Source organism: Strix uralensis, chromosome 20 (genome assembly GCF_047716275.1).
Source record: "Strix uralensis isolate ZFMK-TIS-50842 chromosome 20, bStrUra1, whole genome shotgun sequence".
NCBI lineage: Eukaryota > Metazoa > Chordata > Aves > Strigiformes > Strigidae > Strix > Strix uralensis.
Genome location: NC_133991.1, coordinates 7,687,439 through 7,896,476, shown reverse-complemented (window position 1 = coordinate 7,896,476; position 209,038 = coordinate 7,687,439). Strand labels below are relative to the sequence as shown.

Genomic DNA, 209,038 nt, shown 5'->3' with positions numbered 1-209,038 from the left:
CAGATTTCCTGTGAAATTGGGAAAGCCATGTAATTTTTCTGGTGTGACTCACTCCTCACAGCAGATTCCAGCAGATGTGTCACAGTTACTGTTCCTGCTTCTCCACCTTTAGACTACAAAACCCAGTACTTTGCTGCTTCACATAGAATAAATATGATACTGTTACACTGTGTGAGTTAGTGAAAATATTTTGTGATGGGGCCCTCTATGTAGCTAGAAACATGCACTCCCTTAAAGTACAGTGACCTCTAGACTTCAGAAAAAGAAAAAAAAAAAAAAAAAAGACAGTATAGAATACAGTGTAATCCTTGAAGGAAAGCATGTGTCTTATTACACAAACAAATTCTTTTCCATAGCAGTAATAAGAGTATGCTGTGGCATATCAGTATTTTTAGACTAAAATTTGGTTTGGAGCCAGTTTTAATATCCATAGTAAACTGTTCTTGCTTGAAGCATAAAAACAGCCCAGCTGCAGTGACAGAACATTATGAAAGGTGAGATTATGTAAAGAAGAATTATATCAGTTACAGAAATAATGGTGAAAACAATTGTCTCAACAGAAATTGAGTGTTACAGGTTTTTTTCTTTGACAAAGCTACAAAGAAGTTTCCTTGGTGTGTTTTACAAATGATATATTTAACATTTCATGTGAAAAACTCTGCATGACCTCTGTATACTCCGCAGAATTTTCACCATCAACAATTACCAGTATTGTTAAAATGGAAGTGACTTCTCTATGCTGTCCACAGTGCTTTGCTTTGGTCCTTAGACAGAAATCTCAGCTCTACCTCCGAATAAGTCCTGTACTTCTAAAATAACCTAAAATAACTCTTCATATAACCTGACCTCCACCTTGTGTGTACCTTTTCTTTCATATTTCTCTTCTATCCATTTATACTGCAAGTTCATTAGATCAGAGATTGCCTTTTTGGTTTTATACAGTATCTGGAACAAGTTAATTCCATTACCTTAATGCCAGTAATAATGAGGATTAGAAATGGAATGGTAAATTGAAGGAGATACTATTAATCCCCCACAGAACGTGCTGTTAATTTTGTTAAGGTTACCTGTGTCATATAATTTTCAGTTCTTTGTGGATATCATTGTGTGGCGTAGGAATTTGAAAATCAGGGAGTCAATCAGCATGCTGTTCAATTGTATACAACTTTAGAACCAGAAATCTCTCAGGATAGATGTTACCTTAATGTACTTTGATTTTTTTGTTTGTTTGTTTCTATCCCAAAAAATGCACTCAATTAAGAGAGTGTGGCATGTGGAAATGCACTAAGAGAAGTTTGAGGTTTTTCCCTATCTGCATCTTGAAGCACTTGCTTTTCCTAACATTTCTCCATTTTGAAAAAATTGCTAACATTTCTTCATTTTGAAGAAATTGTGCACATCCTGTTATCCAAAACTTGTAGTTTAGCATTGTAGCCAAGCTAAATTAAGGCTAGAAGCAAGTTAAGCTTTGTAAGGAGAGGTAATGTCTTCTGTTAAACTATCTGGAGTTGGGAACAGCAGACTAGATATTTGCTTCCGTTTGAGAATTGCAGAGAAAGTGTTGCTGGAACCCGTGGAACTGTGGGGTTGTTATCAAGGAGAAAGGTGATACAGCTATTATCATTCTCAGACACAGGCAGGGGGACAGGGAGAAAGAATCATCTGCCATGAGATGGGGAGGTGTTCAGTGGAATTGGCTTGTGAGGTAGATTCTAGTGGGCCATAAAATTGCCCCAACTATTGAATTCCCAATTTTAGTACTCTATGTATTTTAATTCCCAGGTCCATACTTTGAAGGTATTTTGTATGTTTATATTAAATGCGAAGCAAGAGTGAATCTCTCTGCTTAACACCTCACTTAAAAGTTCCATTCCCTTGTCCTGACAGGGGAATGCCAATCTGGTTTTAATCTGTTGAGATCCTCTTCCCTGTATGACTCTGAAGGAAATGTTAAGCGGCTTGAAATCTTTCTGAGACTGGATGCCTGGTGATCCAGACTTTTCAAGCTGGAATCTGGCTGCAAGCAACTGGAAGAATTATGGCCCATTTGGCAGAACTCCCAGGTGGTCAAAAAAAGTCCCTGGGACAGATATTTTTGGCATAGATCATATCTCTGGAGATAAAAGGATGCGGCAGAAAGCGGCTGCGCATCTTCAGCTGCAATAGGAACCAAGGTGTAAAAAACCAGGAATGAGGGTATGGAGTAAGACAGCAACTCCTTTGCAGTGCTGTGATGCTTTTTCCTTCTTTTAAAACACTTGCTACAACTCCCCCAAACATATCTTTATTTCCTCAGGTGTGTCTCACTGCTGACTGCATTGGAAGAATTTTGGGCTTTGATGCCATCTGCTATAATTCTAAATACAGCTGACGAGAGTCACAACAACAGCAGGAGAGGAAGCACCAGCAGCATCCAGGCGAAGAGAAAAAGATCCACACAGCTGAAACCCTCTACATTCATTCCCTGGGGGAAATCAGCTCCATGTAAACCAGAGAAAATTTAAGGATTTGGTACAGTGCCACGATAGCCCGGAACTTTGCTCATATATCCAAAAACTGCTGTTTGAAAATTAAGTCTGCAGCTTTCAGTTTTATGACGTACAGAAATCACTAGTGAAGGTTTTAGCTGTAAATCTTGTGGTTAAATGTGTGAATCTATGGGACTGGACTCTGTTGGGTTGGGACCTCCGGGCATACAAATGGATGCCCCGCAGCGCCCCCTACAGGCAGCGCGGGCTGGTCTGTGCCACACGCTGCCAATCAGAGCCGGCGCCGAGCTGTCAACGTTTCCTCTCTCAGCCAATCGAAAGCAGCGAAGGGCGGGACCGGAGAAAACCGGCCTCCCACCGGAAGTGATTCTAGGCACAACTTCCTTTTCTCTTCCGTCCCTGGTCCCGCCTCTTTCCCCTCCTCCGCGTTCTGACGGGCTGCGCCTGCTGTCTGCGGGACTGCCCGAAAGCTGATTGGTCAGCCCTCCCTGCGGCGCGTCCTGCCCACATCCGGGTCTCTGAGGCGCGGTGGCGACGGCGCTGGGCCGCCATTGTGGTGGGGAAGCGCGGGGCGTCGCGGCAGCCGGTGAGGGCGGGCGGGGGGCGATGGGGACCCGGGGGTGGGCGGAGGGTGCTGGTGGGAATGGCGGGGGAGAGGCCGGGGGTGGCCCCGTCCCCGTCCTGAGCCCCTCTCGACCCTCGCAGGTGCGTCGCCATGGCCGCCGTCTTCCCGTACCGCGGCGGCTGCGCCCCGGTGCCCAGTCCGCTGGCGCCGCTGCCCGACTACATGTCTGAGGAGAAGCTGCAGGAGAAAGGTGGGTAGGACCGGCCCCTGCACCCCCCTCCTCCCAGGCGGGACCGGGCCTGACCTCGCTGCCTCTCCCTCCCTCCCCGCAGCCCGCAAGTGGCAGCAGCTGCAGGCCAAGCGCTATGCCGAGAAGAGGAAATTCGGCTTCGTGGACGCTCAGAAGGAGGACATGCCCCCCGAGCACGTCCGGAAGATCATCCGCGACCACGGCGACATGACCAACAGGAAGTTCCGTCACGACAAGCGCGTCTACCTGGGGTAAGGGAGCCCCCCGCTATGTGACATGCTGGGAGCCGAGCTGAGCCCTCTGCTGCTGCCGTGTCACACCTCCTCGTCGATCGTTAAAGAGGGAGCTCCTTCTCCAAAGGGCTTCCTGTGTCAGTTGTTCATAGAAGGTGGCATAGTAGCTCAAGGAGGATGGGATAATCAGTTGCACGAAGGCAGCAGTGCAGAAGAGATAAGTGAAGGAAGTTATTGCTTTGAATTTATGAGAAAAACATCACTCTGGATAACACATTGCTTAAAAGAAGTTGGGGGAGAGTGTGAAGTAGCCAGCGTATGTTTTTTGCAAGATTAAAAAAGCATTGTGAGTGCTTCTGTAACGTTTGGGTTCAGAGAGCCATCTCATGCACATCATGATCTGTTGCACAAACTTCCCATTGCTCGTAAAAACTGCAGAAACATTTGAAATTTTCACCTGTAACATTCTTAACGTGTAACGATCTGTTGGAAGCCAAACCAGTAGAATACAATTTGGTAGTGCGATGTTTGAAGCACAAAGATAGAATAGGAAGTTTGTGGGTTTATTGCTGGAGGCCTTTATGAATGGGTTAGCTGAGCAGTTTTCAGGAGTAAAAGGTGTAGAGGTAATTGGGTTGTGTCTTTTGAGATCCCTTCCCACCCTGATTTTCCTTGATTTCTGTCTGCAGTGCTCTGAAGTACATGCCTCATGCAGTTCTGAAGCTCTTGGAGAACATGCCGATGCCCTGGGAGCAAATCAGAGATGTTCCAGTCTTGTACCATATCACAGGTGCCATCTCTTTTGTGAATGAGATTCCCTGGGTCATAGAGCCAGTGTACATTGCTCAGTGGGGGTAAGTGCCTTCTTCCTTCACCCTGGGTGGGAACTTGTGAGCAAACACTCGTGCGTCCACAATAAAAGCAACATTTAATGGTCTCTGGGTTTCTGCCAGGTCGATGTGGATTATGATGAGGCGAGAGAAGAGGGATAGGCGTCACTTCAAGAGGATGAGATTCCCCCCATTTGATGATGAAGAACCCCCTCTGGATTATGCTGATAACATCCTGGATGTGGAGCCCCTGGAAGCGATTCAGCTCGAGCTGGATCCAGAGGAGGATGCCCCTGTGCTGGACTGGTTCTATGACCACCAGCCGCTGAAAGACAACAGGAAGTATGTGCTCCTCTGGTAGCACAATTCACTGGGAGCGGGGAAAAACAAATGCACTACCTATAGATAGCAGTATATAACCTTCAGTTGTGTCATGCTGGGCTACATGTGATGTTGGTGGGGAGAGAAAAACCTTCCCTTGAGGATGGGAGGGAGAACCTGATTGTTGTAAAGCTATACCTCTTGTCTTCAGCATCCTGCGAGGGCAAACAGGGCTGCTCTGTCCAGGAGGGCTGCTGCCCAGTTAGCTGCTAAAATTCTGGTGTTTGTTATGCCATAAATGTGACAACCTGGATTGTCTGTTTGGAATTTGATATTTGCTAAAAGTACACAGATGTTGTTTATCAGTTTGGATACAGAGGAGGAGAGGAACTGGAGAAGTCAATATTTTTTAGGCAGATGTAGTCCATAGTGGTCTTCAGCAGTCCTGCAGTCTGTCTTTCCATCTGGAGGGGCCCACGTGTTGGCTGTCTTTGATATTCTCTGCAGATGATGGGCAGTGACGGGTGTTTAATTATTTCTGGTCCTTTGGTAAAGGCCCAGTTGTCTTCTGGCTGTGTACTGAGTGTCTGTGCATTGTTCTTCTGCAGATATGTAAATGGTTCAACGTACCAACGTTGGCAGTTCACTCTCCCCATGATGTCCACGCTGTACCGCCTGGCCAACCAGCTGCTCACCGACCTTGTGGATGACAACTACTTTTATTTGTTTGACCTGAAAGCGTTCTTTACCTCCAAGGCGCTGAACATGGCTATTCCTGGAGGTCCCAAGTTCGAGCCTCTTGTTAGGGACATCAATCTTCAGTAAGTGTTGGGTTTAGGAGGAAGGATAAGTGGTTATCTGGGAAAAGGGCTGGGAAGATTAATGTGTTACCGGGTGTCTTGCCTTGGGTGAGCTATTGCTGGGTGTTTGCTCTCTTTACCATTAAGTCTGTGATCTGCTTGCTGCTTTGGAAACTGTGGTTGTTAGTGAAAGAGAAGTCTGAAGGAAAAGTGCTGATACCATGTCTTCAGTCAAAAATGTTTGCCTTTCTGTCCCCCTGAATGCTCATAAAACAAATATTTTTTGTCTCATTTGAGGGATGAAGACTGGAATGAATTTAATGACATCAACAAAATTATCATCAGGCAGCCTATCAGGACAGAGTACAAAATTGCTTTCCCGTACCTGTACAATAACCTGCCACACCACGTCCACCTGACCTGGTAAGTGCGGCAACCTCAGGAGCAGAGAGAGGAGGGGAAAGCTGTCAGAGTGCTCTAATGCATGTTGTCTTTTGCAGGTATCATACTCCAAACGTTGTTTTCATTAAAACAGAAGATCCTGATCTCCCAGCTTTTTACTTCGATCCACTGATCAACCCCATTTCACACAGACATTCTGTCAAGGTGAGTCACTGTCCGAGAGAGCTTGTGATAAACCCTGCATGTGGAGGTGGTGGGGCTTTAGCATCTTGCTTGTAACCTTGCTTCTGATGCACACATAGATGTTTCAGGAGAAAGCAATAGCCCTTTCACAAAAAAAACCCAGTTTTCATTTATAGTCTTTTTCTACTTCTGGAGTTGCACAAAGCTGTCTCCTTTGGTCTCTGTGGGATAAAGCTCGATGTGTAATTAACAGTGTTATTTTAGAGTCTTCTGGTAGGTTATTATCTTTTGGTTGCCCTTGGTTTGTTCACAAAGCTGACATCTCCCTTAAGTTACCACCATAACACCTACCTCGGGGTCTAGTAGCTAACATTAGTTCTCAGGCCCCCTGGGGCATTGTAGAGTGCTTTTTGCTTCTCTGATACTCAGCACTGTGACACCTCTACCATGAGAGCAAAGAAATGGTTTTTACTTGGTTAACTCTGAAAACTGAGCTAAAGCAACCAGGAGACAGACGTTGTGTGGTGTTTCTGCATTTCAGAGTCAGGAACCATTGCCTGATGATGATGAAGAGTTTGAGTTGCCAGAGTTTGTGGAACCTTTCCTGAAAGATACCCCGCTCTACACAGATAACACAGCCAACGGCATTGCCCTGCTTTGGGCCCCACGGCCCTTCAACTTGAGGTCTGGGAGGACTCGGAGAGCTCTTGATATCCCACTGGTCAAGAACTGGTGAGTTCTTTCCTCAGGGAAGGGGTGTTCTAGTGATTGTGACATTATTATCTTGTTACAACAAAAATAAAGACATCCTGTGGTGACTGGTTTCTGGAGATTTTAGAGGAGAGTTTCTGGAGACTTGTTCTCTAAGGAATGTGAGTTACCTGAAAATTTGAAATATGGTTTATCCCTAGGTACCGTGAGCACTGCCCAGCAGGCCAGCCAGTGAAAGTGCGAGTCTCCTATCAGAAGCTACTGAAATACTATGTTCTGAATGCGCTCAAGCACAGACCTCCCAAAGCCCAGAAGAAGAGGTAAGTGGGATCTGCTCAGTGGGGAACTGCTGATCTCTGATGAGGATTCAGCTGATTACAGTCTTTGCTCTCTCCAGGTACCTGTTCCGCTCCTTCAAGGCTACAAAGTTTTTCCAGTCGACAAAGCTGGACTGGGTGGAAGTAGGCCTGCAGGTGTGTCGCCAGGGCTACAATATGCTGAACTTGCTGATCCACAGAAAGAACCTGAACTACCTTCACTTGGATTACAACTTCAACCTGAAGCCTGTGAAGACCCTCACCACTAAGGTAACGGTCCATGTGCTATTTTACTTGAGTAAAGTTCACCTGAAGATTGTTAAGTAGCTAGTGCAGTAAGACAGGCCACAGTGCCTCAGCTGTTCAGTTGTTGTACAGACTGACCACATTTGAGCTGTTTCACTCTTACATAACATTGTTACATAAATCCTAGATTTTTGTCTCTTCCAGGAAAGGAAAAAATCTCGTTTTGGTAATGCTTTCCATCTGTGCCGAGAGGTTCTACGGCTGACTAAGCTGGTGGTGGACAGCCACGTCCAGTACAGACTTGGAAATGTGGATGCGTTTCAGGTAGGCTCAATTTTTTTTTTTTTTTTTTTAAAGGTGAGGAGGAGAAGCGAGAGGAGAAGCAGAATATCTGGGCAGGCTTATATAGTATGCACAAAATGAATGTTGCCCTGTTGTTGGAGAAGAGGGGGAACAACAAAAGCATGCAACATTGCATGAAATTTTGCTTTTACCCTAGTTTATAAGAATCAGTCGTTGCATGAGTCAGTGTTAGGAGCTTTATATGCCCTAATACACTCTGCTCCTGGCTATAAAATAAACCTGGCTTCTTGAGGCCGTGTGTGTGGTGTTTATTGTTGTCTCTGCTCCCCGTGTTTCAGCTGGCAGACGGCTTGCAGTACATCTTTGCCCATGTGGGTCAGCTGACAGGAATGTACCGGTATAAATACAAACTGATGAGGCAGATTCGTATGTGCAAGGACCTGAAACATCTCATCTACTACCGGTTTAACACAGTGAGTTCCACTTTTCCACATGATGGTGACCCCACATAAACTGAGCAGGGGGGGAGGGATTTGGGAGTGTCAGTAAGTGACCTGCTGTTACCATGTCTCTGTTCTTCCAGGGGCCTGTGGGCAAAGGTCCTGGCTGTGGTTTCTGGGCCCCAGGCTGGAGAGTATGGCTGTTCTTCATGAGGGGGATCACGCCGCTGCTGGAACGCTGGCTGGGGAATCTGCTGGCCAGGCAGTTTGAAGGTCAGTGCACTGCAAATCTTGGATGGGGGAGCAGTGTGTGGTAAAGATTAATGCTATTTACTTGCCAGCTGGAAATGCAGTTTTCTGTCCCATGTGGTGGTCTGTATCCATGCTCCGTGCCAATCCCAAGAGCTATTGACTGGTTTAGAGCTCTTAAGAGATCAGTGCTCCCAGCATAGATCCCAAATGGAAGTGGCATTCCCTGCTCCATAGCACTATGGGGTCCACAGCTTCCTTTCTAATCACCTACTCCAAACTCATCAGTGATGTTGTGGCAGTGTAATTTCTTCAGACATCTGTACCTCTGTGTATTAGGAGGAAGAGGAGCACTGCCCAGTAATGTCAGCACTGCTGAAGTACTTTGCTTTTTCCAGGCCGTCACTCCAAGGGTGTAGCAAAGACCGTCACGAAGCAGCGTGTGGAGTCTCACTTTGACCTGGAGCTGAGGGCGGCTGTTATGCATGACATTCTGGACATGATGCCAGAAGGAATCAAACAGAACAAAGCCAGAACCATCCTGCAGCATCTGAGCGAGGCTTGGCGGTGCTGGAAGGCCAATATCCCCTGGAAGGTAAGTCTCTCACTTGGCCTTTTGGTTCAATTTTAACATCTCCCAGGCGGAACTGCTCTTGTGAAGGTTCCCACTCCTGCTTCCCTCAAGTTCCTGTCCCTCCCCAGGTGCCAGGGCTGCCAACTCCTATTGAGAACATGATCCTGAGGTATGTGAAGGCAAAAGCTGACTGGTGGACAAACACAGCTCACTACAACAGGGAGCGGATCCGTCGGGGCGCCACCGTAGACAAAACTGTCTGTAAGAAGAATCTGGGCCGGCTGACCAGACTCTACTTAAAAGCTGAGCAGGAACGGCAGCATAATTACTTGAAGGTACTTCCGTCCTGCCTGAGGTTGCCCAAATTGGTGCCATTTTCATGGGGAAGCTTTCACTGACTAATGCTGGTGGTGTGGTTCTGCAGGATGGGCCGTACATCACTGCTGAAGAGGCTGTTGCTGTGTACACAACCACAGTGCACTGGCTGGAAAGCAGAAGGTTCTCACCCATTCCTTTCCCCCCGCTGTCCTACAAGCATGACACCAAGTTGCTGATATTAGCCCTGGAGAGGCTGAAGGAGGCTTACAGGTAAGCAGTGGGAAGTGATTGTATTCTGCAGGCACAGGCATCTGCACTGGGAGAGGCATCTGAAGCTATTTTGTTACCTGTTATTCCTGGAATTGAGTATGTTGTAAAATTTACCCTGGTGGACTGGTAAAAGCTGTAGGTTGTGGTACTGCCAGGGGTGACAGGGGGTTCTTCGTGGCCTCTGCTGCTTGGGGCAAAAACAATGCCATGCTTCTCAGACTGGGGATATGGATTGTGAAGAGCTACAGATCTTGTCCTGATCTGCTTGGCTGAACAGTATTTCATCAGTTTGATGTGGTGGACATTAGCTTGTTCATGCTTAGGTGCATGAGCTGTTCTTTCTCACTTTCAGTGTGAAATCTCGCCTGAATCAGTCACAGAGAGAGGAGTTGGGTTTGATTGAACAGGCTTATGATAATCCTCATGAAGCTCTCTCCAGAATCAAACGACACCTTTTAACTCAGAGAGCCTTCAAGGAGGTAAGTGTCCCGGTGAAGGCCAGACCATACTAAAAATTAAGCTGCATTCAGGACCTGAACGGTGCTAAGACTTAATGTTATCTGTCAACTCTAAGGCTCGGTTTTGCCTCTTCTTTTTTAGGTGGGTATTGAGTTCATGGATCTCTACAGCCACTTAGTTCCTGTTTATGATGTTGAACCCTTGGAGAAAATCACAGACGCGTATCTGGATCAGTACTTATGGTATGAGGCCGATAAGCGAAGACTCTTCCCTCCATGGATCAAACCTGCTGACACTGAACCTCCTCCACTGTTGGTGTACAAGTGGTGCCAAGGTTAGCAGGGTCTTGTATTCCATACAAAAATGAGTTTTCTTACTGGGAGCTTGCTTCCTACAAAGTCCCCTTGGGAGCGAGTTTTCATATTTGCAGCTTGCAGTCAATAGTCATTACAATCAGAGACTATATTTTATAGGTTCTCCTGAAGGAGGAGAACTTCCATAGCATTTGTGGTTGATTAGAAATTTCTGTTCCCATTTCTGGATAGATTGGAAGGACCAGAGGCTGAAAAATCACACATGACAGGAAATACATTGACTTCCTGTGCCCAGAAGCGTGCTGCACTATTGTGTCAGATAACACGATGAGCTTGTTTGTCTCCTCAGGCATTAATAACCTGCAAGATGTTTGGGAAACAAGTGAAGGTGAATGCAACGTGATGCTGGAATCTCGATTTGAGAAGATGTATGAGAAGATTGACCTGACGTTGCTCAACAGGCTGTTGCGTCTTATTGTTGATCACAACATTGCTGACTACATGACAGCCAAGAACAACGTGGTGATCAACTACAAGGTGATGATTGCTATCAGGAAAGGGAGTATGTGGACTGGGAAATGGAGAGGTTTTGGACCCATGGGGGAGGAGGGGACACAAGACTTGCCAGAGAAAGAAGTGAATGAGGAGTAAGAAAACCCTTCTGGGTCCTGCTAAAGAGCAACTGCTCAGGTAAAGGTCTGTGATGTATTGTGACAGGTTCTCACAATTCCCCTTCGTTTCCTCAGGACATGAATCACACAAACTCCTATGGGATTATTCGTGGGCTGCAGTTTGCTTCCTTTATTGTCCAGTATTATGGGCTTGTGATGGACCTGCTGGTGCTGGGTCTGCACCGTGCCAGTGAAATGGCTGGGCCTCCCCAGATGCCGAATGACTTCCTCAGCTTCCAGGACATCGCCACGGAGGTGGCCCATCCCATTCGCCTCTTCTGCAGATACATTGACCGTATTCACATCTTCTTCAGGTGAGACCTTGGGCCCTGCTTTCCTCAGGTGAACTTCTGTTCTGGCATCTTGCAGCAGATGCTGTGGAAGTGAGAATTAGTACGCTCCTACTCCAGGCTTTACCCTTGGCTAAGAAGGTCAGGAATATTTGAATTGACAGACTTCCCAGAAAAACTGTCCACATGCCTCCTCTTGCTTTCTCAGTTCGCTTTTCTACAGCTTCACTGGATCTCTAGAAAAGCAAGAATATCAAAAGTTCAACTGTTACAGATTTTCCACTGGTAAAAGAAGCCTTTTCTGGCTTCCCAGCAAGTGGACATAAAATCTGATGTCTGTTCATGGAAAGATAACCCAAACAGTCATGGGTTGCTCTGTGCTAATGAAACAAGCCCCCTTCTTCAGCATGAGGATACAGAAATTGGATCGTTACCTTCAGACATGCTATGGGAAATAGCTGTGCATAAGCAAGTCCTTCTCTGTCGGGGCAGACTGGTGTTCTGAGAAGCTGGTCATCTAACTCCAGATCCTCTTCTGTGTATTTCCAGGTTTACAGCAGATGAGGCAAGAGACTTGATTCAGCGGTACCTGACAGAGCATCCAGACCCCAACAACGAGAACATTGTAGGCTACAACAATAAGAAGTGCTGGCCCCGGGATGCTCGGATGCGCCTCATGAAACATGATGTGAACCTGTAAGCACTGCAACCTGGAAAAAACAAGTGGTGGGAGAGTGGGCAAGTTAGTTGTAATAAATAGCTGTTGGAGACTGATAGGCAGGTGCTCAGGAAGAAAAGTAAGAAGAGGTGAGGGGTGTGTGCTGCGATTCTGGCAATGAGTGATGGGTGTGAGAGACAGTGCTAGGAAAGCGTTGAAAACTTGCCCAGTTTCTATTTTGCTTCAGTAACAACCTGTCACTGTGCACATCTTGTTTTTCAGTGGCCGTGCTGTATTCTGGGATATCAAGAACCGTTTGCCTCGATCAGTCACCACAGTGCAGTGGGAGAACAGCTTCGTCTCCGTTTACAGCAAGGATAACCCCAACTTGCTGTTTAACATGTGTGGGTTCGAGTGCCGCATCTTGCCCAAGTGCCGCACCAGCTATGAGGAGTTCACCCACAAGGATGGTGTCTGGAACCTGCAGAACGAGGTAGGGAGAGGCTCTGACGGGGGGCAGAGCAGGCCCTGCTTGGCCCCTAGCTGGCACCAGAGCAGGGTTTGTACCTGCCGGGAGGACGTGCCCGACAGCGTCAGTTTGCCAGCTCTGTAACTGGGACCACTAGCAAGTAGAGTTACAGTGAACTGGGTATGAACTTTCCTTCCTGGGAGGGATGAGTGGGGTTCTGAAGCTGTAGAGCTGCTGTTCAGCCTCTTCCCTCCCCGTATTGCACAGATGCCTGATGGCAAGAGCTCACCTTATGGTCTGGACTGGAGAAAGGGGGCTCCCGGGAGGGAACTGATGTCCCTGTGCTCTTGTAGGTCACCAAGGAGCGCACGGCTCAGTGCTTCCTGCGTGTGGATGATGAGTCTATGCAGAGATTTCACAACAGAGTGAGGCAGATCCTCATGGCATCTGGCTCCACAACCTTCACTAAGGTGAGGTGGGAGGAAGATATGGGGCAGAGCTTTCTGCAGGTGCTTGGGGAGCGGGCTGAGAACTGATCCTTGCTTTCCTTTCTAGATTGTCAATAAATGGAATACAGCTCTGATTGGCTTGATGACATATTTCCGGGAAGCTGTTGTAAATACTCAGGAGTTGCTTGATTTGCTGGTGAAGTGTGAGAATAAAATCCAGACTCGAATCAAAATTGGTCTGAATTCCAAAATGCCCAGCCGTTTTCCTCCGGTGGTGTTCTACACCCCTAAAGAGCTGGGGGGGCTGGGCATGCTCTCCATGGGCCACGTCCTCATCCCGCAGTCTGACCTGAGGTGAGTTGTGCTGCTTTAATGCTTGCGTGGCTTGAGTGTTCTGTTAGATGCTCTTTCCTATAAAAATATCTGAGAATGCCAAACTGTTCTATGTTACAGAGATACATTGCCTTTACAGTAGGTCATGGCAGTGTGACCTGTGAAGTCCTCTGTCACTCTGACCTCACTCTTGTGCCTCTCTGCTCCAGGTGGTCCAAGCAGACAGATGTTGGCATCACTCACTTCCGCTCAGGCATGAGTCACGAGGAGGACCAGCTCATCCCAAATTTGTATCGTTACATCCAGCCATGGGAAAGTGAATTCATCGACTCCCAGAGGGTATGGGCAGAGTATGCCCTTAAGCGACAAGAGGCTATAGCCCAAAACAGGTGCGTTTCTGTGTCTGTGTGAGGACAGGCAGTGTGTGAAGTCTCGCACTGTCTCAGGGTTCTGGAGGCGTTGCTGACCCCATGGTACATGCTGCAGGCTGCTGCAGCGCTGCTGCCTCACCTCTGGTGGAGGTGTGAACTCTGCAAGCAGAAAGTGGGCCCTTGGCACAGGTTAAGGGAAATGATATGGCAAGTAAAAGCTGACATCAGACCCATTTATGCACTTAAAAGGGCAGGTGTTTTCTTTTGGCTGTTTGACATGAGCGTATTCATGACCGTTATAGACGCTTTGAGCCTCTGAGTGCTTGGCATTTTAGAATGTCTCCTGCCAGAGCCCCAGGGTCTGTATTACTTCTGCGATTTCCTCATTTGAAATACTCATTAATGCTTTGCTGTAAAATTGAGATGTAACAAAGTGTGGGGATTTTTTTCTTCAGGCGTCTGACACTAGAGGATCTGGAGGACTCATGGGACAGGGGAATTCCTCGTATTAACACCCTTTTCCAGAAGGACCGGCATACCCTCGCTTATGATAAAGGATGGAGAGTCAGGACTGATTTCAAACAGTATCAGGTATTGACTGGGAATTTCTCTAGCTGGGTGTGAGGTTCAGATACCTGTTCCAGACAATGTCCTTTCACCTCGCGTTATTGCAGGTGCACTTCCTTGCCACATGTTGGGACTGATAGAGGTTGTTGAGAACCAAATGCTCCAAAACCTGTAGCTAGCCACTTCTGAAGCATTTGGATAGATTGCAGTGTCTTGGGGAACACCACACTTAGCACAATTGAATATTAAGAAATCAGTTCTGTGTAGGGGGAAAAAAGGTCCCAAAACGAACATTCCAAAAACTTAAGTTTTAATAACAGTGGAAAAATTTATTATTTAAAGCCTCTAATGGTAGCTCTGTAGAAGGTCAGTCTCTGAGAGATAAAAACACCATCTTAAATTCTACCCAGCCTGAATTGCATAGTGACACTGACTGAACTGTGTAGATGAGCTGTGTCCTCCAGAACTGAGGGCACTAGGCTTTTGTTCGCTGAGATCATCGTCATCATCTTGGTTCCTACAGTTGGTGCAGCCAGGTTCAATGACATGAATTCAAAGCTGCTCACTAGTGCACTGCTGTTTCCAGGTCCTGAAACAGAACCCGTTCTGGTGGACACATCAGCGCCACGATGGCAAACTCTGGAACCTGAACAACTACCGCACAGATATGATCCAGGCGCTTGGTGGAGTGGAGGGAATCCTGGAGCACACTCTCTTCAAGGGCACTTACTTCCCCACATGGGAGGGTCTCTTCTGGTAAGAGAAACCTTGATGAAGCCTCGTCTTGCAAACTGGAGCTTAGCGGTGCGCCAGGAGGAGTCCTCAGCTCAAGCTGTACTGATTCTGTTGAGCCATCTCTGTTTTTCAGTCATCCCTTGAGCACACTGTATAGTTCAGTTGTGAGGGCCCCTGGGACTGGGCTATAGCCAAGCTTCATGCAAATCCATAGAAATTTCTTTGCATGAAACAATCTTTCCCCACTCCCAGCGTGTGTTCCCTGCCTCTGTTCCATATGGCAGCCAGCAGAGCTGAGAGACATCTTATGCAATTGTCTGCCCTTTCTAGGGAGAAGGCCAGTGGCTTTGAGGAGTCCATGAAGTGGAAGAAGCTGACAAATGCCCAGAGATCGGGTTTGAACCAAATTCCAAACAGAAGATTCACCCTGTGGTGGTCTCCTACCATTAACAGAGCCAATGTAAGTACCTGGAGTTTGTACCTGAGTTCCACTGAAATGAGAGCAGTTAATCCATCTAACTAATTCTTCGGAACATCTCTTACAGATGAACTAATCCTCCTTATGAGTAGCTGTTCTGTTTTCTAAGCTCCATCAGTTGTGCTGTTGGCACGTTCTCACAGCTGCTCTTCCTCTGCAGGTATATGTCGGGTTTCAGGTGCAGCTGGATTTGACAGGTATCTTTATGCACGGCAAGATCCCCACGCTGAAGATTTCTCTCATTCAGATTTTCCGAGCTCACTTGTGGCAAAAGATCCATGAGAGCATTGTAATGGATTTGTGTCAGGTGAGCAGTATGTTAAATTGATTTGTTTCTGTGCAGTGCACGCTCCTTGTGTACCAACGGCCTCCTGCCAGCAACAGAGATTGTCGCAGGGATTGTGGCAGGGCTAGCCCGCCCTTCTTCAGCAATTTGACAGAGAAGGGGAGGAAATGGGATTTTCCTGGGTGCCTGTTTTAGCTCTGTGTGGAGAATAGATTCTTTAACTAGGTTGCTTGAACACAACTCATCCTTGACTGCCTTTTCCCCAAGGTATTTGATCAAGAGCTGGATGCTCTGGAGATTGAGACAGTGCAGAAGGAGACAATCCATCCCAGGAAGTCATACAAGATGAATTCCTCATGTGCAGATATCCTTCTCTTTGCTTCCTATAAGTGGAATGTGTCACGTCCATCATTGCTCGCAGATTCCAAGTGAGTGTTTTCCCTCTCCTTGGTCTTGCTGCAGAGCAGAGCTGCTGATGCTGCTGTCCCAAGCCAAAGCCTCTATCTCTTGGGCATTTAGGATTGGTTTTCTTTGGGGACACAGGAGGACACAGTCATGCCTGGCAGAGCACTGAACTAGTTTGGGTAGATGGTTGCTGCATCTCCTAGCGCTGCCTTCTGCAAAACACAAAGACTGTCTTTACTCCTGTTCTCTCCTCTAGTTGATCTTCCCCCAGAGCCAGAGCTCAGGAGGGTTCTTCAGGAAACCCCCCCAAAGCTGTGCTACCCTAGGACTGCAGTCTGGAGGGAACTGGACAGTGTCTGCACCCGTGCTGTGTTCAGTTTGACTGAACCCTCACTGGACATTCTGCGGGGGACGTGACCCTCATGACAACACAGTAGAGGGGTAACTCTGCTGCTTTATTTAAACCTGCAGCTGAACCCCTTAGGCTGAGGGTTTCTATTAACAGCTTCTGCATTCAGCTGCTGTGTGAAGAGAGCAGTAGAGTCCCTTTTCAGGGTGGTACTCAGACAGTAGCTGGCTTCGGTGATCGTGTTTGGTGGCAGTTACTCTCTGTCAAAGACGGGCAGCAACTACAGGAGAGTTTTGTGCAAGATTAAATTGTTCTGGCCTGCTTTCTCCTCAGAGATGTGATGGACAGCACCACCACTCAGAAGTACTGGATAGATATCCAGCTGCGCTGGGGAGATTACGATTCCCATGATATCGAGCGCTACGCAAGAGCCAAGTTCCTGGACTACACTACAGACAACATGAGTATCTATCCATCTCCCACCGGTGTGCTCATTGCCATTGATCTGGCCTATAACTTGCACAGGTGAGATCTGCACCTTCTGTATTTTAACTGTAATTGGTAGTTCCTGGCTGTGTCCTAGTGCCTCTCCAAACTGGGTTGTGTTCTGGGCAGGGGGATGAGGGGAAAAGGCAGAAGCTGGGGTGTGCAGTCAATGGCATCAAGCATCTAGGCAGTTCTTCCAGGTTGCCCGATTTGTGCTTAGTCAATGATTCAGTTCTCCCAGCTCACTAATAATTTGGGGTTTTTAGGAGATTTCTGTCAGACTCTTCTAAAGGAACAGGCTTTGTTTAAAGCCCCCCTGTAAGTGGGGCCAACTGTTCCTCACTGGAGAACTAGGGGGAAAATCCCAGCAAGCAGCTCTCTGCTCCAGTGTGCTTGTTAAAGAAGACGCAGCTTTTCTGGGAGTGCGGCATGTGTGTGCTGTGGCTTCCCACTGAGAGGAGGTGTAGGGAAGAGCTGTAGGTGAACAGCTCCCCAGAACATCGTGAGAGAAATCGTGCAGTGGTGTTCAGCAGGCAGAAAAGTGCCTGGCTGCTGCATGGAAAGGCTTGTGCGTAGCTGTTGTCCCATTGTCTCGGAGCTGATGGCAACAACTCGCTCTTCTGTTTTTCTTCATCAGTGCTTATGGGAACTGGTTCCCTGGGAGCAAACCTCTGATCCAGCAAGCTATGGCCAAAATTATGAAAGCAAATCCTGCGCTGTATGTGTTGAGAGAACGAATCCGCAAGGGGTTGCAGCTGTACTCCTCGGAGCCCACGGAGCCGTACCTTTCCTCCCAGAACTATGGAGAGCTCTTCTCCAACCAGATCATCTGGTTTGTGGATGACACCAATGTGTACAGAGTGACCATTCACAAGGTGAGGCCAGAGGCGTATCTCGGGGGAAGGGACAGGGACTGTGAGGGTCCTGTGCTCAGGGTGGCTGTGGAGGCACACGTGACGGAAAACGAGGAATCAATGTGGTCCCAAATTTTGGCAGCGTGCACAGAGCAGCTCTTGCATTTCCCCTACAGTTCCTGCTCACAGCAGTTGGCTATTCTGTAAAGGTGTGGACAGGCAGCATTTATCTCCCTTTGCACTTTCGCTTGTTTTCTCAGACTTTTGAAGGGAATTTGACCACAAAACCCATCAATGGAGCAATTTTCATCTTCAACCCCAGAACTGGACAGCTCTTCCTGAAGATCATCCATACCTCTGTGTGGGCAGGACAGAAGCGTTTAGGACAGGTAGGGCCTGGCTGCCTATCATGCCTCGGGCTGCGAGCTGGGGGTGGGCTCTGCTTGGGGCGCTTGCTTGAGCAGAAAACATTGTGAGGGTCTTCATCTTCCTGCCTCTCAACAAGTCTGGAGCTCTGATTTCCAGTGTGTAACCTATGCTGAGGCAAGTGTCAGCACGGGATGGAAAAGTGAAAGAATGCAGCTGTTGATGTTGCAAGTTTTTTGTGGCTCTGACGTGTGAAGAGCTGACATCTTCAAGTAGGGCTTGAGAAACAGCGCGGTGCTCACGGCTACAGCAGATCACGTGCACTTGGCCGTACATTCAGTGCAGTGAGAAGCCTCTCAGGTGGCAAAGCCGATGAGCTGTTGTTTCTGAGCCAGTCAGGAGTAACTGAACTCCAGGAATGGGAACTGCTCTCTGATCAGTAAGAAGGAAATGCTGGGCCTTGTCACTGATCTGGAACAAGCCATAAATTCCAGTCGTATTTTTAGAATTTGGTTTGAGTCTCTCTAATTTCCAGAGACATGGAGACGCTGCTGTTGGCAGAGAGAGATTTCTCTAACCCTGCTGTCTTTCTGTAGCTGGCCAAGTGGAAGACTGCTGAAGAAGTGGCTGCCTTGATTCGGTCACTTCCTGTGGAGGAGCAGCCTAAGCAGATCATCGTGACTCGGAAGGGCATGTTGGACCCACTTGAGGTAACAATGCACATACTGCTCTGAGGACATAACAAAATCTTTGGGAGATTGCAGAACAGTCCTGCATTCCTGTGAAGGACTTGATCTGTTCTGCAGTAGTTGTGAGCTAATTCCTCTTCTCGATTAAACTCCAGGTACACTTGCTGGATTTCCCCAATATTGTGATCAAAGGCTCAGAGTTGCAGCTGCCCTTCCAGGCCTGTCTGAAAGTGGAAAAGTTTGGTGATCTCATCCTGAAGGCTACTGAACCCCAGATGGTTCTCTTCAACCTCTATGATGACTGGCTGAAAACCATCTCTTCCTACACGGTAAGCACAGCATGCCTAGTCTGCATTTTGCTTTGCCATCGGTAAATGAAGCAGGAGCCAAGAATGGCTCAGAAATCCATCCCAGTTCATTGCTTGGGAGCACATGGCTCTGGGTCTGCCTGAATTTTCCTTCAGGCTGATTTCAGTGGCACTCATGTGGAATATCGGTGTGCCCAGAGGAGTGCTGTACTAGGGCCTTATCTATTTGGTTTCCTTTTTCTGACTAGCTGTGTCTTTTTTTTTCTTCTCCAAGGCATTCTCTCGTCTGATCCTGATTCTCCGGGCGCTACATGTGAATAACGATCGAGCCAAAGTTATCCTGAAACCAGACAAGACAACCATAACGGAGCCTCACCACATCTGGCCAACCCTGACAGATGAGGAGTGGATCAAGGTGGAGGTGCAGCTGAAGGATCTCATCCTTGCTGACTATGGCAAGAAGAACAAGTAAGCCACTGTCCAGCTGCAGTCACCCTTCCTGCTCTGGCAGTGTGGCCAGAGTGCTCTTTGTGGAGAGTAGGAGATTTTTAAGGGCCTTTGGCAATGAACTGTCAGCTTTGTAAGGAAACTGGTTATTATTATTAATTGCTTTTAGTAAGGCAGATAAAAATGTCTGCACCAAGCCTTTCTGATCTGCACATCATGTGATTTGGTCCCTCCTCTTGTCTAAAAAGTTCTTTCATTTTTTCATAGCACCCCCCAAGTGGATGTTCTGAGCTTGTGCCTTGGGGAGAAGAGTCCAGAATGTATTTTGAAATGCCTGACTTGGGTGGATTTTCTCTTTCAGTGTGAACGTCGCATCCCTCACACAGTCAGAGATCCGAGACATTATCCTGGGCATGGAGATCTCTGCCCCATCTCAGCAGAGACAGCAGATTGCAGAAATTGAGAAGCAAACCAAGGAGCAGTCCCAGCTGACAGCCACGCAGACCCGCACTGTTAACAAACACGGGGATGAAATCATCACCTCCACAACCAGCAACTATGAAACCCAGACTTTCTCCTCCAAGACTGAGTGGCGAGTCAGGTAGGGAAGCCAGCAGGGCTGTGGCATGGTGGAAAAGGTCAGAGTGCTCGGGAAGGGATCTGTGCACCCTCTAATAATCGTCTCCTCTTCACAGAGCAATTTCTGCTGCCAACCTCCACCTGCGAACAAACCACATTTACGTTTCATCAGACGATATAAAGGAAACGGGCTACACCTACATTCTGCCCAAGAATGTGTTGAAGAAATTCATCTGCATTTCGGATCTGCGGGCCCAGGTGAGCGTGTGATGAGCCTGTGGCAGTTGTAGCCCACTGCTGGGGCATGTGCCATGTGTCCAGTCTTAGGCACCTCAATACGAGAGAGATCTCGAGATGCTGGCGCGAGTGCAGAGGAGGGGAACAAAACTGGGGAAGGGCCTGGAGAATAAATCCTGTGAGGAGCGATTGAAGGAGCTGGGACTGTTGAGTGTGAGGAGGAGAAGGTGAGGGGAGACCTCATCACTCTCTACAGCTCCCTGAAAGGACATTGTAGAGAGGTTGGTGCTGGTCTCTTCTCACAGGGAATTAGTGACAGAACAAGAGGGAACAGCTTTAAACTGCAACAGGAGAGGTTCAGACTGGACATGAGGAAAAAATTTTTCACAGCAAGAGTGGTCAGACAGTGGAATAGGCTGCCCAGGGAGGGGGTGGAGTCACCATCCCTGGGTGTGTTTAAGGGTCGTTTGGATGAGCTGTTGGGGAATGTGGGGTAGGGGAGAACTTTGTAGAGTGGGGCTGAGGGTTGGACTCGATGATCCCAAGGGTCTTTTCCAACCTGAATGATTCTGTGATTCTGTGACCATGTGGCGGAGGGCTGGGAGCTCGCCCCTGTCCCTGCAAAGCCCTCTGTGCTCCAGACAGACACTGGCACTACGGCTGAGCACACAAGTTCTAGCCAGGTCCTGATGGCTCCTTGTAGCCCAGACCTGGCAGATGGAAACTCAGCGCTGAACAAAACTACACTGTTCTCCTCTAGTGAGAACTTGCTGGCTGAGAGCTACTCTCCTTACACACCCAGGGCAGGGCCCACCCACCCTCACACGGTTACAGGGAGGTTTCTTCGAGGCTTCTGAGGCAGGTGTTTGTGTTCCTAGATTGCAGGTTACCTGTATGGTGTGAGCCCTCCCGATAACCCCCAAGTGAAGGAGATCCGGTGCATTGTGATGGTGCCCCAGTGGGGAACACACCAGACTGTGCATCTCCCAGGGCAGCTGCCCCAGCACGAGTATCTTAAGGTGAGTTGCGCGTCTGCCCCCGCTGTGGGTGCAAGATCACTGCCTCCCGTAACAGGGACCTGAGGTGGTGGGGTGGCTTCTGTGGCCTGTTGTAGATGTGAGGCTTTTGAAGGGCTCAGCCTGATCTGGGATCAAGTGAAGGGGAAGACTTTGGTCCCTGTCTGCTTTTTGCCGTGTGCGAAACAATTCGGTTTTAAACGCCTTTTGTTTCTCTCTGAAACTTTTTGTCAGGAAATGGAACCTCTGGGGTGGATTCACACCCAACCAAACGAGTCCCCTCAGCTCTCGCCGCAGGATGTCACCACCCATGCCAAGGTCATGGCTGACAACCCCTCCTGGGACGGGGAGAAGACCATCATCATCACCTGCAGGTGCGAGGCAGGGAGGCTTCTGCCGTGGGAGGCCTCGGGGTGCAGTGCTTGGGAACACATTGAGGTCTGAAAACTAAAAATCTGGCAGAAAGGGAGCGTTTGCTCATTTCTGGTTTCCCTCCTTCACTCCAGACAATTATTATTTACCCCTCTCTCTGCATTCCTTTCCCTCAGTTTTACACCAGGCTCCTGCACACTGACCGCCTACAAGCTGACCCCGAGCGGCTACGAGTGGGGCAGGCAGAACACGGACAAAGGGAACAACCCCAAGGGCTACCTGCCCTCCCATTACGAGCGGGTGCAGATGCTGCTCTCGGATCGTTTCCTCGGCTTCTTCATGGTCCCGGCGCAAGGGTCCTGGAACTACAACTTCATGGGTGAGCTGCCCCGGGCAGGGGCCGGGAGGGGAGGCAGTGTGAGTAGGGTGGGGAGGAGGAGGAAACAGCTCCTCGAGGACGTGTTCCTTACCCGTTTCGCAGTGGCTGGCAGGGCTACCAGCATTATGGTCTCCCCTTTCCGTGGTACCAGCACTAGGATGTCAGTTCTCGATGATTTTTCAGTGGCAAGAGAGCAAACTCTGATAGAGGGGAGAAATAGTCGTCTTTGTGGGTTGTAGTGGCTGGTCTATTGCTGCTGAATAATTAATCCCTGTCAGGCAGCAGAGGTGATAATGGAAAATGCAAGAGAAAAGCTGTGCTGGTACGATGAACCACAGACAGCGGCAGAAGGGATCAGGAATGGAGGAGAGGGGCAGACAGAACCCTTGGCTGGCTGAGCAGGACTGTGGGGATGTTGCTCTGTAAATCTTTAGGGGCAGGAACTCAAAGGGTGATGAATTTATGCCTTTAGAATTCTCTCGTTTTTGCTTAAAAATTACCTTGTGAGGGTAGAGGGCTCCTGAGGAGGGCTGGAGGCAGGGGGGGTGCAGGGGGGTGATGGCTTCTCTCTTCCAGGCGTTCGCCACGACCCCAACATGAAGTACGAGCTGCAGCTCGCCAACCCCAAGGAGTTCTACCACGAGGTCCATCGCCCTTCTCACTTCCTCAACTTTGCCCTGCTGCAGGAGGGGGAGGTTTACTCCGCCGACCGGGAGGATCTCTATGCTTAGTCCTCGCCCTCGCCGCCCCCCTCTTAGTGTTGTTGATATTCAACAGCGTGTGTGTGTCCCCCGCTGCCCCTCGCCCCCTTTTCCCCCCCGTGTTCTTGTACCGTATCCAAGTGGCTCAATAAATTTTTTACGAACGGGAGCGCTGCTGCTGAGGTCCCGCCTCGGGAGGGGGGGCGGCCCCGGACGGGGCGGGCGGAGCCTGAGCGGGGCTGCGGCGGCGGATGGCGGGGCCGTGGCGGGGAGCGGAGCCGCCGTGGCGGGGAGCGGAGCCGCTGTGGCGGACCCCCCCGGCCCGCCTGGCCCCGCCGCACGTTTACCGCATGGCGGGGGCGCTGGGGGCCGAGCTGCGCCGCCTCTCCGGCCGCTTCGGGCCCGAGGCCGTGGCCGGGCTGGTGCCGCCCGTCGTGCGGCTGCTGGAGCTGCTGGAGGCGCTGGTGGCCCCGGCGGGCGCCGAGGGGGAGGCGCCGGCACCGGCGGGCGGGCGGCAGGACACGGAGGTGAGCGGGTGGGCGGGGGGGCTCGTGCGACCCTTCTGCCTTCGGGGGTCCCCTCTGCGGTGGCTCTGACCCGGCTGTTCCCGTCCCCCTTGGGCTGGCTCTGACCCAGCTGTCCCTACCGCCTGCGATGGCTCTGGCCCAGCTGTCCCCATCCCCCCTGCGATGGCTGTGACCCGGCTGTCCCTGTTGCCCCGGGGGTGGCTGTGACCCGGCTGTCCCCATCCCCCAGGACCCGGAGCAGAGGCTGTGGGAGGCTGAGCGCCGGGAGCGAGCCCTGCATGGCCGCCTGGCCCGCCTGGAGGAGCAGAACCGGCAGCTCCTGGGGCAGCTTGCGGAGAGTCAGTCCCAGGAAGGTGGGTGTCCCGGTGGGTTTGGGGTCCCCTGCCACCCCGGGGTGTTCTCGTGAGGGATGGCAGGCTGGGTGCAGGTCTGAACCTGCTCTCTGTGCTGCCCAGCCCTGGAGTCTTACTGGGGAGCACAAGCGCTCTTGTTCTGCAAACCACAGGAACCCCAAACCCCCGGAGCACCCCGCGAGCCCCCAGGAGCGTGGTGGGGGCACAAGGGTGCGTCGGGCACAGCCTAAAGCTCTCAGCTTCCCTCGTTCCACTGTTCCTACTCTGCCGTCTGCCAGGAGTGATGCTAGAATGATGCTTTGCAGAAGCATCAAGAAACCCCGTAGTGTTGTGGGGTCGGGGGTGTCCTTGGGTCCCGGGGGCCGCTCACGCCTGTCCCCCCCCGTGTCTGGGCTCAGATAGCACAGCGCGGAAGGAGCGGGAGGTGATGCTGCGGCTGAAGGAGGTGGTGGACAAGCAGAGGGATGAGCTCCGTGCCCAGGCCCACGAGATCGTCTGCAAGAGCCGAGACACGGAGGCGGTGAGGGTGTGGGAGCTGCTGGGTGTGGTGTGTGAAGGGCCTGGGGACCTGCTTTCATGTCGCTTCCCCTTGGGGCTGTCGTCGGGGCTGGTGAGCCTGCTGGGGCAGGTGCCTTTCCCGGGGCTCTCTACGCGCCGGTGATGGCCCTGGGTCGGCCAGGAGCAGCCGCTGTGCCTCACTCTCCTGCCCCGGCCCTCCAGCTGCAGGAGCAACTGCATCGCTTCATGGCCATGAACGAGGACCTGCGTCACAAGGTGGCCGTGGTGCAGGTGCAGCTCAAGAGCGCGCTGGAGAAGAAGTCGGACCTGGAGGCCGCAATGCTGCAAACCCAGAGGGAAACGAGCAGGAGGAACAGGACCACCTCTGAGATCCAGCGGCCAAAGCCCAGCCTGGTGAGTCCCAGTCCGCGGTCCCGCTGCTGCAGGGCATCGCTGACACCCACCCGGCCTTCCCGGCCCTGCGTGGGGCTTCTGGCACGCTCGGACTCGCCGGCTGCCAGCAGGATACAGCTGCTCGAGTGAGCCCCACTGCTGAATTTTTGAACGATTTAAACAATTTTGAACAATTTGAACAGTGCAGTGTCTGAGATGCAGGTAATGCCTTGTCTGTAAAAACCGATAGAGGTGGAGACAGGAGTGAGCGAGGCGAGGTGCTGGGAGGAAAAGCCAGGCGGGTCTCAGAGGATGAGGAGGGTTTGTCACGTGTAGCAATGGATGGGAGGTGCTGGCTGAGCTGGGAAACCACCATGGTCTGTGGTCTGCAGCGACTCCAGACAAGCAAACTCATTCCTGAGACTTTTCTATCTCTGCCTGCACGTGGCACCCAGCCTTTGGGTGGGGGCTTCAGGGTTTCCGCTTGCCTGCTGACTGTCCTTCCCTCCCCCCAGGAAGGAGCACCGTCACCCACGGAGGAGCTGCAGCATCAGGATGTGGGCAGGAGCACGGCTCACTGCTGCTTCTCCAAGGAAGAGCTGCAGCAGATCCTGCAGGAGCGGAACGAGCTCAAGACCAACCTGTTCCTGGTGCAGGAGGAACTGGCCTATTACCAGCGGTGAGTCCTGCCGCGGCGGCGTGGGGCAGCCAGCCAGGTCCCTCCTGTCCCTGCAGCCGCCCATCAGAGGCTGCTGCTGGTGCATTCGGGGCGGATTTCTTTGCCAGGCTCTTGGTTAACCAGCTGGCTGCTTTTTGCCAGGGAGCTGCTGAATGAAGAGAGAGTTCCCAGCTTCTTCTTGGATGCGATGAAGTCGACTATCAAAAGACAGAGAAAAAAAATCAGAGCCAAAATGCTGGGAACGGTGGAGGAATCGGCGAGCAGGTGAGTCCTCCTCACCGGGAGGACGGACTGGGAGCCTCCCGTGCAGGGTGGATGCCAGCCAGCGGGCTCTGGTGTTTCCATGTGACGCTCTGGAAGGGATTTACCCCAGGCCAAGAGCTGCCTCCTCCCTGCCTCCCTCCAGAGATCAAAGGTTTAATGTCTGCAGTTGATGTCTTGCTCTGGCTTAGCCCTGGGAGCGCCACAGGGGCTGGGCTCTTCGCTGCAACTCGTATGTCCCTGTCACCAGTCACACGTGGCCTGGCCAGATGCCACTTGTCCCCGCATGGATGTGGGAAGGGGAGGCAAGGTGGTGGCCCTGAGACCACTGGACACAGCAGGCTGGTCCCTGTGCTGTACAGTTGGAGGCTGTCCAGTGGAGAGCCTTTGAAGGTGACAGTAGAGATGGTCCCTGGAGGCTCTGCAAGATGTTGGTGGGCAGCACTGGCTCCAAGAGACGTCTCATGATGGGGAGGGGAGGATGCTGCCGGGCACCAGCCCCAGCTCTGTCTGTCTGCTGATGGCAGGGAGCAAAGCCTGTGCTAAAGCTGCTGTATGGCATGGGGGAAGCTGGATCTCACTGGTTTTTAGGGGCTTTAATAAAGGTCTGAAGGAGGCTTGACTCTTGTGCTACTGAGACCTGCTGCTTGCTTGTGTTGGGGGCTCTGCTGGCAGCAGGGAGGTCTGGGGTGTTGACTCCTGCCTGCTCACCTCCCTGCCTGGCAAGGAGACCCACTGCCACAAGAATGCTGCCCTGCAGTCACCCCTCATGTGCTCCCCGCTTCCCTGCGAGGCCTGGCTGTCACTCGCCTTGGTGTCAGGATGTCACCCGTCTTGGCCCAGAGCCGTGGCCGGTGGTGCCGATTGTCGGGCTGTTCCCCCACAGTAGCATGTACTTGCCATGTGGGGTGAGATGCCTAAAGACTTTACAGCAGGTTGTGGCTTCTGCTGTTGTGGCAAGTGGAGACACACCATCCGCTGGCCAAGCGCTGGGGGTTTGAAGCCGATGTCTGGAGAGCCTTATGGCTCAAGATCACCAAGTCAGGGCTGGGCTTGCCATGAAACACAGCTGTATCTGGGACACCAGCATTGCTGTGGCCTTGTGGCACGTCACAGCCCGCCGGTGCTTCAGGGGACAGTGGCTCCAGTCCCCACGTCCCTGGCTCTGCGGCCACCTCTGCACATGTGGCTCTGTGGGGGACACTGCTCAGCTCAGGATGGAGCCCCAGGGTGGCTCTGACACGCTGCTATGGTGAGCCTGTGACTCAGTGCAGGTTTTTCCCCCACTTCTTTGTGCTGCAGCGATGAAGATGAGGGCTCCTGGCTCCCAGCTCACGGCACAGACTCTGTGGATGCTCAGCCTCCCGAATCCAAAATTAGGAGTTTGTAAGTTTGCTCCCGTGCTCGGGTGTTGGTGGGGACGGGTGGCTCTGCCAGCAGAGAGGTTTGGGGCTTTGCTGTGGACCCAGCGCCTGCTGAGCTTGGTGCCTGCCCTGCAGGGTGTGACGGGGACGGAGGTGGACTGCCCAGTGCGGGGCTGGCTGGGATGCTGCCAAAGGGGGGGCCACTTGGTTCAGGGGGGGATCTGCCTCGTCCTGGGCAGGGGCAGGTACAGGGCAAGCCTTGCTGCTGCCCCTGGGGTGCCACACGCTCGCAGGGGATTGCAGCCGGGCTGCGTCCCGCTGCCACCACCAAACACAGAGGGAGGTTGGGATCCGGCTGCTTCCCTGGGAAAGCTCTTCTCCCCCACGGCCGTTATCTGCTCTCTGTGCAGTTTTGGGCTGTGGTATCAGGGCAGCAGCAAAGACCCCCCCACGTCCAGCTGCTCCGGAGCCTGGGAAATCATCGACTCACTGGACACGCAGCTGGAGCCGAAGGGAGAGAGCGAGCCGGCAGCCAGCTCCCCCGACAGAGCCACGCCAGCCCTCTGACCCCACCTGAACGGAGCTGGATCTGGCCTCACAGCAGCACTTCCCAGCTCCTCTTCTTCCAGACGGCAGCTCTGGCCACTTCCCCGTCCAGTGACGGCGAAGCTGCAGCATGGGCAGCCTTCCTCCACACCCCCCCCGGGACGCTTCGGCTGCAGGGTGTTGGCCTGGCACAGGCCAGCTCGGCACCTCCAGGCATCTCTGCCCGTTGGCCACCCTTTTGTTATGCCCATGGGCTTAACTACAGGGGTCCTGCACAGCTGTGGCCCCGCTCCCCACCTCCCCGTGCTGCTCAGCGTGGTGGGGGTCTGCACCATCTTCACGCTGCTGCACCCCAAAGGGCTTTTCCCGTCTGCTGGTGACTCTTTCCGCCAAGCACCTCTGCTCACAGCCCGGGATCCCATCACCCAATCCTGCCCTGTGGGGGTATTTTGCTTCACCTCTTTCTGTTCATACCTCCCCCCATCCCTGCAATGTGAAGGTCAAATTGGGGTGCCTGGGCTGGGTGGCTGGGTGCTGTCCCGGGGTCACCGCATGGCTGGGAGGGGCTGAGCACACTGCACCGGGTGTCCGGGCGCTCCCGTGTCTGGGAGCAGTCGGGATCAGCACCACGAGTGCCACTTCTGCACTCTTCAGGCATGGGGTGAATTGTTTTTGTACTGGAACCTCTTCCTTCTAATACTGGGAACTGGAAGACTGGAATAATCCTCGTGTTCTCGGGGGCAAGTTGGGCCCCTTGGTCAGGTACTTTCTAGCTCTAGAAGTGGAGTTGGAAATAAACCAATCTCTCGTTTCTCCTCCAAGGTATCCACTAGAGCCTCTGCTTTCTCCTTGCTTGGGAAGGGCTGGGTGATGCTGCCGGGCTTTGGTCACACTTCTCCAGCGTAGCCATTGCTTTTTGTGTGCCAATGTGATGGGCTCTGGCCAACTGCGCTGTGTGACGGACCCCGGAACCCCTTTCAGGGCTCAGCTACGATGGGGAGTGGGGCTGTAGGGGCTGCAGCGCTGGGCGCGATGGAGTTAAGTCCTGCATGGTCGGGGGAGCAGCGTGCTTCCAGCCCAGGGCCCCCCCAGCTGAGCCAGCCTTGGGTAGGAAAAAGGTGTTTCCTGTGCATCTGCTGACACAAAGCTCCTGGGGAGACTGCGAGGTGGGACGGCAGCCAGCAGCGCTTCAAAGGCCAGCCTGGGGCAGGCCGTGTCCCCATGGGGGGCGTGGGGACCCCATCTCTCAGCCCCTGCCAGGGGTTGGCAGTGCCGTGGGGTGGCTCACGGGGGTTGGGGCAGTGGGAGGCAGCAGATGCCTCATGTGGGTTGGGGGGACATTGGCTAAAACAGCTTTGGGGGTGCTGGAGGGTGGCACAGGGGGAGCGGGACGACCGCAGGTGAGATGTTCAGGCAGGCACCAGCCCCTGCGTGGCTGGGCCGAGCCCCTGGATGCCCGTTTCTGCTGCTAGGGTGGCAGCAAGGGCCAAAACTAGCCTGTGCGGTGGCATTCCCTGCCTTCCCCTCCCCACCGCACCCCTGACGTCTGAATCGGGGCGCCTCCTCCCGCGTTTCCTCAGGAAGAAACCCAAGGCTGGTGGGAGGAAGAGGCCGCACTGCGGGAGGGACGGGACAGACGGGAGACGCCGGCGCAGGGCTGGGGAGCCGCTGGGACTTGGGCCCTTGCGCCCCGCCGGGATGGGGAGCGCCCGGCCCATCCTCTGCCTCCAGCTGTGGCTGTGGGTGCAGAGCTCTGCCCAGGAGCTCGACTCCAACGGCAGGAACGTCTGCAGGTAGGTGCCATGGGGGTCCCCACTCGTGCCCCATCTCCTGAGGCCTCTCAGCAGCCCCAGGGGGTCATCGCCCGTTTGTCCTTCCACGGACAGAGCTCTGCAGCCTGGCGTTGTGGGGGTGCAGAGACTGGGGTGATGCTGGGGACTGTGGCTGGGGCACGTATGGGCATGTCAGGCACCCAGACCCTTTCTCCAGGAGTTATTTCTGACGCACCCCCAACGCGCAGGGCAACGGGGGGATGTGGGAGCATTGGCAAAACTTTCATCATGCACCAGGTGGGAAAGAAAGGTGTCGCAAAACCCAAAGGGCTTTTGGAGCTGATGTCCCCTCCACTTTGCTGCTACGTTGCTGCTTCTGTTGGCCTCGCCATGGATGGCTACGCCTTTCGTTGCCTTCACTTTGATGCCTTTGTGCTGGGTCACTGGCAAAACTTTTGAGCCACTCCCGGAGCATCGGGGACCCGGTTTGGGCTCCGTAGCGGCTGAGCGGAGCAGGCCTGCCCCAGCACCCAGCCCCGCTGCCCGCTCGGGCTGCAGCCTCTTAAATTTCCTTCTATTTTGCTGGTTTCCTTCCGGAGCAATGCCCCCGGGGCCGCACCGCCTCCTGCCCGCTGGGCCCAGCCAGGGCAAGTGTTTGCTTTGCCTTAGCCGAAGCTGTGAAGCCACATGTGAACCCACGCCGGTCCCAGCACCCCCTGTCCAGGCTGATGGCCCCCGGGTCTCTCCCACAGGCTCCCTACCGGCCCGGAGTGCTGCCCTGGCTGGAAGCAGGAAGGGCGGGAGTGCACGGCCGGTGAGTGATGGATGGTGACAAAGCTTGGTCCTCACGCTCGGCCGGGTGGCTCCTCCGTGGCACTGGGTGTTGGGGGGAAGCCCTACAGCTCTCCTCGAGCGGTGGTGTTGGGGTGCTGCACCGTGGGGACCCCCAAACACCCACTGAGTGAGGTGCTAATGGTGCTGCAGCTCGGCCAGAGGGATGGAGCGGGAGGTGGGATAGTGGTTTCCCTGGGAATTCTGCCTCGGCGGGAGGTGGTAGGGCAGAGGGGTGCGAGCCCAGGGGGTGCCATCGTGTGCTGATGTGCCTGCCCTGCTGCCAACAGCACTGTGCGAGGGGGAGGATGCCTGCGGGGTGGACGAGGTGTGCGTGAAACCTGGGGTTTGCCTCTGCAAACCTGGCTTCTTCGGAGCAGACTGCAGTTCCCGTGAGTGCTTCCACAGGGCTCAGCCCTCGCTATCCCCTTTGCCAGCCTGGATGCTCAGGGGGGCAGTTGGGTGACCCCATCACCCCCCATCCTCGCTATCTCCTTCCCTCCGCAGGCTGCCCCGAGCAGTACTGGGGCCCCGATTGCAAGCGGAGCTGCCCGTGCCACCCCAACGGGCGCTGCGACCCGGCGAGCGGGCGCTGCACCTGCGACAAAAACCACTGGGGAGATCATTGCCAGTTCCCCTGCCCATGTGGCCCCCATGGCCGCTGCGACCCCCTCACCGGCACCTGCCACTGCGAGCCGGGCTGGTGGGCACCTACCTGCAAGAAGCAATGTCAGTGCAATCCCGCCAGCTCCCGCTGCGACCCCCTCACCGGCCACTGCCGCTGCCTGCCGGGCTGGTGGGGCAGGAGGTGCAGCTTCAAATGCTCCTGCAACCTCTCGCCCTGTGCCCAGGAGACGGGCAAGTGCGAATGCAAAGCTGGGTTCTGGGGGCCGGCGTGCCAGCGGCGCTGCGACTGCTTGCACGGCTCCTGCAGCCCCCTCAGTGGGCACTGCAGCTGCAGCCCCGGCTACCAGGGCAGGAGCTGCCGGGACCCCTGTCCGGTGGGGAAATATGGGTCTCAGTGCGTGCACAGGTGAGCTGGGGGCAGCAGGGGGATCCAGAGGGTATCCAGGGGCTGCAGCCAGTCATCACGGTTGTGTCTGTCCCTTTGGCTGGGCAGGGAGACCCATCCTGGGGGGTTTGAGCATCTCTGGTTGGATGCAGCATCAGTGTTGCCCCAAAAGTATTGTTCAGTGTTTAAAGGGTGGCTGCAAAGAAGTTGGAGACTCTCTTTTTACAATGAGTCACACGGAAAAGACGAGGGGTAGCGGGTACAAGTTGCTCCTGGGGAGATTCTGATTGGACACAAGAGGAAAATTTTTCAAAGTGAGAACAATTGGAATAATCTCCCCAGGAAAGTGGTGGATTCCCCAGCACTGGACAGTTTTAAAATTCAGCTGGACAGGGGGCTGGGCCATGTTGTCTAGATTGTGTTCTTGTGAAGGAAGGTTGGACCAGATGATCCTTGAGGTCCCTTCCCACCTGGTCTTCTATGATTCTCTGAAAAGAAACATCTCACTAACACCAGCAGAAAGCACCGGTGTCATCCTAAAATCTGGTCGTCCTTGGTCCTGCTCCCCAAGGGTGATAAAGCAGCATCTCTCCCTGCTTGCCTCCTGCTCTCTTGCTACTACAGGGCATTAGGCACTACGGGGTATCTCCCCGTGGTCCAAACCGATGCTCAGTGCTGGTGTGGGATGAAAACTGTGTTTTGGGGGTGCCAGGGGTGGGTGTTGAGGCCTCATTGCCCCTCTGCCCACGCAGCTGTGGGAGCTGCAAGCACAGCCAGCCCTGCTCACCCGTGGACGGCTTCTGCCTGGCCTGCCAGCCCGGCTGGAATGGGACCCTCTGCAAGGAACCCTGCGCACCCGGCTTCCACGGCGAGGGCTGCCTCCAGCCATGTCCCCGCTGCCGGCGTGGGGAGGCCTGTGACCCAGAGACCGGGTCCTGCCTGCACTGTGATCCCGGCTGGATGGGACCCAGGTACGCCCAGGATCGGGCCACCAGTGCTCGTAGTGGGGGTCCCTGCTCCGGGGTGCCGTGGGCTGATGCTTCGCTCTCTGTCTGGGCAGCTGCAACAGCTCCTGCCCTGCGGGCACCTTCGGAGATGGATGCCAGCTCCTCTGCCCAGAGTGTGTTTCGGGGAGCTGCGACCCCGTGTCGGGAGCTTGCATCTGCCAGGCGGGCTACTGGGGAGCCAGGTAACACCGGGAGCGGGGCAGGGCCGGGACCCCGCTCTCCCTGGGAGCATTTCCCTCCTTTTTTTCTCTCTTCCAGCTGCAACGATACCTGTCTAGAGGGGTATTTTGGAGTGAACTGTTCCTCACCCTGCCAGTGCTCCCGGGGGACCTGCCACCCCGTGCGGGGTGACTGTGTGTTGAGTAAGAGCAACCTCAAATTTACTCCTCGGCACTAGGCAAGGGACTGGAACATCCCTGCTGGGGAAGGTGTCGGGAGGCTGCAATGCAGGCCGGTGCCACCTGGTGCCTCCTGGCCCCACCACCAGTTGCCAGCTCCTGCGCTCTCCTTGCGGGACGGCTCTATGGGTTTGGCAGCCACAAGACATGCCAGACTCAACCCATCCTCTCCGCACAGGTTTTAAGGACCACGGGGCCCTTGCGGCTGCCATCCTCGTCCCTCTCCTGCTGCTGCTGCTCTGTGTTGCCTGCTGTTGCTGCGGAGCTGGTCCTGCAGATGCTAGAGACAGGTATTTTTTTATATTTTGCAAGCTTCAATGCAAACCCCCCTCTTCCATGTCCCTTGACATTCATCTCCCCTGTGCAGGGCGGCTGTGCCGGACGATGACGTGGTGGCCAGGATGAAGCACCACGTGCGGGGGGTGCTGGCAAACCTCAGTGCTATGATGCCTTGCTTTTCCCTTGGTGGCTACAAACTTCCCAAAGTCACAGGTGAAAAAAGCAGAGCTGCCAACAGGCCTTCCAGGGTGTCACCCCCACCCCACGCTCTCTGCATCATCACCATTTTGGGGGGGAGCCTGCAGCCCCCCTCGCCCCACTGCATAGCTCAGGGCAGGTGTTGCTGTCTCACCTCAGCCCAGAGCACCCCAGGATGCCCCAACTCAGCTGAGTGTTTTCTCCTCCCCAGTTTCCCACCACGACACGGAAATCCCCTTCAACCCCAGCTTCATCGAGCCACCGTCGGCTGCGTGGGTTTCAGACAGCTCCTTCTCCTCCTCCTTCGAGACCGACAATGAGGGACCCGAGTACTCCGTCCCTCCCAGAGAAGGTGAGATCCATGACTGCTCCTCCTCTCCCTGGCCACCCACAGCCTTTCTGGGCTGCCCAGGGTCAATCCTGCCCTGTGACCGACCTTGGGCATCTCAGGGACGGGTGCTGGGCACAGGCAGCGTTTATTTTCATACCGTCATTTTTCAGTCTGCAAGGACACACCGGGGCTGTGCTTGGCCTTGTGTGATAGGACATGCCCAGTGTGGGCAGCCCCATTTCACAACCTCCTCCTGGGGAAACACTCCCAGGGACAATCCTATTGCATCAGCCCCTGTCCTGATGTCCCTGAGTGCGTCCCTGGACAGAGGGGTAGCTCTGGAAGCCCTCACTCTCTTCCTCTTCTCCCACAGGCATCCCACTGCTGGGGGGGGCTGAGCTACAGGATGGGGCATCCCCCCCTGCAGAGGCACTCCTGGACCCATCCGCCTTCGACTCCGAGGATGTCTCGCAGCCCTTTGCCATCCCTCGCACCTCCAGCATCGCCAAAGCCAAGCGGCCCTCTGTATCCTTTGCTGAGGGAACAAAATTTGGGGCGGCAGAGACCCCCAGCCCTGGCCGGAAGCCCAAGACCCCGTGGGTCCCATCCAAGCTGTCCTCAGCACCGGGGGACACAGCAGCTGAGCCCCCCACTGAACGACCAGCCAGCGATTGCTACGAGAGCCCCGAGCCCCTCAGCAAGGGGGAGGAAAGCCACCGGCCATCGCCCCGGGCCACCCCGGGGGGACGCCGGCGGGTGGTCTCCAGCACCAGGCACGTGGCCCAGAGAGTGGAGGCGCTTGAAGCGGCTGCAAAATCTGGCAGCTGGGAGGCAAAGGGGAAGGAGACCAACGTCACCACCATCTACATGATGGTGGGAACGGCTGGGCAGGACCCCAAGGCGGAGGGGGGTGGCGAGGGACCAGTCCAGGCCGTGCTCAAGCGGCTGGGCAGCTTGCAGAAGGGCAAGTGGGCTGCAAAGGAGGAGCCCAAGGTGAGGAGGAGCGTCGAGGCCATCCAGAAACCACCACGCCGGGCCTTGGCGCAGTGCAGAGACTCGGTGAATAGCTGCAAGCAGAGGGAGAGTGTCCCAGGGGCTCCCGCTGAGCCATCCCCTGGCAAACATCTCCCTAGGAAGAGACTGTCCTTCCTTCTTGCATCTCCCTCGCCGAAAAGCACCGAGGCCCAGGATGGAGCCAGTGATGCTGCAGGTGCCACGGAGAGGGGCAAAAGCCCAGAGTTAGTCCTCAGCCTTGAAATGAAGGGACAGGCTACCCCGGAGGAAGAGCCACAATATGAAAACATGATCAGCAGCAGTGCTGATTCGCCCCCCAGCCCCGCCAAGGAGCTGCCGGCCGCCCCTGCGGCCACCTGAGCCACCACCGCCTGGGCTGGGGCAGCGGGAGCCCAGGAGACCCCCCCCTGACCCCAGCGTGGGGGGAACTGAGGTCCCCCGCTGAGCTGTGAACTGGAGAAGCATCAAGCCTTCCCGTTGACCCCTGTTCCTCCGTGCCACGTTGCCATCACTGTGGCCGGCACAGACAGGTGATGCTGAGAGCCGCAGTGGTGGCAGCCCTATGGGGGTGTGGTGCATCAGGGCTGTTTTCTGCTCCCCCCTGCCCTATGCGCCCCATTTTGTGTCTGCCACAACCCGGAGGGACAGCAATGCTCTGGACACAGCGGTGGCACCTTCTGGTCCCTGTCAGCACTAGGTCTGGGGACACGCGTCCTCCTTGTAAAAGGGACTGGGGCTGCTGGGAGCTCTGCTGGGAAACACACGGGAAAAAAACAGTTTCATCCCATCAGCTTTCACCTTTCCCTGCTCCAACTCCAGTAATGCTGCTCGGAGCCTCTTGCTGTAAAGGTGCTTCTCTCTGTAGGGGATTATTTTGTGGAGCTGGGCTGGGGAGAGATGATGGGCTGTCACAAGCAGCTTCAGCAAAAATTAATTTTAGCCGCTTAACTCGCAGGGTATCTGGGTCTGCAGGGGTTTATCTGTGTGGCTCTGGCTTTCATGGCAGGCTCTGGCTGCCTTCGTTTCTGTGTACACATGTAGCACATGAAAAGGCTCATGGCACAGTGTGGCGTTTATCGACGGCCTTTTAAAGTCCACATAATACCAAGCTGCAATTGTGCAAGAGCAAACGTGGCAGCGGGGCCGTGACCATCAACCTGTGTACCTGGCGCCGTGCTGGCCCTGATAAGGACAAAAGGTGTGTGGAAAATGGCATTTCCACGGGCACCCTAAGCTCCTGCCATCTCCCACATGTCATTCCTGCTGCAGCGACATGTCACTATGGGTGGCTGAGATGTGATGAAGGTGCTGCAGCATGTCCAGCACAGCCGAAGGACCTCGGGCAGCCCGGGCGAGATGGGCACGAGGGCTCTGCTGCTCGTGCAAGGCGGTCGAGACGCCAAAGAGGATTTGCAGCGTGAACTGGTTTTAGATGTATCGAAGTGGTAGAAGTTTCTTGTATACTTTTCTGTTATTTTGCGTGGCATGAAAGCCTCTGAATGAAAATTAAATGTTACCAAAGCCCTTTGGGAGCTGGGTTTTCCAGCCACCCTCTGAATCAAAGACATGGCCAGAAATACTCTCCGAAGTGTGGAAACTGTCAGCAGCCTTAGGCTTTCAGGTTTTCTTTTTTTTCATTTTCTGGTTCTGTCAAATTCTGAACTCTCACTTACGGAGCTGAGCCCAGAGCAGTGCTAGAGACCAGAGGGCAGAGGGAACGCGAGTGGGCCGTGAGTGTCCAGAGCACCTACACTGCAGGCTGCGTCTCACGCATCGTGTGCGGAGCTCTGTGTGAATCCTCCTTCTGGTCTGGCACTGCTGAGTTGGGGTTCAGGGTTCAGGGTGTTTTGGAAAACAGAGTGGGTTTTGCTTTTTCCATTTTGTTTTTTGCGGGTGCTTTTCTGCAGCACAAAGCACTGAATCTCCATGGTCCCAGGTGGGTGAGGCTGCCAGTTTTGCAGACAGCATGCAGCACTCTTTCCTGCAGTGGTATCACCCACTGCCGTGATTATAACACCAAATATTCTGGTACAGAAGTAAAAAAGCTCATCCTGGCAAGACTTGAGCAGCAGCCTGGCCAGACCTCTGTTCTGCACAGGCTTGTTTTTGTTTTGACACTATTATATTACAGTGACAGGAACAGTCCACATTTTATTTATAAGCAGCCATTTTTTCCTAATCATTTGGATATTTTCAGCCTGTGAGCTGAGCAGTGTTGTGCCAGAAGTGAACGTCACGTGAGTCAGTTCGCCCTGGGTACAGCATGTAAATAGCTGACAACAACCTGACAGCCCTTCCTGACGTTGAAACATGCATCCAGCTTTGAGAAAACGCTGCTGCTGCGAGAACCTTTCATGTTCATGGGCTGAATGCGAGGCAGGATGTTTCCCCTGCTTGAAGACAAAGCATCTTCACCCTGTCTGGGCAGTGCAAGAAAAACAAGCGGTGGATTTTCAGTGCCTGCAGCGTGGTCACGCTGGTGTCTTCTTGCTAGGGATGCTTCGGTCCGGCTTTGCCGTGGTTTTAATTCTGGATGCGGGAGGTCTGCAGAGCTGTTGGGTGAGGGAGGGGTTAATGTCTTCCCGTGCTGGATCTCTGACTTTCCAAAGCCCGCTGCAGTGGTTTGAAGCCAGCCTGTGGGAAGCTGTTCCAGTGTGCTGGTCCTGTCTGTAAGCAAAGAGGCATCCGTGCTCTCTGCTGGGGCAGCTCTTGGCCTCACGGAGGTAGGAACAGCGGCTCGAACCATCCCCCATGGCCACAGGGGTCTGTCCCCTGTCACTTCAGCTTTATCATCTCCTTTCCCAAACTGCCCGAGCTCTGCCTTTGAAGAGGACCACCTCGTTTACCCAGTGGCTCTGTCCAAGCCTGCTGAGGACCTCCCTGCATGGCCAGGCAGGAGCTGTCCCCTCCCTTCCAGCCTAAACTCATGTCTGGCCAGTTCTATAAATGTGTCTTTGTGCCAGTGCTGTTCTTCAGCTTCACTTTATTTTTTTTCTCCCCATGATGTTTACTCAGTCCCTGGGGTGTATTTATAGATGGCAGCGGATCACCTGATAGCTTCTTTTCTCCCTCTAGGATAGGAAAACCGAGCCCCTGCCATGCTCTCGCTGTAGCGAAGGGTTCCTGTGTCCCCAGACAGCCTCCGAGCCCTCCTTGTGCTCCTTCTCGTCACAGTTCATGTTTCTTGGACACAGCGACCAGGTCTGGGTGCTGAGGTCTCCCGGGGCCTCGTGCTGTCTCAGTCTTCCTCTACCTCTGCTAAAAGCACAGCACAGATCCAGGCTGCCTTATTTTCTTTGGGCTTTTGGGTTTGTTTGCTTTGGCTTAAATCCACTTTCCAGCTGTTGCAATGTTTGACCCTTATCCCACAGCCAAGGCCGGAGTTTCCTCTCCCCACCCGCCGCAGCCTGCCCCTTTCTCAGGGGTGCAGCGGTGGGTGCATGTCCGTCTGTCCAGGCCTGCAGCTGCCGCTGAGCAAATCAGAGATGTTTACCTGGCCGCAAGCACTGTTTCCATCTCCTTCAGCCAAGAAAAAAAACCCCTGTTGTGATTTCCAGGGGCATACAGACACCTTCTCTGGCCCAGGACCTTGCTGATGAGTGACGGCTTTATGGCAGGACTAGAAATGCCGCAGAGGAATGGTCTGAAAAATAATTTAATATAACAAGAGGGCAGAGCTCTGGCCAGCTCGGATGCAAAGCCGCTCTTGTGCCTTGCAACGATTTTACTTTTTATTTCCTGAAACAGCTGACCGTGCTCGTGGGCCGGGGGGTCTCGGGGGCTCGTTGCCCCCATCCAGTCGTGCCGTGAGGGTGCTCAGCCCCGGCGGCCGGTCCCCAAAAGGGCCTTTAAACGGGGAGCGGGGGGCAGCTTCTCCGCTCCCTCCTCGGGCGGGGCGGGTGGGTTTCTCAGGAGTGATCCGGTGCCCGTAACGGCGGCGGAGGAGGAGCGATAACGCGGGTGCTGTTACCGACACGATGCGGCTCCCCCGGCTGCCGCCCGGGGCCGGCGCAGACCGGCAGCAGCCGGTACCAAACCCCGCAGAGAATTTCCCGCTGGCCCTGCGGGGCCGCCCCGTACCGGGGGGTGGAGCGGGCGGGCGCCTCATCCCGCTCCGCCGCCGTCCCGTTTTCCTCCCTTTTCCCTATTTTTTTTTTTTTTTTTTTCCCCTGAAAGACGGCGACTGCCCATCACCGGAGGGGGGGGGGAGCGCAGGGGGGGGTACCGGAGGGGGGGGTGGGCGCGCGGCCCGGCACGTGCCCCGGCGGCGGCGGCGCGCGCGGTCATTGGCTGAGGCGGCGGCCAATCAGCGGCGGCGGCTGTTTGCCTCGGAGGACGGATAAAAACCCCGGGTGGGCGCGCGGCGGCGCGCGGCGGCGGGTGAGCCCTGAGGGGAGGGGCGGGGGGAAAATTGTGTGGGGAGCGAGGTGCACGGAGGGGTTTTGTGGGGGGGAAGAGCGGGGTGGGGTTGGCATCGGGGAGGGGTGGCAGGGTGCGTGATGGGGCTTGTGGGGAGGGAGGGAGGGTGCGCGGGGGGAGAACGGGGTGTGTTGGGGGGGCAGGGGGAGAGGAGGGTGCACGGGGAGGGGTTCGCGCGTTTGGAGGAAGAAGAGGGGTTGGTGAGGAAGAGCCGGGTGCAGGGGAGGGATGTGTGGGTAGGGAGTGGGGTGCGCGGGGGGCTGGTGGGGGAAGAGGAGGGCGGCTCGGGGAGAGCTGGGTGCGCGGGGGATTCATGAGGGGAGCGCAGCACGCGTGGGGGGGTTGTGGGTAGGGAGCGGGGTGTGCTGGGCTAGAATGGGTGTATGGGAGGGGAAGGAGCTGGCTGCACCGCTTGCCACAGAGAGGATCTCTGTGCTAAGGGCGTGTGGGACTGGGGAGGGGGTGTGGGTGCAGGGCTGAGGAAGAGGAGGCAGTGGAGGAAATGGGGGAGTGTGGTGGGTGGGTGTGCGTGGAGGGGCACGGCTGCAGGCTGGCTTCCTGGGGCAGGGGTCTCTGCATCAGCTTCTGTGGCTGGAGGGTGGCCCTGTCCTCCTGGCAGCCTTGCAGGGAGCTGGGCCAGACCCCTACCCCTCCCCCAAAGCAGCCCAGGGCTGACGCTTCTGCCCTGTAGAAAGCCCTGAGAAACTGTCTTGGGCTGTGGTGTGTAGCCAGCTGATTTCCCCAGAGTGCCTGGGCGTGCTCTGGGCTGGGGAAAGGCTCAGCTTGTCTAAAATGGCCACCTGCCTTATGACCCACCTCTGGGCTGCCCAGAGCAGCCCCTTGGCCAGCCAGGTCCGATCCCAAATCCACCGCTCACTCTTGTGAGCCCCAGGGACTGGGACAGTGGAACTGGAGACAGTTAATGTGGCTGCACCATCTGTGGGGCAGCTTGGGGATGTCGGTGTGCTGAGGTGGAGCAGCGTGGGCCAGGCTGTCTGCACAGCTAGGATGGGGCAGGATGCGGCCCACCTTGTCTCTCAGCTGAGTGGTCCGGCAGTTAGCAAAGTGCTCCTCGATGAGTCTTCTGTGGTATAAACTACTTATATAGGACCCATGCTCACCTTCCAGAGCAGATCTGTGCTCCTGCGTGGGGCAGAGCAGAGCTGGTGGGTCACTAAAGTCAAGATTAGGGCTGTAGGGCTGCCTTCCCTTGTCCCAGCCTCTGCCTGCAAGCAGCCGGGAGATTGGGGTGCTGGCTGAAGCCCACTGCTTTGGCACATGTTTCCTCGCTGCCTTACAAATGGGCCGCCTGCCCCGTACAGGTGATGGAGGAGTGGGCTCCGGGCAGTTGATATTTGCTGCATTTTCATACCTGTTGCTCGGGAAGTGGAACGGAGTCCTTGAACGCTCCTCTGTCGCATGGTGTGTGCACTGGAGGGGCTGCTCCAAGGGCACCTGTGCTCCCCCATCCCTCCAGGTAACTTGGCAAGCTGGTACCTGCAAAAACAAGTTTTACACCTGGGTGCCTTACATTCAGCAGGCAGGTTTGCTTGCGTTCCAATACACAGATCTCTTAAACCATGCTTTTTTGCGCTCTTTGAGCAGTGTATGCTGTGTCTGTGGACTCACTGGACGTTGTTCTGGTCCCTGCAGGTTGAGACTCTGAACGAGGCCACCTTCCCACACAGCAATGGCACCCACACTTGCTACTGCCCATCGCCGGCGCTGGTGGATGGCATTCACAGCCATCATTGAGAACCTGCTCTTCTCTGCTGTCCTGCTGGGCTGGGGGTCCCTCCTCATCATGCTGAAAGCAGAAGGGTTTTATTCCTACCTGTGCCATGAGACAGGTAAGAATGCTCTGGAGACTTGCGTGAATAAGTTGCTGCTGAGGTTTGGTGGTGTGGTTCCCTGTCCTAGGGTGGCGTGGAACTGGCTAGAGTAGGGCTGAGCTTCAGGTCAGTCCTGGGGTAGAAGAAAGGGATGTGTGCTCTGTTCCAAAGCTGATGGCATCCTTCTGATGGTGTAATGTGTCTGTAGTTGCTGTTGCTTTGCAGAGCGATTGGAAAAGAAGCCTTAAAGATTACATAAAGCTTTTCTGGACAGTCTTTTCCACTTGGCCGTGAGTGGAAAACTTTTGCATGGTGGCCCGGCTGATGTCTGCAAGGGAAGGTCCGATGGGTTCTGGAAGGTGATGATTTGTGGGGATGGTGTCCTGAGTTTGTAGGAGGAAACTGTAGGCACTCGTTCCTTAGTGGTAGGAAGGAAGAGAGTGTGGGTGACAACAGGATTAGGGGAGTCCAGTGCTGCTGTTGAAGAGAAGTTGCAGAAGTAAATGCTCCTGATGTTTTGCTCCTCTGACACCCAGGATGTGCTCAAACCAGTCTGTGTTCTATGGGGGCTTGAGATCCACCTTCTGGCCCAGCCAGAGGAAGCGGTTGTCCATGTTGCAGATACAGCCTTGCAGGGAAGGAGGCAATTTTGTGGTGTGGGAAGAATAACCCTGGGAAAAACAACATGTAGGTGGATGTATAACCCCACTTGGGCACAGAGAGAATTGTGGTCTGGGGAATCCCACAGCGTGGTAGGGTGGACAGCGGGGTTAAAAGGCACCTGAGGGTAAAGGTGTGGTATGGATTTGGAAAGCTGCTTTAGTGACAAGGTTTGCATGTGCTCAGAGAAGGGAATAACAGAGTGAGGAGAGGTAGGAGCTAGGTGTTTGGGCTCTGTGATGGTGGATGAGATGAGAAGGTGGATCAGCCCGTTCAGGGCTGGTGAGTATCAGGATGGAGGAGGAAGCAGTAGGGGAAGAAAAGGAGTTGGAAACAAGTGCATGGACCCTCAGTGGGTAATGGTAGGGAATAGTGGGGGAAATCTGAAATGTGGGGAAACAAAGTCCAAGCAAAAAGTCACTGTGAACAGTTGTGATGATACTTTGGGTTTTTTCCTCATCCATCGACTGCTTGTTACAGTCTTCCGTTTTGTGTGCCTGTGAACAGCTGCCTCAGTCTTGTAGAGCCTGGGTTGGTGCACTGGCAAACGTGCACATGTTTTGAGTCTTCTACCAGCCCTAGCTTAGTTGCTTAATCTTATCCTATGCTCTGCTCATAGTGTGATGCTTCCAAGTGTGTCCATGTCACCTGAGTCTCCAGTAGTGCTCCAGATGGCGTGAGGGAGAGTCCTCAGTGGCTGGAGGCAATTTAGGATTTCTGTTCAAGGCTGCTCTGTTCTTGCCAAGCCATGGTGACTTTGTCACAGCCATGTGTAAGAGATCTCGTTAAACCTATCAGGTGGGGCTTTCTGCCACTGAGATAAAACTCATGAGAGTTGACAGGCAAATGCTGACTGTCTCTGAAAGCAGCCATTTTCCTATCTGCTTCCTGAGATGTGCCCTGCTGACAAGAGCCCTGCTTCACTTGGAGCCCACCTCCTACTCTTTGCTTTGATTGCTTTCAATTCATCTGCCTTTGCCCTAAATCAGCGAGATTCTCCTTGGCTTCCCACCCATGTTTGCCAATCTGTGGTTTGTCTGGCTCTCCCCGTGGGAGTGCCCATGCCACAGACCTCGGGGAAGATACAAATGTTTGGACAGTGGTGAAATTGCTGTCCTGAGGGTAAATTCTTCCTCCCAGTGACCAACCTGTGCCCTGAGGCAGCGAACTTAATCCCTGAAAATAAATTTATGTAGTCAAATGGTCTCATTGTCCTCAAATATCTGGCTATCACTGCTGAACTCAGTGATTGCTTGTGATGAGCATCAAGGACCAGTTACTCCGGTTTCCTTGTTCATCCATGCTTACTCATTTTCCTTTTTCTGTTTTTGTCCTCACTGTAATAATCTCAGCCATTTGGTGGGGAAGAGTCCTAGCTCCAAGTGTGGGGAGAGCAGACTCCCTTGCAGCTGCCCTGCAGCGGTCACTGAGTGTGGTACCGAGCTGAGTTTGACCTCTGCTGGCATTAGGATGGCCCAGTGGTTGCCTTTCTCAGCATAACCTATTGAATCTTACAGCCTGAGTGGATACTTGGCTGGAAGGTTGGTGCAAACAAATTGTAACTAATAGCCTTTGGGCACTTGTTGTTCCTAATGCTGCTGTGTGCATGTAAGTATTGCGAAAAAAAAAAAAAGACCTTTCCTAATGAGCCAAAGGTTCTTTGCAGGGCTTTGCATTTGTCAGCAAAAGCTCTTGCACTTTGTGATGCCTTCCAACAAAAGAGAAAACTAGACCTTGGCCCTTCTGCAGGCTCTTCTCTGAAGGTAGCAGCAGCTGCCCAGAAAATGACTGCAATTCATGAAGTGTTCCTTGTCTTCCTGTTGAATCCCTCCTCCTTCCCTGCCTGCCCTTGGCTTCTGGTATTGGATTTTACTCTGCCACCATGCAAACATGTGGGGTCTGCCAGACTCTGAACTCAGTTGTGTGACAGTGGATGGACACCTAGGAAAAAAATCCACTTCAAAATAACAAATATTTTTAAAGCAGTTGTGCAACAGGGTTTGAGTGGGGGGTTGTACCCGTTCTGGGCAGCAGGTTTGGCCACATCCTGAGAGGTATGTTTGAAATTTGCTGACAAGGAGTCTGGTAGTGGCACTCTGTTCCCATTTTAATTTTACTACACTACTACTTGGCCTTTAACCAACTGAAGCAGCATCTTTTATTTGGTGCAAATGCTGATTTTGCATTTTTTATCAGGATTTGGGCCTTATCAGCTGTTGGGGAACTTGATCTGTTCAGGGTCTTGTGTTGCTGCAATGTTACTGGGATTGGGAAACTCAAGGCTTGGGTCTGAGACGTTCGGAAAAAAAAAAATAGATCTTGAACTTGGTAATCTGTTCACAAAGAGCAGAGTTAAGGAGGCAGTTGGACAGAGGGCCTTCCTCTAGAACAGGGCTGCAGAAAACCAAATAGACGATAAGCTAATTCTCTTAGGGCAGGTTAACATGCCTTAACACGGGTTTAGGAGGAAGGTGCTGTCTTACAGCTCTTTGCTCTAATTTATTTGGGGTCTGTGGTGGGAAACTTGCAGTCTGAAGGTCCCTTCTAAAGCTGGTAAGATGTGACGATGGCTTGTGGAAAGGCTGCACACGTGACCCTGTAAACAGGAAAAGAGTAAATGTGGTAAAATGTTCATTTTCTACAGGAAGCATGCTGTGTTAATTAGCAGCTGTCAGTGGTATTGGAGAGCTGCATTGGGAAGGTGCCGGCCCTGGGTGAGAATTGCTGCAAAATGGAACCGCAGCTGGGGGGAGAATGGAAGTTTAACTGGAGCCTGTGCCTCAGTTAGATGAGGCTTTCAGCTGGGTGCCTAGAGGGGAGGTCTGAAGTGCAAGTGGATGGACAGGCAGGGAGGGAAACCTGAATAAATTGCATTTGCAGTGGTATAAAGCAAGAACATCTCCTCCCAGTTCCCAGAAGTATGACACCATCCTGAAAGGAGAAAACATGTTCTTATGTGGGCAGACTGCAGAGATCAGTTGTTTGCACATGTCTTTCACTGTGATTTTTTTTTTTTCCACAATGCTCACAGACTCTTTGGCCCTGATTTCTCTGTCTTTTTTTTCCTGCCCCCCTCTTCTTTTTTTAAAAAAAAAGAAAAAGGAAGGTGAGGCTGTGCAGTCTGTCCCACAGAGCTATCACCAGGGTGGCTGGGGGTGTCTTGCCTGCTTGGCTCAGTCTGATCCATGAAACAAGATGAAAGGAAACCTCCTCTCTGCTGTCTGAGATGGCAGCCACTCTTGAAAAAGCCAGACTCATTCCTCTGGTAACGTGGTGTGTGCCTGGGATTTGAAGAGGTCAGCAAAGAGTAGTTAATGATTGACCCTCTCATGAAACCTACAGCACTTAATTTGGGAGAAAGGATGACTTTAAATGTTCCAGTAACAGCCTGAACAAATCCCAGCGATGAGCTTGACATAAATGATTACCAAGGCAGCCTTCCTCTCACCTAAGCTGTCATTCTTTAAATAGTAACTTGAACTACTAATTGGGCAGTAGAAATCCTGCTGCTTGTAGGGGAAGTGCTGTAAAAATAGGCAGTATGTTCTTGTAATTGCTGATAAAGACTTGCAGCTTCTAGTTTGACAGCGAGGCAGCGGTGAGCGTACATGGGCTGAGCCTGTGCTCCTGGCTTACGCGGGTGGCACTCCTGCATGTCAGACCTGGCATGCTTGCATGCAGGTGGACTTGGCAGGAGAATTTGGGGAGGGCACCACTGTCGACACAGAGACAGCCCTTCCCCAAAGCACTGTTGTAGGTAGAGCCAGGCACGTAGGAGACTTTCCTCAGCAGTGTGGCGTGTACTGATCTGGAACAGGATCTGAGCTGTGATTGAGGGAAACTGGTGTTTGCTGTAACCAGGTGCATTAGGTAGGTGAGTTGTTAGGCAGGTTCTCTGCCCATTAATCTCCTCCTAGCTGCATGTCATATGCTGCCACTTGCTCTCCCGTGCTGGTGACCTGCTGGCACGTGAATCTGTGCTCCCCAGTGAGACAGCTCTTGGCTGGACCTTGTGCATGCTGCACGCACCTGCAGCCCCTCCAAAATGTTCTATTTATGGAGGTGACTCAAAGGATCAGAGGATGTCAGGGGCTGCTTGAATCATTTCCATTATGCCTCAGTGGATCTTCTCTTGTTGCTCAGGGGCTGCTTCTATTTTCACAAGCAATTTGTATTTCTACATAGTGCTGTTGCCTGGCCCCTCCTTGGAGCTGGTGATGAGCTGCTGTAAACAAGGTGGCTGGTACAAGCAGGGACTGAAGTTTGGTGCCCTGTTCCCAGCCTTCCTTCAGAGAAGGACAAGTTTCTTTGATGTTTGAGCTGTGTCCTCATCACCTCCTGGTGTTGTTGCTCATCGTGCATGCCATCGGAGGGTCTGCTAGCAGGCCTATGCTGTGGGAGCTCCTTGGGGTCATGCTGCAAATGTACATGTCTATATTAACAGTAATTTGTCTACTCTGGATTTAAATGTTGAATATATCTGTTTTGAGATCTTTGTGGGGAGGGTTGACAGGCTCTTTACCACGTGCAGCCAGAAGTTACAAGGTCACTGCACTGTCCACATCCCTCCGCCCTTCCACTCCCCAGCTGAGCTATCTCTGTAGAGTGCTGACACAGCTAAACTGCTACTACTTTGTCACTCTTTTTTTTTTTTCACACCTCCCCCCCCCCCCCCCCCCCCCTTTGTTTTCCCAAGTTTAACCTCTCACCCACATCTGTTTCCTATGAATTTATCTTTGTGGAGAGCCCAAAAAGCCTTGATGCTGTGGGTGAAGCTGTGTGCCTGTGCCTGCCTCATGGAGATGCTGTCAGTGTTTAAGATTCTGGGCTACACCGAGAGGAGATTGTGGGAAAGATGGATGAAAAAGATTGAGATGTAGTGTGAAAACTGCAGAGAGCCTCCCAAGTTTGTCCAGGACTGATTTCTAAGGATGTGACTTGGGACCCTCAGGCTGGAGGGCTGTCCTCCCTGCAGAAGGGATGCTGATGGGACGTGTGGCCTTTTGGGGATATCTCTTGTTGCTTACTCTGGCTATCCATGACTAGCAGGGCAAGAGAAGGGACAGATTAAGTTATCAATCAGGAGCACATGTCAAAGGGAAGGAACAAATAGTCATCACTCTCCACAGACAGTTTGAGACCATCTTAAAGGTGTTGGTGAGAGCAATGTAAATGGAGAGAAATACCGTGGGCCTTCCCTGGAGTGCTGGGTGGGGACAGAAGACAGTTTGTGGGCAGCTCATAAACCTCAGCACCTGAATTCCTGCTAATCCCCAATGTCTGGAAGGTGGAGCATGACTTGTTTGCAATGGACACAAAGCTGGGAGGGTGGTTTTGGCCAGCTAGGAGAACCAGGGTGAAACCAGTAACTGTAATGGTGCTGAGGCTTGGGTAGAAGGGAAGGAGTTGCAAGATGGGGCAGTGTGATCTCTGGTGACACAGGGAGGGTGAGATCAGCCAAGGGGATCTCCTCCACGAGTCGCACCAAGCAGTGAATGTGAAGTCACTTGTATGTGAGGGATTCCTGCTAATTAACTAACTAACCAGGGCTCGCTGGGAATCTCTAGTCTTGCTTCATGCGGATGGTTATGTAGGTGACTTCTCTCTATTCCTCCTTTAATATTGAACTCTGTCAGATCAATTATTAAATATGGAGGAGAGGGTTTTATGTCACTGGCTTGCGGCAGCAGTTAGAAAGCAAGTGCTTTGTCATACCAGCAAAGGTTACTTAGTCAGATAAGCATTGGGAGGAGAGGTGGAGTGCACTAGAGCTCTGGGTTAATGAAAGTCTAAAGGCACACATGCTTGCTTGAGGAGCTGTAAACCTTGGGATGGGCTTGTCACAGGAGCAGAGTTGACATGAGGCAGAAAACTGCTGCTGCAAAGAAAAGGGAACTTCTTTACTTTTTTTTCCCCGAACTGTCCTGTTTCTCTCTTACACAACGTGGGTTCTGTTCAGCATGGGAGTTCACATGCAGAGTTCCTCATGTAAGGGCAAGAACAGAAAGCTGGAGATAGAATTGATCTGTATGGCCTGAGCCCACTTGGAAAGAATAGAAAATGCTAATTATGGGGCAGAAGTTAAAGATGCAATCAATCCTTCAACAAATGGAGAAGGCAGATGAGCTGCCAGCCCTCCTAGGAACAAGGTAGTTAAATCCAGGATGGATTTTTCAGAGCCAGGGCAGTCAGGAAGCAGGGTGGCTACTGCAAAGCCATTCCTCATCCCGATGCTCACAGTGAGGGTAGGAAGCTTTTTGTTTAAGTAGGCTGTTGCTCTGTGCCAGGCTTTGTCAGCTCAGTGTCTGAACCCAAAATAACTGATTTGGCTGTAGTTATTGCTTCCAGTTTAGGGAAGAGATCTGTGAGAACCTGCCAGTTGTAGTTTAGGAGGATCTTATTTTTGTATTAGTCCCTTCAGGTTCTTCTGGGTTTAGTCCCCTGTAATTGCCAGGGCCTTGCTGTATGGTTGTTTTCATAAATTAATGAATCTCTGTCCTTAGGTTGTTACCATGCTGCTGCTTGGGATACTTGCCCCCTGGGTGCCTGCGCATCCTCTTCCAGCTCCCAGATGAGCTCATCAGGTTTCCCTTGTCCTTCTGCTGCTCTTCTTTCCTTTCTCCATTCCTCATGGATTATAATAAAAAATGGAGTGTGGAGGGCGTGTGCCCAGTGCGTTGTGGCACCCTGCGTGCAGGGCTTTTCTCTTCCCTCCTTCCTGCAACGCTGCAAGCCTCATCCTAACACACTGCAATGATGATCCTCTATCATCCTGTGTAGGAAACGCCACCAGCAGCCCTGAACACGAGAACAGCACAGCTTCAGAGGACAGATGGCCTTCTTGCAATGCCCAGGATGAAATGCTGAACTTGGCCTTCACCATTGGGTCCTTCTTGCTCAGTGCGATCACACTCCCCCTGGGAATTGTTATGGACAAGTACGGTCCCCGCAAGCTGCGGCTGCTTGGCAGGTTGGTGTCCTGGGCTCTCCACGTGGGCTGAGGGGTGAATTCATGCATTGTCTGGGGCAGATGGGTGCTGTGTGGGTGCTGTGCCTGTTGCGGAGTCCCTGCAGCCTTGAGAACTGTCTGAGAGATGGAGCTGAGAGCTGCTGGCCATGCACAGGGCTCACCGGAGCAGCTCTGGGATGATTTCAGCCAGCACAATGAATTCTTCCGTAAGAGAAGGGCCTGGGACTCCATGTCCGCACATTTCAGCTCTCCAGTGTTGCTCTGCTCCCTGGCCAGATGGAGCCTGGAGGAAGAGCGGAGTCATTTATGAGTCACGGAGGGTAGCTTTTTCCTTGAGCTGGGAGCTATGTCCTGAGAGGCACAAACCCAAAATGTTACATCATCGTTTGCAAGCTGGGGAGTTAACTTGGGGATAAACACATCCTGCCTGCCTTTTCTAGGGCCCTTCTCTGCCATGTGGTGTGTTGCTTTCTGCCTCAAATAGCAAGCTCGCTAGCTGCTTCCATCATGGCATGTAGGGATTAGTGACTTGTTGGGCACAGTGGACCCCAGCACTGCTGAATTTTAATGCACTGAACAATACCAGAAACCAAACTGGCCTGTAGGCAGAGTGGGAAAAACAGGGCAAGTCTCTGACTCAGACCCTGCCAGAGAGGAGCAGGTAAAGACTGTGAGTGATGTGACCACAACTGGGTCTTGGAACGAAGGCTGCTGCTGTCTTTGGTCACCTCGAGGTACGGGTTGGCAAAGCTCTGTGCTGCAAAACCAGAAGGGAAGTTGAATCCAGCAAGAGCTGCGTCAGTACTGGGAGGAAAGGTTGTTGCCTCAGGCCTTGTGCAAGGCTTGTCTGTAATATTTGGGTATTTCCCTGGATTTTCTTTTTCCAAATCACTAGCTTCCCTCCCTCTTACAGAAATTATACTGTGCTTGCTTAACAAAGTGCTGAGGAGGTAGAAACATCTGTAACTTACTGTGTGTAAGTGCGTCTGTAAGAAACTTGTGGTTTTGGTTCCCTTTCAGCGCCTGCTTTGCTGTGTCCTGTGTGCTGATCGCGTATGGTGCCAGTAACCCAGACTGTAAGTAGGCATTTCTCTGCTGAGCTGGGAGGGCTTTGGGGCTGTGGCTTGCGTTTTTTTGGGGAAGCAGGCAAGCATGCACGGCACTGCGTGCTTTGTCTGTCACACCTCCAGACTGTCGCACGTCCAGTGCTGTGCTGGGGTCTTGCTGAGAACACAAGCCAAGCGTCTGCTGGCCTGTGGGAGCAAAGTGGCTCTGGGGAGAGCTGGTGTTTCACAACTCTAAGTGGAGAGCGTCGCAAGGGCCAAATGTCTGAGATAGTCAGGTCTTTCAGCTTTGCATTTGAGCAGGGCCGGGTCCTGTAAAGAAGCAGTTCCAAACAAGTTCATGGCTTTTTCGGGGTTGGGAAATAGGTAAAAGCACACAAGGTGTAATCGGTTTTCTCACCAGGGGTAGAGGGAGCGTGGTCGTCAAGACCAGATAGTGAGATGACACTTTGAATCCAATTCTTTCAAGTAAATCTTTCTGTTAAGGCTCATTCAGACAAGCTGCATCAGCAAAGTCAGTTCATTAGAGAAAAGAAACACTTCCATCCTGAACAGAGATGATCCCATCCTGAATTCTGTCTTGGAGGAGAGCCCTGGTCGTCGTCCTCTGTGTGGCTGGGGAGATGGGTGGTGGGTCAGGAACAGCGTGTCATGTCCTGAGGGTGTTGATCCACTGAGGTTTTTAGTGTCAGGACCAAAGCCCTCAGGACTTGGGTCTCCTTTCCTTCTCCACCCCAGTAAAAGCTAAGAGCGTTTTTTTATTGTTGCAGCTTTGTCTGTGCTGATATTCATTGCTCTGGCTCTGAATGGCTTTGGTGGGATGTGCATGACCTTCACATCGCTTACGGTAAGTGAAGAGTTATTACCCGACTCTATTTTATTCATTACTATGGCCATGAGCTGGGCTAGCAGGAAAGAACAAAGTGGATCTTTTGCTTGTGGCTTGAATAGCACCTGGTTTTTGTTTGGTACAAAGGGTCACTCACGTTTACCTGAAAGGCTGAGTACTAGGTGGTTATTCTAAGGCTTTTTTTCCCCTGGTCCTTTGTTTTTTTTACCTGCCCCTTGCACCTCAAGTGAAGGTGGGGGGAAAAAAAGGAAGTGTTTTTGTCTAGAACTCAAACTGTCTGTATATGCAGTGCTCAGCTACCTGGCACAGGCTGGACGTGTGTTTGCACTGGATTTAGCACTGACATACTGCGGGAAGAATCAGCAGGGTACAAACCCTTGCGGCTGCATATGACCAACTTTCTGCAAGCGTGGTTTGTATCTCGCCCCAGGAAGACGGCTGTTCTTGAGCACAAGACCTTTTGCTCTCAGAAGGTCCCTTCCATGCGCCCTTAGAAAAGCTGTGCTGTTGAATGTACCCAGCTCCATCTGCGCAGCCCACTTCAATCTGTTTAGTCCGTGGATTGTATTGCAAGCATTTGTCAACAACTGTCAGCTGGATCTCTACATTTTGGGGTTCTTTTTGCCTGGAGACAGAACCAGTATCATTCTCCAAGTAGTTGCTTTATTTTCTACCTCATTACCCTGATCCTTCTCAGTGTGGCTGAAACAGGGCTGGGTGGAAAGTCTCTCAGAAGACAGTCTGGGAAGCAGTGATGTTTCTTGAGCTGTGGTTGAAAACTGCAGATTTGGACTGCGTTAACTTGCTGTTGAAGTAAAACTTTCTGTTAAGGTTACCTCTGATTTAACAAGGCTTAGATGCTGGCTGAACAAGTCGCAGGCACTGGCTGAACTCCCTGAGACCTAAATTTGGCAGAGGCTGGGTTTACAGATCACTGTGTGTACTGTGATGTTGCTGCTGCTGTTGCTTTCATATATTCAAAGCTTTTAGAAGTCTGTGCAGATGTTGGCCTCTCCTTTGTATGTAGTGTTCTTCCCTGGAAGCCTTGGCCATGGTCCCAAAGAACTATGGGGCAAATGTCATCCTGCCACGCTTCAAATAAAAGCAAGGAAGAGAGGAGCACATCAGTGCTGCTGTGGGAGAGGATTCCCATCCTGCTGCTGCCAGCATTGGTTATTGTCTCTCTGGGTGGTTATTAAGGGGTCACAGATTATTTTAGAGCCACTGGTGATGACAGAAGTGAGGGCAAAGATAGGGCAGAAATATATTAGATGTGCTGTAGTGTGACTTTTAGCACCAGTAGTAGTAAGCAAAGCCACTTATTAGTGCCCTCATTAGTGAGCCAGTTCCGCAGCACTAAGGAAGTACAGCAGCAGAAAAAGGTCAAGTCTTCCAGGAAGAGATCCAAGCCTTGAGGAGGTCTGAAGCAAGTAGCGATGGTATGAGTTCACACAGGGAGACCTCAGGTGGAGCCCAGCCCCTCCTGACAGCAGTGTGTTTTGTAAAGAGCTGAGGTGGCTTCAGGCCTGCCTTCTCAAATCCAGATTCAGATGTAGCTGCTTGTGCCTCCCTGCAGAGCCGCACAGAGGCATTTCAGTACCTGAGGCATGAGAATGTGATTAAAAATAATCTGTAGCGCTTCTTCACCTGCGTCGCAGCGTAGCTGTGGTGGTGACTGTTAAAAGCAGCTGTATTTTGCTCATTGGTGGCTTACTGTTTTGTGTGGTTCTGCCCGCAAGCTGGGGTGCTCACAGCTGTGTCAGGAGCCATCTTCTGTGGTGACATGGTGATCTCTTGTGGGTCCCTTCCACCTGTGGCCCATGGAGACAGGATGACAGGTCCATGGCTTGCAGGCTCTGGGTGATGTGGCTTGCACGTGCTGCGCTCTGCGTTGTGCCCAGGAGAGGCTGAAGTAAGTGCTGAAAGGGGGGACTCGAAGACCTTTTTAAAGACGTCCATTACACAGAGGCAGCGAGCACTAATCAACTTGTGGTGCCAAGTAAGCTTGTTCTGGCTGACACAGGCACGGGCTGCCGAGCACGCACGTGCATGCACAAGTCAAAGCAAGGTGACTTCCTTCTGCTGCCAGCTGCAAGTGACCTGAAGCGCTCCAGGAAATGGGTCAGACCCGCTGGTGCATGAGCTGCTCCTCGGTGGGTTACAGTCGCTGCTTTGTAGCAGGGTGGCTGTGAAGGGAGGCCCAGCAGCGTGTGGGGTTGGGATGCTCCCGGGGTGCTGCGGCTTGTGGGGCTTCATTAGGTGTTGGGACACCTGCGTGCGTGGGCATGGTGTGATCTGATGACAGGGCAGGAGATGGGATCCTCAGTGCTTGTGCAAGGGGTAAACCGAATCTCTGAGGATTACAGCCTGGGACAGTATTCCACGCAGCTTTGCCTCTTGGTTTTAAAGCCTTTTTCAGTAACAAGTCCCCAGGGTATCATGAAAGCACATGGCAAGCTGCAGAGCCAAAGCAAGCTGCCGTTGCTGGGTGCCTTGCATGGTGGCTTGGGGAGGAGGGGGAGCGAGTGAGCGGGGCTGTTTCCAGTTCTGGGAACAAGGTCAGACTGTGCCTGTTGTTAAAATGCAGAGGGGAGACTTCTGCCTCGTGACTCGGTCTTGGCCAATATAAGTGAAGATTGGAAATGGAAACAGATCTGTGTTGGTGGCTCTGACAGCAACACAGGAATCTGGCGCTGGTTCTGCTCTGAAGCTATTTCATGCAAAGAAATAAACATGTGTGATAAATTACCACAAAGAGCCTTTTATAGATTGTTTTCTGTCCTGTTTTCCTTTCAAAGAATTACAGCTGTTTTGCTCTTATTTTCTGCTACAAACAGCGTCCTTTAATTGGGGGGAGGGGGGGCATCTCTGTGTAGAGGATCTTCTCTGCTCGGAAATATTAGGAAAACTTGGGGCTCTGTGTTCTTTTGTTTGCTGGAGAATGGGAACAGGAGTTTCCATATGCTTTGGACAAAGTGGGCAGTTTGAGGCTTTCCTGGAGAACATATTTTTAGTGTCTGTATAACTTCTAAATATACTCCTGATAGGGAAAACAAAGTTTTGCTTGAACAAAAATACCATTCTCCAGTAGCCTAGTTCTCAATCCCTTGACTTTTTGCACTGTTCTTTCAAATGGTCCTTGCGAGAGGAGGGAAGCTGGGTCTGGTAATACTGCTGTGGTACCTTTTGTATATGGATTGTCCCCAGGAAAAGGCTGAAAAAATTATAGAAAATGATTGAAGGCCTTAAGCTTACTATAGGGCAGATGAGAAAGTAATCTGCAAGAGGAAATTTTATCAGTTTAGGATTGCATACCTGTAATAAAGGACTCCAGGAAAAAGTTATGGTACAGCAAAATTAAGTTGGTACCTTTCAGACAGAGCATAAAATTAATAATACATTGAGTATTATTGACCTTTAAACAGAAGGCGTAAGAGTTTCTGTCATTATGTCTTGCGTGATTGGGGCTGTCATACCAGAATGGGCAGAAGTTAGTGGAGGAGTCCCCTCTGGCCAGCAGGGATAAGATCAGAATGAGGAGCAGAGCTTTTTGATGGCAGGAAAATGAAGAGCCCACTTGCTCTGTGGCTGTTTTTTTTCTCTCTATAGTTCATTTTTTCCAATGCTTGCTGCTATAAAGACAGCATGAAAAATGGCTTAGTAAGTATTGTGTGTTATTTTAGTAGCTGGTCTTTAGATGAGACCTGCACAGGCATTGCCAGTGCTGGCACTTGCAGTCTGAGAGGTTTTCTGTCTGGGTATGAATTACTTTTTCCCTGCCTTCCCTCTGCCTCTCCAGGAGTCCCGGATTTATTTTCCTCCCAGGTGCTCAGTGTTAGCAGTTTCTGCTTTGACTGGGTTGGATAAAACCTTAAATCTCCTATGTCCAATTTTTAACCTGGCTGCTTGTTTGGTGCCAAATAGAATTTTAGGAAATCTCTAGCCTTTCTAGGACTTCTGTCCCCATTGCGGCAGAAGCAGACTTGGGTTTTCCTGGATGCAACTGCTTGCTTTCAGGCCTGCTCTATGTCTCCAGTAGCCCTCAAGAGCAGGAGAATCCACCTAGGAGTTGCTTGTCTGCTGTATGAAAAAGGCTTTTTGTGATCTCTGGGGAAAACCAGCCTGAGCCAAGAAGCAGCTGTGTTTGTGGAGCTCTTGCCCTGCTCTGAGCTCCCCAGCAGGAGCAGCTGTTTGCTGTAATTTCTGGAGATTATTTTAGGTTTGGGGTATTTGAGATGAAATCAGTGCCCTGCCTGGTGACAGTGACTAGCCTTTTTGCACCCTGCCGACACTGTATTCTGCAGATGCTGTTTTCTGGGGTGTATATTTAGGCCACTGCTTCCAAGAAGAGATTTTTTTGTGCCTGGTAACAGACCTTTGGATCCTTTGCCGTTTCCTGTCTGCAGCTCCTGAAAGCAGCCTGCTGGCAGCTCTCCCGCATGCAGGGATCTGGGGATGGGTGTGGGGATCCTCGCTGCAGAGGAGCGCAGCGTTTTCTGCCTCTGCCGTGCGTGTCTGCTCGGGGTTCACCAGCAGCATCAGGCCGGGCACACCATCGCCGCAGTTCCTGAGCTGAGGTTATCTGAGGACCTGGAGACCGCACTGCATAGGAAGCTCTGCAGTGAGACAGAGGATGATAAACAGTCAGATGGATCCTAGAGTGTTCCTGCACAGGAATACTTGTGTTGTAAACACGCTGGTCCTGCTGTGACACAAGCCAGGTTTGCTTGCCTTATATGCTACTCCTGGGAAAGATGGATTTGTTTTTCAGCAGTGGAAGGGGAATGTGATGACAGCATTTGCTTGCTCAGGCTCGGTCTAATATTCCCTGAATCATGTTGTTCAGCAACATCTTTAAACAGGTAAAATGCTGGTTATGCTTTCAGTCCTAGAAGGCACCTGCAGTGTCCTGCTTTGAGGCCCTCTGAGGCTGACGTGGTAGTGATGCCCAAGTGAATCTGGGGAGTAAGTGACCCAAAAAAGGAGGTGGGAGGGAAATCTGCCTGCCTGCAGCACAATCTCTGCCTGTTGACCAGCTTCAGGAGATACTGGCTGAGCTCTCTGTAGCCTACAACTTCAAAGCTTCTCCCTGTAATTTCCAGTTTGCAGGCCAGCATTAGTTAGTGACAGAAACTTGCTTATTTCTGGTTGTTTAGAAAAACAGGGAGTTCCTCCTTTCCCAGGAGAGTGGGAAGGTCTCACAGCTCTTTCTGCCTGCACCACTCTGCTTTTGGGTCCTGAGTGGAAGCAGGGGCTGGAGAGCCTGCCTGCAAGTGCTTCTGCTGTTGAGGTGGCAGAAGGGGCTGCTGTGAGCTGCTTCTAGCTGTCCCTGCTGAGAGCTTTGCTTTCCCAACAGATCCTTGCAGAACCAGCCTGGTCTGCTCTTGGCAATGCCATCACACCTGATAGGAGCCCAAGCAGAGAAGTGGGGTGGGTGGCAGGAATAGCAACGTGAGGTGCTGTTGCCTGCTTCTTGCTGCAGAGTTCAGCAGCTTTATAGCTGCACCAGACAGTAAAGCCATGGATATCTAGTGTTTGCAATTGCCTTTCTGCACCAAGCTCCAAGCTAGTGTGCTTGGGCATCCGAACCATCCATCCAACTGATGGAGACACGACCAGCTTTAGCCCCCCTGGTAGAGGGAGTCTGCTTTCACAGAAGGAGCCAGGGACAGAGCTAGAAGTGGAAATGCAAACAGCAACACAAGTTTGTTTGTCTCTGTTCTTCTTGTTATAACACGAACTTTCTGCTCTACTGCAAAGATTTGTTTATGCACCCTGGTTCTGCACCCAAACCTGGCAGTTCAAGGTGTTGCAGGGTGTTAAAGACTGTGCAGCTGTCACAACCTGTGTCTAACAACTCTTGACTAAGAAGAGGGTGATATGCAGAGAACTTGGGCACATACTTTTTTGAAGAGGAAAGGAGGTGGTGGCTACAGACTTGGTGTAATGAATTCTTAAAGAAATCACAAGGGCTGGAGCAAGCACTCCCATGCTAAAGGTAACCAATGCAAAGTATGCTGTCAGTCTGGATAGAGGCAGTGTCACTAAGCACATAAATCTTGGACTGTAGATAATCCCTGACACTGGAAACACCAATGCAACCTGCAGAGCAATATCCTAAAGAGCTAAGTTATTCTTAAGTAAAACTGACTGCTTCAGATTCTGGTATCCAGGAGGCTTAATCCTAAAGGTCAATATCTTCTGAAGAAAGCCTCCTTCCCTTTTCTTCCCTTCCCTTGGCAGCAGCCTGTTTCAACCAATTTTTCTTTCCCCAGCTGCCCAACATGTTTGGTGACCTTCGTTCCACGTTCATTGCTCTGATGATTGGCTCCTATGCTTCCTCTGCTGTGACTTTTCCAGGAATCAAGGTGAGGCTGTGGGATCATGACTCATGACTGGTGGTGTTGTGCTGGAGTCTTGCACCATTTAGCAATAATGTGGAAAGAAAGAGGGATTATTTGTTAAATCACTCTTCTAAGGATGTGCCGTTGCAAGACTCAAGTTCCTGTCAAAGACTTTCCAAGTGACTGCCTCAAGAACTCAATAAATATTGCAAAGCAAACAGACTGTTTGCTAATAGACAGTAAAATTTTAAAGGTGTTAAGTAAAAGTGAAGAAGGGAAGAACTTTTTTTATGAAAGGTTGCTTTTTTAAACTTTTAAGGAGAATATATATGTATTTTAATACACATGTATATTTAATGTGTGTGATTGTCACGGGTAGCTGGCTTTGAACACAGTTCAGAGCTAGCAAATGGCACTGAAGGGACAGAAGAGATGGTCACTGGGGCTGCCTTGGTAGATCGCTTAGTGGTTCTGAACCAGAGATGTTTTGTTGCAGAGTTAGCGTAAGGGGGATATAATAAGAATAAGCCAGTCTCAAGTGTGCAGGGAAGTTCCTACTGGCTTTCCAAGGAGAAGGTCCTAGATGAAAACCTTTGACAGTTATCTGCAATACTGCATGCTTTTCCAGCTGGAGGTCCTGTTGTTGTTTCTGTAGCTGCTGTTAAAGATGTATACATCTCTTTCTAAGCCTGGATGTCACAAAACTGCTTTTTGTTACCACTTGAATTAAACCCGTTTTAAACGTAGCATGTTCTTTCTCACAGCTCCCTCTCAGACCTCATTCAAAGGGTGTTGAAGTATCTTGCTGTTCTGATAGCCAAAACCATATTCCCTTGTGATTTCCAGGTTATATATGACTTTGGGGTCTCCTTCATCCTTATTCTGCTTGTCTGGGCAAGCTGTGCAGGACTAGTTTTCCTCAACTGTTTCTTCAACTGGCCACTGGAGCCCTTCCCAGGACCAGAAGACATGGACTATTCGTAAGTGTCCTCTAGTCTGGCCTTGAGGGCTAATCCCATTCTTAATCCTCTAGAAAGTGCTGGCACAACTAGTTTAGAGGAGTGGACAGGAAACTCCCTTGCATGTTGTTTATTGCTGCCACTTCTGAAGTTGAGGATTTATGTCTGCCATTAGTGTTATGTCTTGACTGGTGAATATCTGTGGAAAGTGGAACTTTCCAAAGCATAGGAATTATGAAGGAAAAATGATCTGTCAGTAGTCATAAGTATTTCTGTATTGACCTGTGCTAGATTGGCCTGGAGGAAGTACCTCTCTGCGCTCTGGATGCAGACTGTTTGTGGGTTTGTAGATGGAAGCTAGTGCCCTAAATCCACACAAAGCCTTTCTGACTCCTGCAACTTTGCTGCCTCTGATTCCTCACCCTGTGTTGCAGCTCTCTTGCTCTTTACTGCCCAACAGGGTGAAAATAAAGTTCAGCTGGCTGGGATTTGACCACAAAATTACTGGGAAACAGTTTTACAAGCAAGTCACGACTGTGGGGCGCCGTCTCAGTGTGGGGAGCTCCATGAAGGGCCCCAAGGAGCCAGCAGCCTTGCAAGAGAACAACAAGCTCTGTCTGTCTACGGTGGACTTAGAAGTGAAGTGCCAGCCCGACAATGCAGGTGTGGTTCCATGAGTGCCCCAGGGGTGCTTGTGCCGGCACAAGGCTGTCGGCCTCTCTGCTCTGCTCCAGACCTGTTTATAAAACAGGTGATACACGATCCATAGTTGCCAGGGCCACATGCTAGCCACCATTATTTAAATAGAAGTTCAGTTGTATAAGGAATCCTGTCCTTGTATACTTGCCTAAAGACACCATATGGTGTTGCCAGTCGTGGGGACGACATGGGTAACTGGTGGGGCTGCAGAAGGACAGTGCAGTTGGTCACTGCTGTCTCTTAAGTAGACTGTTGCCGTCATGACCAAGCCTTCCTTACTCAGGCAGTGGTATGGCAAAAGCAAACAGTTTAAAGCTTTGTTTTGCTCTTAATCCATAGAATTAGGTGAGTCTTCCTTCCTGCTTCCTTGCCCCAGTTACTGGGAGCCAAACTCCGAGCATCTATAGCTGTTCATTATGGACGTCTGTAAGGCACCAGGTAGTTGTGAACTCCTTGGAGCTGCCGCTGGCACATGGTGTTGGAATGACTAGCTAGGAGAAGACCTGTTAACCTGGAGGCGAAAGCCTCATCTGAAATTTTACGTGTTTATGAAGGTATGTTGCCTTCTTCAGAGACTCTGTTATTCCTTCTGCAGCTTCTCCCTCCTTTATGAAGAGTGTCTTCAGTCCTATCTTGTTGCTCAGCCTTATCACCATGTGCGTCACTCAGCTGCGGCTCATCTTCTACATGGGAGCCATGAATACCATCCTTGAGTTTCTGTCTGGAGATGAAGATCAAGGTAGGGTAACCTGAAGACTTTTATCGGCTTCCTTGGAACTGGGACCTGACCCAGACTTGGTCCTTGCAGCCTGATTACTCAGCAGATACACCGTGTATGGCAATTAGTGGTGTCAGAGTGCAGCTGACAGCTGCTGGTAGGGTCTGGCAGAGGGCTGGAACTAGCCCAGGACAAAGGGGCAGTGAGGTAGACGCTTGAATGTCAAGCTAATTTTAGCCCAGTGTCTGTTAAATACTATTCCATGTTATTTCCCCAGATGGATTGTTGAAAGTAGCTTCTCAGGATGGACTGTGGGTTTTTTTGTTGTTTTTTTTTTTAAATTGGAAAACCTATTTCATCAGCTTTGCTTATCCTAAGCAAGCACAAAGTACAGAGCAGCTGACTCATGACTGGTGGTTGGACTAGGTGTCTCAGCCCAGCAACCGGGGGTGGGAGAAGTGAAGTCATAGCTGTTTTGTGCAGCTTGGTGTGTGCCGGGGAGGCTCAGGGGCGCTCGCTGCGCTGGACTCGTATTTATAGCTCTGATTCAGTACATGGAGCAAACAGGAAAGAGTACATTAGTTTACTGTTGTTGAAAATACCCAGGATTGCAAAACAAGACTTGGCCTTTTTTTTTTGTCCTTTGTAGTAAGATCCAGTTTGAACTTGTTAAATCTGGATTGCATGAAGCTGATAAATCAAGAGACACTCCTCTGAAAACAGGAGTGAGCTCTGGGGGAGGGAAGGAAACTCGGGAAACTCCAAGTGCCCTGGCATTCCCTGAATTGCTTTGTTTCTTGAGCCTTTGACAGCCCGCAGCATTCAGCTCCTTATCTCCTGGCTCAAGAGCCAATTTAGACATTAAACAGTAAACAGGACAAACTTCACACTGCCTACCTTTCCCAACACAGCTTAGTTTTCTGCTTACATTGTAACTCTTTCACATTGATTTTTTTCTTTCTTTCTTTTTACCCTGGCTTGCTCTACTTATCTTTCATTTTTTTCCCTCTCCTCCCCTCCTTGGTATTTTAGAATTAATATTAACTATAATATGCTGCCACTTCTGTTTAGATCAAGCTCCATGTTAAATAAGGGATTGTGCCCGTTGGGTGCATTGCATTTTTTTCTGTGCCACCTTTAAAATTCCTTCCCATTTTCCCCTTCCTCCCCCTGAATGTAGCCTGGGCTCTCAGTGCAGTAGCTGTCTTGGTGTTTCCATGGCATCAGCAAAACAGTGGTATTGTCTAGTCGCAGCAGTGTCAGGCTGCAAGAGTCGTTCCAAGAAGTGTGCAGCTCTCTAGAAATGTAATCTGTGCAGATCACAAGAGGATGGGACACTGCTCCCTTGGACTTCTCATTCTTCTTGCAGTTATTTACTTGAAAGTGGTTTGTTTAGAGAGCTCCTGAGAGCAGTTGCAGGTGAAGGGATCATTCAGCAAGGGAAGAAGAGAGTTGAGTCAATCCTGCAAGTGTTATGATCAAAGAAAACTTAAATATTCCCTGGACTAGAACAGGAGAGAAGGATGTGGGGAAAATCATTCAAATAGGTAGTAAAGTCCTTAAGTTGCAGTGAGGCAATGTGTCCTTGAAAGTCCTGTTTCCTGTGCAGATTACGGTGACTTAGACCTGTCATGAAATCTGGAGGTGGAAAAAGCAGTCAGCCTGTGGCTACTTATCTTCTGCAAAGCCCCCAAAGATGGGGGAGAAGCTAGGGAGTGCAGTAGCTCTGTAAATGACTGTATCATTGTGTTGTAGGAAGTCAGGAGAGAGTAGGCCTGTTGTGTCTAGAACATGAAATTTGGCTGCATCTTTCATAAATTGCCACCTTGTTTTCAAATCTGGTAATACTTGGAGACCTTGGGTAGAATCAGGGTGGGCTGGAAGACTCAGCTGTATGAGGTGCTTGCTCAGGATAGCTTTGAGGGAAAGACATGTAGAACGGTGGATGTAAAGGGTTGTGCCCATGTGTGTACACTTTGCTCTATCCAGGCTTCTACTTCTGCCATATCTACTTCTGCTGGTACTTGCTAGGTACTGTTCTCCCCCCCCCACCCTCCACAGGAAAGAATGTTTGCCCTATTTTGTAGCAGCTACTGTCTGTCCTTCTCTTGCTGACCCCATAAATTTCATTCCCTGCTTCAAGTTGGCTTCTGCTCTTGGTGTTTAGAGCCCAAGATTAAGTGTTCAGAATAGCATGAAGAGGCAAAACATGACAGCGTGGCTTGCTTCTTACCCTCTATTAAAAAATAACCAGACAACAGCAAATCAGCTCCAGGAGTGTTTGTAGAGGGTGATGCCACCTGTCTCTCTTGGCTACAGCAGTTGCTATAATGAGATGGGATGTGGGGCCACTTCGGGGCTTGCCTTTGCAGAGGTAATGGGGGCATGAATGTGAGGTTGGAGTTGGAAGTTCCTCTTGGTTCCCCTGCCAGCGACTGGAGCCAGGAAAGTATCATCAGGTGCTGTGCCCGGGCACAGCAAGGCAGCCGTGCTAGGGTTTGATACTACTGTATAGGAGAGAAAGGCTTGTTGGAAACTTCTCTCCATTACCAAGTTGATTTTGGTATAAATCCTGGCTGTACTGCTTTGACTAGATCTCTAGAAATGTGTTGTGAGGGATGAACTAAAATTCTCTTTGGTTGTTTTGCTTACAGTGCTGTAACTTGTAAGTACTCTGTGCTGAAATGGGCAGTTTCAGAATTACATCCTTCTTTCAGAGCTGTGGTACACCATGACTCGCCCTTCTGTGTGATGCCTACAAATCCATCACGTGGGCTGCAGAGAGGAAGTGGAAAAAGTATTGCAGGGTGGAGGAACTGTTCAGTAACAGGAGGGGACAGTTTTTTTCGAGCATCAGCTTTCCCTTAGCAAGCCGTGTAGACACTTCTCCCATGTTTAACACATGGGGAGTTTTCATCAATTTGAGTTTTTAATGATTGCTCTCAGATGCTGTGCTTTTTGCTGCTCATCTCCACTCCCCCTGTCTCCAAACCTGTCCATTCAGCACAAAATATGTTAGTCCTCACCTTCTCAGCCTGGCTTGTCCTTGCTGGACTTCCTGGCTGGAGAAGATGTAGCTGCAGCTCCTGGGAAGGCAGGAAAAGAGATGACTAAGGCAGGGCTGGCTGTGCAGGACATATTGCTTGTAAGAACTTTCCCTGTTGGTCGTAGCCAGAATAAACCTCACTGACACTAAGCAGTTGCTGGGCCCCATTTCTGGAGCCCTACCTGCAGTTGGGCTGATGCTGCTCAGAGAATAGTAGTGCAGGATCAGAATGGTTGAAGCAAGTGCGCCCAGTATGTCCACCCTGATGTCATCTCTGGGAGGCTAAATGATGAAGCAGGGCTTTGGTGTCCCAGCTCCTTCAGCCCTGCCTGTTAGCCTGTCAGTACCTGGGCTCTGGGCTCTCAATGGGGAGGAACAGCTTCTTTTCTCTCATCTTTTTTTTCTGTTGCTGCTACAGTATCACTTGGACTTAAAACTTTTTAAATTTTTTTTTTTAATTTTTTTTGCCCTGCAGTGGCTCTCTACACTTCCATTTTTGGGGTATTGCAACTGCTGTGCTTGCTGACGGCGCCTGTGATCGGGTACATCATGGACTGGCGGCTGAAAGAATGCGATGATGGCTCGGAAGAGAATGAGGAGAGCAACGCTGAGCAGTGCGTAGTGTGCGCCACACGGGACATGCAGCCACGTAGCAGGCCTCCTCTGCTCTGCATAATGTGTTTTGTGATGAAAGACTGAAAAGAATATTGGTTCTTCAGTATAGAAAAGAAAGCCTGAAGGAAGACTTGATAATTGCAGAGGAAAGGACCAAACTATCTTCCATGTCTGCTAAGATCAGTCAAGAAGAGCAAGTCTAAATTGTAGTAGGGGAAGCTCAGACTGCCCTTCTAGCCTAACAGTAAGAGTAACAGCACTGAAATAATTGCCCAGATGTTCCTCAGCTTTCACTGATGGAGACCCTACCACCTCATTAGGCAGACCTCTAGCCAAACTGGTTTAGACAGAGTTGATGTGATATGTGGAGAATCTTGCTGTGAGTTCCAGTAGCTGCTGAAAGTGCTTTTTGTAACATAGGTTTTGCTATCCTTCCAGAAGTGACAAGAAAAAGAAAAAGCGTGATCGTCAGATCCAGAAAATCACCAATGCCACCAATGCCTTTGCATTCACAAACGTCCTGCTGGTTGGATTTGGAATCACCTGTCTTATTCCTAATCTACCGTTGCAGGTGAATAGGTGAAATGGGTGGGTGTCCTGGAGGGGCTGGCAGTGTGGGTCCTGGCAAAATGACGGGCAGGATGGTGCCAGGAGGTCCTGCAGGCCAGCAGAACCAGCTTGTGGCAGGGGGGATTTCTGGCATTGCTGGGAGACTCCTGGACTGCTTTGGGAAGCCCAGTCTTAGATATGAAACAAATAATACTACGCAGCTTACATCTCTTGAGAGAACCTAAAGAAACAGCTACAGTTAAAATATCAAGAGTTGATCTACAATTTATTCACACTTAGAAGTTTCTGCAGCTGAGCTCTGTAACAACAAATGCTTTCTACCAAGATCCTCTCAGCAGTGCCTGTGCATTTAACCTGGGCTCTTTAAGCTGCTGAGGTTCAGAAAATTTGCTGTAAGAAGCATGACACTGATATATACAGGAGGTTATTTCTGCATCAAATGCTATGCCCAGTGGTACCTGTGGGATTATAAACCTGTTAAAATATTTATTTTGTGGCACCACCTGTTTTTGGCAGAGGAGTTCAGTGATTTTATGCTATACTTAAACATGCCTTGATGACATAAGCAAACAGATATAGTTTGCTCATACTTGCGTATTGTCTGCAATAACTTGTGGAAAATTAACTAAATTGGCCACAAGTGCAGTAAAAACAGCATTGTGACCCTGGCCACAGGTTGCTGGGGACATGTCCTTGCAGCAGTTCCATCTGCAGATGAGATGGGTCTTGCGTGTGGTTAACCTCAGGGGTCACTACGTGTTAGCCGTTGCAAAGTAAGGGAAAGCAGTGCTTTTAGAGACAAGTACAAATTTCTTCCCTTGTGCTGATCTTTCAGGTTTTGGTTCTGGGTTTTCAAGCCCAGCTGTGTACTGGAAAGGAGAATAGCTTTAGGAATAGTTGTATGTTGGGGTCTGGAATACCTAGGTGGTAACTAGGGTGTGACACTTTTCTGCTTCTCTTTCCAGATTCTTTCCTTCATTTTGCACACAATTGTGAGAGGATTCATCCACTCAGCTGTGGGAGGCCTCTATGCAGCTGTGTAAGTCTCTGCTTACCTATAATACATGGCTGGACAAATAAACTGACTTGGGATGATAAGCTCTCCAGGTGAGAGGGAGATCAGGAAGTGAAGTCTTCATGATCAGAGGGGAAAAATGTTGCAGCTTGTTTCCGTGGTCACCACTGGATACGACAGTAGCTAGACTGAAGTCCTAGCTGAGACTTTTCTTGTTTAGAAGCAGCTCACCCATTTGGCATAGCTACTGCAATGAGAGGCACAGCTATGAATGGGCCTCAGCTGAGACTAGGCTATTGACACTAAGGTTATATAGTAAGAACTCAAGGCTTTTTTTGTCTTGTAATGAGTAGCTATGTGTATGTGTCCAGGTAAAACATTAACATAATTGAATACATTGCTACTGGTCTGCTCTGAAATTACATTGGTAAAGCATTGCTCAAGATACCATTTGTGATGCCTACTCCCTTTCCCAGGACAGGTCATCCATCCTGTTTCCAACTTACCAAATTATCAATAGCTGAATCTGAATGCTCTTCCTTATTAAGCAACGCTTTTGGTTTTGAAAACAGATCTGCCCCTCTGTCCTGAGCTTGTTGGACAGAGGAACAGAAAGAAGCTGTTATCACTGAGGTGGGAAGGACCTCTTGAGACCATCTAGTCCAACCCTCATGTCAAGCAGGGTCAGCTAGAGCAGGTTGCCTGGGACTCCATCCAGTTGGGTTTTGAATATCTCCACAGATGGAGACTCCACAACTCTACAGACTCCTGTCAAAGGTTTTGGTCCCAGTGTCTGGGGAATCCAGACCAGAAAATCCATCTAAGACTCTACTTAAAAAATGCATAAACTTTTGGTTCCCTGGCAGCTCAAAGCAAAAGATTTTTGTCTTAGGCAAGGTAAATGCCTATTGCTGTACGTATCAGCTTGCTTGTGAACTAATGCTGTTTGACCGTAGCAACTCCTGGAACTTCCTGGAGTTGAGGTATTTTTGCTTTGAATGTGACTTCTTTGAATATTTGAAAGTTTTGATCTCCTATTTTCTTTCCAAGCTTAGTTTAACCTGACCCTTTTTAAACACAGCTCAGTCAGGGTAAGAGAGATGTTAGACTGTTCCTGAAATTTATTTTTTCCATTAGTAGTATCTGATATTCAGCACTTTCCAATCAACAGTATTGAAACAGTTTGACATAGGATCAGACTTGTCCTCTAACAAGGAAAACACATACTAACCTGTTGTGCAGGTTTCACTCACTTCTAAAGGGAGCAAATTGTTATGACCAGATGAAAATGATTGCTCAGCTGCAAATGCTGTCATCTGGATAAAGAGGCCCTGCTTTTAACTTGTAAATACCAACACTTCTCCCTGTGCAATAGGAACAGTAGTTGTATAAGCACTTCCATCTGGCTATGGTACAGCTGCAAAACAAGAGCTGGATCTGATACTTCTTCAGTTTGAGAGCTCAGGATGAGGATAGTCTGGAGAGGAAGGCTCCAGCCCTGTCACCAGCTGCATTCTGCTCTAGAGAGCACTGCGCACACCGTCGGGTATAACTAAATACTCTATAAAAAGAGGTAGTTATACATAAGTCCAGGAGAGAGAAGTTCTTCATAGTGTGCCTGATTGGGACTGTGCTCTGTTGTTAGTCGACTGGGAATGTAATCTGATCTGGGTGACGTGCACAGTCAAGGTGACACATAATAATGCTGTTGCTTTCTCTGTTGACAGATACCCCTCTACTCAGTTTGGCAGCTTGACAGGGTTGCAGTCGTTGATCAGTGCCCTTTTCGCCCTTCTGCAGCAGCCTCTTTTTATGGCATTGACGGGACCTTTGGAAGGAGACCCTCTCTGGGCAAGTTCTTCTCAAATTTAATGTGAAAGTTTGGTGGATAAGATGATTTTGGCTCATTTTGACTCCTGTGCATGGACCAAGGTTAAAAACAGCTGGAATTTTACATGCCCCTTAGTCTGCTGTTACCTTGGTGCTGTCCAGGAGACGCTTTCCCATTCTCTGGGAAGGAAAAACCATTAACCCTTGTGCTGGTGTATGGAAAAGGAGGAAGGGAGATGGCTGCAGGAGTGCTTTCTGCTAAGTTTCTGTGGCAAGTCAAAATCTGTCAGGTAAAAGTGAGTCAATCTATGTGGACCTCAAAATGCAGTAGAAATACTGTTTCCTTGAGAGCTATTAGCTCCAATTACCTGTCAATTTTGGGTTGCTGATGCTACTGTCCAGAAAGCTAAGTGGCTATTGAGGATTGGCCTAATGTGGTGTCTTAATGAGAGTCTGTCTGGGCAGCTCAATAAAATCGTGGCATGGGTGGTCTTGGGAAGAGTCCTGGTCTCTGGGCTACATGTGCCCACCTCAGCAGCCTGTTGCTTTACAGTCAGCAAACTTGCTGTAAAAGAATTGTAACTTAAACAGCCCTGCCTGTTCTGTGGAACAAGACTCCTGCAGCCATGATCCAGAGTGACAACCTTGCAGCATTCAGCTTATACATGTGGTGCTCTGGGCACAGGAGTGTAAATATAAATACAGTGGAGGTTGTTGCCAATACACTGAGCAGGGCGTCTCCTGGTTTGCCCACAGCTGAGTGACGTGGGCTGGGTTCTGACTCTTCAGCACGCGTGACTGGGTTGTTATCTTCCTAGCCTGCCTGATTTTTGTTTTGTCTTTCTTCCTCCAGGTGAACGTTGGCTTGCTTGGTGTGAGCTTATTGGGTTTCTGCCTTCCAATCTACCTGGTCTGCTACAGACGCAGGCTAGAGAGAGAAAAGAAACAGAAGATGGATGATGCCAAACTTTTCTTCAAAATCAATGGCACTCCCAATGAGGAAGCCTTTGTTTAAACTGGTGCTTCTCAAGTACAGCCTCCCCTGTACAGGTTCCTACCACATCCGTGGGTTCTACCTGTGGTGTAAGCCAGGCTTTTTCTCTCCTGGCTCTGCCAGTCTTTGCTCATCACTGGAGTGAGGGCCGGACATCATGACTGAGCTTTCCTCAGATACGTGGCAGGAGGAGACTTCCCACTCCTTACTCCAGAACACGGGACACTTTTCCTTTTTATAAAGGCCATGCAGATACTGTGTCTTAAATTATCCCCTGATCACACTCTCCAGTGGCAGTCTCTGCATAGGAAACTGGGGAGAGAAGGAATAAAGGGATGGGGGAAGAGGGAAGAAAGACCATAATTTGAGTTTGCAAATGTAGCACACCGAAGTCTGCTTTCTCCCTTTCTTCCCCCAACCTTGGCTGACATTGTCTCAGATGTGAGCTGCACTCTCTTCCCTCCCTCCCTGAGGCTTCATAATGGTCTTTCTGCTTGATATGTAGCTGGACCCAGTGGTTTTAATGTCTATCCAGACATACCCCAGACTGTTTCTGCGGCAGGGAAGGGGATTTTATTCCTATGTGTATGAGCACAGCTTCAGTGTATTGCTAAATGTTGGCTGCTAGCACTGACAGCTCCCAAACCTTTTATTACTGCAAATGACACAGACTGAGCAGTGGATCTGCCTTCCACACCGAAATGAAGAGCCTAGTGGACTGCTTGGTCCTAGACCAAGCCTTCAAAGGCCTGGAATTCCTCTTCTTCCCGGCCTGCAAACCACCTGTACGTGTTTTTAAACTGTCTGCAGTCCTGGAACCTTTGAGATAGGAATTGGATCTTGTTTACCGATGAAGTGCTTTGAGACTTGTTGCCTTTTGCTGCCTCTTCCCTCCAACATGACCCTGGGAGGGGAGCAGCAGTGCGTAAAGTGGAGAAGCTTCTTGAAGCTGAGTTCTGGGGCTCCCAAATAACTTGGTGTTCACGTGTCGTGAACTGACTTTCTGTTGAAACGAATTGTGCAGAACACTCCTTTGTGTCTGGTAACTGGATCCTGTGGACATATGGCAGGGTGATGTGGTGATGTAATTCTTCCTCTAGCCATAGCTTATTTACATTGTCGTGATAATAGCCCCCAAGCTGCTGAACACCAGGTTACTGTGACTGACCAAAAAGCTGCCGGTTTGGCTGTATTAAGAGCCTTCTGCAACGTTGACGCTCTGTCTGGACAGAGTATGTGGTGATTGTATGGTGACACTGACAAAGCAATAGATGGGCGTAAAGGTGCCCCAGGCCTGTTCACCATGGAGGGAATACAAAGGGAATTCTTAACCTGCTTATTTTTATAGAGGTTTTCCTAAGTCTTGTTTAAAGTCACCTTTTCAGCCCTTAACCTTGTTGAGGTCGGTAGCTCAGCCTCTGTAGCCGTGTGACTAAACCACTGCACTGTGTGGACCTGCTGGGAGCAGGAACTGCGCAGCGTTGAGGATGAATGTACACGCTGGGCTGGGCTGAGCTAGTGGCTGCAGGAAGGTTGGGGGCAGAAATAAAACAGTTATGAAGATGGTAGTGGTGGTGCTTTCTGAACCGCCAACTCCTGCATTACTGTGAAGCCTGGCAGGGGGTGAGTCATTCAACTTCTTTATGTCTGGTCGGAAAAGTGCAAGACTCAGTCACTGCCCTGTTACCTGTTAGCTCTAAGCTGGGGATTAGAAACAACAGTGCACACAGATCTTCCTTTGAGAAATTACCTGGAAACTGGGCGTCAGCTCCCTTGCTGATGGCTTGAAGCGTGCAGACGCCCAGCCCTGCCAGGCCTTCACCTTCCCAGAAAAGCCAGCTCGGTGACCTGTTGCGCGGCCTGGGCAGGAGGAGTCCGGGCAGGAGGGGCTAGCAGCCCGCGGGTCCCTGGCTGGTGGCCGCGCCAGCACCGGGCAGCTCTGTGGGACAGCAGCGCCATCTCGAGTCGCCGCCTGCGGCGGGCAGTTCAGATGCCACTCCGCTCCACGGTACCTTCTAGTCTTCAGACACTCGTTTGGAAATGACTTGCCACTTGAGTATTTTACACATTGTGGATTTTTTTTTTATTGTGTTGCCTTTATTAAATGTGTTTGTTTCAAGACAGCCTTATCGCCTGCTGTCAACACTTTATTCTTCTAGAACTTTTTATCTTTTGTTGGCTTCTAGCTTTGGTGATGATTTCATGACCTTCCCAGGTTTTCTTTCTTTTGTGTCGAGCAATAATTAAGGGGGCAGAGTTTTGATTTACTTTTGTGTTCACCTGGCATTGTCTCAAGTACATGTTCGGAGACCCACCAGCAGTAGTACAGCTTGCCTAGGTTTCCAGAGGGCTTTCTGCAGGATTCTGCATTTTGTATTACTATACTTGCTCCTAAATATTTTAAGAAGATTCCTACTCTTGCTCTGAGATATTTGTGACATGACAATGACAGATTAAGTATCTTTTTTTAGTAAGAGCTCAGACAGGTGAGTGTCTGAGCCACAGTCCTCAGGCTCAGTGTCTTTAAAAATAGAGACAGCTGTTGGAAGGTGTCAGTGTGCTAACTCAGCATTGCTTCCACCTCAGTTTCAGAATACTGCATGTGATAGCTTCCACTCTTATGTCGCTCAAATTCCTGATATAAATGGCTTTGCAAAATGGTGGAATACAGAGTGGCAGATTTTCATGAAGTCATCGCAGTGGAGGTGATGCTGCCTTTGCAGTATGTGCAGCTAAATTAAAGAACACCCTTTCATTCCTGCCATCTACCTACTGCAGTTCCCCGTTCCTGCCCTTTACTAGGAATATCCTCTAACCCAGTTTCATCTGATAAAATGGTGAATATATGTGGTCAGTGTCTCTGCTGATGTGCCATGGTGTTTAGAAGCTGCTGGTCAGCTGTGGGGAATAGAGCTCATGCCTTCGATTCAGCTTCAAGCTCTGCAGACTGAGAATAAAGTGTGCCTTTGGCTTGCAGGCACCAGGACTAGGGGGTACACAACAGTTTTAGTTGTTCAGAGTTGAACAGACAAACGGGAATGCTTTTTCGTGCAGTGCAAAGTCAAAGTGGAATTCACTGCTGCAGAACCTAGTGGGGAACAGAAGTGTAACTTTTTAAAAAAGGGGCTGGTTAAACAATGGTCTGATGCATCCGCTAACTCAGGGAGATTTTAAGTTGCTGTAAATAAGAAAGTTATGCCAAGGAAAGATTACTGTTCTACATGCTCTGTCTCTTAAGAATTGGTCAAAGATGGGAGAAAATACATGCTGGGCTAGGCGAGACACTGCACTGATGTTGTGGGGTTTAATTTACTCTTGACAGTTGTAAACCAAATTAATTTCAAAAGCAGTCTCAAATTTATCTAGCAAAAAAACTGCATCTGCGTGCAAGATGTGCAAATACTCTACTGATTGTGGCATAACTACTTAAATACCGCATCTCCTGCAGGGGTGAGCCCCCGGGAGGACAGGCTGTTCGGGCTTCAGCCTCTTCTAAATGTTGTCTTGCATGGTGCAAAAACAAACACTTGGGATGGTCCTGTTAGGTGTGATTGTTCATGGGCTGTTTGCCTCGATGCTTTGGGGATGTAAGTGTGGATTAGTTATGTTTGGAGTGGGGAAAACAGCATTGCTGCTTTCTAGCCAAAGGATGCAGGACCAAGGAGATTCCTCATGCGCTCTTCTGTGTGTATGAGCCACCTTGTGGAAAAAATCAACGGGCTACCAAAGACCAAAGAGACACATCGATTTAAATCAATAATGCATTTACCTGTATAGCTCAAATATAGGTCAGTGTGTTTAACTTACTTTTGTAATTCTTAAATGCTAGAATTTGTAGGGGTGTGTTTTATGCCTGTTGTACTGCCTTACCCTCATCCATGTGAGAAGTACAAGGAGGCTGGTCATGGGAGAGACCTCATCTCCTCCACAGAAGCATCCCCAGCTGAATGTCATGAAGCAGAAACCCGATCTGTGAGTACTTGCTGTTTGGAGGAGCCCTCAGTCAAGGATGTTGCTATGAAGAGGTGATTGCACCTTCTGGAAACACTGCTGCTGGCTTCTACTGACTCTTGCATGCATTTAATGTGCATCCATGTTTTTTAAAAAAATATAAAATAGCGGGGAAGGGAAGGATGACAGCTTCTTTCTTTTCACTAATCTGTCAGTACCTAAGCCTCATCAATACAATCTTTATAGCACCAATGCAATGATGCTATCGAGTAGCATAGAAAATCTGTGCTGTTTTGCTTAACAGGACACTTATAACTTTATTCAGTTACTGTCGTAGAGCATCTGGATCCTTGAGATGAAACTGGACATGGATGCCTGAAAAAAAAAAAAGCAAATCTTGCTGAGACTCCAACTTAACTGCAGTGCTGCTACAGCAATCAAAATGTTCAACTCCCACAACAAAGCCTGGCCTCTTCATGCTATGCCTACAGTGGAAAATTGTAGGATAATGAGATTTTAACTAAGTAAATCACTAAAATGTTTTAAAGTAGGGGATTTCCCTCTTGACAAGCCAATGAATTTGGAAAATATGCCACAAAATATAAAGCAAATACTGCAGGGTAAAGGATGAAATCATAATGGAAACTAATATTACAGTAGGATTCCTGATGAGAATGGACTGTTGGTTTGGTTTTTTTTTTTAAAGCTATGTCTGATTTGTATTTCACCCTGTTATCTTCTCTGGAATAGCTCTGGAACAATGATGTGTTATGTAGATGCATTCTTACATGTTAATTATAAACCCTCCAGGTCCTTGTTTCTCTACCAGTGCTGCCCAGCCTGTCTCTGCACAATCTGTTTTTATCAAGTGTCCTGTGCTCCGCGTTGTCATCGTTCCTACTGCTGCTTGTCACTTCCTTGTGCCTGACCCTGTCACTTGCTTTTTACTCTGGGGACAATCCCCTTTTTCAGAAAGCCCCCTCTTCTTACTCTGACAGCATTAGGGGGTCCTGTTCACAACATTTTTTGTAGTGTTTGTCAAAGTTGAATCGTAAGCTCCTTGCGCCAGGCCTGTGTCATCTTTTCTGTGTTTGTAAGGTGATGTGTGTTCTTGCAGTACTATCTAAAAATAAATGTGGTATTAAGTTAATCATTAGTTTTCCTTTTGAGGCTGAACGTAATAAAGGTATTGCTTGGTTCCTAATGAGGCTGTGTAAGCATGAATGCTGTACATGGTGTCATCTGCCAAATTGCTTGGCTGCACGTTGACTGTTTCCTTGCCTCTTTCATCTCTAGGCTAGGAGCGAACAGATTTTAAGGGATCTCTATCTGAGAAAATTTTGATCTGTTGTTTTTTCTAATATAGACAGCAGGCTAAGAGATCAAGGTGAATTATGCAAAGTGAACAGGTATCAAATAATGAAAGATGAACATCTCTGGCCTTAACTGGGAATGCTAGAGAAGAGGTGCAGGGTGTCAATAGGAAAGCTGCACATTTTGGTTATCCATGCTTGAGCTTGGTGATGCTAAATGTATGGCATTTCATTTTGCCCATCTAATAAAGACAGCCCTTGATCTGTGATTCCAGTGACCAAGTAGTAAAACTAGTGCTTTTAGCTGTTTTTTTAATGAGTAGGGGTTCCATAAAAGGGCTTTTTGCAACTGTCTTCTGACAAATATCTGGGGCTACTCTCAGTTCGGGGGGCCGCTGCTCAGCAGTACTGAAAAAGGACTTGCAAACGCTGTAAACCGTGACCTGCTGTCGAGGTGAAGCCCCAGCCCCCCTCACCCTGACAGCCGCCCCGACCTCCCCGCTCGCTCTCCCCGTCGTTTGCCAGCCCTCCTCCTCCTCCTCCCCAAGCGTGTCCCAGACCCCGTGGAGCGGGGGCGGTGGTGGGTGTCCCTCAGGCCGGGCTGGGTGGCGGGGGAAGGGGGAGTCGCGCTGACGGAAACGCTCGTTCCCGCCGCCGCGGAGGGCGGGAAGGTCTCGCGCCCCCTTTCCCCCGCGGCCGCCGTGCGCGCGCGCGCCGCTGAGGGCAGGACGCCTGCGTGGCGCCGTGACGCAGCCGTTGCCGCAGAAACGCCCCGCCCCTGTTCCCGCCGCCTCGGCTCCCCCCCCCCCCCCCCCCCCCCCCCCCACCTCTTCCCCCGCCCGCCCCGTCCCGGTGCGGCGCGGTCCAGCGGAGCGGCCGGGAGGCGCCTGTCACCTTCAGCGGGGCCGGCCCGGGCGGGAGGCGCCGCCATGGTGCTCATCAAGGAATAGTGAGTGCGGGGAGCTTCCTCCCCACCCCTCGGTCCCCTTCACCCCTCCGGCTGTGCCCCGGTCACCCCCCCGGCGGCGCTCGCCCGGGCCTGGCGCCGTAACCGGCCGGGAGCGGGGGGGCGGCCCGGGCCGGCCTTGCCCTGTACTGCGGCCGGTGTCGGGCCGCGATGAGGGAGCGGGAGGAGGGGGGGTGAAGCGCTGTGTGAGGGCCGCGGCGCCGGTGGGGGCGGGAGTGAAGGTCACGGTGGCGGCGGCGGCGGCGGCGGGGTGGAGGCGCCCCGGGAGCCGGCGGCTGCCAGCGGCACCCTCCGCTTGGGCAACCGGCGGGCACCGGCCTCCCGCTGCCCCCTCCGCGCACCGCCGCTGCGGCTCTCCGCTGCCTAGCCGGGCGGCTTGGGGAACCCTACGGCGATGCCCCCCCCCCCCCCCCCTCCGCGGCCTCCGCGGCCACTTGTCCTCGCCGCCGGCTCCGCACTGGTGGGGGGGCGGGGAGGGATGTTCCCGGTGGCCCGGGGAGGGACTGATGGCGCCAAGGGCCCTGCCGGAGCGGGGAGCTGGGCTCGCACCCCGGCCGGGAGCCGCCGGGGCAAGGCACAGGGGTTTCTGTGCGGGGCAGTGGCTTTTCGGCCCCTTCTCGTTGTAACAGGGCTAATGGCGAGCCTGGTTTTGGCCCCCCTCCTCTCCTTCAGCTGGGTCATTTCTAACTAGAGACTCCCAACAAGACTGAATGTGCCAGATATAAGATAGCTCCAAAATATTTTTTTGATGTGGAAACCTCACCTTGGAGTTCCTCGCCATCCCTGAGGCAGCTGCGGTTGTTGTGCCCCGTGATGGGAAAGAAGGGGTGGAAAACAGGCTGGTCGATCTGTCGCGAGTGTGTGGAACTATTAGTCACGTCGCTTTTTGAGGTCTTGCGTTCACCTGCTTTGTGCTTGCTGCCGTGGTCTGCTCGTTTGCACTTTGGCTAGGTGTTTTCGAGCTCTTCATACTACTGCATGTATTTGCTGAATTCTTAAGGTAGACTTGAGTCCATTCTTAAGTGCATTCTATTCTTTTACACTTCATTTGACTGATGGAAGAGGCTTTTTTTTTTTTTTCCCCTTATAGAAGATTGCTGTGATCCCAATGATAAAGTGGGTTTTCAGGTCTTCTCTTAGACACGTTTACCTGGGTGATGGTGGCCTCTTTATAGCAATTACTTTGCCGGATCATGGACGATGGTGTGGATTTAAATATTAAAACTGTGTTGAGGGTTGTACTGATCCTTGTAGTTGTCTTTAAACTTGATTAACTTTTTTTTTTTTCCACCAATCCTTAAACTCTTGCTATTTTTATCCAACAATAGGGGTGCAGAGTGTAAGAGCAGCAGAGCTGGTCTTTGTCACATAGAGACACCGTTACCTTCTGTGGTGTTAAACTGGGTAGCAGACAGAAACCTGGACTAAGTGCTTAGTTTCAGGTGCATGAAGAGATAATTAACAGCTTCCTCTATAACATCTGTTTCATTGATTTTTTTCCTATGAATTTAGTTGGTTAGTGTACTTTTCCTCTTATAGCACCAGCCTGGTTTATTTCTATTGGCATTCATATATCTTTTTCATGCTTCTGCTTACAATCTCATCCCCTGTACTGCAGTAGAGCTCACTTGCCAGTGAGCTATGTTACCCACAGGGCATCTCGTAGGTAGGAACATAGGTACTTGGAATTTTCAGATTTCTGAGAGTATGAAAAGTTCATTTTGATGAGCATCACTTCCAAAAGTCATTTCACTTGATATTGTCATTTACCTCACCAAATCAACATATCTACCAGTCTTTCACACAGCCTGTTTCAGAAACAAATGTGAAGTGTAAATGTTAAGACTAAAGGTTAAAAGACCAGAATTACGAAATTTGTTTCTTTTTAGAGGCTTCCATTTCTATTTTCAGAAGGGTCACTAAGCTTTTTAATTCTTGTCATTAGCTATATTGTCCTGTTTCTTTTCTTCCCTTCTTTGTGTCTTTGTTAAGACATAGGTGGCTCTAAGGACAGTCAAGGTTGCTACTGTACTTTAGAAATGAGCATTTTCTTTTGACTTCTTGGGATTCCCAACTAGCTCTAACAGTTGCACTCTCTGAGTTGTGTCACTCTACTAGTTCTGGTATAAATGTTCCTTGATGTTGTATGTGGAAGTTGCCAATTTTACATGCTATTTGAGGTGGTTTTTGACTAAATCTCATGTTCCAGGAAGCAGTTGTTTAAGGCATATAGAAACTATTTGTTTTGGATACTTTGCTGTTATTGTTTGATTAATTCTGGTTGCCCCAACAATGCATACAGGTACCTTACTGCCTACCTAGTGTAGGTGGTAAAATATAAGTGAGCTGTAACTGCATGTCATCTGAGCAGATTATTCTTTCATCTTTGTGACCTCTTGTCACATCATCCCTACTAAATCAAATGGGTATTCCTATATGCTCCATAGGTATTTTAGGAGATGTTATAGTAATAGAACAATATTACAAAAACTTGATGTCACATCTTTTATTGTCAGACAGTCAATCTTTTCTGTACAGGTTCTTGTACTGATGGTTATGCAGCGATAGCTTTAACGTTTTCATATGATGTCCTATCAGTCTTTCAGACTTAGCTTTCATTTCTACCTATCCATCCTACAGATAAGCTGCATGGGTTTTGTTCATTTGTTTGATTGGGGTTTTTTTGGTTTCAGGGTTTGTAAATGCTGGTTCAGGTCTTGCTTGCTCTCCTTATTTTGATTTAAACTGCATCGGAAGACCTTGAGGAGAATCAGAGTGTAGAGACTCACTTCCCTTTCCTGTGAAGTGACGATGATGACACTGACCTTCTCTGCAGCTGTACTTCCCTTTGCTGTCATTTGAGGCAAATTTTGATCTAGGAGGGATCTTAAATGTGTTCATCATTTCAGGCCTTTGATATGGCAGGCAACCGCATCATATAATTTCTCATAAGTTGATCAAGTTCTGTCCCAAAGTTAGGAGTCTTTGTTTCTGTTGCTGCTCCTGCAAAGCTTTTCCTCTGGATCCTCCCGAGTAGTCTTCCCTCTTCCTTTACCACTTGACTACCTGTAAGTGTTAGTCATCCCCCTCATTCTTGGTTTGCTAGGCTAAACGAATTGTAAACTATTTAGCCTTGTGTTTCTGTTTCTCCATTCATAAACAGTGAACTCTTAAGATAATATTCAGATCTAGTGTCCTCCAGTTTTCTAAATGGAATTTCATTAGCTTACATCAATCTTTTTACACCAGGTTTTCTAAAGAAAAATATTTGAACTCTTCCAAAGACGTTGTTTCTTCCCTGTTTCTTAGTCTTTTCCTTTACTTACCATCCTGTCCCTCTTTTCATTCTTACTGCAGTTTTGTCCAGTTAATTAACCTAATGTCATGCTTGATGGCATGGTCTACCTGTGGAAATCCTTTTTTTTTTTTTTTTTTCTCTCCCTTATGTAAGAAATAACATATTGAGCTGGACCAAAGGTCCTCTTCCATCTTGCCTTCTAGCAGATATCTTTAGGAAGCAATATATAGTGAGCAGAATGATTGTTGTTCAGTATATCCTACCAGTAAGTGGCATATGGACTTCCATGAATTGATCAAATCCCATTTTAAAATTACTTATACTTCTTGTGTTTGGCAAGGAATCCCATAACTTCGGTATGTATGATGTAAAGAAGTACACTCAATTGGTCTTAAATTTGTTGCCTAGTGATTTCTATTATTTCCTGAGTTGTTCTGCCCTAAGACATAGTCATTGTTCCTTCTCCATTCACTTTTTCACACCATTCATGACTCTCTAATTCTCTACCATATCTTAACCCTTTAAGTGTTCTTTCTTCCAAGCTGAAAAACCTAGTCTAACTACTTTCTTCTCCCTCAGAAGCTTTTTCCCATCTCCAATCATCTTTTCTGCCTTCCTTCACTTGTTCTGTATCCTCTTTGAGATGAGGTGACCAGAATTATATGCATTATATTCAAGATGTTGAAGCATGAGAGATTATAGTGGCATAACTGCCTTTTCTTGTGTGTATGTATGATGTTCCAGTTTCTGGTGTTGTGTCTACTTTTGAACTGCCACTGAGCTGTTTCCAGATGCTTTGCCATAAGGACACCAAGATATTTGTTGGCGATAGCTAATGTGGGGCTCATTAACCCCATGTGTTTGGGGAAAACGAGTGCCTATAGCACATTATTCTTCTTATTGACAGTGAACTTCATCTGCAGTTCTCAGTAGCTCTTTCTGCAGTACTTTGCAGCCAGCATAAAGCATTGCTGTCATAAGTAATCTTGCATAATCTCAAAACTTTTGCCCCTCTTACTTCTTGTGGTGTTTTGCTGGTAACGTTCCTCTAGCGTAGAAAAAAATTTGATTTTTGCCAGTATTGCTTTTCAAAAATCAGTTTATGAATAAACATGACTTTTTCCTGATCCCATTATACCTTCATTTCTTTGACACTAATTCCCAAAGATCTGGGAATTCTTCCACCGTAGCCGGATCCATTTCATATCTGTATCTTACTTTGGTTCCTTGTTTCAACATCATCCTTACTGAAAGCAGAGGTCAACTACAAATCTAGCTTTGGAGATAGATATAATATTTTTAAAGGCCCTAACATGCACGCATTTTTATCAGCTTTAAATTTAGTTTTATTCTTGTCTTTTTCAAAAAATCTCAGTGTGACTTCTGGCAGTTTTTGCTTTGTAGTCCAGTCAGTTGATTCTAAGAGGCATTCAGGAAACCGCAACGGGAAAAAAAGTGACTCATGAATAGAAATGGCAACACCTTGCTTTGCAGTCAGCTCTGAGACAGCCTTCCATATAGTTCTCTATTTAGTGGTCTTTCCTGCTGGATAGAACATACAAGCAAGTCGTGTAATGGCTTGTGACTATCACAGATCTCTGCAAAATTGTTGAAGCACATAGCAACGCTCTACAACAACTTGATGAGAAATAAGATGTGACTATTGAAAGGCTGTAGCGAGAAGGAACGTGCAACTGTTCTGATGCTGTGTCGATGTGTAGGCTGGTAAGGCATTACCAGTAAGGGTCTGTGAGAATTATATGGTTCTAGTATAGGACTGCAATTATGCTCTACCATGTATTGATTCTCTTTGAGGCTATTATATAACTAGTCCTGGGACTAAAGATAAGCGCTCGGGATGCTCGCACTAGGTGGATGCTGGAATACTGGGGGGAGAGGAGAGCTGTGTGGCTGTTGTTGGGAGGAATGTGTCACGTTAAGTTTTGCAGCTGCAGGGATGTTTGTTAACTTTCTGTTTCTGTATTCCCTTTCAGCCGCGTTATCCTGCCTGTGTCTGTGGAGGAGGTAAGTCTTTTTCTTCTTGCTTCCTTTCTTTAGGACTGTAAATAAACTTGATCAAAGCAGTTTGTATGAACAAAAACTGGAAAATGCAGGAGGATATAGCTGTCTTCAGGACCTCTGTGAGCTGTTACTCATTCACCATCATTCTGACCGATTAATTGAGTTTCTTTAAGCCTGAGGGTACTGATTATCTCTCCTATAAAGTACTTTCAGATGTGTTGATTACAAATCTTAACTTGTCAGACTGTTCTGAAGTGCAGTTTCCTTTTGATTAATACTATTGTTCTTTTTTTGTATTTTTTTAACGTGAAGAGGAAGCTTCAGTACAAATTTAAATTACCCTTTAAACTGTGTTTTGCTGGAACTCTTTTGTTTTGAACTCTTAGACAAACTATTTCTTCTGATTTGTGAGGCTGGTATGGCAAAAGAAAGATTGTGTGTATCTTTCCAAGGACTCTTTAAGACCTGTCTTCTCTAGCTTTTACAGAAAGAAAGCTTTATTTTTAGTTTAGGTAAAGCTCTAATTGAGAGAAGAAATGTAGTTTTTAATGGACATGGTGATTTTGATCACCAAACTGGCTGTGAAATAGCTGTGCAGAATCTGAGGCTGATTCCCTGCTGTTTTCTCTGAGAGTTGCAGCTTGCCTTTCCTTCCTCCCTTCTGCTTTGAACACCACTCTTGCAGAGAATCTGAACATATAAATGTTTTCAATTTTTTAATGTTCATACTAGCAAGGTAGGTGAGAAATTGAAATGACTGAGTCACCGAGTCTATAGCACTTCTGCAGTAGATTCCTTATTCCGGATGTATTTTTTTTTCTTGTGATCCTTGGCTGTAAGCCTTAAGTTTGTGAGCTCTGATCGAGAGCTTGTTCTGACTCTTAGGGAGAGCTGTGATAACAGCACTCTTGTTCATTTTTCTTTCCCCTGAATATAGCAGCTACCGTGACAGAGACAGTGGCGAGCTGGATCATGGTGGCACTGTTCTAAGCATATCCCTTTTATAAGTCTCTACTCTTTTGACAGAACACAGTTTAGAACTTGATGTAGTGTATTCCTGCAGCCAGGAGGCTGGCTAGTGAAAGAAAAGCAATGGCTAAGCCGAGTTCCTTGTTCCTATGGATCAGTCTGCTGTGACAGGCATCACATACTGACGGAAAGCCCAGACCTCTGATCAGAGTGGTTATAGGTTTGTGTTGTATGTTGGTGCAAGAATGAGGCTGTTCATGCCAAAAGTCTGTCTGTTGCTTACTCCTTACCTGTAGCTTATGTGCTTTCTGCATGAATCTGTTTCAAGCAGTTTCAGCAGAAGTCCAACTGAAGTATTAGAGTAGCTATGTCTGGATCTTTTATCGTGCCTGAGTGCTACTTGTGTGGAGAACTCCTTGTCAAAGAAAGGACTAACATGATAAGCTTTATCAAGTAAGCAAAGGATGCAAACTCGCAAGTTAGAGAAAGGTATGGGTAGATGGTAAGGTACTCCAGAGCTCAATAAACAGAACACTTTAGCCTGAATAACAGGAGCCCTGCCTCATAATGGCATGCCTGCTAGGTATCAAGCTGTGTGAAGAGAAAGTCAAAGCATCCGTATACAGATTGTTTCTTTGAGGGGGTTAGACTGGATGGGACTCAGCACAGGGTTTTTCTGAGTTCTCTGATACTAGGATTAACCTTCATCCAATTAAAGTGAGTCCCTCGATATGCTCTTTTCCCTCCCTGGCTGGCTGTTCAGTGCCAGGCATGTTTGAGCCTTGTGTGTAGGCTGCCTGTGTGGAAAATTGAGGTTTCAGGCAGTATGTAAATCTGTTGGTCTCTAGCAGCCTCCTTGTCTGAGGATGCCTTGAGGTCATCTGTTTCAGAAGATGTATTCCTCTCCTGGATCAGAGGAGTTCCAGAGAGTTGAGTAACCTCCTGAAAAGTCTATAAAGTGAAGAGCAAATAAACATCATTAGAAGAGAAGGGATAAAAATACTAGAGAAAACACCTTAATGTGCTTGGATTGTGGATAGACTGCCAACTCGACCAAACTTAATTCTCCCCAAACTTGGATATTGCCACCGTGTCCCCTGAGTGATACCCCTTTTTCAAGGTCTGGTGGTTCTCATGTGATAGGCCAGATTTCAGGAACCAGTTCCCTAAGCAGAAGGAGTTCTAAAGTTTTCTTAGCTTTGCATATGTACTTATGTGATATGTAGTTTTAAAGGTATGCTTAAGAAGAAGGGTCATTTCCCGTATTGACTCAAAGGATGACTTTGGGTTTGTGTATTGCTTCATCCCCCTTCCTGTGTGGAAAGATGCTGACACATCTGTGCATCACTTGGTCACTACACTGCTGTCTGTATTGCAAAGCAGCTGTTAAAACTTCATTGCTTTCAAGGATTTCCTTGTGCACAAAACTCTGAAATAGGGCTCTGGAGACATGTTGTGGCTCTTGACTGTGTAGCTGCTCATTAAGCATCTCTGGCTAGCAAGAGAATTTCTGATTTCACTTTAATGCGGGCTATTTCTGCTCAAAAGATCTAAGAGTTAATGCCTTCTGCATGCATATTGTTGCCAGACACGTCTGATGCCAATGTGTAAGATGGGGAATGAAATTAATTATGACCTTGAGTCATTGTAATAGGGCTAAGGGAGTCTTCTGTGTCATTCTGTGGTATGCCAAGGATTCTGTGTTCAGTCCCCTCACCCCTAGCAAATGGAGTTTAACCAATAGTAAAGAACTCAAGTGAAAACTAGTTCTCAGGAAGGCATTGGGAAGATGTGGCTTAATGAATAAAGGGATCAATGCTGAATAATTAGCCAAGTGACTGCTAAGGTGGGAACAAAACGGTGGAAGAGAAGCCCTGGTGATGACTAAAACTTGAAGGCTGGGATGTAGGAGTTAGACTGTAGCAGACCGTCTTCTACTAGGAAACTCTGCCAAGATGTGGTCCTGCTTAAGTGCAGGCTGCGAGCTGCACTCCGGTGTTGTTTTATACACTGTCACGCTGCAGGGAGCAAAAAGAAAAAAAACCTTGTTGTATCTTAGGTGCTAACCTTTATGCTTGTACTCTGACCAACATCACATTGCACGGTGCCAACTTTGAGAGCGTGGACTTGAGCGGCTGTGTGGGTGTCTTGCCAGCTGCCACTTTGAAATGCTGGTATGGATTAGAGCTGTGTGTACACATTCTGTGCTGCTTCTTTGTTCCTCTCACATGGGAAGGAGCTTGCCAAACACAAAGGACTCATTAATTGTGTTCAAAGCTGCTTTCAGGAAAATAACTGTTCTTGAAGATGGCTACACTGAGATCAGGCCTTCTGAAAGAAATTTGGTGTAATGAAGATCTGTTGTCAGCTGCATAAGAGGTGTTGTGACACAGATCAAGAGGGAGGACTTCTTGCAGAAGAGAGGGAGGGTTTTTTGGAGCTCTCAGGTCTGCAAGGATAGGTCTGTCTGACACTTTGGGCTTCATGGAGCCAGAATCTGTTGTTCTGTTAACTTTTGCAGGCAGATGCTGTGGGATTTGTTCATTGGGACAGTTTTATTTGGGCCTTTTCCTCTTTTATCAATGCGATTAAAGGATCAGAAATAACAGGGAAGATTAAATGGTGAAGATGCCAAACCAAAGGGCTTATCCTCTTAGTGTCTGAACTTTGACCCACGTATTTAAAACGGAGAAGAAATGAATGAGAGACTGTTAGTAAGAGGAATTAGTTTGTGGAGACCTGTCCTGAGACTTGCTGCAAAGTGGTCAAAGCCATTCAGTCCTCCCCTCTAATGCTCCAGTTGCCAAACTCACGATAAGTTCTCTTCTCTATGAGTGTACCTGTGCCTCTTTACTAAATCAACTTGCTCCTGAGGTTTCACAACTCTCAATGTTTTGCTCTTCTGGAGGGAGGTGAGTATTCTGTTTTGTTTGGGTCATCTGCAGGGAGTCATGAGGAAAGCAGTGTAGTGTATGAAATGTCAGAAGGCAGAGAGTTGTATTGCAGCCCAAAATCCAGACTGAAACCCAATCTGCTGGTGACGGTGCAGGAACTGTCCAGCCAAGTGAGGGGTGTTTGTGTAACCTGGGCCAACACCTTCTGGAGAGATATAGCAGAGCTCTTGCTCTTAGCTCAAAAGCGGTCTGTAGATTGCTTTTCTTAGAGATTACTTTTACTGGATGGCTGTTTGTTTTGTTATATTTTCAGGGATAGTCTAACAGGTACTCAGATTTACAACACATCAGCACATGAAGTATTTGAGACTGTCTAGAACACTTGTTTAAATCCTTTGGTATGCTTTTTGCCCTGCCCCAGGTTAACTGAGCCCAGGACATCTAGCCTTACTCTTTGGTTTACCATCTACTACTCTTCCAGTAAGAACAAATGTTTTCTTGGTCTTTGTTCGCACCAGATGGTACAAAACACCGTAGAGCTTGAGTACTGAAATTTAACCACTGTAGAAATCTTCCTTCGTTGCTGAGGATGTACTAGCCCAGCGAAGTATTTCTGGGTTGTCAGCTCAGAGCAGTATTCCACTTCTCCAGCCCAGGTTTCAGTGTAGGGAGTGGTAAGTGCTACTCCTGATTCTGATGCACAGCCCTATGCTGGGGAAAAGGAAGAAGACCTAATCAGTGTTCCATTGCTTTGTAGTTACGTTTTGGAGTTTTTTGTTTTGTTTGGGGTTTTGTTTTGTTTTGTTTGTTTAATCATTGCACTTCTGATGCCTAAGACTTTGTTGGATTACCCTTTCAGACTGCCTCTCTCTACTGCCTTTGGCAACAGTAGCTGTTTGGCTTGCTTGCAGTTCTGAAAACTTAACTCTGTTAAGTTTGAACACTTCCTTTTGAACTTAGTGCTTTAGCTTCTTCATCCTCAAACCTTGACTGCTCATCTAACTTCACCTCAGAGACCTGCCTGAATTTTCTTCATTTGATCATGTTTCTCTTGAGCTCTGCGTCCCCTTTTTTTAGCTACCAGAGGCAAGAGTGTATTAGTCTTTACATCTTCTGCAGACAAGAATGTTCTCTTTTGCTCATGTTCTTGATTTTTCCTCTGCTCTTCCCTGTGAAACATTTGGGCATGCTTCTTATCAAAGAGGTTGTATAGTATCAAGTAGTTTGAGGGATTCCTGGGAAATAACACTGCCAAGTGAGTGTCTGTAAGAGACTAAAAAAATGATCTTAAGAATTTTACTGTATGTTGAAATTCTGTGCTCTCCCTGTTAATGGTTTAGTGCTCGTGGCTAAGAGGAAGTGTGATACAGAAAAAAACCCAACCCAAAACAAAGATAATAGGAAAAATAGTAGGGGGAGCAGTGACAGCATGGATCAACCAGTCATACTGGATGTTAGTGGGTTCAGTTATTTCATTAGATAAAATTTTCGGAATGGATTTAGTTACATGGAAGTAAAACATCATTTGAGGTTGGATTAAGACAGTTGAGAAGGAAGGAAAAGGATTGGTTGTAGAGAGCCTGACAGAACGGAGTTTGAAGTAGGTTCAGAAGGGAAATGGTGTTCACTGAAGAGAATGACCTGATCTGATCATAGTGTCAGTTTTGGCAAGAGAGATTTAAGCATGTTAGTATGTTAGTAGGCCTTGTCGTAAAGGCCCAGAAGGGGGATGCTCATCTTTGACTCTAATGGGCTCCTAAGCTGTGCGCATCTAACAAGTGTGTTTCTCAGACCACTTAAATTAGGTGGTGCAAGTACCCGTTATCTTCTGTCTCCCTTCTGCAGTTCTTCCTTCCCTCCTACCCCCCATTTTGTCAAAAAACTTCATGTGAAGTTCTTTGGGACTCTTCTGGATAAAGTACTGTATGCCTATTAATTTAGGACTGGCAGTGTGTTGTTATCCATTTGACCTGAACAATTGCAACACCTGTGTGCCAAAAACTGAAAACCAGTGGATTTTGCTACAGTATACCTGAAGTCACCTGCATGTTTTTTTAAATGTTGCCCTGATGCTCCTTTAATCTGTTTTACTTTCTCCTGAATTTGTGTTGGTTTGGAGCTTGAGATTTAAGGGTTAAAGGTAACCATCCTATTGGCAGCAATTTCCTCATAACTACCACTCAAGCTTTATATCAAAATGAAATTAAATGAGCTGCTTATCTGGACACACAAGTGGATGTCCTTTTCTCTGCCTTCTCCCCAGATAATACATTTATCCTTGACTTCTTCTGGTAAAGTTATTACTTCTGCTAAATTATAGCTATCACAATAATGTGTCTTTAACTTCTTTAGTATCAAGTGGGACAGCTGTATTCTGTGGCAGAAGCCAGTAAAAATGAAACTGGTGGAGGTGAAGGAGTGGAGGTCCTGGTGAACGAACCCTACGAGAGAGATGGAGAGCGTGGGCAGTACACACACAAGATCTACCATTTACAGAGGTATGTGAAACATTTTATTTCTAGAGTTGGGCAAGGTTCTTCGGGCAAGAGGATCTGGTGGAAGGTGCAGTAGGGTTGCAGGAACTGTGTAAATCAGATTATGTAAAGATAGGGAGGGAAGACAGGAGCATAACGGCAGCTGGGACGTGGTACTGCTGGAGGCAAGCATCACTGGTACACCTATCCACCCCCAAGAAAATCTGGCTCTCAGCTTTTCAAAGCAAATATGATCCTGTTACCCAGTGTTTTCATACTTGAATTTGGCTAAAGAGCAAAATGCCTCCTAGATTTCAACCTGTTTTCAGCCTCCTTTTTTTTTCCCCCTCTTCTTTTTTAATTTCCTTTCATTATCTAAAGAAGGTTTAGATTAACCTGTCCAATTCAACAGTCTCTGGAAATCATCGTACTGTGGGTGGGGAGAACCCCACCAATTCCACCGATGCGCACATGTGCGAGTCTCTAGCGTCTGCATTTCAGGTGATGTTCTGCCTGTCTCAGTGTCTGGGCCATAGCTCTTGTTACACGTAGTTCTGATCAATGCCTTTCTACCTATTTCCAAATTCTGCAGCAAAGTGCCAACATTTGTGAGAATGCTGGCCCCTGAAGGAGCTCTCAATATACATGAAAAAGCATGGAATGCCTATCCCTACTGCAGAACTGGTGAGTGCGTGGGGAAGGACTGTGGATTGCTGGCTTTTTGGTTTCCTGGGGAGGGGTTAGGAGGGGATAAGGAAGGAGACAACCAGTAGGGAAGCTGTTTCAGCTCTTAAATCTTAGATTTTTTTTTTTTTCTCTGAGCCCTTTCTGTGGTCAGGAGAAGCAAAATATAGTGCTGTGGAGTTACAAGAAATGCCCTTGTCTGATGTGCTGCTCATGAATGACAGTGGGGAAAAAAGATGAAGAAATGGACATTAGTCCTACTAAAGGAACAGATGTGCAACACCAGTGAAATGAATATATGAGGGATGATTTTATGTACTCAAGTGCAGCAGAGCATGGTGGGAAAAACAGTGCAAGATGCAGGAAGGGAACAGGGAAGATTTTGGTTGGGGTGAGCTCTGGAAGCTGTGGGAATTGGTGGAATAACATCAAACTCATTTTCTACAGGAGTGTTTATTATTTTATTTACTCATTGAAGTTATCAGCCACAATATTTAACCACTACTGGTTTTGTGGTCTTTGTTGCTGTAGGAGCTGCAAATTTGACTTTGCCTCCAAACTTACGTAATATTTTTGGCTGTGTTTTATGCTGTTTGTATCCTTGAAGGATACATTTTCTGGTATTTGGTAGTTGTACAGTTGCTATGGGAACTGTAAACTTAAAAATTCCAGCTGTTCTCAAAACTCAATGCAGAAAAATTTATTTTTCAACTATTTCCTTAAGAGAATTTAAAATGAAGTGTTTTAAAAGAAGGAAAAAGCTTTGCAGTGGGGGAGGATAATGTTAGTTCAGTATGTGAAATCGCATGCAGCAGTCTAGTGGAATGGATGTTTCAAATACAAAATTCAGATAGTGTCATCATCAACTGCAGAATAAGTTTCTAATACGTCACATAATACAAGATGCTGAAACAAAGTTATTTACAACTTACGTTTCTCATTTTTATGCAGTTTTCTTGCTGCGTATTACTTAAATTAGCAAGTAAATGTCTAGTTTATTTCCATGTTAAGTACACTGAACTGGTTTAAACACAAAGAGTTCTTTCATTAATTCTTTAAATTGTGGAAACAAATCTAAGCTGACTCCAGTAGATTTTGTTAGACATAATGCCTAGCTATATCCTCCTCCTCCTCTTTTTCTTCTCCACCAATTTCTGAGACAAAGGTATGGAGTTAGCTTGTTTTGTCGCTCTTAGCTGCTTATCCTTCAATTACACACTGCTAGAACTCTACTTAAGTGGCAAAAATGTGATACTAAAATCAAGTACAAGACTTTCCAACAGAGTCGAAGAAATTTCAGACTTTGGTATGCTAGAAATGATAACGTAACAAAAAAAAAAACCTCAACTGTAATAAACATCAATATAATATGAGATAGAAAGTGCTTTGTTGTGGGGGTTGGAGCAGAAGGCAGTTTTTATGCGGAGGCTCACAAATCTGTTTAGAGAATCTGCCAGCCTGACGTGACTCAAGAAAAGCTCAGAAAAGTTGCTGAAACCTTCACTTGCTAGTATTGGGCAGGAGGGAAGAACCCATGTATGTGGTGTAGGCTGCCTCGTGCGTTACCGTTTTACTTTGGGACGCGGTGGGGTATTTTGGTCGTGCGTGAGAAGACTTGGATGGCCTCACATGAATCTTTGCGCAACATAGAATGCCGTGCTGGCTTACGGCTTTCAGCCCTCTCACTAGAGTTTGAAATTCAAGAGCCAGGGACAGCGTAAGAACTAAACCTGGTTTGACTGTGTAGGAGTTAGTGGTACTTCTGCCTGTGCCCTCCTGTACCAAGGTGATAGTACTGTGCTGCTCCGGAGCAATGCTCACTTGCACAGCAGGTATTACATAGAGCCTTTTAAATTTGAATAAAGCTGTACTTTTAGTTAATTGTGCCTCCTGGTATTTTCTTTAATTACACGAGATCATCCTTCTTACATTTCCCTGTATCTCCTCTGAAAAGCTCAATTATTACTTTAATATGCATATTATATACCATTATCAAAGTAGTACTCCAGACTGAGGGAATTTAAATGCCTAGCTTATAACTTCCTGCAATTCTGCACACTCGTTTGTGCTGTAATATGTTGGTTTTATGTACTTCAAATGGAAGCCTTGCTTTGCGCCTTTGAGAGTATGAACTGTAAATGAGATTGTCGTTGTATGTATTTACCACTTCTACAGTAAAAATGAAGTGAGGATTGCCTAATAGTTATAACTGTGGGCTGGTGCCAAGGAGAACAGTGTTCTTGGTTCTCTTCTGCAGTCTGACTTAAATATGAATGCTGCTTGAATGTTTTTAGAACAGCAGTTTGATGTGTGTTCCACTCTTCTGAGTGTCAGCATGGCCTGTGGCCAAATGTCAAGAAATTGAGAAGTTATAACTGCAGCTGAAATGTGTAGGAGTTGCTGCTGTAACACCTCAAGTGCAGGCCCTAATTTGTAGCAAGCTGAGCATCTGAGTTTTAATGGACATTTCTAAAGAGATTAATTTGTTTACTTTACAAATGAGGAATCTTCCCCACAGAGAAGAAATTAGGAAGGTGAAGAAACCTGTTTTAAGGCAGCTGCATAGTTATGGCGCATAGTCATGGGGAGGTGGGAAGACTCTGGTTTATAATTACTGCTGGTTTATTCAGTATTTTGTTTGGACTAGCAGGGAAAAAAAAACTTCTTGCAAAAATAATGAAATGTTCTTTGAGATGAAGTTCACCCTTTTAAAAATTAGCCTCAGCTCTGCTTGCTTGTTCTCTCCCTCTGCCCCAACATGTCGGTCTAAATAATTAGCCTTCTGTAAATTGCTGTTTTTCAGATTGTTAGGGGTTTAGCACAGTCCAAGGCCCAGCAGTAGGCAGTTAAGGTAGCTGGATGTGCCTGATAGGTGATACGGGACAGTACTGTCTATAGAACGTTGGGAAACTCGCAAATTCTAATGGTACCTTTAAAATAAAATTGCTTCTTAGTAAAGCCCTCATGTTAAACTTCAGAACAAACCAGCAAAGTTCAACTCTAGCTTCAGACATCCTTATTCTTGAGTAGAATTGCTAACGTACTCTGGCTCAGGTGGAGCAGATGCTGACTGTTACAGGATCTTTAATCGCTTTTCTGTGTTGAATAATTGAGCCTTACTATCCAGGGAGTTTAGTTACCACGAGCAGTAGAGATGCAGAGGGTCTGGTTACTGCGTGCAGGAGCGATGAGGTCTGCACTGGCCTGAAATCCAGCATGTGTTTGCTTCAGAACTATGGAGAGGTTTCTTATCTGCAAGCTGAGAAAGGATTGGTAAAATGCCGTCAGCTGAACATACTTATTCCATCTTCTCATCCAGCTGGCTGGAGTCCAGAGAGCAGAAGTGACAGTACATAATTAATTGCTGCTACTCTGGGTTTCTCCAAGTCTGAGAATTTCCAGAGGAGAAGGGGGTGAAGTTAGCTGGTTTTTATTGACTTCTAGGGTGTTTTCCTCAGTAGTATCAGCAGCCCCCTGGAAAGCTGAAGCTGTCCCTGTTTTGCTGATAGTGGGAGGGGGGCGATGGTTGTGGTACATTCTTTTTTCACTAAAGTACTGTATCTCTTTCTTTTCATGTGTTGATTTCTTGGACCAGTTATTACAGTAAGTATTGTTTTTACTGATGATCTATGGAAGCATGTGTAATGTCTGAAATGAAGTGTTCGGGGTAGAAGAAGCTCTTTAGCTTGAACTAAAGGCACTTCAGCTTTTGTCATTTTAAGATCATGTAGATTAAACCCCCTTGCCAACTGTGGCATGTCCAAACAGTGTAACTAGGGACAGGGATCTTTCTTTACTGCAGCAATGCTCAGTTTTACGAATGGGAATGTACCATTGCTTAGAGAAACTGATTAAAAGAAAGTTAGCTCGTACCATTATGTCCCTTTGAATCATCTGTCTTCTGAGTTTGATATTTCCTTTTTACATGCTGAGTGTTTCACTGGCTTGTGCTTTTGTTTCTACTCCCTTGAGGGAGGATAGGGTTACCTTTGGAAGTCCTTTTCTACTCACAGTAATAATGAGAAATGGAAAGTTTTTTGCTTAGTTGGCAGAACTGTGCTGCTCGTCCCTTCCCTTTCCCGTGTCAAAAGCTCTCAACACAATCAGTTAAATATTATTGTTCACTTGGAAGAGTTGCATCCAAATATGGACTCAGTGCTAGATCAATAATCTCTTTGAAAAAGCCAATTTCTGCCTAATTAACTTACGTTACCCCTTCTAAACTCTAAATAGAGTCTCAGATATTGTCCTTTAAAGAAAAAGTTATTTGTAAACTCAAAATGTCTCACTGAAACAATGGAACTTTTGTTTTTTCAGTGAACAACTTATAGTTTATTTGATCTTACGTATTTAGTGATCAAACAATTTTGCTAAAAGCAGTGATGTGTCTACAGATAATTCTGAAGTTCCCTAAGTCAAACCCCAATCAAGTTATAACTCTTTGAGTTGAGTTTCCTAATGCTTATCTAGCTAATAAGAAGACAAGTTAGATATCCAAAGAATAACAAGAAGCTTTATTTTGATGACAGAATGAGTATATGAAGGATGACTTCCTGATCAAAATTGAAACCTGGCATAAATCAGATCTTGGAACACAAGAGAATGTAAGTACTTGTGTCATATATTTTATTCATCTCTTTAATGTCACAATGCTGCTTTCCGTGCTAGATTAGAGAATTGCTGTGTGGAACTGTCTATTTGCCATGTTCCTGGATTTGAAATGCTCATCGCACTAACAAGGCAGAGACTTCCTCCTGTTGGCCTCTCATATATGCTGAATAAAATTGTCCCCCAAACATCTGTTCTGTGTGAGCACCTTTGCTTCTTTCGAAGATCTCACATTGTGTGTTTACCACGGTGTCCTCTCTGTGTGTGGAAGGGGAACACTGGTGTCTGTATCTCCGTCTGTATTTTTATGATTTTAGAATGGGAGTGTTCTGTGGCTGAATCAGTTACATCAGTCTTGTACTTTCACTGCAGGTTCATAAACTGGAGCCAGATGTATGGAAGAACGTAGAAGCTATTTATATAGACATTGCTGATCGGAGTCAAGTACTTCCCAAGGTATGGTAGGTGGGTAAGAGCTCCCTAGTGTGGGAGGCCTTGTGCTAAAAGAGGGATAATGTACAAACTGTGTTCCCAGGGATGGCCACAGGTAACAGGACAGTTGAGAGGAGGAAAAACATTCCTTAGAAGTGTTTAAGCAAGCTAGAGGAAGAGTTCTTTTAAAAGCTCTGTCAATACTGTCTGTAAAATGTGTTGCTTAGCCTTACAGTGCATGTAACAGGGTATATATGTAGTTTTACAACACTGCAGCTGATTATAATGGTTAAATAGCAAGAAATGGCACTGCCATTTCTATACAGGATCTTTTTTTAAACTACCCATGGCTTCACAAGTGTATTTTGAAATCATGTAGCTGATACTTTGTTCTAAGAACCACTACAGTTACTGTAAGGAACTCAGGGATGTTCCTGTACTGTACTGGGAAAAAAAAAACAACTATACAAAAATGGAATATTGTTTGAGTTTTCCCACCTAGTATTTCTGATACCATTCAAATATGACTAATTTACCTGTTCTCAAACTTGGCCTTGGGTATTAAACCAGAACTAGTACTCATTTTAGCTTTTCTTTCCAATAAAGATGAACTGGTAGAACATGAGTAGTACCTGATTCTGATAGGTTAGGCAGGTACTAAGCTGTATCTGCACATACAAACTACTCTGAATTAAATGCTCTCAGAGAGCAAGGAGAAGTCACCTGTAGCAGAAGACTCGTGAAGAAGATTTATCCAATTTATCACTCTTGGCACTAAACTGCTGATGATTTGAGTTTGTTTTCATTTTAATTGAATTGGGGGTAGGAATAGAGTACACTCCTCAGTCTTAATCTGAGATGCACAAGGGGAATGTTGCAAATTATTTCCTGTACAATAGGGGGCAAAACTGATGCCTCTTTCTTTTTGGTGGTACTGTGAGTTTGACTGTACTTGTTTTCTAGTGTGCAGTGTGTGAGCATCATCCTGATACAGTGCTGTGAAAAATACTCAATACCGCAGCTCCAGAGAACACAGCTATTTTCTGCAGCAACAGTGTTTAGCTCCCAAAGAACGAGTGGTTACAGGAAACCTGACCTGAGGGTTTGCAGATCTTCTTCATAGTCTTACCCCAAAGGAGTGCTTGCAAAGGTCATACAGTTTGTTACCACTTCTTCACATAGGTCTAGAACACAGCACAGGGCGGGGAAATAGTTTTCTTGAAGAGTGCCTGACCTAATGTTGAAGTCTGAAAACAGTAGCTCTTGAGAAGGCAGTTAGAGGTTAGTCTTTGCCCACCAGAAAAATAAATCCTTTGTGACAGTGAGCAGCTGGATAACAGTAGGATAATTTGTGTTTAATTTTGTGTATTTGTCCAATAGGATTACAAGGCAGAAGAAGATCCAGCAAAATTTAAATCTGTCAAGACTGGACGTGGACCTCTGGGTCCCAACTGGAAGGTATGTAATGCATGAGTTCAGGAACTGTATCAGCTTGCATGACTGAAGTATAGATACTGGGACTTGGAGCCAAAGATATATATGTAAAACATTGGATTCACACATTGGGTCCTGTAGAAGGAAATGCAGAACTCAGCTGGGGATCTGTTCTGAAGGTAAAGGAAATGGAAGAGTTTGGTACAAATAGATAGAATGAGTTCCAGGAAATCGCCAGAGCTGTCTGGTGTTCAGCTCAAGGGTTCACCCAAGAGAATTCAAGGATGAAATAACTGAATTTTCAGCAGCAGTGTTTAACCTTTCACTTAAATCCTTGGAATATGAAGACTGTGGAAGTGCAAATATGATACCAGTCTTTAAAAGAGACCCTGAATGGGATCTGGGGAGCTACAGGTGTGCAAGTCTGATCTCTAGCAGGAAAACTTAGTAGATGCTGAGGTTGATATGAAAAGTGGCTATGACTCCTGTAAAAGGAAGTAGGAAAGTCTGCCTTACAAACCTTGTGGAGTTTTCTTTAAGGCTTGATAATTATGTGGATGACTTGGATGATATAATCTATTTCCAAAGTATTTTAGATAGGAACTTTGTCAAAAGACTTTTAAGGAAAGTAAGTAGCCATGTGTCTTGTCCCACTCAGACGAGGGAGACAAGTGACTCTAGATTTGTAAATCCTCAACAGAGTGAACAGCGGTGAGACAAGTCTCAAAGTCCAGACACGGACATTTATTAACTTCCCACAATGTACTAATTGGATACATGATAATTTGCTAAGTATGTAACGAGTTACGGCGAGCGATATAGTATGCCTTGGTTACCTAAAGATAATAAGGAAAAAGGGGAAAAAATAAGAGAGAGAGAGAGAGAATAGAGAAATAGGGATCACTGGTCCAGGTTCCTGTGTTGGTCCTGTCCGAGTTCATCAGGGATTCATCCGTCTTCTTCACGCCTTCTTTTTTCTTTCTTTCTTTCACTCCTTGCCCCACCGCAACTTATACACACTCTCCTTGGGTCCCTCCTCTGGGTCGACCCACGTACCTGCGTATCCCATGGATGGGAGGGGTGAGGTGCTTCACGGGATGATGTAATTAGCATGACCTTGTTAATCTTCATTAGCATATGCAGGGTGTCAACTTTAATATGCATTTCACGGATAACGAAGCAAAGGTCATTCACCAGAACAAGCTGCCCCAGAGCAGAACCATCCTGCTCTCCACAGGGCTCCCCCCTGCAGCCCCTCCTGTGCTGTCCAGGCAGCCTGATCAGCGCCAAAGGCCACACGATCACCCCGTGACCGTCGATTCGTTACTCGTGAGTCTTGGAGACGTTCCTCGGCTCGCAGGGCCTCTGCTCCCCCCATCCCTGATCTCTCGCAGGCCTGTTCCTCTCAGGGCCTGTTTCGGGGAGTTACAAGTCGTCTCTCACACCGTGGCATAACAGTGAAGATACTGAAAAGCATAAATTTAATGGAAGAAAAAATGGAGAGCAGAGGAGAGGAAGGAGTGCTCTATTCTCAAAATGGTGGGAAGGCCAGCTGTGGAGGAAACTAGAGTTTATTTTCATCATGCTCTTAAATACCCTGGGAAAGGGATGAGCAAAGATGTGACAAAACTTTTCCATGGAAGAAAGGCAAGGTGTAAGGATGCAAGATGATTGTGAGGAATTGTGGAAAGACTTCATAGTTATGACTGAAGGAGCTGCTTTTCTGGAGACATTTGACCTGAATCCTGATGTGAATATCTTTGTGTCTTTGCAGAAGGAGCTGGGGAAGCAGACAGATTGTCCATACATGTGTGCTTACAAACTGGTAACAGTCAAGTTCAAGTGGTGGGGTCTGCAAAATAAAGTTGAGAACTTTATACAGAAGGTAAGTGAGCTCTCTGATGGAGAGAAATGTGGAAATGAGGTGTGTTTCATCTCCCATCTGCTTTAGCACCTCAGCTTCTAATAGTGTATTCTGCCTGGAGATACTAACTTGAAGCCCAGTCATGTCGCCTCAGGCAATACAGTCAAGGCCTCTGCCTGATACACTGCAGTTGGTTAAAGTTGAATTCAATTTGCTGCTAATCCAAGGGCAGGGCTGGCTGATTGTTCTGTGAATTGGCTGTTGAACCACTCTAATGTATGAAGGTAAACTGGCTGTTTTGTTGTTTAATAGATCAGCCTGAGAATTGTGGTCATTTGGTAGTTGATTTGTGAATGATGAGATCATGCATGTATACTAGAGTTATTTTGGTCAGGGGCGAGACATATTTTTGTGGGGCGATAGTTAGAGCTTCAGTTATCTGATCCTAATCAGCTGAGGATGTTTCTGGCAAGACATAGAGCTCTAGTCATGTTTTCCTCTCCTAGTCTGCTGCTTGAAAAACCCATGTTAAAAAATAAGCAGATGGTGGGAAACTTCATTAACTTAAAACATGAATAATTGCTATCCTGAAAAGAGCTTTTTCTGTGGCAGAGTTCATAACCTGTGAACTGCAGCAGGATGCTAGACTTGGGAGTCAGTACGTGCAATTTTCCAAGCAATGCTGTGTTCATAAAATGCCTGTGACTTCAGATCATGGAGACTTCTCAGTGGTTAATATTGATAAACTACAGTGCTGCTTCTGCAAAAGCAATTCTCTGGTGATATAATCTAAAGAGAACTCTAAGGGGGAATGACCATGCTGCTGCAGGATTTAAAATACCTGTAACAAAAGCCCTGAACAAAGCAGTGTCTTGAATCCCTTTCTCTTTATGAGTGTCTCTTCAGCTACACGTTTGCATCAAAGTAGTCAAGCTGCTTTTGATGAGAGCAGGTTATCAGATGTGAAACCATAATTGGTAAAACTGAAGTGTCCTTTCCTAATGAGAACTTTCCAAGAGGCATTGTATACCCCTGTCTAATGATTTTGTCTAGCTTATCTCCTATAAAATAGAAGTAAATTGCTCCTAACTTGAAGTAGCTGGTGCACATTAGTTACCCCCACTGAAAGGTTTTCAGCTGTGAAAAACAAGTTTAGGCGTTTTTTAGGTCACTGCAAAAGAAAAAAGCAAGATACGTGCATGTCAACCCTTTACACTTGCTAACCTCCAGTTTTTAGCAAGTCAAGGATTATCTTAAAAATACTTTTATTGTGTTTTTCCTTTATTCTGCACCTTCAGGCCAACTGTTATGCTCTAAGTAAACCCACTGGAGCACTTCAGGCAGAACAATACTGTCAAATGAAAGGAAATTACTAAAGCATTCGCTAATTCTTTCAATGCACTGTGCAGACTGCTGTCTAGGCTTGAAACAAAATGCATTTCTCAGGGGATTCAAGGTTCTAGATATTCTGTTAAAAGAATAAAAATTAGCTTGCTCCAGTTTCCAGTTGTGGTAGCTGTATAGAAAGGTGGGCGAGGGAGCTGGTTGTTCAGTGTACACATCTCTGAAAATTGTTATGATCCGGTTAGATCTGTATTAATTGCCCTATGAGTAAGCTCACTTGTATGTTTTATTCCTCCTCCTTTTGCAGCAAGAAAAGCGTCTCTTCACAAATTTCCATCGGCAGCTCTTTTGCTGGCTTGATAAGTGGGTTGATCTGACTATGGAGGACATTCGTAGGATGGAGGAGGAGACCAAGAGACAGCTGGATGAGGTCAGTGGAAAAGCAGGGCAGGTGTGGGTTGTGTGAGAAACTGTTTCTATCCAGTACCGTAGAGAGAGGAAAGACTGCTGCACTGTCATAGCATAGTGTGTGTTGTCTTCCTGCTATTTAGGTCATGCTGCTTTGAGTGATTGGCTATGACTGTTGTGCTGGCATCCCCTTCTAATCATTATGGACTTCTCCTTCTGTGTGTTGTTGAGCCAATAAATGTATTGAGCTGCAGGTAATGAGGGTATGAGTGGCAATGATTCATTTACTGCTTTAATATCTGCTATTAGCTTTTACCCAAAGGTCATTTTTGTCTTCGTTGTTTTCAAAAAACCAGTTCAATAAAAGTATTTCTAGCTGTGAGTATTATAAGCAGGTAGTGGGGGTATGTAACAGGGTTCTTACTATGAGAAACACAAATTTGGTAATAATGGTACATTGTTCCGTGATTTGTGTCCTGCACTGCACCCTTCTCTTCCTTCATGCCTCAGGATATTTCATTATAGTTTCATGTCCACTCTGCCCTTTGGCTAATGGTTCCAGATCCTTAGCAGACCTTGCAGCTTAACCAGAAATGGTGCCTGCATGTGCATATTCACAAACACTGATTTGGGATGCTCAGATATAATCAGTCTTGCATAGAGGAGGTAGCTTAGTGTGTTCCATACCAATACATTTGCAGATATTGTGTGAGAATCGGTACTTGAATAATGTTTCCTCTTTCAGATGAGAGAAAAAGATCCAGTGAAAGGAATGACGGCTGCAGATGACTAACATGACTTCTTCCTTGTGCACTGTAGGTATCGAGAGAGTTTGACAAAACTCTGTATTGCTCTATTTAGGAGAAAAAATACGTTTGGGTAAGAAATGATCCTGTTCGTAGCTTCTGGCAGGCAAATCTGTGGTATTGTTTTTATAGTGAACCTGTTTCACTGACAGGTTGATGAGCGAGTTTACTGTCTTGTTTCAGAATTATTTGAAAGAAATGTCTGAGTGAAAAGTGTAAGAAAAATATGTTGGAACATTTTGTAGACTTTACTGCTGTTCTTCTGTAATGCCTGTGACACTGTCCATGACTTGCGGAGAAACTTTTGTCAGTTCTGGAAGAGCAAGTTGGACCTGCAAATACTCAGAATACATTTGAAATTGAAAATTCCTTGCAAATATGCTTGGGATGTATTTCTCGCATTGTTTGCTAACAGTATTTACTAATAAGCCAAGGCCTGAAGCAACACTTGCACGTTGCAGGAGAAGCAGCAATGACAACTTTAAAGCTTTTGACTTGTTTTTCATCTATTTCACTATGAGTATGCTAACTTGGCGGGGGAGGGACTATCATACTGGAGAGCGTATGTGAATTTGCCTTTGTTGGCCAAATCCCTAGGCTGTATTCTAGACAGCATGCTGGATGATAGATGACGTGTAAGCAGCACTGACAATGTTGAACCTTATTCTGTTAAACTGTGTAATCAGTTTGGGGTTTGGTGGTGGGGAATTTTTCTTAGACATTTACAAAAATGTGGTAAGTATTAGGGAAGTGAGAAGGAAGACATTGTCCATTTATTAAGTAGAGAAGTCCAAGTTACTAGCCACAACTTTTCTAGGGCAGTAAGACGCTGTCCTAGTTATCCTTGGCCAGAATGGTGTGGGGCAGAACCACAGCCCTACCAAGGGCTGACTGTTTACCTCTGCTTGTCCTCTGTTACCTGCTGGTTGTTTGGTGGTAAGTGGGGAACACAAGGTGAAGGAGTGACAGAAGGGATGTCTTCTGATAGATACAGACTAATTTTTTAATGTAACTTAAACCTTTTTAGTTTCCTCTTCGTTCACATGTACTCTAGTTTGTAGAGAAGTGAGTTGGTGGTCTTGTAGCCTCTGGATGTGTTAGATTGTTTAAATTGCAATTTCTCTTTGCCATTTTTTGGCTATATTGGAAGTTCTGCTCTGGATTAGTGCTGAAATGTAGTGATGCAGCGGTGTATTGCCACTGTCTGCACTGGTGACAGTGTGTCTCCCATTTCCTTCCCGAAGGTTCAGTCTGACACTTCTTTTGGCACACTGCTCTGCCAAAGTGGTTCTAAAATGTCTTCCTGTTGTCTCTTTATTTTAGTTTGCAAGACAGTCGTCAGGAAGGCCCGGGGAATCCACACTCTTGACTGACGGACCATCTCTGGATTAAGCCTTTCTATATCCAATCGGCAGGCGATTTTAAATCTCCCATAGCTAATTCTAGATGCCCCTTAATATTGTGAGCAAATAGACCGTCTGGTACTAAGCACTCCAATGTTAGCACGTATACGAAGGAGGTAGCTCCTTGGAGACGTGTGACTTAGAGATCGCTGTATTTACAACTCCTCCCTCCTTTTTTTTTTTTTTCATTGTGTTCAGACCAATTTCCATGTGGCCCTGTTTGATTTCCAAGTGACATTTTTAGCTAAAATAGTCTTGTGATGTGGTGACTTAGGTTTTTTTTTTTCTTGTTTTTTTTTTCCAAGTGGGATAAACTGCCACCTTTGTTCCTGCCCAGCCCTTCACCATTCTTTGAATGTCTATTTGGAGAGGGAAACTGTCAGTATTTTAGAGTGCAAAACTATTCCACAAAATGCTATGCTCTGACCTTTGCTCCCAGGGTAAGAAATTTAGTGGCATGTAATCCGAATACATAAACTGGAGTAGCCAGATAGAGTTCTTGGTCTGTGATGAATCATATACGTGGCTTCTGCACAGCATTACTTTGTTCTGTCTCAGCACACATCAGTTAAAGACTGCACAGAAGCTGCATTCGGCGTCCCTGCACTAGGGCCTTCAGCACATAACTGTTGAGTTTCAATTTAGTTGTACGTGGTCCCTTTGGCCCATGTAGCTATATTGTCCTTCAGCTGTGTGTGTCAGCCTTACAAAATCATTATGAAAAGTTGCTTGACATAGGTCGTAACTTCCTGGTTCTTTATTTACTAAGACTTCCCATAACTTACAAAGCTAAAATGATTTTGACTACTAATAATGTGATTCTCCCTGGACAAATTGGGATGTAGCAAAAGCTGGTGTACAAGTAAAGTCTTGGTATCTGATTTCATCCAGGTGCCTGGGTTGGTGGTTCTGCTCAGCAATAATATTCTTCCCTTTGCAAGACTGACTAAAATATCTCCTTTCAAGCTATAAAAAAGCAACTTACAAAAACCTGCAGTTGTTTTTTAGGATATCTGTCAGTTGTTATAAATCACAAAGGATACTGTTAAACAATGTAAAGAGTGCTGGGTATTTTATGAATTCAAATACTTACTGTAACTATCCTTATGTTGATATCAGCTTTAGACAATCAAATAAGCAGAACAGAATCAAAGAAATGCTGCTTTATTAAATACGTATGAGAAAAAACCCAATTTCTTTGCTTATGCCTAAGGCCCAATGTTTGATTTTTTATTTTTTTTTCCTAGTAGTAATCACTTTATTTTCCACTTCTGTATTTGGCAGCACTAACATGAAATACTGAATGCCAAACACAGTCGTGGGTGTATCACCACTTTTGAGGAGTCTTCTTGGCATTCTGTAATACATCCGACTCCTTCAGCCCTTCACATTCCTGCAAGCAGGAGATCCTGAAATGATCCTGTGCCATGCTGAGCAAGCGTGTGCTGGGATCTGAACTGTTTTCAGTGTGAGGGAAGATGAGGCATGCTCTGGAGGGAGAGGATGGCGCTTGGTTTCTGGGGAGGGGGCAGTTTATCCCTTTATTTTTAGTTTGTTATTTTGCCTTACTCATGTCTAAGTGCAATAAGCTCTGAATTGTACCAGTAACTCTGGCAGGCTCTTCTCAGTGACCTCAGACGGTTTTGCGGGGTGGGGGTGGGGTTTGAGGGATTTTTAGCAATCTCACCAGGCAGAAGTAAAACAAATTTATTGTAAAATAGGTGAAGAAACTAAATTTTAATCTGTGAGGCTATTTGGGACCAGGATGTTTTGTGGCATCTTCTGTAGCTGTTCAAGAAGTATTCTAGGAGTGTAGGCCCCAGTTATAGTTCTTTCAGTTTAAAGTATTTTTAACTGAGAATTTATGCACTGACTTCTGTTGATGTTTGTCGGTTATGTTTTGAGGGATTCTTACACTTGAGGACAACCTGAGAATACACGTAGCAGACTTGTTCTTTCAGTTTGTGTTATCCAAGAGGCTTTCTATCCGATGACACTAATCGCTATGGAAGCAGATTGTAACATTCCACCATGCAATCCTCTTTTGATCCTCTGATTTCAGAGTAAGAGCTTTTACACAAAGCTTTCCTGATTAGTGGAAAAACTGGGGGGGGGGGGGGGGGGGGAATGCAGGAACTCCAGCCTGAGTACTTCCCCCCTCCTGCCCCTTGTTTGCTTTCCTCCACTTTATAATCCAAAGTGAAAGCATCCCTCAGCCTTGGGATGGACGAATCCTGTAAAGACCTTTCAGTCTCGATGCTTGGTTCCTGCTAGTGAGCGTAGCGAAGATCACGCAGCATTACCGTGCTGTTTTCTTTCATCAGCTTTGGCAAGAACCCCTCAACCCGCCAGCTCCCGGAGGGGTTATCGCTGGGCTGTGGGTCTGTCGTAGGGCGATGGTCGTGCCGTGACCCTCTCTCCGACCCACGCTGTGGGGGTTTGGGGGTGCAGAGGCAGGTACCTCACCGCAGCCTGGGTCAGGCCGGTTTGCTGGCGGGGCCGCTTGCCCCCCGTCCCCCCCGCGCTGCACCTCTCTGGGTTCCTCCCCGCTGGGCCTCCCCGACACGTTCAGATGGGTTCATCGTGCTCTTTCCTTTGGCAACACACACTTTGTAGGATGGGTTAGATTATCTCGTTGTTTCTTTAAATGTGAGTTTGTGCCTTTTTTGTCTCCTAAATCTTCCAATACAGGCATATTGGAAACGAAATCTAATAAAATACTAGACAGAGCTTCACGCCTCCGCCTCCTTTGTTTTGGGGGCTGCGAAGGGGTGGGGGCGGGTGGCAAAGGTGCTGCGCCTGCACGCGCCGCCGCGGTCCTCCCGCCCGCCTGGGGGCGCCCTCCCGCGCCGCCCTCCTCCCTCAGCCCTTCCCGCCCCCGACCCGCCGGCCAATGGGGCGGGGCGCTGCCGGCGCGTCGCGGCTGAGGGGAGCGAAGAGGCCGCGGGCCGCGCCGGGTGAGGCCAGGCAAGGCCGGGCGAGTCGGGGCCGGGCCGGGGCCTCTGCTGTCCCCCTGCTGTCCCCTTCGCAGCGCTTCCCGACTAGAACCCTGGGGATGGAGCCGGCGGGCCCGGCGCACCGCGGTGCCGTGAGGGAGCTGAGGTGAGCGGTTGGGGGTGGAGGGGCGGCTCGGCGTGAGGCGCGGGTCTGAGGGCGGCTTTGCCGAGGACGGGAGAAAAGTGGCTCAGTCGTTACGTAATTAACTCAGAATTAGCGAAACTTGTGTTTCTGCTTATTAACAGGGAGTTACACTAATTGGCGATGTTACGTAGTCATAGGAAATAGAGAAGAAAAGCTGATTTTCTGATTTGGAAGCGTCGCTACTGAAGTCGTTTCAGGGAGGCTTATTGAGTATTGTTCGGGTCCTTAGGACTTTCCCGAGACCTACTTACATTTAACGAGGGCAAGATTTACCGCGCTTGCTATTAATATATCTAGTCTCTCAAATTTGTTGCTTTTTGTGGAGGAGGGAACTTGAATGAGTCTTTGGTTTCTGCTTTTACGGTGTTTTCGCGATGTGTCTTCTGTGGTGATAAGTTGCGGTGTCTTGCACTGTGGGCTTGGTTCACTAGAGAAATCTACTGAAAGGGTGGTTAAGTAGCTGTCTATAACAGGAAAATTTAAAAAAACCCAATCCAACGAACACTTAACACTTGCTCAAAGATCTTAAAAGTCATGGCAGTGTTATAAATACTACGTCCCTAAAAAATTCTCAGCTATTGAATCATTTCAGGAGTTAGTGATGCTAAATGATGTCTTCAGTAGTTTGCTTGTATTTAGGAATGTTTGTAGGAGGCGTACTGGAGACTGTACTCTAGTGGTACTGAAAGCTTCCAGAATAGTTTGAGCAGTGTCCTCCTCCCTTTGGTAAAGGCTGTCTTTGTGGCATCAGATGAAAATTGGTGTCACTCTAGTTTTCCCTGCTTGCTGTGGGCAGTACTTGTACGGCCTTGTGAAGTAGTCGGAGCATCAGCAGACCTTCGGGACTGCATAATGCTGTAGGTTATTTGCTTTGCAGATGCACGTACATTCCTCACTTTTAAGTTTTTCCTGCAGACATGGTCATAACCTGCAGTGAAACTGAATTGTTGAGGATGTTCTTGAAATTTTTACAAGTATTATTTCCTTTGGTGTAAATGCTAGCACTGCAGTCTTTCCTGTGTTCTTATCAGTAGTGTGGATACTGGGCACTTTGAGGAATTTAATTTCTGTCAGTCATGACTGATGACTTCAATATTATTTCAGTTTTGTTTAATCAGATAATTGTCTTAAGAATTAGTAACTGGAGAGTGTTCCCAAGTGATACATCTCTGATGCCAGAATTAGATCTGCAGCATACATACCCTTTTCTCTTTTTTTTTTAATAGCTTTTGGCTGACTTCAGTGTAGTCTTACAGAGAGAAACTATTGGTGAGAGAAATTACGGATCATTTTAGTCTGGTATGCAAGGTCACTTTCCAGCTCTTTCATATACATTGTGTGTCACCTTCAGCAGGCAGTTGATTGGGGATAAAAATACGGCCCTAACAATGGGTGTACTGGTGGGATTCACTAACTGTCAGTGTTTATAAGGTCCTTATAGGACCCTAAAATGAATGGAAAATTAACAGCCTGTTATTTTTTAAGTCTGTCTGACCTGTAATGAGACTGACAGTAAAATAAATCCCTTTTTAGAAGCTCTGATATTGAAATTACCGTCTTGCAAAGAAACAATAGGCAAGTCCTATGACACGTAACTGTTTCTGACAGTGCTCGAGGAGCAGCAGCTTTGCTTAGTTTTGGTCAAAACGGTGGTTTTGTGTGTTTGGGAGCTGGAGATTATGTTCCTACTAGCCTACAGATAGAGGCACATGATTGATTCAAATCAACAATAAATTCTTTTAAATCTTGAGCTTATAGAATTAACCACATTAAATCTATTATGAAGAAACAATTCACTGTGTGAGGTAGGATGGGATTGCAGCTTTTGTAACAACCCAGTGAATGTGGTGGTAACGCTACAGGTTTTTTCAGCGTTGCTGCATCTACATTTGTCCTTTTGTGTTGCTGAAGCAATGCTGAATTTCCAACAAGTGAAAATTTGATCTGGAAGACCCTTAGCCATCTGTTTCGTTTATACTTAGGATTTTAATGGGCTAGTCCTTCAGAGTGTAGTTATTCTTGTCTTTTGAGCAAATGGCATCCTTCAGTAGTGAAGATGCATTTCAAGATTCATCAGCCCTCTCCCTAAACGATGTGGAAAGCCTGCACAGCTTCCGCAGCCGGTCTGCAAGTTTCAGCAGCACGGGGTCCAGTGGCCGCTTGCAGCTCCGTCAGCGAGTAGCCCAGCTTATGGCTTGTGTAGAGGACATCAGCTCGGATGATGAAATTCATGAAGAAGTGTCTCGCACGCTAGATGAAGCTTTCCGTATCTGGGGGAAAAAGCTGAAGGATAAGTGGCAAGAATTCAGGTTTTGTTCCCTCTAATTGATTGGTTTTGTGGTGGTGGTGGGGTTTCTTTTTAATGCTAGCTAATAAATAGATTTCTGATTGATGAAAAGTGACAGAAAATTTTTGTTTTCTCTAGACAGAAATTCTGTGGGGAAATTAGATGCTCTTAAGGTTGGTTACCTGTTGACGTTTCAATTTTAGCATTGGTTTTGTGTGACTTTCGTTTGTTTGTTTGTAGACTACACTTAGTTACCTGGAATGTGGGCACAGCTTCTCCACCTCCTGATGTCACTAGTTTACTTCAGCTCAATTCACTGGGCCCAACTGTGGATATGTATGTTATAGGGTACGTATATATTAACGAACTTGCTTTGTAAGTTTATTGCAAAACTGCGAAGTCTCAACAGCTTACTGTCTGTTTTGGGAGGACTGTGCCATGTGAATCACTGCCTAGGAGATGGTTTAACATTATTGCTAACAGAAGGTGAAGACTAGAGTTAGTGACTTAGAACAGAGATGATTTCTAGCAAGAGAATCTTCTTTCTGCTGTTGTTTTGTGACAAAATACAGAATATCTTTTTGCTAAACATACAAAAAGTTGTTGGCTGCAGTTTTCTTTGTTGACGCATAGAGGCATATTCATTTTGATATGAAAGTTATCCAAAATTCAGCGTGTTTTAAAGAAGTTAGTGCAAGCTTATTAGGCACAATCTGACATCATGTTTTCCAAACTTTCTAGAAATTTTAAAGACCTGATAATAGGTTATTTGTCATAACATATCTTGAGTCTAGCATTGTCTTAAGCTCTGTCTTCAGGTTTATATAAGCTCCTTTAACTTTGCTTTTCTCAGTGTTAGATGTTAGACCTGTGGATGGGTTAAATTGCTTGTAAATGAGAAACTGAACAGCAAGAAATTTCTGACTTACGCTGAGAGAGGTCTGTTAGGATGTTGTGGTCTGTATTCTGCAAAGGTTATATGAATTCTGACAAAACCAAGTGATACAGTGTGAGTAATCTTGATCTATTCAGCTTACAGGAGGTGAACTCAAGAATCACAAATTTTCTGTCCGACTTGGCATTTGATGATCCATGGAGCATTTTTTTCATGACTGTATTGTCCCCATTGGGATATATCAAGGTAATTGTTTACATCTCTTAAGTGTCACAGCAGTGAAGGAAAATGTCTTCCTCAGCTCCATTCAGATTTTTTTTTCCCCTCAAACTCTCCATAAAAGATAAGTTGATGCTGTTTTTTGCATGTGTCAGTCACTTCCGTAGGTATACATATGTTAAAGTGATTCTTCATCACACTTGCGTTTTGCTGGTTTGCTGATAAAGGCAATTTTATTTTTTCTCAATAATAATGTCCTTAATTTTAGCAGTAAAAATTGGACATATGTTTTTTCATTTCTCATTTGGAGTAGCTGGGCAGTTCTGATGCTTTTGCAGCTCAGATGACAAACAGCAAGAAGTTGTTCAGATATACTGGCAGTGTCCCGTGTAAGTGCTGCAGAACCGGGTAATGAATAAAAAAATACTCCTGTTGTAGTAAGAGTACATTCTCAAGGAACAGAGTAATGAAGATTATTTAAAATTAAATGTAATGTAAGCTTGTACTCGACAGCATATTTCTTGTGGCCACAATATCTCTATCTTGTTTGTAGAAAATTTTTTTGCTCTGTGCAATACTGGGGAACTGTATTGTGATGCTTCTAATGTAGTCTGCTTAAGTACTTGCTTTCACTGTAAATATCCCAAGCAATGGCTGTGATTTTGGTTAAGATTGGTAAGGTTTGTTTCTTTTTTTTTTTTTCCAACTTGTTTGCAGGTGAAAATAAATTGTATATATGTAAACCAGTATTTTAGTGGGTATATATATTTTTCTGAGGACTTTATTTTTGTTTGAAGACTTAGAACGTTGTATGGTAGTTTTAAGTGACAAGGTTTTTTGTAATATCTGGGCCATAAGATCAGCTAAAGTACTAGCTCTTTTAATAATGCAAGCAATAAACGTAGGATGTCCTGAATTTCTCTAATAAAGAGATGCTAAAAGCCTTTTGAATGTTGCATTGGTTTTCTAAACCAAGCATTATTTCAGGGTGATTTTGCTGAGATGATTGTGTTATGTGCATGCTAATCAGACTCAGTAGTTGTGCCATTCTTTTAACCATAGCTAAACAAAACAAAGGACCCATTGGGAATTACAAAAAGGAAGAAAAAACATTGTTCATTCTAGTGTAAGTCATTGCTGATGAACGTTCAAAATTTGTCTGTGGGCTGACATTCAGGCCCTGTATACAGACAGTTAAAAAGAATTCCGAGTGGTATGCATGGTTGCTTTTGAGTTCTAATTTATAAATGTGGCACTTTGGACACACTAATGAATGGATGCTGCCACCTAATGGTTTTCAGCAGGACTTGATTAGCTCTAATAATAAGATGGGACTGTCAGGCCACGTCAAAATCAAAACAGGCAGTGAGGAGAGCTTCTGCTGGGAATTTGGCTGAGAAGGGGAGGAACAATTACCCCTTCTTTGCTGACCTGTGACAAGGTTGGGTGTGGAGGGGTAGTTGTCATTCTTGGGGCATTCTGTCCCTTCCCTAACAGGGTCCAGTTTCAGAGTGTTAAGTTGGTTGGGGTCAGTCAGTTCTTTCACCATAAACAGAATCATGTCCCCTCTATGAAGGGTTTTTGCTTGATTTGGCAGTATGTATTGGTGGGACGTGGATGCACAGGAGGCATCCACTGTGTTTTGGTGTTCCAAGACCTACAGAGAGAAGAGGTTTCATACAGATCTTGAGAAGCGTCTGGGGACTGGCCCACAGCGGCATGAAATGTAGCAAATAATAAAGGGACTGAAAGATCTTGGTATCTCATGACATAATTATGGAAAGGAGAATAGTGGTTACACAGAATGTCTGATCAGATAGAAATATTTATGCATCATCTAGATATGAATATTTACGCATCAGCTTTAAACTGACAGAGGGCAGATTTAGATTAGATGTAAGGAAGAAATTCTTCCCTGTGAGGATGGTGAGGCCCTGGCACAGGTTGCCCAGAGAAGCTGTGGCTGCCCCCTCCCTGGAAGGGTTCAAGGCCAGGTTGGACGGGGCTTTGGGCAACCTGGGCTAGTGGAAGGTGTCCCTGCCCATGGTGGGGTGGTTGGGACTAGATGATCTTTAAGGTCCCTTTCAACCCAAACCATCCTGTGATTCTGTCTGGTAATTGAGATCCATTATTTCAGTATACTGCGTAGTATTTTGTTGGGTTCAAGAATGTTAACGTATATTCTGAAATCATTCAATTGTGTAGATGTGGAGGCAAAGAAAGGAGCAATTCTGTTTTAAATTTTGGGCTGGCATGTACTTCCTCAGCAGTTGTACAGTCAGTGTATTCTTAGTATCAGATTTTATTCTTAGGATTTAGATTTTATTCTAATGTTGTCTTTCTCTAAGTTCGTCCAGCATAAAATTGAACTATAGTTAGTATATTTCAATGTCTGTATTTTAAATTGAAGCATTATCATTAAAACAAACACAAGGAATTTTGTGTTTCATGCCAGGAACACTGTAAAGTTCGTAAATTTTTAATGAAGAACATCTTCATTAGACTACTTCCACACATACACAAAAAGCAAACCACAAAAAAAGTCCAGTATCTTAAAGCTTAAACAGTGTCTTACCTGCTCCCTAAGTATCTTTGGAAGTGTTTGGTAAATCAGCTTTTACAGGCTTGCGGGCAAGAGTTACTGCTGTTAGCAGCTCATTGTTTTTGCAAATGCCTAGGAGTAACTGCTGTGCTTTTTAGGCATTTTAATGGCATCTAGAATGATTAGTTATATGCTAAAGGATGTTGCAGTTTGAAAAACTTGCTCCTGTTGGCGGACTTGTAGGTGTGCACTGTTAAGAATATAAGTGAAAAATCAAGGGTTTGGTTCTTCATGAATAAGATGCTTAAAGGTAGAAACAAGAGACTGGTGAGGCAGAAGAAATGTCTTTAAAGATGTTTGGACAAATACACATGTTTTGAGGTCAACTTCAGATTTGTAACGTTACAACTAATCTTAATTAGTTGAGAGATTCATCAAAATTGTTTATAAGCAAGTCTACCGTAAGAATGCGTTCTTTACAGCCCTGAAATGCGTCTGCGTTTACTGTGTCACAGTATTGAAGCCAGGCTTGGCAAGGGACTTGCATGACTTCAGCTATTTGTTCTTCACCTAAAAGCTCCTATAAACTAGACCCCAGGAATTCCAGATACCTCCCTGGAAATGACCGTGGCCCCTCTCGTATCTCTTCCAGCTCTCCTCCGTTCGCATGCAGGGGTTACTGCTTCTGCTCTTTGTGAAGCACGTCCACCTGCCTTTCATACGGGACATTCATACCCACTACACACGCACGGGCCTGTATGGATACTGGGTAAGGAAGGCCTGGTTGCCTTGGTTACGCTTATGGTGGGGTGTGCCTCTAAATGGTTTCATGGTGGGAGAGAGGATATATGGTTTACTTAAAAATTAATAAACTGACAAGCAGTGAGACCTCCCTCGTTTGAACCTTGTATGCACAGGCCATAACTTTACCAGTTTATTAGCTGATACGCAACAACTTCTGTAGGAAGAAATTGTATTAGTTTAAATAGCAAGATTTAGAACTGTATAGGTGGTGGTAACAGTTATGTTTGCAGGTGTTGACTGCAGTTTCAGAGAATGTTGTGCATCTTTCGTACCAGGGGAACAAAGGAGGAGTCACCGTTCGCATGTCCCTCTATGGTCATACAGTTTGTTTCATGAACTGCCACTTGCCAGCTCACATGGAGAATACAGAGCAGCGACTGGATGACTTCGAGAAAATTCTGGAAATGCAGTTTGAAGGAGAGAATATTCCAAGTACCTTGGATCACGAGTGAGTTGGTCAGACCCTATTCTCTCTGTATTCTTTTTATCTGTTGCATGGTAAATTCATGCACTGAAGAGTTTGGGTTTTGGAGTTTTCATCCATCATTTTTATTTCAAATGTGTTTTCAGCCTTGACCCTGGATCCTGGGAGGAAAAGCTAACCTGAAAGATGGAAGTCTATTTTGCAAGACTGTTCTCTTCCAGTCTTGAATTACATTAAATTTGTTAGCATATGTACTGCACATGTGATGTGCTGGAGAGCTTTGGAAGCTAAAGCCCGTTTATACCAAAAATCCTTTAGATTGCTATTAAATGTTTATCTTCCTTGATTTTTTGAGGAGATTTGTGTTATGTTTTGGGCTGGTTTTATTCCTGTTGAAGTTTTAGAATCTGGCTAAGGGCTTCTCAGCCTTTAAAACCTTGATCAATGATTTCTGTAGCTATATGAATTACACTTCCCTCAGGTGTCTCACAAAAAAAAAAAAACAAAACCAAAAAAACACCACCAAAACCTGATTTGGGCCACTAATTGAGCTCTTGTTCCTTAATTCTGCAGGAATTATTTCTATGTTCCATTGTTTCCATGTGCTGGAGTCTAAAGATGGTAGTAGAACCATTTAAAACAGGGTTGAGAAAAACATTTTAGTTTGGTAATTTATTTTTTTTATATATACCTGTAGAACTGCCAGGATAGATAAATCTGGAATAGATATGTAATATCACTTTAATTGTTAATGAATTCATTAAAATTAGGTAAAAATGTAGGACACGTGAATTTCAGAATTATTACTTTTCTTGCCTTAGTATAAGTGTTTGATATTTCAATTTTATGTTTTTCATTTTCTCGATTACATGCATGGGCATGTACCAAATCACTTGCTGTCATCTTCTAAGAAGAAATTACAAATGGCATTAGAAGAAAAGTTTTGTTTCCCTAAGATCAAGTTTGGAGTATCCGCCCCTGAACAAAACCTTGAAAGTAGGGATTTTCAAAGAGAAGTTAATTTACTTAAAAACTGGCTTTCCTGTTGTTTAAAACATTGCTGATGATGCACTCCAGTGCTTCGTAACAATAACTTTCTTTGCTAATAACTATAGAACACCTGGTATGTATCCCTGCTTTCCCAAGGCACCAAACCAGAGCTCTGAGTTAGTGGATTAACATAACCAGCTGGTGTATAGGTCATTAATTTTGTGAATTATTTTACCTACTGTTAAAATTTAATTCTAAATGTGTCTCTAATAGAGATGTAAGTCATTAGGAGACTCAGGAGAAGTTAATACCCAGGCAATAATGAGCAAGTGGCAAGAATGCAACAGACTTCATTTACTATTTCAATTTCTTTACATTTTTTGTTTAGCAGCAGGTTATCCCTGTGTAATCTTATCTGCAACTACTTAATGTCTGTGTTTAAACTGTTCAGATTAAGTAATATAAGTGATTAGAACACCTCATTAGTGTAATGCTTTATATTCTATTGAATTCTTCCCTTGTGTTAATGGATTCCTATAAATCTTCCTTGTTTTTTTGCCTCCCCCCCCCTTCTTTTTTTTTTTTTAAGCGTTCTCTTCTGTTTTGGAGATCTAAACTTCCGGATAGCAGATTATGGCATACATTTTGTCCGAGAATCAATAAATAACAAGCGTTACAATCTGCTGTGGGAAAAGGACCAGGTATGTTGTCTTACTCTGTTTGGAGAGTTTAGTTGGTTGGTTTGTTTTTAATGCATACAAACACAACACGGTAGTTAACATTACCTCTTGAGTTTCTAATTACTATTAAAGAGCACAAATTCAGAGTAGTCATGAGGTGGGACAGATCTAGCTGTTCACTCTCTCACTTCGCAGTCAGAAGCCCCAATGAATTGTGAACTTTTTCTGCTTTTGTTTACTTTCTTACTCATTTACAGTGCTCATGTTTGAAGCTTTCTTTGAACTTCACGGCTTGTGAATTGTTCCTCACCTTCATTTCTCTTCCTTTTTTCCTCCCCTAAGAATTATATTTGAGAGAAGCTTATTCTGGAATTTGTTTTGAGTAGAACTGCTGCAAAACTTTTAAAGAGATCGTGTCAAGAGTTCTGGCGGTAACCAAGAGGCACTCCTGAATTTACCTTTCCAAATATGTTGTGCTGACTGAGAAGTTGAATTCTTCTTGGAAGACGCTTTCTCATCTCCATTTCCAGTTGCCCTTTAAGCTCTGATTTTTAAACATAATCTTTAAAAGTTACTTTTTAATTCTGCAGTTAAATATGGCAAAAAAGAAGGAACCATTTCTTCAGGAATTCATAGAGGGTCCTCTGCAGTTTAAACCCACCTACAAGTTTGACCTTTATTCGGATGTATATGATACAAGGTAAAAGCATAATAAGATGAGTTTAGACATGGAATATTAGAGTGAATGCGGTGTTTGACTAAATATCACTTTCATAAGCAAACTTGAGTTTCCTGAATGTACTGGTTAACTGGGGCTATTGAGCTATTCTGTTAGACTCATTCAGTGTATTCACATTTATTCACTGAATAAAAGAGTATTTCTGGCTGAAGAAGCCCGAGTCTGCTGATTGCGTGAGGGAAGTAGTGAAGCAACCCAACTTTCTTTGTGCAAAGACTAGATTAACAGAATAAATTGGCGCTTGTTTAAGCCACTTCTTTTTAGTTCTTTAATACTAAAAGTGTCTATTGGTTGTCAGAAATGAGCAAAAGGAAAAGAGTAATTGTCTGCAATTTTTGTTTTCCTTCTCTGCTTAAGCATTTCATTAGATATTGCTGGTATTTGAAAATAAATGTAATAAACGTGTCTTTATAAATTATTTTAAGTTGAAAATGGAGTAGCTTAAGTTTCCAGTGTTTTTCTCTGACACTTTTTTCCTCTGTTTGTTGTTAAGTATTAGTCTTATGTTTCAACAGAAGGATAAGTTCTTGTCCAAACAGGGGTTTTGTACTGATATTTTTCTTTACTTCCAGAGAGCAGAAGTCCCTGTTTTGGTTTAAGTAAGACGAGAACTTTTTGGATTTCATAGATTTGTAAATATTTCAGAATCAAAACAATGCTCCTTCCTGAGCTTTTGATTTGATTTTTGTGAAATATTTGAAAATCAGATAACAGCTGATTTTCTTCAGGGATTTTCTGAACCTGTCTGAAAGCTGTAGTGTTATCTACTCTGCTGTGCACTTAATATTGGAAGTTTATTCATTTGGCTCCAAAGACATTTTTGCTCCCTACTTGAGTGTGAAGAGACATAATGGGAAATCCAGTGAACAAAAAATACTTACAATAATCCAAGCCTAGACATTGTAAGAATGATTCACAGCCTAATAGTCTGTACTGGCTCATGTAAAGAACAAAAAGTATGCTTGCTCATACTGTGTGCGTTCTGCTGTTGTTAGAGCTAGCAGAGGTATTTTGGTCACATGGAGGGTGATCAGTAGACCTCAAGGCAAGCCCCCCTGAAAAGTGTGCTTTATGTGAAGCACATAGTATTTTGTTATCTTTGATACTTTTTCAGTGTGGATTTTGAGGTTTTGTTTCCTATCTAATATGCCGTTTTCTGTAAAATAGTGAGTGTATTAACTTAAGCTGTTCTTTCGGTATTTTCTTGCACAGCAGAGCAGACCTATGGCAGCTCATAAAGATTTCTGTCGGTTTATATAATTACTGAAGTAAGTGGGATATGGCCCCTTAGTCATTTAAAATCTTTCCACCTTATTAAAGGTGAGTCAGGCTTGTATATGGGAAGGGGTAAAACAACAGTATGTTGAATATTGAACTAAATGGCATTTCCAGTTTCTGATGATTTTGATATTCAAAGTTATTAAACTGACAGTTTTCCTTGCACATCCTGCTCATTAACTTTTATAATCCAATCCAGTCCATTCTAATTCCCCTTCCATAGGGTATGATCTTTTCTCCATTTCAATTTGAAGTGATACATCCATACAGAGAGTTGCTGTTAAGTCTTCCTCCACACCTCCACCCTTCTTCTCCACAGAGAGAACCACGAAAGGCTCATGTCTTCTGTTGTTACTGATATGGTATAAAAGGAAACTCTGATTTACAATTACAGTTTAATCTATAGCACAGTTGCAGGTTGCAGACACAACTTTCTTGATTATGGAATTTTTAAAGCCTTTTGTTATGAGACAGCAATAGCTTGCAAACTTGAAATGCAGGCTAGTACAATTTAGAGGAACTTTAAATAAAGCATTACTGTGTCACCTGTGAGTAGTATAAGCTACCTAAGTTTGTCCGTTTTTTGTTGTAAAAAGAAACTTGTTCTCAAATGTTTTGAATAATTTCAAACATCATTCAGACTCTTCCTACATCTTCCTTAAGTTTATATGCCCCATTTCTCAGAATAACTGTGCATTTGAAGCTTGGGGAAGTTGCTGTATTATCTCAATGTTATTGCATGTTTTTATGGAGTATTTTAGGAGAAAGTATCATTTCCTGTATGAAGCCAACTAACCCACTGAAATGCCCTTCTCCCCTTCATTTTACTCCTCTTTCAGAAACCTATGAAATTTACCTGTGGTAAATGGCATTGAGTTCAAACGAAGGAAACCTGGCTTGTAAAGCGTATTGAACAGAGCTGTAAAATGAAGCTTGTATGTGATTGCCTTCTTTTATTAATGTGTGTCTGACAGTCTTTGAACTTTGAGTAGATTTTGCACGGTATTATTAGCTTTTGGCAACTGTTTCTCTTCGCATTTCACTTTTATCTTACGCTTTTGCAGTGAGAAGAAAAGAAAGCCAGCATGGACTGATAGAATTCTTTGGAGAGTGAAAAATCTCTGCCAGCATGCATCAAAAGAAGACAAATTCACTGAAGAGGAACAGACAATTTCTGTTACTTTGAATAACTATATCAGTCACATGAGCTATGGCATCAGCGATCACAAACCTGTTACAGGAACTTTTGGGCTTGAGGTGCTGTCCCAGTTATGTTGTTAAGAATAACTTTGTTTTACTAAGTGTTGCCTTACAGAAGCTGGTTTTCTAAACTTTGTAAGTCATAATCTCTGTTTCGTTCTGATTGTAGTAAAGGCAGAAAATTGCTTTCAGGTTATTTCCATTCAGTTAAGAGTCCCACAGCAGGTGTGGCAGAGAATCACTTGAAAAGAATAACTGAAAGAATGACAGACTTGACTGACTTTAAATTCTGTTCTTTTGTCTAGTTGAAGCCTCTTCTATCACATCCTCTGGTCACGCTGAATCCTGAGGGTGAGTGGAGCGCGGAACATGATGTTGTAATCAGCTACTCTGCAGCACCTGAGCTCCCAAGCAGTGCTTGGGACTGGATTGGACTCTTCAAGGTAATGTTAGTGCATCATGGCTCTTTAATGAAGATGGTGAGTATGACTGGAGGAGGTAGTTGATAGTCTTTTGTGATAGGACATTGTGATTCTTGCTAGTGCAAAACTCTCTGAAATAGTGGTGTATTCTTGATTGCCATCAGTTTCAGTATGCTGACAGTTCAGTTGCATAGCATGTGAGCTCTTTCGCACCCTTGAAATTCTCTGCAAAGATAATGTGGTGATTTATTTAAGTAAAATGGTGCAGAAGCTGTGAAGAGGAATTGTCCTCCCCCAATGCCTGCACTTCAGAAGATTTATACAGCAGAGAGAACAAAAATAAAAGTCAGTGGAAGGATGAGAGAACAGAGCACTTGCACCCTCTCAGAAACAAAAGATTTGTGCAAAATGTTTTGATCCTAAAAGTGAAATGTTTTAATTACTTCAGTGAAGTAGTAAACATCTCTCATAACTTTGAGTTTTCCATGTAGTGTCTTTTTTGCTCCTTTCAGGAGGCTGATGGTTTGCATCTTTCTTTGCAGGTGGCTTTCAGGCATGTGAATGACTATGTTACTTATGCTTGGGTAGAAGATGATGAAATTTCTTCTAACAAAGACAGTAAACAAGTAAGCCAGTTGTATTTCTTTCTAATGTAGTTTCCCATAGAGTAGCATTCAAGGTCTATTTGTTCCATATCCCCTTCCTCTTATGGGGGGGTATCCTCTTTCCCAATGAAAGCTAATTGGGAGCGATATTATTGTTTAAAATCCTTCTTGCTAATTCTTACTAATTTTCAGGAAGTCTAGCATACTGTCTTAGGTGTGATCATATTGCTTAAGGGAATTGCTGAAAAAGCAATTTATTCCTGTAGTGACTTTTGATTGTACCAAAAACTACTGTCATTTTATATTTTTGTCCCATTTCTGCCACTGAAATAAGTGGCCATTTTTTAATGTGATTGTCATAAAGTTATTGCGTGATTTTTTTTTTTTTTTTTTTTTTTTTTTTTTTCACTACAGTTGTAAGTACCTAATGTTACTAACACAGTTCCAGGTATCTAACACAGCTACAGATGAGGGTTTCTTAGACTTTTCTTCATTTTGGCTATTGAGTATTTTGGTCCCTGTTTAAAAACTGCTGTCTGTTACATAGCTTCCTAATAGTGATTACCTGAAGTGTTTTCAAATGAACAAACCAACCTTATTTTGAGTACAAATGACCTGTTTCCAGAGGTATTTGTCTGAACAAACAGAAATTCAAATGTAATTTTGGAGACACAGTGAGTGCAAGGATGGATGAGATTTTCCAGACAACAATGGAAAGCAGTTATTTCTTGATAAAGATTTTGTAAGTTAGCATCAAGTTTGCAGCAAGAGCCCAAATTGTATCAATATTCTGAATATCAAAATTTCTCTGATACCATGGTTTCCTATCACTGAGCTTAGAAATCTAAGCACTATGAACGTTGTTTTAGCAGGATACTGTGGGCTGCAGCTTAGGAACCATTGGGTCTTTAGGTTGGTACAGACCTGAGGTGGTGGGTTTGCTCTGCTGTTTTGTGGAACAGCTTATTGCAGTTCATCTCCCTCCCTGCTGTTTGTGTGGCCTTGCCCCTTCCCTTACAACTCCAGGTTTCTTCTCACTTCTTGCTGAACCAAGTCAGCTTGCACACAAGGTGAAAGATATTAACTTTTCCTCCCTGAGTTAGTTTCCAGATAGTTTCATGAGTTATTTCTGTCCTGATCCTTTTTAGTTTATGCTTTACAACTTGCTTATAAATAGTAAATACTGATTTACTGTCCTGAATGGCAGAGACTGCTGTTTTGTAAGCTTCTTTCTCTGTGGAAATTGCCCATTGCCTATTCTTATTCTTGTTGACAGGTTTACATGAGTGCTGCAGAAATACCTGATATGGGAGGAGAATTTTTGCTTTGTTATTATAGCAATAATTTGCAGTCAATAGTTGGTATCAGCCAGCCTTTTCAGGTAATATATTTGGAAGCTTTATTTAATGTCGATGTGATTTTTATGTCTTTTGCTTTCATATGTGTCTGAACGTAGGTGTGTGCAGCTGTGTTAATCCTGGGGGAAGTGGCAGCAGAAGTAATTGCAAAAAGGATATGTGCTGGCTAACATCCCATAAAAAAATTTGCTGATATGTTAAAAGACTCTGAGTAGCTATTATGGCAACACATTGTTGTAATGAAATAAGACAGGTTTCTTTCGGCTTTCATTTTTGGAACTCCAGGCTCTGTCACTTAGGTCTCTAGTTTCTGTAAAGATGAGAACTCAAATAAACTTAAATGCTGCCAAGTTTCTGACAGATTGTAAGTGAACTCTTCGTGTTCCATTCTGTGGTAGATTTGCACAGAAGTGCTTCCTGTATATTTAGTCACTTGAATTTGGGAAAGACAAGGAGCTGGAACTCAAGTTATTTAACAGGCTGCTTTGTTTAATTTCTGAAAGGATGACTTACCCTGCACAGACTAGATGAAGTGACTGAGCGTTGCTTCTTCTACACAAGCATTTTTTGCCAAAATCATTATGTTTGTGCATAATTTTCCATGCTGTAATGGCTGTTCTAATGTGTTGTAGAATAGTTAAAATGGAAGTTCTCCATTGTTGTTGAATGAAGGGGTTTTAGAAGACTGTGAAACTCTATTGTCTTAGGGGATACACTAATGAAAGTTGCTGGGCTGGCTGGTATATCTCACTGATACTGTTCATAATTTTCTTTCTATGTTGGTGAGAAACATTGCAGAGTCTAGTATTTCACTTGTCTCTTGAGTGTAAGATCTACCACAGACTCTGCAGGATGATTATCAGTTGTATGTGGATACAACACGCCATATGCCTTTCTTTTTGCATGACACTTAATGCTTTGGTATCAGTCTAGTGGGTTTTTTACTAGATTTTTTTTTTTTTTTTTAATTCATAATTGCTGCATAGATGCATCACTTTCAGTGTTCTCAGTTCCTATCAAGTATGTAAGACATCTTTTTATAATGGTGTATTGATAGTATAGAGCAACACGGTGTTTCTGAATGTGTTAATTTATTAACTGCTGTCTGTCTTCTAGATTCAGCCTAACAGAACGTTAATAGGAAAGGATCTGACACAGGAAGAGAACAGTTGGATGCAGAAACCTGACAATCTGGAATCGCATGATGAGTTCTGAAGGCAGAAAGGGCATTTAGTGGTCCTGGTTCAGGAGTTAGATGATTCTTTATGTCTTAGTGATTATAAGCTTTTACTCTTAGAAGATGGAGTAAGACAGTGCAACTAAGACAGGTAGGATTGTTCAGAAACTTTGTAAGCTCACAGAAGATAATTTATTGTGGAAACATATTTTTATTGTTACAGGGAGAGTAACTCTCTTGCACTGGATGAGAACTGTAAAAATAGCACCTAATGAATGCTGTATGTTTTAAGGTGATAGACATTTCTAATATAATGATTTAACCTAAGTAAATCGCGATCTGTAATAAATTTTTAGGCTTTCTCCTTTTTTGTAGAGGATATTTTATTTACAATATTTACTATGCTGTAACCACTTAATCATTGATTTTCAGATTTTGAGTTTAAATGAAGTTATTTAAAAAATTATTTATTAGATACAGCTAGTTAGCTTGTTTTAAAATTTTATTTGACTTTCAAATGTAAGCTAATTACCTTTTGGGAAACAGATGTGGCAACAAGTCACATGAAAACAAAATCTTTGGAACGTGTAAATTCTCCTTTGGTAGTACATCATTCTTTTTCATGCCTTACTGATAACTGTTTGTAGGAGTTTCCATTTCTAGTTTTTCCAGATGCAGATGCATTTATCAAAACACACTTTTTCTGATTTTTTTTTTTTTAATTCTTCTTTTATAAAATGATTTATCAATTTGCCTATGCATTTCTCCCTCTGATTTAAAAAAGTAAAATAAAACTGCTTTTATGCTAGTCCCTGGCTGAGAGTTAACCAGGATCCCACGATTTCTGAAAGAAATTGCTTAAGTTGAGAAATGCTTTATCATAGGTGAGCAGACCAATAGCACTTGAAGCACTTGTTAGCAAAGAGCTAATGGTCATGTTCCTAACCCCGATTGTTTTTTGCTGTCATTGAGTTTAGAAAGCTAAATCCATATTTAAGTACTTCCCTGATACCATCTTGCCACGTAGTTGCTACACTTACTACAGAGACGATGGGAATTGTAAATGGGGAATTTCAGTGGAACAAGTTTTTTCTTATGGCATAATCTCTGCTACCAAAATTGTAAATCTCTTCAATTTAAACCAATTGGTCTGCAAAATTTCTGTTTTCTAGAGGTGCTTAGACCTACCTTAATGTATCCTGTACACTTGAGGATGGAGATGGAATAAGAAAGATCATGTACCTTTAAAAACCTCAAAGGTAGTTAGCTTCAGAAATGGTTTTGTTTCTTGATGAGGAAATGGAGATGTTTGGAAAGGTTTGGAAGAGGCACCAACATTCCACAGAATCTCAGACTGCGGTGCTGGAAAAGAGCACTCGTGAGTCTCCCATGTTCTAGATACGCAGCTTCGAGCTGCCTACTGTGTACGGTAAGTAGAGTTAGTTACTAATCACTGTCATGTTGACTGTGGATGGAAAAGAGAAAATTTGGTTCAAGTGAAAGAGCAAAGCGAAGGATGTTGGTGTGTTTATGTTGGAGTATTGCTTCAGAACAGAGTGAATTCCTTTTTGCTCTTTTTCTCAAAGCTTTAGCTTTCTCAAGATTCTTTTGAGATAAAAGGTTAAGACCTTGGTATGACATTTGTTTTGCAATGACTTGCTTATATCATTCACTGTATAAAGTCTGCGGTCCGGGTGTCTCTGTATACTGTGGAAACTATAACGTAGGTTAACTGGTTAGGTAGTTGCAGTGTGGGGTTTAAGAACACTTAGCTTCTGTAAATTTTAGTTAGTAGTACCTCAGCTTAATGCTTGGTGTTGGGAACTGTTTCCAGTTGTAAGTGGTGAGGGCAGGTTCAGAGGATACTGTGTTCATTGCACGGATTAAAACTGCCTTGAGGTTTACAGTTTGTACATTCCTGTTAGACTTTGGAACAAGAATAGAAACCGTTTTCACATTTGTACGTGTCTTACAAGAATTTGTTTTGCACTAAATCTTTCAGATATGTGACTTTTCATGGCAATTAGGGCATCAGACAAATCCCTACCGAATTGCAAAGAACTTTTGCAGTTCTTGAGTTGTGCTCTGTTTCTGATTTTACTTGTGGAACTGTATTACTGTACTCCATGCAAGGAGATTCTGTGGAGAGCTCAAGGAACAGTGGTCTTTGAATTCCAGACCACAGCTGGCGATTTGTTGTGGACCAAGATCCAGTTTCTTCTGATCAGGGTGCATCTGCTGTTCGTGAGCAGCTCAGAGGGGGAGCTATACAGCCGCTTTACATGGGCAAGAAACTCAAGATCCCTAATGTTGTATGAGAGCTGATAACCCTCTCGATCACTGGACACAGAAGCTGCATTTTGTAAACTAATCCTTTGAACCACAGGACTTCACTGAAAATGCCCACAGCAGCTGTGATTGAATCTGCTTGTGTGTTAGTAGGATGCTGCACAGAACTCTATACTTCTTTCTTGAGTATTATGCACACAGTGGCACTTTTGTATACTACTGTTACCTATGGTAGCTTTTCAAACTATTCCATGACCTGTAATGATGCAATTTCTGATGAAATTTATCTTTGATAAAGCACCTTTATTGGATGTTATAATCACTGGAAATGTTTTTATATTCAAGCGTTTTCATGTACCACTAAAATAAATCCTGGCAGTGAAGTGTCTACATGGCCTGTATTAATTTGAGAATGAACACGTTGGTTCAGGTGGGGAGGATTAATTTGTGCATGATAACCTTTCTCCAAGAAACTTTGCTCTTGTTTAATGCACTGATAGAACTATTTTAGAATGGAAGTATGTCAGTAATAACATACGCAGTAGGGCTTTGGACTGCAAAAGAATGGCGAGGACAAATGCTGTTTTTTCTTTTGGGCAAAGCACGTTAATTTTTTTTTTTCTATTTAAATGAATCCAGTATTAAATAGACTTCTGCTTTGGATTCTCTATCCCCTCTTCCCTGTTGAGGGAGGTTTTGATATTTTCCTTGTAAAAATGCTCGAGCCACTTCACATTGTTTTCTTAATTTTTAAGAACAGGTTCTTCTAATTACACTTTTTCAGTGAATTTTTTAGTGTGATTTGAGATGTCTTTTCTGTCTTTGTGAAAAATCTGCTGTTTTACTTCGTATTTTAAATTTTGTATGTTTTAATATAAATTTCCTATCAAGTAATTTCCATCTAAGGGTAACTTTTTGTAATTCCCTGCTGTTAGAGAATTTATTTTAAAATAGGAAATATGTCTTACCAAGGAACGTTGTCCCGTGTAGCCTTATTTAACTTCCATATATTTCTGATTCCTAGCTAACCTCAGGATGTGCAGTGTATCATTGCACACAGATAGTACAGCTCTGTGTAAACAGGAAATATTTCTAAGATGTCTTGCGTGTTTGTTAGACCCTAAAAATACGTTCTGATAAAGACTATTGTTTCTACTACCACTACTTCCTTCTCTGCTCTTGGACACTAACTGACACTCAGATGAACTTGTCTTAATTAATATACTGCAGTGGAAAGGCCAGCTGAACAATGCTTGAATTAGGTTTTCCTTGAGAGAGGAAACGATGCCTTTTTTGAGAACTCTGCATTACTAGCAGGAGTATTTCCGATGGCCCTATCTGTCCTTGGATATAGGGAGTCGCTATTTGAAAGTGATTGAAATGAGGCAGTTTCTTTTGTGATAACAAGATACAGAGATCACAGAAAGTTCCTCATACTCATCACTGCATGAATACCAAAGTTAATTAACTTTGTAACTCATGCATTAAGGAGATAATACCCTAGTTTCCTTATACGTGTTTTTTCTTTATACCAGCCGTGAAAGAGAATGGAGAAAGGGGTTTTGTGTAAAGATGGAAGTGTTTGAGGCCAGTTGTCTATGTGCACAGCTTGCTTTCTTTTATCTTTAGCTCTCTTTCGTCAGGCGCGCACCCAAACACCAGAGCGCTGTGTATACCCAGTAGTGCACAGTGTAAGCTGTTCTTTGTGTGCCTGCTTTGTTCAGCCAAGGCAGTGGCACTCGCCACCCGATGAATCTGTGCAGAACACTCTGAGTTACTCTGGAATCTGATCTGCTCGGGAGCTGTGCTGAACGTGTCTGCTCAATCGCTTCAACTTAAGAAGAGTCGTGTATCTGTGCGTGCGCATCCCACCTCCCTCTGTTACAGTGGAACTGTCATCTTCCCCTTACAAGGTCTCTGCAATTAAGAGTAAGAGCATCTCATATGTGCAGTCTAGAAAGTAGCAAGAGAACCTGTGTGGGAGCTTTTGAAGCACGGGTTGGAAGAATCATTGGAGGAAAAACAGTGAAGTCGGGGCAAGTATGAGATCTGAGAATACAAACTGCTGAGAGGAAGTGCAGAGGTGTGTGAGAAATTCAGAAAATAAGAATTTGCTAGCACCACAAAAAGAAGAATAATGTAGTAGCAAACATTTTAACTTGTTAACCGTAGTTTGACAGTTATCAAATACAGGCATCAGCCCTAGTCGGGAATGTTTCAGCATTGCTTAAAAAGTACAAGCTTTACTGTAACTGTGGTTTTAAAGTGTACTGCTTGGTCTCAGCAGAGACCACACTATGTTCCTCTCTTCTCTCATCCATTTTGTTCTCTCTTTTATATATTTTTTTTCCTCAGCCTCTTTCTACTATCTTTATCCTTTTCTTTTTCCCTCTTATTCTCACTTGTAGCCCATTTTCAGAAGTTTTTTTGCACATAATTCTGGTATCTACATCACAGAAATCATTCCAGTTAAACAGCCCTTGTGTTCTAGACTATTAATCTTTGTAATTTCTCTATATAGGAAGAGGAGATAAGATAGGCTGGGTATTGCTCCATATTACTGAGTAGGGCGGTTTTGTTTGGGGAAGTGAGAGTAATGTTTGGGGTTTTTTTTCAAATGTGATAAAATCTCTTTTTCAGTAGAACCCTATATTGGGAAGTAAGTGGTCAAGGAAACAATTGTTGGACTGAGACAATCTTGTATATAACAGCTAAGGGAAGTGTAACAATAATTCCAGATATGAAACATAGAACAGTGACAGGCCATTTCTTTTTTCAATTACTGAACGGAATGGTGTTCTCTGTATTTGCTCTTCAATGGGCAGGTGCTTGTTAATCTTAACTACTAAGTAATTTTTTTGACAAGCAGTATCATCTGGAATTGGTTTGTAGTAGAGTTGAAAGTTCAAATTCGGCTTTTCCAAGAAGATTGAAGGAATTGTCCCCTAACAGCAAGTCTTAAAATACCTGATACTTAGATTGATCTTTTTCCTCCCCAGTCACAGCCAGGATATTTGCATCTGTTGGGGGTGTATGGGGGGGTCATAGGTCTAGTACTGCATTAGTGGATGACGTGGCTGTAGTAAAGCTCTGTCGTTGCCCTTAAACCAGTGTTCACCAAATTATTTTTCTCATATTCATAGTAGGAATTTTTGGGCAGTAATGTGCAAGTTAATTTCCCTTGTCATGATTAGTTAGTTACTCAAAGCTTCAATTAATAATGATTTCGTTCTGCAGCAGTTTGAAGAAATTCCTGCAGTTACCATGGGAGCAATCAGTATTTTCTATTGCTCTATCTCTAAACCAAGTATCTTGGAGACAAAGATGAAGAATCTTTTCTATATAAAATCTCTCAGTAGATTTGTTAAAGGCTACTGCAGGATTGTTTCGTGCTAATACCTATGAAACAGCATCCGCAGTGACTTCTCGAAGTCCACTGAGACTAAAATGGAACAGCAACAAAGTTTGCGGCAATAAACATGAACATAAATTTAGGCTTCTTGGAACTGTCTTGACACATTGTAACTAGTGGAAACTAGTCTTGAACTTAATTGTTGTTTCAGCTCACACCTACACTTAGTATAAATACAGAGGTTCATCTCTTCCTCTCACAACAGGGCTCTGAACCAAAGATTGCAGTTAGTCAAGGTCTTCTCCCAGACTACTTGGAGTGTTCTGCTGCTGTGCATTGAAATCAGAACTATCCGTAAAGAATAGAAAGATTAACTGACTTACCTTGGAAAAATGGAACTGCAAATTGAATGTGTTCCTACAGGAGAAATCATCCGCGTGGTTAGCCGCAATGGAGAACGCAAGACTGTAAGCCTGCTTTTTATTGTTCTTTTTTCCCTTATGTTTGTTACATGATAACCAGCTTAGTCACCGTTGTTCTGAACTGTGAAATGCTAGTGCAAAAATACGAGGCTTCTGCAAGACTGGGTGGTCTTTGGAGTGACTGTAGCTGTGTTGTGAACAGTTTTCTCTCACTAGAATGAAATTAGTAGCAGTGAATGTTAACATTAAGTGACTGGGAGTTTAGCAAATTATCAGAGTGTATTTTCTGGAGAAGTACTTCAGTGTACCACGGTTGGTGTGAGTTGCAGTTGGTGTATTGGCCTGGCCGTATTCATTCGATCAGAATTCTGGAAGCACTTTCAAACAACAAAGGAAAGGGAAAGAGCTTTGAAGAGAGTATTTTGATCCTATTCAATATTGATTGTCTGTATCTCCCCTGGATTTGTGCCCTGAATGTTATGGGAAGGTTCACAGATCAAAAGTTCAGTGGTAGAGGACCATATTAACGGACTGTGATTAATGTCTCGAGGAACTGAGTATTCTGCTAACTTGTGACTTTTATTGAGCTGGGTTCAGGGTTTGTATGTAAGCAAATGGAAAATCCATGAGCTAATTATTTCTGGTTTGACATGTTAGATGTAAACAGTTAAAAAGACACAGAACTTCTCTAAGAATAATTTCAGTTTTCGGTACTTGGAATGAATGGCCAATCTGTGTGTTTTGCTTCAGAGTGATTTCTAACTGGATTTGTATACTTGCTAATTAAGAGTCTAAAGAGAAGGAACTGTGTAAAAACTGTCTTAATTCCTCCTTATGTTTAAATGTACCTAAATGCAACTGTGAATTTATAGCTCTCTGTCATAGGTAGTTATAAACTGTTGAACAGATCTTCAGCTCTGGTAGCAGATTGCCCTGGGCAGAGCCATCTTGTGCTGAGGTACATCTGTGCATGCTGCTCCAGTTTCCTCACATAGTCTTTCTAGTAAGTAATCTGAAACTCGATCTGAAAATTAGCTAAAACACTTACTGTGTGGGTTACACAACTGTTTGGAGGAGTCATTCTACTTCAGAAAAACCTGAGAGCTCTGCCTTGTCGGGAGATGAGAGGGTGGCAATTCTGGTATTCTTTGGTTTCCAATAAATGGTCCAGGAATGTTACTGACTTATTTGTAGTGACAGTAGAGGACACTGGCGGGACTGAATTGTCTTTCCCAGAGGGATCTGTTCCTTTAAACCTTACCCCGAATAGCATGTGCCAGGACCCTGGGGGAGACATCAGAGAGAGAAAAGCTATTAGTTCAGCTTTCTAAAAAGTTTTAAATACTCATTAACGGTCCATAAAACTGCAATTTGCTACTTTGAGAACAGCAGTCTGTGTTTGTCAAGTACTGTCGGTGCTGCAAGAACAGCCAGAGAAAAGCAGTTTCCGATGTGCTGTGCTTGAACAGAAGCTCAGGGTTGGAGAGACCAGGGTTGGTTAAACCGCCGCAGGAATGGAAAGGCAGAGCTTTACTGTTTCAGCTCCGTGCGCCTCGGTCTGTTAACGTTAAATCGTACGCAGAATTTCCTCCGGATCCAGACAGGTGCGGCTGCAACTGTCAGCACACGGGACGCGAACCGGTTCGGTCAAGCCGCTTCTTACCGCGGCGGGGGGTCCCGGGGCTGCGGGGCCCAGCGCTCCCCGCTCCTCCGGAGGCGGGTGGGGGGGAGCTCCCGGGCTGCGCGGCCGCGGCCCGCCCCGCGGAGCTGGCGGCAGGTGAGGGCGGAGGCAGGGCCGCGGCCTCCCCGCCCGCACCCCGCATGCCCGGCGCTCGGACATGCGCGGCGCGGGCTCCGCGGGCGGGAGGCGCCGGCGGAGCCGCCGCAGGGCCCCGAGCAGCGCGTCCCGGGAGGAGGAGGAGGAGGTGGGTGGGGGAGAGAGCAGGTGAGCGGGGCGGTGGTGGAGGGGGGGGGGGGAGCGGCGTGCCCGTGGTGGGGAGGGGGGGTGGGCAGGGCCGGGGACCGCGGCCGCCCCCCGCCGAAAGGCGCCGGGAGCTCGGCCGCATGGCCGCGGGCTGCCGGGAGCATGCTGCCGGCTCGGGAGGTGCCGGGGGGGGGGGCACCGGGGGCGGCACCGGACGGCGCCCCGGGGAGGGCGGGCAGCCGCGCCTCGGCCGTTCCCCGAAGTCAGCGACCTTCCCGGAAACTCTTAAAATGACCCTTTCACAGGAGCCGGCGTGTCTCCGGCAACCCGGGAGGGGTCCCTGTGTCGTGTGTCCCCCCCCCCCGTCTCTCCCCCCCCCCCCCCCCCCACTCCATAACGTTACCGAATGCGCTCCGGTAACGTTTCCCTGACCGTACCCCCCCATGCAGCGGGCTCCCCGCCAGGCTCCGGCCTGGGACGGGGCGAATCCCGCCGAGGCTGGCGGGGGCGGGGACGGGCTGCTCGGAGCTGAAACGCGGCCGGTGTGCCGGGGAGGTCCCGCCTTCCCCCCCCCCCAGAACGACACACACCGAACTTGTTCTGTACGTCCCTGTGCTGGCAGGTGCTTTACTGGGGGTACGTCCTGCTTGCGTTTATACTGGAATAATTCTTCCGTGTTTGCCGGTGCTTGCACAGGTGCCGAAAAGCACTTCGTGAAGAAATCTCGGTATTTTTAGTCCTCTCTTACAGGTGGAGATGTTGTCAAACACCTGCAACTTCTCCAGCGTAGACCACAGGTCTACACCCCCACTAAGGCTCAAGGGCCCCCATCTCTTGTGCTGCTTTCTATGCCAGTTTTTCGCTTTTCTGAGATACCTGGAGTTAATTGCTTTAAGTGGCAGTGATTTATGGAAGGAATCTGAATGTGCTGAATGAATGTCGTATTCTAGTAACTTGAACTTTCCGAGCAAGCTGGCTTGATCTGCATCCTCACATTTGGGAGGACTACAGAGGAAAAATGATTCTGAGATACAATACAGAGATTATTCTGGTATTTGTTCGTTCTGTGACACTTGCTTGAGGTGGAAGGCTTCTCTGGAACTACTTGGAGATGGCAGCTGCCTGGTTTTAGAAAGTGACAAAGGAGAAAATTTGCTTGGTTGGTGGGACAAGCCATGAAAGCAGAACCACATCTTAGAGTAACTGGGAAAAAAGGCGTTTTTCTTTCATCTCCTTTTGGAACAACAGACAATTACCAGTTGTCAGCACCTTTTCAAAACTTTCAGAAACTGCCTAAGGCTTACAGAACTGACGGGTTCTTAACTTTTACGGTAGGCCCTGATATGGCAACCACTGTCATAACACTTAAGTATTTTCAGTTTTGATACTGGATGTAATCCTGTGTTTTAGGGAGGGACTGTGTAAATATAAATCTTGTAGTCTGTTTTGCCTGGCAGAGACCAATGGAGTGCTAGACTGTATGCATGCTATCCTAATTTATCATGACATAAAGCATAGATTATTTTTTTTAAAGAAGAAAAAAAAGTCTGAATCATAATATACTGAGTGAGAGATCCCATGTGACTCAGGATGCAGAGTGTGTAATTTCTATTCTCTTTTGCATAACTAGTAAAGAAACTTGTAGTTTATGATGCATATACAGAATTTATAATGTCTGTAAGAGAAATTATAGAGAACCTGACAAAATTATTCAAGCTAGGTAGAAGACTTCTTTTTTTTTTAATTTGATCAAAGCCCACTGAAGGAAGGACAGTAAAAAACTGGGGGCCAAGAATGCTTAATAACAGGTTAAATATGGTGTTTCTTCTTACGAATATGTTCAAATTCTGTGGATGCCTTCATGCAAAGGTAAGATAGTTTTAGTCCTGTTCCAGTAGTATTCAGACATCTGGGATTTTTCTGTTTGTAGTGTTGTGTTGCTTGTAGGACCGAGCTTTACTGTGTTGAGAACTGCATGCTTTCTAGGAATGGTGCAAATTCCTCTGCCCCTGTCAAAATGGACAGTCTTCACCAAATGCAGGAGAAGCAAACCGCAGCAGCTGGCCGCAGTCACAGAGCAACGTATAAACTATAGCTCCTGTGTGTTTCAGCCCGTTGTGCCCCTCCCTTGCCCTGACAGTTTTGAATAGTTCCAGCATGCAAGATGTTGAGGATCACTGGGCACTTTGCCTCCCAGTTTGATGGAGTAACAGGTGAGGGCTGTTCACAGGTGCTTTCAAATAACTAATGCCTTCTGTAGGACAAATTTATATTTGGGAAAATGCAAGGTGAGAAAAGCAGGTGGACAGGACTTAAAGTACAGTGAATTTTCCTGACGATGGTGTGTCCTGCTGCCCTTTGTAAGTGATGCAAATGTAACTACATCACTTGTCCTTTCATACGAGCTAAAGAACAGTTTATAAAGATGTATTTATACATTTCTAAAATGTTGCTGTGGGGAAAACCATTTGCATTGTGCTTTGGTTTACCTGTATCAGTGACAGTCAAATGTGGTGAACTTTTCAGAACTGATCCAAGTTAAAACTTCAGTGGGCAAAACAAACATAATTTGTCTGAAGCAGTTTCCCAGCTCCCCTCGTGTGAGCACATGAACATCTCACCTGCACAAAGATGGTGCAGGAAGAAATGGCTGGGATCGGGTGGGGCCTGCTCCATTGGTAGCAGCAATGCTTTGTACTGGCATAAAGTGATTGCAATTATAGCGTGTGTTTGTCTTCCGTCAGGGGTTTTACTGTGGTACACACTGCTGTACTGCTTTATAACCAATTCGTGAGTGATGTGGTTGGCTTTGACTAGGATTACTATCCCCGACGTCGACGGAAACCATACATCTAACCTTCTATCAGCTTTTCTAGCGGATGAGGTTTGCATGGGTTGTCTTTCTGTGAGATTGTAACAGTTATTTTTCTGCCTGAAGGGAGCCGCTTTTACTGTGCCTCTGTCTGGATTGAATGATCTCTCTGCTGGAAAATACCCTGCTATGTATTTTGTGCCCTCCTCTGCATACTTTACTCCTTGCTGACGCATTAGTGGGGTAGGTGGCCAGCTCTTGCCAGAAAGCATTAATAAAGATGTAAGCAAGCCATGTAAGTAAATGTGAAAGGCTTACAAAGTTTGTTATGGCACAAGGTTCTGAGTGGACAAATCTGAAGTAATTTGTTGCAACTGAGTCATATTCTGTGGGGGTGGAAGGTCTAGTATTCCTTAAAGCCCTGCCCTGCACTATCTAAATAGTCTTCAGTACAATAAGGAGCAGCAGGGCCAGTACCTTTTCTGTTTAATATATACTTTCAGTATAGTCTGTCCTATATTAAATCCCTGTACGGGAAGGCGATAAAGTTTGGTATTTAGAACTCCTGTGACGTTCATGCATGCATGGATAGCTCTCCCTGGCTGCTTTTTTCTTTAGGAAAGCACTTGGCCACATGTGAATGACCAGCTAGCTGTTCTTCATTGGGACACTTGCAGCCCTTTAACCGGTACGTTGACCTTGGTCCAGTTTGGCCACCGCCCTTCCTGTAATTCAGTTCAGCAGCTGATATAAATGGACATAATTTTTAGCATTTGGCAGTACCTTTGGAATGCTACAGTGTTTGCCTTCTAGGCAGTAAGGTCCTGGAGCTGGAAGATATGGCAGCCTGCAGTTATTGGGAAGTTTTGTTACCAACTGGGCAGTGTCATTGTTGGTGGCAAAGAATGTTATGTCAAAATGTGTTCTGATTTTTGCCAGGAAATGGATAGTCTATGAATGACAGAAAAAAAAAAATCATCCACGCTGTCCTAACAGATGATTTTTTTCTTTCCCAGTAAAAGAGCTTTCTAAAATCACTGCTTCAGTAATTTCTTTTGGAGGCACTTTACTACAAAAAGTTTACCATGGATATTTGACTCTGTATTTCCTTGCAGTGTTCTTATATCTGACCGGAGATTTCACCCTTACAAAAGGTAAAATAGAGATGTGGTTCTAATGTTTGAGACAGTGCATACTTATAGCTGGAGAGCCTTTGTGGTGGTTTTAAGGCATCAGGGAAACCTTTGTGTCTTAGCAGCTGAGGCTGCATTTCATTAGTTAGAGTGAGCTGTGATGCCTTATGCCAGCTGACAATCACCAGGTGTATTTGACTGTTTTACTAATGAAGAGGAGGATTATTGAAGGAGCTGTAATTCAACTAGAGACGAATGTTTCTCGGAGGATTTTGGTGAGCTTACAGTTGCTTTTTTTCTTCATTACCATATACTTAATATTTTATGGTTGTCTCGTCTGTTTTCATTACCACCTGTTGCGTGCTCTAGATGGGATATTCCTGTCCAAGAAAGAATCATCTTTACTTCAGAGTCGTAATGACAAACAGAACAGTAAAGAGGGTAAACTCGTCTCTCTCGCTGTGCTCATTGTTCGTGGCTGAAGGGTCCAGCTGAGCCAATGTCCAGTTATATAATAAGGAGATAGTGATCTGTTTAGCTTTTTAGAAAATAAAATTCCACTGAAACACTCTAACTGGAACCATAGAAGTAGGAGGAAAACTATTTTCCATTCTGAAGTATGTCTTTGTATAGTGCTGTGAGTTGGGTTTTTTAACAGTAACTAATAACTTCTACATTATACAGTCCACACTGAGTCATTGTTTACTCAGGGAAATGACTTTCAACAGCCAGACTTGTTTGCTAGCTTTAATAACTAAAATATGCAGTTCCACACTTTACAAGACAGCACACTATAATCAACATTTTTAAAAAACAAAAACTGATACATATTTGCAACACTACACAACGTTGCATTGTAAGTAGTATTTCTGCAATCCAGGTTTTGATCTACAGCAAAGGCTGATGTGTCCAATGGTGCAGTTTTGAGAAGAGGGAAGATTCTTGCGCAAAATTATTGGGGTTTTTCTAGAGTTTTATTGAACCTTCCAAATTAGAGACCAGAGCGCCATGTTCTTTGTCCACACATGTTGTTGTTTCAAGTAACAGGTTGTCTTAAACTCTTAGGATTTTTGGAGTCTGTTCAGAATTGCCTCTTCTGCATCTTGGGAGGGAAAGCCACACCTCTGCACCAGGAAGCCAGAAATTCTCTCTCGGACAGGATTGGAACTTAGACAGCAAAAGAGATGTTTCTTTTGCCTTATTTTATGTGAGCACTGGAGTTCAGTTGCAAGCAGTTTTCCACCTTTTCTTGACTGTTTATCTGCTGTTTTGTGTTAGTACATTATTTTCTCACAGATGTTACAGGTAGCTTTCCTACCCACCCATTACATCTTATTAAGATTATAATAACAACAAGGGTTTGTATACCTGGTGGTTTTTTGGTGTACTGAACAAACAAGGCCAAGTGCACACAATGCAATATAACAGGGTTTCTCCCTTGGTTTGTCCATGTGGGAATGAAGTGGGGGCAGCTAAGCGTGCCTGACTCACGTGTGAAGGGACAGTGTGGGAAGAATGTTTGGACTGTTAAAATGTAACTTTTGAAGGTGTTTTCAGATCTTCCTTTTGAGTTTATGCATTTCTGAATTTTGTGGTCAGTTCTCTTCCTTTTTCCTTTAGAGCTACTAAGCGTACTACATCATTAAAAAAACATTGCAGCTTGGAAGAGAAGATTCAGAGCAATATGATTACTGGAAAAGCATAGTAATGTATAATGAAGACCTGCTTTTATATCTGTTGCACCTTTCCAAAAACAACAGACAAAAGTACCTATCACATTTCTCAAATAAACCCAACACTGCATTTTGAATAGTGTATTCAAAATGTATGGTTTTGATTTCTCCTAAAGTCACAAGGTTTTTTGGCCACAATTTTGATTAAGAATAGAAAGAAAAGCTTAAGGTCTCATGAAAATGAGCGCAAATACAAAAGATGTGACTTCCAAAATCCCCGTTTTATTTGTGCATGGATTTGTTGCTCTTAAAGTTGGGAGATGGGGTCAAAAGCAAGTTCTGCAGAGAAGTACAGAGTGTGTTTTTGTGTGCCTGATCATAGCACTCTGTTGGAATGCAGATGATTTTTAACTTCAATCTTGCTGATCTTCTGTCTGGAAATTTATTATTTGCTTAAACAAGCATGGTGGTGGTTTGCATCACCCCTAAACCTTAGAAAACATTGCTCTGAAACTGATTTTTGCCACCTCAGAATTTCTCATGTTTTACTTCTGTATCTCCATTAACACAATTAACTGTACAGTGCTATGAGAGCCTAGCAGGATTTGGAGTTACAGAGAGCGCCAGCATGTTTCCTTGGGCATAAAATCATGCTGTTGTGACTGCAGGATATCTGGGAGGAAGCTAGCTTGTTCCTGGTCAGTTAGGGTGTAGAAGGAGAAGTCAAAGTATGGATGCACATACCAAGGTTGGATGGTGGATTTACATATTCATAACCTCAAGGGGATTTGAATATTTTATGCTGGCTGAAGGGGTGGGAGTCTGAAAGAAAACTAGAGGCCAAAAGCATGTGGGAGGCCAGAAAGAAAAGTGGAGGCTGGAAAGGGGCAGGAAGCCAGAAAGAACAGTAGAGGCTGAAAAGGGGTGGAAGACCAGTAAGAAAAGCAGAGACCGAAAAAGAGTGGGAGGCCAAAGTGGTGTGGGAGGTCAGCTGGAAAAGTTTGAGGAGGATAAAAAGGTGTGGGAGGCAGAAAAGGTTGGGAGGCCAAAATAAGCCTGTATCATAGATCCAGCCAATCTTACTTCACTCTCCTTTTTGTATCTGCAGCCTCCTGAAGTAGTGGATCCACAGACTATTTAGCAGAGCTGCAGAAAATTAAAGCTCAGCCTCATGCAGTAACTTAGGGACAAATGCCTGTATTTTGGCTCTCTTATTATTTCAGTTGGTGCTGACAGTTTTCGTTTCCAGCAGGAAGCATTTCTTTAAATTGTTTGAAATCTTGGTTGTTACAGAAGTACAGATGAGCAGTAGCACTGTCTGTCAGTTAGATGTCAGCTGCCTTAAAATACTGTTCTTTAAGATCACTAAGAAGATGACTCCTCAATTCATAGAAGGAACAGTGCTCTCATGACTGCTTGTGCAGGGATTAGAGAAAGCTAGAAGCATTTTGGGATAATAGAAGGGATAATTTATGCATTTTTATGAGGTATTTCTAAAACAAGTGTGTTAGAGTCCCTAGAACATTTAAGAAAAACATGATGACAAAATGATACGAACACAGTATCTTTTGTTTTTGCCTGATATAATTAAAGACTACATGGATTAATGGTTATGGGCCATTTATATATTTGGGTAAAGCTTTCAGACATTATTTATCTGAAGTATAAACTAATCTGATTTGAGATAATTGTGTCCTGATACAAGGAAGAAGTATAAAGGAGAGCAAAACAAAAAAAAGAAAAAAAGAGTCAAAGATGAGCTGCTGTTCCTGGAGATTGCTGTAGACAGTGACCACCTTGAAACCTTCCTCTGCTGCGTCAGAAAGAGCTACCAGAGCAGGGGGTGTCTGGTGCCAAGAGCCTGGTGAGTGTTGGGAGTGAAGGTTTCTGTGCTGCTCTGGCAGCCTGGCCATGAGGGCACCATGTGAAGAGGAAACGTTGCAAGAGACGTGGAGCTCTGTATGCAAAAAACTTGCAGAGCGGAAGGGGGTGTTTGATCTCTCCCTCTTTAAACTGAAACCTGGCCGGTTGCCAGGTGTCTGTTTGTTCTGTGGTGATTCCGTATCTGGGTGGGGACATGGGGAGTTCCTTCCAACCTTAAGCCTTGAATTACCTGGCAACTTCTGCGATCCAAACCACTTTCTCAGCTCAGCTTGCAATGGGAGGAAAATTCCTCAAAGTGACTCTGTGTAGGATGAGAATGTGGACTATGTCCGGGCTGAAGTCCATGGAACTCAAAAGTTGCACTCACGTAACTGTTTACTTTTTTCTAGAGGCTTCAGTTAAGTCGGCTGTTTGTCATCAAATGCATTTTTGACTGAAATACTAATTGTCTGCTATCAGAATTAGGTAGCCTCCGTGAAAAGAATTGCTGCCTGAGTGGAAATGGGAAGTGGAAGAAAATCGGTGTTGCTGCAGGTGGAGTGCATGTGTCTGGAAAGAAATCTTTTCAGTGCATTGTACAAGCAAACTATTGCTTTCTGAGGAAAAGTTTTGTTGTGACAAATCTTGCTCTTTATTTTGGATAGGCTAGAAAGGTAAATTCTGGTATAAAGTACTAAAAGGAGCTGTCAGCTTGGTACCTGGCCTTCTGTTTTTAGCAGTGAATTTCTCTGGTTAATCTCTAGCATTGTGCTGAACTCTCTGAAGTGCTTTTCAGGCCATACTTTCACTGGCCTCAAACCAAATTATCTTAATTGCAAACCACTTATCTGAACTGATGGTTAGTCAACACAAATGTGACACAGTGCTCATTAGAGTAGAAAATCAATCAGTGTTTAGTGTGGGCTGGATTGAGATTTGCGGATTGATAGAGAATGGGAAGGTTCATTTGGGTCAGTAACTGGCACAGTGATGAGTGTGTGAAGTGAGCTTCCCCCCTCCTGCCTTCCTGTGTGCTTGCAATCAGAGTCCAGCAGCACCAGCTCTCATTTCTAAGGCACCTGCCAAAAAATGTCAATTGTTCCCAATCTTGCTGTATAGCAGACCAGTGTATTATTCATTTTTCTGCTGGCAAATCTGGTGTGACATATATACCCACATGTGTCAGGCCAATTTCCTGATCATGGAACACTACAGCTGACAGTCTGCAGCCTCTAGTGTCTTCCTGGGCTTGTCCTGGAGGGTGCTGGTGGTGATAATACGTGTGCATCGCTTCTCAAGGCTTTAAACATTGGAGGTACGTGTATGTGTAAAGGATAGGGGATGAAGAAAGCATCCAGAGAGTCTTAGAGCTTCATCCACATCACTCTAAATGAAATGCTCTTTCTTAATTGTCTGCTGGGAGGATGTATTCCCCCAGTATCCAAGATAAGCTTATACTGACATGAAGTTCTACTTAAATTGGTTTTGTTGTAGTTCTCCACTCCCTGCCTTGTACTTGCACTAGCATCCATTTGACCCTTTGGTGAATCAATTGAAACAAAGTTTGGAGAACAATGATGAAGAAAAAACAAACAAACAAACAAAACGAAAGAAAGGTTCTGTTTGTTTAGTTCCCTGAACTGTCTCATCACAGAGCTGAGCACATCTGAGTCCCAGTACAGAGGAGGGAAAGGGCCAGGACAAGCACAGCTAGGGACAGAGGATGGGCTGCATAACAGTAATGTCAGCTGTCTAGGTCAACTTACAGCAGCCTGGGGCTGCACTCTGGCACCTTGGAATACACTTTCTGTGCTCTTTTCTCCATGGAGAAATGTCTGTAATGTAATGCTGTGAGAATGATGGCTTGTGTAACCGTTCTCTTCTTATGCTCCTGGTTTTTGATCCTTGAAGTCAGTGGTAATGAGGAGAAGTTTGAGTTTGCTAGAAGGTTCTGCAGTCATACTGGGGGACTTCTGTGCCCTGGTGTGTGGGCTGATTGGCACTAAAGCCTCCCAGTCTGTGGATGTGGAGCTAAGCCAGCTGTTTGGAACATAAATGGTAATTAGTTGTCTCCTAAATGTTCACTCTATTAAGATTTACAAAGAGAACACACTATCTCCACTCCACTTCTCATAATGGGGACTCCAAAGCTGTAATACCTCTTATAGCTCCTAAGCAGTACAGTAACCATCTGCCCATGGAGTGCCTGCATTGCTGTTGCCCATTAACATGGTATCAGGTCAGGAACAGAGAGGCACTGATACATCCCGGCGCAGACAGCCAGGGTAGACGTGCTGAGACACCGAGCCAAGAGAGGCTGGTGTCTGTTCTGCTTGTTGCCTAAGCAGCACGCAGAGCGGCCGGGCTTCAAAGTGGGAAGCGTAGCCCAAGTCAGAGGGGTCCAGTTGGGCACTGATGTCTGGGGTGTTTTGCTCTCTCTGGCGCAGATACACCTCTGCCGCTTCCCAGAGCGTTGCCGTTGTGTAAGGGGGTTGGGAGAGCCAGCGCAATGGGGGCCTGGAGGGAGGACACCCTGCCCAGCCGAGGATGCAGGGATGCCCACTTTTGCACTGCTCTTAAACAGGTCTAAAGGTTTAAAGGACTTTTGGGCCCTGTGGGACTCTTTAGCAAGGTATATGTGTGAGGTAGTAGGACAGGGTTACTGTGTTGTGATATCTGAGCATCTCGTTGTGATCGACACAGGCAGGAAGGGCAAGAGAGAAGGAATTAACTTTGCTGCCAAAACCTTTCGTGCAAGAGGTTGGATTTGGACATGTGCCCTTTCTGGGCACACATGCAGGTTCCTGCAATTTGTAGCTGCTATTGCTGTCACCACCAGTAGTGGCACCCAAGTAAACAAAATTTAGGAATGTCATCCTGCAGTAGAAACTTCAAGAGACTATTTCCAGATGGAATTGAAGCTCCATGTGATTTAGTGGACTGTAGCCTCATTGTGAGGGTAGAAGGCAACCAAAAGTGGTTTGAACTGGAATTCTTTAGAGTATTGTTGCTAACACTGTAGTGGGCAGCTGGATTAAACTATTTTGGAGCTTTACTCCTTTTTGATACCATACTAGCACTCTTGTTAGAGAGGCTTCATAACAAGCTAAAAAAGCTTGACAGTTGCTAGTGCAGGCCCATATTTTTAGATGTTCTATTGATGTATTTTTTTCCCCCCAGAAAAGAGATATTCTGGCAAAAGACAATTAAAGAAACAACTTTAAAATGTGTATACTAAACACAAAGGTTATGACCCAGCAGGTAAGCTGGAGCAGCAGAGGCAGTAATGGGTTTAGCGCTTGGATTAGTGAATTTTGGAATAGTGGGGTTCAGCTTCGCAGGGAAGGGCAGTACCTGCATGTAGCTACTCCTGTGTCCTGTCAGCTGTTCCCGTAATTCTCCAGAATGTGGAATTTGTCAGCTCACCAGACAAGTGTGTGCTGCCTTTGTGCGGCCTGTCACGGACACCAGGAATACCAGGAATCCCAAGAATGTGAAGGACTCTCAAATTCCAGTTCTGCATGCTCGCCCTTCCCCTCCTCCTCCAGGCCCTAGTGGAAGCAGGAAAGGAGGTCAGGCTTGAAATACAGAGTCAAAGAAGAGGAATTTGTGAATATATAGCAGATAACGCCCATCACTCACTGTACTTTGCCACTCCCCCACCCCCCCCATTGTGGAAAGTATGATTAAAGTCAGCCACTCCGCCCTGACTGTCTGAACCATACATACATGCACAAATGCCAGATTCTCTTCATTCCAGGCTGCTGACTTCAAGAAGGACTTGCTCTGACAAGCTGGAAATGAGGGCTGGCAGCTTCGTCTGCAACTCAAAGGCTTTATCTCTCTTAGACACTCTTCCTAACATTTCCCACAAATACTGTTCTGCTGGTAGGAGCTGTTGTATGCACAGGACGCCATCAGGCACTTATGAGTAGAGCCTTATGTTGTGTAACTCTCCTTAGAACAGGCAAGGAAAACTTCATAGAGCGATTGGCATCAGGCCCATAGGAGAGCTTGCTCTCCTTGCGCTTCAGCATCATTATTTAGGGAGCGTCAGCTCAGCCTTTTGATTCTTTTAACCCCCTACCAAGGTGTTCTGGTGTTCTTTCCTTCACAAAACTTCTCCTGTCCAGCCTTCATCTTCCTCTTTGACTACTTCCATCAGCTGATGATATGTTCATCTCCAGCTTCCACAGCGTATTCCTGCAGTTCATCACCTTGGCCTCTCTTTCCTCTCTGAACTGAACTCCCATCCTTCACTTCTTGCCACTTCACCATGGCAAGCACAAGTTGTTTGACTTCTAAGATCGTTCTGGCTTCACCAGCAACTTCTGTTTCTCTGATCTTGCCTCCTAGCATTATGCTTCACTGCTGCTTCTGCTTAGTGAAGGATGCAAACTGTGTCCACCTGTTAGGGTTTTTTTGCATGTGCTTTTAAGCTGTTTGCCTATGCTACATATGCAGCCTTTCACTTACAGTATTTGTACTCCCTGACCTATCTTAATCAGTTGATGAACTCAGCCTTCAGTAAATGCTTTCCTGGAATGAAACCTGTTTGAGAGATGTAACAATGGTTCTAGAGAGTATCTGTGCCAGTAATTGCAAGACGGCCAAGGTCGTCTTTGGATGTTGTTTTTATTTCAAAACGAGTATTGGAGCAAGTATATTTTTACATTCATATAATATTTAACATGTTGAAATTGAGATAACTTTAAGCTTGATGCGGTAAGGCATGCAGCCTGATATAAAAATTTATCATAAATCAAATTTGAGTAGTCATTATGGTTGTGTCATGATTTCTGCTTAAAAGGGTATCTTTGATGTCATCATCATATTGCTTCAGAAGCAGCTTGCCAGTGTTATTTCAGGTTGTGGAGGGTGTGTACATGTATGTATTATTCTAAAAACCATAAGACCTACAAGTATCAAATGTCTGCCCAGTACTTCACAGATTTCACAACTGACTGTTAGTAGACAAAGCTTTTGGGGGGGTGGGGGGGGATCTGGCTTTTGAGGGAGGGCTGTTTTCACAGCGGCTGTGGCCTTGACTTATGGCCATATAACTAATCCTGTTGAGCAGCGAAGGGATCCCACTAGTCTCAGTTCCAAATCTTCTCTCCTGACCACAGGACTGCGCTTTCTGGACATTGTGTGAAAAAGATCGGTGAAACAAATACTCTGTTCTCCTTATCTCTCTCAAGTGGTGATATAAGAGAATTAGAATCAGTGTTGTAGTAAGGATTTTGAAGAAGAAGCTGGCATAGAGAAGTACCCACAGCATTTAACCTCTTGTGTTTTATTCATCCTGGAGCAAGTGTAATTTAAAGTGACACCTCTATAATTGATGAAGTATCTTTTTACCATTTGTTTAATTACCAGTTTCAATGTCTAGAAAGCAGTGGATCAATAATTTACAGTGATGAGCTTCCCTGTGTTCCTCTGTTTTTCCAGTTCAGCCATACAAACAATAACTACTGAAACAAACCCTCAAGTTTTGATGCTTTTCTTTTTCTTTAGGTAATTTAAAAGAGCTTAACCTTTTTTCCTGCCATGGGTGTATTCCCAACACAACTGAAGCTGATGGCAGAGCTCCCACTGACAGCAGTGAAGCAGGATAAATCTAGGGCTTGCTGTGTACAGTGTCAGCTCTTATCTTTTTGCAGTCTCCTCGTATTGTAGAGTGGCTATGGCCGGGCTCATGTTGCTACAATAGCAAATGATGCTGCCCTGGCAATATCTGAGAGCTGTTAGAACAGAAAATTTAAGCAAAGGAACCAAAGCTGCTGCCTGCATTTTGTATGTATTTCTTACATTATAGTCATTGATAACATGTACTGATTTGCTATGGGAGATACCTATTCTTGACGCTCCTGGACCCTTCTTTCAGGTTAGAGCTCAGATTCCCGTGTGGCCTTGGATCTCTCACTTTCCCCAAGGTGACCTAGAGAAGCTATGCCTGTCGAATCAGAAGAAAGTAAGTGTTTACCTCCCAGTGGGATGAGCCTTCTGACAGTTTGTGTCATCATCCTGGCTGCCATGGACAGTAGGGTTTGCTCAGACAGCGTCAGAATGAAAGCGATCTGACTTCCATGAGATCTCCAAATCCGTGCACTTCTAGCAGGATTTGGCCTTATGTGCAAAGGGCTCCCATCTACACACTGGTGGCCTCAAGGCAGAAGGTTACCTTTCATTTTTTTGAGGATGTGCTCATTATCTGCATCAGCACAAGTGGATGATTCCCCTTTCCTGTCTCTTATTCTTAGGGGTGCTGGTCCTCATCTGATGGAGGACAGAATGCTGTGGGACATTTGATATTTCTGGTAATGTCACAACTATTATACCCAAGTAACAGGAGCTGTAGGAATTCCTTCAGGATCTCTCATTTGAATTGGCCATCACAGCCCAGAAGAAGTTTTTGTTTATGTGGTAGATGTAAAGGGTCAGTAGGAAGATTGCTGGGCCTGCATGTGACTACCTATTTTGTCTGCCTCAGCAGGATTTATGCAGTTTTTCAACCACCCAGTGTAGGACTATAAGTAAATTGGAGAGAGAGAAAGGATTTGGACCTAGCCACAGCTGGGGAATGAATGTTTCCATTCACTGCATAGGCCCATGTTTATCCAGATGTGGAACATGCATTCCTGAGAACCACAAAGGAATGGGCTCCTCGATTATTCTTTAGTGTGTATTTTGTCTTTGTTTTTGATTAAATCTATGTCCCTGATATTGCAGGAAATCTTGCAAATGCTGTGAGCAGGACAGTGTAGTTCTCCTGAGTGGGCAGGGACTTGAAACCATGTCTTGGAGACAAGATATTCCTTACACTTCAAAGGGTGATTACTAAGTTGCAAGCCAATGAATTTTTTTTTTTACTTTTTTTTTTTAGCATCAATGTGATTACTACTGCTTTTACTTTAAAAAAATCTTGATTTAATGTAGTCTTGATTCAGTAGGAGTATCAATTTTTAAAATGTTAGAAAACAATATTCTGTATCATGTGATGAGTGCAAGCTAATGCCAGTGGATGTGGGATGTCCTTTTGAAATGTCTGTATTTTCCAGGCATCCTGGAATACTTTTGCCAGCATGATGGCAACTCATTATTCCCTGTTTACTGTTAACTGAGGATGTATCTCTTTTAGGATAAAAATGTTTGCAATTCACAAAAACATTAAAGACTTTGTTCACTGTGGAATCTTTGGGGTGCTGTCAGACTGGTCAGAAGGAGATTACCTCAGACAATACCCTTCATCTGGTGGCTTTTACCCTCCTTTACAGAAGCAACAGATTAGGCAGGGTAAAGGGAAGCAGTTCAGACATAAGCCAGCTGCAATATCATCTGCCCACGTGCTCCTCTTGGTTGCCAGGCCTCAAGTCTGACACCCTGCCAGATAGCCAGTCTGCACTGTGTGTCTACTTTTCTTTCATCTGCTTTTGGAAACTGCTTAGGCCATTTCTTTTAGCATAATCTGGAATTTCTACAGATCATTGGATATTCTTATTTTGGGTTCATGATCTAGTTTTACTCCAGACTGTTGTTGAAACTCTTTCCTTAAACTTTTCATAGGGGACTTATGCCATCACAATAAATGTAAAATGCTCTTTGTTCCCTTACAAAGAAGGGTTTGAAAGAACTTCAGTACCATATGTGTTCCTAACAAGTTTTATTAGAACTTATTTATAACTTTTCACTGTCTCAAAATAACTGCCTGCCTTAGGCCAGCAAAGTCAGTTTGGGACAGAACTAAAAAAAGTGGTGGAGGTACAAATTGTGCCTGTAAACTCTATGCTTATAAATCATCAAATTAAAAACTACTCCACTTGTTTGAATGTCTAAAGCATTGAATGTGCCCTTTTTCTGGGCTCACAGAACTTGGCTCCACTTGGTAGTTTGTAGCTTGCTTACAGCATTGCTAACTTTGCATTAAAAGAGAGTCACACCCAGAAGGAAAATAAGGAAAGAACTCGTTTCTCCCAGGTATCACCCGCTTCTGGCATCAGAATGAAATGTCGCAAGAATACTTGCAGATTGGCTTGTTGGGTTTTTTTTCCTTAAGGAACCTATAGACGTTACATGGAACAAACCTGTGACAGATGCCATTGTACCAATATGAAATGTTGCTCATAGCAGCATTTCCCTAAATTTGGGGTACAAATTACACTGATGTATACATCTTTATGCTACTCTAAAATTTCCATACTGGGCATTTTGTTATTACCCTAACAGGAGTGGGCAGTAGTAATAGTTGTTGGGGCATCACTCATGTATGAGTTATTTTATAAAAAGCCCCCAGAATTTCAGGAAATATATTCCATATGTGATCCTCTCTCCTGTGCTTTTCAGGAAAGTTTTAACCATTTGGCCTTTATTTTTCTGACACTGGAAGCTTGAATATACTAATACAATCTGGATATTACCTGTGCTCCAATCCGCTCCGTAGCGGGAAAGTTCATGGTTTTGACAGCAAACTGGGAGTTCAACAATAGCTTTATTCAGACTTTATGAAAAGGAAAAGCTTCACATTAACTAAAAGAAATGATTTGGCTATTTTGGAGGGAGGTATTTCCTTTTTAAACTGTTTTTCACAATACCAAATGGTCTGAGTTTGGCTGTGGTTTATTTTAATGCAAAATTGAATTGATGAAAGTTGTCAATTAAAAGAAAAAAGACCATAGGACAAGGCAGTCAAGTTTAGTTGTTTCTTATAAAGCAGTCTCATATAGTAGATAAATCTGTTACTTGGATTTTCATAAAATGATATGTGTTGACACAACTAAGAATAATGTAATTCTGATAGCCTTCCCTAGGTTTCAGATTTAACCCGCTAAAGAAAATAAAGTAGCTTAAACTTACTGTTTTGGTGTCAGCAGTTCTGAACAGAAAATTCCTGTATTTCGAGAAGAATTTTACGGTCATCACTGGTGGCATGGTGGAAACTTGAGATCCTATCAGTATAACATTAGTAGGGATGGTTGATCTCTGCTTCCAGACTCCTAGTCTCATACCTGTGACTCGTCTCACTTTTTAGAGCCAAGACAAATACCTTATTTCTCCTGGAACAGACTTTTTGAAACTGAACAAACAACTTACTGCATCCTTTGACTTGGCATGAAAAATAACTAGAGAAGACAAACAGTGTTAGGGTCCAGGCTTAAAGTTGAAACTTCATACTGACTTAAATGCACAGGGAGCTAGTTCCCAAAACATTGGTTTTTTGCAAAATTAGTTACCTTTCAGATATCACTGAGCACAAGCAATATCAGCACAGGCTGTCTTTCTGAATTGCTTTATAATTGTTATGGAGCTGTTATTACATGAGAAAAGAGGCATAAAGGTATTTAACATAAATGCTTTCTTGTAGTTGGTTTTCTGTTTCTTATGTTTGCTGGTTCTGAAAAAAACTCTGCCTGTTGCCTGCACTTGTTTTCCCCTTTGCTGTGCAGGTGAGAATGTGAAGTATTTAACTGGACAAAAATGTCAGTTTAAAAACCTTCAGAAATCAAGATGTCCCTAAAGATAAGTCAAATATGAAACATCCTCTTGGGACAGAACTGCTGTATGCCCTGGAAAGCTTAACACACCCTTGAGTGCACACCCTTTTCTGGCTAGGTAGTATGGGGACAAGGGCACGGTACGAGCAACTGGTGAAGAACATACCTGAGAGCCTGGTTACACTGGAGCAATCCTCTGGAACAGTACAGGGACCTGTAAACGTCAGCCGTGTTCTCATCGGGACGGTGAAGCTCCTGATGCTGTGCTGTAGAGGAGTGCTTCTGCTGTCAAAACTCTGCCTGTCTCATCAATGAGTCTTTCATAAGGGCAGCCTAGCTTGCTTTTTTTATGGCTCTCAGCCTAACTTCGCTGTGGCAAACTGACCATTTTCAGCTCAAGGAGGTCTTACCAGCTAACGCATTAGAAAATCTTGGCTGGGATGTGGCCTCAAGTTCCGCTAGAAGCTGTGCAGCCCTGCAGGGGCTGTATTTGTAGACAGGAGGGAGATGGGATGTAGCAGGCTACAGATACAAAATTATTTGTACATTTTGTCACAAACATCTATTGCTGTCAGGAAAAAACTCTGGGTGATAAACCTGACTAGGAATTTATATTTCCGTGGCAGCTGTGGGACTGTGTCAGACTGTGTTTGCTCAGCAAGCGTCTCTGCCCTGGGAGCTGAGAGCTTCTGGCTTTATCCAAAGAGAAAGCAGAGATGGAAAGATACCCTTCAATGGGGATCACAGGGAAACGTTCCAGGTATATCAGTTTATCCAGACAAGGTCTTTGTGAGCATTGTTGTAGGAACTTCCCTTTCATTTGTATAAGAAGGAGGAAAATTTGTCTTTAAAGGGCTTGCAGGTCTTGTGTCTGCTGAAGTGACAGTGAAGTGTGCGTTGGAGCTACAGTTACAGCTCCAGACAGAAGTCAGTCTGACAGTTTTCCTGAGACATACACAGCTTGTTGTAGCTACATGCACCTGTTTGCTGCCGAAACTGTTGTCGTGTGAGACATTAAGGCATACAGTTACGTGGGAACACTTTGAAAATTAAGTTAAATGGCTCTTTCCATGGGTGCCCAGCATCTTTACAGTTTAAAATAAAGTGAGTAAGAGAGCGCTGTCCAGTTCACAAAACGCAGCAGCAAGCTGTTGTGCTCCATGGATCTACTGCCTGGGAAGGGCTGGAAGGGGAGCGGTCAGCCTTCCTTCTGCATTAGCACTGGCCACGTCATGCTTTAGGACGTGGCTGTGTCTTTTCCTGCCCTTTCCGTATCAGAGATGTGCTCAGCCTCGCTTTGCAGGCGCTGTTTTGTCAATTTAGAAGTCTGTTCTGTGTTTTTCCTGCTGTGAAGAAAAGCAAGGGCATGATAGAAAAAGGAACGCAGCAGCTCTAATTTGTACATTTAGTTTTCTATTTTGGGCTGTGGAAGAGGCCTCCCTCTGCTTAGGAGAGAAGAGTCACGGGTTAAATAATGTCCATCTCTGGGAGGGAACCTTAGGTTACTGCATGCTGCCTTCCGGGGAATACTTATGTGTGAAAAGCCCTGCTCTGCCAGTTGTGTCCCTCCTCAGTACTCTTGTGTGTTCTTCTTTTCCAGACTGCAAACAGTTTAGTGCTGATCTGGCCTTATATAGTCATTTCCTATTATTAGAAACATTTCCTTGGGATCTTGCTCAGGGAGTAGCAGAGGGAAATCCTGTTTCCTTCATCTAACATGCAGGCAAAGCACCAGTGTTCACTCTTTCCTTATCTAGTGTCGATAGAACAAGAAGTTTTTGTTATGATATGCTTTCCAGTCTTAATCCCTTTCTAACACTAAGCCTCTTTTCAGAAATGCAGGAAAAGAAATTTGAAGGAGTAGGAACTATCAGCCACCAATGTGAGCTGTAAGGCTTTGTCTACAACCTGTAAATTCTACCTGTTCTTTCTCAACCATGTTTTTATCTCTCAGATTTAGTCATCCTAATGCTTTGGAAAACCGATTCACTTTTTCATGTTGGCTTGTGTGAAAAATAGTATGATAGATAGGAGGTTTCACCCAAGTCTGCCAGGGTATTGATAGAAAACTAATGGCTGTGTGAAAAAGTAAGAACAAATTTATATTAAGGAGGGAGAAGTTTCTGTTTTGCGTGCCATGAGAACGTGTTTTTGAAGGAGAGCTTGGTCACTGAAAGCACTGAGATACGCGCAGGCTTTGAACACTTAATTTTTCCTGTGAAAACATTTTTTCCCCTTAAAAGGAAGATGTAGGTCCTGCCACTGGGAGTGACTGTTTAGAAAGTCAGTTGGGAGGAATGCACATCAGCTGAACTGAGTCAGGCTGTTTGTGTTAACGGTTCTGTCAAAACGGCTCTTCTTGTTCTTGCCATGGACTCTGCAGGGGAGCTGCTTAAAACGATTGTATCAAAGTAAAGGCAAAGCAATCAAACTGAATTAACTGTTGTTTTTAAACTCTTTGCCATTGAAGTTAGTTCAACAATGACTGCTGGATTCAGAATGGGTGCAGTGTGTTTGTAAAATCAGCTGAAGAGGCGACTGTCTTGCCGTCCTGTAAAACAACCAACAGAGCTGTAACACAGGGCAGCGTGCGGGTGGGATGGAGTGAGAGTGGCCACATGCATGAGACAAACCGGCATCATATTAAGGGCATCTGGTAGTTATAAAGTGGGACTTTGTTCTGATGGTCACTGTCAAAGCCAGTCATCCATTTCTGTTTCACTGGTTCAACAGAGAGCAACAACAAGGAAAATTTATCTTAATTTGTAAGATTAACCCAGTTTCGGTTTTCACTCACGTCATAGACCCAGAATTATTGTGTGTGTGCGGGAGCCATAACTAAATACGAGCGCTGCATATGTGCTTTTTAATCTGCCATCTCTCAAACACATCTATCATCAGAGGTATCAAGACAGTGAATAGCACTTACAGAGAAACCGTAGGAGTCCGAGGGGAGGTGTGCATCTCCATTTTTTTGTAATATTCTCGTTTATTTGTGAAAGACTGAGCTTGGGAAGAAGACATGTTTAGTGTTCTCACTGAAGCTTCCTTGAAACAAACAAAACCAGTATTGACAGTTTTAGGCATTACAAAGCATAAATTAGAATCCAAAATAACAATTTAAATATTCTTTGTCTTCTGGTTTTTGAACCCTTTTGGCCACACCTATCATGTTTTTAGGCTTTTGTCTATAATTGTGCAAACACATTCACACAGAATCGGAGAATTTGGAGAACTCATGATGTCATGAAGTTTGCAGTAAAATTAAGGAACTTTACCATCTTGAGACGCCTTTTGAGTGAGTATAACGGGCTTTTGATTTAACCTTTGTAGGTCTGTGGTTTCATAATTGATCAGGAATGTTGTGTCTCCAGGGACCAATGTCCTGTGTCCAGGCTTCTCTTGCTAACTACTTGTTTGGGGAACAGCTGGCTACCCTCTGCACAGGGAAAGAGGAGATGCATTAGTACAAACAAAAAGAGGGTAGAAACCAGACAATTCTTAGCAGAGCTAATGCTATGGGGAAGAGGTTCTGCCTTGTTATGAAGCCTGTTACAGTATTTAATGTTGCTTCTTTGGCAGGGCATTCATTTATCCAGTTATCATGCAGTCAGATGTTATCCTCTGCTGGAACAGGGCTTTTTTCCTAATCAATGGGCCAAATGTCCATCAGAACCTCCAGTTTCTGCTATAGGGTGTCTTAGGAATGCGAGGCATTTTAATCAGTTTTAGATCAGTATAGTCTGGGCAGCAGGACACGTGATAGGTTAAAGAAATTTCTATTTTTTAAGACGTTCCTCTGACCTGCAAGAGGAAGGGATTTCAAATTCCTGGCCTGTTTAGGGTGGTTTGTTTCCCATGGTGTCTTTGCCAAGTGCTTTCTAATTATGGAATGTGTGTTATTCTGTAGTTCTTTTGCAAGGCAGAAATAATGAATATTATAAAAATCCAGAAAAAAGATATGCATTGATAGATGAACTTGATATCATTTGCTTTTGGAATAATGTAGATGTGATCCACATTGATTTTTGAATAGCATAAACCCAAGCCAGCACCTCTTACCTCTGTGTTTATGTTGTGCGGTGGAATCTGCGCAGCAGAGGGGAAGACTGTTTGCTGATGCCGGTTTCATGGGCCCAAACTCCAAATTTGTTGGTGTTTTTTTTCAGTAAAGCCACTGCTTGCAGGTGTAGCTTAGCAAGTCATGCACTACTCTGTGAGCCTGTCGGAGCAGGGCTGACAGGAAAGGTTTCCAGTCCCCTTGCTTTGAATGTGAAATTGTATGCAGGGAGTCAGCTGCTTATCAGCAACGAACAGAGCAATCCCAGTGCTCTAATCCAGGGTTTATATGAGTCACTTCTAACTGGTGAGGCCTGGAAAACTTGATTCATACCTCTGCCTGTAGTTGCCTGTAGTAGTGACACAGACCTAGCCAGCCATCCTCAGCAGAAATCACAGACAAAAGCTGGGCTCTGTTGCTGGAAAGGAACAGCCTGGTTTGATCACCTTCATAGTCCGGGATCAGGATCTTTTAAATCAAAATTTTGTTGGTTATCTCTGCTTTCCAACTATTTTTTTTCCCTCCCAATTTTAGCTAACCCACACGCAGGAGGGTTTTCCTTGCCAGCAAGAGCAGGGCAGTAGTTTGACTACAGGAAAAAAAACATTTTGAGTGAAGGTCTTACCACTTAAAAAGTAAATAAAAGGGTTCTTCTGCATAAAAAAGCCAAGGGAAATGTGTGAAAAAAAATGTACTTCTGAATATTGGGCTCTTGTATATTCTCCTCTTACAAGGCATTTTCAGTGATGTATTCTGAGAAGTGTTAGGAGGTGTAAACTAGGGGAAAGGTGAAGCTGTTAAGATAACTCGGTGCTAATACATAACTTAAAATTGTAACATGAGTGTTATTGACTCTGTTGTTTGACTACAACTAGACTGACTTGAGAAATTATGATGGAGGCCTGACATTCTCCTCCTGAAGGATCAGAGCTGCCAGGCTACAGCCCTAATTATACTTGGAAAACTTCTGGCTCAGGGCTTGCTGTTGTGATTCAGTAATGGCTAATGCGGCTCAGTTTGGGAAATGTAGTTTAGATTGCCTTTGATCTTACCTGTGCTCCTGCACCGAGCAGGGCTTTGGAGTGTTCTCTATTTCTTTCAGTGCTCTGAAACAGACCAGTGCTAAATCCACCTCTGAAATGTGTCCTGAGGCTGCCTCCGTTAATAATTCGCCTAGCTCCTCAGTTGGTTGACGATAAGAAGTGAATAAAAATCATGCCAAGTAGTTGTGCAAGAATTGAGAAGTACTACGAATCATTTTCAAAATGGAATCTAATGAGGGCAGAAGAGCTGGTGGCACCACAGCTCTCTTCAGAAGCGTTATCCAAGCTTCACCACAACTCCTTGTAACCGCTGGCACCTTCCTGCTGTGACGAATGACATCCACCACAGCGGCAGGATCTCTGGGATCAGTGCCGTGGGTCTGAGCTAATTAGAGAGGAGTGCTGCACTGAACCACTGACAACATCTGCTACATTTCTTGGGTTTTAAATAGCCTCCTATCTGAGTAGTGGCCATGCACAGCCTTGTTTTACTTTAAAAAGCTTTCAAGTAAAGCAAGTAGCTTTTTGATTTAAATCTTTTTGTTTTAAAGCTTGACTTTACCCTTTCTGTAATAGAATTTGAAAAGTATGCATTTTGATAAGAAAAAAACAAAACACAACAACCCTCTTTAAGTAGAGCTGACTCCAGATAGTGCCAGTCATGAAATACCAGCTGTGAAGCTTGGGAACGATTTCATGGCTCTGCGTGTTCAATGGTTAGAGAACCTGCCTTTTGGCACTGCACAACTTGGTTGATGACTGCCACGAGGGACCACTTTAAATGGATTCCAACAATTGAGATGCTTTTAAATGTTGGTTCTGGGCAGATATGTAGAGTAGGGCTTACTCAGTAGTGCTGCATGCTGCCTGGGGTGTTACAGTCATATCTGATCTGAGACTAATACATTTAAAAAGGCTCTTTGGCCCTTAGAGAAAGAGAATTGGTTTGGTTTTTGCCTTCTTCTCTTACCCTATGGTCATGAGAAAAGCCTTTCCCACTTAAGAAAAGAAAAATAATATCCTCCAAGAGTTTTATGATGACAAAAGGGTAATATTCAGTTTGCCACCTATGTTTACCTGTGTGTGGTAGTGAACTGGTGGTGACAGGTGATATACAGTGTGATTACCTAAATTTCAGAAGTATTTGAACAGATACAAGAGAGTCTACATCAGTCTCTTTTCAGAAGATGATGCACAGCTGGAAAGATACGTTCCTGTTAATGTTGATAAGGTTCTTGTGGAAAATTAGGTGGTGGTTGGCTCAGGCTGATGTTTGCTCAGTGCAGATGTGGCTGCATGCGTTTAGAGCGAACGACCTCTGAAAATTCAGCTGGTGAGTTCGTAGTGTTAGATCAAGTTTGAGACCTCCTAACTGCAACTGCAGGTGCAAGTTAGGTGTTTTGCCTTATGTGGGTGGGCAGGGCCTTGTACGCTGTGGATAAACCTCCAGTTTCTAGCCATTTGCCGTGCTCTCGGCGAATTGTGGAGTCCCATATCGGAGATCACTTGGAGAGGTCCGTTAGGAGGGTGGCATAAAGGAGAAATGGGTGGCGACATGCTTTGTGCAGATTGCTGTCATCGGTGTTGGGAGACTTGCAGACAGAGCCCATCATCTTCATTAACTGCTGTGAGTCAGATCAAATGGCTGACTAATTTTTTAGTCATTGTTGCTTGGAAATGGAAGGTTCTCCAGCTCAGGGCAGAACTCATCTCCTTCAGGGCTCTGCCTGGCCTTCTGGGCACCTGCCAGGCAGCAGCTTTGTATGCTCATAGTGTGAACAACTTGGGACCTGGAACACCTGAAGGGTGGTATACTTTGACCGGGCCTTGTGCCAGGGCAGTGTGCTATCTGTAACAGATCTGTAGCTTTATTTGCTATACCTGTAATTCATTTTAGGATGGACACATAGCTTAGACCATTGAGGAGCAAAATAATTAGTAGAATCACAGAGTAGTTTTAGGTTGGAAGGGACCTGTGGAGATCTCTGGTCCAACCCTGCTTCCAGGCAGGGCCAGTTTAGATCAGGTTGCTCAGGCATCGTCTGGTTGAGTCTTGAATAACTGCAAGGATGGAGTTTCACAATTTGGGGCCCCTGTTCCAGTATTTGACAGTACTCATTGTGAAAAAAATTTCCTTAATGTCTCATTGGAATTTCCCTTCCAGCTTGTGTCCATTGCCTCTTGTCCTTTCACTTTCCACCTAATGCTAGTGAAGGCTGCATATACATTGTGATTTTGGTCAGAACGCCCCTATCTCTGAGGGGTGGTGGTTTTTCACACTCTTGGTGTAGCTATGGCCATTAAATTCTTTGTGTGAGGCCAAACCCATATGGCCCCAGAGATGACTAAACATGCTACTTCTGTTTGCAAGGGCTGGAGACTAAGGGCAACAGTGGCTTGACTGTGTCCCACTAGGAAGAGTCTTACTTGGTAGGGCAGGTTATTTTGTGATAAGGACCTCGGGGACCTCCATACAGAGTGGGTGTTTTCAGGGTGGGTGTCTCAAAATGTTTCTGGAATAAAATACTGCTGAACCAATATGCTGAGTCCTTGCAAGGGCAGACAGGGCAAACTACATCTTACCCCTGGGCTCTTCGTGGTCCTTTGATTTGCTGAGAGTGGGATTACAAGTGTAATTGTAAAAAAATTTTGCTGTGGTTGGGGTGAGTTGGGAGTGGGTTTGGGGAGCCCTCTTGATGCTGCTGCAGCTGTTTCAGTACAAAACTTGCCATAATGGAGCGTATTGCTTCCTGTCCTGTTTGCTGTGGTTTTGCGTGTTGGGCTCTGCACCAGGTTTTCCAGTGCCTGTGATGACTTTTCTTTCCGTTTTTCCCTGTCATTGGGCAGCAGGGCTGGCTGCAGGCAGAGGACAGCTGACTTGTTTTCTCATGCACTGCCTCTCATGATGTGTGCGCGGCTCTGGGAGGGGAGGAGAGTTCCTCTCCCTCTCCTCGGAAAACGCCCTCTCCAGGATGCTCCAGTAGGAGCTGGTGGGAGGGAGGGAGTTCTGACTGCACCGAAAATGTCGTGGAAAAAAAAAAAAAGAGCAACTGACAGAAGAGAGAACTTGTCCTCAGATTCCTGCTTTTTGCAGCAGCGTAAACTAAGTCTCTGCAAGTGCTGCGGGAGCTGGCAGGAGGCAGAAATGAAGTTCAGAGGCGCGGTAAGATTTATTCAACTGTTTGGGTGGTTTTGCAGCTTTCAGATGTGTATCTAAGTCTGAGAAGAAGGGAGGTGAATTGTCAAGGTTTCAGCGGGAAGGTGAAATGCTTCAGCCTGCTTGGCGAAAGACCCCTTCATTGGAAAGTTATGTGAAAGGGGTTGAAATAGGATTAAAAAAACCCAGGAGATACATGTTTTGAGGAGGGAGCCAAGGTGGGAGTTGAGGAGGTGGGAAGAGAGGGGGGAAAGCCGTGCTCTGCCTTAGGGGAGAAGGAAGGGTGGAGCTTTTGCTTGGGTGGAAGGGTCGTAAGGATGTGAAGCGTACTGGTGCTGGGCTCTGCTTGTGTCCTTCCTAGGGACATGGGCTGCTTCCCCTGTGACTGCCACCCCGGGCAACAGCAGGAAATACCTGCTTGAGGACTCGGCCACTCAGTTTCTCCAGGGTGTATTTACTTCAGCAAAACTTTGTCCGTGTTTTAGCAGCAACCAGAAAGCCTGCGACTGTGTACTGCATTGCGGGACAACTACCGGGAGCTTAGAAAAATGAGTATGTGGCAAAAAGATTGAGAAGACTAGGATTGTTACCTGGAAAAAGATGAGTAAGAGAGGAGGAAAAAAACCCAAACAGTAGTGCCACAGAGAAGGCAGATCGTGAGCTCCCTTTTTCTGTGTTGTAACATGGGAAGAGGGACATTCAGCTAAATTAAAAGTTGCTAAAGAGATGCAAAGATTATTTTCATACAATATGTAATTGGGGCTGTGGAATTCACTGACACTGGAAGATGTGGAGGTCAAGAATTGAGGGAATGTTATAAAAAAGTGTATGTGGGCTTTTGACTGGATAAGAATGTTCAAGGCTTTAATTGGTAAACTTACCAAATTTAGGAAGAGGAGGATTGAAAACGTCATGTCTGTAGATTTAAGCAGTTCTCTGACTGTTGAAGATTTAGCATGAGGCTGGAGTATCCCATACCTGCTCAATCTAGAGATCCTTGCATGTTTTCCTGAATAGTCTAGTGTTTTCCACTGTCTGAGAAAGGGTCTTAGTGATGAAGGGAAGCACAGAGCTTCTGGAGGACCTGTCTAGTCCCTCCCTGTGGCAGCACATTTGAAGGTAGAGGAGATAGTGCTCGAGAGGCTTGTGCTTGGATTTCTATTGGCACGGAGGACTGTAGAAGCCCACAAACCTCTGTACAGCAGTGGATGTAGAGAAAGGGTTTTGAATGTGATACATGTGAGCATGATAAGCAGTGATGTTGTCTAGGGTGGTGCTTGATATTCTCCAAGAGAACATGTGGGTGTGGAAGTGCCCTTCACATGCCCTGAGAATGCACTGGGGTGCTTGTTCTGTTTGGAAAGTTTTACTATCTTTGAAAGACCTAATGGTCTGAAATGGTTGTGTGGGGCGTGTGGAATGCAGCGGAGAAGGTGGGAAGGTATGGTGTGGGGAAGGGCAGGGTGCTGCAAGAGTAACAGTGCGAGACCCGCCGTAGAGGCGAAGGGATGTGTGCATTTAGAGGGGAACACTGCAGCCCTTACCAGAGCAGTGAACAAGGGCGCAGGGTCAGCGCCCCGCTGCTGCACGCGGGGAGGGCGACTCCGTGACGTGGTTCTTAGCTGTAGGGCAGTGTTTTAGTTTCTGCTCCCCTCTCACCTGCTCGGTCTGATATGGAAGTCAGTGGCAAAACTTCCTTGGAAGGGCAGTGATCTGGGTTTTTGCTTTCCATGCCATCTGTTTGTCTTCTGAAGCTACTGTGGGATGCCCAGGGCTGTGACCTGAGGTCACAGGTAGTATTGCTATGTGTGCTGTGATCAGCAACATCTTTTAATGAGCAACAGCTTGTCTCATCCGCTCAGGAGCAAAAATGTCAGCTCACTAAATATAGAAATTCAGTGTATTTACTTTTCCAGCCTTGGTGATCTTTCTGGTTTGCTTAGTTCATTTTTCTTACTGCTATTTTATATTTAGCTTGGTGATTGAAGTATCAGCATCCCCTCTTTGGGCTAAACATTTTTCTTCTCCTTCAAATCAGTTCTTATAATTACTTTTTTCTTTTCACTAGTAATTGCTTCTTTTTTTTTTTCCTAATTCCCCCCCAAAAAAGAAGTCTAGAAAATATAATGATGTTATAAACATTGAACAAATTATATTGCCTGCTTGCTATGCAAATCTCTATGCCTTTCTCTGGTTTCTGGTCCATTGTAATTTGCATTTCTAATTTACATTTGAGCTCCTCTGGATACTGATTCTTACTGTTCTAAATGTTGCAAGTGTCAAATGTCATTGATTAATATACTAAGAGTCGCAATTAATTGCAGCAACATCCACACCCTGCATTATTGTTTTTCAAAAGATTAAATTTTTGCTTTCACAGTTCTAACTCCCCACGACCTACATGCATTAATAGATACTTAAAATAATGCACACAGTGTGATACATTGCTCATATTTCCCATTCTGCTTTGCATTTTAGGGTGGGAGATTAAATGGTTCTGTAGCTTGAAAAGTGAGGGAGGCAGTACTTTTAACTTCTAGGCAGTTTGCTAGTGGGACATAGCAAATCTTTTTGAGAGCAGAATAAGCGTGGTTACCCTGTATTTCCGATTATTTTATGTTTTAAAAGGTATTCTGGTTTGTCCCTACTTAAAATATGGAAGACTTCAAAATAAATTGTTTACAGACATTAGTCAAGGAAGAGGCAATTCTCTCTCCTTAATATCATTTATTGAATAGTGTATAGTTAAAACCATTCAACATAGTTTTAGGACTGGGAGGGAAGTATCAGAGAGGGAGAACCAGTTTCTGAGCATGGACAAGCGCTCCCTGACTCCAGACATTCCTTTGTTGGCAATGTATTGCTCGAAAAGAAGCAAGAATAAAAACTGATTCTGCTATAAATGGTCCTTGAGTGGCAGCTGCTAACATGGTAACTTTATTTGCAAGTTGAAGTTGCTCCCTTTAACTCTACTAGTCTGTGTCATCAGAGTTGTTAACTGGTTTTGATCCCATTTGATCTGAGAGTTCTGATTTTTCTCAAGTTGTCAGTTTAGAACAGCTTAGCACCTTGTGGGAAATACTGCAGTCTTCATTGGGCTTACATAATTAGAAGCAGAATAAAAGTTACTACATTTTTTCATTAAACAAGTCCAATACATTAGATTTGGGCCATATAAATTATTGTCTGAGCTCAGATGGCTTCAGAAAGTGCAAATAAATCCATGTGGTTAGTTGCAGAGGATTTTTATGTGAGATACGGAGCTGCCTCTCAGGAAACCCTCTTTCCAACCCAGCTGTGCACAGAGTTTTCTGTCTCCAAAATGTGCAGCTAACTTCCAGTGTGGCTAAAGGGAGGAGGATCCCAAGTGCTGCACTTCAGTCTGTCAGGGATTCGCTGGCAGGCGGCAAGTGCTTGACTAAGATCCCTTGGTCCAGGTCCACCTCAGTTGTTTTCATTATTGCTTTCTCTGTGTAAAAGGAAAGAAGAGCTATCCCATTCCGCACCTCAGGAATTGAGGCTCTGGATAAAATTGTTGATTTTTGTCTGCTCTGCTGTCTAGCCCATGCTGTGTCCAAACCCTCTCTCAGGCTGTAGAGTGGAGTAGAAATCAGAGGATTTTTTTTTTTTTATTTTTTCTCCTTCCTGCAGCTTTGGCATGGCAGTGAAGCATGTCATACTATCCAGGAGACAAATGTGCTTTAACTGCCGCCTCCCCACAAGAAGTTTGTTCTTGGTTCAGACTTCTTATTGTCTTCCAGAATCTAATCTGAATTCCCCTTCCCACTCACATTTGGTTCTTGCCTGTTCTTCCGTTCCCGGCTTTGTAACTATTTCTGGAAGCCCCAGATCAATCATCTTTTACTTGATACTGAGATAAAGATGCCTGCCTCTTTCCATACAGCACCCGCTTCCTGCGGTCGTTTTACTGCATGTCTGCTGGTCTACGGAATGGACACTAGCTAATTTGTAAAAATGCGTTGTCAGTGGAAAATATTAAAACAGACATTTTTAGATGTAGGAGCAGAAATCTTGTTTACATTGTGTGACTCTTCTTTCTAAATCAGATGGTTATAAAGCTTCCCTGAGCTGTATGATACCATTCACTTTGAGAGCTCCGGGTGCTTCCATGTGCATCACTCATGGATGCTCCAGGAAGGAGGGAGTTGCCTGAGCTGCCAGGTGCTGCCTGTTCTCTCAGCAGTTGGCAGTGCTTGTGTGTCTGGAATTGCTGTGCCAACCCTGACTGCTCAGGTGTACCCTGCTGGGAAAATCGAGGCTGGGACATTTTGGTGTAAAAGACTCCTTCCTACACACCTGTTGGGCTGCTGGGTATTGCACAGCCGTAGACCAGCCGATGGACAAAGCACTTGACAGGAGTTTCTTGCTCAGTTCACATCAGCCCTGAACTCCTGTGCTCATGTTAGAGTTGCCCTCTGCCGTCCATCACAAAAGAAAATTTCCCCGATGTGCTCAGACTGAGTCTCTCAAGTACTTCAGATTTTGTTGTGCAGAGTAAAAGGTCTTGGCTTTCATTTCTGAGGTGTATTAGATCTCCAGGTCCTAAATAGAGGAAGGTCTTTATCATACTTTGGCATTTAGCATTGTTTAAAAGAAAAAGATTTGCTTACACCTTCACAATGACATGTGAGAGACTTACTAGTTCAGTTTAGGAAACTCTTTGGTATAGTCTTGAGTGCTTTTGTACTCCCAGGAGCTGTTTGTGAAAGGGTATTTTCTGGTGGTGTTGACTCTGTTGTATGAATACAAAGGACGGCTGGAACCTCCGCCAAGGTAAACCTGGCTCTGCTGGCTGCATTCAGCAGCACCAATTTACACCAGCTGAAAGTCTTTCCCAAAATTTAATCACACAGAAGAAAAAGGCATGTGGAAGTAGTACTGCTTTGGTAATTGCACTGGCTTGGTCCCCGCCATTCAGGAGTGACGGCTTTTCCTTCCCTGGCAGTGAGCCACTGTTGTGCTGACAGCTCTGGAGAAGAGATTAAAAGCAAGGAGTGGGTTAAAATAGTGTGGGAATGAGTCCCCTGGAACTGTACCTCGGGGTGGGTTTGAGAAATGCAGTGGCAAAAGTCAGCTTGTATTTTCTAAAGCAGGAGTGACCATTGGGACAGTGATTTTAGTATGGGATGAAAGGCCAGTTTGAGAGAAGAGATGGGCACTCCTGAGCCCACAGAGCACCAAGATCAGATGGAGATTGCTCAGATTTTTGTAATTCCCTGTTTGCAGCCTGTGCTGGGTATGGTGTTAGCATGGTATATCCTACAAAGGTTGGGATCCTTAGCCTGGTCCTCCTTTTGACTCCTGTAGGCAGTGTTGCACGTGGCTGAGCTAACCTAACTACCTGGTACTGTCAGAAGGGCACCTGTGCTCCCCTTCCTCCTTGCCCTGCATCTGACACCCACCTTGATCCCATGGGAAGGTGATTCAGATCACTACGTTGACAGGAAAATAACCAGCTGCTTTTTTTCCTGGTGATTGTTTTGCTGCCTTAGTGAGTTGCATCAGTTCAGCTCAGAAACAGGTAATTGCTTGCATTAACACGTGTCAGGGAGGTGAAGTCCAATGTGTTTGGTTTTCGCACAGGGCTTTCAGAGGTGGCCAAGCTGATCTCTGGCATAGCACAGAGCAGAGGATGCTGTAAATGAACCATACGTCAGCTGGAGGCGTTTTGGCAGAGATAAATCTGTCCACTGCAAAGACGCTATGGGAGCCAGTCCTGTCCATAGGCAACCTGCTTTGATGGTTAATTAGCTTCACTGTAATATATTTAACCCCCAGACTGGGTCTTCTAGAATTAATTTACACCACCAGATTTGATGTCTGCCTGCTAACACAAAATAACTAACATTTTAGTTAATTTATTCAGTGCCTTACTGTCACACTCATCATTCAGTAGGAACATATGGTCATCGTTGTGATTATTTTTTTTCTAAACAGTGTCTTCTTTCCCCACTTTCTTCCCTTCTGCATTACTGCTCTATTTCCATTTTGCAAAAAGGATTTCTTTTCACCTTCTTTTACATTGCATCTGTTGAAGTTATTGGCAGTCAAATAGTTAACGTTGACATTTTAAGTTGGTGGTAGACTTGGACATAAGCAATAAAGCAATGAGCGAATGCTGGCACAGAGAAGTGCATATTGCTCGGCTGTGGTTTATGACTGATGTTTATATTTGCATTGAACTTGCGCTTGGGAGGGTACAACACAGTTCATATTCTGGAGAATCTGACTGCATCATGTCGATTAGGTAACCTGGTCACATTTAATTATTGATGAAAACTTGCTTTTAGGGTTGTTTGGGGTTTTTTTTTAAACTGACTGAAAATTTCAGGTAGTTATTTTATCCTCACGGAGGGACGGTGGAGATGAATGAGAAGAAAAAAGTGTGGAGGAAACTGAAAGCTACTTAGCCTTAACTGTCTGTCCCAGAGGAGGCAGCTGAAGTGCAATTTTCTGTGTTGTAAGTAGGATAGATTGCTGCTTCCTTATGCTGGATGTGTACAGCTGGGATCGGTTTGTCCTGAGGGAGGGAGTGGCTGATGAAAGAGCTGCTGAAACTGCGAAGTGCCATTTTCTGTGAAAGTCTTTAGGATTATATAAACTTGGATTAACTGTGCAAGGGTGGAAGTTTCTCCTCAGTCATTTTTGAGGCAGCTGTGTTTTAAAACTGTACTCATAAACTTACCCATTTGAAAACTAGTTATTTTCTTTTGATTTTGCCTTTGTTCCCATTACCTTGTCCAAAACCTGCTCCAGGATTGCACTGCTCTGATAGAAAGATTCTAATTTCTAGGCAGTGTTTGTTTGTATGTGATTTATCTCTATTTCTTTTGCCAGTGTTGTCCTTTATATCACACCTTCCTTCTCCAGGGCTTATCCCGTTCCTCTTCACCTTGGTAAAAGAGGGTGGAAGAAGACAACAAAGCTCTTTGCTGAAGGTGTGGAGGAATTGGCTTGGAAATTTTTGGGCATTTTGAGAAGATTACTTAATGACCGTATCTGTAGAATTTCTCCCAAACTGGATCTTTCAAAGCTTAGAAATCAGGCCTTCCAGACCATGAGACTAATGGCAAAAAATAAAAAGGGAAATTAAAATGATGTTTCTGTGTGGTGTTTGAGCCATTAGAGTGGATCTGGATTTGAGATTTCCAGGAGGCACTAATTTTTCTTTCTGAAAGTTGCTAGTTTCACGCAGTTGCTTTGGACTTTCAGGAAGGAAGCCAGTTATAACTTGCAGAAATAGGCAAAACTGCATTTGTAAATGATTGGTAAGTCTAAACAACTGCAGACTGAGGGAATTTGTACCTGTTTGGGCCCAAATTTATACTTCAGTGGGTCTTGCCTTTATTACTACTTAACAAAACTTAAGGTAAATTTTCTTCTGACCAAGGTTGTTTTTATCTTTTTTTCCTTGCACGCCATCAGTCCCTGTGCTCTGACCACTATTATATCTTGAGAAGGAGCAGAAAGGAACTACCTGACAACGTGAGTCAGCAAAAATCATCTACATCATTGTGCAGGCTTTTGGGGCTGGACGACAGCGTTGCAGCAGGGGTCCGGCATTCCCACTTTGTAACACTGCTACAGGAGAGGGTGCCTGGGTATTGCTGTTAGTACGTGAGCTTAGGAACAAGCACCAGTGGTGGTGGTGCCAGTGATGGCAACATCCCAGAATATAGCAACAGATTCTCTGAAATGCATTAGTGCTTTAGGGAAATGATTTAGGAGAAGGGTGCTTGCTGTGAGGAGTTTGAAATGTAAGAAGGGTTTAAGAATATGACAAGGAAATGCAGACAGATGAGGCAAATGGTTTAATATGTTGCATCTTCTGTCTCTAATTTCTGTAGTGTCTCTGGTCTTCTGTGCCTTGTACATTGTCTGTCTGTTGTGTAAAAATTTTCCCTGCAAGTAGCGACTGAGTCACTTAGTGCACATTTCCTCTCCCTGTTTTAGTACGTGAGGCTGAGTGAAGTAAGAAGTCAGCAGACCAGTGTTTTCCAAAGATGGTTGTGTCTGAACCACATCACATTGAAAATGTAACTTTTAAAAAAGGGTTAGGGAATAGAAGTTCCTTGATGCACGGGGTAGATGTTAGTGTCATCGTCTAAATTCAGTGGCCTGGGATGCAGAAGTGCCCATTTCTCATTAGTTCTGAGTTTTCCCATTGGGTATCTTGTGAAAGCCTATACATTGGTCAGCAGTGTGAAGCTGTTTGCTCATGAGATGAATCATCATTAGTCATAAGAGGTTCCTTACCTTGGAATGACTTCCTGCGGTGAAATGAGAGAGGAAAGGAGAGAGAACACATTTTGGTCTCACCCCTGCTAAAGGATGCCTGGGAAGGGAAATCCAAGTTTTATTGTCTTTATGAAATGCTTGTTTCAGTGATTGATTTAAAGTTATTGGAAGTTTAGCAATAACTTTTCCCTAATGCGGGCTTGTCTTCCATCAAAGCAGTTAGTATAAACCAATCGATAAAAGTGTTAGTATACATTGACCAGAGTTTTCAGTAGTAGCAGTGGGGTTTTTCTAATATCATCTCCTGTTTGTAGGTTGTCCGTGGGTAATTGTGCTTGATGGTTCTTGTGGACTCAGCGAGCTGTGTACAAAACCACAGATCTCCTAACCTTCCTCTGCTTTTGGTTGCAGGGAGCGGGGGCTAACGGTATTCGTCTGACCATGGAGAGTGCTCTGACAGCCCGCGACCGTGTCGGGGTGCAGGATTTTGTACTGCTTGAGAACTTCACCAGCGAAGCAGCATTTATTGAAAATCTGCGCAAGCGTTTCAAGGAGAATCTGATCTATGTGAGTAGCAGAGTGACAGACTCCAACGTGTTCATCAGTGACCTGAACTTGAGTGTTTGCTGCAGAAGACGTACCGTAGCTTTGCTCTGCAGTTGAATTTGGAGATGATGGTATCAACTTTAATAGACCGTGGCTGCTTGTGTCACAACTAGTCTGGGGTACTGTCTTGTTAACAGAGGTGAGGGCTCACTGCAGTGCTCCAGTTGAGGTTGTCTGGCATTTACAGGTCTTGCCAGCGCTGAAAATCCAACTCACACCACATTCTTCCATGTCATGAATCTACCCTGTGGTGGGCTTTCAGCAACCCCAGGCTTGAACTTGATCCTAAACAGTGTATCAGAAATAACCCAGTATTCTGGCTTGTTAGAAGCATTAAGACCATTTGCAGGTGCTGTTTATCCAGCAAGGATAACGTGTCTAGCATAACTCCTGCAGTGTCATTCTCGCTGCACCCTTGGCCTCTTCGGAAGCGCTCAGCAGCATCCCCAGTGCACCGGGGCAGGAGATACACGGCCTTCGGAGCAGCCTGGGCTCTCGCAGAATCCGCTGCCAGACCTTCTGTAACCTCTCTGCTCTGTGTTCTCTGTTTCAGACATACATTGGCTCAGTTCTGGTGTCTGTTAATCCGTACAAGGAACTGGAAATCTACAGCAAACAGAACATGGAGCGATACCGTGGTGTCAGCTTCTATGAAGTTTCTCCTCACCTGTGAGTGGCCTGTGGGTAAACAGTGCAGTTTGTGCCGTTCCCACGCAGGCGTGTGCAGTAACGACACGTGAAAACAAGCAAATACGGCGTTTCCTTGTCCCAGATGCAGCACTAAAAATCATGGGGATAGAAAGGATCCTTGGGAGGGTGTGGTGTACAGCTCTTTCTATTCCTGTTCCTCTCTCCAAAGAGGATGAGTTGCCTTTGCAAGAGCAGTATTTGGAAAGGGAGTTGGTTCCTTCCTGGCTGGAGGAACAGAGCTGGTAACCAGCCCTGGCAGGACAGGAGTTCATTGTTCCAGGGTTACTTGGGGTCCGCGTGTCCACGCCGTGCGTTTCCCCTGCTGCTCCATCGCTCACTCGGCGGCGGGCTAACCTGGGGCGAGAGTGTGTCTGGATGTGTGGTGGTTTCTTTCCTACCTCTGCTGTTACTGCCTGACCAATATTTATCTGGTATTTCCCTTGTTGCTAAGACACCGTCAGCCTGTTGGAACAAGGAATGTATTTATTTACATGGTCTGGCCTGGTGAGCATTCCCAATTTCCCATTTAAAAAAAAAGTTTGAGGTTTAAAGTTATTTTTGAAAGCATTTAGATTTTTTTGTCAGACTGAAAGATGACGGAGAGCTGAGGACATTTGGCTCCAAAATGTTTTCTTTCAGGACCAAGGGCCAAATTCTGAGCACCTCTTGGAGGTTTTTTTCTGTGGTGGTGGGTGGTTTTTTTTTTTTTTTAAAGAGGTCTTGGAAGAGTAAATGATCTTATTTTTGAGCGAACTATTTGGATTGTTTATTACTGGCACATAGCCCAGGAGAGTAAGCAAAACAGAATGCGCTGCAAGCGCAGAGAGGGAGAGAAGCACCAGCACTTGGGAAAGTCTGCACACTTGAAGTTGTATTTGTTATGATAAAAATGTGATCTTTCAGCTTCTTGTGTGGACTTACACGGGGGGACAATTAAACCTGAAAAAACCTGCATTCAAACCTGCAAAGTTCTCCCCTTGACCCAGACGTGTCGGTACGTCGTGTCTGTGTGCAGGTGTCCGGCAGCTCGGACTTGCAGATCCTCGTTGCTGTGCGTAGGTTGCCCTCAGTCCTGCCCTCCAGGCAGAGACCTGGCCTAGAGGCAGCCACTTCTGGCTGTGATCAGGCCACTCTTAAGGGCTTTTTTTGTCCTTCGATGAGAATTCTGTGACTCTCTGGAAAATCGTTGGGACTGTGGCTGCCTTTTTATTTGTCTGCAGTAGGTACAGGACTGAGTGTGATGGCAATGCTCACGTATAAGATGAAGTGCTAAGCAGAATTTAATTCCTGTATGTGCTACACAAAGTGACTGAAATCACAAAGTAGCTGATTATTCATTAGGCTGTTCTCTTTCTTGTTTTAACTGGTCCAGTAAGAAATTGTAAAATGTGCAGCTCATAAGTAAACCCTTGAGGACTGCAGTACCAAATACCACTGCTGCTCCAGCTGGGAAAACAGTATTTTTTGTTAACTGTTTTTATTGTTCCGTTAAAAAACATTACATTATTTGATTCTTTTTGCATTTAAAAGTATTCTGAGGAGAGCTGAAATGCTCTGTAGTGTAGTACTCTGCGTTTCTCCTTTTACGGTATTCCAGGTGTCTTTTTTCCTCCTCTTCTTATTCTAAACTGATTCTAGAAAGCCAAAATACTTAAAAGATTGCTATGCCAGTGTCAAAATAATTTCAGGCTAGGCCTGAGCGCGGGGGTCTCTGGGAAGTGCGTCACACGTAGACATTCAAAGGAGCAAAGTTACATCCCTATGGGCTTGAACACAGCATACTTCCCAGACTGATCTGTCACATCCTGTCCTATTTATAACCTGCCAGGGGCTTCAGAGGTGGTGACTACAAATGGGACCATAAACATCTTTAAGTGATTCTGTATGTGGTACGCATGACTGCTAGCTTTCTGCTTGAACTTGCGGTCCTATAAAATCACCCAATAAAGGCCATGCAGTCTAGAGGCAGCTCTTAAAATTTGAATTAAATTTACATTCATTCAGCTGTTTTCAAAATACTCCAGAGACAGAATTTGGATGGGAAGAGAAGGACTTGATGACTTCAGTGGGGTAAATGTGCAGTTGTGTTGCTAGGTAGCTCATTGGTGTTGCCTTAGCACCAAGTATTAATAGACTTCAGAAGGCCACGGCTGTTATTTTGGTGTGATTATTTCTAATTAATTTCACAGCATGAGAGTTGGGTTGGTTTTGTTTTTTTTTTTTAAAAAAAGGCAAAGCTACTAAAAGGTTGTCAAGCATAGGAAGATGGGATATCTGCTTGATTACCACATGTAAGACAGCTGAAAATACTGTTACAGAGGTTGTCTTGCATGAGTGCATTGTGAAGGGCTAATGCTCCTCTTGTCTCTTACCCTCTTCCGCTGCATCTGTCTGGTCCTTCTCCTCTCCCTCTGAGCAGTTGCCACCATTGTCAGACTCATCCTCCTGTCTCTGGTGGTGTAAAAGCGTGTGTGATGCTTGATATAAGATCCTGTCTGGTCTGTCACGGGGAGGAGAAGAGAAGAAAAAGCAGCAAAGGAAGGCGCAGGGCTCCAGGGCCAGCAGCAGCAAACGCAGGCAGGAGGAACCATCTGGTATTTTAGGTACCTTTTGTACCTAAGGTACCTTAGGTACCCGTTTGGCCTAAGTTGGGTGTAGCTTATCTAGGCTGCAGGATGCTTATCAGTCTGTGCTGGCTTATCCAATTCTTCCTACCACCCAAGAGAAGCTGTGAGAGGTTGGGCTATTCTGGAGCCACCCAGATAGCAAAGTGCAGTTGTGACCCTCTGAGTGTGTCATCGCTTAAAAGATAAGCCAGAATAAAGATCGATGGTTTCCTGAATGTAAAGCTTTTTTGTCCTGTGGGACCAATGTTGAGAGGCCGTGTATATTTAGAAAAGTAAGTTTACCTGCACCATTTAGTCATCTTCTACAGAAACTCTTCTCAGAGAGAGTCAAAAGAAATTTTTAAAGGAATTTGATAGATTTGTGCTCAGTGGTTAAGGTGTGTATAGAGATGTCAGCAATCTGGTGTGTCATCCCCAGAAGCAGCGCGCGTTTTCCCAGCCCCTGCACGCCCACTTCTTTTGAGGTGTCTCTGCTGGGAGTTTGCACTGTGGGATCATCTTAGCTGAGGTGCCTCTGCCCTTCGCTTGTGGAAACAAAACTAATGCCCGGTTATCGCTGTCTCTCAGCTACGCTATTGCAGACAATTCCTACCGCTCCCTGCGCACGGAGAGGAAGGATCAGTGCATTCTGATCTCTGGGGAGAGCGGGGCCGGCAAGACAGAGGCCACCAAGAAGATCCTGCAGTACTACGCCGTGACCTGTCCAGCCAGTCAGCAGGTCGAGACCGTGAAGGACCGCCTGTTACAATCCAATCCCGTCCTGGAGGTAACTCTAGAGCCCGCGGCACGGAAACTTGACATTGAGTCATAGCAGCAGCGCTCACATTTTCCAGCTGAGGGGGTGGGGGCAGCTGGACCCCACTGGGCATGAGCGAGTGTTCTGCACTGGGAACGCTGGTTCACGGCGTGTGGGCAGACGCACACAGGGGAATCCCAGTCAGCTTCCAAGCCAAAGAAATGGCTGTTTGCTACTGAACTCTCTTGGCCCTTTCCAGTCCACCAGGAGCAGTTCTGGAGTGGCCGGGCTGCAGGGAGAGGCCGGTGTTTGGCGTGGGCAGAGTTCTGGTGTGCTGCATAAGTTTGCCAAGCCAGAAGCGGAGGCATCCACCGTGGGCAGCGTTGCCCTCTGATAAATGCATTTGTGGGTGCATTTCCCAGTGCTGTGGTGTCCTCTAGTGTCCAGTCCCGAGCTGTCTTTGTAGTTCCCTTTGATATTTCCGCTCTGTTCTCCAAGGGAAAGGTGTGCTCCCGGTGAGAGGGGAAAGCCTGGCGGGCCCAGGCCTGTTGGGTGGTGCCTGCTGCGAGCGGAGCTGCGGGTGGCTGTGAGCAAATAGCTGTGATGAAAGAGGAAGCTTTGCGAAGACTGTCAGACATGACATATGTTGTCAGCAGTGAACTGGCATTAAAATAAGCTTGCTAGGGGGGATGGAAATGTTTTCAGAGGCATGTTCCATCTGCGATGCTTGCATTGGGTATAAAGATCAGCATTAGAATTTGGGTAGCAATCTGTTTCCTTCTTGGTTTCCCTTGCAAAAAGGAAAAATCTAGGCTTTAATGGCTGTAAATGAACAACTGGCAGCTTTACCAAAGTGTTTATAAATAATCGTATTTGATGTTTATTATTTTTTCTCTGATCATTTTAATTTCAGGCCTTTGGAAACGCAAAAACCCTTCGGAATGACAACTCCAGCCGATTTGGGAAGTATATGGATGTGCAGTTTGATTACAGGGTAACATAAAAACTGTTCTATACTTCAGAACTGGTTCTGGTCGTAGCAGGTCTCTGTTCCCTGTGCTGTCTTGTACTGGCGTGTATGTGGAGCAGTTGTTTTTCATTCCCTCCACAACAGTGGAAGCAGAGCCTGTGGTAGCAAAGTTTGGTTCCAGAGGGTTTTATAGAATCCACTTTCCTTTCTTTTTTCCCTCATTTGTCTATATAGAGAAACAGATTAAATCCTCTTACTTCTAGGGTGTACATGCACCATGCAAATGGATACTCCCAAACTAAATCCATGTGAGCCAGCTGTGATCTGAAGATAATCTCTGTCCCGTGTAACTTTGCCTCGTGTTTGTTTCGATTCTGATCCAAAGTTCCCCACACCGTGTAGATGAACATAGTGCAAGAACAGAGTAGCTTGGCGTACTGCAGCCGTTTAAACATCTCAATACGAATCCCTCCCCACTCACAGTTTTGCTGCTTTTCCTTTGTGTTCAGTTCCTTCTGAGAAGGAGTTTTACACAAGTCAGGATCCCATTCACTATGTGCTGTAGCCACGATCTGTAAAACAGCATCTTATTTTCACTCAGTAGTTCATTTTGCATACACTTCAAAACTGAAGTCACCACTCTGTTTTAGCTGAAATAGATTGGGATACAAAATGACAGATACTTTTCTGTCTTTTTGTAGGCTATCCTTTTGTATCCTGTTTGTCTTTGAATAGGCCACCAAGAACGAGAAATATTTCCCTCTGTGTTGATGAACTATTTCAATGTATCTGGTTTGATTTAGGGAGCTCCTGTTGGGGGCCACATCTTGAACTACCTCCTGGAGAAGTCCCGAGTTGTGCACCAGAATCACGGAGAGAGGAACTTCCACATTTTCTACCAGCTGCTAGAAGGAGGGGAGGAGGACTTACTGCGAAGGCTGGGCCTTGAGAAGAGCCCACAACAGTATCACTATTTAGTAAAGGTGTGCATTAATTAGTAATTCTTACAATATTGTTATAGTATAGGACCAATATATTCTCAGTTGCCTTTGTAGTTTCCTTTCCTCACTTAAAAAATAACACTGAGATGACTGCTATGAAAGGAAACATGGCAGAAGTGCACTGAGCCTGAGTTAATATATCTTTGACAATTATTTACTTATTTATATCAAACTGTGTCTTTTTAGGGTCACTGTGCAAGGGTCAGTTCCATAAATGATAAAAATGATTGGAAGATTGTACGAAGAGCCCTGTCCATTATAAGCTTCAATGACAACGAGGTGGAGGTAAGGCGTGTTTAACAGCACAGCTGATTTTTCTACTCTTAAGGAATTTTTCTGCTTTGATTTGTTATTTCTGACCAAAGGCAGCCTTCAGAATGAATGTATTATCTGCAAAAATCCTGGGAAAAAACCCCCAAAACGTTCTCATAAAATCTTCATTAACACAGAAATCCCCCTGCCTTTTCTTGCTGTGTGTTCCTTTCGTCATCCTGGTTTCTGACTGTCGCTTCCATTCCAGGATTTGCTGAGCATTGTGGCTAGTGTCCTGCATCTGGGGAACGTGCAGTTCGCTGCTGATGAGCAAGGAAATGCTCAAGTCACTACAGAGAACCAGATTAAATACCTGGCTAGGGTGAGTGTCACCAGTTAGAGATCTATTACATTAAAGATGAATTGCAGTTTTCCTTCTTTTGAACTTGGTACCATCGTATCATTTTAGAATACAATTTAGAAGTTTACTTTTACTTGACCTAAATAAAATGCAAATATTAACATCAAAGCCCTTTAATTGACAACTTCTCTATTTACCACTTGATCCACCACTGACTTGAGGTTTTCACCTTCAGGCAGTGGGACAGGAATTAGACCTACTCTGGTATTTAGACCTACTTCTGAGTTTTAAAGAAAGAACAACCCTGGTGGCTTTGCTTAGTCAGTTCTCTGTGCCAGAACAATCAAGCCTGTTTATTTGCTAGGTCATATCACTGCCCGAGAGGAGGTGGTGTGCAGGCGGGGAGGGGAGGATTGACGTTGTGAGAGGTCTTGCAGTGTGGATGGGAAAATAAAGGGTTGTTCTGCTGGACTGTGCTTTTGAGGACAGCCTTTCTCATCTCTTCAAATTATCAGTAATAGTTTTAACGTACTGCTTCATAAATTAATTTCATATTCTACCACTTTGCAGCTTCTAGCAGTTGAGGGCTCTGTTCTTCGAGATGCCTTGATCCACAAGAAGATCATAGCAAAAGGGGAAGAGGTAAGAACATGAGCTGGGAATCGGGGAGGCCGATGGAATTAAGTCAAGCTAGCGGTACACTATCAGCTCTCTTCCCAGAAGTAAACAGTTCACTCCTCGCTTGTCGAGGGAGGTTGTCGATGCGGGAGGCCCACAGCCTAATGGTGACTTGCAGCCTGTACGGCTGGGAGACGCTGATGTGAGCTGAGCTGACAGGATGCCGCTGGGTGGCTGTTTATTAACAGTGAACTAGGGAAATTTCAGCCCTCGGTGGAACGGCTGTTGAGCGGCTTTGTTCTCCTGCACACAGCTCATCAGTCCCCTGAACCTGGAGCAGGCAGCCTACGCAAGGGACGCGCTTGCTAAGGCGATCTACGGACGCACTTTCTCCTGGCTGGTGAACAAGGTTAACAAGTCTCTTGCTTACAAGGTAACTAAACCTGCTGGTTGTTGATATCCAACCCAAGTGTGAAAGGAAGTTTTAAATCTTGTAGCTGCAAAGCAGAGAAGTGATAAGCTCCACGCTGTACAGTGATTTCTAAATGAATTTGTTTTCCATTAAGAAGAGGTTAAGGAGTAAATGCTGTAACTAAATTAGTAAGACGAAGTGATGGATCGTAGCTGTGAGTACATATCAACATTTCTTTTTTGCCCTATTGCAGGAAGGAGAGTTTCCAGGCTGGAGAAGTACAACAGTCCTAGGATTGCTTGATATCTATGGATTTGAGGTTTTCCAGCACAACAGGTTTGTTTCAATCAATGTCTCTGAGTTTGGAGTAAATTCCACATGACTTCCTTCATTATAGTGTTTTCTCTCCATTATGAAATAAGATGTTATTCCGTCTCTGGTGCTCTTATTAAGAGAGAAAGAGATGATGTTTCAACTTTAGGAAATCAGTTGAATAACTGATAATCACAGGGCTTCTAACGCTTGGGGCATCCAGCTAGTATTTAGCATTTACAGCTGTTAATGTTCCTGGTATTTTAAAGAGATATATTCTTGCTGCTGCCCACTGATTGTAGCTTCTTTTACTTGTGCTACAGTGTTAGTGATTATTTTTCTGATTTTTGTTTGCAGCTTTGAGCAATTTTGTATTAATTATTGTAATGAAAAATTGCAGCAGCTCTTCATAGAGCTCACGTTAAAGTCAGAACAAGAGGAATACGAGTCAGAAGGCATAGCGGTAAGAGCCAATATCATCGCTTCCACTATCTCCTTTGTAGCACCTCCTGCAGGCCAGAGGACAGGTGATTAGAAAAGGAGCTGCTACTAATGGTCTCCAAAGTAAATGAATTGAAGAGCTTTCCTTCTTCCTTTCTCTTTGAAACACTTTGGTAACTCATGTGTGATACAGCTAGAAGTGAGTAATGCCATTCCAATCTTTTACTGTGATATCAAAGAAACACCTTTTAAAGGGAATGTTAGGAAAACAAATTTGATGAGTGAAAAAGCTTTTTTTCAAATTTGACAGAAAGATTATTTAAATAAGGTGCTGTCTGAAATGTTCTGAAATTTTCAAGATTTTTCCGGTCTAGAATTGTTTTCACCTGAGTGTGATTTCTTGTCTTTGTAGTGGGAACCAGTTCAGTATTTCAATAACAAAATAATTTGTGATTTGGTGGAGGAGAAATTCAAAGGCATCATTTCTATTCTGGTGAGTTGACAACACCTTTTTAAATGAAAAATTTGGGGCAGTGTAGTAGAAAACAAGGGAAAGAACACGGGGGAAGAAGAAGGTCTAAGCTTTTATTAGGATTATTTGGGCAGGTGGGAAGAGCTACGATACGCTGAACAGTGACACCATTAAAAGTTGTATTGTATCACCTCCATCTGCTCTCGGGAAAGAAGCTTCCAATCCAGGCAGTCTGGAAGGAGGAAAGTGTTTTCTTTTCAGCTCCACAATTCATTTGTTGAACTAAGAGCTGACCTACCTGTTAAAAGGCCAAAGGGTCAAACTGGGGTGATGTCTCTGAGACAGAATTAGAGCTGGCCTGTGCACGGACAAGCACAGCAAGAAATCAATACTAGAACACGTGTGCTTGTAGGATGAAGAGTGTCTCAGACCGGGGGATGCCACAGATACAACATTCTTGGAGAAACTGGAGGAAACTGTGAAGAACCACCCTCATTTTCTCACGTGAGTGTTCACATAGCTGAGGGCAGTGACAGTAGCAGGATCCAAGTGTGTGATATTGCCTAGAGCTTGAAGTATTCCTCGATAACATGGTAACTCATTGTGTGTGTGGCAGCAGCATCCTCAGTGTACGGGGTCCCGCATAAAAGATGATCATGTTTTCCTTTGCAAAGAGATTAGATTATGAGTCAAGATAATACAGAGTAAATTGTCAACACTAACTGCCTTGCTCTTCTCAAGACTATGCTTCAGAATACGACAGGAGCACCAAAACTCTTGTTACTGACTTGCCTTTTCGCCAATCCCTTCCTGGCATCCTATTGCTATTATGTCCGAGGGATTTGCAGGCTTGCAGCTCCTTGGCTCTTCAGATGTGACAAGCTCTGGTTTGGAGTTTTAGCCTAGATCATTCCCCAGCACTGATGACTCAAGTCAGGCCTAGGAATAACTAGAACATAGAGCAGAATTTTATGGGTAAAAAGAGCGTTTAGAGGTGTATATGCATTAAAATGATTTACACGGTGTTGGTGCTTTTGAAATTGAGAAGTTTCTGTTGCACTACATCCGCTTCCCAGACAATCCTGATATCCTCCTTTGACTTTGGTAACCTATCCCTATTGCTGCCACTCTTGCTTAATGGCTGTGAATTCCATGTTTCACCTTTCAGATGGTTTACTTCAGTTTTGGAGCTCCAAATGGCTTTTTATTCTTACTGAACGAAATTTATGCTCAGATCAGGATCTGTACGGCATCTCATGAGTATGCCAGCTTGCTGCCTCTGATTTCATGTGCACACAGAACCACTCTGCAACCTCACCAGGAAGCTGAAAGTTCATCCACTTGAAATAAACTTAAATGCATTTTCTGACATTTTTATGATTTGCTAGTTGATAACTCTTTATTTACTTTCGGTCTCGACAATCAGCAAGTCAGATTTATTCCCTGCGCCCCTTCTCTGTTCACATAGTCCCACCCTGGGATCAAATGCCATAGTGCTTTTTGAAGTGAACCCCGCCATGAAACAAATGGTTGTTTCTCAGGAAACTTCTTTGCTTTCACACCAGGCACAAGCTCGCTGACCAGAAGACTCGCAAGTCACTGGGGCGGGAGGAGTTTCGGCTGTCACACTATGCTGGGGAGGTCACCTACAGCGTCGCAGGTAAGTGTGTGCATCACCCCCGCCATCTCTCGCTCTTCCTCCTCCTCCCGTCCTCTGCCCTTTGAATTAAAACAGCTTCACTATATAGTAAAGAAAAATCCGGGCATAGAATATGTCTACACATCATTTCATTACCCAGATCAATTTCCCCATCTCAAATTCCTGCCTTGTTGTGAAGTTCAGTGGAACAGCGGTGGCAGCCTGAGCGCTTTCTCTTTCTTCCAGGTTTTCTAGATAAAAACAATGACCTTCTCTTTCGGAACCTGAAGGAGGTGAGTATGGATAGAGGATGTTTCCAATACTCAGCAGAACGAGGAGTTGAGTTTAGAATGGGGTGGCACCTGAGGGAAAAGATTCTTCTAGACTCCTCCTGGAGAATGCACGTCTGTAGGGCTGCACTATGAAAAGTCAAATTGAGGTGCCCAAAGTTCATTTTATTATTAAAAAGCAAAACAAAACAAAACACCCCAAGCAAACAGTCTTGTCCCATGTTTCTTTGATAGTTCTCTGAAGAATACTCTGTACTTTATCTCTGAAAACGTCTCTCTCTGCAGACCATGTGCAACTCTGAGAATCCTATTATAAATCAGTGTTTTGACAGGACAGAGCTGACAGACAAAAAAAGACCTGAAACGGTAAGAACACCAGAGCTGGATGGAAGTGGGACTATTTCCCCTTTTTAAAAGACATGTCCTGTCTAACGTGGTAATCTAAATGCAAGCCTCTTACATTTAAAGCTGGGAGGCTGACATTTGTTCTGCAGTCACAAGTACTAGTTCTACATCATCGCTTCATACATCGTTTTCTTTCTTTTCTCCTAGGCAGCAACTCAGTTTAAAAACAGCCTCTCCAAGCTCATGGAGATTCTGATGTCCAAAGAACCCTCCTACATTCGTTGCATTAAACCTAACGATGCTAAACAGGCTGGTATGACCCTGGTGACTTTTTTTTTCCCTGACAGCTGTATACAGACCGCTAGATCGCAGTCAGTGCGGCATAGAACAGAGATCAAATGAAGAAGTCCCGCAAGATTTTTTTCATTTTGGGTCTGTCCCAGAGCTTTTTGTAGGGATGTGGTGACAGTACCAGCAGCCAGGAATCAGAATGGGATCACTGGTCTTGGGTGGAGTAGGGTCATGTTTAAAGTGAAGCATTATTAACCTATGTAACTTCCTTTTAATGACCTTTGTTCTCACTCATTTATTCCTCCTGTATGCATAGAACATCCTAAAGGAGAACTTCTTTTTGGAACTAAATATCAATGTATATTAAAAAGGGAGAGGGGGGAAAGACAGGAGACACAAAGTAAGTTTTGTGGGACTTGCCCTGTGAGAATGGGTTAGAGGTTAAAGATAACTGTGTAAGACAGAACCAAGAACTGAGCATTCCCCTTCTCCAGACGAAGGGACAGCTACATATTAAACATGTTTCTCTATTTTCATGCTCGCTCAAGATCGATTTGATGAAGTTCTAATCCGACATCAAGTGAAATACCTCGGGTTGATGGAGAACCTCAGAGTGCGCAGAGCTGGGTTTGCATATCGAAGAAAATACGAAGTTTTCCTGCAGAGGTAGGATTACCTTGTACTCCCCTCTCCCTGCTGCCCCCTCCCCCTGGTCTTGGTCTCAGAGATGTTGAGGCTGTGGAGCTGTTCCGAACAGCGAAGAGGCAGCCCTTACACCTAAAAGACTTGTTTTCTTGAGGGAGTGAGAAGCAAGGCCTCTCTCTCCCTTCCCAGTGACCTGTCTGGACTGGATTTCTCTCCCTGAGCTTGCTTCTGCTGTCAATGTACAGGTACAAATCCCTTTGTCCAGAAACGTGGCCCACGTGGGACGGACGGCCCCACGATGGGGTGGCTGTGCTGGTGAAACATCTTGGCTACAAACAGGAAGAATACAAAATGGGACGGTTAGTTCTTCTGTTTTCTTAATTTGGGATGATGAATCATTGGACGTCCGTGTCATTGCTTTTAAATAAGGCTTCTCTATCTAATGGGGGAGGAAGAGATTAGAGATCCCAAAGGAGATGCTAAGGGCAGGAAGCAAACTTCTCCAGCACGTTAAACTTAATTCTGCATTTCTATTTCTAGAACAAAGATTTTTATCCGCTTTCCCAAGACCTTGTTTGCAACGGAAGATGCTCTGGAAGTGAGGAAGCAGAGTCTGGGTGAGTCACACACGCTGCAGTAGCTTCAGGGACAGTGAGCTGTCTGTTTTCTGATTTATTCTATTTTTGTTTAAAAAGATGACCCTTTTTCTACCAAAATCTGCTTGGTCACAATTTCAAATTGCTGTTTTTCTTGTAATTTCAGCAACAAAAATGCAGGCCACATGGAGAGGTTTCTACCGTCGAAAGAAATTCCTACACATGAAACACTCAGGTACGAGAGCGAGCGAGAGGAGACGGCAGTGCTGGGGGACTGCATGGTTTGAGTGCCCACAACAATATGCTACAGTTATGCATTGTATCATATTGTTAAGAACTTAAATTATGTTCTTTCCCATATGCCATGCTGAAGGCTGTTTATTTCCAGACCGGGCTTTCCTGAGCACTTTTTGTTGCCAGTTTTGTATGGAGTTAATATTGGTATGAAGGAGCTCACTTAGTGCAAAATCTTTGTATTATTTTTAGCAATAGCCATCCAGTCCTGGTGGCGGGGAACCTTGGGACGCCGAAAAGCTGCCAAGAAGAAGTGGGCAGTAGAGACTATCAGAAGGTGTGTAAAGAATAACCCAAGCCATCAAATGGGTACTTACTTCTTAACAATAAGGTGATAAGAATAAACTCTCATCACTACAGTATCAGAGTTTTTTTAAAATAAACTACAGCTATTAAGTAAATCCCAGAAAATGGTTTGGTTGGGAGAGCCCTCTAAATATCTCTAGCTTTGATCACTTTTCTAATTTTGTAATAAAATGTTGTTCTTCCTCAGGTTCATTAAAGGTTTTATTTACCGGAACCACCCTCGCTGCCCAGAGAATGAGTATTTCCTTGATTACATCCGCTTCTCCTTCCTGATGAACCTCAAGCGTAATTTACCAAAAAGCGTTTTGGACAAATCGTGGCCAACTCCCCCCCCATCACTGTGTGAGGTAGGCACAGCCCCACGCCGATGTCACGGGGGGTGGGTTGTATTGGAGACCAGGGGCCACCAGAGGCCTGAGGGGACCCTCCTGCCAGGTTCTCACTCAAGTTCCACGTTGCATTAGCATCTCCACTAGTAGAATTAATCCACACGTCATCACATGGGTGTAATTAGCATATCTATAAAATTCTTAGAGCTGTTGTATTGAAGGTTCTTGAGAGTGTGCTGCTGTTGCAACACCATTTTCTACTGCTTTTCTCATCCATTTCTGAAACTTTCTTCCCTTTTTCTCAGAACAAATTAAGTTCCCTCTGGACAGTTAAATTGGCTGCAATGACAGTGCGGTTGCCTGTGAAGAACATATTAAACTTCCTCTATTGCCATTATTATTCTGCATCTGGCAGAATTGGGTTTTTATCTGATCAAAACAAAATATTGCAGAAAGTCCCAGTTATCCAAAGGCCCTTGTTTGGTTGGGTGGGACAGCTGGAAAGTGCAGTGCTCCTGGTATTCACTCTCCATTCTAAAGCAGCTGGAGAATGTTGGGGGGCAACTGTGAGAAAGGTCAAAAATAAACTTCCTATTATTTAATTTTAAAAGTAACTCTGTAATGAAAGTGTTTTATATTGGTTTGTCAGTAATTTTGAGCTACTTTCATTTACTGTGAGATTTCTTCTTCAGGCATCCCAGCTCCTGCGACAGCTCTGTATGCAGAACATGGTCTGGACCTACTGCAAGAGAATCAGCCCAGAGTGGAAGCAGCAGGTACGAGACAACTTTACGTTATTTCACAAACTACGCTGATGTTCCTGGGAACAGGAGGGGGTTCTCAGCATTATTTATTATAAGAAATGAAGGAGGGGAGCAGCTGGATGGAGGGACAAGGGTGCTGCTACAGAGGGAGCCACCAAAGCAGCAGGGAGGTGGAGGAACTCTTGAATCACTGCATTCTTCAGCGGCTGGTTAACAGTTCCACAAGAACACTGTGATTCTTTTTAGGTTAGAGACAAAAAAACTAAATGCTACAATGTGCATGAAATAAAAGAAAAACCATTATATACATATTTCAATACATACTATTTAAACAGTGTTGTATATCTATGCTCCTGTATAATTTCTATACTGAAAAGCCCTGTTATTCTTCCCATGGAAGATAAAAATATAAGAAGCTGCATTATTCTGGTTGTACCGTATCAAGTAGAGAGTAAGAATTCTGCAGACACAAACCCAGTCATTTTGCAAACAGAGAAGTTATATGAACAGTTACAGCTGCTGTTCTAGCTAAAAAGACTGAAAATTATACTGATTATTTGATTCATCTTAGTCATGGAAAGGTGTAGAGAGGGAATTTTTTTAATGTTAAAAAAAGGCTCAGTAGAAGGACATAATAGGAAGTTTATACATTAAACAATTTAGATGTAACTGTTGGGAGATGATAGTCAGAGGTGCCATCGAGCCTTTTCTTGATTGCATGGTATATCATACTGCTTAGGAAGGCCTGCCAAGTATTAAGCACATGTAATGAAATGCTGTAGATTAGTTGGTGGCTGAGCCTGTGATTAAGGACACAGGATTAATACCAGCCATCACTGAGCTGGAGGTGGGAACTCAGCAGAACACTTTCTTTTCCCCAGCAAACCAGACTCACTAATCATGGATATCTTTTATCCACATTTTACCTGTAAATCATCTCAGGTACATTATACTGTGCAAGAGCACCCATAACATCCATTTGCCCTAAATAAAGCAAAGGGGCTTTCCTGTTTCCTCATTCACTGGTTTTGTTCTTATTCTGAAAAAACACAAGTCAGGAGCTAAGAGCACAGGTCATGTTTGCTGTGTGGGGTGACTGTATCCTGGAATACTGCCCCTGTGAAAGGGACCAAAGGTTTATGGTGACTAATCATGTCAGCAGGAACTCCCAGGGCAGTACGGTAGCGGATTGAACTGTACTGTTTGGCAGAGGATAAGGTGGAGAATATTGAGGGAGTAGATGAGAGCTGTAATGAATGTGTTACACAGGTGCTAGTAACGACATAACTTTTCTGTCAGTACTTAAAGTAAAAATGTTGACTAGCTGAAAGGCTTCGGGCAGGGGAAAAAAATCTGAAACATGAAAAAAGCCATATGAGGTAGAACAGGAGAACAAACTTTAGCTTAAGGAGGAAGAATTTAAGAGAAGCAGTGCAGTGGGAGAATTCTGAGCCTTTTTAAACATGGGCATTATCAAAATCCAGAGCCTCGATGCCATGTCCAGATCAATTCCAACCAGAAATATGATGCATACTTTTGAGATTAAAGAAAAAAAACCAAACAACAGAAATTTCCTACCTTAATGATAGGGTAACTGTTGAAGATGTGAGGGATGTATGGAATATTTTGGGTAATTTTGTGACTAGTATGATTCAGGAGGTCAGACTTAGATGATGACTGCTAAAAAATAACAAAAAGGGAACATCACTTAAGACATTTATCTTTTTATCAAGGAGAAATTTTATACTAAACAAGAATACACCTTTTGTCCTTGCAGTTGGAACAAAAAGTAATTGCCAGTGAAATTTTTAAGGGTAAAAAAGACAATTACCCTCAGAGTGTTCCTAGACTCTTCATCAACACTCGACTTGGTGAGTAGGTGTTGTAAAGTTTAACGGGAATAAGGAAGAGGGGGATTAATCCACTGTTTTCTTGCTAGAAATTTCTTTCTAACCCCCACCTCTTTGGTTTTACTACAGGTAATGAAGAGATAAATGCTAAAGTCCTTCAGGCTTTAGAAAATGAGGCCATTAAGGTGAGATGCATGTCCTAATATTTTTGTCAAGCTTCTAGAGTTATTCAGCAGAATATCAGAAGATTAGATTTCTGAAGAAAATACAGCAAGAATTTTATATTATATTAAGCTTATTATACCTTAGAAGATAGTCTGTGGGAAGAGCTGATGGCTCAGAAACATGATTTGGAGATTTGAGCAAGTTTAATTATGTCAGTTAAGAATTAAAAGGGTTGCAGCTGGTGTGTCTGGAGAGGAAAGGAGAAACCTGCACAGACTGAAACTAAACCTGGATTTTTGAAGCCCACAGCCAGCTGTAGTCATCAAGTTAGTGTTCAGAACTCCACTAGGTCAACAAGGAAGTCTGTGGCAGAACTGAGAATAGGACTCAGAAGTGGTCTCCATTCCCAGTTTACCAGCCACTGGTCAGTAACTCCTGCACACTCTCTAGGCTAGAGGGAAGGTAGCTGACAGTTAAACAAGTTGCAGTTCTAGCACTGTTAACACTTATTTCAGTATGCAGTTCCTGTGATCAAGTATGACCGGAAAGGATACAAAGCAAGAGCACGGCAGCTGCTTCTTACCCAGAATGCTGTTGTCATAGTTGAAGAATCCAAAATCAAACAACGGATTGACTATGCCAATCTGACAGGTAAGAATGGCAACGTGGATGGGCTCTGGCTCACTGGGCTGAAGTCAGCCTTCGCCTTGGCTACAGTTAAGTAATAACACAATATAACCAGTTTGTCTTTGTCCTGGACAAGAATGGAATTATCTGATACTGACAAGCATTTCAAGTCTGTAATATCTTGAAACTGACTTTTTCTAAAATTAAACTCTGTAACATGTCACAAAAATTACTCAATTCATCTCCCCCAAGCCCCCTCCTAAGTTATTTCCCAATTGCACATCTCTACCACAGGGGAATTGCACCATTATTACATGGCAGCTGCTTGGGACACTGCTACAGCTTTCAGCCTTCTAAATATTTGACATGGACTTGATACTTTTAGAGGGGGGAACTTGGTCAAAGAGAGAAAACTGCCGAGTGTCTGGTGCATTGTACTTCATTACTTGGCTTTGTCTGAAACCTCTCACTTCAGAGCCTCAGCTCCAGCTCAGCTGCAGTTCCTCTTCACAGCCAATTTTGGTGCTAATCATTTCAGTGTTAGTTGCATGAGGCTATCTGCTGCATTTGTAACTCACCATTCAAAGTGGTTTCCAAGGACAACCCTGATTTGGGGTTCTGTGACTCCTGTGACACACTGTTATGGCAGAGAGGTACGTTCATCACTGCTAGGGGTGGGCTAGCTCCATTTAAATAGCTAATCCAGTTTGTATCTAGTGTCACAATACTAAACAAAGTCCAAAAATAAACTGTGAAGAAACAGACACTCCTGAGACACAGCACAGTGCTCCTTAACTAATCCCTACCCACCTACCCCAGGGAGAGGATTTTTTTTCATTTAGCAAACATGAGCAACGCCTGGCAGAGGCTCAGCCTCTTGCTGACTGCATGGTCAGAAGGCACTGCTGGCTGGCTGGGCAAGTAGAAATGCTGAACTCAGAGCCCAAGTTGGTGTCAGTGCACCATAACAGGACCCACAAGGACCAGTATGGTGGGTGTGGGTTCAGCAGGGCAAGGATTTCACAGAAATGGCAACTTGCTGGGGCTCCTACAGCACCTCTGGCCTTTCTTACTGCATGTTGGCAGTGCCACGGGGGGGACAACAGTGACCACGTTGTTGCAGTTGCCCCTTAGTACCCCAGTAATTACAGCACTCACCCACCTGCTGGGCTGAAGTAGCTGTCCAGTGGGTGCTGAGAAGTAAAATTTTGGCCATAGGTCCCTTAACTGGCCAAAAGTATCCCTTTGTCAAGTCCATGACAGTTTGTAAACAGGCATTTGGACAGAGGCACCTGGAAGTTTCTTTCCCATCTTAAAAAGGAGTTGAAGCTGATGGCCTGTCACCTTGCAGCCTCTTCAGCCCCTCTACTGATGTTAGTGCAGTGCTTCTGTGCAGCTTCTCAGCTGTCGGGTTTCTTGGTGTGGGAACAACAGTTGCTGCGTTCCTGGGAGAGGTTGTGAAACGCGCAAGAATCCGAGCGGTGATGTGCGGGGTGTCAGATGGCCATTTTCTATTGCAGGCATCTCCGTCAGCAGCCTGAGCGACAACTTGTTTGTGCTGCACGTGCACTGCGAGGATAACAAACAGAAGGTAGTGGGACTCATCCATCAGTTCTCCAACCACCTCTAGAAAAAGTTTTAAAGGCACAAAAAGCAGAAGATCCAGCTGGGGAGGGGGGAAAGGGCACACGTGGTGACATGCATGGAACTAACTTTGTGCCAGCTCTAAGCAGCATTTCGCTTTATTGTGCTCACAGATGGGGTTCACCAGTGACTTGTTTGCCAACAGGACTGGTGCTGTCCCTTGTGCCCATTACTGAGACCTTATAAATAAATCAACTGCCATCAGTGCAGTGTGACCTGCAACAGAGGCCCCAGAGATCTCCACCAAGCCTGGGTCACCTGGAGAAGCAGTCTTCCATGCTAACCTATGGCAAAGTTCTGTCCCTGTTAATTACAGCACAATCACTCTGCCCTACTGACACTAAACCATTGTCTCTCTCCTCCCAGGGAGATGTTGTACTTCAAAGTGACCACGTGATCGAGACGCTAACAAAAACTGCCATGCAGGCAGACAAAGTCAACAATGTCAACATCAACCAGGGCAGGTGAGTGAAGCCAAACACCTCTCGGGAGCTGCCTTGGGTTTCTTGTGTTGGTTCTGAAGGGAGCTCTGCTTTAGCATTAAAGGGCTTCAGAAACATCCCTCTACAACATCAAAACATACCAAATACATCTTACTGAAGGCTCCATTTCTGTGAATGAGCAGATCTATCGCAGCTAAGCATTGATACAAAGCAGTCACACAGGAGAAGGGTAAAACTAAGCTAGTGGAGAGGTCACAAATAGTCATCAAAATTGTTCTTACCTCTTCACAGCATAAAATTTACAGTTGGGCAAGGCAAAGAAGGCATAATTGACTTCATATCGGGATCAGAACTGCTTATAGCCAAAGCCAAGAATGGCCATCTAACAGTGGTGAGTACAGGCCGAGGGTGGTAAGAAAGGGTGGGTGGTTCACTTCAGTGGATCCAAACCCAGATTCTGGCATTAAACCGTATTTGCAGCAGATGGACACGTGCCACATGAGTTGCTGAAGGTGCTGCCCTGGTCTACCAGCCCTTTCCCCAGCTGGAGCTGTGCATTGTACTGTTCCTGCAGGCTACAGACTGCCAGGCTCATGCAAACTCATCAAGCGATTGTCCTATCACTCACTTTTTTTTTTCTCCCCAAGATTCAGGCTTTAATGCTATACTCCATTGCAAATCAAATTTTAGAAAGAGGATTTAAAAACACAGGAAGAAAAAAAAAAAATCCTCTTTCCTTCTCAGATTGTTTGTAGCCTTTCCTGCTAGTCAGATACAGTCATGTAACTGAATTATGAATTGTCAGATTAAAGGTTATTCAGAAATAAATCCAGAACACATTCAGACTGCTCCCACTCCTGTCCTCCTGCAGGCCGACTGGCCTCAGAGCAGCCATCGCCAACGTTGGCGCTTTGCTCTTCACTAGACAGTCCGTCCTATAAAAGGCCACAAACATAGCACTGCCACAGGCTTTCCTTGCTCTGTGAACACCTAGGGATTGTACATGGGAAGAGATTAGATTTGTGTAAGCGTGCTCAGATGAGGGTCATGCTTCTTTATTTGCCATCAGTAGCAGCAAGCCAAGTAACTACTTAAGACTATGAAGAAATACATCCTGTAATTTTTTCCCCAGCCTTTTCAAACCATCCCTAGCAACATTTTTCCAGTTCTGCCCCTCCCTCCTTGGCAAAGCAAAGCCTTGTGCTGCTAGCTGAGGGAGAAGTTTGCAATATATCCCCAGGCACTGTGGGCTCCTCTGACTTACAGAATTGCCAAGATCCGCTTTTGTTTCCTGCCGAGACCGCAGCTTCAGTACTTCACAGTAGAGCAAACTATGTACTGTGGCATCGACAGTGGAGTTCTATAAGCCAGTCTTTGGGGCACTGTAAAGATGTTTAGGAGCTAAAACTGTTGCAGCATCTTTGTTTCCAGCACACTTTCTAGCTTGTCCTTCTTCTCCTGCAGGTTGCTCCTCGTTTGAATTCTCGATGATAAAACGTGCCACCACAACAGGACCTTTCCCTCCATCCGTCTGACTGCACCCTACAGAATTGGATGGACATTGTGCCCAGCAAAATCCCCCCTCCTTCCTCGCTTTGCTCATTTTGTTTATTGTTACCAAAGACCTGCACTTTCAGAAATACATCTTGCTTTCTTAATATGAGTTCCAAAAGAAAGGCCTTCTCTTCCTTACCTTAGTGGCAAACGCGTGGGTCCAACACAATGTCTGTGAAACCGTGGCTCATGAAACATATTCAGCTGGGCTTTGAGGGAGAGGGAGCTCTGACTCTCATTAAGAGTTTAGACCCTGATGGAAACGACCAAACTTTTGTGCTTGTTGTCATCAAAAAGCACAATCAGAAAACAACTGCTGCTTTGTCAGCCAACTCAATGAAATGCCAAACTTTATATTCAGAAAGAATGTTTTATGAAGAATTTTGCTCTGAGACATTTTGATGCTTTGTGTTAAAGCCATATTGTGTAAATGAGTAAAACCCTGTAAATACTTTATAGCTGAGTATGAGAGATGCACTACAAGAAATGGAATTGATGTGGAAACTTTTATGTTTTAGATTTGAAATAATTTTTGGTTTTAGTTTATGATTATATGGTATTAACCTAAGAAACCCATCATGTAACTTCTTCAGTGATCTGGATCCAGAGACTCTTACCTTTTTTTTTTTTTCCAAAGTCACCTGTCCCATTTCTTGCTCTATGATGATATTTTTATACTGTAGTAACTTTTTCATATCCACACATCCAACAAAATGTAATACCAACCACAGAGGTTACTACTCTGTGCTGCTCTAGGCTGGAAATGAAACCTGTAGTCCTTGGCCACAGGATGTGCACAGGGGCTTCCCCTCCCACCTTGTACCTGTCTGGAGTCACCACTGCCCCTTTCCTCACACAGCTCATCAGGCTCAGAGCAGCACCTGCAGAAAAAAAAATTGCTTTTCCTCCTGTGTTAGCGATAACTGGAAGTTTGAGTTCCCACAGTAAAAGCTCCACAATGTTGCTATAAATGCCTCTCAGTACTGCCTTAAAGAGGAAGAGAGGGCTGGTTCAGCACTGCTGGCGTTACTGACCAACAGCTCCTTTGCCTGGAAGCACCTTCCTAAGCAAGCAGCGTCACTTCAGTGCTAACCCAAAGCTAGGAGGGGTACGTGTTCCCAGTGCTCACCGGTCTCAGGCTGCAACAGAGGTCAATACTAAGCACCTGCATTTAACCAAGAACCCAAATGGCCACAGGGTGGACAGCTCTGTGTCAAGTACCTGCTGACTGCACGTCACAGCTCCAGCTTCCATTTCCATGTTCCAGACCTCAAACAGTGCATTCTGCACTCTACTTGCCTTACACTTCCTTCACGTTCCACCTCTAGCCTGATGCAGTAGCAACAACAGTTATAGTAAGCCCTAAATAAAATATAACCAAACATGTTGCCACTCACATACGATCGGCTCGGTCTCCTTTTTGGTTTCTGACATTATGCAGTTATCAAACACTGCCCCAGGCCTGGAATGCTGTATACACTGTAGTACATATACACCATACCACTGTATATGCTAGAGTGTATATGCTATACAATGCTGTATACGCTATTATATAACCTCTTCAAGACTATGCTCAATAAATTTTTACAAAAAAACCACACCTTGTCTTTGTTGTACAAACAGTTTCATCACATTATTTTTTGAGAGGGAGGGTATGATTTTTTTGCCTCTCATTTGTCACAGGGCTTCAGGCCCAATCTGTCTACACAGAGGGTAACCCTGATGCTGACTACTACAAGGAACAGATTATTCCTAGAAAGAGATTTCTAGGACATAAGCTAAGCAGGGTGGACATTAAGATAACATGGTTCCCTTCCCTCCATCCACACAGCTGGACTGGAGGAGGAATCTCTAAGGGCAAGTTGAGGGGAATGCACCAACCAGATGATGGGTTTTTGTGCGTTCAGGTAGGGAAAGACTGAATAAATGGTTTGGAAGAGCTGCTGACTACTCCTGATGAAGCAGGCTGCTCTCACAGCTGTACTACTTACACATAAGACTGGGATCTTTCTTACTTTATCTCATGTCTGAAGAACAATGCTGTCACTTCTCTCTCCCCCTCCACATGTTCCTATTACAAGCAACAAAGCAAAGTTACTCTTGCTGAAATAACTCAAATAGAAAAAGAAACTCATAATAATATTTGGCATTTTTAATTTAGGTTTGTTTTATTTAAGTTTAATGTTAATTCCATGCTGTGTTTCAGTAAGAACAATACAGATTCTGTATCTGTGGCTCCAGTCAGATATCCAGTAGTACAAATTAGCTTCAAGTTACACATACTGAACAAAAGAGGTTGAGCGAGCGAAGGGAGATGGGGAAAGGGGAGGGAGAAAGAAAAAATATTGAACACGCATGCAGGCTTATCAATGCCACCTTCAATGCTAACCTGCTTTGAGGAAAAGTAAAGAATAGGCAAGAATGAGCAGCCACGGATTGTTGAACTGTTACCAGCACCATCATTTTCAGCAACATTTCAGCAGTTTGGAAACTTCTGTTTTTATACAGTAAAACCACTATAATATATGTCCCAATGCAGCCTTGTAACTTCAAGCTAAACACCCAATTAAGTTTAAACATTGGTATAAAATTCAGTTTAAACAGTTATAAAAAAAGAAAAATGCCACCACATGCGCACTACCTCGCCATAACAAATCTCTCCCCTACAAGTCTAGCGGCCTTCAGGTGTAACATCCACTTCTAATGGCAATCTCGCCACGTCGGGCAGGAGACAACACAGTAATGCTGAAAAAGCCTTTACGCAGTCCTGTTAGTGTCTTAAAAGAACCTAAAAGCTGGCACCAGTAAAATCCACAGAAATTCACTCTTGCCTTTAAGAACTTTTAAACTGTGTAAAAAAAATAAAAATAAAGAAACCCAACAGGGCAGGAACCTAAATTCTGAGACCCAATGTAAAAGTCAGATTTGGTGGTTCTCAGAGTGACACTGAGGGTTTTTGTGGGGAAGGGGAAGGGTGGTCAGAGATGGGTTCTCTTGTTGGCCTTTGTGTCTCACTGGTTTTCATCTTCCACATCCTGCAGCGCTTCTTTATTCTGTTCTTCACCTATGGAAGTGTTTAAAAGTAAGGGAGACATTAACTTTTAAAAATGAGACCTGCAGAATGGCTTAACAAGCCTCTAGAGATTAATAGTTTCATGCAAGTACACGCGCTCACTCACACACTTGCGTAAATGACACACACACACACTCATAACACAGCCAGTTCTGGAGTGAAGCGTTTCCATGGAAATTAAGCCTTATAATCACCCCGTCACATTTCATACAGAACCGCAGCTCAGGCTATTAGAAGATGCACTCTGTCATAAGGACAAACAACAAACCACCATTTCTGAAAACTGAGACTGTGCATGGGATCAGTCCTGTTGATCAGGAGATGAACAGCCAAGACAAAAGTGATCAGAATGGCTGTAGATCAACATCCTTACATGAGAAAATACCTTCCCAAAACCTCATCTCTACTCCAGAGCACACTAAGGACATCAAGCTATGGAAATGAGACCAAAACAGGTTTTAGAAATTAAACTCTTCTCTGCCCAAGTCCACTCAAGTCTCGACAACAGCAAAGTACTGCAGTAAATTTTATAAAATAACACTCATGGCATTTATTATTAAAGGTACCAAAAGCAGTATGGAAAAACATCCCTATTTTCAAGTCCAACATGACAACAAACCCTAGGCTTGAGGTTATTAAAGGAAAACATCTCGTGGAAATTACTTTCTCTTGAAAAATGGCCAGTTTGGACCTATTCAACCAGGCTGCAACATGCAGTGGAACCAAAGTCTGTCCATCAAGAAGACACCTGCAGCAAGTGTTTGGTTATACTGCAGCCACCCCAGGTGAGACACATGCAGAGCCTTCTGCATGTCTTTGCCTGATTTCTACTGCAACAGGAAGAAGTTTAACGTACTTCAGCTAGTGCCATATCAATTAACTTAATCGTGCATGTGCTAAGAGAAACTTGAAAGTGTTTTCTTTACAATTATGCTTAACCATGTGAGATGGTACTCTCTTAAGGGCAATAAACAATAACTACCCATTCAAAAGATTAATTTGTAATAAAATCCAATCAAATGAGACTAATGACTTTCAGCATATAATCAGAATGCCTGCTCAGAGCATGTCCAGATGCAGAATTATCACCAGGTACAATACAAAGTAGATTTTGGAAGAGGTGGCCTAGGAACACAAGACATCTGACGTTCAACAACAATAAAATTTACATTTAAAATTACACATCATTTAGAGAGGAAAGCAGAGGCCCTAACCCAGGAAGATGATTAAAACAAGATCTGAGCATGCTCTAGCCAACACGCTTAAGCAATTATTCCCGTAACAGGCGACTGTGAAAGTACTTTTCATGCCCAAATATTCTTAATATCCATCCAGGTATGCAGCTCAATTCCCAAACATGTAAGTGACTGGATCTTAGTCAAGCGTATTGGACCTGGGCTGGGGTAACAGGTCACAAATTGGTAGAACATGGCTTAGCCCTGGAATGGAGCCAAAGATACAAGCAATTTATCAGCAGCAAGAGAGTGAGAGAGGCAAGCACGATTAGTGATCGGAAGAAAACTGACGCTGAAAAGTTCATTCAGCCATGACAAAGACTTACAAAGTAGAGTTTTTAGGAAATGAACAGTTGGACTTTCCTTTAGGAATCTATACAGCAGGAAAGAAGGGGAAAACAGGAATCATGAAGACGACATTACAAGCATGAAAATAAACTAAACAGCTCATCTATGACATGGTTAAAAGATACAGTAAATGAGATGAAAAAGTATAGCCAGCTGAGTAACACCTGATCTTGGTCATTCCCTACAACCTACACAACTGAAACCAAACCAGGCAAAAGCTTAATACAGAACAAGCCTTTTTCAAGTCTGCCCTACCCCTTAGGAAACTGGTAATTGTGACGATGTTTTTGAGTGCCACTGCTAACTTTTACCAACCTTCAAAGGCTCTACCCATTTTGGAAATACGGAGTTCTGGAAGCAATAGTTTTAAGTGCATCAGCATATTAGTCAGCGTATTAGCACGGTATGAGGAAATGCAAAAAACTTAACTTCACACCTATGTCTAAACATTATGCATGAACACCGTATTTTTTTTGTGGACCTGAAGAACTGCACCATGATTTTACATAGTTCTGCAGTATTTTAAATTTTGTAATCATTATCTTTCAGGCATGCATCATAAACTGTAACTTGGATAATCTGAAATACTTCAGGAGGAACAAAAGTATTTTCTTTGCTATGGAGCTAATTATGAAACAAGAAATTTGAATCTAGATTATGCCAAAAATAAATAGAAAGAGCCTCTGTAAATAATCTTGTTGGAACTTCTACGATATACAAGATACATGAGACACATTAGTCAGCTTGCATGCAAATAAAGATAGCTTTTGGAAGATGTTCTAATGCTACTATCTGCAATAGCAATCCAGCCTTGTTACTTCACCAAAATGGCTTCCAGTGTTCCCAGAGCACCAGGATATTTGGCTCCATTAAAAAAAAAAAAAAAGTCGTATCTTAACTGTGGGAATTGGGAACAAATTTCTTTTTCCAATGGCAACGAAGGATTCCAATAATACCTGCAGTATTTAGAGCAGAGTCTGTACAGATCCATCCAGGATACACACACATGCTTCTGCACCATTAGATAATCTTACACCTCTGAAATCAAGGTGTGTCCCTTGCAAGAGACTCAAGCACTAGGAGGTAGGGTAACCCCACACATTTAGCTTTCCCAGTTCTGTCAAAAGCCAGAATAAACAGGGGCAAAATATGACCTGCAACATTCAATACTCATTATCTGTGCAAACAGCCAGAAGCTATCAAGTAACAATACTTCTTTAAAACAAACCCATGAATCCACAAAACTAGGTAGTCAGTAGAAAGTTAAGGGATTCTACAATTGCTTTCAAATGGACACTACACCAATAAAGTACTCCAAAGTAATGCTATATGGCAACTGCCATGCTTCAAGTAACATCTTACAATAAAATTTACAACACTCATTTATTTGCAGTTAAGCAGCAATGTTGCTTCCAACCTCTGTGCATTTCTAAAAACCTCACATATTTTAGAAACAGGACTGACTTCCCCCCCCCTCCAAGTTAAAAGTAAAGTCAGCTCTTTCCACTTGTCTCTCCAGGGCATAATTGTAGAAGACGACATGAGTTTAATCTTTCTAGATAGAAATTATGTTTGATTCACTACCAATAATCAGTGAAACAGAAGGCATAACTCAAAAAAATGAAACAAGTAAATTCATACTTAGCATTGTATGTGAAAGTGTAACAGGAAGAAGTCCATTCAGTATGCCAAAACACTACTTAAAAATTTAAATAACTATCAGATGTTAGTAAACAGAAGCAAGCAATGTCCCACCCTCTGGTGCTGCCAGGGGATATATTCTGTATTTGCTCTGGCAAGAGCCCACTTCAGGAGCCACAACCTAGCATTTTTGGGAGTACTAGAAGTACTGCAGACATCTCAAAATAGCAAATTAGATTTCCCCAAGCTTTTTTTTTTTTTTTCCTTCTGGTAATAAAGTATTTTACAAAATCCCTTTTCCTTTTTCCTCTTCTCTTTGTACTCAATTCTTCATAAGAAAAGTAAAAGATACGGAAAGTGCTGTAAGGTGAAGTGATTAGCATGATAGTAGTAATCTTCCACTAAAATGCCAACAGAAATACTGAGTGACCTGAAAAAAAAGGGAACTAGATCATTTGCAATACCCCCTCCTGCACTGGAAATTCACATCTGGTTGTAAGGACAACTGTTGATAAACACAGTAAGCCATAAAAAGAAAAGCTAAATTAAATTAAGTCACCACTTTTAAAATAACCATAGATGCCTAAACAGGCAGGTGGGGAGAAAAAAAAAGTTGTTACTAATTCCACACCTCCTTCCTTCAAGTGAGAACTGAAAAGCTTCTCAAAAGAAACTAGTATCACCTCATCAATTCATCCAGTGTTAAGAAAGGATAAGAGTTCAGGACGATCAATTAATTAGGAAAGACAGGAATAAAACACCAAACCAATCTACATTTCCACGCTCTGTTTTCTGGGCAGAGATCAGGGGACAGCAACATTTTAGAGCAGTTTACTTACCATCACCCTGCATGTCTGAAGTCCATAGTGTCAGATTATCACGTAACAACTGCATGATAAGTGTAGAGTCCTTATAGCTTTCTTCACTCAGTGTATCCAGTTCTGCAATAGCATCATCGAAAGCTGCTTTTGCCAACCTATAAGCACAGAATAAGTCAGATTTAACATATGCTGCTAAACAAAATCAGAAGCACACAAGTTAAACCTCTGCCTCAGAACACCTATCTTCTAGTTTAGCTACATGACATCCATAGCTTCTGTAACAAATTTCTGTATTATTTAACAGTGTTTAGATGTTCATCCAAGTATCTCCCATCTTCAAAACCAGTCACACTGTGTACTTAAGAATCTTTTTACCCAAGAATACTGGTTTTATCAAACATTTCTACATCTTGCGGTACAACTGATCAAGGTCTGCTAAAAGCTTAAAAGGAAGTTTATTACATAACCTGCAATGACAGGAATAGAAGAGGCATTTGCTTTGATCATCATTTTTTGCTCATATGAGATGAACCCCTACAGATAGATGAGCTATTGTCATTCTATACATGCTCAGAGCTCACAGAAAATTAGTAACGTGATCCCTATTACCTTGTATAATAGCCAACAGCAAGAGAAGCAAGTTAAATCACCTCACACTTTTTGCAGGATAAAGGCATGCACAGAGTGAACATGGCAAGCTGTTAAACTGCTATGAGTTATCAATGCAAGGTTATCACTATTCTGCTTCTCATACATGTCTATTCCCAGATAAACAAATGAATCTGGACTCAAAAGAAAATGACAAAGGTGAAAACCTTTCCAACTGATTGACCTCAAATGGAGCAAGTCATTAACTACAGCAGGAAGAAAACCAGTCCAGTGTTCCCGCTGAGGAAAAGCAGTTACCCAAGTAGCAACCATTTCTGGCTTGTCTGGTATTCACATAAGACTTCCCCATCTTCTCAGTCACTACCTACCTGCAGGCACGATCAGGAGAATTAAGAATTTCATAGTAGAATACAGAGAAGTTGAGCGCAAGTCCTAGGCGGATAGGATGTGTTGGAGGGAGTTCTGTCATTGCAATATCACTAGCAGCTTTATAAGCCACCAAGCTATTCTCTGCAGCCTCCTTCCTGTCATTTCCTGTGGCAAACTCAGCCAGATACCTATGGTAGTCCCCCTTCCTGAAAACAGAAACAGTACAAAGTCAGTAGTCCTTATTTCCCCACCAGCCACTAAATCAATAGCTTAGTTCTGAAACTGATGTTTATATATTCACACACAAAGGACACTGCTGCTGAATTACTGTCAGTGAATTTTAAACCATCAGGCAAGAAAAGGTTTCAGATCGCTTATTTTCTTGCATTAATACATGAAGTACAGCCTCCATTACCAAACTGCGTCTCTGTACAACTGCATCTCATCTGAACTAGACAAGTTTTTGATCTGAAGGACAGAGATAATTCAACTACAGGCTCAAACACTCTCTGATCATTTCAAGATCTGAACTATGCATCAGAAGTACAAAATATGCATCAAACTAGAGACGACAGCAACATACTCCAAGGCCAAGTTTCATTTCATAATGCAATTTTGAAGCTGACACTAGGTGACCGTTATCTGTCTACATCATCTTCTCTTTGTGAGGAATGTACGGCTCATTCAAGAAAACACTGAAGCAGGGATGTGATTTCTACATTATTAGCTCAATTAAAGAAAATGGTTGTTTCTTAAATAGAAGAGCTGCATAACAGCTTATGTTAAGTTCTCATGACCTTATTCCAAACAACTCTATCTGCAACCACATGATCAGGACACTAATACAAAGGCAGCCAAAAAGGGATATTGGTTAGACATGACCGAACTGCCCTCTTTCTAGAAGAAGCTACTGTGGTTGAATAGGCAGAAGACACATGTATAGCTACTTTATTTCTTTCTCTAGTTCAGATACAGTAAGATGTCCCTGCCTCATGAGAAGATACTTACATTTTGTAATAGAAAACCTTGGACTCGCCAGTGTTAGCTGCTGGAATGAGGTGTTTGTCCAGTACATCCAGAATGTCACAACAGATTAACTTCAGTTCAGTCTCAACCTATTAAAAAAACAAACCCAAAATGAAAAGAGGAGGCGAGGTTAGCATGTAAGACTAAGAGCTATTTCAAAAATATCCCAGTATCAAATAGACAACCTCATAAAAATCCAAAGAGAAGGACAGAAGGAAAAAAAAAAATTCAGCTGCTCCACAGGTGCATTAAGCATAACAGCTCTGCATGGCACACAAAATAGGCAAGGCGTGATGTATGATGAAATGCGTAACTGAATAATGGAATTATGAATTCCCTAGAAGACACCTTGCTAGACAGTTGCACTATGTTTTACTCGGGATGTAATTTCTTACTGCAAGGCTTACACAACTCCTAATTCCTTACATTTTTGATCCTGGAAAGCTGCCCTAAAACTGGCAATGGTTAAGGGGACAATTTGACTGCAACTAATACAAATCAGCTGAACTCCATTACACCCCAGAGTTAAATGGCACCTTCAGAACACGTTTCTAGTGACTACCTGGGAGGCAAAGCTCTAACAGAAGAGCTGTAAGACAAAAATCAGAGTATCAGAAGAGAATAAAGATGTGCCACACAAACAAAAAGGTCAGATACAAGAGGAAAACAAACTCCAGAAGGTACAGACTTCAGAAGCGGGTGAAAAAGGCAAAGTGCAGCAACTCAAGAGAAAAAGCAGAAATCATCAATACTAAGTGACATCTGTGGCCAAAGAAAAACAATATATAAAGCCTCATTTAAAAACAGATAATGGACTTTAATTGCCAAAGTTGAACACATGGTCACATCACCTTCTTTTTTTAAAATTCAGAATAGAAAGCAAGGTCTATGAGGTTAGGTTTTACCACACAGTTTCACACCTGAAAGCAAAGAAACTAAGCATATCCAAAAAAGCTAAAAACCATCTTTTGACACCACCATTGCCAAAACCAGACTTGCTCTGAGCATCCCATGTCATTCACAGTAGGAGTGGTTGGTTAAGTGCAGCTGGTAACCTACTGCTCTTTCATGATTTCGCAGTAACTTTCACAGCTCCAGCTGAAGACAACTCTGGCTCAAGCAACTTTTATGTACTATAAAGTCGAGGTTTTCAAGCAGAGGCATCACTATGAGTTACAAGAAACTACCAGAAACTGCATGTCTTGGATCACAAGAGCAGCCCCACTTAGTCCACTATCCCTTCCTATCCTCCCACCCATGCAGTTTTCTTTCCTTCTTTCTTTAAGCATTTTTCTTGCCACGTAGTATTTTTATCACCATGTAGCTTCCAAACTATCAGGGTCTGTAACGACAACATCTGTCCTCAAAAGCTGTTGAAATTATAGATCCAAAATAAATGTTGAACTGGCACATACATACACATACCAATTTGTACAAAATGACTTAACAGATTTGCAAGACTTCCTTTAGAGAAAATAATCTACATCAAATTTCATGTACAAACAATGTCAGAATGCCCTAACATTCAGAGGAAGAGTTAGATGCTGTACTTAAAGTTATGTGACAAATGCTTAAGGAAGTTGCTGAAATATGGTCACTTGAGAAGAATCTACTTTATATTCTTGGGCTACAAAAGCTATAAAACCTTTGGCCAGCAGTCAGTTCCTGCAAACTTCTTTCCTCTTGATCCTCTTTTTCAATGACTTCTTTTGCAGAGAGATCTTCAGCAAAACTGCAAAGAATTAAATCAGTTTCTAATGCTCTTTTGTCAAATAACCATACACGTACAAACTTCTATTTTATCTCAGACAGACCTTTTTCAGCTTTGCTTAAAGGATCAGTCACACAAGTTATCACAGATCAGCTGCCGTCCAGGGCAATGTAAATGTCCTGACCAAGCTTAGTTTAAAAAGATTTAATACAAATCAAGTTGATTAAGAACAAAACAAAAAATGCACAATAAAACCCTAAAAGCTCTTTGTCTAGAACAGATCCCTTTCATAAAAGTGGCTCAATGAGCTCTGCAAAGCAGCAAACCAGCACAAGAGCCCACACTAAGCCTGTTCAGAGCACTCAGAAAGGCAGGTTTAGGGTCTATCACCATTCCAGCTCCAAATATGACATATGGTACTACAGGCTCTGCCCAGCACGGAAAGACTGCTCAACCCAATGGGTGCACAGAAGCCCCCACAATCCACCCTGCCTCTCTTTTATTTGAGTGGTAGTGCTGGCTTAATCAGATTCCAGACTGTGTTCTTAGCTCTGCAGATACAAAAGCTTGTAAACCACCTGGTGATCTAAATAAAGAAACTTATTAGAAGCAATGAGGGGAAGGGTAGCCTGTACTAGTTCTTTGACCTGTTTTAATATGTAGCCCCCAAAATAGCTGCACCTCACAACCGAGATGCAACATGAAACTAGAACAGTAGGAAACAGTTGCTAAAGCCTGTAACCTCCCTCCCTCCCACCCCTGCCAAAACAAACACACAGACCACCCACATTTATGCCAATTCATAGCCTAACCTTTCTAAGAAGATGGGAAGGAGAAGAGAGCCTTGTAGCTGCCCCAGAATACAACCCAGGCTGTAAGAGCACTTAGAAACACACATTCTCATATGCTACAAACACATACCAGTCAGAGGAAGGTGAATACTTGTCCTATGCTATTAGGGAAGGGATTTGGTTTTACCACAAGGAAGTGAACTGCATTATGTGCAGACATACACCACTTCATCCTCTCAAGGACGAAGACAACAAGTCTCAGTGCATTCTCATCTACAGAGATGCAGTCAGATGAGAAAGCCTGGGGCTCTACTTCTGTGTATCCAAATGGCCACAGGGCCCAGAAAAGCAGCAAAGTCTACAAAGGAAGCAAGTAAGTAGCATTTTTCCCCATGGCTATGTATGCGTTTTGCTACATTTACCTTAAATAGTTTGGGTAAAGGCACAGCATGGTGTCTTCCATCATCTCTCAGTATTGCCTAGCATGTGCCTCAGACAAAACCAGCCCGGCCCTACTCTGACACCACCATCATCCCTTGATTTCTGCCCCAAGTCACACTGGCTTGTAGCTCGAACTCCAAACATTTTTAAGAGCCATATGTTAAATTATAATCATTACTGATGTAGACCAAAACCATCAAATAATTGCTTTCACACAAACTACACCTTCTACTTCAACTCCAGCATTACTCTATGGCTGAGCAAGGTCACACCTGGTTCTGGTGGTGAAAGGGATTTGTTTTTCTAGAGATGCTGGTTCTTTCAACTCCCCAGTGCTTTAAACTTGGCCTGTCAGTCCCCAGACAAGTGTTTTGGTTTTAGTTTTTTCTTCAGAGCCTTTCAAGCCTAGGAAGGGTCTCCCAACACCACTGAATTTACTCTGAAAAATGCCACAACAGCGGGTATTTGTTGACAAGGTAAGTGTAATAACCATAACTCTGCTGAACCTGCACTGGACCTTCTCTCTTCAAAGAAGCCCTGACCATGACAACAGAGCAGCTGTTCCAGCAGCAACAATGACCACCGTCATTCAAGCCTTTGCAATATGTTCTTCAGGCTCTTACTGCTCCCATGCCGTCTCGCCAAACCCCTTAACACTCTCCTTACAGCAGATGCTAACTCATTGTAAGTCTCCCGGTGGCTGCAAAGAGGGTCTGGTCTTCAGCAACAAATGATACATAGAAGCCTCTTGGAAAACGCGGGCTAGAGTTGAGGGGATGCCACTAGTCTTTCTTCAGTACACAACTACATCACAGTTCTCCACAGTGCTCTTCCACCTGAAGCAAGTGATAGCTATTTAAGGATTTAACAGCTGAAGATACTGTTGGCATGGCACCACTTCACACAGCCCCTCTCTCGATAGATACTTCAAGGACTACACACATGTAATTCTTGCACACCAGTCTGTTCTGCATGGTACTTGCTCTCTTTACATAGAGAGATGCAGACCAATGCCTTTTTTACACTCCCTTCAAAAACAAGAAAAAAGCCTTTTGACTATTAAAGGATCTTTGGCAGAAGATAGTAACCACCCACAAAACATTGTGCAAAAAACCCTAGAAGCACACAGTGTAAGACAAATTTAAACAACCATCAGATAGCTATTGTCCTATTTTATATGTTCTGTTAGAATCATCAAGAAATGGTATTTGGGACTATATGTAACTGGCAGAGCCTCATCCCATCAGCATGCCAGCATAAAATTAGAAACTCACAACTTTAACAATTCCATGGAGCAACAGAAACCCTGTGAGTCAACAGAAAGCAGTCCAGAGGCATTCCTGAGAAAAGATTTCCAAGCCAACATCATTTCCATTGGTGGTGTATGAATCAGTGCCAGGTGATAGAATAGACTACACTGTTTCTCTTGAAGTGAAGATCTGAACCATGTGGAGGCACTTGTCGTCAAATAATGGAGATTAAGTCTCTACAGAAATGTGTGGGATTTAAATAGTATGGGAGCATGCCTGCTCCGTGCTAAACCATCACTTAAGGAAGGGGAGGAGGGGGAAAACAACAACTCACTGTTCTAACAGCTGAAGGTTTCATTAGCCCTTACAGATGAAAGTCACAGCTTGCTCCAAGTTCTCCATTTTAGGTAAAGTTGCACAGACCAACTAGACTCAGCATGAAGTTATGTGGATCAATTTCTCCCTCTCTCAAGAGAGAGAACATAGCAAGGCCCCAGAGGTTATTACACATGCAGATTTCACAGCTGAGATGACCATGACATCTTAGCATCCCCCAGAACATGGAGTGCTTTATCTTAAATTGATTGCTTTAACTGCTATCAGTATAACTGACCAGCTTAGGAACAAACAAAAAAAAATTTTAAATCTACATTTTTAAGAACTAGATGCTGTCAGAGAAGCCATACTATCACAGCACTCATTTAAACATGGGCATAGCTGTCTGAGCTAATAATAGGCCTGCCGGTTCAATTGTACAAGACTAACCAGGCAACTATTTTTCACTGTCACCCAACCACTAAGCACTTAGTTTACAGCAACTCCTGCCAAGTTCTCATCTGGGGGAAGAAGTACAAAACAAGGCCAATTTACACAAAATGCAACTATCAGTGATAAAAGACAAAGTAAAGGAGTCAAAGAAAGTGGCCATTTGGCTTCAGACTGCCTGACTTTATGTCAAGAACAACACTGACGATCCTTCCCCACTGGCATTTCAAGTAACAGTGTATTTTGAACTCCGTAGGACGGAGTACTGCAATAGCACCAAGTGTCAAAATCTGTATGATGCAAAGCAACTTTTATAAGAAGTAGAAGCTTAACAGCCAAGCACCTCCTTTGACACAGTTAATTTTAAAAAAAAAAAAAAAGTTGCTTGGGCTAAGTCAGGTTGGAGGGAAAGAATAAGGCCTCCTGAGCACATGCAGCCTCACTCTTGAGAAAGTAGGGAAGAAACAAAGTGCCAGCACAGTTCAAATACTTAGCAGTTATACAGATGCACTGAAGGAAAGGCCCTCCCCTTCTCCTTTGAGGCTACTGCCCTTTTAAATGCCTACACAAAAACACTCAACCTCTCCTCTTCACCAAGTATTTTTATTCTCCAGACAAGAAGAAGACTTCATCTTTTCAAGACCATCACCTTATTACAGGTCACCACACTGCAGACAATCCAGACTACCAGAGCAATTTATGGCAAGGGGAACAAAACTAGACCTTAACTAAATGGCATTATGCCATAACACCAACTACATCTTACCATTTGCCGATATTCCCGAATCATTTTTAATTTATCTTCTCCACCTTTGTTTTCTTCTTTCTGTTCAATGCTGCTGATTATTCTCCAAGAAGCTCTTCTGGCTCCAATCACATTTTTATATGCAACAGAAAGCAGGTTTCTTTCTTCCACTGTCAACTCCACATCCATTCCAGCCACTTTCTTCATTGATTCAACCATTTCTAGAAGAAAAAGGTCAGGCCATTATTCTCATAGTTAAAGCATCTTTCCAACCATTCAACAGAAGTTGTACATTAATGATAGCTTATCAAAATAGGCTCCTTCCTCCTTTCATACACAGTTATTCCTCACTTTTATACTGGAGTGTTCCAAACAAATCAATGAGCATCTATACAAAGGAAGTATCTGATGTTCTTTTAAATGCTTTTGACAAGGCTTCCAAAAAAATTCTTTAAAGATATGGTTTTCTGGGTTCTGAGACAAACAAAAATGATTTAGCATTAGCAGCAAGCACATTTTTCACAGTGGATAATAGTTATCAGTACAATCCTACAGTAATGCACGTTCTTCAAAGTGCTTCAGAAAAAGCAGCAATTAAGTGAGAAAAGCATGGGCAAATGTAAGCTGGCTTTCAGCACAGATAAACTGAAAAATTACAGAACGCTCCACTGATTTGTCAACTGGAATACAGTGTAACATGGTAATTAACCAAAAAACAAAATCCAGATTTGAATAGATGTAGAGAAATATGATCACTGTTATCAGGAAAACAAGACAAAGTTCCAAAAGGAAACCACCAAAAGAAAAATTAGGTGCTTAGAGAAGTTACAAAAAAAGTCATCCTGAGGATACCCAGAGCAACCATATCTACCCATGCCAAGCAGCTATTTACACTGAAAAGTAACACACAAAACCTAAGTTAATTGGTATCTGCAGTTTAAACCTTTTGAAAAGGACTTTTAAACCAGAGGTTAAAATAATTATTACCAAATATAGTTTTCCTATACTCAAGTGGAAGCAAAAGCTTGAACTACTTAAGGAAGGTTATAATCCTTTCATTACCTAACCACATTATGATTGCTTGTGACATATTAGAAAAATAAAAACCAAAAATGTTAAATATACACTAATTGAGAACCTAGCATGCAACTTTCAGGAATCACAGGTTTTGTCCTGCCACACTGTGCCTCAGTTCATTCACCATTTACCATTCAGCTTCTAGAAGTGGTAGGAATCCCACAGACAGAAAACAAGACCAAATGAGACTAAGCCCCAACTATCCCATCTACTCAACAGGACAACTGTTTCATAGCTATCTGCCAGGTAGAGGGACACTAGAATGACATATTTAGCTTCTGCCAAAAGCACAATGATGTGATTAGGCTACGCTTCCCCTAATATGATGCTTTACTGTTCTGTGGCCTATTTACCTTGGCCACTCATCATCCCTCCCCCATCATTTTACCTCCTTATGTTCTGCTGTGTCATGGCAGCACATGCAATGGGAAACTAATGAAGCTTAATGTCAATTTTTTCCTCAGGTGCCAAAACTCACAGTTTTAACAGGCATAAGCTATTTCAGCAGTGGAAACTGTAGGCTCAATCTTTTTCCCTGGCAGGAACAATGTTATCAGTCTCCAACACATCTCCACATGTATAAGACAAAATTTTATAGTGGCTCTATTCTTACTAGAAGAGGAAAAAAAAAAATCCCTACCTGTAGATCTTACTTCTCCAAATCACAGAAAGTAATAAAAAAAACTACAAAGGATTTGATAAAACTTTTACAAAACATCACCCTACTATTGCAGAATGGTGAACTGTTTTTCCTGAAGACTTCAAGAGTTGTCCTAACACTCCACATACATAGTTAGATAAGAGTAGTAATTGAAACCACATGACATCTGCAGTTTAAGAAATTAACCAGCATTTGTGAACATGCAGCTCTCCCTTCAACCATTAGTTGTAGAAGTTCATGAGCTGAAGAGATATCCTCTATGTAAATATAAATAATTTAGTGTAGAAAAAGGGGGGGGTAGTCATACCATACTTCATCTATGATGCTCCTTCCCAGGCATCCACCATCACTCTGAAGATCTCTGGTCTGACCCAGTATGACCATTACGCTTTAATCAAACCCACATGGTTTTAGATGTATGGCAAGCTTAACTAACCAAGACCACAACAACTCTGTCCCATTAGATCTTCTCTGAAGTTATGAAAGCCAGAGGAAACTGAGTAACACTAATACCTTCTCTGGAAATGGCAGGTTTCTGTAGTACACTTTTTTTCAATTACACTTGCAACCTTGTGCATCCTACTGGTAGTCTGTCACACAGCAACATACAGATTAAAGAAGATTTAGCTTTTCTTTAAAACAGGTATTTATATTCTTCTTAACTACAGAGCACTTCAGTCATACTATGGGATGTACTACAACATTTCTATAGAAAATTTGCTTCTTGATGAAGTAAAAAAAAACACCTATCCACACCCATCTCATAATAAACAATGATACACATGTAATAATTTCTCCAGAAACGTGGAGGTGAGAAACATGTACAGTAACAGTCTCCAAGATCTTCTGGCCTGTATCAGGAAATTGCAACAACTGGGAAAAAAAAGGGCAAGTTTTATCAACTGTACTACAGGCTTCCTTCACAATCTCTGCCCTAGAAGCAGAATTGTCTAACATGGAAATTTAAAAGAAAAAACTATACTCATTTACAGAGACAGCAAGTCTTGTGTATCTGATTCTCAGAACACACTCAAACATATCATTACAAATTTAATCATTTGCTTCACTTCTGCAGGATTTTATCCATTGCCAGCCTAAATGTCTACAAGCCCTTGAAACAGGAGTCCAACAAAGTGACTGGAGGACAAATGAAATTTAAGCTGAGCAATAGCTTTTGCAGCCGCGTACCTAAGACCCAGTCCTATCAAGAAGCACAGCCTCTGTCAGTACACTTTAGCCCTGTTGCATCTCTTCAGTCTTCAGCAAAGGTCATTAACTATCACCTTGTAGAACCATAACCACACAAACAATGGTGCCAAAAGAAAACAGTCAACTGCTCAGAACTACTACCAGAAAACAGGCCTTGCCACCTCAAGATTTTTATGACCATGCGTTGTCAATAAGCCAAACAGACTTTTTGCCAAGTGACAGTCATCAAGGATAAGATGCTGGGGGGTGGGGGACAGCACCTGAGGCTTTCTTCATTTGTGCTGAAGCACAAAACCCTCAAGCTTCACCAACTCTTCATACCACGTACATAGACTCTCTTAATACACTGATGAAGAGAACTAACTGAAGGGTCTTCTCTTCAAAATCTTAATCCTGTTACTAGTTAAATACAAAACCACAGATTAAAATCCCACCCATAAACAAGCATTTTACCCAAAGAAAAGACTTATCAGCCTACTCACAAACCTGTTGGAAAAAAAAGTTTTTAGTCTAGTCCAGAGCCCAATTTTATGATACAAAAATCTGGACCAGTATTTCAACAAAACAAAATATTATGCATATACCTTGGTCTTCCATGGTAAAGCCATAATCCAGCCCTGAAAATTTAAGCCTGATGAATAATCTTAAGAGCTCAGCAATACAAAAGCAAGATGACAGCGTATCTGTATCTTCTCCAATAAAAAACTAATTCTATACAAAAATAAAGTCATATATGCCTGTCAACAGAACGACTATTTTATATTCTAAGTGCAGCTTTACCTATCTAAGATTCCACAAGGAGGTGAAAAGCTCAGAGACCATTCAAGACAAAATACAAGTCTGGGATTACATTTCAGTAATAAGGATTACTACAGTAATGACAACTCACTGCATACACAATCCGGAGATGCTTACACCACATTATGGAAAAAGTACCATTATGCAGATTCACAAAGACAGAGATTGTAGTTTAAGTGGTTAAATTCCAGCCTTTCAGTTGATTGTGGCTGTCACCATATTATGCTACTGTCAGATCATGCCACCATCAGAGCAGGAAATCCCAGAAGTGTAAAATGTGGAAGGATAGAGGAATATTTTGGAGAATGACATGCTTGTCCTAGATTTATATCCTTCCCCAGGCATTTGCTGTTGGTTGTTATAAGAACTATCACAATAAACAGACATTTGGTCTGATCAGGTTTGTATATTCTTACAAGAAAAAGGCATTTAACTGAAAATTGCCTAAGATACTACAAAACTGTAATAATGCCCACGCCATTTTTTAAGTTCCTACATTCTCCCACTATGATTAAGATGCTTGGCTCCTCATTTGAAACATTGCTGACTCACCTCCAGCCACCACAGAGTAACAGTAAGGACACACATGTACAGACTTTATAAAGCACGAAGGGTTTGGACAGTGGTTGCCACTACGCTGAGTGCTACCTACAAAGGATTTTTAAAGCAGCCTGGTATGTGGATTGGGATTTTTTTTTTAATATGAAAGACAAAAATTATGCCTTACTCTAAGTTAAAAAAGTAATAGGGAAGTTTACAAGTGTTGAGAAGCATATGTTTGACAACCCTCTACTAGAGGCCAACCCACAGAATTCATACAAAAGGCACAGTTGATAAGGAAACTTACTGTGTCACAAAATAATGAATGCCTCTTTACCAGATAAAGATGAGAAACTTAAAAGTATTTGCTGCTTCTCAAACTCTAGAAATCCAAGCAACTCAGGGGAACTGGAATGCCCTCATGTAAGAAAATATGGCAACAGGCTATGTACAGCAGATTTGGTAGAAAGACTAAAAACCTTCCCAATATAGGATTCCAGACTTAAGAAACAGTAGACCATACCAAAGGAGTAGCCAGTATCTGACAGTTCTATCGAAGTTTGTGCTTGTAACAGAAACCACGTGACCTAAACAACAGCTGATGCACTAAAGAGAACCTGGTGGGGCAAAACTACAGTATTTGCAACCTCCAGTGCAGGTATCACAATCTCTCACTAACCATGATGCTACAGTGTCTGATTTTTTTTTTAACGAAGCATCTAGTTATATAGCATACAACAGGGCACTTCTAACCAGATTTTCAACAATACGCAGAATCTACTTCAACCTTACTGCTGAAGTAACTATCCCTTGCCACCACACGCACAGGTTCAACATTGCTGTAGGAAAAACAAGAGCTAGAAAAAAATCTGATAGTGGTGTGCTCAACTTCCAAAAGAGGAACTACTTAAGTGAGAAAGCTTGTTAAAATAAGAACAGTAAAAGAGTTTGTTCAGTAAAGGTGGGATGGAGATGACTTGATGGTCATCATGATGAAGGCTCAAATCAAAACGAACCTTAGCAAAACCCATTCTTAAATACTATGAAGTTAATAGTAGCAGAAGCACAGCACTTCAGAAAACGGAAGTTGTGTTTTAAGTTTAATCCTTTCTATTCCCCTAATCTAAGAGGAATAAAGCAGACCAAAATCTTCAAGCTTCTAAGCTGCTTCTCCATATCTATTTCAGCACTTCAGGAGCTAAAAGCTGCAAATAAGCATCTAGTGTGATGTGATGATGTGAAGAATACAGCAGAAAAAGCAAGTCTTCTCACATATGTGTACCATTGAAGACTGTGCACCATAACCAGTATTCAGAGAAGACTCAGTACTAGTCTTATACTTGCTTATTCTTGCAATAAACAAAAAATGATCAGTAGCAAGTCACAAGAACTCAAAGTATCTGATCCTAAACTGCTATGCATAATCTCTCAGTTAAGACTTTAGTAGCAGCAGCAACACCAACTATGTCAATTTTCAAGAAGTGTTCCAGCAGACACTCAAGAGGAACTACAGAACCATTAACCTAACACTCAAAAGGGGTCAAGTTGACAGGAATTGCAGAAAAAAAAAATGAATGAGTGGATATGTGCATTAACATTATATTGTAGAGCATGGCCTTCTGTAAACGCAAGTAATGCCTCACAAATCTACTGTGATGCTTTGAATGAGTCAAGCATATGGACAAGGAAGACATGATTTGATATAGTCTACCTGAATTTCCCAAAGGCATTTGACAAGGTCCCTCACCCAAGGTTCTTTAAGGAACTCAACTGCCATGGGATAGGAAGGAAAGTCCTCACATGGATAAACACTTGGCTGAAAGACAGGAAACAGGGTATGAATGTAAGACTCAAGTGTTCAGAATGGAGAAAGATCACCAGTGGAATCACACAGTGCTGCACTGGGACAGTGCTGCACTGGGAAGCATGATCCAGAAAAATGGAAGCAAATAGTAAGTACTAACTTAGTAGTAGCAGCAAACTGCTAAGAACAAAGACAAAGAAGAGCTCAAGAAACAGGGGCAAGCACATTTCCTCCATTAAGCAATGAGTGTAACTGTGAAGATTAATGCCCACAGATTGCATTTTCCCCTAGAACTGCAGGCCTCCACCTGGCATCAGTGGGCACGATACCATTCACCACAATGATTAGCTCCAAATTCAAGCCAAGAGAAAGTAGGGCTCATCTTTTCATCCATTAGGAACTCTTCCTCTGAACACACTATTACATTGCCTGCTTTAGGTTTTTCTGCATTTGGCCAGTAAGACTTAAGAGATGGCTAAACCACTCCAGCAGCTTGCAGGGAGGTGGGTGGCTTTCCCCTTGATCCCTATCAATTCTGTCATGCCAGTTCAACACTTCTTTGACCTCTCAACTGGCTGATTCAGGTCGCCAGCACAGAAAACAACTCCTCGGGAAAAAAAAAATAAATTCTTGCTTATAATTTAGATAACCAAACTGGCTCTAAGGGTCAGACTAGAACCCAAGTAAAACAGGAGGAATAGCCAGGGAAGAGAGGACATCCCTCTTTCAACAACCAGTTGTCAGATTAGCTCACCCCACTCTGCAGTGCTGCACCTTTACAGTTTAGTTTGTAAAAGCATAAAAGGAACACAACATTTACCCTTACACACTACACAAGATTCTGCAATTTTTCTTCAAGGTCTTCATGTGCTTGAAGCACCCCCAAGTAGATTACGACAACTAATTAAAAGCAGGGTACAACTACTGCAGTACTAAAAATTGATAATCCTACCTTAAGATCCCCATCTAGAGCATGCCACACTTACCACAGTGTACAAGTTCTACACAAACAAGCATGAAAGAACCTAACAACTATATTCCCAGAAGTTAAGACAACCAACAGGTGGGGGGCGGAACGAAGAACATAAGAATATCCATCCTGCACAGTGGCTTAGACTACAATTTTGTGAAGAAAGCATCAGGTTATACTGCTATTCCTTGTATAAGGTTTTTAACAGCTGGTGCAGCCAAGACACCTCCATCGTTTGTTTGCATGACTCTGCAATATACACTTCTACAAAGCATACTTGTACCTTTATGCACTCAGAGAAGCAGATAGGTTAGAGCCAAATTATCCAAGCAACAGTGGGATTTTCTGCATAATCAATACTATGGGCTATTACAAGTCTTTCTTGCAACAAGAAAATGATTTCCAAGTCATCACTATCATCTCTTCAAGCTGTGAACACAAGCTTTTCTAAATAGAAGAGGGTTTCTCCAAACAAAAATTTTTGTTACAAATACTGAAAGCAAACATATGCAAATCTGAAAACTGAGTCTTATCATACATTTCTCTGCTTGACTGAGATCTGCTACTAAGTTATCTTCTAATTCAAGTAACTTAATGGACACCAACTCAGCTTCTGGACTCCTTGCAGAGAACCAAACCATCTAATTGTAGTGGTTTGTCTCCTTTGGTTGCTCCTGGTAGCCCAGGAGATTCAAGAAGGCCATTATAGAAAAAGGCCCTCTCTCACACAACTCCTCATGATCAGAAGTCAATTTTTATGGCCCGGTATGTAAACAATTATCACTTAAAAAAAAAATTAGCAATCTAATTCCTTCAACATTGTCTTGGCCACACTCTACCTCTTAGATTCCTGCATTTCTTATGGATATGTTGAGGTTTTTCCACCTTTTAGCACTTTCACATCTACCCAATTCAGAGACAAAGAGAGCAGTCCTACCCCATGTCACTAGAACACCAAGACCTTTGACAGACAGGTGTAAGTACTAACCATTAATGTGAGGGGACAAAAAAAAAAAAGAACCCCCAAAAAAACTTAAGTGTGCTTAGCATTTGCTTGAAAGAGACAGGTCCTCTGGAAATTGAAATTAATATGCAATCTAAATTCTAATTTGTGACTTAAATGATTGATTCATTAAGCTGTAAGTTCAAGACCTGTTACTATAACACACTTCTTTTCTAGAACAGGTTCAAATCTTGAATTGAGTCCACTGATGCACACCTTAGTGCCTTCATAATAAAGACACATTTCCCTGATAGACAAGTTATAAAGTCACAGGAGTCAGCTGTTACCTTGCTGTACTGGGAGTCAGGAGAGCTGTCAAATAGGATTGTTTTTTTTTTTTCTTCTTACCTGTACCTTGACCTATTATCTGGGTTTTGGGGAAAAAAAAACAAACACGCACCTATTTCATCTCACCTAAGTTACACCATATGGAAATGTGATGTCATATACTTCAAGACCTGTAGTACAAAACTGCTGTTTATAGTTTAAGTATCTATTTACAGTCTACCTTGTGTCATAACATGTCTCTCACCTGATTAAATGATAGATGTTACCTAGATTCCACAGCGAAGAACTGGCTTCAACATTCAGCAGCAGACTACAGGAATCCAGACACACATACTCTTGATATAAAGAACTCAAACATTAGTAATTTCACAAACCAACACAATGTTACCTACTCCAATTGTTTTCTTAAAAAAAGACAATATATAACTATATATTATTCTATTAATAATAGTCTTTGAAGAAACAGCAGAAAGTGAGATTTCTCACAAAGCTTCCTGTATAAGTAAGCTTCCTGGCATTTTGTGATTTGTCATGACATGCCTAAGCACATCTATGGAGACAGTCAGACACCTAAATCTCTTAATATCTCTCGAGATCAGGGCTTAAGTGCTACTTACACTGCAGAAGTACCTAGAAAGTTGTCCCCCTAATCTGGGCCAATATACTGAGGACAGTACAGATACAGGACTGTATTTCCAACAACGTACAAATACAGCTTCCAAAACTGCATAAATTCCTTAAGTGGGACAGGTAAGCAACAACAAAGAACCTACAATTAGATGCCTGTCATTAAGTGCTGCTATAAACGCCATGAACCACACATAAAAAGCAACCCATCACACACCACTCTTAGAAAGAAGATGGGACAGAACTTAATTGACAAAAAAAATTGTCATTCCACATTCATATTCCGTTACACAAGAGATTTGTATTCCAACATATTTGTAGACAGTACTTACCATCACACCATTTTACATGTGCCAATTAATAACTGTGCTCTTATGCTCGTGCATCTCAGAGATCAAACTGAAGAGCAAAATTAAGAATAACTTAGACTTTCATCATACGGCTTCCCAAACAATTTTCTTCACAGAATTATTTAGCAGTCTCAGCTATGATCTTGGCAGAACCGCAGTATTTCATATAAACAAGAGCAAATTATGCCAATAATTTTTAATTGTTTCAGCTGAACTAGAATACAGAATTAAATGCTATTAAATCCATAGTACATACTCTTCCAGGCCATGGACATGACATACACAAAGATACACTTACAACAGCCAGCAGAATTAGAGGGTGCACCTTAAATCTGCTTACCCAACTCGATTTCAACAAACTTTGAAGTCTAAAAACCACATCATTGATTTCAACACAACTTTAAGTTTAGTGCTCCCTCCTAAATGTAACAGTCTCATGCTATATCGCTTCTGAATGGTAATAAGAAGCCCTTTACATTTTGATCTAGCCAGCTTGTTTTGCAAACATCCATGATACTGGATGGTAGAAAGTCCATCGAGGGAAATGCTGCACCAAGGCAATCCCTACTAATCAATTTTTATTAGTTGACAGGAAGTCTGACTGTTTTGCATTGCAGGTCTCTACAATGGGGTAGAGTCTGATTATTTGCTAAAGAACTGATTTACCAATGACTTAAGAAAACACCAGAAAGACAGTCATGCCTCAAAAGCTCCCAAAGATGATGAATCCTTCAGGACATTGGCCAAGCATTCAACTTGGGTTTCCACTCAAACCAAAGCCAACACTTTCAGTTGCACTGACTCATCCATACCAGGTGGAGAACCCTTTCCTCCCTATTCACCAAACCAACTCCAGGAATGCTGCTGGAATTGGGACTGGGGGTCAATGGGAAGGAAATGCATCTTCCCATCTCACATCCTTTAGGGTAGGCAGTAAGATACTGCAAAAACCCAAAACCCCCAGCAGAAGTTGCACACTGACTGGGGAATATGGAATTGCATGCTGCCCTTTGTCCAAGTCAGTTAAGCTGTAACCCCAACATCCAGTTTTCAGGGGGGCATTTTAGTCTGTAAGCTCTTACAGTTATTTAGTGGAATTCTTAATTCTACCTTATTTCCCTACCGGAACTGTCACAAAAGAGAGTCTTATATAGGCCTTCCTTTTTTGTTGTAGTGTCTATTCTCCTCCCCAAAACATGCGTTTTTCAACAGTGCTGTCAGAAGCTTTCTAAGCACAGCTCAGTAAAAATGTGTCATTTGGTGAGAACTTGGTCATGTTGTCTACGAAAATTACGAACAGAAAGTATGTGGAGTGTCTTCCTACCCCTAAATGAAGTGTAACTGAATTCACACTTTTTACATACAAGGGTATTTATTTCACTTTAAACGAATAAACATAAGGTCTTAGGGCAAAAGTAACAGTCCCAGGAGAGTAACATCAACGAGAAAATTAAAGGCCCTTTCTATTATATGCAAGGGAAACGTTTAAAGGAACAGTTGCAAGACAGGCATTTTTGGGGCAAGAGACACCATCCAAGGTTGCCAGTTCCTCCTCCTACCACTTTTTCCCCAGATAAGAAATGCTCAGGCATAGCACACAAGCTTACAGAGGAAAAAGAATGAAAAAACAACGGTGGTAAAGCAAGATGATCTGTAATAATTTCTACCACGTAATGAAAGCATATATATTTTCTTCAGGCAACGAAGTATCATGTACTCAATCCCTCCAGGGTGAGAGCTCACTCTCTCTGGGTTTGCCAGGGGCAGCAGTATCTCCAACCGAAGGCAAAGGAGGAGAAAGAAAAGCGCTAGCCCCCTCCCCCGGGACTCAATACGGCGAACAAGCCTCTCCCCAGCATCGCCTCCCGAGGGGCCGAGAGCCGGGCACCCACCTTCCGGAGAGCACGGCACTGGGCGTTGTCTGCGGCGAGCCGACCTCAGCCCCACACCGCCGAGCTCCGCGGGGCCCGGCCCAAAGGTAAGCAAGGCCCGGGCCGATCAGAACCGCCTCAAGCCTCGCCAGTCAGCGGCACAACGTGGGGTAATGGGGTCTCTTTGTCGGACCCCCCGAGGCGGGGGCGGCTCCCCTGCCCCCCCCGGGACTCGCCCTTCGCGGCCGCCATTTTATTCCCGGCTTCTGCCGCCACCGCCCCCCGAACCGGGCCCCGCCCAGGCCCAAGCCACCCACTCGTTCAGGCCCCCCATCCCCAGCTCCACCAGCCCCTTGGGGCGCTCCCAGTCGCCATTTTGTCTGTGCCCCCCTCCTCCGCCCCTGCCCCCCCTCCCCCGCCCAGCCGCCATTTTGTGGCCGCTCCCTCCCTCCCTCTCCCCTTGGCCTTGCACGGCCTTCCTAGCCAGCGCTCACCATCGTAGCGCTCAGCCTGCTCAGCCAACTTGGCCTGATAGACGAGGTCCTCCCGATCGTCCATGTCCTGCAGGCGGGGCGGCGTCGGGGACTGCACGGGGCGGATGGAAGCCGATGGGTCTGGGGGGCTCAGGAGCTACCAGCTCGCTGCTCTCCGGGCAAATATGGCGGCAGCACCTCCTCCCGCTGCATCCGGGCACTTCCGCAAGTGCGCGCATGCGCCCTACGGCCTCCCATGGCAACGGCGGCACCTTGGCAACGGGCGGGAGGCGGGGGCCGGAGTCGCGGCGGCGGGAGGCGGCAGCCCGGGGGTGGCGGAGGCTGCGGCCGCCCGCTCCCCCGCCCGGTTGTGTCGGGGCCGCAACGGAGAGGGCGCCGTTGTTCTAGGAGACGGAGGAGCGAAGTGTGGGGCCGCTGGTGGCGGGGTGGGGCCGGGTCCCCGCGGGGCTGCTGGCAGAGGGCCCTGCCTCGCGTGAGGGCGGGCCGCCAGCCAGGCCCCGCGCCAAGGGCTGGGGGTGCTCGGGGAGAATGGCATTTCCCTCAATGCATCTCTTTCTCTCAGGAACGTGTTTCTGCTGCCCTCAAACGCTGACAATACTATTTGAATACCTCTCTGTGTATTTTTGTACAAATGGCCGGGTATGCTCCGTACATCATGGTGAATCTAGAAATGACTGAAAGGCAGAAGGTCCGATTTAGCAGGTTTCTGCAATCTCTCCAGGGTGTTTACTCAAGCAAAGTATCACCTCCAATGCCGTAGGATATGATAATTTCACAGTTTGAAGAGGCTAGAAGAACTAGAACTTAAAACTGAATGTTTCACAAGTTCCTTCCAGAGTACTCTGAAAAAATAAGAGCGTACACTTAAATAATTAACGCCTTAATTTCCAAAATCAGAATGGTTTGAGAAAACTGGCATAAATTTAATCTTCAAAGATTTGCTCAGGGTAGCTGTGAATGAAGTCTCGTATCTCTCCTTTTCCAGTGTCTCCTAGGATGAGGGGGCTAAAGACTCCCAGCCTTCCTGAGGTGTACAAGTACTACACAAAGACCTCTGCAGTTTTTGATACACAACAGAGACTGAGCAGGCCCTGGCACCTCATGGACAGTGTCAGGTATCCTTCTATTTACTGCTTTGTATTGTGCCTACTGAAATGGGCTCCTGGTGTGTGTCTGAGGGCACACACCTAAAGCACCATTTAAAGTGCATTTAAAGCACCATTTTTCTTTTTTAATAGTTTATTGTTTCCTGATTCATTTTAACACGTTATTTCAGTTGGTGAACAAGAGCTTTAGGGTATGTAAAATTAACATAACCGTATAGTTTTCTTACCAATAAATCTAAAAATAGAATGATTTTTATATCACTGTTTGCCTACACAGAAAATCAATTGTCTGTTTCCATGGTATATCTTCAGCCCCAACACTTTTTTAAATCTCAGGATTATCTAATCAGAATTCCATATAACAAAAACCAGACATTAGCACGTCTTGGCTAAGGTGAAAATTAGGTGTCAAGTCCGGAAAAAAATTGCTATTTTCAATTTAGTCAAAACATGATCAGAAAATGCTGATTTTGTTGAAATTGGGAATCTGGGAATCATTATCTACCTTTATCTCTGAATTGTTTGTAAATACAGGGCACCATTACCAAGGCAGTTGTGATAGGCACCCAAAAGATCCCAGCAGTAAACAGGAACCATATATTTGTGTAAATATACTAAAACTCATTGTGAGACTTGCACATCACCTCTGCACTTCATAAATTTTGACCATAAAAGTATATTTTTCAGCAGCTGAGGCTTAGTTTCATACGGGAGCTGTGCACAATAAATTAGATTTGCATCAATTTAGGAATTTTTCTGTGATCCTCACATTCAGCAGGTACTCAAGTGGTAGAGAGCTCAACAATATAAATAAACCAGGCCACTTTAAGTGTACTTATTTGCCAAAAGTGAGGTGCATGCTTGATATGCTTGCTGAATTATAGAGTATTGTCTAAATACTTCAAATATTTTTGAATGCACTTGTTACAGATGGCATGCAAATATTTGGAAATTGGCTGGGGATTTGGCAAAGCGTGAGGAATAAACATTCTAACGCAGGGAAATACTCAAAGCCTAATTTGCTGATGCAATCCTTGCTTGTCCCTTGCACCCTCAACTTTTACATGAGTCAATTCAACCACTACTGCAGCCAAAAACCATTGTTGGAAGGAGGGGGAAAGGAAAGGAGGGGCAATAGGTTTCTGCTCGAGTCCTGTGTGACGTCAGCTCACAGAGAAGTTCTGCAAATACCAGTCCAAGGTTAAGTAGCAGGAGGGCATGGCTGTCAGGGCAGTGTGGAAAGGCGTGTAGAACCTCTTCGTTTTGGCTGTAGGGAGCTCTTAAATTTTATCTCAGGTAATTTCATTAAAAGACACAATTGGATTGCAGCTCTGCTGCAGCCAAGTTGTATGAACACTGGAGCAAAGCTGGGGCAGTACTTTTACCTATTAGAATTCATTTTTTCCATCTGAATCTGATAGAATAATCTTTATTGTGTGGGGACCTAACAGGAAAACTTAGCTGGCATCTCAGCATGCTTAAATGCAAAGTCACTCATTTAACAAGCAACAGCCCACTTGAAGACTCTGTGACCATTGACCGAGAAAGTTATCTGTAGCTACCAGCCACCTGAATACGTATCAACTAAAATATGAGGAGTCATCACTGTACTGGAATGATTAAGAAAACCAATGTTGTCCTTACCCTTACCAGCAAGGAAAATGATTACAGCAGTACTCACATTATCAAGACTGGTTCTTGTATACTTTTAGAAACAATGGACAGTGAAGCAAGTAGGATTTTAATGGGGAACATACAACATGGCCTTTTCCATGCAGCAAGAGCCTGTGGAACTAGGGAGCATCTCTAGAAAGCCCAATGCTTTGAGGGATTTTGAATGCCTCAAGGTTTTGGTCCATGATTCACTATGGCACACGCCGCTTAGCTAAGGAACCCACTGCTGTGAAGCTAGAACAGTCCTTTGGTGTACACCCCAAATTAAACTGTCTGGCTTTAGGTACGTATTGCCATCATGATTGTTATCCTTAGGAGCCTAGAGACCACCGTCCCCTTGCAGTTTTTAAGGATTGTAATGGCAAAAGTAGGTCTAATGCAGATTTGTGTTACAAATGGTCTCCTGCATGGGCTATAGGCATTGTGGTCCTCATTTTCTGTGCTTCGCCCCTTGACGGCACACTGCACATCTTAACCCTTCACTGAAATAGTGCTCTCCCACCACCACACTTAAAAATGAGTCCTTCTGAACCA

General features: G+C 45.0%; 8 protein-coding genes and 2 long non-coding RNA genes across 22 annotated transcripts; 7 read left to right on the top strand and 3 right to left on the bottom strand.

The window, feature by feature from the left end:
* The first annotated feature begins 2,990 nt into the window (after positions 1 to 2,990).
* On the top strand, positions 2,991 to 22,938 carry PRPF8 (pre-mRNA processing factor 8). The gene is made up of 43 exons (XM_074890523.1): positions 2,991 to 3,075; positions 3,195 to 3,304; positions 3,387 to 3,555; positions 4,227 to 4,391; positions 4,491 to 4,709; positions 5,297 to 5,509; positions 5,786 to 5,911; positions 5,989 to 6,094; positions 6,615 to 6,805; positions 6,985 to 7,104; positions 7,182 to 7,371; positions 7,552 to 7,671; positions 7,989 to 8,123; positions 8,234 to 8,363; positions 8,738 to 8,934; positions 9,042 to 9,248; positions 9,338 to 9,501; positions 9,854 to 9,980; positions 10,102 to 10,294; positions 10,624 to 10,811; positions 11,021 to 11,259; positions 11,785 to 11,931; positions 12,176 to 12,386; positions 12,716 to 12,832; positions 12,918 to 13,165; positions 13,354 to 13,533; positions 13,971 to 14,106; positions 14,669 to 14,838; positions 15,148 to 15,277; positions 15,456 to 15,602; positions 15,849 to 16,009; positions 16,669 to 16,860; positions 17,459 to 17,696; positions 17,936 to 18,064; positions 18,638 to 18,751; positions 18,886 to 19,059; positions 19,313 to 19,506; positions 19,847 to 20,086; positions 20,181 to 20,322; positions 21,180 to 21,320; positions 21,552 to 21,691; positions 21,866 to 22,068; positions 22,645 to 22,938. Exons 2-43 carry the CDS (start codon positions 3,205 to 3,207, stop codon positions 22,797 to 22,799), a joined length of 7,008 nt encoding a protein of 2,335 aa, XP_074746624.1. The 5' UTR covers positions 2,991 to 3,075; positions 3,195 to 3,204; the 3' UTR covers positions 22,800 to 22,938.
* Positions 22,939 to 22,974: 36 nt separating this feature from the next.
* On the top strand, positions 22,975 to 28,219 carry RILP (Rab interacting lysosomal protein). The gene is made up of 8 exons (XM_074890526.1): positions 22,975 to 23,296; positions 23,526 to 23,649; positions 24,048 to 24,169; positions 24,370 to 24,561; positions 25,056 to 25,219; positions 25,361 to 25,483; positions 26,783 to 26,866; positions 27,255 to 28,219. The coding sequence occupies exons 1-8, from the start codon at positions 23,021 to 23,023 to the stop codon at positions 27,409 to 27,411; spliced, it is 1,242 nt and encodes a 413-aa protein (XP_074746627.1). The 5' UTR covers positions 22,975 to 23,020; the 3' UTR covers positions 27,412 to 28,219.
* Positions 28,220 to 28,335: 116 nt separating this feature from the next.
* SCARF1 (scavenger receptor class F member 1) lies at positions 28,336 to 35,795 on the top strand. 2 transcript variants are annotated; one of them, XM_074890524.1, is made up of 11 exons: positions 28,336 to 29,183; positions 29,915 to 29,976; positions 30,284 to 30,385; positions 30,501 to 31,026; positions 31,758 to 31,976; positions 32,066 to 32,194; positions 32,271 to 32,374; positions 32,589 to 32,700; positions 32,778 to 32,902; positions 33,099 to 33,239; positions 33,592 to 35,795. In XM_074890524.1, exons 1-11 carry the CDS (start codon positions 28,843 to 28,845, stop codon positions 34,590 to 34,592), a joined length of 2,862 nt encoding a protein of 953 aa, XP_074746625.1. In that variant the 5' UTR covers positions 28,336 to 28,842; the 3' UTR covers positions 34,593 to 35,795. The 2 variants fall into 2 exon arrangements, with proteins under 2 accessions (XP_074746625.1, XP_074746626.1); XM_074890525.1 differs by lacking the exon at positions 30,501 to 31,026 and having other exon boundaries at positions 32,066 to 32,374.
* A 2,677-nt stretch (positions 35,796 to 38,472) lies between these two features.
* On the top strand, positions 38,473 to 71,972 carry SLC43A2 (solute carrier family 43 member 2). Its single transcript, XM_074889969.1, has 14 exons — positions 38,473 to 38,612; positions 40,305 to 40,501; positions 47,924 to 48,113; positions 49,134 to 49,189; positions 49,948 to 50,024; positions 56,303 to 56,395; positions 57,218 to 57,351; positions 57,791 to 57,993; positions 58,625 to 58,768; positions 62,269 to 62,407; positions 62,847 to 62,979; positions 63,944 to 64,017; positions 65,721 to 65,844; positions 66,677 to 71,972. Exons 2-14 carry the CDS (start codon positions 40,342 to 40,344, stop codon positions 66,836 to 66,838), a joined length of 1,689 nt encoding a protein of 562 aa, XP_074746070.1. The 5' UTR covers positions 38,473 to 38,612; positions 40,305 to 40,341; the 3' UTR covers positions 66,839 to 71,972.
* A 955-nt stretch (positions 71,973 to 72,927) lies between these two features.
* Positions 72,928 to 100,418, top strand: PITPNA (phosphatidylinositol transfer protein alpha). 2 transcript variants are annotated; one of them, XM_074889869.1, is made up of 11 exons: positions 72,928 to 73,030; positions 78,341 to 78,371; positions 84,584 to 84,729; positions 85,298 to 85,397; positions 89,919 to 89,993; positions 90,370 to 90,453; positions 91,810 to 91,887; positions 93,638 to 93,748; positions 95,379 to 95,501; positions 96,225 to 96,294; positions 97,609 to 100,418. In XM_074889869.1, the coding sequence occupies exons 1-10, from the start codon at positions 73,011 to 73,013 to the stop codon at positions 96,270 to 96,272; spliced, it is 816 nt and encodes a 271-aa protein (XP_074745970.1). In that variant the 5' UTR covers positions 72,928 to 73,010; the 3' UTR covers positions 96,273 to 96,294; positions 97,609 to 100,418. The 2 variants fall into 2 exon arrangements, with proteins under 2 accessions (XP_074745970.1, XP_074745971.1); XM_074889870.1 differs by lacking the exons at positions 93,638 to 93,748; positions 95,379 to 95,501; positions 96,225 to 96,294; positions 97,609 to 100,418 and adding an exon at positions 93,035 to 93,596.
* Positions 100,419 to 100,582: 164 nt separating this feature from the next.
* Positions 100,583 to 119,126, top strand: INPP5K (inositol polyphosphate-5-phosphatase K). Of its 6 annotated transcripts, none has more exons than XM_074889944.1 (13): positions 100,583 to 100,790; positions 103,357 to 103,464; positions 104,149 to 104,257; positions 107,425 to 107,541; positions 107,852 to 108,024; positions 109,580 to 109,691; positions 110,261 to 110,370; positions 110,982 to 111,008; positions 112,752 to 112,944; positions 113,193 to 113,330; positions 113,852 to 113,935; positions 115,191 to 115,295; positions 116,389 to 119,126. In XM_074889944.1, the coding sequence occupies exons 1-13, from the start codon at positions 100,744 to 100,746 to the stop codon at positions 116,485 to 116,487; spliced, it is 1,422 nt and encodes a 473-aa protein (XP_074746045.1). In that variant the 5' UTR covers positions 100,583 to 100,743; the 3' UTR covers positions 116,488 to 119,126. The 6 variants fall into 6 exon arrangements, with proteins under 6 accessions (XP_074746045.1, XP_074746044.1, XP_074746046.1 ...); XM_074889943.1 differs by having other exon boundaries at positions 107,807 to 108,024; XM_074889940.1 differs by lacking the exon at positions 100,583 to 100,790 and adding an exon at positions 100,809 to 103,138.
* A 3,244-nt stretch (positions 119,127 to 122,370) lies between these two features.
* MYO1C (myosin IC) lies at positions 122,371 to 180,807 on the top strand. Of its 5 annotated transcripts, XM_074889934.1 has the most exons (33): positions 149,511 to 149,674; positions 157,115 to 157,174; positions 158,339 to 158,494; positions 159,087 to 159,202; positions 162,418 to 162,616; positions 163,500 to 163,580; positions 164,360 to 164,539; positions 164,744 to 164,842; positions 165,078 to 165,191; positions 165,741 to 165,812; positions 166,102 to 166,221; positions 166,454 to 166,536; positions 166,870 to 166,975; positions 167,366 to 167,446; positions 167,838 to 167,929; positions 168,991 to 169,085; positions 169,311 to 169,357; positions 169,640 to 169,720; positions 169,907 to 170,012; positions 170,539 to 170,656; positions 170,881 to 170,994; positions 171,176 to 171,252; positions 171,398 to 171,466; positions 171,718 to 171,802; positions 172,019 to 172,178; positions 172,853 to 172,936; positions 174,702 to 174,795; positions 174,904 to 174,959; positions 175,455 to 175,590; positions 177,087 to 177,157; positions 177,577 to 177,674; positions 177,945 to 178,044; positions 179,118 to 180,807. In XM_074889934.1, exons 1-33 carry the CDS (start codon positions 149,534 to 149,536, stop codon positions 179,142 to 179,144), a joined length of 3,318 nt encoding a protein of 1,105 aa, XP_074746035.1. In that variant the 5' UTR covers positions 149,511 to 149,533; the 3' UTR covers positions 179,145 to 180,807. The 5 variants fall into 5 exon arrangements, with proteins under 5 accessions (XP_074746037.1, XP_074746038.1, XP_074746039.1 ...); XM_074889936.1 differs by lacking the exons at positions 149,511 to 149,674; positions 157,115 to 157,174 and adding an exon at positions 122,371 to 122,557; XM_074889937.1 differs by lacking the exons at positions 149,511 to 149,674; positions 157,115 to 157,174 and adding an exon at positions 125,012 to 125,072.
* On the bottom strand, positions 129,115 to 135,661 carry LOC141952668 (uncharacterized). Its single transcript, XR_012631683.1, has 2 exons — positions 135,272 to 135,661; positions 129,115 to 133,957 (listed from the first exon to the last, which is right to left on the bottom strand). It is a non-coding gene; the product is annotated as an uncharacterized LOC141952668 (long non-coding RNA).
* Positions 172,947 to 179,111, bottom strand: LOC141952490 (uncharacterized). Its single transcript, XR_012631635.1, has 3 exons — positions 178,918 to 179,111; positions 175,523 to 177,135; positions 172,947 to 174,604 (listed from the first exon to the last, which is right to left on the bottom strand). It is a non-coding gene; the product is annotated as an uncharacterized LOC141952490 (long non-coding RNA).
* Positions 180,808 to 181,349: 542 nt separating the features above from the next.
* YWHAE (tyrosine 3-monooxygenase/tryptophan 5-monooxygenase activation protein epsilon) lies at positions 181,350 to 205,923 on the bottom strand. 2 transcript variants are annotated; one of them, XM_074889947.1, is made up of 7 exons: positions 205,725 to 205,923; positions 194,054 to 194,253; positions 188,312 to 188,418; positions 187,303 to 187,509; positions 186,344 to 186,480; positions 183,842 to 183,888; positions 181,350 to 182,271 (listed from the first exon to the last, which is right to left on the bottom strand). In XM_074889947.1, the coding sequence occupies exons 1-6, from the start codon at positions 205,786 to 205,788 to the stop codon at positions 183,881 to 183,883; spliced, it is 723 nt and encodes a 240-aa protein (XP_074746048.1). In that variant the 5' UTR covers positions 205,789 to 205,923; the 3' UTR covers positions 181,350 to 182,271; positions 183,842 to 183,880. The 2 variants fall into 2 exon arrangements, with proteins under 2 accessions (XP_074746048.1, XP_074746047.1); XM_074889946.1 differs by lacking the exon at positions 183,842 to 183,888.
* Between the last annotated feature and the right edge of the window lie 3,115 nt (positions 205,924 to 209,038).

Coding starts and splice junctions, on each gene's coding strand:
- PRPF8 (XM_074890523.1), top strand. CDS start 3,205: ATGGCCGCCGTCTTCCCGTACCGCGGCGGCTGCGCCCCGGTGCCCAGT. Junction 4,710..5,296: donor CCGCTGAAAGACAACAGGAA/GTATGTGCTCCT, acceptor GTTCTTCTGCAG/ATATGTAAATGGTTCAACGT. Junction 21,692..21,865: donor ACCATCATCATCACCTGCAG/GTGCGAGGCAGG, acceptor CCTTTCCCTCAG/TTTTACACCAGGCTCCTGCA.
- RILP (XM_074890526.1), top strand. CDS start 23,021: ATGGCGGGGCCGTGGCGGGGAGCGGAGCCGCCGTGGCGGGGAGCGGAG. Junction 23,297..23,525: donor GCGGGCGGCAGGACACGGAG/GTGAGCGGGTGG, acceptor CCCATCCCCCAG/GACCCGGAGCAGAGGCTGTG. Junction 24,562..25,055: donor AGCGGCCAAAGCCCAGCCTG/GTGAGTCCCAGT, acceptor CCCTCCCCCCAG/GAAGGAGCACCGTCACCCAC.
- SCARF1 (XM_074890524.1), top strand. CDS start 28,843: ATGCCCGTTTCTGCTGCTAGGGTGGCAGCAAGGGCCAAAACTAGCCTG. Junction 32,195..32,270: donor GCGGGCTACTGGGGAGCCAG/GTAACACCGGGA, acceptor TCTCTCTTCCAG/CTGCAACGATACCTGTCTAG. Junction 33,240..33,591: donor CTCCGTCCCTCCCAGAGAAG/GTGAGATCCATG, acceptor CTTCTCCCACAG/GCATCCCACTGCTGGGGGGG.
- SLC43A2 (XM_074889969.1), top strand. CDS start 40,342: ATGGCACCCACACTTGCTACTGCCCATCGCCGGCGCTGGTGGATGGCA. Junction 49,190..49,947: donor TGGTGCCAGTAACCCAGACT/GTAAGTAGGCAT, acceptor TTATTGTTGCAG/CTTTGTCTGTGCTGATATTC. Junction 64,018..65,720: donor GGAGGCCTCTATGCAGCTGT/GTAAGTCTCTGC, acceptor CTCTGTTGACAG/ATACCCCTCTACTCAGTTTG.
- PITPNA (XM_074889869.1), top strand. CDS start 73,011: ATGGTGCTCATCAAGGAATA. Junction 73,031..78,340: donor ATGGTGCTCATCAAGGAATA/GTGAGTGCGGGG, acceptor ATTCCCTTTCAG/CCGCGTTATCCTGCCTGTGT. Junction 89,994..90,369: donor ATCTTGGAACACAAGAGAAT/GTAAGTACTTGT, acceptor CTTTCACTGCAG/GTTCATAAACTGGAGCCAGA.
- INPP5K (XM_074889939.1), top strand. CDS start 102,864: ATGGCATCCTTCAGTAGTGAAGATGCATTTCAAGATTCATCAGCCCTC. Junction 104,258..107,424: donor CCCCATTGGGATATATCAAG/GTAATTGTTTAC, acceptor TATCTCTTCCAG/CTCTCCTCCGTTCGCATGCA. Junction 115,296..116,388: donor GTATCAGCCAGCCTTTTCAG/GTAATATATTTG, acceptor TCTGTCTTCTAG/ATTCAGCCTAACAGAACGTT.
- MYO1C (XM_074889934.1), top strand. CDS start 149,534: ATGTCGTGGAAAAAAAAAAAAAGAGCAACTGACAGAAGAGAGAACTTG. Junction 163,581..164,359: donor ATGTGCAGTTTGATTACAGG/GTAACATAAAAA, acceptor GGTTTGATTTAG/GGAGCTCCTGTTGGGGGCCA. Junction 178,045..179,117: donor AGAATGGCCATCTAACAGTG/GTGAGTACAGGC, acceptor CTTCTCCTGCAG/GTTGCTCCTCGTTTGAATTC.
- YWHAE (XM_074889946.1), bottom strand. CDS start 205,788: ATGGACGATCGGGAGGACCTCGTCTATCAGGCCAAGTTGGCTGAGCAG. Junction 194,254..205,724: donor GCAGGCTGAGCGCTACGATG/GTGAGCGCTGGC, acceptor TTTTTCTTCTAG/AAATGGTTGAATCAATGAAG. Junction 188,419..194,053: donor TTCGGGAATATCGGCAAATG/GTAAGATGTAGT, acceptor TTTTTTTAATAG/GTTGAGACTGAACTGAAGTT.